The 286,849-nt window shown below is 48.0% G+C and overlaps 9 protein-coding genes across 18 annotated transcripts; 3 read left to right on the plus strand and 6 right to left on the minus strand.

Moving 5' to 3' along the window:
* Window positions 1-29,266: 29,266 nt before the first annotated feature.
* Window positions 29,267-46,503, minus strand: LOC144168596 (protein ABHD1-like). The gene is made up of 5 exons (XM_077697546.1): window positions 46,282-46,503; window positions 45,729-46,007; window positions 36,273-36,542; window positions 30,654-30,776; window positions 29,267-30,064 (listed from the first exon to the last, which is right to left on the minus strand). Exons 1-5 carry the CDS (start codon window positions 46,501-46,503, stop codon window positions 29,675-29,677), a joined length of 1,284 nt encoding a protein of 427 aa, XP_077553672.1. The 3' UTR covers window positions 29,267-29,674.
* A 20,689-nt stretch (window positions 46,504-67,192) lies between these two features.
* Window positions 67,193-91,870, minus strand: LOC144170425 (serine hydrolase-like protein). 3 transcript variants are annotated; one of them, XM_077700214.1, is made up of 3 exons: window positions 91,673-91,870; window positions 70,242-70,395; window positions 67,193-68,498 (listed from the first exon to the last, which is right to left on the minus strand). In XM_077700214.1, exons 2-3 carry the CDS (start codon window positions 70,250-70,252, stop codon window positions 67,559-67,561), a joined length of 951 nt encoding a protein of 316 aa, XP_077556340.1. In that variant the 5' UTR covers window positions 70,253-70,395; window positions 91,673-91,870; the 3' UTR covers window positions 67,193-67,558. The 3 variants fall into 3 exon arrangements, with proteins under 3 accessions (XP_077556340.1, XP_077556338.1, XP_077556339.1); XM_077700212.1 differs by having other exon boundaries at window positions 70,242-70,530; XM_077700213.1 differs by lacking the exon at window positions 91,673-91,870 and having other exon boundaries at window positions 70,242-70,597.
* A 2,513-nt stretch (window positions 91,871-94,383) lies between these two features.
* Rchy1 (Ring finger and CHY zinc finger domain containing 1) lies at window positions 94,384-109,724 on the minus strand. The gene is made up of 11 exons (XM_077700215.1): window positions 108,812-109,724; window positions 107,700-107,811; window positions 106,713-106,772; window positions 106,569-106,624; window positions 105,543-105,687; window positions 103,917-104,777; window positions 102,957-103,068; window positions 100,599-100,734; window positions 100,052-100,169; window positions 97,398-97,507; window positions 94,384-94,548 (listed from the first exon to the last, which is right to left on the minus strand). Exons 1-11 carry the CDS (start codon window positions 109,489-109,491, stop codon window positions 94,470-94,472), a joined length of 2,469 nt encoding a protein of 822 aa, XP_077556341.1. The 5' UTR covers window positions 109,492-109,724; the 3' UTR covers window positions 94,384-94,469.
* Window positions 108,806-124,913, plus strand: Pmvk (Phosphomevalonate kinase). Of its 3 annotated transcripts, none has more exons than XM_077700222.1 (5): window positions 108,806-108,941; window positions 110,487-110,574; window positions 122,417-122,480; window positions 123,025-123,316; window positions 124,540-124,913. In XM_077700222.1, the coding sequence occupies exons 2-5, from the start codon at window positions 110,489-110,491 to the stop codon at window positions 124,677-124,679; spliced, it is 582 nt and encodes a 193-aa protein (XP_077556348.1). In that variant the 5' UTR covers window positions 108,806-108,941; window positions 110,487-110,488; the 3' UTR covers window positions 124,680-124,913. The 3 variants fall into 3 exon arrangements, with proteins under 3 accessions (XP_077556348.1, XP_077556347.1, XP_077556346.1); XM_077700221.1 differs by lacking the exon at window positions 108,806-108,941 and adding an exon at window positions 109,906-110,092; XM_077700220.1 differs by lacking the exons at window positions 108,806-108,941; window positions 110,487-110,574 and adding an exon at window positions 121,002-121,027.
* Window positions 112,209-150,890, minus strand: LOC144170428 (uncharacterized). Its single transcript, XM_077700216.1, has 14 exons — window positions 150,349-150,890; window positions 145,849-145,932; window positions 145,222-145,299; window positions 143,124-143,313; window positions 141,881-142,011; window positions 135,893-135,994; window positions 135,263-135,326; window positions 120,296-120,521; window positions 119,570-119,669; window positions 116,672-116,802; window positions 115,365-115,461; window positions 114,771-114,932; window positions 112,709-112,770; window positions 112,209-112,630 (listed from the first exon to the last, which is right to left on the minus strand). The coding sequence occupies exons 1-14, from the start codon at window positions 150,520-150,522 to the stop codon at window positions 112,606-112,608; spliced, it is 1,626 nt and encodes a 541-aa protein (XP_077556342.1). The 5' UTR covers window positions 150,523-150,890; the 3' UTR covers window positions 112,209-112,605.
* Window positions 150,891-151,130: 240 nt separating this feature from the next.
* On the plus strand, window positions 151,131-154,067 carry Mthfs (methenyltetrahydrofolate synthetase). Of its 2 annotated transcripts, none has more exons than XM_077700217.1 (4): window positions 151,131-151,393; window positions 151,495-151,628; window positions 151,711-151,838; window positions 153,301-154,067. In XM_077700217.1, the coding sequence occupies exons 1-4, from the start codon at window positions 151,154-151,156 to the stop codon at window positions 153,516-153,518; spliced, it is 720 nt and encodes a 239-aa protein (XP_077556343.1). In that variant the 5' UTR covers window positions 151,131-151,153; the 3' UTR covers window positions 153,519-154,067. The 2 variants fall into 2 exon arrangements, with proteins under 2 accessions (XP_077556343.1, XP_077556344.1); XM_077700218.1 differs by having other exon boundaries at window positions 151,255-151,393; window positions 151,524-151,628.
* Window positions 154,068-157,588: 3,521 nt separating this feature from the next.
* Window positions 157,589-163,703, plus strand: LOC144170431 (uncharacterized). 2 transcript variants are annotated; one of them, XM_077700224.1, is made up of 7 exons: window positions 157,589-157,688; window positions 158,112-158,173; window positions 158,454-158,516; window positions 158,692-159,545; window positions 160,250-160,292; window positions 160,457-160,508; window positions 163,370-163,703. In XM_077700224.1, the coding sequence occupies exons 4-7, from the start codon at window positions 159,481-159,483 to the stop codon at window positions 163,606-163,608; spliced, it is 399 nt and encodes a 132-aa protein (XP_077556350.1). In that variant the 5' UTR covers window positions 157,589-157,688; window positions 158,112-158,173; window positions 158,454-158,516; window positions 158,692-159,480; the 3' UTR covers window positions 163,609-163,703. The 2 variants fall into 2 exon arrangements, with proteins under 2 accessions (XP_077556350.1, XP_077556349.1); XM_077700223.1 differs by having other exon boundaries at window positions 157,603-157,688; window positions 158,109-158,173.
* A 13,911-nt stretch (window positions 163,704-177,614) lies between these two features.
* Window positions 177,615-202,111, minus strand: LOC144167746 (chitotriosidase-1-like). Of its 4 annotated transcripts, none has more exons than XM_077696929.1 (9): window positions 201,891-202,111; window positions 194,753-194,885; window positions 189,597-189,873; window positions 188,979-189,090; window positions 187,732-187,844; window positions 185,898-186,027; window positions 182,694-182,864; window positions 180,209-180,328; window positions 177,615-178,366 (listed from the first exon to the last, which is right to left on the minus strand). In XM_077696929.1, exons 2-9 carry the CDS (start codon window positions 194,841-194,843, stop codon window positions 178,175-178,177), a joined length of 1,206 nt encoding a protein of 401 aa, XP_077553055.1. In that variant the 5' UTR covers window positions 194,844-194,885; window positions 201,891-202,111; the 3' UTR covers window positions 177,615-178,174. The 4 variants fall into 4 exon arrangements, with proteins under 4 accessions (XP_077553055.1, XP_077553053.1, XP_077553052.1 ...); XM_077696927.1 differs by lacking the exon at window positions 201,891-202,111 and adding an exon at window positions 201,112-201,241 and having other exon boundaries at window positions 189,597-189,794; XM_077696926.1 differs by lacking the exon at window positions 201,891-202,111 and adding an exon at window positions 201,112-201,235.
* Window positions 202,112-210,961: 8,850 nt separating this feature from the next.
* LOC144167747 (chitotriosidase-1-like) lies at window positions 210,962-238,332 on the minus strand. Its single transcript, XM_077696930.1, has 9 exons — window positions 238,114-238,332; window positions 234,684-234,808; window positions 232,445-232,721; window positions 231,751-231,862; window positions 226,590-226,702; window positions 223,399-223,528; window positions 217,957-218,127; window positions 214,043-214,162; window positions 210,962-211,544 (listed from the first exon to the last, which is right to left on the minus strand). Exons 2-9 carry the CDS (start codon window positions 234,748-234,750, stop codon window positions 211,353-211,355), a joined length of 1,182 nt encoding a protein of 393 aa, XP_077553056.1. The 5' UTR covers window positions 234,751-234,808; window positions 238,114-238,332; the 3' UTR covers window positions 210,962-211,352.
* Window positions 238,333-286,849: the final 48,517 nt, after the last annotated feature.

Consider the following 286,849-nt stretch of genomic DNA (forward strand, 5'->3'; position numbering starts at 1 on the left):
CTATTAGCTTTTATTCTTTCCATTCAAATGCTTAAGTTCCTTTTTTTTTAATTGCGGAAGTTTGCTCTGCAGCATAAAACGGTGGAGGCGAGTGTGTTTAAATGTACGTAAACAGGAAGTTTTCATTAAGAAAGTCTAAAAGGCTCCGGTGATACGGCCCAAAGAGCCAGCGTCTGTAGTCGGGAGGCCGGCCTGGGTTGAGTCCCAAACTATGTAGTACATGCTGTCGGGAACGTTGGAGGCTACGGCAAGTCCACAGAAGATGGTGAATGTCTGCGGTCGATGCCGACGTGGGGCAAAATGGACATGTCCGGCCAAACGGAGCCCGTCGATCCGGGGGCCAGGTGTGGGTGACAGCTGGTGTAAGAGCAGCCCCGACGCGAATCTCCTCAAGGCGGGTGAACTCACCAGGGAGGTTTGATCCACACGGTGGAATAAGTGCGCTGTGGAGCGCCGAAGGTCTTCTTTGTCGGTGGCAAACTTTGACATTGCGTCAACTGGAAATAAGGGCAGTGGATGCGTCGTTGGAGGTATACGAATAGCCGCATCCGCCTGTTGCTGTCCAGGGGTCGATGTCCTCTGGGCCCAAGTAATCTTCACTCTGAAACTTAGGGCCGCAGCCTTCGCGTGGATGGTTTGGGACATGGGCACTTGATGAAGTACTTCCCGGAGGTCTCGGACTGCTTGCATTGAATCTGTAAAGATGTTGACAGGTTGCGATTGGTCTGGCCTCAGCAGCTCTATAGTCGCCAAGGCGTCGAAAATCGCTTTGAGCTCAGCAAGTGTTGACGGGGGCCTCTGAAGGGCGTAGTAATGGCAGGTTTGACAAAACTAATTTACAGTTTTTTTTTAGCCGGCACATTCATCCTCCTTACGCTGGACTCCTGGCCGATCCCCCACGTGGGTACGCGCGCTCGGTACCTTCCGAGTATTTTTTCTGTGTTTGGACGGCGCAACCGAAAGGTTAAACAGCTGGGCTGTTAAAAACCGCAATGTTTCGGTGGCATTGTGTAAAACAGGCCCGCTAGCGCGATGCTTGTCTAGCGGGGCAAGCCTGCTATACTTAGTTGCGATGGCAGAGGCATTTTATTTTTAATTCCCTCTATTTGTTTCACAATATTTCTGTATAACGGGGATGGTGAGGAGGAAGAGAGGCATTGTCTCTCTTTTCAACCAAGAGTTTTATCGCACTTGTTATCACCAAGCTGTGGTAAACTGAGGTTAATACTATAGAGCGAATATCCAGTTTTTAGTGTGAAGAAGATCAAGACGGTGATCGCGGGATCTCGCGCAAATGGCAGGGCGCCATCATTATTCCGACCACGCCATGGCTGACGAAGCTGCCTTTCCGCGCCCCAAGCGCTCAAGGCAGGCCCTAGAAGTAGCACACGACTCACCTCATGGCTTCTCCCTAATTGATGAATGTAACCCGGTCCCCGAAAACCAGTGCTGCTCAGCTGGCGAGGAAGAGAAGTCAAGATCATGCGCACATCCACCGAGCGACCAAGGCTGCTTTCCGACGCCAGCCCGATCTGCCAGCTGTACATACAGTACGGAGACGTCGCCGCTACCCGGAGGAGGACGTCCGGTGCCTGCAACTATAGCGACCAACAGCAGCCCAAGTATGCCGCAGAGCAAGGCACTTCCAGTATTGAGAGCGAACCTTCCATCCGCCAGCAACAGCGAACGTGGATGTACAAACAGTCACAACCAGGAAAGTAGTAAGTCGCTCCATTTTGATAACGACTGCTCGGTCGGAGTTTTACACGTAATGAAAGATCTATTGCCCAAATGGCAGGATACAAAAGTAAAGAGAGATGGAGAGAAGCAGGTAAGCAGCTCCACGATTAAGCCGTTTGATAATCCTATGGTGACATTCGGAGGATGGGGCGACAAGAGAAGTTCCGGCGTCATCACGGCCTTCCCGATGTATAAGGCCAGAGCATTGCACAAACTTAGTAAGTCCCGCAACGCCAATCATAGCGTCCCAATTCTGACCGAACAGCGTATGAAGCGCCGGAGCCCGCACAGGCCCGGCTCACCTTTCCGACTGCCGCTGTTTCGCGAGAGCAAGGGACGAAAGAAGGCACGATGTCACATTCGATTCGTCCTTCCCGGCGACTATGGCGCACAGTTGTCGAAAGAGAATGTAGCCGCCAAAAGCTCGCCTCGTATAAGCAGGCAAGGGAGAATGTCCAGAAGTCGTCGCCAGTGCAGTCCTCTCCCTGGAGGTCGGCAGTGGGATGTGGCAGTGGAGCTTCCTTCCATGGATGATCTGTGCGATGTCGTCGACAACCTAGTTAAGGAATTCGAACAACGGCCGATTTTAAAACCCTCACCACCACGGACCCCGCGCTCTCTGTCGGTGTCACGGGTATCACCGGGTCGCTTGAGGCGGAAATCTGTCACCAGGAGTCTCTCCTCTCCGTTGTATGGCTACAAAAAAAGGCGCCGGCAGCTGCCGCATGGGCGCAGAAGCGCCCTTCGTTTGCGAGGTAACGTTTCTGTCGCCTTCCACAGCACCTCCGAGTCGAGAAGCTCCAGTGGTGGTGGGAAGGAATTGGAAGGCATTTCGAGGGTGTGTTCGCTTTTGGAGTCGATCACGGGACACGTTAAAACAGAAGCACAACAATTGTGCATGCCGGAGTTTCCGTCACCCGCCTTCCCAGAGGTAGGGGATGCTGGTGGTTCTAGAGAATACTTATGGCACAAGACGAAAACACGAGAACTTCCGGTAAAGCCAAGTAGTTCCCGACGCCGCAGATATATGAGACACCCGTTGGCGCGCAAGGAACCACGCAAGGAACGTTCTCAACGAGATGACTCGTTTCAAGATCCATCGATGAACGGGCACCATCAGCGTCAGCTTACAGAACGAAACCTTGGTGGCGAATCATACAGCGCGGGAACAGAGATGGAACGTTCTCAACGAGATGACTCGTTTCAAGATCCATCGATGAACGGGCACCATCAGCGTCAGCTTACAGAACGAAACCTTGGTGGCGAATCATACAGCGCGGGAACAGAGATGGACGCCACAACTAGTACTTCAGATATGGCTGCCCAATCCTCTACCGATGCAGAACACAGCTTGCAAGCTAAAAAAAATTTCGCCCGTTACACCAAAGCGCCAAAAAGGAAAAAGTTTAATGTCGTAACAAATCTTGTGCTTCGTGATCGAAAGTCGGCAGGTGATGATCGATTGAGAAAGTTAGAGGACAAGGAGGTGAAAAACAATACCAGACGCTTTCCAGAAACCGCAGATGCTCCAAGCTCGAGCAGTTCTTCGGGGAGTAGCTACTACGTTCCCCGTGAACGCATGTCTGGTCGCACTCAAGGGCGAACCGGAAAGGTAGAGCAGCCTGCGGAAATTGTGCAAGTTAAAAGCTTTGGTAATTCTTCGCAAGGCAAAAAGTACATCCAGAATTCTCGAAAACTCCCTTATAAAAAGGAGGAGGGGAAACACAGCACCGATCCTGACCAAAGAAGCAGTACGGAAAGCAGCCTACGTCCTAGAGATTACTTAGAAGAGGTTGCACTGCGTCAGTCACGTTCCACACTAGATGACTCCACAAGCCAGCGGTCGTATAGCATGCAAAAACCGCATCAACTGGACAAGCGGCATCGACCTTCTTTAGAAGAGCCAGTGGCTCAGAATCTACCACTTTACCGTGCGCGTATCGCACGACGCCCATTGGGCAGGCTGGCCGAGGACTGGGTCATCTGCAGCAACGAAAACAGTTCTTCCACAGGCCCTTTGGCGCAGCCCGCGAGTCGGTCCTGCACGTTGGAAGACACCGCTGGTTCCTCGCAAGGCCTGACCGACACGTTGTCTTCAGCGCCCTTGCCTAAACGACCAAGTCGATCGGTCTCCATCGGAATAGGGCTACCGCAGGAATGGTCCACTGGCCCGTATGAGGTATCTGCGCCGGTGTCCATCAGTGCAGTTGTCCACAACAGACCTCGCCGTAAGTTCGGGCCAAAGTCGCGCCAGCGCGAGCCCATAATTGCTAAGCCAAGTGGTAGTTCTTGGCGCTTCCCCGAAATTAGCCCCATTATGCTACCGGTGTCACCCGTGCCAGTGTCAGACTCGCACTTGATTGGCCAGTATGCAGCAATGCAAGCAAGAGCGCCGTCCGAACCGCTGTCACTGCTAGCTTCGTGCAACCGGATGCAGTCGACACCTCCCATCTACATAAAGACCAGGCACGACAGACCAGGGGAACACAAGCTATCGGCTACCCGGCTTTCAATTGCTATGTCTGGGAAGCAACACAGCGCATACAAAGGAAGTGGGACGACGAAATTGCAAAGCGAATTACCTCAGCCAACGTTATTCTCGAGCATACGCGTAGCCCCAAGCAGAGTAAACTCGACGTCATGTAGCGCATTTTTTGTGACTGCTCTCGATTCTGTTGGAACTGGACCCAATTTCGTCAGAAGCACAGCCGAAACACCGCCCGCTCAGTTCATGGCGCCTACCATGGCTTCAACAATAGGCTCACTGGCGCTCGTTCAACCTCGGGATCCCTCAATTCTTCCTCAGAGTCGGCAATCGCAATCGAATAGGCCAAACCCGCCGCGAGTTCCTTCGTTTGTTGAAGACGAGTCCAGTTACACTATGCAAAGCGGGGAGATGACTCAATCGTCTACCGTCTCGGATACGGAAGCCAGGTCAAGCTATAACAAATATGATCCCATGTGGCGTTCGAGTTCCCTCGACCGTTGGGACCAGGAAAGCACTCCACCCAGAGACAATTCAACGGATGCGATAATGTCGAGGGGGCTGTCCCAGCTTAATGTGGGGTACATGAAAAATTTCATGCGTTCTGGCTCCACAGTGCTGTATATTATCTTGGTGGCCGGTGTGCTGGCGGGGATAATAGCCGGCTTCAGCTTACACATGAATAGCAGTGCATCCCTAGATGTCACTCAGGACGTTGGTGAAGCCGACAATCTCGCTCTGTCGCCCATGTACAGTCCGTTGTTCGAGCGAAAGTTTGGGCTGGCCTACAAGCCACATTCTTGCCACAATCCATTGTGCAGCGAGCAAGTGGCTCGTCTGGTTCGCTCGCTCAACTCCAGCGTGAGCCCTTGTCGCAACTTTTACGGGCATGTATGCTCTCTGCGACAGGCGAATAACACGGCGGACGACCCGTTAGTGCAGCAGAGTGAATCTAAGGTGGTCGCTTTCTTCAAGGGCATCGGCAGTCCCGAAAGAGACCTTCCAGTTGCGGCCGCATCTACGCGTCTCTGGAAAGACTGCGTCGACTTAACCATGCTTAGTCGACTAGGCAGGGCGCCGCTGCAGGCGCTGCTCAAGCTGAATGGCCTGAGTGAGTGGCCGTACGTCGCCGGGAATAGTGGCGCTGCAGCGCTACCCGATGTCTGGAAGACCGCTGGCAAGCTGCTGCGGCGTATGGCGCTTTCGCCCCTGGTTGGCGTCAGTGTTACGAACAGGGACACCGTTCAACTCATTCGGGGTGACGTGCACAGTGGCTCCGGGGAGGCCGATGACGTCCTCGACGCCATGCTGATGCTGCGACGCAACAGCTCTCGGCTTCGCGAGGTCGCGGCAGACGTGGCCGCGCTCGGCCGGCAGCTGAGTGGCCTGCTGGACCTCCAGCCACTGCCTGCTTCCCCAGAGGACGCGAAAGACCTAGTGACCTTTTTAGAAACGGCTGTTAAGGACCTTGGATTCATCCATGCGGGTTTCGTGCACACCCAGCCTCCGAGCTTCCTCGGTCCGCTCCTGGAGCTATTGCACAGAACTGAACCGCAGACAGTGCTGAACCTTTTGGGCTACCGGTTGGTACGACACGTCGACCTCTTCACTCCATCCGCAGTCAAGGCTGATCTCTTGAGAAGGTAAGTTGAGCAGGGCTCACTTTCGGGCCGGTACATTTGGCAGCTGCGTGTCGCCTTTTCCGACACGAACTGCTTAAGAAAACTGGCGGTTTCGGCGAAGTTACAAAACCACCTCTTTTGATTCCGTAATTAACATGCCTAGGTATGCACATGGTGTTTATATAATGTAGGCGTGCGATTTCAGCCTTTTGCACCTTATATGCATCACGCGGAGCGTGCACTAGAGAGCGTTTCCATATTTCGCCCCCATAAGGCTTTCAGTCAATGGGGTCCGAACCGGTGAGTTCACGTGTTGGAGTAGTAGACAACGCTGCACCCACAGAGGGGCGATTGCGATGGACATTTAGCGCACAGGGAACCGCCGGAGTTGGTCCACTGCGCAGCGCTGATACTCAGTTGTGTCGTGCTCCAACGGTGTGGCCCTGCTGTATCCCCAGGGAGTCTCAGTGCGCGCACACCGTCCTCGAGGCTGCTCTAACCAGTGACGAAGCCGAGTACGTGCGCTACGCGGCGCTGCGAAATCAGCTCGACTTCGACCTGGTGCGCTCCATGGTGGAACAGCTGAAGCACGCGCTTGTCGCCAAGCTGCCCGGACTGCGCTGGTTCGACGCCAACACACTCAGAGAAACCCAGCGGCGCCTCCGCAAACTCAAGGTATGCCTACTTGCGTGCGACAGCCACGTGAACCTCACGGGAGTGAGCACGTGTGCATTGTTGCGTGATGGCTGTGCTTCGGATCATTGAAGTACACTGAAATTCCTGGAATAGAGGGGCAGGAAACGAAGCGCGTCACTTCGAATTCACCCCGCATGCCTTGCAAGCGAGAGCGGTACCGCCTGAATAACAATATTTGACGGCCTTTCCCAAAAGCGTGGATTGAAAAGAGCCGTTAGCCCCGGCTGCGCTAGGTCGGCCGCATCGCGTGGACGAGTTGTAATTTGAATTGGCATGGGAACGCGGCTGCATTCTCGGCGGCGGTGGTGGCGGTGGTTTTTGGGCGTTTTTATACCCATTCGCGCTGCTGTTGATACTCCGCAATCACCTGATAACGACCCTTGATTGATTGATTGATTGATTGATTGATTGATTGATTGATTGATTGATTGATTGATTGATTGATTGATTGATTGATTGATTGATTGATTGATTGATTGATTGATTGTAGGGTTTAACGCGCCGACGCAACGGAGGCGATGGGGCTTGACCACCTGGGGGTCTTTAACGTGCGCCGAAATCTCGTACACACGGGCGTGTTTGCTTTTCGCCTCCATCAGAAAAGCGGCCGGCGCGCGGCCGGGAATCGAACCCGCGACCTCGTGTTCAGCCCGATAACGACCCTATGGCTGGTGTCAGCCAACTGGGCAACTTGTGAAAGAGGCATCTGTGTTGGCGAGGGAAATAACCGTTGTGATAACCGTGGCGAAATAGCGATCGGCGTTGGCGAGCAGGAGCCCCGGAGCGACCCCGATTAAATCGGCTTCACCGGAATGAAAACTGACCCGTTGAGACATATACTGTTGGCAGTAAAAGCATGGTGGCGTAAATAATATAGCTTTAACGTTTTTTTTTTTTTTTTTTTTTTTGCAATATTAACGTTACAACTTACATTGTCCATCGGAAAGTGAAGTTTTCAGAGACCATATTTTCTGCAGGTGCGCTTCTTGTTCGACCGCTACGAAGGCGATAACGAGACGTTTCGGTCGAAGCCTCCAGTAGCGCTGCCATCGCAGGCGCTGTTGACATATCAGCGTTTCCGGGAGGCGCGATTTCGAAGTCGCCTGACTAAGAGGAGCGCCGTCGAGGACGCGGGCGACCAGCACTGCACCTATGACGCCGATCACGAGGTTTGGGCTCCCATTACTGGCTGGTCCGCTTCACAACATGAGCCACACAAAGGAAATGTCAAGGCCTCAGGATTGATAGCTAACTAAAAATCCTGACACTGTGTTAAGTTGTAGGGGTGGGGCCGAAATGCGTTTTTTTAACTCTTATGTCCTTTTTATGTATTGATGTCCTTTTTTATAACCGTTGGGCCAAGAGCAGCTTACAAATGACGAGGCGTTTGAAGTTACGAAACACAGTGGTCCATGTAAATGTGTGGACGAATGAACAACGTGCGGAAATGTCTGAGATTTGCTGAGAAGCCGCTTGAGGTATTTTTCTTTACTGAACTGTACGAGAATCCGCTTAATCTAAAAAGCTGAACAAATCGGAAAGAACGATATCATTGTCGAGGATATACACGGTAATCATATAAAGCGCGATAAACAGAGGTGTACGAGTAAATATACACGTGTTTAATCTCGTCGCCCAGATAATTAAACATTGAAAGAAATAACTTTTAAAATGAAGGCATAAATGTTCCCTCTCGTATCCTATTGAGCTCTTATAATGAATTTTAAATTGATAAAAAGAATCGAAAATGCCCGAAATCTTTTTTTTTTCCTGTACTTGCAAGGGTTTGTCTCACGTGTACTCTGCCGAGATTCGTCAACCCGCCTCGCCCCGACGGCCTACTGTTTCCATTGGCATGTGGAGTCGTGAAACTGGTTAAAGGGACTCTGCAACCCTTCCTATAAACACTTACACTCTTTCCTTTGTGTATGGAAGCGAAAACTATAGTTATCGCCAGCATGTAGCAGCACTGCGTAATTTGCTCCATGCAGCAGATACGACTTCCGTTTCTGCTTCGCTTTTGTGGATTTTTTTTCCAAGTGGTTAATTACTGCGTTCATTGCGGAACCTGAAGGAAAGTCTGGTATAATATCCCCTACACCGCTGTAATGACGTAATATGATCGGTTGAAGAACGCCAAGACCGTGAAACAGAGAAAAATCTTTTGAGCAAGTTTATGGTATTTGATGGGCTGGGGTACTTTTCTTTCTCGTCTTGAGCGCTGTTTTGTTTGAAGTACTTTGCGACCCCGTAATATATGTACTGGATGCGTTGGTAACCTCCATTCTGCAAGCATTTATAATTTCTAAAAAAGTCGAAAAAATGTTGCAGTGTTCCTTTAACGCATGTTTATTTGAGGTTCATTTAAACAACGTCAGGCTCGTTTAAATGACGCTGCTATCTACTGCGGACTGTTCTCTGATGCCCCCCTCGCTTGCAACAGCCTCGGGCTTGCTCATCCCTAGGCAATGCTACTTCGAGCCGTCGTCCATGGCTCTTTGCGGTTGTGGTGTCCAGTGCTGCTTGCTGTGGTCTCTGTCTAGAACTTCACCCGTCAAGCGTCACAGTTTTACCCGCGAGGCTTAACTCTCCGCTTAAATTCGTGACACCGCTACCCTAAATCTGCGCGTATACTTAATCCCCTTGCTCAATCTTCGAATAGAACGAATTGCCCCTTGGATATTCCTGACATCTTTGTGTGCATCATATCAGCCCCTTGATGCTGACGACTGACGAATGGTCTCCCCTCTGGGCTGGTGCCCCACGCAGGCACTCTACGTGCGGCTGTCGGTTGTAGACACACGCGACCCGGACAGCCCGCTCTGGCCCGTTCTCCAGGTGGCACGTATGGGACCACGCGTGTCGCGCTGTCTCCTGGACCTGCTGGTCCCACCGTCGGAGCACGGCGTACGCCGGCCGCAGATGGTCAAGTGGTCGTCCGCCGCGCACGCCAGACTTGGCAAGTTGCGCACGTGTTTGCGGTCCCAGAAAACCCCGGACAACCCGGCAGGACAACCCAAGGGCCCCTCGAGGGACGAGCTCGCTCTGGCCGACCTCGGGGCGCTGGGTCCCTCCAAGGATGTCTTCGACACGTACGTGACCCGCTTTGCCGCCATGACCACGGACTCCAAGGCGACCGAGAGTGAAGATAACAAGACGCTCAGCTGGGACAAAGTACGTTCGAACCGGGTTCTGTTTTCGTTGTTGAGAGGGCCTTGGAAACAGGCCAACGTAATGTCCGTCTTTTGAGCAGCTGCTGGCATGATTGTGCATTTATTTTCTTGATTAACATTTAATGCGTAGCATTTTTCTTTGGGTACCCCCAACCATACCTCGGCAAAGTTGGCGCGGCTCACTCAAACTCACTCACAATTTTTTTTCGAATCACCACTCACTCAAACTCAGACTCAATGCTGAGCAGCACATCTGTGCTTACTCAAACTCAAACTCACATTGAGCGCAAAACTCAGAACTCACTCGGACTCAAAACTCAAAATGTACTCAGAACTCAAAATGTACTCAAACTCAAAATGTAATCAAAACTCAAAATGTACTCAAACTCAAAATGTACTCAAACTCAAAATGGACTCAAAACTCAAAATGTACTCAAAACTCAAAATGGGCTGAGAACTCAAAATGAATTCAGAACTCAAATGGCCTCACAGAGATTGAGACAGTGAGAGAGTGAGAGTGTGAGAGTGTGAGTGTGAGTGTGAGTGTGTGAGTGTGAGTGTGAGTGTGAGTGTGTGAGTGAGAGTGTGAGTGAGAGTGTGAGAGTAAGAGTGAGAGTGTGAGTGTGAGAGTGTGAGTGTGAGTGTGAGTGAGAGAGAGAGAGTGAGAGTGTGAGTGAGAGAGAGAGTGAGAGTGTGAGTGTGAGTGTGAGTGAGAGTGAGAGTGTGAGTGTGTGACTGAGAGTGAGAGTAAGATTAAGAGTGAGAGTAAGAGTGAGAGTGAGAGTGTGAGTGTGAGTGAGTGTGAGCGTGAGTGTGACTGAGAGTGAGAGTGTGAGTGAGAGTGAGAGTGAGAGTGAGAACGAGAGCGAGAGCGAGAGTGAGAATGTGAGTGTGAGAGAGTGTGAGTGTGAGTGTGAGTGAGAGTGAGAGTGAGAGTGAGAGTGTGAGTGTGAGTGTGAATGAGAGTGTGAGTGTGAGTGTGAGTGTGAGTGTGAGTGAGAGTGAGAGTGTGAGTGTGAGTGTGAGTGTGAGAGAGTGAGAGAGTGTGAGTGTGTGAGTGTGAGTGTGAGTGAGTGTGGGAGTGTGTGTACCTTTTGCTATATACCTTTTGCTATATCCTCATAATTATAACCCGAAAGCATTTTTATATTTGTCCCACGTGATCCCCCTCGACGAGACCTTTAATTTGATACCCCACACACCCTAGCAGGGTCATATGGAATTCATACCAGTCAAACTAACCATGACTCATGACTGTAACCAGGACGCATTATTTAGGTGTCCGACGTGATTCCCCTCACTGGAACCTTTAATTTGACGCCCCACATGCTTCAGCGGCCTCACCTTTAATTTAACCCAATCTATGACTCATAATGACTATCTTATGATTCGAACTACGAAGCCTTTTTTTATTCGTACCACGTGATTCCCCTCGTCAAGACTGTAAATTTGATACCCTACACGCCCAAGCGGGGTCACTTCGAATTTTACCCCAATATAAGACTCGCCATGACAATCTAATGATTATAACCAGGAAGCATTTTTGTATTTCTCCCACGTGATTCCGCTCATCAAGACCATTAATTTGGTACCCATCACATCCTAGCGGAATCAATTTGAAATTAAACCAATCAATGACTAACCATGACTATCTCATGATATTGCCCTACCACATTTTTGTCCCACGTGATTTCCCCTATCGTAACCTTTAATTAGATTGCCCGGACACCCAGTGTCCTCATTGTGAATTTTAACCTAATTTATGACCCATTTTGACTATGTCATGATAATAATCAGGAAGCACGTGATTACCATCATCGAGACCTTTAATTTGATACGCCACACGCCGTAGCGTCATGAACTTGAATTTTAACCGAATCTATGACTTACTATGACTACGTCATGATATATCCATAACTCATTTTCGTCCAGAATGATTCCCCACATCGAGACCTCGAATTTGATTCCCCACGTGCTCTCGCAGCGTCATTTTGAATTTTAACCCAATCTATGACTCATTATGACTGCCTGATGACTACAATCAGGAAGCATTTTTTTATTTACCCCGCGTGATTCCGTTAATCCGGACCTTTCATTTGATACCTTACACGCCTTAGCCTCATCAGTTTCACTTTTCACCCAATCTAATGTGGTCATTATTCTGTCTTAAGGGGCGCTGCCCAGTCAATTCAGCTAATTCATTTGAAACAGCAGAAAGGACAGCCCCCGCCCCCATTTTCCCCCGGCTCTCACCTCTTCCTTTGTGACCCCTAGTATATCAAGCCGTTAACAGTAGCAGGCGAACAACCAGCACGCCAGCGCTGCCGTGTGCTTTCCCACCGCCCTTTCCCACGCTCTTAGTGGATCCGTCAGGAGGAAAAGTTAAGACAGCCCTTTTTTATGACCTCACCAGTCAATTATCACTCACGCGCCCAGCCGCGAAAATTAGGTATACTGCAAGTGCTTATGGCCATGAAAATTCAACAAGAAACTAAAAAAAATCAGACACCCCCTCCCTCCCAACCGATCATGCAGATCGCGATTGGTGCCGTAGCCGCAGGTAACCTGAATTCCGTGCCCACAGTGACGCATGAAACTTAACAGCCAACCATTGGCGGATCCAGAGGGGGGGTCCGGATGTCCTGACCCCTCTCTTAATTTTTGAATTTAAACCTCCAAGAAGATGACCACTCAGGTCGCAAAAAAAGGTGAATTGATGACTTGTATTTCTTATGGTTTTGCTTTCACTAAATTTCGGTGAATAAATAAGGCTCCTCCTCCTCCTTCTCATCCTCCTGCTCATTATCATCATCGTAATCATCACTGACGGGAGCTGACCCCCCCCCCCCCTCAGAAAAAGCCTGGATCCGCCCCTGCAGCTAACCATAGCTGCCTGCTAGGCTACTCATATGTACTCAAACTCAAAATGGACTCAAAACTCCTATGTACTCAGAACTCAAAATGCAATCAAAACTCAATATGTAATCAAACTCAAAATGTACTCAAACTCAAAATGTACTCAGAACTCAAAATGGACTCAAACTCAAAATGCACTCAGAACTCAAAATGGACTCAAACTCAAATTGTACTCAGAACTCAAAATGGACTCAAACTCAAAATGGACTCAAACTCAAAATGTACTCAGAACTCAAAATGGACTCAAACTCAAAATGTATTCAGAACTCAAAATGGACTCAAACTCAAAATGTACTCAGAACTCACTATGTCTCAGGCGTACTCAAACTCAATCGGACTCAAACTCAGTCGGGATCACTCGGCTCAAACTCACTCAAGCTCAAACTCACCATGCCACACTAGCCTCGCGCTCACTCAAACTCAAACTCACGCGTGAGTTTGAGTCCAAATGAGTCTGAGTGAATGGACTCATGAGTCAGTTCGCCGACCTCTGCCCCCAACAGCCGGGACCGTGTAACGGCCTGCACTTCGACAAAAATGCGGATTTTCCCGAATTTCCACCTCTAATCGTCAAATCTGCCTTTAATCGTTATAAATGCAGATGATTTGTCAGCAGACTTGTCAAAAAACAAAAACAGAAGAAAATTTATCCAAAATGAGCTGACAAAATGAAAAATATGCGTCTTATACATCTTCCCCCAAAACCTAAAAACGAAAAAAGTGTGCGAAAAAGCATTGAAAACAGGAATAAAAAATACCGTAAGAGAAAACTCTCCAATATGCCTTGCATCATCGAAAAAAAAATATTAGCGAAGTGAAGACACTTCATCGCTAGATTAGCATACGTTTACATCATTGGCGAGAAGAAACAAAATAAAATTTAAAAAGAACAAAATACATCTTTCGCTACGCATAGCCATATTTGGATGTAAACTACCTGCAATCTATACGAGCGGCACAGGAATTGTACGCATTAATTGACAATTATCTGAATTTCTGCAGATGCTTTCGCCCATTATTTGCGTACACGAAACGGCGCAGATAAATGTGGCTGGCGGGCGTCTATCGGCGGGCGTGAATGTTGTGCAAGACCTTTAGACTTCAAACGGGACGAAAGTGGGTGAAGCGTCACGTTTCCGCGGTCATCGCTCATCAATGGCAGCGAGCATCCGGTGCCAGATACTCCGCACTTGGATTGCGTACGTCTTAATAGCGTATAGTTAAAACAAAAAGTAACTGAAGACTTCTTATGCGTGGGAATACGAAATAAACAGGCCTGTCGTGAGAAGGCAATCTTCTGTAGCGAGAATGTTTTCGTTTTGTGCTCATTTGCATCTCCTTCTGACGCCCGTTAAACATGGTGCGAATTTCGCCTGCGAATTCCCAGATGCGACGCCGCCTGTGCGGTAAAAGGACCTATTCTCGTTGCTGTGACAAATTACGATATGTTTGAAACAGTCGAACGTCTCCTGAAAACGCCGCTTGGCCTTTGGCAATTTGTCTCAGCAATGAAAATAGAAAATTAGATCGTTTTTTTTCGCACGAGCGGCGCCACATCTGCGCATTCACAGGCGAAATTGGCGCCATGTCATTGCACCCCGTCTCATAGCTGGCGCTGAGGAAGACGCTTCGAAGTCCATTGCATGAAGAGATCGCACAGACACGTGTTCAGTCGTGAGATTGCGTCCTGCTATTACTATCTCCATGATCCTTTCATCTTCAGGTTTTCTTTTAGCAGAAGAGCTGTTTAAGCTCCGAGTTCCGCCGTACAGCGTTACCGGAAAGAAATTCCAAGAAAAAATACCGAGCGCACGGTATCGGGCTCCTCGTGAGGAGCGCCCAGCGTCGGCCTGCTAGACCTTCGAGAACACTTGGCACAGCGTTCGTGGCGTGATCTCTTGCTTGCCCTTCTCCTCGCCAGTTCACGCGCGTTCGCGCCTGAAGCGGGCAACACAGACGCATACTTCATGAAGCTGGTGGCCGCGGCTTCTAGCGCGGGCTAACACGGTCCCCTTTGGGGAAGAGGGGAAAGCCTGCTGTCTTTTTAAAACGATCCGGGACTGACAGACCGGGAGAACTTGTTCCGGCAAGTTCGTAAATCCATGTGCGGCGCAACAGCCCGGTCTCCGATGAAGGAAGGGGGGCCGGCATCTCTGCTCTTTCTCCAGCCTTGTAGCACGAGTGCAAGCTGCGGGAATTTTCCTTCTACCTCGTTTTCTTTTTCGTCCTTGTTAGTAGTCCCGCAAATCCCGCTTACAAAGTAAACGGGCTTTGTAACTTCTGTAATTAGCACGCTCGAATTACTCCTGTAGGCCTCAGAATTTGTCTCTAACTGACGCTTGTCACAACCCCTTCTTTAGGTCCTCTTTCAGTTAGGTCCAACGGAGCATCGGCCGTGAGTGGTCCTTTGGATGCTGCGGCTAACTCTGCGCTCCATTGCATGTGTGCAGGTATTCTACACGGCGTACGCGCACTCAATGTGCGAGAACCACCCGGACCATTTGCAGCGTTCTGCACAGCACATTCCGCGCTGGGCGCGGGTCAACAGGCCGCTCGCAAACGACCAGGGCTTCCTGCAAGCCTTCCAGTGTCGGCGGGGAGATCCCATGCGCCCCGATCTCGTCTGCCGCTTCTGGAAGCCGTCCCAATAGGACCAGCCGTGCCGAACGCCCTTCGACACCCAATTCCGCCACTCCCATATACCGCATCTTTATTTTTTATTCGATGTACTCAATTATAGCCGAAATATCCAACGAACGTACGTTGACGATTATACCTGCACCGCGCTTGTTTCTGCTGTTCGTATAGTATATGAAGAAGCTAGGGAAAGGTGAAACGAATGGGCGCATCAAAGCTGCTAGTCGAAATTTGGGGTTTTGATCATCCGGAATTAGGTGGACTTGTGATGTGTAGGCTTTGTGCCACACTGCCCCCTCGCTTAGGCCTCGTATAGTGTGGAGGTTCCGGCACACAAGGAAGAAACGGAAACAGCACTCACGCAATGTACGTCGTACACGTTTCGAGACTGATTCTTACTTCTTCAAACCACAGTTGTTTTTGGTTACTCTCATCTAACAGGCATGTAAATTATACATTTTTGGTCGTGTGAGATCCCAGTACAAATACAGTTATGTACAGTAATGTAGGAAGTGCAATGGAGATTGTTGGGGTAATTATATCGCCCAAATAATTGTAAAAAGATTACGCAACTTAATCGTTCAGCTGTGCGTGTGTGCAGAATATTCTTCATCGGTGGCCATCGACACTATTCGTAGCATTGCTTTACCAATTGCTTTACCATTACCATTGCTTTACCATTGCTTTACCATTACCATTGCTTTACCAATCGCACTGTAAGCAAAGTACACATTTGTATGGCGAAGGCAGCAACCCAGAACTAATGAACTAATTATTTCCTGCTTCAATACTCTCCGAACATTAGGACACTCTTTGGTAGCAACTTCAAAACTGTTTGTCTCCTCTCACTTGCATCGAGAGCTATGCGAAAATATCTGAAGATCTGTTGCGATGTAACTAAATATGTCACGAGCCGCGCACTTTTCGGCATGCACATATGCCAGTCGCGGCCCGTCTCCGGCAGTTGAAAATAAAGAATGGCGTAGACATTTACTTCCCTGTGTCAGGTTTGGTCTTTTTCGCGGGGTTGTAAACATGGCTAGCTTTCAGATTATTTTGTTATTCTGTCAGATCATGACCCACTAGCCGCACTCTATCAACTGACCATCATATCAATCAGTCAACAAGTGCAATAAATAGAGTGGGCATACATAATCCATGTGAGCAGCTTTAGTAGTTTTGAACGGTTTTTTCTTATACATACTACGTCTTCAAGCGTCGCATCCCTGTTTTTTAAGTTTGGGCGGTTTGATGTTGGGAAAGACGACCTCGAACAAACATTTTTTTTTTTTTGGCCACAACACTACAGACTCTCCCGTAGGACACTTCCTCCGCCACACGCGCAACTCTCCCGTGAGGAAGCCGCTGCATGGCGCCAGCTACAAACTAACACGTTTCCTAGCCTCTCGCGCCGGCACAAATTCTACCCTACCATGTACCCCGACAGATGCCCATCCTGTGGAGGACACCCGAACCTGTACCATTCCACATGGGAATGCCCCAAACCCCCAACCCAATTGCCTATACCCAGCCCCTCACCCTCCGGATGGGAAGCCGCTCTTTCCAGCTCAGCCTTGGACGACCAGCGCGGACTGATCGACCGGGCAAGACGGATCGCAGCAGCAAATGGGGCCCTGGACTAAGGGCACCACCCTCTGAGAGCTAGATAGCCTGACTTTATAATAAAGTTTTCTACTACTACTACTTCGTCTTTTGGCAGCCTAACGGGGGATATCGCCTTCGAAATTTGTTTATTTTCCGTGTACCCCTATATACTTGCAACGCGGGATAACAATAGCGAAGCTCTTGAGTGGTAAATGTTGGCAGCGAAAAAGTACTTGGAACGCACAATTCGCGGGCTTAATAGCGTCGCTCTTAAAGGGACCAATAATGAGGCAAATTAAGAGTTTAGTTCATGGAAAACATCGCCTAATCCCAATAACGATCGCGACGATTTTTGACGGGGGCTTTGAAGAATGAATCTAAGCAAAAAATTAAAGCCGTTACACTCAATATGAAAGCTGTCGGAAGGGCAGAGAAGTGATTCGCCATAACGGGCTGTAGCGCCGTTATCCGCTCACTGTTACCACCCAATGCAATTCAAATTTCCTGCCTTCGTAGTGCTCGCGCGCCCCCTGCCTGAAACTGCGCCAGCGAGAGTTCTGTTCTTTTTGCGCTTGCTTTTCCTTCCGCACGTGCCGGCGTTGCACTGCCACTTTTTTTCCCTTACTATCGTGAAAACCAACCCAACCAGCGTTGCTAACTATGAACACGGGCACTGCCGGTTAATTATGTATATTTTGCCTCAAATGTACCTAGTTTTCTTTGCGCTGAACAACAGGGAGATGTACGGCTAGCGCCACTGTCCACGAGTTTCCAACACTTACGACTATATGAACCGGTTTGCTTTCGAAGCCTCTGGCTTACGCTGCGACGACAGCCAGTACGACGGAACGCCGTGTAAACCTACTTGGGTCCAGCGAGCCCCTAAAGTGATCTGCACTTAATAAGTGTGGAAAAGCGCGTGCTATTGAAAAATGAATAAGCCAGAAAGAGCCCTGCCAGATGACGTTGTTCGGTCAGTTTGAAGCCTCTGCAATCGAGGCCATAGAGGGGAAGAATGCCGGCGCGTGGCATACCAAAGTTTTTGCGCTCAGAGTCTTGCAATGCCCGCCTATACTCGTGCGCTCGCTGCCTCTCTCCCCCGGATATACTAGCGCTGAAAAGAAATTACTGGAAGGATTACGCCAAGTTCCCACCGTCTTATTCAAATCGGGAGCAATTTTGTAAGCAGATGACTAGTAGCAGTTTTGGTCTGCTGACGCGGTCGTCACCTCTTCTCCGACATTTCGTACATGCGCAAGACAGGTATGTTTTCTGTCCTATAAACCTTGTGTTATGTACTGAACGGTTTACGGCTCTAATTAGGTTTTCCTGGAACCTAATTTAATGTTTCTAGTATAGAACGTGTAAACAGATAGGGAATTAATACGCCATCCCGACCTAGCAGTACTGCGTATCCAGCAAGCTGTTGTAAAAATCACTGCACCTGCTGATGGGGATATTATGCGATGTTTAACTGCTTTTCAATAGGGGTGGTAGTAGTACGTTACTTTAGTGAGCCACAAAGTAGGAGTGGTTCCCTAGTCCGGGAATCCAAGTGATGACCGGGTGACTGATGCCCTAGAGGCCAGAAGTGGCTGGACGTCCACGTGGTTGCTGGTAATCAGGTTCTCCCACAGCTCAGGGAGGTGGAGGCGGGAGGAAAGGTTGGGAGGTCGGGGTTATGAGCGCACTCTAATGCATGTGTGGGTTAGTGTGCCAGGTTTACAGAAAAAAGTGCATTCGGCGGGAAATTTGGTGGGAAACCATGTGGCGCAAGCGAATCGGATGGACGAAGGTATTCGTTTGGATGCGACCAAGAGTCGTTTCTACGTCAATGGCCTTATCACCAAGAATACATTTCAGACCTTATCTGCATCATGGTGCGCTGATCTGTTGCCTTTGCCTTCGTATACCATGCGAGTCCAAGCTGATCCCAAGACAAAAGCCATAAACTGTGTTTCACCGAAAATAACCACAGCTGTGTCTTCTTGTATCAGTCATGCGAAGTGTTTATGCGTGAGGGTGTTAATGTCTGTTTTAACTTTCCACTAAGATGTATATAGGCTTGCAGATTGTTTCACTGGTAACCTTTGTCTGTGGTGTGTACATCTGCACAGTCAGTGTGTTGTGTCTGTGGTTACACAGTCAGTAAGTACACGAAAAAAGTGGCATGCTGGCAGCATTGTGAGAATTTTCGGACTCCCAAGAAGCGAAAAATCCTGAGAAAAGCGTAGGCCAATGCAGCTCTGCGATATGCGCTTCTCTGTAGGTATGTAGCGTTACGAGAGCTTTATAGCAGCAAATGAGAAACACTGTGTTAAATGTAGGTCGATACACCCCTGCAGAAATATACGCCTTTATGAGTTTCAAAGACTGTGTGGGTATTGCTCGAAGCTTATATTGTTAGGCCTAACGTCTTAGTGATGACCAATAGGGAGTGTGCGACGTCTAAAGAGGTCGCGGCTTCGCCTTGGCAGCGCCACCATTTGCACGCCGGCGTCCCGCGGTGGTAGAGCTCCGCTACAGCCGCCTGCTGGACCTGCGTTCGGCATGGCGAACAGTGTTATCTAACTGGCTGGATTTCGCCATATCGACTGTTCTTGATTTTTTTTTATTGGCTCCAATGCAGAAAATTGGGTCAAACTCTGAAAGTAAGCCCGTTTTCGACGTGTCAGAAGAACGAGACGTACGGCGCACAGTGCACTGTTGTCAAAGGTCCCAGCATACGCCATACGTAAACAAGGATCCTTACGCCGTCACACATTCATGTGTAACCATTATTTCATTCTAGCACTGTCTCCTTGTAAATTAGCAAACGTTAAGGCACGCGATCGACGCAAGAATTCCATCCAATTCGTCTAGCGAATACCAACGGTTCCTATCTGCGTCTTTGTACACGGACACGTGGGAACCAGCGCGCTCTCTTCCCAAAGAAAAAGAAACGTGCTTTGTTCTTTTAAAGCCGGCTTAACCAATTGAGCTTTGAGCTGAACGATATGACCAACGAGAAAGATGTTTTGGATGTCACCTTGAAAGGCCCGACTACGGCGTTCTTTCGGGGTTAATTCGATTTTACCGTACACCGCCGGGTTTAGGTTTCTCGTTGCTGCTTACAGGTGTAAGCGTTGAACTTTCGCTGTCAATACTAAAATGCTGAAACAGCCTCTTTTAACAGCTCTCGCCCTTAGCTTCCACGCTGCTTTTTTCGCCATGCTTCACCGCCTTGCCCAATCTTCCACGTTGATAGACTGTAGCTAGAAACCTCTACGCAAAGCGCCTGCCAGCAAACCACCCAGAGGGGGTAAAAAAAGTTGAGGTGTGCGATTTGAAACTTTAAATACTTCGCGAATAGTGTTTGTTATTCGATTCGCAGCGCAGATTTACTGTTAGAAATGTTTGAAGTTTGCGGAATAAACATAGCTCTGAACCACGCACGTACATGCCGACTAAAAGACTGCACGGCTTGCCCTTTTGGGTTGGCGTTTTTGCCCCATGCCGAAGCTCTGCAAAAACGTCCAACAGGTGTATGCATTGCGTTTAACAAGTTCTATGTTCTAACCAGGGGCGTAGCCAGGGGTACTGCTTTGGTGTCAGAACAACCAGCGAAATTCTCTGAGAGCCGTATCTCCGCCCCCACCAGTCCTTTCGGCCTTTTTTTCACCAATGCTATTCACATACTGCATCGATATATTAAAATATCAAAACGAAAATAAAAAAATTAGCAGTGGCTTAGCTCGGCTATTCCAGGATATACGTAGCGTGAGCTAAGGTTCAGCTGCTTATTTTTAGGTTTCCTGGTTGTCTAGGATTAGCCGATTATCACGCTTACTGATGCTAAAACGATTTCCAATCCAATCCAATCCTATTGGATTGGATTAATACAATCCAATTTAATCCACTCCAGTCCACTCCGGTCCAGTCCAGTCCTGTCGCTCGTCGCGCATGCGCGGCACGGCTCTCCAGGAGCCACACAAAAAGGCTATCAAGAGGCTCCGACGCAGCGTCAGACTTGGCTACGGCGCGACGGAGGCGCACAGCCGGGCACGCGCCGGCGCCAGTGCGTCTGCCGAGGCTCGGCAAATGAGCTGACCCAATTCTCTACACACCCGCACTCCAATTGGATTGGATTGGATTCCAATCCAATCTAATTTAATCTAATCCAATCCAATCCAATTCAATGCACCTCGCGCTCGCGCAGCACGGCCCTTCAAGGTCCACGCGAAACTGTTTAACTCGGCCAGTGTAGCTTACGCTACAAAAAGCGTTGGTTTGTTGTTTGTGTGCAGTATGGCTGTGCTTAGTCTTCTTTAAGCGCACTGAACAAGAACGAAACAAATCGCTTTCACCAAACGCGAAACAGCGGATGAGTACTCTAATCGGACGACCATTTTTCGTTCACCCAAGCATCGACACACGTGAAATGGTCGGAGTGCGCTGTCACTGTCGCTAGTAAGCGAAAGTTCGTACAGATAATAAACAAATACGGTGGGCTGTAGCGAGCAATAAAAAACCGCAACGACTCGAAGGAAAAAAATCCCGCCATCTCCACGAAGTGAATGATGATGAGTGGAGCGAAGCTCCAATGCTCATCGGTAAAACCGTGAAACATTCGCCCACACATCATATAAAACTCGACACGTTGTCATATATATATCTATAGGGGTGATTGTATATATACGTATATACACAGATACAGATAATAAACAGATGTTTATTATTTTTATATCGATGCAATTATATACACTTATATACACACAAGATTAATCATTTACATATAGAAACTACAAGGATTACATTCGCTTCCAAGGTGTTCATGATGAGTAGCTGCGTGGAGATGTGCACTCACTGAGCTCCCGGCGATGAGAAAGAAAGCGCGCCAAAAGCGCTCGCGCTATATAGGCGTGGCCCTATGGCGATCGCCTCTCTATTAATCGCGCGCCCGAGTATGCAGCGGAGCAGCGGAGACGGAAGAGCACAGGTGTGTGCCGCGCCGCCTTGGGCGGCGGCGCGCCATCTAGCGGGCGACCTATGAACTATTGCACAGCTGCGCCTGTAGCGGTCGCCTCGAGAACTAGTGGACACGGCGCGCCCAGGGACTTGCCCCGAGCAAGAGGAGCTTCGCCCCTAAAAAAGTTTGAAATGCATTGGATGGCAGCAGTGAACGCCGCTGCAGCCCATTATGGCGAATCCCGGGCCTTCTCTGCACTTCCTACAGGTTTTCCCATTGAGAGGAACGGCTTTATTTTTTTAGTATTTTTTATTCGTATTTCGAACGTTTTTTTTTCGTGTTTTTTTTAGTGCTTGTTTTTTGGAGACGTACATGGTGCATATCATTCGTTCAGTTTATTTTTGTAATTTTTATTGTTTGTATTTTTCGGTTTATGAAAATTTTGTTCGGCCTGTTTGTCTCCCTTTTTACATCGGCAAATTACGCACTTTTGGGGAATTGCAGAGAGTCAAGGTTTTTCATTCCGTCAAATGATGTTTGTAAAATTAATTTTTGTATTCTTCGGGTTATCAAAATTCCGTTCGACAAATTATCTCCATTTGCGTTATTGCAACGAGTAAATGTGTTACTTTCGCAAATGATTCACATTTGTGCAAATGCATGGCGTTACACGGTCCCAGCAGCGGGGGTACTCGGTGACCAGTTGAGAAACTTCAGACGGCTTTTTCTATGCCCCATCCTCAGGAATGTCCTCCGAAACGTCCGTAGTGTTTAGGAGAATGCCCTGGCAAACGTTGTCTAAGCGTACGAGGCCAACAGTTGCCCGGCGTCGCTTGCGCTGTATGAATTATTTATTTACGTTCGTGTGTATGCAGAGATGCTTGTTCTAAGTCACTGTTCCACTACTGTGCACCATGAGGATCAAAGTATAGCGGGGTCGTAAGAACCACGTGAAATTGTATTTTCACTGGTCAGAAACGTTCGTATTGCGAAAATGTTACAAAGTGGCGCAGTTTTTCAGGAATGGTGGAAGGGTTAAAAGAAACTGTTTAGGTGATTTAGCATTGTCTGTAACTGATATCGGTGGCGAATACTTTGGCGACACACCACAAATATATTGTAACGCAGCAGAACGGCCGGCTATTTACAAGTTGTGCACATAAGCAATTTACTTACAAATTATTTACAAGCAGGGCTGTAGCAAGGAATCGCAGCTCAGATCGCGCGAAAACCCGCATCTGCGTTTTTTCGCCTTCGTCGACGGTTGGCTGTAGATGGTAACAGAGTCCTTTAATGCTTATGGACTCTGATGGTGGCGACGATGGGCCACACAGATACGGCGCGTACCCATTCAGGGAGAATTGTCCTCTTCGCACCGGTGTCTGTCTTCTGCTGTGCTGGATCACGACAGCCACGTAGACGCTGCGGTCATCTAATAAACTGTGCCCTGTGGCATAGCTCCCTCTATAGGGAAACATTCTAGACATTAATACGAGTTTTGCACCACCGTCCCTAATTCATATTCCTTGCTCATTTGCACAGTTCCGGGGAACATGCAAGTCAATTTTCCCATATTACGCAACTGTGCGACAAAGCCAGCCCTTCGACTTCCCCTATTCCGTCAGTCCAGGAGCGCGTACATTAACGTTTGCTCCACGTGTGATTAAGCGTCCTACCAAAGGCCATCCTACGAGGGGCCATGCAGACAATATAGAATTATTCGTTTTCTTTGAAAGATTTCGTGTTTTATAGTGCCCCCAGCGCTTGTCCGGCAGCAAACGATGCTTTATTCAATCAGAAATTAATCAAAGTAGTTTAAAATTTTGGTTCTCCAGCAAATCGTGTGCTTCGTGACGTCTGCGATCAGTGCGATGACGTAACAAGGACAGGTCTTCAAGCGAACGTTACTGCGTGGTTAGGCTCTGCAGCGGACTCCGGAGGCTTGTTTATCGTCAGTCCTCCGAGATGGCGCCACGACACTGCACCGGACCGCTACCTGCCTGTGCTTTGTTTTTGACCGTATTTGCACCCGACTTTTTGTTACGGTATAAAGAAGCAGCCGTTTCGTGAAACGTGGAGTATGCTCGAGAAACAGGGTTACGTAAGACAATGTCGCTTACGCCAATCGGCCAGTGTCCCGTGAGACAACCCCGAAGCGCCGCACTGCTGTGCAGCTATAGCACAGTGTGCGCGAAGTACCAAAACCAGTACGCACTGGTACTGCTATGTTTACGTTTGCTTTTGTAACTTCCATTGTTCACCCTACCATTTTCACCGCTATAAAATGAATATGCATTACATTTAAGCGAAGATAGCTCGTTCTGCAAGCTTATAAGCCCTGCCTAGCTTGCGTTTGCTTTTGCCGGCCTCAGCCTATCGAGCGGCTGTGTATATGACGTCCTATGCTTCAGTGCGGGGAATGAACTAGTGAGTAGCATGGCCATTCTCTTTTTTCCTAATTATATAGCTTATTTGGGCGAATTTTACATTAAACGTGATGTCAGTATGATTCGAACGAGACAGTCTTTCGAATGAACTAAACGTGTTTTGTCTGATTGGCCCCTTTAATTTGTGACTATAAAAATCATCAGTCACAGTGCAACTACTTTTTTCCACTTGTTGCCACTGCACATCCCTTCGCTCTTTACTGCTAAATAGGTGTAGTCAATGGTGAACTCCAGGCAACAAGATATAATCCTTTTTGTCGCCAAGAGATCGTCAAAAATTACAAATACAAACCCTTGCATCCTGATAACATGCCCAATTCCGCTGGCATTTTTTTCGGCTTCGGATGGCAGTACGAATAATCTCATATTCATACTATTGGCTCAATCATGCCGTTAAGGCCGCGCACTCTCGCGGCCGTCGCGAGCGCTTCCGCCATGTTCAAGGGTCCAACCGGAAAGCGGAGCATCGATAACTGCGGAGAGTTTTCGGCGATCTGCTGTGTTTTCTATTCACCAGGATACCCACATACTGTTGTGTCATGGTGCCCACGAAGTCGAGAGAGAACAAACTTTATCGAGAAAAAAATAATAAAATGGAGTCTTCGGGGTGGTTTGAACAAATATGCTCAAGGGAGAAAGGTAAAACTCCAGAAGATAAAGTGTTATCGTTTGTGGTGTTATCGCAGAGGCCGCAACAAACGTGCGCGTTGCTTCTTTCTCGTGTATGCGTGTCGCGTGCACTGCGAATCGTATTTGTGTTAGCTTCGTTCATGTAACAATGACAATAACAATTCCTGTGATACGTAAGGTGTTACCAAAGAACTGTGGGCTTGTCTTTAGTCAGCCGTTTACTTCGCGCTAATGCAGCGGAGATTGCAGGCTACTGGTGCGAACGCGATCGAGGATTTACCTTGAATACTAAAATCAAACGGCTAACGCATGCGTGTCTAATACTGATAGGTTAGCGTTAGTTCTTGCTTGTTTGGTGTTTAAAATTATTTCATCATTCGGAAGGCAAAAGTGTCAACGGGCGTTCGAATAGAGACGCTGCAACAACCTGTCTTTACCTGCTTTGCGAGTTCAAGGCAAACTTAGCAGCTACATTTTATGGCCTGATGTACTTTCTGTGCCGTTTGCAAGAATCCTTTTACGTGCCCGCGATGAAGGAGATCTCCTGCGATAAGTTTTGCGCTCTTTGTTCGCACCAAATGCAATGCATAATATGCTCGAGCGGTCGCCTGAACGAACTCCGCGCCAAACCCCACCCATCGCTTCATGTGTGATTGTTCGTGCACTGAATGACGATTATCTGGCACAGTCGGCAATAAGAGCGCAGAAAACACGCCTAGCGCAAAATTACGCCCATCTTCCCGCGAGGGAACCCTGATGTGATGCGACGCATCAGGGGGGAGTGTTTGGACTGACGCTGGTATTGGATTGCGTCAGTCCACTCGGTGAAGGGACTGTCGCTTCCATCACGTCTTCATCGGAAGAATCAAGTCGAGCACGCAGTCGTCAAGCAAAGTGACGCGAAGTCGAACGAGAGCGAGCGCTGACTGAACCGCCGCAGCGTGCTACCCGCTTTATATTCACAGCGCCTGAAGGAGAGGAGACAGCGGAGGAGAGTCGCGTATGCGCGCACTTGCACGACGGGAGCGGAGCGAAGCGAGCGAAGCGCGCGCACGCACCTGTTGTTTATGATAATGAGACGGAGTGAGAGTGTTGCGCACAGCTGTCGGAGAGAAGAGCGGAGGAGAGTCGCGCATGCGCAGGTGGCGTGCGGACGCCGCCGATTCCGACGCAGGGGGGAAATGCCTCAGAGCAAGAGATGCGTCGCATCTAAAAAAAACAGTGTTTAAAGAAGATTGCTTCACTTGGCAGATCATTGCAAAGGTTAGGTTCACAGTGTACGGGTCTGTATTCTTGTTCCGGCTCCGGTAACGGGCACAACGCACAGCAACAGCAGGACCAGAGCCGCTGAAACCAAACAACAAACCCGTGAAATTAAATACAGACACTGAAGCAGTACCTGCTTAAAAACTACATAAGCGCTTAAAATTGAGCGCAGTGAGGAAAGCGGACATTCAGAGCTTCTCATTTTGGCTACAGTGTGACATGGCCTTCAATGCAAACCCTTGGTAAACAGGGTAGCTGGTGTTTGAATCCCTTGTAACATTATAAAACTGAATTCATGATGGTATACGGAATGTGTAAGTAGGGCACCTTAGTCAAAACTCCAGTAATAGCTTTGCTTGACAACAGAGCCCTTAAACATTCAGTAATTAGTATACACGTTCACAAGGGCGGGGAAATAAGTAAACAGAGTTGTTGCACAGGCAAAATAAATGAAATGAACGCCACAAGCAAAGGTGATGAAAATATGGCAACCTTTTTAATGTTCTTGACACAAACAATCCGCCTGCGCATGAGACGTGCAGAAGTATGTTTTTGTGCGACAGAGCCAACACAAACTCCGTCACAATATTTCTATGAAAACCAGTTTCAATTCTTCACCAAATTGTGCTCGATCGCTTGTACTCAGCGCCTTAGTATTTTATTTAGTATCAGGGCAAGAATTCCTTCGCTTTTTCCTTGCAAAACGATTAACAATCGCTAATTCACTCTACACAGGGGTGCAGCATTGCAGTTGTATTTTTCTTCTTGAACAACGCAGGATTTCGTTTATGTTTTTTTTTCTTGCGAACGACTCAATATTGCGGTTCAAAAAAGAACAAGCGCAAAGTTGAATCGTGAAAGAGCGAGCACTTGCAGATTTTTTTCGCTTTTATACGGGAGATGCGGCGCGCTGTTTGTCGCAAAACACGATACCCCCAGCACGACTTGAACACACAAGAGCCTAGTGCAGTGCACGGGCCCAGGCCGGCCCCAAAGCCCGAGCCCGGCCCGGCGTGGCCCGCCGGCCGGGCTCGGGCCGGGTAGCACGCATTTTCTTGGGCCCGCGCCGGGATCGGGCTTGAACCAAAATTTTGTCGGGCCGTGCCGGTCCGATCCGGCCCGGGCAGTTCCTGAGGCCCGGCTATCCTGTGCCGCAATTTCTAAATTGTTGGCAAGAGAAAGTTTTCTTGTTGATATTTCAGGTAAAGTGAAAACAAAAAAAAGGAAGTGCTCATTCACTACCGCGCCATTAAAGATATGATAAAAAGATGATTGGACTTACAAAGCCTTCACATAAGTAAAAGAAATGTCTGGGTCCCATAGCTTAGTGGGAGAGAGCTGGACAGAAAACGAGGGCACTCCAGCCACAGACTACAACAGGATTGTATTTTCTGCCTGCTTTTTAAACTAAAACAAACAGAACAAATGTGACCTGGATTTCGCGGTGTGTGCAGAGTTTGAAGAACCAATTTTCTAAGCAGAGCCCATGATTTTTTCGTGCAAGAATTTTTTTAGAGCCATGACTAAAGGCAAGAAAGAACAGAAGCGCAGATAAAATCATGCTGCCAATGTAACTAGAAGGAAAGACAAAAATCAAATGGTGAAACCGGACGCATCGTCTGATAAAATTTCAGTAAGGAATGGAAGAACGAAAGGTGCAATATTTGTTGAAGAATTGAAAAAATAAAAAAATCCGCTTACTCGGAATCATTTAAGGTATCCTCGGGTGTCCCTTGATTTCGAAGACTGGCAAATGAAGTTACACGACTACCGCAAATACAGCTTCTAAGTGAGGATAAGTTGTACAAAGTTCGGTCCAAGTTTAAAAGAAATTGAAATCTAAAGTATGGATTGATTGAGGGGTTTAACGCGCCAACGCAACGCAGGCGATGAGGCGCGCCGTAGTGGAGGGCTCCGGATTAATCTTGACCACCTGGGGATCTTTATCGCGCGCCGAAATCTCGTACACACGGGCGTTTTTGCCTTTCGCCTCCATCAGAAAAGCGGCCGGGAATCGAACCCGCGACCTCGTGCTCAGCAGCGCAACGCCTTAGCCCCTGAGCCACCGCGGCGGGTCTAAAGTAGTCGCATTCGCTTTGTGCTTACGCTTTTTAGGTTAAGAGCAAACTTCTTCAAGTTCATGTTAACATCCTGTCGGACTAGGAATAATATTTAGCAACACTCTGGCGGGCTCGGGCCGGGCTCGGGCTCGGGCTCAGATTTTAAAAAATTCGTCGGGCTTGGGCCGGGCTCGGGCTCAATTTTTATAAATTTCTCGGGCCCGGGCCGGGCCTGGGCCGTGTCTCTATCGGACCGGGTCGGGCGGGCCTAGAAATTGCGGCCCGTGCACTGCTTTACGAGAGCCATCAGTCACATATTTGTTTGCATTAGAAACGCACATAAAGTGAAACGAAACGCACGTGTTGCGGCTGCCCAAGTGACTGATTTTACAAAACTTCGATTTGCAAGCGGCTGCGTCGATTGCTCGGTAAGTTTTAGGCCTGTAGATGATGCAATTCATTTTAGGCACCGTTTAAGAACTTTTTCGCAAACTCAAAAGCACATACAAATAACAACGAAGCAAGCGTACTTACCCGTTGCACCGCTTCGTCTTCATGGTTATGCGAAATTGCGGCTGATATGGACGTGCGAGCCCGAAAACCGGCTTTTCTGATCGTCTGCTAGCTCATTCCTAGGTGCATTTTCTGATCGTCTGCTGCACCATTTGGCTCCTTCCCACCGTAAATCTCAAACGTGCATTTCGCTCTGCATACCCCAGGTGGTTCCGTCGTTCCAACATCAACTTGCGCTGGCTCGCACGTCAAAATCAGCCGCCATTTTCCCATAGGCGAAAATCGTTTTTATTTATTTTCAGAATACACAGCTAAGTACCATCGTTGTTCCCGGTGTCAAACAAAATAGACCACAAAATGCGACCTTCGGGGCAAGTTTGAGCGCCAACAGGGCGGCGGTTCGCCTAGGAAAATTTTTTTAAAGTGTTCCAATTATCGTCGCAACATTCTGTACTTTGTATACTTTTACGCCGCATGCTTATACGCAATATACTTCGGCACATTCAGCACCACTGAATGTGCCGCTGAAGAGGTGGAGGCCGAAAACAACATGAAAACAAGAAGTCGGAAATTAAACAGATAATTTTGTTATATTGAAAAAGGAAAAAATGCAACGTGGGGCGGCCGAAATTTGTCCGTGCAGTCACGGAAACTTGTAAACTCGAACAACGTCATATCGAAATTTCGCTGTATGATAATGAAAGAATATTGGGCAAATTATAGTTGCAGCGCGAGGTTTAAATCTTAAGCCACTCGTTCCGCGTCGCTTGGGCTGAGCAATGACGGCATTTAGATGCAAGCATAGCACGTCGATACTGACATCTAATTTTCCCTTAGTTCAACCAAGGTCTGCCGAACATCCGCGTGCTTCGAGCTTGCATCGATGCGCGTCAATTTGCTCCAGTCGTCATCGAGGGTATTCTGGCTAGTATACACTTATGATATGCCGGTAGTGCGCCGCAAGAGAACGCCCTGATTGGACGTCTCGATAACGGCACGGTCCTCCTGCTTGGCGACACGCTCTGCGCCGATCTCAGAGCTGCCTCCAAGGTCCGCGAGGCTCTTCAGACCCAGCGGTCCCGGTGGACCCCGGACGATATCCAGAAGGCCGCGCACAAAGGCAAGGGTCAGACGCTCGGCGTACGAGGGCGACAACGGCCACAGCCAGCCGTCGATGAAGCCGAGATGGCCACCCCGAGGCGTTACCACTGCCGAGAGCCAGGGAGAGCCCTCGATCTCCGCCGCAGGCAGCGTCTCCGGGGATCCAAACACGTCGTCATCCGCCACCAGGAACAGCAGCGGCCGCCGAATCGTCGACAGCCTGCCCTGCAGCAGTTCAAGCATGGCAAAGAGTGCTCGCCCGCAAAACCTGTGGTTGGTGATAGTACATGTCTGCGGTATACGCTAGAAAATGAATGAAATAGCAGAGAAAGTGAGAAACAGACTAGCGACATGATTTGTCCGTGTCGCGTCTCCATTTACTTGCAGTGAAGATAGATGATTATATAACAGTGTCCTAGAAGTAGACGGGAGGTAGCTTGCTTTTGCGCAAGACGAAAGAGGTGCGGAGTACTCATTAGAGTACTCCGCATCAATTTCGGACGTCATTCGGGAAATGCTCTTCCATCAGAAATGCAAGCGAAAAGTTCCAATGTACGGTTCTTTGTTCTCGGGTCCAGCATCTCGAGGTGCCCCAACTATGCGCCCTTGGTCATCTATTAATTCAGCCAAACACATCGTTGGTCAGGTTGGTGCATATTTATTCCCAAAAATACAGCGCGACAAACACAACGACACAGAGGAAGCACGACGGGACAAAGAGCTTGTCCCGTCGCGCTTCTTTGTGTTGTGTTTATCACACTAATATAAAAGATTCAGGCAGCTCGAACAAGTCTAGGCACGCGTGAAGTCTCACCACAAGGCTGGCGCCCACATAGTAGTCCAGTACACTTGGGAAGCCGTACAGTGGGGCCGTGTAGCAGTTGTCGAAGTCGTAGAGGGTGCGGCACTGGAGCAAGCGGTCGGAGGTCACAAAGCCCTGCGAAGACACGCCCAAGTGAACAGCCTTCCCTGCCGCCGGCAGAAACCAGGAGACTGCAGAAAAATGAAACGTAACACGCTGACTACATACTGCAACCGCCATTGCGTCGCATCTCAACGCTGACTCGTCGCGTTGTTTTATGCCGACATGAACAGTGCTGCTTTAAAGGGACGACTTAGTCTACCACGATTTCCGCAAACCTATGCGGCAAGACGTCTGCCTAGTGAGTTCGACAGAAGGCAAGAAGGAAACCCCGTTACTGAACGGTTTGGAGAGTAGGGCTGAAGATGTTTTTCTAGAACGATTGCTGAAACAAACTTGCGGTGTGGTAATTTATTGAGGCTATTTTCCCGTCAATAGCGAAGTTAATTCGTACATTTATTATGCATTAACATTCTTTCTTCAATCAGTTTTCGCAGGTGAAAGGAGTGTTTGCAAGCCACACCCGAGAATATTAGTGCGTGCTTGGCACCCTGCGAAGTTTCTCAAATATGTAAACTTTAGATTCGCCGGTGACAGATCAGCGGACACGTCAGCGTGGTTGCTTACTGTCGCTCATCGATGTCTATCCACTTAATGCGTTTTTCAAAACAGTTTATTAAAGACGATAGTCTTGCTTGGTCTACTTGAACGGGAAAATTTTGGCCTGTCTGTATGTGCGTCTGTCTGCCACTCGATTCAGCCAGCCGGCCAAAGCAACATAATTGTTGCGCAATAGTCTTATATACTCACAGCGAAATATAAACGTCTAAGTACGGTGTTAATGTTCATACTTGTCAACATTGTTGAACAAGAACAAGACACTACACAAATATAAGGCAGAAAATCAATAAATGAGTGATATTTGCAGTGTTCCTTTATTAAAAATTTTACGGATGCCTGCTTTTTGCGATAGCAAATAAAATACTACATTACTGCAAGAACCACCGCCTGCTGTTGCCCGCGTTACCTGGCGGAGTTAAAAAAAATCAAATGGCAACAGCAACGAATGGTTCCACTAGATAGGTTTCGCGTTCCGCTTGGAAAGCTCGTGAAGTAGGGCAACGTGGTTCTATAAACGTCATAGAGTGATAAACGTTGTAGTCGGGTGCCTCGATTCACGGGCGTTTCCGCCGCACGACAGCTCTGGCATCGGGACACCCGACTTGGAGCCGCGAAACGCAGTAAATTTAAATTGACTTGAGCAAACCTGTATCGTGTTATCTTGGAAGGGGCGAGACTGGAGAGGAACAGCATGAGAGGTGAGCGGGGAAGAGAAGGGAGGCATTTACTTGCCAGAGGCGCCAGTCGACTATCGTCTCGCAGCGACATTTGCAACGAAAGGAGCAGATACGCGGCCAATTTGTGCAGAAAATGAGTTACACGTGGGAAAGAGATTGTTTGTGCAACTGCCAGGCGGATATAATTTTCAATAATTTCACGTACAAATTATATTTATAATTAAATCTTTTGTCGAGAACATGGCATAAAATCAGGCCCCCCGGTGTCTAATGGCGGCGTTGTATACGCGAAGCGTTCTCCTGACAGGTCATCGTCGTCTTTACACGGTGGGGTGCAGGATGTTTGTCTAATTTCGCGCGTCCATGCGCCCCTCTCCAAATCCAAACCGCTTCGGCCATGTTGAAAGGGGGCATCGGATAGACGCCGGTTTCATAAATGGGGGGACCCAGGTTCGATTCCCGCTACGGGAAGCGTGTTTTTTTTTTTTTTACTTCACCCGTTTTTGAGTTACAGACGCCATGAGCGCGAACGCTAAAGCTTCTCTTTAATATTTCAGTGGTCATTTTTTTTTTTGAAGGTGTGCATCATTGCACACCTTCCAGAATAACCCAACAGCGGAGTTCATGTTTCGTTTGAATCCTAAAATCCAGACGTTTTGTACACAATATATTTACAATGAGAGGTAAATGCCAGTAGTATAGGAGCACTACTGTCCTTGGTTAACTTTGCACTGGGACGCCATACAAATGCGATCGTCTCTAAAATCCGTAGGAAGACACCTGCTGCTGGGGAAGTAAAATGCCTTCGTACTTTCTGACAATGGTTGTGGTAATCGGTTTGTGGTTACTGTGTGGTAGAACGTGATGGATTCACCGACAAGATCCATCGGGTTTGTCCTTGAACAAAGTTCACCACTTTGGGTAGCACGCCGCCGCCGGTAATATCGCCGTTCCTTTTCCGCTCGCGACTCCTCGTATTCACGCTGCTTCTCGGCATCCGAAACTTTGCGTGCACATGGCCTATCCGCAGCGGGGCGAACACCCGGATGGCAGCCACAAAACAGCAACTCTCAGCGCGCGCTTACAATGCATATCGCACACTTTTTCCTGTACTGCCGCGGTTTTTCTTTCATTCCGAAACGGTATCTAGCCGCACCAATTCAACGCATTGACCTTCCTATGTCGATGCCTGTGCTCCTTTCGTTTGGAGCCACATCCCTGGGGTTTTGTCATGGAGGGATTATTGCGGCCATTCACGCGTACATATCAGAGACCAGACGCATGTCCTGCTAACCCGGTCAAAATTTTTTAGCCTTTTCTCCCAAAAATGGCATCATGCACTGATTCTTCTCTAAATCTATTATATAATTCGGTAACCGTTTCCCCAATTCCTACAGGCTGATTATTTAGGTCTATGAGGTGGGCGTTTTAGCCCTAAAAAGCCACCCCGTCTCTTGGCCAATCCCCCACGTGGGTATGTGCCACTAGAAGAGGAACAACAACAACAACAACATATCGTCCGCGACGCGTTCCATGTCGCGTGTGCATCATAAGAAGGTTGCAGGGGATATGAACGCTTACATCTTACGATGTTTTAGGTGACAGCGTTACTTCGTCGTGATAGGGACCGTTGTGGAACGCCGCTGCTCCATTGAGCATTTGTGCTCTCCAAGCACTGAAGGTGAACTGAGGCAGTGAGACTGGCCGCGTTGTTTTTAATCGCCGCGGCACAGGATAAACAGAGGCTGTCTAGAAATATGTTGGCGTGAAAGCGTGTGGCTGTGGGTGTAGCAGCTCAACAGCTTGGCCACTGAGCCACCACGGCGGGGTATGCGAGGGATAACTGGACTTCCATTGAAGTTCACGAGCGAACGATGATGAGGCCAAGCTTGTGTCGCCTTGATTTGAAGTCTTGTTTTCGAATACCGCTGTATAGAAAAATTTCATTGATGTTCTTTTTTTTTTCCACGTATAGTGGTTTACACCAAAGTTTTGCTTTTTTTTTCTGAGCATTTATAGGCGTACTTTCGTCAGTGGAATACTTTTGTAGCGCTTGGGTTTGTGAGGTAAGTAGACATTTCTGCAAAACAGCGCTGTTAGTAGAATGCCTTCCCAGAGAACACTGAATCGTCGCACTAGGGTGCGACGGCACATATGCGTTTTATAAATCCAGCAGATGAAATCACTTTATTAAATCTACCCCCCCCCCCCCCCCCCCCCTCCGGAACACAACGTATATCATAGCATTATATGTTTGAAAAGGTGTAGGGGGCAGTGATTTTTTTTCCAATACTGGGAGCCGAGATACGTGTAGGACCCCCATCTTCCAGCCTTCCCGTTTTTTTCCCGGCCAAGATATGCATGCTCCCGCTCCAACTTTTTCGAAAGACTGTCTTCGAATATCTCTACTGCCGCTAAGTCGCGCCAAAGCTGACACTTAGCTGTGGTGGAGATTGCTCACCCCTTCTGTAAATGCGTCGTAAGGTATCACCCACGCGACCGGTTTTTTTTTTTTTTGTATAAAAAGAAAATCACCTGCTGCTGCAGGGGCCCGATTCCGCAGGATTCTAGAGCCAGTAGAGATGAGCCACTATATTTTTGTCAATGTTTATTTGTTCCATTATTTCTGGTGCAAGCCATGCTGCGGCAGATGTTGAGGAAATGCGTTAAAAAAATTGTCGAATGTAATTTATTTCTCCATTTAGCAAGGTATAATTAATATTTGTACAAAGATGCTGCTGGTAAAGGCTACTGGATTACCTTAATGAGTTTTATCAGTAGAAACTCTATTGAGTTTTAATTAAACGAAGTCTTTTAAATGTCTGTTTAGTTTTTTCTATAAAAACTTGTTGACTTGTTATTGACTGGACCCATTAGAAATTTGAACGTAGAATAAAAGAGCATAAAAGTAACCTATAGTTCATACCACAAGCTAGCTGCAGCACTGTGGAGGCTACATTGTTGTCCCCCTCAGGGCGCCTAACTCACCGCGAAGGAAGCGACAAAAGGCGCCGGGGCCTTGCGGTGCCACTTACTGAGAGGGGAGAAGGGAGTGTCCTTTCAGGATCCCCTTCACGGCGAATTAGGCGCCCTCAGTGGGCGCGCTATTGATAACAATGTAGCCTCCACAGTGCTGCAGTTAGCTTGTGGTATGAACTATAGTAGTATTATTATAGGATTCTGGAGATACAGTGGGCAGCGCTGACAAAAAACAGCCCTTCATAGGTATATGTTTCAGCCTGATGAGTTTTGTCAATGGGTTCTCGAAAGAGTGTTAATAGACTGGTGTCATTAAGTTTTGTGTTGCGTTTTCTCAATACAAATCCTTTTGACTTCCTGATGACGAACCTCAAGAGCCCTTGAGTTCGAATTAGACTTCTATTGACTCAATTGAAGCTCATTGGGAACTCAATTGAAACTCAAAATCCCTTTTTGTAAGCGTGGTTAGTGTAAGCGAAAAGGCATCGGCGTAAGAATGAAAAGTGTTTATTCTGTAGCGTAGCGACAGTGCCAGGCGTTTTGGTTTTTCTCTGACGCTTGGTGGCGCGGCGTCCAATCGATCACTTCCCAAAGACAGGCTGCAAAGACAACCGAGCCGCGGGAAATTGGAAAAGTAATTTGTAAGTTTGTGCAGTGAGATGCTGTTTAACTGCGCTTAATTTTTAATTATAGCACATTGTAGTTAGTTTCTCCTCACGGTGTGGGCCCCTCATTTCTTTTAAAAGGGTAGCGTTAACGTTCGGGCCAATTTTTTTCAATTTTAGTCCGTAATGGGGTTACCTCCATCGTTTGATAAAGAGAGCTGGCGGCGACCACTGGGACCCTAGAAATTTGAAAAGTAATTTTAAAAATTTATGTATTTAGAAGCTGTTTCAGCGTTTAATTTCTCATTTGGACACATTTTACTTCGTTTCTGCTCGTAATTCAGGCCTTCAATGGCTTTTAAAAGTCTAGCCACTATTTTTTTTTGTTCAGTCACGCAATGTTGGCGCGGTTGTCAGTGTCAGTGATGACGCCTTTCCGCGGACACCTGGTGAGCACGGCTTCTGCGGTCGTTTAGAGCCCCGCGGAAAATTCCACAATGAGCCTATAGTAGCTGCTATCGCGATGATAACACACAAAGTAAAACCTGTGAATCAGACCTTCCCATTTTCAAGTTAAGACACATGACGGCAAAAAAAAAAATGCTGATGACCAAGGCGCTAACAGCTTCGCTGTAAAACTTTCAAGACAATGTGTGGTCTTCGAAAGAGCCCACTCAAGTTGCACTCACGCTAGAATCGAAGGCGGCTGGGTTCTTGCGGACAACGTCGAGCATCGTGTGGGCGAGGTAGGCGTTGACGAGGAAATTCGTGGAGCAGTTCATGAGGTTTTCGTAGCTGGAGAGCAGGTCGAAGGGTGCCGAGATGGAGATACCCGCGTCGATCTGCGCCGCGTCGCCCGTCTGGATCAGGTAGTGGCTCAGCAGGACGCCGCCCAGCGAGCAGCCCACAACGACCAGCTCGCAGCCCTCGGGGTACCGTTCCCGAATGGCCGCCACCACCTGCCGAACGTACACAAGGGGCAAGCCACAGGGTCAAAGCATAGCAAAATATGTCATTAATGGCTGGCTCACGCACACATTTGGCCAAGCAGCTCTTCGGTGTATACAGGTTGGGTAAGCATTAATTGGAAACGGTTAACGGTTGGTTGTTCAGGAGCTTCGTTGAGAGCCATCTTAACTTCACCCCAAAAAAATTCCCCGCATTTCCCCGAGGGGAAGAATGTGAAAGTGCGAATGCACGAGTTGAATTTGCGCGGTTCGGTAATGTTCGCGAAAGAGAGATCACACACACACACACACAACTACAAAGAAAGAAAGATGCATTTATTCACAGACACCTATTTGTGTTGTCGTTGTACTTGATTGCTAGAGCGGATCTCAGCTTTGAAATTTCGTGTCAGTACTCCTTTAATCGGGTGCATTAGCCCTTCTCACGCCCGATTCCTGGCCAATCCCCCACGTGGGTACACGCCCGATTCCTGGCCAATCCCCCACGTGGGTATGTGCCATGTCAGCGGACAGGCAGCGCGCGCCCATCTCCCCCCGTTGCCAAGGAAGACGAGGAGATTCCTGGCCAATCCCCCACGTGGGTATGCTATGCGGACATCGCCGGTGGACGCAGGTTCAGGGTCGCTTAAGAAGTGCATTCGCACTTAAAACCATCTGCAGCCTTTTAACGTGCAGGTTAGTGCTGGTTCCACTAAGATGCAGCCGTGAATACAAGAGGCGATCGTCACCCCCTCCTTCCACCCCCAACCAAGCTTGCCACTCCTGCATTTTTACTGCGAAGCTGTTCATGGCTAAGTTTTTGTGGATTGTTCCTGTCCGTAAAAAACATGGGGAGACAAAAACGGCTTTTCGTAAAGCCACCCTTACTGTGAATGCTCAGCAGAAAATAGCTGTAACTCTAGCTTTACCAAACGTTCCCCCAAAACAGTGAAATGAAGGTTGGACGCTAAGACGTCCCTATCATTACTCCGAATTTCATTCACTTGCACACTACGTTAGCCGACATTACCGAAAGTACGTCCAGGGCGGAACAATCGAAATCAGAGGAGTGCCGGAGACGTTGCCAGCGCTTAGCGCAGGGATAACAAAGCCCCACCTACTCCAACGGCGCGCCAATTCCTCCTCTTTCCGTTAGCCGAAGCCAGCTGAACACCATGGGGCACTGACCCTTCCCGGAAAGCAGAACTGCACGAAAGAACGTAAATCCCCCGAATGTCTCCGCTGCGGAGGTCAACCCGCTGCCCAAGGCCCCGCGGGATCAATCAAGGATTCAATGGTGTTTCAATGTTCCGCTGTGCTTCTCAGTTAGCCTGGTTAACGCCTGTAACAGACATATGGACGTCGGTTAGGCTTAGAAAACTATAGCTCCACACCAAGAAAATTGTACTGAATTTCCGGTGCATCACCAAGATCAACGCGCCAACATTCTGCGAACGCCCTCTTTTAAAAGGACAGGCAACGGATTTTTGTCGACTTTATGTTCTCTATCCCAAATGAAAGGGAATCACTTACAACACCTTCACCCGAAACGCTTTTGCTTATAGCGCCCTAGAGCTTTTTAAATAAGAGTTTTTAGATGTATGAGCCGTACGTGTCCGGCCGTAATTAATGCTGACAACAATTAGCTCTATGGAGCAGTGCGACAACATACTTTTGTATGCATGCGAAATGACAAGCGGTGTTTAAAAACTTTTCTCCTGCTAAAAAAGAATAAATTGCAGGCTTTCTTATTGTTTTATGCATTTTTTTTTCAATCAAGCATTGCAAATTCTTTTCTCGCGTTATAAACAGCCGCAACGCCAACAGGCAATCCAGGCTTCCGAAACCGAAACTGAGCTGTTCGTTGTACGCGATTAAGGTTTTGCGGCGCTCTTTTAAATTGCAAACAAAAGATAACAATCTAAACTTATGCAAATATTTGTGCTAAAAGGTTTTGCATAAGTGAATAAACGTTTTATTAGCTGCAAAGCTTGCCCGTCACGCAACCGGGACACGTACTGTTATAGTGTCACGTTTCGACACTACATAACGCCACTTTTCAGACTTAAGTTTAGTGCCAAATTAAAATTGTTTCCGCCAATTTGTTCATAAATTCCTCGTGGCTACCCCCTATATAAAACGCTGGCTTTCATATGAACTAGAGGGCATGCACTTCAGAAAAAAATGTGGTTGATCTCGCTTTCATAGGACGGCAAAACACGAAAGTAAAATGGGCCTTCACAGGATCAGTTGAATGTTCATTCTGCATCGATATCAACTTGCACATCGCTATTTATATTTCCTCGGTATCACACCGTCAGATGCATCAACATTAACACTGGATAGCACGCGCCGGAGCGCTGTGTGGGCGCACTCGCACGTGCACTCGCACGTGCACCGTACTGCAAAGAGAATAAAGCTCTCCCGCCCCACGCCTCGCGCCATGCCCTTGACGTCATGCGCGTGGTGCCGGGCAAGCATTCCTTCCAACATGGTGTCAGAAACGGGATGTGCTGACTGCTGCTCTCCGCCTGAACGACACGTCAGCACACCCGACCAACCCTCGTTCTGAAGCCGCTTCTGCCTCGTCTACGGGCCTTCCCTCGACTACAGACCTGCCTGCGACCTTCGCGAGCGACTCATCCTCGATGGCCAACAAGAACGGCACCGCTGCCTCGTTCCAGATCACGGCATCTGACCCGTTCACCTTCTCACCGTCAGACTGGCCCCAATGGAAGAGACGTTTCCTCCGCTACCCGGCTGCTTCAGGGCTCAGCGATCGACCCAAAGAATGCCAGGGGGATGCACTGGTCTACCTCATGGGACCCCAGGCAGAGGACATCTTTAATACCTTCAGGCTGACCACTGACGAGTAGAACTTCGACGCAGTGCTTAAGGGCTTCGAGGACTACTTCATACCTCGGCGAAGCATCATCTACGAGCGGGCGAAATTCAACACCCCAGTCCAACTGGATGGTGAGTCAGTCGAAGATTTCGCAACAGCCCTACATGCACTAGCAGATTCTTGTAACTACGGGGAGCTCCGCGAAGAGTTAATTCGTGACAGACTAGTCGTGGGTCTCAAGAACCATAAACTGTCGCAAACTCTGCAGCTTGACCCCAGCCTAGACCTAATGAAGGCTTTAACCATCGCTCGTCAGAATGAAGCAGTCCAACAGCAGCAGGCAGAACTCTTATCGGGCACGCCAAAGGAAGCAGTCAACTTCGACGCTCTGAAAGTACGGCGGAGTAGACCCGCTAAAGACCAAGTTGCAACGCCACCCCCAACCACACACCACCCGAGGGGCTTCAAGAAATCATGCGGCTGGTGTGGCAAAGAGCATCACGCGAGGGCCATCTGTCCTGCCAAAGACTGCGTCTGCCAGAAGTGCGGGGAAAAGGGCCATTTCTCAACCGTCTGTCGCTCAGCAAATGCTCTTCGGAACATCGAGCAGGAGCCAGGTTTCGTGGGCCTCATGCCGACGACGGCTTCATCCAAGTGGGAAGTCTCTCCCCTCGTCGAGTCACAGACCCTGGTCTTCAAAATCCACACGGAAGCGGACGAGACTGTTATCCCGGAGCGACAATTCCGACAGCTCTTCAAGCACGTCGTTCTGACTTCCCCCGACCGGAGGCTTCAGGAACCAGATGGAAAGACTCTGCGCATCTCGGGACTGGTAAGGCTTCATTTCAAGCTCAACGGCCGAGAAAGCGTGGAAAACGTCTACATCTTATCTGGTCTGCGCACAGCCCTACTTGGCAAACCAGCCATCACCAACCTTGGTTTGTTCCCGTCTGTGAACACTGTTTTGGATTTAAACGTCGAAGGGACTCTCCCGACGTCTTCCAAAAGCTCGGAAAGCTGCAACAGGAGTATGACACCGTGCTCCAACCTGACGCAACTCCGTTTGCCCTGACGTCTTTACGACGGGTACCACTTCCCCTCTACGAAAAAACCAGGGCAGAGCTACAACGAATGAAGAAAGTTGGCGTAATTACTCCTGTCACGCAACCCACAGCATGGTGCGCGCCAATGGTCGTCGTACTCAAGCCTTCGGGGGCACTCCGCATTTGTGTAGACTACACTGAACTAAACAAGTCTGTACTCCGCGAGTGGCATTCGATCCCAGCTGTTAAGCACGACCTTGGCATGCTTCGGGGAGCCGAAAGGTTCTCGAAAATCGACGCAACCTCTGGTTTTTGGCAGATCCCGTTGACTGAGAGAAGCAAATTGATCACGACCTTTATAACGCCCTTTGGTCGTTTTTTCTTCAATCGTCTACCGTTCGGCACCTGCTCTGCTCCTGAACACTTCCAACGACGCATGAGTGACATTCTGCAAGGCCTCGATAGGGTGGCCTGTCACATGGACGACATTCTCATCTGGGGTTCGGCCAAGCAGGAACACGATGAACGACTCCGAAGTACTCTCGAGCGGATTCGACGCGTCGGTGTCGCGCTAAACAAGGAAAAATGTCAGTTTGGTGTCACGAAAATCTCGTACTTAGGGCACGTCATCGAGAATAACCATGTTCGACCTGATGAGGGAAAACTCAAATCCATCACAGAAATGCCTGGGCCAACTTCCAAGGTTGAACTTCGACGGCTACTGGGCATGGCGACTTACCACGGTCGTTTCGTACCGAACATGGCCGAACTTCTCCAGCCCCTATCCAGCATGCTGTCTTCAAAGCAGGAGTTCGTCTGGGAGGCCGCACAAGAGGATGCATTCGGCAAATGGAAGAAACTGCTCTCATCAAGCCCAGTTCTAGCCGTGTACAGCAACGACAGGCCGACAAAGATCACAGCGGATGCGTCGTCCTACGGTCTCGGCGCCGTATTGCGCCAAAAGCAAGAGAACAACCAATTCGCTGTTATCGCCTCTCGAGTACTTACGGAAACAGAACGTCGATACCCTCAGATTGAAAAGGAAGGTCTCTCTCTCGTCTGGGCATGCGAGAAGTTCCATGACTACGTCTTCGGGATGAAGTTTTGCCTTGAGACCGACCACAATGTTGCGCTTTTTGGCTCAAAACCCATCGACGACTTAACGCCTCGTCTACAGAGGATGTGGATGCGCTTAATCGTTACGCATACGATGTCGTTTACGTCCCCGGCAAAGAACTGACCGCAGCTGATGCCCTATCGAGGTATCCCGTAAGCCACGGAAAGACGAATGAGCTCGAGAGAGAGATTGAAGGACACATGAGTCAGCTGTTATCTACGGTCCCAGTTTCACCACCTTCCTTAGACGAATTGAAACGGTAGCAACAACTCGACGAACTTTGCCGCCAGCTCCATGCATTCACGCAGAAGGGTTGACCGAGCCGTTGCGACCTCAAACAAAACCTTAAGGAATTCTGGCTGCATAAGGACAGCATCACCGAAGTCGACGGGCTTTCAGATAGTCGTGCCCAAAAAGCTACAGGAGTCAGCTCTCCGCGTACTGCACGAAGGCCATTTCGGCATCGACAAGTGCCGTACGAGAGCAAGAAATGATGTCTGGTGGCCCACGATTGACACCGACATCGAGAATCTTGTCAATTCCTGCCGGACCTGCCTCCAGCACAGGCCTAACCGGAAGATGCCGCTGCAGCCGACAGAATTTCCCGACACGCCTTGGCAGCGAGTCGGCGTCGACTTCATTTGAGGAGCATGGTGGCTAATCGTCACCGACTGCTACTCGGGGTATCCCGAGTTGGCCAAACTCACGACCGTGACTGCGATGGCAGTGGTAACTCACTGCAAGTCAATTTTTGCAAGGCATGGAATCCCCGAAGTGGTCGTCAGTGACAACGGTCTATTATTTTCAAGGACACCTGACTCACCTTTTGCAGCCTTCGCCAAAGAATACGGTTTTAAACACGTGCCATCGAGTCCCCGGTACCCTCAAAGCAACGGGCTCGCGGAAGCTGCCGTAAAAGTGATCAAGGGCTCCCTCGAGAAGACGGGCGATGCCTACAAAACGCTTTTGGCGTACAGGACGAGCCCGCTCAAGAACGGGTACTCTCCCGCTGAGCTCCTAATGGGTAGGAGACTCCGCACTACTTTGCCAGCTTCTGCGGACAGCCTAGTCCCCTGCCTCCCGGACACAGACGGGCTGGGGGCATACGAGGCTGAACGCAAGAAAAGGCAACAGCGCCACTTCGACATCCGGCATGGGGCACGAGACCTTCCGGACTTGGACCCCGATACTGACGTATGGGGTTATTGATCTGTTCGCCACAACAGAACTCACCTGGTCGCAATGCCTCAGCGTGCCAACGAGTTGCAGCAACAAGAGACAGTCCCGCGTAACCCCTTGTGCACAAGCAGTGACCATACTCACAGCAAGAGTGGCCGGTGCATAATTCCGCCATCGCGGTTTGAACCGTGACCTTTAAGAGAGGGGAGGATGTGGGACACTCTCCTGCACTCGCACGTGTACCGCACTGCAAAAAGAATAAAGCTCTCCCGCCCCGCGCCTCGCGCCATGCCCTTGACGTCATGCGCGTGGTGCCGGGCAAGCATTCCTTCCAACACGCTGCGTAAACCCGAATGAAACCACAAGCGCTCGCAAACCATGCGAACGAAACCGAACGGGTTGCCAGCGAATCGTTTGGTAACTCACGGTCCGCTGCAGTGAAAGAGCATGATTTGCGGGGCTGTCATGTGGGTGCGCTTGGCGAGCGAAGACCTGCTGGCGTGTCGCTTAGGCAAATGTGCGACCACCGCGTTCGTTCTCCGTGAAGTGTACGGCAGGCGGTTGCGTTGCGATGAGCTCAGCTAGCGCCAACTGTCGGCACTCATTAGAATCGTGATGCACCACTTCGCTTCACCTCTCTTAGACGGTAGCCCCATCTAAATGGAGGATGTTATAGGAAGGATATACGGCACGTTCATACAGCTGTCTGCTTCAGCTCATAGCGCAGTGGGTAAAGCGTAAGGCACCTCCCGTTGCCGCGACGGAGATCCCGGCTCGAATCCTGGCGCAGCCGCGTCAGTGGAAATTTTTCTGGCACCGGGCGCGAAGAGAAGCTCGAGTACGCCACCTCAAGACGCGTTACGGCAATTACCCGCAGACCCGTTACACTGGTGCTGCGCATTCCTCCCCCAATTCTCCGGCTACGCTTGTCACCCTGGACACTTCTGGCAACACCCTTACTGCGGCAACTTACCGAAATATGCCTACACCCGAAGCTGAAGCCCTGGCCATCACCCATGCCATTACTACACATCGAAATCAGCCTTATCTCACCATCATTAGCGATTCACAGCAAGCCTGCCGCCTTTACCAGGCCGGTCTCGCCCCACAGCAAGCCTTACCCATGCTACGCTGCCTGCTTCCGGACCTAGAAGTGACCATTGTGTGGACTTCTGGCCATGCTGGCCTGGTTGGGAATGAAGCGGCTCATGCCGCAGCCCGCGATCTGCACTACCGGGCACTCCCAACTTCAAGGACCGACACCGGGTGCTACCCTCCCACCACTGTAGACTCCCTGCCCTTGATTCCACCTTCTGTTCCACAGGCACACACAAAAAAATATACCCCCCGCCCCGCCCCTCCCTCCCAACACACCACGCCACCCTTTACCGCCGCCTGCAAACTGAAACATTTTGAAATCACCCCATCCTACACCACATCTCGCCGTCCCTTTTCCCCTACAACTTCCCGCACTGTAACATACCTCTCACGACTTACCACCTTGTTTTCTCTTGTCCTCACCACCCTAACCCCAACCCATCTCCCAACCCTGAGCAGTGGGAGTCCGAGCTGACCAGCTCAGCACCAGAGCGACAGCAAGTCCTGGTGCAACGAGCTCTGGACGCAGCTCGGACTCGCGGCCTCCTGGACTTGGGAGGCTGAGCACATCGTGGTGTGCAGAATAAAAGTTTATTCCTCCTCCTGGAAATGTCATTTCCGTGACGGATATGACGTCAGTCAGATCTTGGTGGATCCTGGCATAAAATACTTTTGTGTTAAAATCCGTTTCTGTCCCTTTAAGGCGGAAGCCTTAATTACACGTGCATGTTCCACGCAAGCGCGTTGTGGGGTAAGGAAATTGGCGGCGAAGAAAGGGTTGTGGTCAGAGCGAGGGCGAGCCGGGGATTGCGTGCCGGGAAACGGAAACAGCAGTGCAGGAGGAGGGTGGGAAGAGCGCTCCAAGAAAGAAAGAGGTAGCGCGTGCTGGAAAAGTGAACCACCAGTGCCCAAAGAGGGTAGGCCGCTTCGCCACGTGCAATATGAGCCACCTTGAAGATGAAGGTATACCAATAGGGGTGGAAAGGAGGAAGCTTCTGGCGATGGCTACCTAGTGGAACGAGTTTCGGTTCGGTGGCTGCTGCCCCAGGGGCCGGTCAGGTGGAGACGGGTGCGGCCGAAAACTTCAACAGAAAGTTCAAGAGCAGGTCCACAGAAGGTCCAACTAGACTTTCTTCTTCACATCCTTGGAAAGTGCTGAGCAGCTCCCGTAATATTCGTATTCCACAACATAGTAGAAAACAGAATGCGTTTCGATTGATTGATTGAATAAACTTTAGTCAGACGGCAAGCGCGATATTAGGGCACCCGCCCCGTGAGAAGCGTCCTCAGTCCAAGATGCCTTGGAGGTGACCCGATCCCGTCGCCCTCTCCACCAGCATGCGTTGGGTAGAGGGGTCGGAGCTGGCCAGCAACTGCACCCAATGCTGTGTGGTAATGTTGGGGAGTGGCGGTTGGGTAGGGGTGTTTGAGCATTATACGATAATGTGGTAGAGAGATTCCATGTTTGCGCGTTTCGAGGAAACATTCGTAGCTGTAGGGGGTGTCTATCAAGGACTTTCGCAATCTTCTCTCGCAGCTATTTGCAGCGTATGTGCATTCTCCCTAGTTCTAGGGAGTTGTGAACTTTGTACTTTTCTGCTGTTGTTGTCGCGCATGTTTGGGGTCATTTGGGTTTGCTTCGATTAAAATTACACCCTGCTTAAATGTTGACCAGCGGTTCTGTTGTCGATTGTTTTGTTTTGCTGCCAATTCTACGCTCTAACTGGGTGTCAGTCAAGCTTATTTTGATATTCACCAGCAAAGGCTGGGCATCAAACCCTTTTGTAACTGGCTAACGGCACAGGATTCATTCCCCTATACAGGTACATCACAACCTTTTACACCCGAGATGTCATCCTACATCCGAACCTAGAGACAATACTGACCAGTCCCGGCGAAGAAGCGTGAGTACGTACTTCGGCGAGGTCGCCGGTGCTCAGTCCAGAGACGAGCTTGTGGTTGGCGAGTGGCAGCCCTCCCTGTCCCCTGTTGTTGAGCACCACGCAGGGGCAGTGTAGCCGGGAAACCACGGGGACGAGGCTGCGGATGTAGTAAGCCTGGCTGTCGCTTGTCAAGCCTGTCAAGAAGAGAACCACGGGTGGAGGCAGTCCTTCGTTGAGCCACTCCAGCGCCACCGTCCCGCCGTCCGCGAGCAGCAGAACTTGGCGGTGGTACGGCAGTAGAGGTCTGCACATCTGCAGTGAGCCCGCAACAGAAAAGTTGGTCCATTTAGAGACACTACGTACAAAAACAGCTGACTAAAAGAGCAAGCCTGCTATACGCCACGAGCTAATGAGAGGCAGCTTGGGAGAGGTTTAGGGAAATCAAGTACATTTTGGTATATGCTCTTACGGCAGATACACGGTATACCAGAGGGAGAAGTGCTGGAGATGGAAAGCAGCAACATAAAAACCGTTTCAGCATTTTAGGCACCGCTACGCTACCAAATTGCGTGTCCCAGACGGTCACCTTGAGGGCCATGCTGACGAGGCACTGCATGTTGGGTGCAATGCACCAGATGGGTGGCCAGAAGCACTCCTCGAGTAGCGGCGCGAGGTTGAGGCTGAGGAAAGCGCGCATATTCGTCGCACTGCAGATGAACCGCGGCTTCCGCACCACGCACGCGAAGTAGTAGAGCAGGTAGAGGAAGAACGCGACCAGCACGAGCACCTGCCACATGGACAGCGGCATGGCCAATTTCGATTCTGTGGGCGAATAATTGTGGGCAAGCGGCCCCGGGACGCCGGGATAGAACGGCCGCGCTCGGCGGCTCCCGGAACAGCTGCCGGAGGTACCGGAGGGGCACGAGGACAACATGGCGAACAACTACGGCGGGATGACAATGAGCTCGATCGTGGCATTTGATTGGCCGGAAAGCTCATTTGACAACCCTGCCGCCTGGATGCGCCCCACGTTCACCTCTTTTTCGCGTCATACTGTAAGAATCGCACAACTAATAGCGTGTTGGTAAGCTAAACCAACCTGATAGATACGAAACTGTCCTTTTTTTGACAAAAGCGCGTACAATTGACCAAACAGAAGATGTTGCAGAAAAAAAAAATCGTCGGTCTTACGAAAAATAATTATATTAGTGGGGCTCGACCTCACGCCGTTAGCGTAAAAACCCACGACTCTACCCGTGGGTGGCTCAGGCGGCACAGGGAAGCCTGTTAAAGTTATTCAATAGAATAGAAAAAGTGCTCCAGGCGAACCAGTAGATGGCGCTAGTGAGGGTGCATCTAGGTGTCCAGGTTATTCAATCACGCGGCGGGGAGCAAGGCAGGAGCGTGGGGATGGTGATGATGACCTTGAATAGTTTGGACTGTGACCACAAAAAGGGATTTGCCAAGGCTAAAACGTATGCGGCGCTCTGGTTGCAGCTGGAAGACAGAAAAACGAACGACCCTGCAGCGCGATATTTCGTTCCCACATAGGTACTTGCAAGGCCCTTCTTGTTAACGTCACTGGAACAAGGACCTTGTGACTTGAGCTCCGGCACGCACACAAGGCTGTCTACTTCTTCGCTTGGGACACTCGTATTATTTTTACACATTTCTAAATGTTTATTTTCTCTCTCTCTCTCTCTCTCTCTCTCTCTCTCTCTCTCTCTCTCTCTCTCTATCTATCTATCTATCTATCTATCTATCTCTCCCTCTCTCTCTCTCTAAAGCTACTAATGAATTGCGGGTTTTGACGCTAATAGCCTGTGTTCAAGCCCCGGCATTGCTAATATTTTTTTTGTTGCCAAGACATATTTTTTTTACTCGAAGTGTTTTCTTGGGTCGCTTCTACGCGTCCATTTTGTAAATAATGGCGGTATGGGTTGGAGCCATGAAGAGAAAACAAAAGTTTGTTTTATTCGAAAGATTAGGTGTTTCATAGTACCCCAAGCGCTTTCCCGGAAGCAAATGATGCTTTATTCACTGAGAAATAAGACAATTTAAGCCAAAATTTTAAATCTCCCGCTAAAATTTAACGTTCCGTGACGTGTACAATGGCGTCATAGCGCCGGTCCATGAAACAGATACTTAGTATGTCGACTTCATATAGCTCCCACACGCGGGAGTCGATCGAGACGGCGGCCATTTTAAAAATACTAGTAAAACCTAGTGCACCCGCAGCCCTAGTCATGGAATCGCCTGATCCGGAGAACAAAACTCTCGCCGAAGAGCTCGGGCTTGCATTTAACAACCTCACACCACAAAAACGCTCAATGCTTCCAAGTGCACGAGCGGCAAGAGTTGTGGGATACGCGGTGGACGGGAAAGCGACCATTCCGCGATAGCCACAACAGACGAACGCCCAGCCGTCGGCACCGCTGCCTCGTCAGCCCCGTCGCGACGGACGAATATAGACTGGTACGTATGTGCCGTATTTTGATTACGGTTAATAATAGTTCAATTTCAGTAGCAGTATCACTTATGCCAGTTGGCCGGTGTCGTGTATGGAAAGCCGTTCGCGCGAGCTCTCTGCTTCGACCAGAAAGATACGAGCGTCAATGCGCGGTGTTTACGGCATTTGTTTCCCCAAGGTCAGAGCGATTTGACGAAGTCGGCGACGAGCGCCAGCATGTCCCAGGAGTGAGCTAACGTAAGGGTCCCTGCCGTAATCACTTCCTCGGAAATGAAGCGAGCACACTCGTACTTCCTTTAGCTCTCTTTCTCCTCCGTTTGCAAAGTTCACAAAACGTAGTTCACAAAACGTAGCCACTTGCTTCGCCTAGGTTCGTCGTTGGGCAGCACATGAAAGGAGATCTCCTCACCGGCGGGGATGTCGCACTCCCTTGACGATTTGCCCGTACTACATGGGCATTTCAAAACGCAGCAACGAAATTTCATTGTAAAGTACTCGAACAAACGCATGGCACAAATACTGCACGTTACTGCCAAACAGATGGGAGAGAAGGAGATGCACAAGCGTCTAAACGAAAAGTACCTTCCCTTCAACGACCACGAAGACCACCCGGAATACACCGGCCCACAGAACCCAGAGCTCGATCGAGACATCGAAGAATGGGAAGTCCGCCAAGCAACACAAGATCTGAACTGCCGGTCGGCGGCCGGGCCAGACAGAGTGAACAACAAAACCCTTCGCAACCTAAGCGACGCGGCCATCGCAGCCTTGACCCGATACTACAACGTATGCTGGAGACAGGGTCAACTACCAAAAGCATGGAAGACCGCCAAAACGGTCCTACTACCGAAACCCAACAAGCCACCGGGCATCGAGGGACTAAGACCCATCTCGCTCACGTCATGCGTGGGCAAGGCGCTGGAACACGTCCTGAACACCCGATGGAGCCGCTACCTGGAGACGCACGGACTCTACCCCGACGCCATGCTAGGAAGCTCGGCACCCAAGACGCCATGATATTACTGCAACGAGAAATCCTGGACCCCCCCGGAGGTGCGCCCAAGAACGACAACAGAGCGATCCTGGGCCTGGATTTGCAGAGCGCATTCGATAAAGTCAAGCACTCGGCGATCCTGGCTCAGGTATCGAAGCTTGGTCTAGGAAGAAGATCCTACGATTACATAAGATCGTTTCTCACGCGCCGCACGGCTCGGCTGGAAGTCGGAGGCGAGAAGCTGGAGGAGCGCACGCTGGGCAGTGTGGGCACGCCGCAAGGCTCAGTGATATCTCCACTCCTCTTCAACCTGGTAATGATCGAGGTTGCGAGAGGATTGGAGAAGCTCGACTCCAACACCAAACATTGCATTTACGCCGACGACATCACCATTTGGGTGACGGGCGGAAGCGACAGCAACATCGAAGCCAGCCTCCAAGCAGCGGTGGACACCGTGGAGACCGCGCTCTCGGGCACGGGACTCCGGTGTTCGCCGCAGAAATCCCAGCTCCTGATCATGCCGCCAACCGGAAGGCATCGAAAGAAGGCCGCGGAAGAAGCAGCCAAGAACATCGTCGTCCACACAAGCGACGGGAAACCCATTCCGCACGTACCGGGGCTGAGAGTCCTCGGCATGTTCGTGGACGGGGTGCAAACCAATGGTACAGCAACGAAGCACACCGTCACAAAGATGGGCATCGCCACGAGACTCGTGAAGCGGATATCCTCCCGAACACGAGGAATGAAAGAAGGAAGTCTCCTGCGTCTGCTGCAGGCGTTCGTGATCAGCCACGCAGCATACGCGGGGGCTTTCCACCGATGGACAAATGCGGAGAGGCAGAAGATAGACGCCGCCATCCGCAAGGCATATGCGGGAGCCCTCGGGCTGCTGCACGGCACCAAAACAACGGCCTTGCTGGCTCTGGGAGCACACAACACGCTCTCAGAGATCAGCGAGGCGCAACGAACGTCTCAACTGACGCGACTGGGCAGCACGGTAGTGGGCAGAAGGCTGCTCGCGAGAGCGGGCCTGAAACCCCCTGGCGAAACCCAGGAGCCTACGAACACGATCCACAACGGACCAGGAGACGCCGACCTCGTGCCGCTACGGGACGAAGTGGTCAGGCGACTCGTCGTCTACCCCCTGCCCAAGAACACCGACCCGGAAAGGGACCTGGGCAGAAGGGCGGCGCGCGCTCTAGCGCTTGCCCGGCAGTACAAAGAAGACGCCAACGCGATCTTCGTGGACTCGGCCAAGTGTCGCGGAAAGCGAGATGCCTTCACGACGGTGGCCATTCGAGCATCCACCGGGGAACTGCTAACCGCCAGCACGGTCCGCACCCGGGCGGCAAGCCGAGCGGAGGAGGCTGCAATTTCAGCAGCCCTCCGCATCCCGGGAACGACCACAATCCTCAGCGACTCGAAGACCGCCATCCGCAACTTCGCCCGCGGCGTGGTGTGGAAGACAGCGGCCAAGATCGCAGAAACAGGGACGGCACCCATCCGGTCCACCGTAGCCCTGAAATGGTTCCCGGCCCACGCAGGCAGGGAGCTGGCAACCAACATCGGCAATCGCAACGAAGAGGCGGATGCCGCGGCTCGCGAACTCGCAAAGTGCCGAGCCGTGGCGGAAGCCCCGTCGGACCCCAGCGAACAAGACCACAACGAGGAAGAAGACGCAGAACCCATCACCGACTACAGCGAGGTCCTGCGATGGTACCGCGACCAGAGGCAAGCCTTTCCGCCCCCGCACAGGGAACTATCCAGGGCGGAGGCAGTCAGGTTTCGACAACTACAGACGGAAACCGTGCTGACACCGGCGCTGGCGCGCCACATGTGCCCGGACCTGTTCGAGGACGCTACGTGTAGTGTGTGCAAACGCGAGACAGCGACGCTATCCCATCTCATGTGGGGGTGTGAAAGTGAAGTGCGCGACGGGGGGGACAATGTGCAGTGCTCGAGAGACACGTACCCACCGGATGTGCGCGAGTGTGTGTGTTATACGGACATCAACCACCAAAGAAGGGTCATCCAGCGGCTCGAAGCGGCCTTAGCCAAGCAAAGGCGAAAGAGCGACCCAAACACGACCGACCCCAGACAGGGGAGGAAGTGGACGGGGAGCTCAAGTAGCCCGAGCAAGGCGGGCACGAAGCCTCGAGGTCTACACCCGGACTTATAGAAATCTATAAGTTAGACTAGGGAGCAGCTACGAGCCCTGCGCGGTCGAGCCGGCTCCTAACACGCAGGATGTGGTTCAATAAAGTCTTTTCTCTCTCTCTCTCTCTCGAACAAACTGAAGTTTTCAGTGGTTGTAAACTGGAAACGAGCTCGTAACGACAGCAGCAAGCCAACACCATTCGAAACTTACGTGACGACTGGCACTATCTCGTCGCTTCTTGCTGTTCCTTACTCCCCTCGTTTCTATTTTTACCTTTGCTGGTTGGCGATATGACGGCCAACCTCCTGTGAAGGGATTACGATACGAAGCAAGGTCGCGGCTGTGCGTGCTGGAACGGTTCGTTGGCCCCGAAGAGCCTCGAACCCGAAAATTCGTCTGCGCGACGGCGAGATGTCGAGCTCGGCCGGCGCCTAGTTTCGTACGCATTGGCGCACACGCTTGCGTGTTCGTTCGGACATTCAACCGTTTACTCCACCGTTCATTGTCATAAAAAGAATGTGCAGTATGTTTCACGGGCATTTAGCTCGCTATGCAAACTGTAAGCCCTGCCTAACATGCGTTTGCTTTTGCCGGCCTCCGCCAATCGCAGAGCATTCCCAAGTGACATCACAGGTTCTGTTGCGGAAAATGAGCTGGTGGGTCGCATGGTCATTTCCTTTTTTCCTAATTATGTAGCTTATTTGAGCGAAGTTTGCGTTATAAGTGGTGTCGTTATGGTTCTAATGAGGCAATCTTTCGAATGAACCAAACTTGTGTTTTCTCTTCATGGCTCCTTTAAACCAGTTGTGGGAGTGGTGCGTGGATTGTAAGAGTGTTTAATTAGCGTTCTGGATCGAGCCGGAAGTGCGGGGTTCGTACCTATCTGGGAACGGAATAAAGCAGCTGCGACATAATTGGTGTTGTAGTCAGCCTTGTAAAAGAGGTGCAGTCTACGAGCGTTGCGTACAGCGCGGCAGCTGAGTCTCGCACAACGCGACCTGTGGTGGTCCCTTCTGTGCACCAGAAGGTCACCGTTGTTTTTTTTTTTTTTTTTTTTGCACCGGGACGAGTGTCACGAATGTGCAACATCATCAACAAGGACAGGAAAGAAGCAGGTTGTCAGAGGAAGCTCGCGGATCGGTACAGCGAGAGGACTTGTTCAGGTCTTAGAAACTCCAGAATCCAACACCTCCGAGGCACAGGGCTCCATCCTGAAAGACCCCCCGATCTTAAGCGTTGGATATGGGGACCCCAGTACCGATCTCTTCTTGGCTTTCTGCGTGCAACTGGTGCAATGTTGTACCTATAAACCCCCCTGTTATGCCGTAGGGCAATCTATCGCATTAAAAAAAAGAGTGCAAGACTGGCGAGGTATACAGGGTACCATTCCCTTGTGGCAAATGCTAGGTCGGCCAAACAAGGCGGTGCATAAATGACCGACTGCGAGACTTCTTCAAATTTAGTCTAAAGGTGATACGAAAGAGGTGTCGTGGGTTATTGAAGGGCAGTTGACTTGTGCAAGGCCGATCACTGCCGTCGCTGCGAGTGCGCTTCAAAGTTTCAAAACACAATCGTCTTGCGCAGCTTCCGTGCGCATACCGATTTCGGAATTGCAAAATTAACAACGCGGCGGAGAGATGTGTACGCACCCGTTCACTGGCAGTGTCAAAAAAATAAGAACACAGTTATCTAAAGAAGAATAGTGCATAGTAATGTGATGTGCGCAGAAGCAAGGGTTTTTGGGGTGCGGCAAGTTTACGGTTCTGTGTCTTATAATATTCAGTTGATGTTTCAGCGTCTGTCCCGTCCGCATTCCTCTGTTGAGTGAGCGTCGTTTTTTTTTTCTTTGCGCTAGGAAACATGTCTCAGTTATTCCAGTACCAACTTGTCCAACTCTCCGTACTAATAAGCAGGATTTCATTTTTCTCCTTTCTCATCACAGGAAGAAGAGTATCTGCTTCCTTTGTCGAACACCCGCACTTCTTCAAATTTAGTCTAAAGGTGATACGAAAGAGGTGTCGTGGGTTGTTGAAGGGCAGTTGACTTGTGCAACAAGGAAGCAGATTCCACGGGGACGCAGGTGCATGAGCATGTCAGATCAAATGCTGTTCCTTTAGAAGATATCTAAGATATGAAATTGCGAAACCTCTAGGCAGTTTTTTTTTCGTGCTACAGTAGAGGTGCGGTTAGATGACACAAAAGAGGAATTTTTTTTGCTAGTACGCTGCGTCTACAGTGCCGTCCGACGTCACTAAAAGCACTCCAATAAAGTGACGTCCGGTCGTATTAGTTTCGGCACCCCGGCACTTGGCCCTACTTCACACTCCCAAACATTTCCGGATTGGCTAATTTACGAACGCTCGACTTCCCTGAACCAACCTCACTTGAGTAACTGAAGGTAACCGAACGCAACGTAACCTGAACTAACCTAACCTAGCGTAACAGAACCTAATCTAACTTTATCTAGACAACAGAAATGGTCACTTAAAACGCTTAGAACGAAATAGTAGAGCTAAATCAAGTAAAGTAAGTCGTAACAGCTACACCCTTATGCCAGCTTTAAATGCATACTGCCATCGAACCTAACATACCGTAACGAACAGAAAGCAATCTTTGAAAACACCAGAAACTATTTTAAGCCACTAAAATATTAGTCAAAACTACAGATAAAAACAATAAGAGGCATGAGAGAGAGAGAGAATCAACTTCTATTAAGCCCATTAAAATGGTTAGTGCGCGCAGGCACCAGACGGCGTGGAACCTTCTTCGCGGGTCCCGTCAGCGTCCAGCCGCTCCTGGCCCGTGACTCCCAGCGCGAGGTGTGCCGTCAGTTCGGGGCCGGACAACAAGGTCTCCCATCGCTCTGTGGTGTTAGGGTTGGAGAAGTTGGGGGAAGGGGTGGTGGGGGTTCTTGAGGTGAGTGCTCTCGGCTATGACGTGCGCCAGGGTGCCTTCCTCGGCAAAACGGGCACTTGATATCGTGCTCCTCCGGGTACATTCTGTGTAAGAGGATGGGATGCGCTAGCGACCCCACCTGTACTCTGCGTACGATCTTCTGTTGGTTCCTGTTGAGTTGCGGGTGAGGTCCGGGGAATCTACACCTGCCTTTCGTGACGGGGCGCGGTAGTCCCGGCTCGTCCTCGGCCCGGTTGATCAATTCTCGGGCTTAGTAGTCGGTGAGTTCGTTGCCTTCCGCCTTCGAGTGAGCCGGCACCCACACGAGCTCTATGGCTCGTCCCGGTGACCTGCGTCTGGATAGAAGGGCTAGTGCCGTGGGAGAGACACTTCCCTTGCGGTAGCTTGCGTAGGCCGTCTTGGAGCCTGTGACCACGGTATTCGCTCCCGGATGTGTGAGAGCGAGGGCCAAGGCCAGTTCTTCCGCTTCGGACGGGTTCTTCGTTCTAATCGACGCGCTGGTGACCAGTCTGTCGATGCTGGTGATGACCGCTGTCGCTCTGGTTCCGTGTTTGGGGAGCGAGGTATCCGCGTAGAGAATTTTCGGGTCCTCTTCCAGCTGTCGGGCTAGTGTTCTGGCCCTCGCGGAGCTTCTCTCGTCGTTTCTTCCCGGCTGCATGTTCCTGGGGAGCGGTTTGGTCTTTATCTCGTCCCTCCATTCCTGGGGTAGCGTTTCCGTCGTCGGTTGCAGTTCGATCTTCCATGCCACCTTGCGCAGGACGGCCCGGCCATGCTCGGTTCGGCTCAGCCGTATTCTTTGGTTGGAAAGGTGGGCTTCCACCAGTTCTACCGCTGTGTTGTGCTTGCCCATTCCCAGCAACTTTTGCGTTGACGAAGGACGGGTACGCCCATGACGAGCTTGACCGCTTTCCTGATCGTCGTGTTCAGCGTTGCCCGGTCCGCCTTCGTCAGCTGAAGGTATGTAGCGGAGTACGTGATGCGCTGCACGACGAACGCCTGGACCAGGCGCAGGGCGTAGTCTTCTTTGATGCCTCGGTTCTCGTTGGGGACCCTGCGGATCATCCTCAGGATTTGCTCAGACATTGTCTTGATCTTGTACACAGCCGCGTACGCCTTGCCGTCGTCACTCAGCAGGCATCCCAGGATCCGGATCTGCTGCGTGGGCTTGATTTCTGTGTCTTCGATGTTGACTACTACGTTCGGTGACGGCTCTTACTAAGGTCTGCCGGGATTCATCATTAGTAGCTCCGACTTCTGCGGGATGCAGCTCAGGCCGCATGCTTTTGCGTACTCGTGGACGGTCGTTGCCGCTCTCTGCAAGCTTCCTACGCCCAGGCATCGGACCCCGCGCGGTTCGTCCACACCATTATATCATCGGCGTAGAAGCTGTCCCCGTGCGCGCTACGCGCAAGCAGGCAGTGTTTCCCGGTCCCCCACTTCGCCCTCTCCCGTGAAGCCGCATCGGTGGTCCGGAAAGCACAGACCTCATCTCTTATCACTCCATCCCGTATCCACTACATGCATGGCATCCTCTCGCGTCCCACTTGCTCTACCCCCAACTGCCCTTCCTACCCACCCGTACACCTTTACTGGGAGTGCCATCCGCCTGCGTTCCCGCATCGCTTCCTGGGAGGACTGGCTGAACCCGGGTCCTGGCGTAGATGTCAAATCGACGCAAGAACTTCTGGCGCCCCACTGCCTTCGTGTTAGTGCGGACCTCTGGGAGTTCTACGGACCAGCCGTCTCCTAATGAAGAGACTGTGGCACGATGGCCCGGACTAGGGCTGTTTAAAGAATAAAGTTTTCTCTCTCTCTCTCTCTCGGCGTAAAACGCTTGGTCCACGCCTTCCATTTCGTTGAGTAACTCTGACAGGGACAGGGCGGCCAGATTGAAGAGCAGAGGCGACAAGACCGACCCCTGAGGGGTACCCCTATCGCCGAGCTCTATCGGCTCCGACCGTTCCTCTCCTATCCGTATGGTCATCGTTCGCCAAACTCTATCGGCTCCGACCATTCCTCTCCTATCCGTATGGTCATCGTTCAACCGTACGTTCTGCTGCCGCAGCCTGTCTTGCGCAGGTTCTCAAGCAAGCTGCAGTGGGACACGTTGTCGCAGGCCCCTGAGGTCCAGTGCCAGTATTCCGCGCGGTGCGTATCTCGATGCCTTCTTGATCATCAGTTCGTGCAGCTGGACGAAGACATCTTGCGTTCTCAGGTGCTGACGGAACCCGTACATGGTCGCCGGCATCTGGCCGTCTCATCCAGGAATCCTTGGAGTCTTCTGACAGCCATGCGATCCATGACCTTGCCCACGCAGGACGTGAGCCAGATCGGTCGCATGTTCTCGATCGTCAGAGGCTTGCCCCGTTTGGGTATAAACCTCACCTCGGCTTCTTTCCACTCTGCGGGCAGCTCCGAGCGTTCCCAGGTTCTGTTGATGTGCCTTAGGAGCTCGTGAGCCGCCGCATCGTTCATGTTGCTCATTATTTTTTATGTTATGGCGTCTGTGCCGGGCGCGCTCTTTTTGTTGCTTTCGTCAATTGCCATTAGCACCTCCGTGATGGTTAAGGGCTCGTCCATCTCCGGATTTTCCGGTGCCCAGTACTCCTTCGGTACCAGGAGCTGTCCCTTTTCCGTCTTCAGATACTCTGCTTTGAGGTCCCAGATCAGCCTCTGGCCGTCTCCTCCATAGGCATTCAACACCTTGGTGAGGTTGCGATTGGTTGCAGACTTGCTGCTCAGCGGGTCGATCATATGTCTGAGCAGGCAGCAGGACTTGCGCACCGACAGCTTGCCCTGCAGTCCGCCGCAGGTGCTCATCCAAGTTTCGCGGCACAACTTGACGGCGTATTCGGAGATTTGCTTGTTGAGCTGCGCTATGCGCTTGACCAGCGTCTTGTTGCGTCTCTGGCGTTTCCACCTCCGGGTGAGGGAGTGTCACGCCGCCTACATGTGTGCGAACTTGGCATCGGCGAACGGCGTCTACGCCGTTGTCCTGCGTGGACTTGTCGAGCGAGGCTTTTTGCTCTTTCGCCCACTCTGTGTAGGTCCTTTGGTTGGTGTCCTCCGTTTCTTCCTCGGCGGTCTCGTCCGCTTTTTGCGTTCACTTGCGCATGCGGTCCCAGTTGGTGATCCTGGCCTTGCCGAGGGCCGCCCGGATTCTGGGTCCCTTGATTGTTACGCTCAGGATGATGTGATCCGATTCCAGGTCGACCTCCTCATTGTTCCAGGTACCGTCTAGGGATCTCGCCAGCCATGACAGATCCGTTACGGTGTCGCGGCTCGCGCTGTTACCCCTTCGAGTCGCAACGCCCGGCTCGTTGAGGACTGCCATCTCCTTATCTTCCATCGGCTTCGCGAGGTCCTTTTAGCGTTTGGATTAAAATTTGTAGCTCCATGTGGTGTGCGGGGCGTTGAAGTCGCCTAGGATCAGGAGCAGCCTGTTCCCTGCCAACTGCTTCGCCTGGCTTACCGTCTTGCAAGAGTCGGACCACTGCCATTGGTATCGGGAAGCTGAGGCGCAACATCCACAACAGCAGATAATGTGTTCTGTGCCAGCCTGGTTTTAGATATTATAACGTCGTTGGACAGCAGCATGCTTTGTTGCGAGTCGACTGTGGTCCATGTGTTGACGCGGCGCTCAGGCTTCAACAGCGCCCAACGCGACTCGCCGTCGGGGCTTCCTGCAGAGCTTCAAAGGTCTGTTGTGCAGACCACTTATGGAACCAAACCGCGCAAATCGGTATACCCTGCGGCGCTCATGCGACATCGAGAATGCGGCGCGACCAGAACCCTCTTGCGCATGCATGGTCTTGCTGCGGCTGTCCGTGAGCTATCGCGTCTCCGACTCTGTGTGAATGCTTTTCCGCTTTGCAGGTGTCCGCGCTTGTTTTGCCCGTCGCACTGGCGACTATAACTAGGCTCCCTTCCTGACGAGGGGGCAGTGCGTCCTAGGCTTCCGTGGAGAACGTTTCTCTTCCGGTTTGAATTGTCATGTTGTGAGCCCGCCACATTGCTGCTACCTGTATCATCGCTGTTCTCTACTAGCCATGGATTAAACCATTAAGTTTCGCATTTACTTCTCCGCCGTCGGAACGGGAGAAACTCTCTTGAAGCCACGCTACTATAGTAACGCTACCATGACAGGACTCGTATAACTTCGTCTACGTAACAGCCAGCAACGCTGAGATGGAACGCCGTCGGACGGCATTAGACACTACATTGATCGAAATCAAACTTTCGCGGTCTCACCACCTGGTGCATGTTGGGAACCGCACTAATAGAGAGTTTTAGCACTCCGTATGCTCTATGTTTTACGTGCGTACCGTGTTGACTGGGACCAGACTGGGTATGTGCATTCGTCCCGGTAGGGTGAATTAGTTCCGCGGGCCTGCCCTCTCCATGCCAGCGCGTTCGTTACGGAGGGGTGCTTCCACCCCGCCGTGCGTGCGGGTCCTGACCGCGGAACCTGCGGGTCCCTTGCGTGCGGTAAGTGGTTGCCTCACGATCTTTCTCGTCTGTAACAACGTTTGACCGTGCCTGCCAGACTACATGAGAAACGCCTTTCAAGGCAGCGATGACTTGGCTGGCGTGAGTCACTCCGCCCATTGTCTACCACAGCATCCGTATCGCGCTTCTCTCGAGCGACGCAATCCCCGGGGGAGACCGCCCTTGGGATGCGCAGCGATCGCACGGTACGTAAATGCCCTTCGGCCACTTCTGGCCGTTTCTTGCATTGGCCGTTGTTTCCCACTTCCGTGGGTCACGGCACCCACCGTGTCGATTAGCGCGTGCCTCGATTTGCGTCAGTGCGTTTATCTAGGATGCCCGGCGAGTCTCCGCGGGCATATTCCACTTCTTGGTGGGTTGCCCCCGCGTCCGCGATGTGACGGCTTGCGCCGTCTAAGGTCAGCGGACGAACGCCGATGCCGCCCAGTCGTGTCCAGTGGCGTGGCTTGAAATGTGTTGCGGCCACAGAGAGCCCCCTTCCCCTACGTCAGCGAGCGTTGCGGCCGGCCAACGCCGGCGGACGCTAACTGCTGCCCGACTACGGGCTGGGCACACGCTGACGGCTGTATGCCCCAGGGGCTAGGTGCGTAGTGCAGTGTAGCGTTTGTATCGTGGTTTCCCGCGTAATAAGCCCCTGTACTATTAAATATCTCGCTTCCCGGTGAAGTGATTGACAACGTACACTCGCGGCGAGAGTCGTGGCTCGCTCTCGAACCCGTTGTGGGCAGAGTCTCTCGGCAGGGCAGTTCGGTGCTGCGCGAGAGCAGTGAGAATAACGACGGCGCGTTACTCTATTATGTTCTATTCTATTCCTTCATACTAATAGGATAGGAAATGCCCACATTTCTGGCGCCCCACGTTGGGCGCCAGAAATGTGGGCCTCACCTCTGTAATTGCAGTGCAGCCTGCCAAGGTGCCCACCATGGGTTCGAGCGAGCCAAGCCGTAGACGGCCGCGGCGGCCCTCGCCACGCGTGCGCAGTCACTCCGCGGAGACGAAGTAGCTCCTCAGAACGTGGTTTTATTCCGGGTAATCCACGGTACAGCAACCAGCCCTGGTATTACACTCCTGGCCCTGGGGCAGAGAGGGGGGTACCCGCCGACCGTACGCTTCAAGCCACAGAGCCCGACGCGCAGGGGGGGGGGGGGGGGGTAATCGGCAGCTGTTGTTCCAGTGGCGTAAGCCACCGAAACGCTGCGGGTGATGGGCCCGGCTATGACCGGAACCGACCACCAGACTGACTGAGAAATCCAACTCCAGGTACGTTCGCCGACCTCACGGAAGTGAGAAAACGGCGGTCGCTCAGGCCGAAGCGAGCGAGGAGCGTGCAAGCACGAAGTACCTGTCGGAGTCGGCACCCAGCCAATCTCTCCTGGGTCCGACCGAAGCGCGCGCCCGCCGCCGCGAGCCCTTCGGCGGGGCCACTACGTCACGCCCCACGTGGCCCACGGACCGGCGCGCAATGGTCAGCCCGTACCCCCTTGCAGGGAGAGGGCGCGAGGGGCTATCCTCGCCCCTCTGGGAGAGGGGATCGCGGGCTAGCGTGCTCGCGTAATTGGGAGTAGCCCCAATTAAGATCCCCACAGCGTATAACGGAACAATCTCCAACAGCCGGAGGAGCACTGGTGTGCGTTCAGCATGGAGTGCATGTCTTGGGATACAGCCGAGTTGTTGACTCCGCGGCATAAATCCTGTATTCTTGCTGTACAGTTGAAGTAGCTTCGTAGAGTGACCGATTTATTGATTGTTTGTAGGGTTTAACGCGCAGACGCTACACAGGCGATGAGGCGCGCCGTAGTGAAGGGCTCAGGATTAATTTCGACCACCTGGGGATCTTTAACATGCGCCGAAATCTCGACCACACGGGCGTTTTTGCTTTTCGCTTCCATCATAAAAGCGGCCGCCGCGGCCGGGATTCGATCCCACGTCCTTGAGCTCAGCAGCACAACGCCATAGGCACTCAGCAGCCATCGCGGCGGGTACATTTGTAGAGTGGAACCTCCAGGAAACTTGAGGAAGAGCCAACGTGAGGGCCTGCAATTGAATTGAATAGCTTTTATTGAAATGAAGGAGGCCACATGACCATAGTTGGGGAAGGGGAAGAAGGGAAGAGGAGGAGGAGGTTTCCACCGGGGCTTATTGGAGGTGATGCGTGATGTCTTAGGAGGAGGAGTGTATACCTCATTGCACACTACCCTTTCCAAGCCACTTTTTATTGAGAGAGAGAGAGAGAAAGACTTTATTTATGGCCACTTTATTGAAGAAAAATAGAGCATGTAGGAAATTAGGGTCTTCGTAAGGGGGGACGTCAGGAGACGAATTAGTGGGCAGAGCATGCGGCAAAGAATGGCGAGAAGGATTGGAGTTATCTGATGGCGGCGTGGGAGTCAGTGAAAAGGCGGACTCTTGGTGGTGGGGTGCGCTAGACATGTAGGTCATGTGATCCAGGCTCCTGGGAGACCGTGGATCTCAGCTTAAAGAGGCGATGGTGGCCATAGTGGTGGTTCCACTAAGATCGGGGCGTTCTTCCCACTGCCCTTACAAGCCGATAGAGTAGTCTTGTAAGCAGGCGTCTGTAGATCTCTCAGACTCGTTTGGTAGTCTCTGTGCCATACATCGACGGAGGGCGCGCTGGCGGGGAACGACTCTAACTCGAGGGATAGCAGATCGTTGTGAGGAAACCAGGGTACCTCGAGCCCAAGAGGGTGAAGGAGGGGACGGCATAGGTGCGATTTTGCAGCGTTCCCGTATAGCGTAAAGCCCGCCAGCATAAACAGCAGGGTGCGGAGTGTTCAATAGATACACGCTTGAGAGGCATCTGGGTGAAGCGGGAAATTGCATACCTGCAATTAGGACGCCATCGTGGACCCCAGCATCCATAAATGCCTGTATCCCCTGGGAGTGGATCTTAGCCGCTATAGTATTGTCGTGCCCGTGAAATTTGCGTCTGTATTATCTGTCAATCGAGTATGAAGACGAGCCAGTGCGTGGTTGTCGGTCACCTGATGGTACAGCCAGGGCGGCCTGGTTACAGGGTAGATAAGGCCGCTGCCTCCGCAACGCGTTTGCTTGCGCCAAAGGAGCGACGTTGATGGACCAAGTCAACCAGTGTGCAGAGCTCAGGTTCAGCATGAAGAGATGACATTGACGTTATTCTAGGGAAGCAAGTGTTCGTGCGCACTGCCGCACTCGTGATTGCTTCAAGTCGGGCCCAGACCGGTCATACGCTGGAATTGCGTCTCGTAGACGTGAACCGTGTACCACGTACTACCAAGGACAAACACCGGACAAGAAAAAAGTGACGGGCTAGGTAGAACTATTGCCCAACATTTTGAACAAAACCTTTCCTTTTACGTTGATGGTTTACGCATTTCTTTGCTTCCACTGACAGCGAAAAATTCATGGGCAACTTGAACACAATACAACATAGTCAGACAAAAAAAACCGGAAATTTCGTTAAATCTGAAAAAGCCGCCTCTGAATTATCATCTAGAAATTCAAAATTTATTAGTGTACTAGGGGAAATTTCTAAAATTCAGTTTGGTTACACCTATTTCAACATGCAACAATATTGGGCGGACAGTTGTTAAAGAAGGACTTTGTGCTAAAGAAGGACTTTTCGGGTTTTCGTGTTGATGATATGGCGTGGTGTGGCTTAGTCGGAGCAATGGCTGGCAGTTCCGTGCAAGGCCAAGTTTGCCTGAGAGAAGAACATTCACTCGCGCGTGCACAAACACACACACCGACTCAAACTACACGTGAACACGTGCTCACGGCGATTAGGCAACAATAAATTCAGCCCAAGCTTTTATAACATCGTTCGGTGGAGGAAGCTGGGACCATATCTGGGAACGTTGGAATGTGTTACATTGGTAATAATACCTGAAATCTAGTTTCCCTTTATCACCCGCCGAGGTGGTTCAGTGGCTAAGACGTCGCGCTGCTGAGCACGGGGTCGCGGGGTCGATTACCGGCCGCTGCGGCCGCTTTTCTGATGGAGGCGAAAAGCAAGCACGCCCGTGTGTACGAGATTTCGGCGCACGTTAAAGATCCCCAGGTGGTCAAAATTAATCCGGAGCCCTCCACTACGGCGCGCTTCATCGCCTGCGTTGCGTAGGCGCGTTAAACCCTACAGTAAATTAATCAGTTTCCCTTTATCAAATTTCAACAACCAGCGCACAATATTGCCATTTCCCTAACATGGCATGCTTCCTTTGACGTGAGTATAGACCGTATGCGGCAATCCACCAGGCTTGAAAATATACATCGTGCGTAAGTAACCATAGTAAAGTCTCACAAATCTATAGTGGCGTATAATTCTCCGTCTGTTCAACTTCGGCCATAAGTTTACTGCAGTGCGAATCGAGCGTATTCTGTTTACTATGCAGTTATTGATGTGCTACTCGCGTTCCGCCATCCTCTCTGGACGTCTGGGTGATGTCGTGCTCCTCCTGCTTGGTCTCACGCCTTGTGCTGATCGGGATACTGCCTGCAAGGTCTGCTAGGCCTTTTAGACCCAGAAGTCCCTGTGGCCCCCGGACTATCTCCCGACTCCCCGACGACCCGACCCTCACCGTCGAAGAATCACGAATCTGGCGCCAACTACAACCCGGCACATACTATAACGACACCATCCTCTCGCACATCTCCCCCTCACTCTTCGAGTATAACTGACCGGACTGTCAAGTTCCTGCCACCACTGCCGACCTCCTTTTCATGTGCCCTCAACACCCTATTCCTCGCCCCTAGCAGTGGTAACGCGCGTTGACTAGCTCGGGCCTGCAGGAGTAGCGCAGCCTGATGCAGTAGGTTACACGAGAAGCGGAGAAGCGGACGGCCTCCTAAAATGAGGAGGCGTCCACCGTTTTCTTTTTTTTTTTCTCAATAGACGTTTTACCTCGTCCTCCTACGAAAACCACCCCGCTCAAGCTCACACCCGCTGGCCGATACTCCCTGAAACGCCTGGTAGTGCCATCCATGCATAACAAGCAACGACACCTCCTCCTCCACATCCATCAACACATTCGTGTAGCCACCATCCCTTTGAACATAAGCCTAGATTGCAACAAAGCGCGGGTCAACGCACCCACCAAGAGGACCACAGAAAACCTCTCGACGCATTACATGGACGCTGCCCACTACCCCAGTAAGCACGCCCAGGCAGTCACGGTGGTCGACTACCAGGGGAATGAACTCACGGCATGCACCAACTGTATGGACAGAGCTGAAAAAATCCCATTGCCATAGCAGCCGCAACAAACAACGAATACGTTACAATAATACGGACTCAAGCCGTATGTCGCCACCACCTGGTTGGCATCATATTGCCCTTCGCCCTCAAGACCTCAAGAGCACCCCGCAGTACCAGGATATATGTCTGGACCCCTGCACCAGTCCCTCGATGGAAATGAGGTGTCGCTTTGCGCGTGACGCAAAGCGACACGCGCTGCCCCCGTCTTTTTGTTTGGGACTTTGCGTCCTCTTTCCGGTGCTCCGGGGTGCCATTTCGCCTGCTGCTTTCTCGCCCCTCAAAGCGACGGCGCAAACCCCAGAACACGGGCATTTGTATGGCGCTACCCCGTCGTTTCAAAATGATGGCCCGTCGTCTTAGAGAATTGGTCCCCAGAACTTCTCAGCCATTCATGCACGGTTGAAAAAGACGTTCAGGTGTGCCACTCATCACCCGTCTATCCTCCGCCCCGTTCGCTTGCCGACAGTGACACTTATCCGCGCGGCAGTCGCAGGATAATGGCTGATCATTGGGCAAACTGCGCACGCAAAATTTGTCTGGGCCCCGGCCGTGTGGACATCCGCGATAACCAGGCGGCGCACGTGCTGTCAGAGGTGCCTTTGTCTGCCCGCAGTCCGCTAGATCTTGTCTCAAGCTCGACCCCATTTACGACGTACCTCCACAACACTACAACAGAGCAAGGCGGCGTCAGGGTATACCCAGCTGCCCTCATTCAAGGTGTCCACTGACTATGACCTACCAAGATGCGATTCCGCAGTACCGTGGCCGGCTTCGGCGCCCGTTTTTGGGCTTGCGCGGCCGGAACAAGCGACATGCGACGGCCCCTCCGCCATGACGGTCCCCAGTCACCAGTGGAAGAGCCGAACGGTGCCGCAGCCTCCCCACAGCCTCCGCTTGCAACCATTTGTCACTTGCTGTAGGAGTGCCCAGCAAGGAAAAAGACAGGGAGGCCGAGATCGCTATCTTGGCCCCGTCAAAGCCTTCTTTATTCGAGGCATGGACACGACCGACAAACGCCGACAGCGCTTGAAAGCAAATCTTCGATTCACTCCGGGCGTGCGTTAAGGCAGCCAGCGTGGCCCGCCTCATTTAATTATTAAGAAGGGTTGCAGGCTGGGCTAGTTGGAAAGATATTCTTGGAGGAAACCAGCGCGAACTTAAAGACAAAGGCACAACCAGCGGATGTCCTGGTCCACTTCTTTTGTCTTTGCTTAAGTTCGCGCTGGTTTCATCCAAGAGTAATTATGAAATCTGCCTGATCCCTGCATCTCACCTCGCCGCCATTCTCCCTCCCTGAGAAGACAGCAGCCGCCGAGAGGTGACTTACCTTTCAATGGCAACGGTTCCCGCACACTGCCTTCAATTGTTTGTGCTCACGTTTTCACTATTACGTGCAGCGTCAATCCAGTCAGGCTGGAATAGAATAAAAAGACAGACATGCGGACTTCTAGAATGTTTTTTTAGAAACCATTTTGTTTGTGAAACTTCGCCTGTGGTGTAAGACAGTGCTTCAAGGACTTGGTCCTTTCTGATGGTAGTGAGTTTTTTTAACGAACGTTTTAACACAGCAGCCATACACGCCTATTTATTCGGTGGTTCTAAAAACACGATTCGGTCATAACTCTAGTGATTAGATTTTCGTCGTTATTGTAAATAAAATAATAAATGAAATTATTTCCCGAGACGAGAGCATAGAGTTGTCTCCCCAGCATAAATCATCAGCTAACTTTTCTTTATTTTTGTGGCTCGCTATTTTGGGCTCATTATACCAGCCACGTTCGGCTGGTTTCTGGCTATTCGAAACTAAATTTGGCGCATCCAGGTGTGGGCAAAAGGAAACCCCGTTAGCTCCTCCTTCAATGAGTTGCCTTAATTTGCGGCCCTCTGCTCGTTCTTGCAGAAGAGCATCTTTTACCCAGCCCGCCCGCCTCCTCTTTATTCGTCGATGGAGGCGAAAAGCAAAAACGCCCGTGTGTACGAGATTTCGGCGCACGTTAAAGATCCCCAGGTGGTCGAAATTAACCCGGAGCCCACCACTACGGCGCGCCTCATCGCCTGCGTTGCGTCGGCACGTTAAACCCTACAATCAATCAATCTTCCTGATCGTTATTGGGCAAGCACTACAGCAATTTCCACATGTGCCCCGTTTATAGTCGTCCTAACTGTGGAGCGCTGCGCATGAAGTTGGGACACAGTGTTGAAGCCCGTCGCAGTCATTGTGCTGGGTCAGGCGCATGTGAGATAAAGCGCCGTGTGGGAACAATTCATCGCATGAATGCGCCTAAGGTCGCTTTTATGACGCTCGCCGGAGAGAACCACGAGTTTTTCCAAGCTCTGACCGATATCGCAGTCGCATTTAACGGCCTTGTTTGTTAACCTTTCCTACAAGCGTGGGTGCACCGTCGGCGATAAGCCCGCGCCACCGCAGATCTTTACAGCGAGGCAAAACCGCCTTTATTCGCAAAGTGCAAGGTAGCAGAGACGCTAACGGTTAAAACTAAAGACTTTATGTCATGGCGCACTCAAGATATAATCCGCGTGGGTTGACCTATGATATGGTATTTACAAGCAGTTCTGCTTGCAGCGACTTCGATACGAAGAAACAGCGCATCAGCTAAATTGGGACCTATCATGTCCCGGTACGATTAACCACCTCTACTCGTATAAGTGGAGAAAGTGCGAAAAAACCCACTGCGACGCTGAGTACATCGATATATACACGAATACAACACTTGAAGGTACCCTGCAACACTTTTTTCGACTGTTTTCGAAATCTTTAAGGCTTGCAGAACCTAGTCAACCAACACTTAGATTAGGGGATCGCAAATTACCTCAGCCAAAAATTATTTCTCTATGCCCGTCAGGTAACTTAGAAACTTGCTTAAAAGATTTTTCTCTCTTTCCCGGTCTTGGCGTACTTGGACCGCTTGAATTACATATCATTACAGTGGTACAACGGCTATTGCCGTCTTTCCTTCAGTTGCAGAAATGAACGCATTCGATATCCACTAAAAAAAGCCTCGAAAGCAAAGCATACACGGAAGGCGTATCTTCTGCGACGACCAAATCACGCAGTGCCGCTCCGTGCTGGCAATAACTATAGCTTTCACAATGCTTCCAGGCGCAAAGGAAAAAGTGAAATCGTTTATCAGAAGTGTTGCAGAGTCCCTTGAGCCACCTCCCCCCCCCCCCCCCTTACGTACACTGAAAATAAATACACCTTCCCTTGCTTTCCTTTCTCCGATCTGCAAGACTTGGATGTCTCTATCTGAACTATCACCTCATTCTCCCACTCTGCTTGACGAGGACAGGATGTTTCCACCGTAGGACGGGATGTTTCCACAATGTCAATCTCACACGCACGTATGCAGAGAGAGAGAGAGAGGGGGGGGGGGAGATAGGCGAACAATATGTGGGTACCGGGCATAAATGACCGTTACCCTAGAACTTCTTTCCGTGTACATATCAACCTCCTCGCACTACGTACAACAGCTGTCTCGTCTAATCTCTTCGACTAAAATAATGCGTGTGTCGTTAGCGTTCCACTCGGGCTTTCTCCCGGGTGTCACGAGCACATGAAGTCGTTCACTTTCCGCGCCACCACGTCCGGTTCCGTGACGTGCATGTTCTTCTTCTCGGTGTCCATGACGACGTAGGTGAAGCGCGAGCACTGTTCGGCACCCAGGCAGCGCACGATCGCCTCCAGGGCGCCGATTTGCGGCCGGGTTCCCGCCAGCGGCCTAGAGTCCCGCTGCAGCACCATCATGCTGTTCCTGTAACGGGGCAGTCTCCTGTCGAACACGCCCGGGTACAAACCCTGCGGCGGCGCGCAGCGCACCCGCCGGTCAGCCGTGAACACGTAGCGGCCCGAAGAGACGCGCGCGCAGCCCCTGGCCATGAGGAGCTCTGCCGCGACGGAATGGTGACCTCGCGAAGCCAGGATCTCGAGGACCTCCTCTCTCGTGTACGATGAGGCGTCGCCCCGGTGTTCCGCGGCGGAGGGCTCCGGACCGGGACACGTGGCCGGGAAGGAGCCCTCAATGACCGCGAGTCGAGAGACCCTGTCCGGGTGGAAGGCGGCGAGGTAGTAGGCGATGCCGGCGCCCATGCCGTGGCCCAGGACCGAGAAGGTGTCCCACTTGAGGTGGTCCACGGCCGACAGGACCTCCTCGACGTACCTGTCCCTGGTGTAGTGGCAGCGCTGCGGGAGGTGCGAAGAGAGCCCGTGTCCCGGCAGGTCCAGGGCCACCAACTTGAACTCGGACTTAAGGAAAGGAACCAGGGGTTCGAACACGGCCGCGTTGTCCAGCCAGCCGTGCAGCGCCAGCACTGGCTGGCCGTCGTCCGGACCCCACTGCTTGCCGGCCAGCTGGCCATGCGGCACGGGAACCACCAAGGCGCGGGTGAGCCGCTCCTTGAGGGACGTCGACGATGCCTCCCGGCGGCCCACTTCCGAACGTTCGCGCAGGAGGCCTCGGGCGAGAGCCAGCGCAGAACCGTTAAGCCTGCGGAGACCGGAAACGCACGGGGTCGAAGAAATGAGAGCGCAACCCAGAATGCTAAGTCACACTCACGCACGCACAAACAAACAAACAAACCATAGCCTCGGGGGCCCCAGCCCCTTCCGGTGTTTCCTGGAGGCCGGGGCTGTGCCCCACCCCGGGGATGCTGGTCCCTGCCCCCTTCCCCTACTCCCCAAGTGCCATTATCAATGTCATTACCAGTTGACATTTCTTTAGAGTTGCCTCTACGTTTTCACTTAAAATTTTATAGGGACTAAAAGCTTACTGCATCACTGGATTGGCGCAGACGTGGACGGCTGAGTTTCATAGTTTGCATTAATTCCTGCGAATTCGCATACCATAGTAGGACAAGCGCACTAGAAGCATATAAACTCATGCATGCATATATGTATGTATCTATGTATGTGTGTATGTACGTATGTAAATGATTATTGGTACATTTTATCATCATCATCAGCATTGGCTGCAAGTCAAGGAGAGGCCGAGCCCCCCCCTCCCCCCACCCTTCCCGGGAAAATGAAAACTCTCCGCCTATGAAGCAAACACCCTGAAAATCAGTGCCGTGTGTTCATACACTTGGAGGCACACCATGTCACCGGATATTGGCCCTGATTTCCTGCATTGCTCACCCAAAACATGGTACCGGAAGTGCTGCGCACTGCTCAGGAAGCTACCGCTTGCCAGTTGGGCTGTGAGAAAGCGTAAGCCTCTGCTGTAGCGTTCAGCAGCTTTCTTTTTAATGCCATGTTTTGTATCGCCTTTTAGAACGTTCCTGTCGTGATATTTATTGCATATCCTGTTTCTGCTTAACTGAGCACAGAGATATCCGTTGTTCCGGGTCCGCCATCTGGCTACTGCGCAATCTGGTGGCAACCGTGCCTTAGTACCCTTCCGATGTTTACGAGCTTGTAATCTTCTGGCACACTTACAGAATCAACAAAAAACAGCCTTAGAGCGTACTTATTTCCACAGTGCGTATTTTTTTGTTTTCTTTTGTTTAAGCTTTATTTCTCGTAATGTCCTCAATTCTAACCAATTATACATGTGATAATGAAGATATTGCATAGGTTTTGTTTTTTGTCCGTAGTTGGACGTATAGAGAATGTTGATTTCTGTTTAAGCATGTACAGGAGAGCGAGTAACCCCCCACATTTTTTTAGGTAAAAGGTTACTAGTTTTCTGATCACGCGGTTGAGAACTTTCTGAGAAGGTCTTTACAGTACACAGAGCTGCGGACACTGGAAATCCGTACGTTCCTTCCGGATTCGCGCGTGAGCATCGTAGCACGACACGCGTCAGGGCTGCAGTAGTCGTTGGCGCAGGTAACGGCGGCATTTAGACTATGTGCACTACACGTGCGTATCAGCTGCTCACACTGTCAGCTGACATCACTCACTCACGCAGCCTGTGCGTTGGACGCAAGTTGAACGCGACTTATTTAGATGTTTACTTGAATGCGCTCGCCTCACGTACATGCTGCGAAGCTCCAAGTGAGAAAGGGCGCTACAGCTTGCCCCGCTCCTGTCAAAACAACACGTATGCACGGTTCCGGTGCGTCAATCACGGAGCGGCTAGCTAACCCGCTCTATTCTACAACCATGAGCTGCACTTCTTTCCCATCTCTAAACTGCGTCTTGCATGCCCCGTTGTTTTAATTAAGAACGACGCGCGTGACAGCAGTGCAAAGACACGGAGGGCGCACAGCGTAAGGAGCCCGCCACATACCTCATAGCCATTGGGTTGTATCTGGGCGCTCTGTCATAGATGAGGCAGCAGCGAGCTTCTCCTCGGTTCGTCCAGGTCCAGGGGCCTCCCCCTGTTCCCGCCGCTCATCGCCAAACAAAGGGGGCCGTCGGCGATAGCGAGCCGGACTTTGTGGCTGCAGATAGAGGGCATCCCCGTTTCCGCAATCGGCCTTATCAGGAGGGCCGCCGCCGACTCGCGGAGCATGTAAACCAATCCACAAACTCGCGCGCTGCGAGCACGTGCATGCGCCTCTTGTCTCTGAGCGTCCCTGCGAGAAAGCGTCGATGATTACGAGTTATAATATCCCGTTTCGAGCGCGCTTGCTTCCCCACAGCATTCCCTCGCTCGCGAATACAACACCGCGCGCAGCTGCAAGCGCGCTTCTCTCGACTAGATCGGGTTGCTGCAGGCGTCCTTGCGCACTGACGTTCGGGTGACGTTGTTTGCCTCCGTTTTTTTTTTTTTTTTTTTTATTGCCGTGTTTGGTTCACAGCGAGCTTTTCTTCTTTTTTTCCGTGACGGCGTTCGTCATACCCCGCCGTTGACTCAACGCGAAGCAGTAACCCCCGTCTTTGCAGTCCAACCGTGAACAATGCGCTGCGGTCGACGACAGGTCCTCGACGCAAAGTGCGGAAGGTCCTTCCGTCGCGATGCGGCGGTAGACGGCAAGACGCCGGAGTAACGCTCGCTTTGCTACGCGGCAGTCTGAACTGGTGGTCTCTTTTATTTGCCAGACCTCCTGGGTAGTCCTAAACTGCTCCCGCCGTAGAGATTCTATGTGCAAATAACACACGCAGCTGCTTTGGAGCAGCTCTGAGCTGTGCAAAATGACAAATAAAAGAGGCCCTGAATTTCTCGTTTAGAGCAACGCTGTTAATTGGGTTGCTCGATTCTTACACCCCAAACATGTTTCAGGAGATTCGGGTTAAACCCGATTTCTCCCCGAATGAACCTTTTCAAAGTAGCGATCAGCGTAATCATGCGCTGACGGTCCGCCGTCCTCAACCCGTACTTGCTGGAAGCAAGCCCCACAAATACACCTTCCGAACTCATTGAGTATTGTCATACCTCTACCGCTGGCTACTTCAGGCTGGAAAATGCTGCATTTACATTGTTGTGCCCAGATAATGAAAGCTGTAGTCTGGAGGACTTTCTCCCAGTTGAGATACGTTCAGCGATCAAACAGGTTTCGAATGAAGACCGACATGTTGTGCAAGCAGATGATAATGCATGTAAACAAGGATGAGTGAAACATCGATGACCAGCTTTTCGTGAATAAATTTTTAATATCTGAGAAGTTAGCAATGCTTTTTGCCGTCATCATTAGTGATTGATTTCCTAACAAATGCAAAATTTCGGAGAGCATTCCCTAGGAAACCCTGACGTCCCCCCATTACCAGCTTAATATAAACACCAATTTTAACGCGTTAGAGTTAAGAAACTCTAGATAACCTCTAAGATAAACTCAGTGTGATACTTAGTACACCCGTAGAATTAACCCGAAAACACCCGAACTTCGGAATGGTTTCACAAAAACGCCCAATTTCTCCCCGAATATCACTTCGAAAAATACCACCCAATTTTTACCCCCCCCCCCCCGATTTAAAAAAAAAACTATATAAACCCCAAAACGAACAACCCTAGCTATATTCAATCACGGACAAAAAATTTTGAGTTTCGTGAATTTTTGCCAAAAATCATACCCTGTTATTTTTCCCTCGGACGCGCCGCGGTGGCTCAGTGGCTAAGGCGTTGCGCTGCTGAGCACGAGGTCGCGGGTTCGATTTCCGGCCGCGGCGGTCGCTTTTCTGATGGAGGCGAAAAGCAAAAACGGCCGTGTGTACGAGATTTCGGCGCACGTTAAAGATCCCCAGGTAGTCCAAATTAATCCGGAGCCCTCCACTACGGCGCGCCTCATCGCCTGCGTTGCGTTGGCGCGTTAAACCCTACAATCAATCAATCATTTTTCCCTCGGGCGCGTTTGCACTGAATGTGCTGTTGTTTATTTCTTAGCTATGTAAAATTTTCGAATGGTAAACGTTGGTTGCTTTGTTTAGAATTTGCTGTGACTTTAAAGTTGGCATTGTGGGGTCACGTGATGGGCAGGTCACTGTTGGTAATGAACGCGTGACATCGTGGTTTTCATCGCCGTGGACTGCTGGGCACGTAATAAGGTAGTTTTCACTGTAAGAGATTATTGCCGCAATGCGTGTCCGGCGAAATGCAGCACATCTTCGCTCTTCGCTGCAAAACAAATTAAGACTACCGTTTTTTTTCTTTTTTTTTTTGTCACCGCACCTGTGCCTACGCAGCACCTACGCAGATAGATTAATAAAGAAGACAAAACAAAAATGGAGACAGAAACGAGGAAATAATAGGGTTCGGATGCACGGTTTATGCAGTGTATATTGCGGAGATGTTTTCTGGCGACCGAGAAGGTTCACAGAGTGCTTGCAAGTCGCACGCGTTTTCACTGCACAGCAATGTTGAGCTATAGATGTTAGTCATGTAAACTCGATAAAAACATTTTCTTTTCATATATTTATGTCAGTGTATTTCAGACCTAAAAACTATGTCGGTGCCTAGAGTTGTGAAAACACTTTTCAGCCAGATATATGCTATTTATTCAACCTTGCTAGAAGCCAAATTTCCAAGATTTCCAAATTTCCCAGAAGCCAAATTTCCAGACATTTTTACGGGTAACATATAGCGCAAAAAAAAAACCAAGCGGGGTGACTTCACGGGCCTTAGGAGGCATAGAATTTCATACAAACTATTGTGTGTAGCTCTATGTTAGTAGGTATTGCGGAAGCTCTGAAATCACCTATAGAAATTACTGATTTAATCTCGTTAGGAGGGAAATTTACCGAAACCAAGAAGTGTTGCTTTTGCTGCGGAACTTCCGTACGAATATCTTCAGACTCAAAAAAAAAAAAAGAAAGAAAGAAAGACGAGACAATGTCTTTCTTGGCCTAAGGTCGTCGCCACAATTTTAATTATGTGCAGTAGCGGAGAGGTAGTTCGAGTTGTCGAGTTGCCAGAGCGAAGTCGCCGACCTACGTGACGCCGTGAGAGAGCCGCCTCGTATACATATACTTATATAGTTGCTTACCCCGTCGGGGCGTTACCCCTCCCTCGGAGCGTTACCCTACCGTCCGCGGCGTTCAATAGATACAGTGCACTTGCCTGCTGCAGACAGTGTCGCGGGTTCGGTGCCCGGCCGCGATTTCCGAAGGCGCAAAACAAAACCGCCATTGTGCATACGTCATCTCGGCGGCTGTAGAAACTAAAAAGCAGGTACTACAAATTCATGATTAGGCTTACCAAAGCCCAGAAGTAGCTTCGGCTCGTGAACCCCGAACTCGGTTTGATTTTGCTCAGTGCTTATTTAATTTTATATAGAGTATCCCACATTCGAAGCTGTGCCTGCATAAGAAATTTGCACCACGGTGGAAGACTACGCCTACAACGTCTACATTAGCCTATTACGTAGCATATGTGAGTTATCTGAGTGCAATTGCGGGAGCGACTGTTACAATGCCATAAATGTAACCCGTGGACCCGTCCATTTTTGTTGGAATGAGTCAAATGGTAGGAGGTTAGAAACACATTCCCTGCGTGTGAGGCGACCGTAGGCGGTACAGCGACGATTCATCCCCCCTTGCAGCCGAACAACTCGAGACGTCACGGTCGATCCGACTTTTCCCCCACACATCCATCGAAAATTATATTTCGCTCTGGCTGACTAAACACGCGAAGTAGAAGCTAAGAAGGCGCCCGAGGTATTGTTCGAAGGCCCTCTCCTTACACCCACGCGTTTTGCGAAGTTCCAGATACGTAAAAACGCGACGCTGTTAGGGGCGAAGAGGGGCTGGGGCGGTTGGCGCCTCCTGTCGTCGTCGTCGTCGTCGTCGTCGTCGTCGTAATCGCCGTCGCAATCGTCGTTTCATGTAGTCACGGTACTAAAACACCGGAAAACTCATTTACGCCTCGCGCTAGAACGTAACGCGTACTAAAAAAATCACCGGGACACTCGTTTGCTCCTCGCACTGGAGCGCTTCGTAACGCGTACTGAAAAAAACACCGCGACAACGCGTACTGAAAAAACACCGCGACAAGCGATTGTCGCGGTGTTTTTTCAGTACGCGTTACGAAGCGCTCCAGTGCGAGGAGCAAAGGAGTGTTTGCTCCTGTGTTTGCAAACGAGTTTGCAAACACGTGTAAGCTCTCTATCGCGAGGTGTACGCCTCGCGATAGAGAGCTTCGTGCTTCAAAGACAAGAGACTTTTACAGCAAAGCTGTATACCTTTACCTCCCAACGGTTTCATCTCCACTGGCAAAAACGCCGAGGCGCCAAGAATGCACCTATACACTGCATGCTTCGCCCCTCCCCAGTTTTCGTTAGTGGAAATGGCTCGGGATTTTATGTTGAGTTAACTCCGCTAGTCCGTAACATTCGCTGCTAAGGCTCCTCGTTTTTCCTTAATAGAACAAATTTGTTCCTCTCCGAACCCTTCCCCGAAATCGTATGAACTCATTCCGGCCCTGTAAACGAAATGCAAGTGCGAAAGCATTAATGACCAGTTGAACGCCTCTGAGTGTTCAATCGGACGCCGCAGCGCCCTGGCTCGCGGTGAATGCTGCGCCTTTGGACGAGGGGATCGGAAACAGCCGGAGTGCGAAGCTCGGGGCGAGGAGAGCGGCAGCCCAACAGCTGTCGCCGCAGCCGCCGCCCTGAGTCTCCACTTTCCCTTCGTGATTCTGCAAACGCCCAGGCGCTGCGCTCAGTTTTCTTTTAGGGGCGAAGCACCTTAGGGGCTCGGCCTGTCGTCGTCTCCTAACGTCGTCAGGATCGCAAACGACGGTCAAAATGCAAGTGTATAGTGAATAAAACCGGTTCAAAATAAACATTATTTAAACCAATACAAAATACACGGATAATCAGGATTTAATTGAATTAATAACAGAAATTTGTTAAGTTCCGTCTCGAAACAGGTTTCAAACGACAGGTTTTCTCCTGTAACGCATACTTTTTAGCATGCTGCGGCGTGTGACACGAAGACAACTTACGGTCAGTCTGTACCTCATTTAATAGCTTGAATCCGGTTCAACAAAAGAGTACCATATCCACCGCCTCGGGAAGTTGCGATTGCTCCTCCCACCGGTGCTGCTCCGGCGCCCAACCAGCGCACGCCGTGTGGCAAAAGAGAGACTTACAATCTTTGAATACACTTATACACTGCATGCTTCGCACCTCTTCAGGTTTTACTTTAGTGGAAATGGCCCAGGATTTTCTTTAAGCCGCTGCAGCCAGCCAATACACGGCAGACGCTGAGCTTTCTCTGTGGGAGTTCGCGCGCTCCTCTGGCGTTGACCTCCGAATGTAACGTATAAACCTTTACAACCCCCCCCCCCCCCCCCCTTAAATCCACAAGCCGACCGACGTGCCATCCCTTTCTAATAAAGTTCTGTTCTGTTATGTCAGTTTTGAGGCCCGAGCTATGGAACGCGCCGCAGCCAGTGACGGGCTGCGGAATTTCCGCGTGTCGCGTTTCTGAGATGGCGGATTCTTCGTTCTATAAGCCATTGAAGACGAAAAACAAGGGTGATATATCTCCATCAAGTGACCTTTGGTGAATATTACTTTCGCTTTCTTCGCCTCCGCAATGAGTATACGGCCCTGCCACGCACGTACAAAAGGAAACATGCGCGAAGGCATTATCAAATTCTCCTTGTCGAGCTGCTCTCACTTCAGCTCTTGCCAAGAAAGATTGCGTTCGCACTTTTGAGATAACGGCGGTGAGAACAGCAAAAAAAGGTAACAAAGTAAACAACTGTTTTTCGACAATTCTGGCAGCCCACTGCTGGCCAGCTCGTCTTCGTTCTTCGACACCCAAATGGTCTGCACTGTAGGCATGCAGTTGCTACGCGACTGCGGATATCTCGAGGCCAAGTGACCTCGCGAATAACGAGGGCGTCATTTTCCTTCCCCTTCCATAGATAATTTCTCTAACCGTCGGCCTCTGCACGAGACTCAAATCTTTTGCGTGCGCACGCAACCGTATGCACCTTTAAAAGCTTTTTCTTTTTGTGCATACACACTTCGCCCGTACTTTCCGGTCATGTTTTGCCGGTTAAAGATACCATGATAGTTAAAGAAAATTTATGTATTCATTTTTTTTTTCTTTTGCAGTATAGCTAATTTACATCTTCGCACGCCACGTTTGATTTTTTTTTTTCTATTTAAAACTTCATCATAAAAGCAGCTTTGCGAGTTTTACGACAGAGCTTGCTCGACCTGTCCGTTTTCTCTTAGCATGGTCGCTTGGTGTAAAAAAAAAAAAAAAGTTTATTTTGACCGATAGGAGAGCAGAACACCTCTTTCAGCGGTCCGCCTGCACTGACCTGATGTCCGGGGCGAGCGATAAGACCTGCCCACAACACGTTTTTAATGGCCAGGCGGAACGCATTTCGACGAAAGTAGCGTACCGGGATAGCTTGGGCCCTCTTTTACGACCAGAAAGCCCGATGGCGCAGACGGTGAAAAGGCACTGCCAGCTTCGGAGGTTTCGCTTCATCCTAGACCGCACTCGGGGAAGGCCCATACAACCCTTCTGCCCTATTAGTACTCACAACACGTTGAATTTTACGGTGGTGGCTGAAACAAAAACCTCTCCGGACGTTGTAAACGTTGCTTGAAAAATCACCTCCGCCATGGATGGTTCAATGTGGTTAGTCGGAACCATAACCAGAGTCCTTCAAAGCATTGAAGGACTCTGCAACAAGTGACAAAGCAACAAGTGCGTTCGCAGCACACGCCTCTTCCAGTTCTCCTAATTATCCACACGCTTGCAGGAAGCGGAATCCGAATGTGGGCTTCAATGCGAGGAAGCTAAATCTTTATCTACAAGTGATTCGCACGAAGCGTTTGCGGGTAAATTCGTATGGTTTCTTCATTAGCGCGAGCTCTCGCGGCTGGCGGGGAGGGCTTACATACGCAGGAGCACAATTGCTTTTAGTACCCGACCATGGTGAATGTATTTTGCGGACGTTGGGACGCATAATACGTACGGACCGGACCGATATCCGGTGAAATAGGTCCATATCTACCTCCAGATATAATGCGCGCGGCGTGGCTAGAGTGTGCTGCCAGATCTAATGTGGTAGAGATAGTCTGGCCTCTCCATTTAAACCTGCCTTTCTCAGGCACCATGTGTTCGTGGGGATCCGATCTGAACCGCGAAGTCCGCTCCACGCGAGCACCGAATGGTATCCCCCTCCCTGACGATAGGCGGACGTGACCTCGACCTGAAAACAGCAAAGTTGGCGTTGACGTGGGCGAGCAACCGAACTCCTCCTTCACACCGTTTAATTCCCCACCAAAGTACTCCGCCGCAACAAGCGGGCATTTCGAACCTGGCAAAACTCGCTGACTCGGGGCGGCTGTTCATGCACTCAATGACGATTCCTGCTCTTGAGATCCAAGATAACCTCATTTCAAAGGGCGATATATCTGCCGCTGCTTTGCTGCTGGCGCATGCTGAGCGACAACATGGACAAAGCGTTCGTGACGACGGGGCACTTGACAAAGAGAAGCATCTGCCGGTACTCAGCAGTAGTGCACTCGACATGAAAGTTGGGCTGCAGCCAGCACGATTTCCATATTCATCGTGACTGAACGTTCACGCCATGGGTAATCACCCAGCGAAGCAGGCTGTTAAGTCCGCGTAGCAACAGCCAACTCGAAAGCTCTGAGTATGCGTGTCTGTTACTGGCCAACATGCGAAGGATTGTTTTTTTTTTTCAGAAATAAAATAAGAGGTGGTGCTACTCGAGTAGCTAAGGCATTGAATATATAAATCAATAATGGGATACCTCCCACATTCAGATAATTTTCTGAGAACGAATATCTACTCTCTTCCGCCTTCGTAAGGAGCCAACCAGCTTCAACTTGAACGGTTTATTTTCAAGATGTCCCAAGCCTCGAATATCCCACCCTCTACTCCCACTTCCCCCACTTGACCTAGTGTCTCCCTAATGTAATAAAGGCTATCTCCTCCTCCTTTTCTACTTTTCCTCTTCCTACCGGAATAGGATGGCCGCCCACAGCTCCTAACTCTTTTTCTCCCCTACCCCGTCCCTGTTGTTTCAATAAACGTTCCATCTCTCTCTCTCTCTCTCTCTCTCTCTCTCTCTCTCTCTCTCTCTCTCCTCTCTCTCTCTCTCTCTCTCTCTCTCTCTCTCTCTCTCTCTCTCTCTCTCTCTCTCTCTCTCTCTCTCTCTCTCTCTCTCTCTCTCTCTCTCTCTCTCTCTCCCGAACATTCATCTCGATATACCAACCCAGCTCCTGTAAGCCACGCTCCCCATTTCTCCACGCGGACGAAAACGCGGGAGAAGGTCTCTCGCTCGCCGATCTTTGTGTTATAAAAAAATAAACTGCTACGTGTGTAAGCCCGAAGGTCTATTGTAGGGCTCCTATTTTGCTATAACAAAGTTGCAAACAAACTAGCGTTTCAGAAAATAGGAAAAAAAAATTAGTCCAGCTTCATTGACTTCTTGTCGCGAACGCTGATGTTAACAGCGAAGCTACCTGGCGTTCACTAATGGCAAGGCTATAGCTTGATACAACTTCTCAAAGTCAGCAGATCGATTCCTGGTCACGCCAGTTCGCGCGCCAACTCTCGCTGGCGCTCCCGCCGGGTGGCCTCTTCTTCCGGAGAGCGCGCGACTTTACCCATTTTCGGAACATTCGACAAACGACCGCCAAGCGTACTCGTCTACAAATGCGCGCTCCTCCAAACCATCTTTTGAATTCACGCTGTCCGATTGGCCGACTCCTCTCCTCTCCTCCCCCCACGCTCGGCACATACTCTCAGACCCTTGGCTCCGCCCACCTGCGCTTGGCGCCCGCTCCCCCTCTCCCCACTTCGTACTTGCTTCGTACTTGCTCTTACCCTCGCAAGCCTATGCCCTCTCTACGTCGCTGTGCCCACGTTACCACGCCTCGTCCCATGAAAGCTTAAACCCAGTTCAACCATGCCTAAAACAGCAGAGCTGTGGTTCTCTTGTATCGGCTCGAACGTCAACGGGCGCCAGACCGAGAACGGCAGCGCCGTCGCCGCGCAAATTTACGTTTCCCGCAAAAATCGCCAGCCAAATGTACTGCATCAAGTATTGTCCTTGCTGGATCATTGTAATCTCACGGCTGTGCGCCAACAGCTGTACGCGTATCGCCTTGTAGAGCTGCAGCTCAACATATCACCTGCAGCTGTGCGACCTGCAGCCTTCTAGCAAGGCTTATCTTCTTGGGATGATCGCCTGCGATTTTATTTTATTTTCGCAGAAAAATCGTCGGCCGGCCCTGTAGGGCCTTACACGCTCAGAGAAGATCTTAGACAGCCCAACTGGCCAAGGACGACATGCAACAACGCGGACCCATATAAAAGATTTATCGCCTTATCGGTGTTTACACTATGTTGTGCGCAGCGCATATTTACGAAACATTGGCAGATAGCCTGGTAAACAGAGGGTTTCCCGAGAGCAACCCTGCCTTATCGGTTTATCTTTCGTAAACATTTGTTCTGACAAACGTCCATGCCACTTCGTGCAATCGAGGTGCAGACAAGATGCCCTAGCTGCGCGCCGTTGAGGTCTGCGTAGTACACCAAAACCTTCTATATAAGAAAAAAAGCCTGCTTCCAGAGCCGTCACTAAGTGGACCATTTAGCGCATGCGAGTGGCCAATTTAAAAAGAAAACGTGGGAAAACATATCCACGTGGAGGTATGCCTGAACGAGCGTGTCTAACCAATCGTATCGCCGTGGAATGTCGCCGGGCGTAAGCTGTTAGGCCTTACCCTTATTTAGGTGGTGATGGCAGTACACGCGTCGATTTGCAAGCAAATGGAAAGCAGGAATAAAAAGTTAAAAAAAACCAGCGCAATTACGCGTCAGATGAAAAAAAGCGACTCATTCGGAGCCCCTGGCCATCACTATACAACCCGGCGTAGCTACATTTAAATCATTTTAAAGTAACTCCGGTGCCACATCGGTATCCTTCGGTATCCAAAGAGACGCAGAGTGTACCGACGAGACAGTACCACGATTAAAGTTACTCTTGCATTGCGCGCTACGTTACCTGTGGGTTACCAAATATATACATACAGCTTTGCGTATATATTTCATAATGCAAAGCGTTCACACGTTTTGGACCCCCCGGTCGTCTCAAAAAAGCTGAAGATTCCTGGATTAACAGCAACACGAAACTATGCAGTGGCCATTACGAGTTGTCCGTTCTAAAACCGGCGCAGTTTTACCGCCCTTACGGAAGGCTGTCAATCGGGCGGATTGGTAGTAGTTCATTCTGTTCAAACGACGAAAAAGAGAAGATTGATTGATTGTAGGGTTTAACGCGCCGACGCAACGCAGGCGATGAGGCGCGCCGTAGTGGAGGGCTCCGGATTAATTTTGACCACCTGGGGATCTTTAACGTGCGCCGAAATCTCGTACACACGGGTGTTTGTGCTTTTGGCCTCCATCAGAAAAGCGACCACCGCGGCCGGGAATCGAACCCGTGACCTCGTGCTCAGCAAAAAAAAAAAAGTAAAACCGGTTCCACCCAGTGTGAATCCTGTCGAAACAGCGGAGCTGTGGTTCTCTTGTGTCGGCTCGAACGGCAATGGGCGCTCTCTCGAGAACGACAGCGCCGTCGCCGCGCAAATTCGACGGTTCGCGCAAAGCAATCGGCAGCTAAACGTCAGCGGCGGAAGGCTCCCTACCCTTTCAGGGAGAGGAGCCCGCATGATGATGATTATTATTGATAGTGGTATCCCCTTTATAACGGGGTGATGACGCGTTATCTTACAAAAAAAACTAAAAAAATAATATACCTATATATGTTTTACATTCTCTAAGGGCAGGCACAAAAACTTATTAGGCACAAAATAGTTTTTTTTTCTGTTACAGGTGGTAGCTGTCCTAAGAAGTATATCCTTCTCTGCTTTTCGTCCACCAGCATTCTAATCTCCTTTTCGTCACCTCGACAGCCTTGAAGTGAACTGCATCTGCGTTACCCTTCACTCCCAGGGTTTCTGGAAGCCGAATATCTCCCTCTAGATTTGGACGGATACCCTCGCATTCTAACACTATGTGCCGCATATTTTCTGTTTATTTTCCGCAGACAATGCATACCCCATCACTTTGTGAATACTGCCCCACAAACCTTTTAGTTCGCAAGCAACCTGCTCTAACCTCAAAAAGCAAAGCACTGCCCTGGGAATTATCGCAGAAATTTTCCTTTCTGATGTCCAATTTCTCAGCCCTGTACATCTCTAACGACGTTTTAGCTTCCGTTTTTTCTCTCCATTTATTCGTTTCTATCTGCCTAGCCTCTTTTTTTGTTACCTTGGCTGTCCTTGATTCTCCACTGTTCTTTCCGTATTTCGTCGTTAGCCTTCTAGTCTTCCTCAACCACTGCGCGTCCACGCTTTTCAAGTTAGGTACCTAAAAACTTCAGCTGTCCACCTACGTTGATCCATTGCTCTCAGCCTCATCTCAAAACATATTTTTCTCGAACTTCAAACGACGCCCAGCCCATGTCTCCCTGCACTGCTTCGTTAGTTATCTTTCCGTGCGCTCCTATTATAAGGCCAAACGGCCTACCTGCGAGACCACTGCGCCCTCTATCGGTGTATCTGGGAACCGGTCTGCGCCATCTATTGGTGGGTCTGGGAACCTGCTCCTGCCCCTGCGTGACGCACGACCTACTGCAGACTTACGAAAAGGCTCCACCTATAACAGCTCCGCTGTTAAAAAGAAAAGGACAGGGGAAAAGGAGGCACACAGGAGGCGCGGTGCGTGTCATTTTTTATCCGTCCGTCTTTCTTTTCGCGATGTTCGACTGTAAACCGCAACCGTATCCCAGCACCTATACCGTTGCTTCCACAAAAAGAGTGGACGAAGGAGCGCAGCGACGTACTAATATCCCCATATAGCGCTGACGAGTAAAACAGCCGGGCAAGATATATCAGCAAACCATTTCCGCAGGTATGTATAGACTTCGGGGTAAGGCGACAGCGCGCAGTTGTGGAGGGTTAATGAACAGTAATAACAGATAAGGCAAAATTAAGACAAAAGGGCGCCTTATTGTTTCATGCTGCTGGTGTAGAGATAAAAAAGAACAACATCAAGAGATAAGGATGAAAAGAGTCAGCCTTGCCCTCTGAGTGAACGTGCCGACTGTCACGTCGTAAAATTTTGAAACGTCGCAGAAAGCAACAGCAGTAGCAGGAGGAGGGGTTTGAAGGGAGTTTTATCAAAGCTTCAAACCAAGAGTAAAGATTAATATCGTTTGCAGTTCGGCGAATTCATTGAGGAAGGAGTTCGTTACTTATATTCTAAGCACATTGAAAAAGGGGACGTAAAGTGACGCGCAGCGGTATATGTGCCGCATAAACTGCCGACTTTGGATGGCTCCAAAGGTCATTGTATATGTGATTAGAGATATACGCTCGCATTTAAGCGAAGACTTCCAACTCCTTTGTCCGCCTCGCGTCGACAAAGACGACGACATTGATGAGGGGGTCAAAAAATTCCCCGGTACACTTAGGTCTGCTTACGAGATTTGAATGTGAAAGCGCGGCGATACTTATGGCGTATGCGGTTGGCCGCTCCGGTCCTCTGGCTCGGAGTCGCCAGATGCCAAGGCGGCTCGCAATCAGCGCGCGAGAGGCAGCGTACCAACCGAATGCATCGGCGATCTCAGAGAAGCTAAGGCAGCTTTGGACCTTACCTTGGCTAAGGTCCCTAATTTTAGGGGCCTTAGGAGCAGCTAATTGGAGGAGCGCGCCTGTAGCTCCGCCGTGCAGCCAGCGCGGGAAGCCGCAGGGAAAACCACGGCGTTTTGTATCACGTGACCCGTCCTCCCGGCCAGATCGCGCCACACTCTCACTTCGAAGTCAGAGCGCTTTCATTTTTAGCAGACGGACACACGCCACAGCTACCCTAGAATCAGGGTACTGCGTGGCTGCTGTGCTCCTGTTCTACTCACGTGCCATCACCTTCAGGTGTCACGGGGCACGCATTATTCTACAACCTTTACGTTTTAAATTCGTAGTTTTGCGAATTTTGTGAAGCGGTCACATTGCTTCTCAAAGTTTCCAACTCCTGGCCGAGCTTCTAAAGGTGTTCGTGGTGGGAAAAGCGCTACAGCGACAAGGACAAGTGAGTACACGGGACAAAGCGCTTTGTCCCGTGTACTCACTTGTCCTTGTCGCTGTAGCGCTTTTCCCACCATGAACATGTACCAACACGCCCAGCTCTCGCAGTTCCCCTAAAGGTGTATTGCATGCACCACAAGGAAAGAAAAAACAACGACAACTTTGGTTATACGCTCGCAACGTGCGGAGATAGCACGGTAACGCACACAGTGGGGTGTTAATTACTTTTGGCGTGTCCATTGAAGCACGCACGTCGCAAAACACTATAGCGCCTTATCAGTAAAAAAAAAAAAAAAAAAAACATTGCTGAACTGTTGAGCATACCAAAGTCAACAGTTAACAGAAGACACAAAAATGTTTGCAGCTCCCTGCGATGATGTGCCTTCCTTTTTTTTTTCTGATGGCCATACACAGTTTATGAAAAACGCGTATGTTTGACAGAAACGCTGAGTCGATGGTATCTTCCAAGTTGCACTTTAGACAAATGAAAATTAAGCCAAAATGCTACTACAGCAAATGATTTTAGACCAGATTGGTACCCTATTTTGCAGCGGTGTGATTCCAGATTACCCGTTTCGCCTTGTACATTAAGCGCCATAATATATATTATATATATATATATATATATATATATATATATATATATATATATATATATATATATATATATATATATATATATATATATATATATATATATATATATATCGAATCGGAATAGGAAATGAGGGGCTCGTTGAAATAAGACAGAAATAAGAATTGGCAGTCAAGACAACCTCGGAAAGCAAAGGGGAGGATGTAGTACGTCAAGATAAAGAATTTGGAAAATAAGAAAGTGGAGAAAAAATGCCCGCCAGGTGGGATCCGAACCCACGACCTCCAGTAGCCCCGCCGGTAGCGTAGTGGTTATCGCACCAGACCGGTATTCTGGAGGTCGTAGGTTCGGATCCCACCTGGCGGGCATTTTTTCTCCACTTTCTTATTTTCCAAATTCTTTATCTTGACGTACTACATCTTCCCCTTTGCTTTCCGAGGTTGTCTTGAATGCCAATTCTTATTTCTGTCCTATATATATATATATATATATATATATATATATATATATATATATATATATATATATATATATATATATATATATATATATATATATTATATATATATATATATGTGTGTGTGTGTGTGTGTGTGTGTGTGTTGTGTGTTCCTCTGTTTTGAATGAAATACCAATGGAGAAAAAGAGAAAAAATAGCACAGTATAGTGCACCGGGCTGCATACCATCGTATCACACACTTGTTTCTTTTTATTGATTCACTCTTTATTGCGTTGACCATTTTCTTGACCGCACAACAACGGCGCTTTTTCGCGAAATGGGGCTTTGAGGTTTTCGCCTTATAGCGAACCGATTATTACTGACGACGCCAAAGCCTGCAACAGTTGATGCTTCAAACCCTCATACAACGTTGAATAGATAATTTAGTTGATTGATTTTTGGTGTTTAACACCCCGAAGCTACATGTAGGCTATGAGGCGCGCCGTAGTGGAGGGCTCTGGATTAATTTTGATTCCATCTTTACATGCGCCGAAATCTCGGCACAAGGGCGTTTTTGCTCTTCGCCTCCATCAGAAAAGTGACCACCACGGTCACCACCCGCGTACAACGTCAAACATATGTTCACAGTAAAAAAGATTAAGTGGCTTAGCTCGGCTATGCCAGGATATACGTAGCGTGAGCTAAGGTTCAGCTGGTTATTCTTAGCTTTCCTGGTTGTCTAGGATTAGCTTGATTGTCATGCTTACTGCTGCTTCAATGACACACACACACGGTATACGCATTATGTGACACATGTATATTTATCAAGCGGCTCCGTCGCAGCGTCACCAATCACCCCAGAGCTAAGCTGGTTCCACAGGCGCACGCCGGTGTTACTGCGACGCACGAGCCATCGGTTGCACACCCGGCCACCCGTCGCATGATCATCAAGTGGACCGGGCCGCCACGTGCGGAACGGAGGTCGGCGAAGACGCTGGGTGCGTAGGGTGTGAGACGCAAGGCAGCGAGCAACGTTCTGTGCGCCGTGTGACGTCACTGCTTCCCGCGCATGCGCAGCACGGCTCTCCAGGAGCCACGCGAAACTGCTCAACCTCGGCCAGTGTAGCTCACGCTACAAAACGACATAAAGTTAGCTGTGAATAAATACTCGTACCACAGCAGCCACACAGCAACTCAAGTAAAACAAACGACAACGGCATTGCGAGGTGATGATTCCGATGATGATGAGACAACCAAGGAGGTTTTATACAACCTCCTTGGAGACAACACTCCCGTTCCAACCCTCCCGTCCCTTGACAGAGAAAAAATAACAGAAGAGCCACTACACTCGTTCGATGCTGCTGCCAAGCAGCTGTGAGCACTCCGTCACCTGCGGGAATTCTCGGCTCGTGTGCCAATTTTTGTTTTTCTGTTCTTTGAGCATTTGTTGCTGTTATTGTTACTTAAAGCATCCGTTGCTGGCACGGAGGTCAGCGCTACTGGCACTTCCACAACGCGGATACAGTGATACAAGACTGGGCGACGACCCTTACGCAATTTTGTGGAGTCACGGTAAACCCCCGCCTGGATTTTTTTCGCAGACAATCGCATGACTGGGCAAGAATAAAGCACGACTACCCCGATCAGATCAATGAACTCCCGCTATTTTCACATCGATCATTAGACAAACCATTATTTAGATAAGCGCCGCGGCGCTTATCTAAATACCTAAGTCTGGAACGTGCAGGTAGCATTTCAATTAGGAAGCCGTGCAAAAAGGAGCTTGGTTATTCTACAGGCGACCAACTTCCCACAGCCGTAATAGTAATAATTAAAGTAAGATCTAACAAGCTTAGCAAGCAGGCCCAACATTCGAAACTGATTTTTTTAGAGACAAAGAGCAGCTAATGACTTTCAAGAATTTATTTTGCTCGGGATAAATTTTAATTGGCAAATATGTTTACATTCGAAAATTCCTCGGAGGACTTAGGTCTGCTTGCGTGCATTGAATGCAAACGCACTATGGTTTCCCCTAGCGGTACTTATCAAGCACTTCATTACTGATATATCGTGTATCCGTACGTCTCTTCGCTTTCGCGCGCCTAGCTCTCCCCTGGCATTTTTCATTTCTTATCATTCGGCCTTGCTTGCGAATTTGCGTGGTCGATCGTGCTTAGCCGGTACAGAAACTGGTGTTACGCCCGTCGAAGAAGCCTCTCAGATCACAAGACAAGGCGCCAATTACTTCGACAGGCTGATTGGCGACATTACACCCACTACTTTCTCACAATCAACGTTCTCCGTGACTGAGCTGTATCCGTTCTGCTCACGTGCCGTTACGTGTCCAGGGTCGCACGCAGTGCGTTTAGGCAGCCAGTTGTGTGGGCGTATAGCGTGTTTGTCTCGCAACCCGAGGACCGAGTTAAATTTTTATTGAGGCCGAAAAAAAAAAGAAATTTTCTGTTCGAAGTTATTAATTTACGTTGTTGGCAGGAACCTGCCTGAAAAATTTAACGTCAATCCGAGCTTTTTTCACGCACTTGGTATTGCTTTTTAAACCGTCAGCCATTTCTTTGGTACCATCCGCTATGGCCTGTCGTTAAGAACTCCAGATTTTTAGACTCAAGAGACATATAATGCTTTCGCATTAGAAATAAAGAGGGCGGGAAAGAACATAGGCCTGCTTTGGCGTTTTTGTCGCCAGGTAATGCTTTTCTTTTGTTGTCAATGTATGCAAACACACAATGCCATTCAAATTGGTCATTCTTTTCCTACACCTTGCACACACTTTCATCCATGTGAAGTATTCTAGAGCGGTGTTTGCGAGTATAGGGCTTGGTGATTCTTCCACACCGCAGAGCTAAATGCCCTTACAGAGAAATGGCATCAACGTAAACGACGCCTCAAAGCAAAACACAAAACGTGCGGGAAAGAAAGTGGACTTTGCGCGCTCTCCCGTACTTATGATGCAAGTTGGAGTGGAGGACATGCGGTAATGCCATTTTGCCATTAAATTGTCATGTGTAAAAATTATCCCGGCGTTGTTTAGCAGCGGCACCTGCACCATATCGGGGGCTACGACTGTTTCGCCCAACGTCTGATCTTAAAACGCCCTGCAATGGGTGCTTCACTGTAAGCATAGTCACAGTGATGGAAAGCCGACTTCACAAAGGAAGGCGTGGTGGGACGTGGCGTTCACCCGTCATGCGATACGATGTCAGCACCGCACGAACTCTTGTTCTGCCGCTGGCGACGTGCTGAGGTTGCAACGCACTCGGCTCCTGCTTCAGGACCCTAGTTCAATTCCCACCCATTTACATTTAGTCTCACTCGCCCCACCGTTTTATGCTGCAACTTTCGCAATAAAAAAAAAAATACCCATACGAACTCAAATGTGCTCAAACTAAGTACAGTAGAATCTCGATAAACGGAAATCGCTTAAACGGAATTGCCGCTTTAACGGAACAGTAGCCTGTAAGTTGGTCGGTTTTGTATTCAGATAACGTAGAAAAACTCTCGGTAATCGGAAATAAAATTTTGCATCACCATGTAAACGGAACCAGAAATGTAACTTCTTGTGAAACCCATTGACATGAGAATCAGCTTTTTACGGTTCCGGATGTTTCGTTTTTGTTTTTTGTTTGTCTTCCTCCATGTTTTTCTTAGCCTCGTTGACCTCATAAGCCCCGTCTCGTTAGCGGTCAGCCCTGTTAGCGCAACGAATGCAACATCGCAGTTCTTGTTCCAGTCGTTCGGTCTCGATTCAAGACGACGGTTTCAAGGCTCAGCTCGTGCTGCCTCGTTCGTGCCACCGCGTTGCTATCCGCGCTTCATTACCGCGTTGTCGTCTTCTAAATTCGGGGGCTCGTAAGCACTCGCGAAGTTGAGGCCTCTAGCCTCCATGAAGATGCAGTTTCAAGGACTCAAACAAGAATAATTGATGCATTTTGTGATGCACAGCGACTCATTGTTGCAAAAATCAACTTTGTGAATGCTGTGCCTAAACCTCTTGTAGTTTTATTGCTTCCTGAAAAACTATCAGCTACCCTCACCTTATAGTGCTTAGAGTTCCATGAAATGGTATTAAGAGTGTGTACACACATAAATTTGCACTTTCACACATCTATCTAAGTAAACAGAACTCCTGTTAAACAGAACTAGTTTTTTCGGTCCCTTGAAGCTCCGTTTATCGAGAGTCTACTGTAATCGATTTGCCTTACTGAAATGAATTCACATACACACTTTGGCACCAATGTTTACATTTTTGTAACCGGTTTTACTCCTAACAGCGGCGGCCATTTTAAGGGCACTTAAATCTTTCGTCTTTAGCAAAGGGGGGAAAAGAAAATACGCCCGAAGATTACACTAGTTTGTAGCGCGAATTTTGAGCGCAGCTGTCGCGATATTGTTCACTGCGATATTGAATTTTATTGCGATGGCATATGGCTGCAAACTAACCCGACATACGACAAAACCAACCCGACAAAACTGGAACATGCTGAAATGCCGTATTGAGCCAACAAATTCCTCCACCCATTTTTCTCCTCCGCTTTCTTTCTCACGCTTCCGTCATTCATTTTCCGCTGCGCCCGGAGAAATTTGCTCTCACCCTCGAAAGTGCAGAGGGCGCCAAAAAGAAAGCCTTGAAATAGTCACCTGCACGGTGAGCGGAACATCATTGACGGCCGAATCCACAGGCGGCTCAATATACTGGAGCCGCCAAAAGCCACCCTGGGTCCCTTCCCTACGGGCCTCATCTAGACTCCGGGGGCGTAAAGCTTTCGAGGGAAACGAGAGAGTAGAACGAGCGCGCGGGAAATCACAAACCGCCCACAACACAGTCCCAACATCGCGGAAAGGCTCAAGATCCAAACAGATTCTCGAGAACTTCTCCCCAAGCCTAACAAAAGTCTCTCGGCTACAAAAGCTCAGGAACTGCGACAGATATAAATCATGAACATTTTCCCTAGCAAAGCCAGACTAGCCCAGATGTCCCCTCAAAATACGACAAGCAATTTAATGTGTGTGGTAGACCATCTAGCTTACTTCGCGCAACCTGGGGCTGCTCCATTATACGGCCCTCAGCCCTCAGCAACACGAACACTTTTGAGCTACGGCAGGCAGCTACGCCGGGCTCTAGAGGGACTTAATTCTTCGAGCCAGGAGAGGAGCGGACTAAACCGGGAACCTGGATGGAGGAACCCGCTTGTAGTCACCGGCGCCACGAGGAAGGAGTGTCATTTGTGGTATGTATCGACAAAAACTGATAACTAATACCCAAGAAGGTTTCCTCCGAATCAGTGAAAACAAAGTAAAAAAAATGACGCCATCTTTTTTTAACAAAGTAAAGTATTGGTGTCATGCTCCTCTTGAGAGAATTGTGAAGTTTCTCCTAGCTTTTCTTTACTTGCGGGTGCATGTCTAGTGTAAAGTGGTTCGGTAGACGTGCGAAACCCCAGTAAGGGTAACACTTCCTCAGTAAAGGTGTGTAACGCCAGCTTAATAATTTTAGGGACGAAGCACCTTAGGGGCTCGGGCTGTCGGCTTCTCATGTAGTCACGGGACAACACCGGGACACTTGTTTTCCAACGCCTCGCGCTAGAACTTTTCATATCAGTGGGCAAAAACTCGTACTAAAAGAACATACCAGAACACTCGTTTTCGAACGCCTCGCGTTAGAACGCTTCGAGGCTTTTACAGCAAAGATGTATACCTCAACCCCCCAACGGCTTCGTCTCCTTGGGCAAAAACGCCAAGGCCTAAGATGCCACGCGCTCAGCATCGAAACCGCATTATACAGTTCATCATAACTTCGAAACCCCGTCATACATCTAAACCGCATCATACACTTACACACTACATGCTTCGTCCCTCCCCAGGTTTCGTGTTAGTGGAGACGGCCAGTTTTTTTTTTTTTTTGGGGGGGGGGGATAATTAGTAATTATAACCCTATAGGCATGCAGTCGTTGTTCAGCACAAACACCGATAACGCTGGTCTGTTTCCGGCACTAATTATGGACACCGAACAACACCGATTCTAGGGGCGATAATAAGCGCAGAAAACATGTCCCCTAATTATGACGAGTACTGATCACGGAGCATTAGGTATAAAGTATTCAGCTCCTGCGTGAAAATTGATGGTGTCTTCGATTCACCAGTCTACAATAGTTCTGGAAAGCTCAGAGACGGCCCATGAAATCATTTGCGAAAAAAAGAATACAGAGCTCTCGAGCAATCTAAATTAACAAGTTGAGGAGACTGAACGTCTGCAGACAAAGCTCCTAAATTAAAGCCAGGCCGCGCTCCTCGTGACAGGCTAGGCGACCGTACAATCAAGCTGGAAATTTATTTCAGATTCGTCACCCCATCCCTAAAGTCTTTGCAAAGTGGCTTGCCCACAGCTTCCGAGAGGGTTCAATTCTTTGAATTTTTTTACACTATAATATGGCCTTTCGCATACATTGACAGTACGTGTTACGGATACAACTTGCCCCTCCCTGTCTCACGGAGGAGACAGGGTACAAGAGAGATATGGCTGGGGTGCAGCGGGGTCTCCTACGATGGAAACCTGTGCCTCAATCCTTTGATATGAAAAAGTTTCCATTTGATATTTGCATAAGTGCCCAATGACACAGAGATGTACTTTTCTTTGTTTCTTTCTTTCTTTCTTTTTTTTTTTTTTTTTTTTTTTACTTCAGCCGCTCGCTAATTCGCACGCAGCTTCCACGCAAAGTTCGCGGTTTCCTGCAATTTTCAGATATTGCTCTCCTCACGAATCCAGCATTCAGACGTTTGAATGGCCCGCCCACGACCAAAGACGCGAGGAGCCGTCAGTTGTACTACATTTCGCAAAGAGGCAGCAACTATCTCTCCGCTCAGTTCGCGCCCACGCACGACAAACGCGGCGAGCAACGCGGAAGTTTGCTGACCCCTTGCGCGCAACCGCGCGTGACGTCGTCCTCCCAGTTTACGTTTCGGAACCACGCTGCGGCTTGCACTCGAACTTGCGCAAACTTCGCAGGTCTATATTCCTTTTCTAGCAGCTTCAACACAACACAAAGACCTCTCTCATCAAAAGCTGAGCGGGTGCGAAACCGGTTGAACGCGTACTAGCAGACGACCGCAGCAGACGACACGAAAAGCGATGGCGCGGTACTCACCGGATCAAGGACGCCGGAGCCCCAAAACCCAGAGCCCCGCTGACACCGATTCTGTCGAGCTGCGCAGTGCCGAGTCAAAGAAGACCCGGTCGGAGGCTCCGCCCAGCTAAATCGAGGACCCCGGTGGAAGCGAGTGCTGTCAACTTTACCGAGAGACCAATCTGCTGCGAACTGGCGCGGGAACCAGCTGAGAGGATAACGCCGGGCGCAACACTTTCACCGCCGGCCAACCTTCTCCCCAAAGCCGGGAGCCCGTTTCTCTTCCGCACTGCCCGCTTTTAGAACGGCGTCGGCCGTTGCCAGGGGGCCGGTCGGCGCGCTTTCTTGTCGTGCGCACTGACATAACACTTGCGCAATCGCTCGGAGCGTGTTGTTGGACACGTTTTGGCACGTTTCTTCTCGGCGCATTTGACATTGCCCGACCTACTTTTCTCAGCCCCGACCTCTTCCCACGTCCCCTGCCCTGCATCCTTTGCTCCACAGCGCCATCGGCCGCTACACCACGATGGCAAAGTTGTGAAGAACTCTAAATGGTCGATAAGAACCTTGATATTCTCCACGCAGCTTTCGTTTTGCTCGCAAGTCAGGTCACACGCGGTCTCTGGCGAAAACTTTCTTTCGCCCCAGTAGTGACCGAGTCTTGGCACCTGCAGTCCCAACCACCTCCTAATAGTTTCTAGCCATATTTGATTGGGTCAGCATCTTACGCCCTTCCCGGGACATGCCAACTTCAGTGCCTTCCTGGTGTAGTAGTTTTACATGGCCAAATAATCTCAATCCCGCCACTTCTATTCTGGCGCCTACAAACTTCATAACCCATGGATGTGGCCACTCATGTGTGGTTCAGCGCCCTTACTTCGATTTTTTTTAATCTTTTAATCTTCACTTCTTTGCCATCAAAGCAAAGGAGGTACTTCGGCAGCACACAGCACTGCAGGCGCCTAATAAGGATATTGAGAGCTAAACGGTGATTATTCTCTAAACGAGTATGATCACCTAATTTCATTCCTTTTTGTTCTTATAAGTCCCTGCTACTTAAAACTATACATATGAATTAAAAATGGCTAGTACGCTGCCAACCGTAATTTACAGCGACGTTCAAGGCACAAGTTTTGGTTTCAGCCGGTGAGAACCATAGAGCGGATAAGGGAGACTCTAGGGCACAACTGATGTCACTACGTTCCTGTTCAAGTAAGATGCCAGCCTTGTCTTTGGCGTCAAGAGCATCCCAAGACAGCTTTCATGGCCTCCTATGCACCGCTTCCCCCTCAATTAGTCTTGCCAGATTCAGCAGAGGTGTAGGTGGTGGGGCAAAAGGGTACAAAAGACGCCACAAGCTCCACCAAAATGTCTACTTTGCATTATCTTTTGCCATGCACAGGCTTGTCAGTTTTATTCCCAATTTATATGCATGTCGCCAAGATGGAAAGGACTGAACTCTTTGAATTTGACCAGCTAAAAGCTTCACCTCCCTTCAAGTGTTTGACACCGCAGAGTTGCTGGGCTACCGTTTACCAGCCTCTCAAAACTGTGGCAATAATATCAATATAAAATCGGTTCTAAGTGACATATGACTCATAATCGCAGGAAGGCATTCTGTCATCTTCAGAAACCACATTATAGCAGCTTTCAGAAATCAAATTTTGGTGTCAGTTATCTTCCGGAACCACATTATATCGGTTTTCAGAAACCGAATTTTGGTGTCAGTTATCTATTAAATAAGTGCAAACACAACACCAAAATATGTGCACTGTAGCACAAAACTCATCAGAAAGCTCTTGACACCATCACACAATGAGGATCTTAAAGGAGCACTGACACGAAAATCTTATGTTACCCTTTTATTGCTTTTATCGATGCTTAATGGTCCGGCGAACCTGAAACAGCACTTCAAATACTTCAGCGCGCGATAGTTAATTACATTGAACGGCCTGAAAATCGTTTGTTTCAAATTCCCGCGCTTTCATCCCGAACGGCGCAGATGACAGCCTCCCGGTTTGACCTCACCGCTTTGTGCGGACGTCACCGGCGCCCGTTTGAGAGGGTGTTGCGCCCGCTCTCCGCTCGTGGGGCCGCGCGCGTAAAGTGACGTCACGAGTTTTTGGCGAGCGCTGTCGCGTCACTTCTTTTTCCTCTCCTGGAGCGATGTCACGCTGATGTCCATTTGCTGAGTGCCGCTCCGCGCGCTGCTCCGTCGGCGCAATAAATGCGATCCAATTGAACTATGTTTTTCGCGTCGCAGGCCGCTCATATTTCCGCCAGGGTATTCTGTTGAGTGAAGGAAGCGAACTGTGCAATAATATTAACGCCGAAAATTGGTGTCAGTGCTCCTTTAAAAGGTAAAGTCATAATGCAAAGCATTTTTATTTACCCCACCCAGATTTTGCAATATGTGCGTCTGTACAGAATCATAGCAAAATCACTATGCACACAAAGACCCACTTACAGCCTTCGTCATGACATCCTTCTCACCAATGGGGTAGACATGTAATTCCAATACAATTACACATGCTTCAAAAAACTGAAGCAACACAGTAATTTCAATGTAATGTAATGAAATTGTAATACCAAGCATATTCCAAGTAATTCCAACTAATTACACATTAGCAGTTTCAAGTAATTACCACAAACCAAGCAGTGCTTTGCCTTCAAAGACGATCTCCAGATAAATAGTGCCTCCAATTTCCAATACAAACACAACAGAGCACAACTGCTGCAAAAATACCTTGTTTCTTTATTCTGATTCAAGTAGAAAAATTGCTGAAAAATCAGGCACCCAGTTGCTGTTATACCCGAATCACTTCTTAGGGGCAATCTTCTCTTGTGCTTTTCTTGAGATGGTCTTGTTGGTGCCGCTGAACTTCTTGTTGTCGTCCCTTTAAGAGCAGCAAGGAGCAGAACAATCTGTTAGCACACTAGGTCCCAGCTGAAAGCTACAACACACTCTTGTTGAGAAAAGCGATTTACCCGCATTCTCCGAGTTCAGTTTAAAGACAAGTTTTCTGCGTCAAATGAAGTGGAAGTACATAAGCGGGTGATCTTTCTGCCACGAAGTCCAAAGCAGCAGACAATCACTCAATTTTTTCCTACATACACACAAATATCTATTAATACTACACAGTCGACTATCAATTATATGGAGTCGCTTAATTGGAATTTTCATTTAATGGAAGGGGTGTATTTTTCCCGGCAATTTTGCATGCAATCCAGTGGAAGAAATTGCTTGATAATTCAAAGCTAAAACCCATTACAACAGCTCATAGGAAGTTATTCCGAATAAAAAGCATTGATCTGACTTTCAAATTCAAAATTTTGAAGAGCAAATACTGTGCAGTGTTCAGTACTGCAGTTAGTGCAATCGCAAGTGAGAATCGCACAATTGATGAAATGGCAGGCCAGGTAGATTCGCACCAGCGTACGCATCTCTGTTTTGAGGTCCCCAACTTTTTTTGTTGACACAGCGCCGTGTGGGCAGTTTGTGTGGTGGAACGCTTCAGGCTTCAATTTTACCAATGAGCCTGAACCGCCTGGCAACTTGTGTCGCATGCTCAACTTGGCAACGGAAATGGATATTCTAAGCGAAATCAAGAAGGGAAACATGTTGGGGACTAGAAACAATGCTGTTCGTGTGCTTTTTGTTCAATTGCAGTCCCCGCAAACTTTGTATCAATGGGAGTCGACTGCATATGCACGGACAGACACTCAGAGCGTTTGTGCGCTCATTAGCGGTGTTCTTCTCATAACAAGACTATTTTTCGCAAAGATGGGCAGCACAGTATGCACTGAAATGGCACAAATTCTGTCCAGTGATAACACAAGCTGCAGACAGTTACTGTTTTTATAGACTGCTCAATCAAAGATTATATCTGTGCATACACCAACGTATACAATACAATGTCATTTACATGGGTTTCAGGAGCTGCGAAATAAAAAAACTTCCCCCAATCCCTACTGCAAATGTGATAGGACAGCAAAGCCAAATGAGCGCTAGGAATAAAGCATGATTGTTTGTAATTTGCAATCTGCACTTTTTTTTAACCCTTTCAGGGTCACGGACGTACATATACGTCCTCCGCAAACACCTTCAAAATGGTCAATAACGTATATGTACGTCATTGCTTGTATGTCTAAAAGGCCGCCTTTTTCACCAACTTCTTTTGCTTGGCAAGTGCTGGCACACTGCGGAAATACGTCAAATTATTTTCTTGTGCCGATGGCTCTTTTTCTCATTTTTTTTATGATTTACTTCAGCAGCGCGCTGGCTATCGCTCGCGCATCCGGTAACGAGGGGGCGCGCTGGGTATCGCCCCCCAGGTGCCTCTTGCTTCTTGCGCCTGCCACAGACCAAGGGCGCCTGCGAAACTTACGAGGCTCTTTTCTCCCTTTTTTTTTTGTATTTTATAGGAGTGGTGCGCCGTCTATCGCTCGCGCATCCGGCCGCGCTCGCATGCGCAGCGGCTGGTTTCGGTATCTCGCTTTTTGCGCCCGCGAAACTGATGTCTATCTGATTTCGATGCATTGATGCACAATGCATCCTTTTGTAAAAGTAGTATAAGGTTTTTATTTAGAATTTTTTTTGTGTTACTCATGAATAAACCACATGTATGTAACAACACAAATAATTTTTTTTTATCACTTCATGGTCACCCTAAAAAAATTGCAATAATTTTTTCTCGAAATAGATTCATCTGAAGAATGTAAATCAGCAATAACAAAAATCGACCCTGGGGTGTCACATTCGGCAAAAACATTCGACCCTCAAAGGGTTAATGAATTAGCCGACTGAATCAAGGACTAGTTTTATCCTAGCAGACAAACATGGGGCTGTAAGGTTCACGGTGGCTTTATGATGCTGTTGGAATGACTGGGAGTGGTGGCTTCACGATACTGGCATTAAAACTGGGACTGATAATTACTGCTGATATCAAGTGACTGTCACAAAACTCCCCACAGTTATGTAGTTGTCTCAGCAGTCCATTATCATACAATTTGTTTTGTGATAGTTTCCATAAAACATGAGCCGTAGCCGTCTGCTGCAACCCCCACTGCTCCAGTAAACCAGTCACCCATGTGCTGACGGCAGACGGGAATTCTGAATAGTTTACAACTCTACAAAGAAATAACACAAAAACGCATATTTATGTACATACGGTGTCTTTCAACCTGTAGAAAATACCTTACAGTACTTGATATCTCTGCCCATACCACATGTACAAGAACTGGGTCAAGCCCAACTTCTCATCCAAATTTTCCAGTCCCAAGTATCCTTTACGGTCTCAAAATAATGCTATAAAAAAAAATCCATCTGCTTTAAATTTGAGAAAATAAATGGTTATTCCTCGTCCTTTTCATACATTATATCAGGATACTGCAGGCCAAAATGGCCCTAGCAGGATAGGCCATTCTGGAAGTAAAATCCCAACTTTTTGAAGACATTCCCTGCCCAGCTATAACTTTCAACAAACCCCCATAAAATAATTCTTCCATAATGTAACACACCAGTATAAAAGCCCCAAACCTCATTCCTATCAGCAAAGGAGCTGTGAAGGAGCGGTCACGGTTGCCGTTTCAAAGCCTGTCGGCCCCACATTCAACCTGCGGTACCGAGTGAGGGGGCTCTGCCCCAACAAAGTGGGCCTAACGGACAATCCAGTACACGCGATTAGCTCACAGGGAAGCACTGTGCGTTGCCCTAAAAGGTGCTGCTCAGTAATATGCCCCTTACTTGCTCATGCGGATCCTGTCCCGACACCCTCGGCCCCCCTCCCAGTGCGCTGTGGGCTTCTTGGTCATGAAGTTGGCACAGCCAATGCACGGCCTCTCGGCGGCAAAGGGCTGCGAGAGAAAGGGGGGAGGAATGATGTAGCACATGCAGCGGGCGTGCGCCTGTTGCACTTTAGCGCACCCTCCCTCCCACAAACAAATTTACACACTGAACAAAATGTGCACAAAAATCAGTGAAAGGCTCTACGGAATGCAAAGCTCACAAAACGGACCTTTTCCCAATAGCGATCTGCACATGCGTATGCTGCCGGTCCACCATTCTGTCACGGCACCACGGGCAATATAAGCAACCAGCAGGGGTGAGACAGCCCAAACAGATTTGGGAGCAGTTTTCGGAGCAGCAAAATTTCGATTTTGGAGCAGAAGAATCTTGATTTGGAGCAGTTAGGGACATTAATTAAATCGTCTTGTGAGCTTAAAAAATCATTATTTCAGCAATTTTCAGGGTCAAGTGCACATTTCAATAAGTTTTGAATACACAAAAACACTCAAACAGCCTTACCTGAAAGAGTTTTTAAGCGTATCACAAAGTACTAACTGCACTACCTTTTTCCTAACTGGCGATATTGTGTTGCGCCTGCACGCAACACTGACAACAAAACTGCCGTTAACATTAGAGAGTTTTAGCAGTCCGTCTGTTCTGTTGGTTACTTTGTTACCGGGTTGACCGGACCGGTCTGCGCCTGCGCGCGCGGAAGGGCGAGAAGGCGTGGACAAGGCGAAGGCAGGTCCGCGGAACTAATCCCCCTACGGCTACGAATGCCCAAGAGCCCAGATGAGTCCCGGTGAGCACGGTAACTACGTACACGACGGAACAGACGGACTGCTAAAACTCTTATCAAATTTAAGGGCTCCGCAACTGTGGCGTTTTTTTGCTGTTTCAATGCTAAAATTATTATTTTTGTAATCCCAGGCTGCGTTGTACGAACGACTGTAGTCACGGCAACAGTTGAGCAGCTTCGAGCTAACGGTCGCATAGCCCAACCAGCCTACCCGTTTCAGTCCCTGGGGCGCAGGTTCACCCTATGGTCATTTGAGTAGCGTTAATGATTAGCCACCTAGATTTTGGCATTAAATTTCACTTTGCCTACATCAAGCGTTATAGACGCGTTCTATGGCAACCGTGTATGAACAGGTCGCGGCGCCGCAGCACAGCTCGCAACTTTCGTGTCGACCGTTCCATCCCCGAGGCTCGCGATCGCGCTTCGAAGCACAGCAACACCTCAGCATCTTATAACAGCACAACAAGCCAAAAAATTCACTTCATGAACCCGATTATAGACGCGCGCACCGCGTTTCGCACTCAAGGACAAACCACGCCGAAGTCGTAAGCCCCACATTTCAATGAACTTTTTTTCGAGCCGCCCAACTTCCTGTAACCTGGCACCAATCTCAAACCATATCCCCGTGTTAACGTCACTGTCCAGAGCCACAACAGACAGAATGAATAGACTGGAACCCAGCTGATAGCGCAAAATAAACCAGGGAAAATATCCGCGATGTGCACTGAGCGCGTTGGTAGCAGCCAGATCAGGCGGCGGCCATGTTTGTTGCCACAGCGATGCCTAATCGAGAAGGCCGTTTCAGCGAACCCGTACGGAAAACGAATCGAGTTTTAGAAGCTATTGCTTGCCTCGTTTCACTCTTTCTATTTGTGCCATTTCTGTGTTTGCGATTGACCTACGATAAAAGCGTTGAACGGGATGCGGGAGGCATTCGTCCCCGCCGAAACTGACATGAGCACCAAAATCCGTGCCGTTGAGGCTCTTCTGGAGCAGTTTGGCACAATTTTCACCATTTTCGTGCTTTTGGAGCAGCTTGGCGCAGGAAAATGGAATTGTATCAGAAAGGCGCAATATGCGCAGCTGTCTCACCCCTGAACCAGGCCCATTTTCACATCACTGCTTAGAGGGCAGCTACTGCTTTCTAGCACTGCACCTTTGTACCTCTGCTTTTTCAACAGCTTGCAGCGAGTTCATACGTGCTACATCCACACACACACACAAAAAAAGCCGTCAAATAAACACTAACCTCCTCCTCTCAAAGGAAAGGAAGGCTTCCCATGCTGCGAGCACGTGGCTACCAGTAAGGGAGTCCCAAAGATGAGAAAACAAATTAAATAAAGTGGCATTTCATCCACTGCAGATTTTTCACGAGAATGTGCACCTGCTTTCAGGGCTTTCATGCGGGGAAAAAAAAAAAACAGGTGACGGGTGGGTGGCGGAGGGATTGAGCGACAAGGATGCTTCGCACACAATATTTTTGAGAGGGAGACCCTTGCTAACCTAATTGCTCGATTCACCATAAAGGATGCTAAGAGGAGCGGTACTGTGTCTCTTGCCTGCCTCCCACCTCAATGACATATCTACGGCAGTCACACGTGAAAAAATGTCCGAGTGGGACTTGCAACCCAAAGTTGATGTGTGCGCGCACTTCTACTCGTGCTTGTGGGCCCAAATAGTACTCTCACCCCAGATGAGTAGCAGTAGTAGCATCCTGAGATGACATGCCACCACTTGAGATGACATGCCACCCCCCCCCACCCCAATACCACTCTGCTGCTGCTACTTTGCATTGCCAGCTGATGGCCCTCACCTGCTCCTTGCAGCAGTGGCCGCAGATCATGCGCGTGGCAAACTTCATCTCGTGGCTGCCGCCCTCCTGCTCCTCGTGGCACTTGTCGCACGGGTACGCCTTCCCACAGCAAGGGAACCTGGAGACAACCCAGCAGGTGACGTGTTGCGATCGGCAAGATGGGTGCAGCTATGATTTCCGCAACACTCGCTACAAAACCTAGGTGCCGAGCGCAATTTTTCTGCCTCTGGTTCAAAATCTCAAAGCTTAGTTCCCTTTTATTGTAGCTGCAGGATCAAAATATTCATAGTTAAACTCTAAGCAAGGCTTCCGTGTGGAAGCCATAATGTCAGCAATTTTTTTTTCTATTCTGGTGTACTTCCTCACTTCTTCACCAATGCATTCTCCTCGCCAGCAGACTTTGGCAACCCATGGTCTATGTGCCAGTGCTTGGATCTGAATACTCAGAGACACTTTCCTCAGGGCCAACTCCCCACTTGAGCAGGCCACAGACAAGACTAAGAAGGGAGAACAAAGTTTAGCCCGTTTCTTTTCTGTCATGCCCCACCTGAGCCAGCGAAAGCTCTTCTTGTAGTGCTTGCAGATGCCCCCATCGGGAAGGGGCCTGCCTTCCTGAATGGCCGGGTCCTTCACATTCTTCACCATCTTGGGGGCCTTGATGGAAAAGCTGGGTCCAGATTTTTCTGTAGGGCAAAGGAAGACAAAGGCTTCTTTCAACACCTTGTTAGTTAATTCCAAACCATGGGAAAAATGCCCCGTTTGGTGTTTCAGAAAAAAAAAAAGTACGTAAGAACTTCTGGTTTGAAAATGTCATGACGCATACCAACAGGAAGTCTAAATAAAGGGTCATGGTTTGAGCCTGTTGGTGATGCATAATGACACTGAATGTGCTTAACGAAAGGCAGGCACGAAGAACGAGAGACACCACAAGCACTAACTTCCAGCAAGATATATTTCAGAAAAACTCTCATTTATGCATGTCAACGCGCTCCACTTCAGCACACACCACACGCGCGTACTGACAATCATCTTAACATGTTCGTACAATGTAAAAAATGCGAATGATGGATGGGTGGCTCGCCACTTCAGCATGTGCAAGTGCGAGCCGCTTTTTGATGAATGTATCACAAGCGGCAAAATCAAAGAAAGGTTCAATCACAAAACTAATAGAAGATGAGACGGTAGACATGTTGCAAGCAGGCTACATCAGCACACCCTCCATGTCTTTACAGAAAAAAAAAAAGAAGAAGAAAAGTTTCCTAAAATGATTGTGGGTATGTGCATGTGTAGTGTACTGAAGTGGGGAGCGTCGCCACATATAAATGAGGGTTTTTTCTAAAATATGCCTTGATGGGAGTTAGTGCTCATGATGTCGTATCTCAACATTGTCCTTTTCCTGCATCAAGTGCTTTCAGTCTCATTATACCAAAACAAAACTACACAAATGCACTTTTAAATTATTTGACTAACTTTTAACATGAGCAATGAATTTCAATAGACTATTTAAAGTTGCCAAATACAAAATTTTTATCTAATCAAAATGACAAGAATACAGAATTCTGAAAGAAAAAGGAATGTTTCCACACATTAGCAAAGAGATTAGCAAAAACTGATGTCCTAGCTTGAACAGTTTTCTACCTACAAAAAAAAAAATGCCGAAATTCAGAGAATTGTTCCGCAGACACAAGGCGTAGTGCTGCGTTGTCCATTTTCTTTTTTTTTTTTTTGTATTTCCAAAGCTCTTTCCCACACTTTATTTAGTCTTCGGGTTTTTTTTTTTTTTTTTTCGGGGAAGGAGGGGGGGGGGGCTATAATATGCATATTTCTTACTTCGTCAGATCATTTTTGTAAGATTCTCATTTTTCTTTCTATTTTCCTTATTTCCTGGTTTTCAAAATTCCGTTCGACCCATTATCTCCATTTACACTATTATAATGATTAATGTGTCCCTTCTGCCAGTTTTGCATTTTCGTGCACATGCAAGGGGTTACACGGTCCTGTCTGTGACGGTACTCTGCAAAAGATGCTACGCATTAAAATTCACTGAAGCCATGTGCCATTGGGCGAAGCCGTTTCTCATGAAGGGCTTTCCAAGCCCTTAGCAGACGATGCACGCTGCAGAGTTCCATTCTATATTCTAAAGTCAAGGTCCAGACCCCTTCTCAGTTGCAAAGCTAATCTTTGGTGCTCACACGCATGAAGGTGCAGAAACTTTGTGAATAATGGCCATAAGCCGCGTTTACATGAATGCGACAAGTGGCGCATCGCATCGCATCAATTTTCTAGCGCATCGCATCCATGTAAACGGGGCTAATGCGCTAGGAAAGCGCGTCGCATTAATGAGCCAGATCGGGGTGGATTGAGACGCGTAAGTCGACTTTCGAAGTGCATGTAAACGAGAGCACATCGCATTATAAATTATGTCGACAAGAAAAGTAAGCCTTACAAACGCAGCTTTGCATTTAAAAACGTTTAAATCGAGTGTAAGACGCCAGAAAATGCGAGTCGTGAAAAAAGAACAGAACAGCCGTGCCGGAAGCTTTGGAAGTGCCAGAAACGCTGCTTTACCTACGATGTGCGACACCATATGGCGCTACCATCTCACCAGAGGTAATGCGCTACATGTAAACGCTAGCGCATCGCATTACTCGTGATGCGCTAGGAAATGTGACGCGCTGCTATCGCATTCTGTCGCATTCATGTAAACGTGGCTATAGTGGCAGTGGCTCAGCAGATATCACGAAGCAAAGCATGAATTGAAGCTTGCCGGTACACCAAGAAGCCACATATCATAGAAATAACTGTGTTCATTGCAGTCAAAAACAAAAGAGAGAGAAAGAGAGGCGAAGGGGAGGGGCGTGCTGCATGAGACCAAGGGACCACTGCACGGTCAAGTGATACGGACCTGCTGCCTTGGAGGGCTGCAGCTGCAGAAACTTGACCGACTCCATCAGCGCCGTCATCTTGGCATTGCAGAACTGGCACCAGAGAGAGCGGCGCTGCCCATAGTGAATGCCCTGCAAGCAACACACACACTGGAATTAGCCTTACTGTCCGCAGTAACCACTAAACATGAACAACAAAGCAATGCTCCAGCAAACAAACCATGTTCAGTATGTAGGTTGCACGAGCAAGCCATATACGCTTAACATATTTCAGGATGAGGGTGACTAGGTATACATAAAATTATCAAAAAGCACTATGCTTCCTATGTGTAAAGAGGAGTACATGTAAACATGAAAGCTTTGTCGAGGACTACTGCAATGAGAATGCCAGCTAAAACAGAATCTGTAAGCACAGGGCAGCTGGAGAGCTTTGAATTTGACAAAAGCATCTAGTAAAAACAAACTATAATTGTAAAACAATTGTAAATTGTAAAACAAACGAAGAAACTGTGGCAACAGTACAGTCCTGTGGAAGGAACAGATTTATGAGAGAAAGAAGGAGAAAGAGGGAGAGAGAGAACTCTATCTTTTTAAATAACCCTATCCATCTATACTCGGTGACAACTTAAAAGAACGGCAACAAAAACAAAAGTTGCCCCTGTGCTTCATCACCGCAGCCGGATGTTACTCCGCGCGGCGCAAGTAGGGTGTTACTAAGAATATTTTGAACCTGGTGTGAGCTGTTTCCGTTATTTTTTGGACGTAATATACTTATAAACGACTCCAGCGACGACAAACAAACTGCGTGAGAAAAGGCAGACGATACCACGCATTCCTAGCAATCCCCTTTCAAAACGCGCGCGCACCCGTTGACATCCAGGTCCGTCGCTTAGGCGGAGTGATACTGTGCATGAGCTATTGCTGTTCTTAACTTGTTCCTGAGTATAGAGGAGAGGGTGTAAGCAGGCGGCTGCACTTACATCCACCGTCATCTTCTTGTTGCAGCCAAAGCAGTCCAGGGCGAAGACGCAGCTTGACAGAACAAGGTCCACTGCGCAGCAGTCCACAAGGTCCAGGTAGCCCAGCACAGAGTTGAACTGGTGCATCAGGTTAGGGCGGAACGTCAGGCTGCAGGAGCGCGAACACCGGCCGCACGTCACCACGTTACGGCGGCGTGCCGGTGTCACCACATCCACGTTGCAACGGCACCTGCCGCACTGGATCCTGAGCGCTGCCTTGACACACTCGATTGTGGCCACACCTTCACCGAGCTCCAAGCGTCGAAACTTCACCTCCGTTCCTTTCTTTTGGTTGACCAGGACATCAACGTTGGCACGTTGGGTGCCCTGAGAAGGTTTGTCCTCCCCGGTTGCGCTGCCATGCGGCTGCTTCTTCTCTGGACTGCCTTCTTCACGCTCTCGGTCATTTCCGCTACCCTCCCTGCTTCTGCCTCTCTCTGTGGTCCCACCGAAAACACACTCACTGTGCGGAGAGTGATCATGGTCTTCCACATCATTACTAGCCCCTTTCGATTCTTGCAGCTCGAGCGTTCCCCCGACAGAGCCTTCAGCTAAGATCCCTTCTTTTCCTGAGCTAACATGCAGTGCTTGCAACTTGTCGGTAAGCTCTTGGGTTGAGTAATGTGGTGGCTGGCTTAGAACATCCATTGGGTCGTCTCCACCCGGAAGCTCACCGCTGACAGGTGGCGACTTGTCAAAGCCCCCCTTGTCATCTTCAGGAAGTCCATCACCATCAGAATCATCTTCCTTGGAGGCTCCCGCAAGTTGTTCAAAGGGAACAAATTCTAGGCCAGCTGCTTCAGCAAGTTGGATTTTCTTCAGCTAGACGAGGGTGAAACAAAAGACGAAAAAACAAAGAACAACTTCATTAAATACGACTTCGTTTATCATTTTAGGTAAGGGCCAAATGTGAGACCAGGTCATGCAAGCTAAAAAGAAAATACAGCACAGAGAAATCCCTGCAGCTGTACTCCTTCCATGTAGCGCAACACAGGCTACTGAACAGCCAAATGAACTTTCAGAAAGTTCCTCATTTCAGATGCCTAATTCGAGCAGCAGACAGCACAACCATCTGTAAAGCACAAACATGGCTTGTGAAGTGAACAACAGGATGAGATCTACAGCTTCCACAGATGTCCAAATTTTTCGTATGAACACACTTTGTCATAAACCAGGGAGCAAAATTTTGGGCTCACATGAGAGCGATTTAAGATTCCAGCTGTGCAATGCGCATGGGCACATGTTTGTTTCAATGCCCCCCCCCCCCTTTTTTTTTGCAGGAATAGTACACTGCCAGGTACATACATTGGTCTTCTTGGTGTACAGCACTCAGTCTTGTTTTAAATTGCAGGCACGCATAGCTGGGCCACCCTGTATGTATGCGCATCTGTGTGCTTAGACGTGTGCATGTGTCTATACAAGATTTAGAACATAACTGTACAAATCCCTAAATCCTACTTATTAGTAATGTTCTCAGCTTAGTGCAGCCAAATTGAGAAAAATACAAATGCATGCTAAAGTTTTTTTTTGTTGCTGTTGTTGTTAAATGGTTCCCATGACAAGACATAACACCAAAGATGAACTCACCTTTCTCAAACTCTCCACAAACAAGTCCTCAAGACTACGATCAAACCAACGCAGAAAGGGACGTAAGAGCAACGATTTTTGGTCAAGAGGATTAGATGCGGAGTGCTTTTCAGCTAGCCATTCTGCCACAGCCTTATTAAGGTCCCTGCAAAAAAGAAAAAGTATGGTTAAAATTGCCACTTTCGCAAAACAGCTGTCTTGGCTGTTCCGCCCTGTATTTAAGCGATGCAAAACCACTCCCACTAAGTAAAACAAAGATTTCTGTGGTCCAGATAAATTGCCTAATATGAAACTACCTGGATCTAGTCCCACATGATATTTAACTTCATTACTATAGCCATGTTTCTTCCACAGCACTGTGTAACTACATTGGCTACATTTGTCTTTGATATCTCAGAAGTGACACCTCACTGGGCACTTGAATTAACGAAGCTCTAAGGTAGTCTCAAAGTGGTTTCTTCACAAAAATAGCACTGACATAGAAACCTGGCATTCAGAAGGACAAGAGCATCCTGACTGTTATTTGCAGAAACAACACTAAAACAGCTTGTGTGGCCGCGTTTAAAAGTTGTAAATAAGCGGGACTCCTAGTAAGTGAAACAGATGTTCCCGGTCCCTTCAGGTTCCATTCATGAAAGTTTCACTGCAGTTTATTCCATACAAGAACCATTCACGAGCGACATCAGCTAGGGTAAGTGAACTGCCACTCTGCCATTTTTCCTTATGTTCAAGCTCTAAAATAACAAGTGCACTACAGGATAGCAGTAAAACTTGGAGTTCAATCGCACACGACTGGAGGGGAGACAATACTGGCAGCGGAGATTCAGCAATTGCAGAAAGGCTAAAAATTCCAGCACAAGATTATTAGACTTCATTATCCTTCAGAGCAAACTAGACACAAGCAGAATCAGATGCAGAATCAGAGACCAGGGATAGCAATAGCGCATTCCCCAATCATAACAAAACCCGCATTTTACGTAGTACAATGTTTCATCGATCAAAGCAAAGAAACTACCAGTGGCTCACCTTAGCAGCATTGGAGGCAGGACTGCTTCTTCATCGAGCACACACATCGCAAAGCACTACAAACAGCAAAAAAAAAAAAAAGCATTAAAGAAGGCCAATGACAGTCAAAACCAAATACTATCATCATTGCTGTTAAACACCCACCTCTTTGGGGTACAATTTCGGGAAAACCACCAGCAATGTCAGTTCCTTCACGTCAAAGGGCTGGAACGAGACATGCAAGATGGCCTCTTTGAGCTCACCACAGTCCAGTCTACCACTAAAATTACTAGCAACATTGGCTGAAAGCTGGGCAGCCATGCCAAGCTGCCTTAATGTTCAGCTTCATGCAATGTAGTTCACTATCCAAGCAATGGTAGTGTTTGCAAATAACTGTGCATCTGTGTTTGCTTAGCTGCAGTGTGCTTATGTTACTTGGTTCAAATGGGGCATCCTGATTTCCCCTCGGATACTCTTTTTTTTTTTTTATCAGGGCGTTGGCAAAACAATGTTGACAAAGTTTTTTTTTGTTCCAATCCTGTAAAGCAGACTTGAAACAAAGTATTAGCGATGCTCTTGTTGCATTAAACATGACCTCAATTGCAAGATTTAAAAAATGGGTGTACCCATAATATGGGCAACTGCTATGATTGAAAGTAACAATTTTCTTTTTTTTTTTAATAACTACAATTTTTGGTAAGACTGTTGTTTGTACTATCAAGCACAGCAAAGGAAGGCTAACACCGTCTCTTGTGGTTTGCCAAATGTGATCACATCAATACGTCCACAGGTAGGTACATAAAAATTCACTGTGCTTCACTTCATGCATCACTTAATTTTTTTCATATCTATATTTGTACACATTGTTCTGCCACTCATGCATCGCTATCCCACATCATATGGGCCTGTGATAGCCCACCCCCATCCAAGCACCGATCCCATACCACCCTTTTTACCATCACCAGCGAGGAGCGCTAGGAGGCTGCCCTGCCAGACCCAAACCCCAAAGTCCAAGACACCGCTGGCCTATCACACCGGCTGTGGCCAAATAAAGTTATTCTGTCCGTCTGCCTGTAGGTGCTTCTATTTTGTTCTTTCATTAACAATAAAGTGCGACTTTTTCCGGCTTGAAATGCCCTTCTAGTCACGTACCCAGTCGGGGTCTGTGGGTCCAAATACAAAGGAATACTTGTCAGTTCCATCTTCTGTTGCGATCCTCTTGCTCTTCCTGAAGCGCTTCCGAAATTGGTCTATTTCTCTGTCTCTGCAAAGGAGGGACAAAAAACAAAAGTGAGGTGAAAAAAAAGTCTTTGTTTGGCCTTTTCACTGAACTGTGCTGAAAGTGCCTTGTCTAACCAGGTCTATTCAGGACCTTGGATGTGTGGTACCTAAACCAGGAAGTTGATCCCGTAATTTGCATTTTTGCTGCACGTCTACCATTCTGTGGGAATTGCCATGCAATGACTTCACGAAATGTGGAACGGCTAAGTTCATGCTGAATGGTACCAGTCCCCAATCTGAAGAAATTAATTCCATTTTCGTTGTCCTAATAACGTACTTTTTTTTTTTCAACATTCTTTATAATGGCTTTCCCCTCTGTTTAACCAAGTTTGACTATAGTTGGAAAGTTAGAACTGCGCTCCGATTTCAATTCTGGATAAACCTAGACGGAAGCTTATTAATGAACGGGCCTTAGTATACTATCTAACATAAGGACCCAAGCTTTATTCAGTTTATTCATGAAAGCAATTTGAATAAGAGGGGGGCAATTTGAATAAGAGGGGGGGGCTGTCGGACGTTAACGCTTCTATCAGGAAAACGTCAAGCCATGCGAGACGTTGTGGGAAAACAGTACACACACAAAAAAAAATATCGATCGGCATAACAAGAAAAGGAAGAACGGGCCACGCCAAGCACTTCCTCGAGTACACACTGAACTGGTCGGAAGGCGGAAAGGTCGCAACCGCGAAGCGCGCAGAAGTGCGCAGCAAGTCCCGTTAGACCACGACTATCCGGACTAGCGCTATCGGTAATTCTCGCTAACATAAGCACTAGCAATCTGTATAAAAATGTACACGATTAAGACTTAACACAGCGCTTAAGAGGGGGGAAGAGGGAGAGTGCAATGACCTCGTGATGCTCTAAAAACGTGACTTTATGCTTGACTGCAGCATGGAGATGACTGCAGTATGAACTGCGGTTCAACGAGGTAGACAGGGCCGAGTTCTAGCGCAGAGCTCGGGCCATCGCGCGAAGCTCCTTACCTCAACTGCCGCACCAACTCCTCCTCGCTCGGCGGTTGCAGAGAAGAGCGATCATCCGGAACTGCGCAGGCGGCTGCAGATGGCGACTGGTCATCAAGCGAGGGATCGTCGACTTTGCCATTAGACTGCGGTGAGTCGTTCAAGGTGGTTTCTTGCTCTTGTCCATCGTTCCTAACGTTGCGACGCCGCCTGTGAAGATAGCGGCAGCCGCGGCCATAGCGGCAGTACCCGTGGCGCTCGAAGAAACGGCATGGCTCCTTCGGCTGCGGTCGACGAATCGGCGTGCTGTCACCCTGGGCGACATCTTCGCTCTCCCGATCATCCGGCACGTTACTCGCAGCTAGCAACGACGGCTCGTCTATCGAGTGCGAGAATCTGCACAGGTCGCCATTTCGACAGCGCCCATTTTTGGCGAAGAACTTGCAGGCTACTGGCGTAGTAGCGTCGCTCGACTGCGGCCCGGCGTTCCCCTTGGAGGAACGATTCGCAAAAGCACGGCGGCGAAATGGTGGCCGGCGAACGGCGGAGTTCAGGCGGTTTGGCGCATTTTCAGGCTTGGCTGTAGAGTCACCGGGAGTTGCAGAAGCCTGAGAACGTCGCGAGCACGGCTGTGCTGGTGGGTTTAAGCCGACAGCATCTTCAGATTTACGCTCGTTATTACCGGCCGCTCCTTGGCTCATAAGATAAGTGGGCAGCGCCAACAGAAAGGTAGACCGGAGCACGCCGCGCGCTCTTGGCGACTGGCTGAAGCAGGTATCGGCAGTACCGGCAATATCTGCCACTAGGTTGCCGTCCACTGGCGAAACTGGTATGCAAGTCTGAAGGACGCACTTGGCACAGGTGCGCCGTATTGCAGCCGATAACGCAGTACGGAGAAATAGCCTCTTGCACAACTGCGCGAAACACCGGTGAAACGCACGGCAGCGGCGAAAAACAGGCTACAGACTGGAGTGCGTTCAATGTGGTTCAATTTGCCGAATTCAAAGTTCAAGGACGCGACGTGACGTAGGCGCCGGAGATTTTGCTCTAACCATTGCAATAGAACAGAACGTACCGATTGCGCTTGTGCTGCCACCATGCCATCGTTTCGTAGAAACTGCCTCCACGTGATCTTTTTCTGGCCGAAAAATGCTTTTGTGACGGCAGCACGAAGCTCACGAAGAACTGTTGAATTGTCTTTTTAACTGGCGCCTCTGGCTTACTCGAGATACTGGAGACATGGTCGTTTCGTAAACAAGAACTTTCCTGCGCTGACGTACGGCAGGCTTCACCGCAATGTCGGTAGGCGATGTGGCGGAGTGTACCCTGTTCTGTTTTCCTGTGTTCTCACAATTTGCTGACGAACACTGCGCTTTTTCTTTTGGTGAATGTTGCTGGATATTTTCATTTTATCCTTATCTAGCATCTGACTGGGCTACGATAAACCAACATATTCGATGCGAGCGTTACATCGGAAAGTTCCTCTGACAATTCCATCTATTCTAAGACATGCTGACAAAAGTTTGTCGAGCCAAACGAGCTTTTCCTCTCAACAGCGATCGGTTTAAGCAATGCCTAAACGCGTAGTCTTAAGTCGTAGACTTAGTGCAAAAAGGCTGCTGCCTGCTTTCTCGGATAAAATTTTCTCAGCTTGAAGAAATTCAGCATGAAGTTGAACCTACCACCCGTTTTGCAGCCATGGCCCACAACCCAAAGGTGATCCTCGTGTTCAGCGGGAAGAGGAAATCGGGTAAAGACTACATCACAGAAACGCTGCGAAAGAGGTAAGATTTACTGGTTCTGTGCTTAGTGTAGTTTTTTGTGTAAGCCAAGCCAAATCAACAATACCAGCTATTGTTCTATTTTAGCTTACTACTCGGTATTGCTGCAGCATGCTCAGGTTTTTGCCGTGTCTTTACAATGTAAATTTTTAAGAGGAAGCCTGCATCTATTAACACTGCCAAAGAATGCAAGCTCAGTGTGTTAAGGGGGCCATGAAGACAAAATATAAGGTGGTTGTATTCAAAAGATTTGCTTTTATAGTATCCTCAGCACTTGCCCAGAAATGAACAATGCTGTATTCACTGAGAAATCAAACATTTTAAGCTAAAATTTCAATTCTCCCACTGATTCACTATGTTGTGTGACATCAGTAATGGGCATATGCAGGGTATGTACCAAAAACAAAAGTATGTTGACTGCGCCACCACCATCCCACAGGCTTCCCATCCCATCGTTACACTGCTTGTCGTCAGAGTTCACAAGTAGTACAGCAATACCAATCAAAGAACACTGTTTGCACTCCGCTTCCGAATGTACTTGCATACCTGCCATACTTTTTTGCCATAGCCGATAGTAATTGTTTCACAAAACGTCGGGTATAACTCAACAGCCACATAAGTTGCTGTGCCTCTTACGTCATTTGGCTTGTGTCGAATCAGGCAAGCCCGACGGCCATACTTAGGCAGTGTCAGCTGGCAAAATGTTGCACTAACTCCTGCTATGTTTACGAGTTTTCTTCCCAAGTCTCATTGTTTACCCCACCACTCTTATTGCTATACAGAGAATATGCACTTAATTCAATCACGAATAGCCCATTCTGCAAGCTTATAGTCCGTGTATAATTTCTGTTGGGCTTTGCCGGCCTCAGCTGATTTCAACGAGCTGCCCATAATACGTCACAAGTTTAGTGTGGAAAAATTGCTGGTGAGTGAAACACGGATTTCACCTTGGCAAAACTGGACACTACTCACTCACGCTCAGCACTCGTACTCTCCACTCATCATTACCACTTGCGCTTGAGCGTGCACAGCAGTCCTACTACGAGTCATGACACAGAAAAGTATCAGGAAAAGTATCGGTGTTAGAAGTCCATCCAAGTTGCATTCCTAAACTAACACGCCATCAGAGTTAATTCCACGGTCCCCATAGCTTGAGTGCAGTGACGACATATTCTCGAAGCTAAACGCGATCTCGCAATTAACAACCATCATAGCGAATGGTTTTGCAACGAATAGCTAACAGAGGGTACAATAGCAAGAGTGGCGCTTACCGCGGTAAACCCTGCAAATCACGCGAGCGCAGTAGTCACTCACGAGTGCCGAGTGGGGCTTACCACCTGTGAGTGGCGAATGCACTTGCATTCGCGAGTGGTGAGCTGGGCTTGCTGCAACTGGCCCGTCCAAAACGATGGCGGAGCTCGCTCATCACTCACTCGTGAGTGGCGAGTGGGGGTGCGAGAGTGCACTCGTGAGTGAGCCTGCCAACCTATGCTCTATTTTTTCCTCATATATCTTATCTGAGTGAAGTTTATGTTAGAAGTGGTTTCAGTGTTATTCTAACAAGGCAATCTTTCAAATGAACCAAACTTGAATTTTGTCGTCATGGCCCCTTAAAGAAAGCACACACCACACACACACACCAATTGAAACAAACTTTATTGGACACTGCCGACTGCTTATGTAGTAACATTGTTTCAAAACAGCCTGAACGCGTAGATGAGCGCAATGAACCGCAGTTTTGCTCACAAACAAAAATGGCTAAACACTGGGAATGTGGCATCGACTAGTGCATCGTCTTTTGCGATGCAAGGCACCGGAACCTGGGAATGGCCCTTTATTTGGTGTAGTGAGCTGCTTCGTGCCGTTGCAAGGTTTCAAAACAGCCTGAACAGTTATATGATGAGTGCAATGAACCCCAGTTTCAATTGCGAACAAAATGGCTTGATGTTGAGAAAATGTGATCTCGTCATGACTAGAGCGATACAAGGCACTTGAATCTGAGAACAGCCCGGTTCACCCATTTTCAGAGTGTTCCTACATAGCCATTTTCATGTCTGGCCTGGAACAGAGAAGATTATTGCAATTAAAGCCAACACAGTTTGAAAAATGCCCGCAAGAAGGTCTGAACACAACTTACGGCACAGCGTAAAAAGCTTTCACTTCCTGGCGAGTCATGTCAATGACATCTTGCAGGGTGCACTATACAAAAAAACGGAAAAAAAAAAAAAAAAGCGAAGAATGTTAACAAACACTGCCGCATGGGGCACTTTAATGCTGTTCTATTGTTACAAGAAAGTGTGATGCAAGAACAAGGAGATACGACATTACTCGCACGTAACCCATAATACAACCCATAATAGGACTGTATAGTTTGCACCAGGGGCGGTATTCTCGTGTTTGTTCATTTTGAAAACATCCATTTTGTGTCCGTTTTATTGTGACGTACCTCCAGTTGTATGCGGGCTTTGGGTTGACTTTTGCGCAAGTGTTCTTGTAAACACATTTTAGACGACTAAATCTAATTTAACCTATCTTTTATGTCTTTAGTTCTGCCAGCGAACCAACAACAAGGCGATGAAAAATCGTCTGCTCCGAGAAGCCGTGGCTCATAGCTCTGCCGTGCTTGCATTGGCACCTCCGGGTGTTCGCTTTTAGCCAATCAGGGCGTGCTCAAAACGGGCACTTTTGAAACAGACACAAAATGGAGAAAACACAAGAATACGGCCCCAGAGCTACGCATGCATTTACAGCCTTTGCAAGGCAACCCACTAGTGTTTCACCTGACAGTGCTTTAATATGATCCCTCCTCCTGGTTACATACTGCTGCTTTCGGGACCTGCCACTGTCCATAAAACTGCTACATAGGTATCTACAAAGTTCCGAACTACTGCCATCAGCCGCCCTCACTTCCTTTTGCATGCACACAGCCCGTTTAAAAGCTTCAAGCACTCACTGACAGATACATCAAGTACTAGATGGCTTTGGTGCGAAGCATAGGAAGCCAAAATTAACACAGAAAATGCTGTGCACTGGTTCTGGTCTCGTAAAAATTTCTGCCCCCAATCACGCTACACTACTGAAACACAACGCTGTAAGCGGGCTGCAGTCACTCAGCCCGACTAATCACAGAGGGAGAGAAGCGCTTTGTAGCGCACACAACAGGTGATGCCACCGTAGTGGGCTATCGTTAAATACCAATAACTTTTGAAACACAAGAGCAGTATTACAGGCGTCTAATCTTGTTAATAGGACTCCCCATCACAAACAACTCCCATTTAAAGAAGTATTCACATGGCGGAGAAATCCACCGTGCAACTCCTAGGAGTGCACACCACATGATCCCTACATCATGGTTTCTCGCCGGCTCGCTGCTCCGATCTGAGGTAGGAGCTTTTGCTCTTGAGCTCGATCCCTTGGAGAGGAGCAGGCGGGATATCGTTGGCTTGTCAAGCAGCTGGCCGTGACTCCAGCTCTACAGCGTTTCCAGGCACTCTATTTTTATTGAATTTTTGAAGCTGGATGGGAAAATGCACCGGGCACACGACAGGCCCACTGAGGGAGCCCCGCATACCATCCGCACAGTCACTGTGCAGGCGGCGGCTCGCAGGCAGGCGCAAGTAGCTTGAGCGATAGCTTGTTGCCGCTTCCCTACATTAGACTCAAGGCACAAACAAAGCTGCACACACAAGAAAAATGGTAATGATGTGATGGCAAAGTGCATTAAAAATTTTCATCTGCGCCGCTTATGAGAGCAGCAATTGAATATCCGCTGGCTGCTCCTAGCCGCGTGTCTCCCCAACCACTGCCTCGCGCGTCGTGCTCTACCTGCAGCAGCAATTAGCACTCCCAGCGCCTGCATCATGTCCACGGCCGCTTTTTTGGGCGGCTGATGAGATCAGTACGTAGGGGCTTTAGCAGAAACTGCCAGCGAGGCAGAATTGACGGTGCTATGGCAGCTCTGCTGTTCGGTAGAAATTAACAACTGCAAACAGTGATATCCATAGTCACATCCTCCGTGTGAGCAAAAGAGCTGCCCGAGCGGAGGTCCGCTTGCGGTGACATCATGATCTCGCTCAGATCTCTCCACTGAAAGGCTCCCTCGTGTGAATACCGCTTAAACAAAATCAATGATCTAGACACTTATGAAAGCCCATCAGGCGTCCTTCAACAAGGTTTCTCGTGCCAATTTTATGGCGTACCCGGATGTTGCTGCCTTGACGGCGCACGTAACAGATGTCCTCTTCATTCTCAAACATAGGGTGGATGCCCATCTTGGAGGTGTTCAGCACTTTGTTCCTCGGGTCACTGCTGTTCCAGGGTAGTAGCTCTATCTCCACCACGTACCGCATCACCACTCCTCCCTGGCTCGTCGCCACAAAATTAGAGAAAAGAACTACATCATTAGTTTAATTCCTAGAGCACAAAAAAGTTCATCGCTGCAAGCTTTTTTTTTTATGTGCTACAGGCGCAGGCACTGAGATCTAGAGTCTTTAGGATGATTGCTTATGGAAACTGTTTCAACTATGCATGAATTTTTAGAAATGGTGCACACTACAAACTGTACTGCAATTCTATCCATAGTCATGGCCACAGGTTAGCTCAGTCAATTGCTGCTACATTTTAGCAACTGCACCACTCACCCTGCAATAAGAAAATTGCCAACATGACAGGTACTGCTTGAAATAAACCACACCTTCAAAACTGCATACTGAGAAATTATCTGAAATGAGGCTGCTGCTTTTAGTGTTTGCGAAAGTTTCAAGGCTGCATCTGCCGATTTCAGTGAGACTTACAACGTTGAGCTGGGCAGAGGCCTCGTTGTCGCACCAGCAGTACTTTGAAGTCTGCAGCTCGTGTGGCCGCATCCGTGCTTTGCTGTTGATTTCGTGGCTGCACAGAAGAGAAAAGAGCTGCTTGCTGTAACAAGGGCCAAAGGAAATGAAAAAAACGCTTGCAGGGCTTTGCAAAACCTTCGCAGCAGAAAAGCACCTGCGAAAAAATGAGCGTGCCTTGCACCTCGTGACATGCAACCAGTTTTTCAAAGCGACCATGAACATAAAATAAAGTTTGGTTCCCTCCAAAGATTGCCACCTCAGAACAACAATAACTCCAGTAACTCAGAATAGCTTGAAGAAATTAAGCTCGATGATAAGAGATGAACAAATGACAGAGTGGCAACTCACTCACCATATCTTTACACCGCCCCTGCAACGTTGCGGGGACTGGATCGTTTGACTGGTGACTGCCGTAAAGAAACTATAGCCAACAAACATGATTACGCCATGGTAGTGGTGCCGCTATTTTTGCTAAGAGTTAACACACTGATTACTGTTTTTCATATTCCCCCTGTAACATCGCTGCTGATACTATATCGTAGCACAATATTTGAATGTTTGTCAACGTCTGTGGCATTTCGTTTAGTAAAAAATGGCTACAATTACTGTACTCCCCAATGCGAAATTTGTGCGCAGCACGAACTGCAGTCTTCTCAGCCATGGCGCATAGCTACTGCGTCTCGGGAAGTGATCGCGTGATGATCCCGGCGGCACACACTACATTTCCATTATCTCGCAGCGCGTCGCCACCACCAAGCATGTTGTTGTAAATTGTATTTGAACCTCCCGCACAAATGTCAGCTATGGTAAGCCTCTGTGTCGGTGGCGCAAACTGCATCTCAGGAAGTGATCGCAATGTGCGTCTCAGGAAGGTACCGTGAACCGAGTCTCAGGAAGTGAACATGTCATCGTCGAGTGCACGGTGGCACGCACTGCTATGGCGTTATCTCGCAGCGTGTCACCACCACCCAGCGTGTCTCATGCGGGCTCGGCATACGGCCCTCCCCCTCACACTTTTGCCACACATTCCTCCTCCATTTTCCTTCTGTATTCGGTGTTTCCTTCAATTGCTTAGTTACGAGGCCGGCGAGGACACCAAACCACAGTAGCAGACACTTACGTGCTGCACACTAAAACAACATCCTTCAGGGCCAGAACGGAGTTGAGCAACTTATGAAAGGTTAGTTCCCTCATACAAAACCAGGATCTAGGTTCTGTTTGCAGCTCTGTTCAAACAAAATACTTGTCTGCTACAAAAACCTCACCTCGCTCTGGTTGTTGGCAGCGGAGCTCCCTCCGAGATGACAGGCACAAACCGCACGTCGTACATGTGCTGCGGTACGGCTGGTCTGTAGCGTGTCATCAGGTTCTCCAAGCTCAGAAGGATGTGGTCTTTCTGAAAACGTCATTGCCATGATTATTCGGAATTATGCCTCCTTGACTCTAAGGGTGATGTTAAAGTGACTTACAAGAGTAGTACGATGCTAAGGTACATGTAGGTGACACGGCAAAAAAAAGCACCCCAAATACTGTAAAATTATCACTATAAAGAAAAAACTTTTATAACAGGCCACACCAACAGTGAAGTAAGACTATGTTTTTAAACTATAAATGATGCACAAGTGCAAGTTACGCCATAGAAAAAAAAAAAAAAGACTAGCATAAAAGAAATCAACTAATCAAGAACTGATATGCACATTTCAAGTTTTAGCATTTATTTCCCCACAAAAGCAAAGGCATGTGTCTACATCACAGGAATATGGCACTAGGATTTGTTCTAGCGCAGTGGTTCTCACACTGGAATGTGCTGGGACCCCTTTCAAGCTCGCAAAAGTGGTGGGACAAACCATTGCGAAATGTATCGATACATGCCATTGTGTCATACAAGTTACTCTAGCAGCTAAAGTCGGGAACAGGCCCACTAGTCGCAGCCAACTCGTAAGAAAACTGGTCCTAGGTGAACTGGCCAAAGCGGCGGGCATTTGGCTCTAAGTGATCCCATACTAGGGAAAGTGGTAGCACCGACCTACTTGTTCCTGGAAATTTCATCTCCAGTTCCATTTTCGGCAGATGTTGAAAAGGGAGGGAGGGTGGGTTGTGAGTTGGATGGCTTCAACCTGATAATTGTTTCCAGGTTGACCTCTTCATAGTTCGTGGGCTGGCCTCTCCTTTTGTTTGTTTGCAGGTGGTGGTTGAAGCAGGCTATTCAGTTTTAACACAAGTTTCACTTTCCCTTTCTTCTTCCCCTTGCAAAAAATATTTGTCACACTTTGGGGGAGGAGGGGTTGATTGTTTGGTCCAATTTTCACCTTCGCTCCTTTTGTTATTGCACCCTTTTGCCCAGAAAACAATTTTCTTAATTTTTACGTTATCTGTTCGAAGATTCTTCAGACAGCCTGGCCTGGTCTAGCAAAAGTACACCATCAACGTTTGAAGCACTAGTTTCAGGAAGTGATACATTCATGTTCAGGCAATAGCTTCAGGAAGTGATACATTCATGTTTGGGAACGTTGACACTGTGTTTAACACATGGGAGTGTGCACTTTCAAAGCGTGGTGCGATATGTGGGACGGGTTTAGGAGCAGAGGTCCACAGCCTTCGAACAGCTAACAACAGCACCATGTCCTGTATAAAAAGAAAGTGTAAGTAGAAAAATGCTAAGTAGCATTTACTAATCAACTGAATTTCTACAATTGTGTATACATAGATCAGTGGTTCTCAACCATTACTGCCCCGGGGACCCCTCTGGGGCTTGCGAAAGTGACGGGGGACCCCACGATGGAGCATATGTTGATCGGTGTCGTAATGTCAAACAATTTGTACTTGCAGCTTACGTCGCCCACACACTTATCCGATTCCCGCCTTTTCTGCTTGACGTTAATGACGATGCACGTCATAATGCTGAACAATTTGCTCTTGAATCTACAAGTCTGCCTTTTCTGTGTCTGTTTCTTTTCTTCTCATAGCTGGCGTGCTGTGCAAAAAGCAGATGTTAAAATATGTGCTACGCGGAGAAACTAAGCGTACACGTAATGTGGCGAAGTTTTGCACTGCAAGAAAGTGCTAGTTAGCAAAATCGAGAAAAATATGGCGGGAGGGGGGGGGGGTGTAGCTTTGAGCGAGGCTTGCTGACCCCTCAAATGTTCCCGCGGACCCCCATTTGAGAACCACTGACATAGATCATTGTGATAACAAAAATAACGAAACAAAAGTTACCCAAATGAGCTACTGATGACAATGATTGTTTGTCAAGAGATAAAAAACAAAAAAGATCAAAATATTAAAAACCAAAAATGCAGAACCAAGTCGCAAACATCTACCCAACATGCAGAACCAAGTCGCAAACATCTACCCAACACAGCACCGTCACCCGATTACCTAAAAATAGAACTAAATTTAAAAAATGAAAATGAACAAACAAAAATATTGTGACCTCACACGATTATCTCAATAAAGCACAAAAGAACCAACTAAATACGCCGTCTGGTATGGTGTGTTACTCCAAGGCCACCAAGGAAACGCAAGGTTGGTAAATCAAAGGAGGGGTGTGGAAGAATGTTTACGCATAAGTAGATGATTATACAAATTCCTGTATTTTTCTCGCTTGAATATGATTGACCAAAAATGTAAATTGTGACGAGGTGGGCAAGTGTCCAGTCACCCTAGATTACGAGTTTGTGCGAGACGGCCTATGACAACTTGCCTTATTTGACGAGTTCACCTACAACGAGTTGGCTGGGACGAATTCTCCTAGACCCGCTAAAGTTGCCCACATGCCTATTCAAAGCCCACTTTTTGTGTAACTTTTATGCTGATACATGTCATATTGCTGAACAATTTGGTCACCCAGACACCTATGCGCTGCTTTTCGTGTCTGGCTTTTTGCATAACTGGCATGTTGTGCAAAAAGCTGCGTTAGAACAGTTGCTATGTGAAGAAATTAAAACAAGTCGTGCAGCGAAAGCCACCTTTTTGTGTTGGCAGCAAGGTTTGGAAAAAAGGAGAAAACAAATGTGGTGAGGGGTGGAGGTGGTAGTGGAAGGCATCGCGGACCCCTTAAATGCCCTAGTGGACCCCCATTTCAGAACCTTTGTTTTTGTGAATAATGCACGCGCTTCAAACTTCAGCACACTTCAAAAAAAAGGTAGTCTGAAATGGCTCACTTGATATTCGGTTAGGTGCATGCCATTCACAACAGCGTTGTCGAGGATCCCTATGTAAACAGTGCCACCCTGTCCAGTGTTAAGAAAGGCACAAATTGTCCTGAAAAAAATGCAAGTAAACCCACAGTAAGGGCTGAAGACATCGCAACGTCCACTGTGGAAACGAGAACCCTCTAAAACCAGCAGCTTTGCAAACTGGCTACAATGGATGACATGCCAAGTCCACTGGCCACTCTACTCAACTCACGTTTTTGCCTTTTTCATAACTACGCCACAACACCGTGGAATGCGTTTAACAAGTCTTAAAAGGATCTCGCTATTCTGCTAGTTCCCTGAAGAACGTTTCAAATCTCCTGTCTGTTACAAACTGAGAATAATTCCGCAACTCTAAAAGACTTGGATGCGTGTTCGGTTGGTACAACACGAACATTTTCGTAATGGGGAATTATGTCGTGCTGGCACTTAAAGATGTCAACACTCAAGACTGTAGGACTCCGTGCATCGCCTCCTGTATTTTTGGAGCGATGCTCCGTAAAACCAGCCGGTTCGCAGTAGAAATGGCTCTCTTCGCGACCACGTGACCAGGCCTCTCACTGCCTCGAGGGAAAAATAAACATTGCAAGCAGTACACCGTATTACGCTACCGTACAATGCTTAATTGTTCGTTTGTCTATTGTTTCCCAAGCACGCAAATGCGTGCGCGAGTTTCTCACAACCGCTGCCCACCTTGAGATGCTCTGGCGGGAATGAAGGTCCTTGCAGGCCTGCGACAGCTCTTCGAAGGAGATCGCCTTGTGCGCCTTGAATTCGTGGTGCTGGTCTTCCTCGATGTCGACATGCTCGCCGTACTTGTAGAAGAGTCGCTTGGCGGGGGCATCCGCGTCGCCTTTCTTGTTGTCTTCCATGATAAACCGCGCTAGACGGGTCACCCAGTCAACCCAGTCGTCTCCACCTTGAAGAAAAACGGTTTCACCGTGATCAGGGCTCGGTGTCAGTGCGGCTAAGCGCGTGCAAAATGAGCAGACTTGCCTGATCGCAAACTCGCGCGTCGCGTGGAGCACGTGGAGTCGCTTTGTTGGCTTTGTGCCCTTTTTAAAAACTTTCGCAATGGCTGGCAAAACGCCACCTGTAGCCGCTGTAGCGCGAAGCGCTTGCGTCGCTAGCGTTGTTTTATGATGCTGATTTTGAGACGCAGTTTTGTTTACGACCCGGCAGCTTTGTAGTGCAAATTGTTTACAGTGGGCCTAGCGTTACCGGAATTTCCATGGCACACTTACTCCTGGATGTTCATGGACTGCACAGGACAGAACACTGTTCAAATATAACTATATTACCATGGAAAACACAAACATTAAACATAAACATTTTCACCGGCTGTAGCGTATCTGTGAGGCGGCCTGTTATCAGAGGCTCTTCGTTCCCATGCGCTACGCTTTTCCAAGAGTTCATGGAACAGCAGTTCGTAGAGTGCACGCCATTTCATACCACTGCATCTACAACTTTACCACCCATTGCATCCATCCACTATTTCATCAATCACCTTGATCCACTGCTTACTTTTTCAGGAGCTTTGAAACATCTGCAGACCTAGTTTGTTTTATGCAGTTCTGCAGTCTCTAGAAAACTCTTTTTTGTTTACGTATGTTGACATTATTTGACGTTTGGCCAGCCTTCTTGTGCGTGTCTTTGCAATGCCCCAGATCAGCACAGCTTACCCTAGAGCCACAGTATTCCTTTTGCGTTACTTCTCCATGTTACGACTTTCCTTCCATTTGATTCGATTCCTTTCTGTTCCAAGCTGACGGCAACGCTCTTGCAATGTTGCTGGTTAGCTTGTGTGGCTTGCTGAAGTGGTGGAACGATTGACCTACATGGGTGATGGGTTTCAGATTGCCTGGGAAAGGTCTCACGTTGAATTAGGAGAACTGAGCTGCTGCCGTGTGGAAGTTTGGTGGAGATAGCCGTAGCGCTGTGAAACAACGCAGAAATTGCCCGAATATAAATGTACTGGCAAGTACAGGGTTTTTGCACTGCACGGAGAACAGGTTTTCATTGAGGCATCAACATGGCTATAGGCATTAACTGACTGTCATAGTCTGGAAATCCCACGTTTTTTAATTAACACAGCTCATGCAACTATTGTAAACACATGACCTACACTTCTCTTGAAGGGAACTGCACATTTTGATATTACTAGTCTGTCTTTTACCTCGGATTTAAATAAACTGAAGTGTCTGGAACAAGAAGAAGAATAAAGGCAGATTAAAAAAAGGGGGAGGGGGACATAAAAATACGAGAGGACAAATGCTAGCTGGCTGTTCCACTTAAAACGCGCTACACATTAGGAAAGCATCCCCTATAAAACAAAACAACCAAAGTGTCAAAAATGCCAATGACGTTCCACTTGCCAACTCATCGGCTGCACAAACGAACCAAAAATTTTGTAGAGATGGAATATTGTTAGAAAAAGGTAAAAAGTGAAGTTGCATCAAAAAAGCTCTTGAGAACAGCAACTATAATTCGTCAAAATGTCCCAATCACGCACTGTTTGAATAAATAATGTTCGATAAATTGTCATCAGCCAACAGGCAAACAAGTGCATCATTGTTTTGGACAGCATGCAGCAAATGTGGCAATACAGACATAATTTTATAACCCCATCCCTTGCCAACGTGTGACGGACCACTAGCTAGGCGTGCCTTTAGCGAACAAATTGTTGCTAAGTGGCCGCAGTAGAGATTACTTTGATCAGCTGTGCAGTCTAAAAAGGGGCCTACTATCATGATTTCCGTTTAATTCACAAGGAGATCTCGTGGAAGCAAACTGCGCGCATTCTTCCTTGTGCAGGATTGGAGATGACAAATGCACGATTCTGCGCCTTGCGGAGCCCATAAAAGAAGCCTATGCAAAGGTAAAATGCATGGCTAGTTCCTCACGCAAAGTGTCACTACGTATACAGAACACCCAATATAGCGTACTTTGTATAAAAACGTAAAGCTGTGCACGAAACTATAAACGAAACTCGGCCAAGCACTGGGCACTGCTGCACTCTCAAACATCCAGATTAGAACCATCTAATAATAGAGCTGCTTAAATGTGAAAAGACCAGCCCAAAGCTTTTGTCACACCAACTAAAACCTCACTGCAATTTTAACACAGTCTGTTTTTCAGCAGTGTAGAGTTAACGGAGGACAGGTTCGACGAATGTGAACAAGGTGTGGGAACCTTTGTCTAGTCCTGTAATTTCTTTATAAACTGAAAATACTAGTAACAAATGGGACTTTGATTCAATACGAGAACTCGATAGAAAGATGAGATAAGGAAATTTGATGGCAAAGAATATAACTCAGACAGTGCAGGGTAGGAGCAGTGAGAAGTGCGCAGTAGATGCCTTCATCCTGCAGTGGACATAAAAGAGGCTGACAATGTTTCAATGCATGTGGTGCAATGTGCAGGAGCACAACCTCGACTACAACCGACTGCTCGATTCGTCCGACTACAAGGAGCTGTACCGTGCCAAGATGGTCGCCTGGGGTGAGGAGAAGCGCGATGCCGACCTGTCCTTCTTCTGCCGGCTGGCGGTGAAGAAGCGCGGCCGGCCCGAGTTTGCCGTCTGGGTGGTGAGCGACGCCCGGCGAGAGAGCGACATCGAGTACTTCCGCGAGAGCTTCACCTGCCCCACGCTCACCGTTCGGGTCAGGGCTCGCAACGACACGCGCAGAGATCGCGGATGGGTGCACACCCCCGGTGAGTGACGCACATGCATGTAGCTAACAAGTGCCTAACACTGCAGGGTTTCATTGAAGTGGGGAACTGCAATGTACTTGCTAGTCAGCTACGGTGTCTCTGACTACACCTCATTTTAGTTAGTGCTCTGAATTGGGGAGTGATCCGTGCTGTGGCACTATTCACATTTGAGCACTAGCAAGCTTCACTCCCCAAGCATTGTAAGGTGCCTCCACTCATTGCCAAACCAATGCATTCAAAGTAGTGCAGCGCATGGTATTCTCATTTTACACTGAGCAAACCAAGATTTTTCACTCTTTTGAATGACCCGTTAAAGACCTCAAGAAAATGGTACACCCTGTAGAACTCGTAAATTGAATGGCTGCAAATCTTTGTTCCCCTGTAATATGGCAAAGCAATTCATGAGGTGTTGAGAGAGCAGGGCTAGATAGGCATGCAGTCAACAACAACAACAAAAAAAAAACAGCAATAAATTTGGCTGTATCAACATGGAATTTCAGGCGAAACCAGCATACACTGTAGCTTATAAAGCGTCCAACACAACCACGGGTATGTGTTACTCTGTGGGTGTTTAATACTTCAACCTTCCCATAGTGCTTGCGCTATATTAATTAATTGAACTTCTTGACCAACCGAAATGATTGAGTTCAGCCATTTTATAAAGTGCTGCCCATTATCGAGATCGATTAGAGTTGAACAGGACATCTACACTTGTGTGGATTAAGTTGAGGGTATAAAAGTGTCATCATCGTTGTCTCTTTGTGTCTTTTTTCTTTAGCTTTCCATTACTGTGTGTATGTTTAGGCGTAACATTTAGCAGCCCTAACATTCGGCCTAGCAACCTGAGATGCAACGTCAAACTTGTAGTACGTGAAGCTGCGGGTACTGTTCAATGATGTCAGACCTTAAAGCGTAATGAGGCCTAAGTCGTCAGGTTGGCGCACACCCATTTCTCTCCCCCCCCCCATTTCCCATTTCTCTCGCTGCACCTTCTGCACTTTGGCTTGGAGGTCGGGCAAAAGTGCTTCTGCATAAAATGTAAAGTGGAGCGACTGTTCCTCACACCCTTAACCTCGCAGAATTGTCACCACTGGCTTCTGCCATTCCAGTGCATTCAGTGTGTGTGCAGTGGAAAGCAAAAGCAGGCCATGTTTCTGAACTCTGGGTAATTATGTAATGCTAGCAAAGTGTACCAAGATTCCGTTTTCTTTTCTTTGCTGCAGGCATTGACGATGCCCCAACTGAGTGTGGGCTGGACCAGGTAGAGAACTGGGACTTTGTGATCAAAAACAACGACGAAGATGACCTGGAAGGCCAACTGGAATCTATTCTTCGGGTCGTGCACGAACACTGTTCATCATGACATGCCAACGCACATTTGCGGACTTTGCATTTCCCGCACGTGCCAATACACACCGAACTATATCTATACACTGCTCGTTACAATCAGCTTCTCCAGTCATGTAAGTGTCTGGGAAAAGCATTTCACGCTCTTAAACCAAGGCAATCAATGTTTCAGAGATTAAAATTTTACTCTACACTCACTTATATACTGTAACACACGTTTCTCCTGTTATTAAACATGTTTGAAACAGCATTTCTTGTCACTTGATTGAAAAACCATTTAAGACATTCGAAATATGCAAACAAAAGCAATGAAAAAAAGATAGAAAAATGGTGTGAATGCAGGCTTGTTGGTACATACTTAGTTTGATAACACCTGTCTTAGCGCTGTTGTCTAACAATGTAGACTGCTCCACTGTGCTTATAGTCATGTGAACAACAGAAAACTGGAGTTTTATAGAATTAGAAAATTTTTAACTGCTGTTAAGCACACCATCAGGATTATTGTACTTAAAAGTACATTGGCACATTGCAAATGCATTGGTCGTTCACCCATTCATAGTTTCGCCAAAAAGCTATACAAACCATGCAAGGTTGGCAACGTGCTTTGTTCCGGAGTGACGAGCTTTGAAGTTGCAAACGAGCAAATAAAATTGCTAGCAGAGCAAAAAAGAAGGGCACTAGCTTACCAGAGAGTGGCTAGACTACGTGGACTCAATTTGGCACCACTGGCACGCTTCATTCCCCAATTTAGCAAGGCCAGAATGACTGATCATGGCAGTTGACTCACAACTTAATGATGTCACATTAGTGGACTCAAGCAGTTCAGCTACAAAAAAAATACAAAAAAATTTCGCAGTGATCATAATTAAGATCAATATCGTATATGGATTATTTTATTCGGAAATTAAATTGTGGTTTTGTGCTTCACCGTGTTCATTGGTAAAGAGTTGTGACACTTGCTGGGCTAAAGTATTTTGTCTTTCCCATTTGCCAGAAAAAAATTGACACTTGAGCACTCCTTACGACGGAAGGCTTGCGAAAGCATTAGTACCTGATTGCCGAATATGTCCTCTCATTATCATCATTTTCCCTTCAAGTCTTTTTCTTCTATCTCAGCTATTACGGCTCAGCACACACCCACATTTGCACTAACAAACAAAGAAGATATTTAGTGGCAACGTTCTTTCTTTTTCAGCAAGCAGCATCATCAGATTATTTTTGTAGGCCTCAGTTCACGCCTGCAACACCTGTGCTTCCGAAGGCCTTTCCATTGTGAATACATGGGGCAAACTTTTAAGTGAGCGTTCAACTGTCAATCGGAAGTTGCCATGTAGCTTATGTTCCCAAGTCAAGGGCCATAACGCATTCACCAGGCCCTTGTTAGGCAGCTGGAGTTACTCAACTATGGTGGTGTTGGAGATGTGCATTTCAAAGGCACCTCGTTTGAATCACATGCAGACACTAACTTATCCCATTTTCTTCTCAACTCAACTAACTCTTTTTTTACAAACTCTTCCCTCAGAAATTTGGCATCAATCCAGGCATTCTTATAACTGCTTTTTATTCTTTGGGGTGTCGGCCATTTTCAGGGCGTGGGATTTTCTACCTACCGAATTATGTCATGCTTTCGAATTATTATTATGAATGCCTTGTTTCAATGAGAGCGTATTCGACAACAGTAATGTGTTCAGCTTGTTAAGGAAGTGTCCAAAAAATTGAGATCGCAGCTCAAAGCATTGTCTTCACCTACATCTTCAAAACAGTTGGGTGTCCATTAAAAATGGATCTACCAGTGTGAGGCTGGTGATGCACATAATGAGGGGCTGTTAAATGCACTGTTGTAGAGCCCATTAACAAGTTGTATTGCCACAAAGTTTTCATCCTGGAAATACTGTACCCCGTTAAAGTACCGACACCAAATTTGTGTTTTGTTTCTTCTGTTCTTTCACATAAACCATAGCGTATGAATTAAAGCTGGCCAATGTACCGCCAGCTGAGAATTACAGCGCCATTTATGGCATCGGCTGAGGTTTCCCCCACCGAGAGCCCAGGAGCAGGTGTGCGGTGCTCAAGGGCTCAGTTGACAGCACGTTTTTCTCTAACCAAGCAAGATGCCAGCTTTGCCCTTGGCTTCAAAAGCATCCAAGGCCTTCGTTCATACCCACCTACTCACCACTTCCACTCCGGTACAATTAAAATTGTCCTACTGCATTTAGCAAGTTTGAAACTGCTCAAAGGTGGGGTGGTGGGGCGAAAAGGAACAAAGGATGCCTCAAGTCCCACAAAATATTGAATTTTATTTTTGCCGTGCTTGGGCTTGTTGGCTTCGTTACCAATTAAGTGCATATTTGATTGGCTGGCGGCTACACCCTTCTTCTCAGCCTGTTTGATGTCACAGCGCGGCTGAGCTATCATTTCCCAGCCTCTTAAAACAGAAGCAGTAATGTCGATAAGTGATGTTTGACACCCATAATCACAGAAAGGCATTTTGGTATTTTTATGAAGCAAACCATGCAAGTTTTTAGTGAATGAAAAGGACGACCACAACAACGACGTAACAGCAAGTAATCCTTTAATCAGAACAGCCTTACATTCTTTCCATTTAAATTAACTCACCCGCGCTGAGGCTTTCATTTGCTCACAGAAGTAATGGGAAGACAATGCTTGACCTTCGTAGCAAAAACAAAACAAAAAAATCCTGAGCTACACTTGTCGCACAAGTTATGTACAGAAGACGGAAATGAGTGCAAGAAAAGAATCGAGATGGCAGTATGGTCGCGACAGGTTCCAGCGCAGACAAGGCCCCTATCACCATTGTCGTGTGTGTGTGTGCGTAGCTTGCACTTGAGGCGGCAGTCTCCTGCAGCCTTGGCATTTTGCAGGCAGACTGGGCCGGTTGGGAAGAGGGGCCACGCAAAATGCTACCGGGGCTCTTTTCTCCCGCCCTGGAAGGCAAGGCAATCGCAAATGTAGTCACACAAACGAGGACACAGCTGTACAGAGTGAGGGGTGGCCAAAAACACTGTGCCTGCACTGCACCGACTCTGCAGAGAAATCTCAGAGGAAAAGAGAACGACCCCTTAGCTTTGCTCAGTGCTCATTTCGCTAGTGTCCACTATACATAACACAGTATAGTAAAAGCTCGTTAATTCGAACTCAAAGAGGACCATAAAAGTGCTCGAATTAAGTGGAGTTCGAATTAGCGGGCGGGCACTAGAATGAATGGAAATCGTGCCACACTGCGCGGGCAGAACACGAAGAAGTCACCTCTGGACCCGGTATTGCGAACTAGGCACTACTGCACGTTTGTGGCAGGTGATTTTGAAAACAATAATGGCATGCACTGGAGCACTGGCGCCGGTCCTAGCCACGCCCTCTGTAGAAGCAAAATAAGCTGTTGCAGGAGCATAGCACGCCCGCCACACTGTTGTAAGTTCTGTAGTTCTGTTTCGTTGTTTTGCATCTCTAGTAAGTTTGCTTTGGTTTGGATTTGCAGCACCTTGTAACCCCTCTGGGACAACTTCTGCCAGGAGCGATGGAAACCAAGGGATCATGGTTCGAATTATCGGCCGTTTTCGCCCATACAGGGCTGTGCCGGGACCAGGGCATGAGTTCGAATTAACCGAGTTTGAATTAACAAGCTTTTACTGTACCATGGAGCGGTCAGCCCATGTAACGATTAAATAAAAAGGAAAACACCAGATTTTTACCTTTTACCAACGTTCATTTTAGGGCCAGATTCTAGGGAGATTTCCTCCATCTGTTTGCACCGTTTGTCGAAACAGAGTGGTCATACGTTCGCACAAAGCATGACCTAATGGTCAGAACAGAAGGAACAATGGAGAACGGAGAAAATCTTTCCAAATCTTTCCACAATTGCCCCCCCCCCCAAATTCTCACCACTGTACTGCAATTCAACCATTATAATATATGCAGATGCTCAACAAATGAATGATGTCCTTTGTCTACACGGAGAGGTTCCAACCATTTAGTTGGAACCTCTGCTGTCACTGCTGTGTGCATGAAGTCTGGCAGTGGCTACACATCACTATTGCCTATCCAGCTTGCAAAATACACAGCGACAATGAATGTGCCGAATTCACACAGCACATGAACGAACACATGGAAAGGGGTGTTACCTTTCTAGCATCCTGCTGCAACTGGCGCACCTTGGACCGTTCTTGCTCTAGTGCTGCATGCAACTCTGTGACCTGCACATCAAGTTACAAAGTGAACACCGCAATGAAACTGTGCTCAGCACCAGCGCACTCTTGGTTAGCTTCTGTGCAACACCCGAGTAGAAAGGAACTGCTTTGCTTCTGAATCTTCCAGCCCTTTGAGCATGGACACAGAGTGGCTCCGGCTTGGCACAGACTAGTGTTTAACCGAACAACCAGTAAACCCCCTTTGTTAGCTGACATATGCAAAAGTGTAAAATAATGTGAAACTTTGACAACTGCAGTGAGGTTGTTGATAAGGCTTCATAATTAGAAGCTGCATTGTTTTCTTTACCATCTTCTTCATTCTTCAATGGAATAAAAACTAATGTGGGTACATCTGCTTCGTCTAAAGAGATCGTAGCATGTTCAACGCTGATGCAGCCAAGTCTTTTCCGACTTTAGACTAAAAAAACGTGTGGAAAGGTCAGCTGATGCTCAGGTCAACTCATATTTGTAGCAATCCATAACAATATTGTCCATTTCTCATTGGGGTGAAGCAGAAAAATGTGCAGTTGAGCGCACATGCCACAAGTGCATTAAAGGGGCACTGACACAAATATTTTGCATCTTGTTTTTTTTGCTGCGATAAGTAGCTAGTGACCTACTTATAACCTGTAGAAACCTCATTTGCTTCAGCGTGCGACGGTTGTTTAATTAGAGGCATTTTCAATGCGGCCAGTCGCAGTTTCGGTTTCAGCTAGTGCCACGAAACGATGGATTTTGCAGATTTTGTGTGAACAAAGCTGACCACGTGACCATCGGAGGGATATCACAGAGCAGAGCCGCCGTAGCACTGTCGAATCCGCATCGACGGCAGTTTCTGCGAATGCCCCCACGTACTGATCTCGTGAGGAGCTTAATTAAAAAGCGACCGTGGATGTGACACAGGCGCTGCGAGTGCAAATGCTACCGCGGCTAAAGAACGACGCGCGACGCTCGAGACGGTAGGTGGCAAGACGCGCGCTGGGAGCAGCCGGCCGGTCTGCCTACAGGTCCGCCTACAGATGTGTTCGGCTTAGCACTGCGGCGGATATTCGAGTGCCGCTCTCGCAAGCGGTGCAGATGACAATTTTTAATGCAACCCGCCATCGCATCATTAACTCCTTTCTCATGTAAGCCACCATGGTCGGGACTTGGGGACAATTTCGTGCAGCGGTAACAAGCTATCACTCGAGCTACCTGCGCCGGCCTGCGCCGGCCTGGGCCACTTCGCGGCCGTGGCCGCCGCCTGCACAGCGACCGTGCGGCTAGCTCAGTGGGCTTTTCGTGACTCCGGCGCGTTTTCGCATCCAATGGTAATAAACAGTAATAGAAACAGAGGGCCTGGAATCGCTGTAGAACTTTGGTCGCGGCCAGCTGCCCGATGAGCTGACGAAATCACGGCGCCTCCGCCACCAACGATCGGGTCGTTCGTTCTCGAGAGCAGAAGCTCTGCCCTCCGGCCCTCCGATTGGAGCGGCGAGCCGGGCAAGCCAGCGAAAAACGCCGGCAGCGGAAGCTGCAAACACAAACTCGTGACGTGTTTGGACGTTGTTTATTTACACAATATCCTCGGGATGTCGATTGCGCGTGGTCCTCTGCTGGCTGCTCGGTTGCGTTTCGCACACTTTAAAATCGATTTTAAATATGCTCTAGGCTGTATTCGCCGCTGATATTTTGCAGATGATGTATATGTGTTCCCACCAATCTATCTCCGAAGTTATCTCGCCTTCAAAATTTTGTGTCAGTGCCCCTTTAAAAGGAGACAACAGGCCTTGATAACCAAGAATTGCCGAAATATACCAATTTCCTGAACATATTTTATTTGCAGACTACAAGTCCAGAAGAATGTATATATGCAAAATATTACATCGGTACCTCAAGTATGCTGCGAAGCTGTTGCAATTTTAAGTCCCTTAAATGACCATTTTCGTGATGTTTCCCAACTAAGTGCCTTGTTTTTTCAGAATGAGGTTTCTGAGAAATCAACCATCAGGTACAGTATCTCGGGATGTACTGGTCAGACCCGCATAACTTTGCTGCATCTGAAGGTTTATGAACTGCATTATGCAACAGAACCACAAAAACAAAGCTTCTTTTTGCTAACGCAAAATGTCACGCAGTTAATTTTACAAAAATATTATTTGCTCAAACGACATTTAATACAGTTGTAGTTTTGAAGTATAAATGCTAAAATTAATGCTGTGGCACAACTGCAACTGCTGGTCCTTCTGGGGCCCAAAAGGATATTAAAAATTCCACAATTTAATTTGCAGATAAGAAAAAATTGTGCAAAAACGAATGGCATAAAGTGTTCGCACCTCTGCATGTGCTTGGGGATGTTAAAGGGACAAGTTGCTATAGATTGATAAATTAGCATATCAAAAGCACGAATATACCACCCTTACGAGTAGCTTTTTTAAAAATACAGCAGAAAATAGCGAAAACGTAATACAGGTGCTGCCACCACTAGGTATACCGCACAACTTGCACTGGAAGTGCTTAAATCGTCTGGCGTGCGCAAAGTCTCCGCTGGCTGCCACTGGATTGCACTACTCGTCCATGCTTGGGGCGGTGGTACCGCTTTTCGAGGAAGCGTGCGAGCTACGCACGAGCGGTTCATTTGGCGCCAACACTCGCGGGGCCTCAAAAAGCCTTTTTTTTTTTTCCCCACAACAAAGCATCAATACTGATCATGGGTCCCATGAAGGAACATTTTGTTTAGTGGTTCGGAGCTGCAAAGAATGTGGGAGTTCGGGAAAGCATGCCCCATTTGACCACAACTGACCAAACCGCTCGGTACATGGTAGCATTGTATTCAGTTGCTTCTGTACCGCAATACAACACCACTGTCTCACTTGTTTCTGGTTTATCATGACTGCAGTCGCTGTTTGCGTCACGTTTGGTCAGTGTTTGATTAGCGATATCTCAGCAATTTCGGCACCAAATCAACGCTAAAATGGCTATGTAAAGAGGTCAGACTTTAATTTGAAACCAGCTTGCTCGCTTCCTGCAGTGTCCCTTTAAAATACACTGAACATGAAAACTTCAAGCGCACAGGTTAAAAAACGACAAAAATGTCCCCGACATGAGTGCCACCCATGAGCAAGCTTAGCGCACGTTCACTGCCCAGGCGAGGCAGCGTCAGCGTACCTGCTGAGTGAGCTCATCCTTGACCTGGGTGACCTCCTCAAAGTCTCGCAGGATTTCTGCCTTGTCTTGCACTGCAAGCGGGAATGCCATTCCAATGGTGACCACTCCGCCTACTTCACTGGAGTAGGAGCACACTCTTTTTATGGAGCAGTTATTTTAAAAGAGGCACATCTAGCAGAAGCAAGAGCATAACGTTTCTTCATGCTGGGATCAGGCGGCAACATCACCTGGCAAGCACATGAATGAAGCCATGCAAACCTTCAGCGATGGAAATTTGAAGCTGCTACAACAAAAATCTGACTGCACCATTAGGCATGCATTTGAGCAGATTAGTGGCAAATAAGCTACCAATAAATGTCATTTTCATGGCTAGTTTCAACTTGAACTGCCCACAATTCAGATTACGTCTGAAGGCTGGCATTTACGTAAGAAAAGTGACACATCATAAAACCCTGCCTCAGCCAAAGATATTGCCTGCAAACTGTACGTACATGTGTTATCATTTGCGGAGTAAACGCCATATTGTCAACACCATTTTCTAAACGTAAATGCACATTCTGACAAAGTAAGCATAGCAACATTTAGGAGTGAAAGAAGCAGTCTGTACTGTTAGTCAAGTTAAGGAAGATACTTGTGTAATTGTCATTACCAGGTACACTGCACACATTTCCCCAACAGCCTAATCTACAGAATGCACTGCATTCCCATGGCACACGACATGTGCTAAGCCTGCAATTACTAGGGGTGTGCAAATACTCGAATACTGCAAGACTCTTAACTTGGCTATGATGGTGAATAACTGGGGGAAAAAAAAAAGTCATTTTTGGCGGGGAAACGCAAGAAAATTTCAATCAATCAAGGCGCAAAAACAAAGGAAGTCTTTCGTCTAGTAAGCTGCAAAAAGCTTTAAAAAAAAAGTACTTTAGTGTGGGGTCAGCGGTTACTGAAAATACCAGTGCTGATGAAAATGATCCGTTATAATGTCGATTTTGCTCTAAATGGACCACCACACGGCGAAATCAATTGATACAGTTGCAAAAAAAAGCATGGATTGATGAATCAATTGCCACCCCTAATATATAAAAGAAATAAAAACAAACAAAAAAGATGAACAGTGGCCTCTAATGTATAAAGAATGCAACCTCAAAACATTACAGTAAAATCTCATTACAAGAGACATCATTACAAAAGTTACTAAGCACAATGTTTTTAGGTCCCTAGAGTAATTTCTTTACTATTTCGAAGAGAGATGATAGGACAGGGCCCTTATATAGAAAATCCTGAGCAAGACTGCCTTGAAGATGAAGCTTGGGTGTGCACCCGAGACCACAGAGGTTCTAGAATCACTTGAGTTTGTGGCTGCAGATGTAGACCTCGCATGCTCCAAAGAGCTTAGAGATCATGTGATCCTTGTGCAAGTAAACGGAGCCCAACAGGAGGAGGAGGAAAACGGCAGTATTGCAGGGTTTCAGGGTGGAAAGTGTTGGCAGTGGAGGCCATCTAAGAGCACTTCAAAGGTATTGTGAGCAACAGGAAGACTTCCAAATTGAAGTTCTTCACCAACAGAAGTTGGAAAGGAAGCTAATATGATCTGCAGTCCCTGAAAAACAAGCTATCACGAGTGAGTCCTTCAAGTTATCTTGATGTGTTTAAACAGAATTTGTTGTGGAGGTACAATAAAGTGATACAGTCAGACTCCTCTGCGTTTTTACTTTCTTGGTTACAAGAGACTGTGGTTACAATACACCTGTTTCTCAGATCCTCCAAGTGTCTCTTGTAATGAGGTTATACTGTAGTTGATTTTGTGTAAAAAGAAGTATGCTTATTATACGAGCAGATATGATTTATCTAAAAAAAAAAATCAGCGACTCACTGGCGTTCCCTGAAAATGCAGCTGCACAGGCAATAGCCTGGTACCAATGCTGCCAACTGTTGCAGGGATGGCACGACGTGGTCTTGACGGGCCCGTCTCGCTTCATTACGCCGCGATACGTCTCCGTCCCTCACGGCCAGCACATTTCGCTCGTTAACCAGCCGCGTCACGCTCTCTGGGTACTGTCCACCGTCTCTCAATTTGGCAAGCATGTTGCCCGTGTTGCGCAACCGCAGCGGCTTGACGGTTGCTTCCACCACCAAGCAAATGCTTGCAAATCACACCACGTTTGGCAAGCTAATTACTGGACCTTTTCTTCTCGTCAGCATTTCCTTAGTATGGCACAAACAAGTGCCGACACCTGCTATTGTAACAACTTGAGGAGAAGGGCAATGCACTCGTGACACAAATGTCATTACGCCCCCCACAACGCACATGCCCACCGTAGAACAAACGCCACTGCAACCAAATACCGTAGTGGCACTGCACCTTCTCCACCCCGACTGAACAAACATGCCGTCACCCCACTGGCGCATGCTTCAGTCCCCCAGAAGCATCCCTAAACAAAGGCCGTCGCCAACAGGCCTGTAGATCACAACACTTTACGCCTTCCCTTGGCACTGGCCTGCCAAATGACACACTACACTTCTACTGTGTCAAATAAAGATACTGGGGAAGACAGCCACACAGACCATTATCCCACTGGTTGTAAAACACAAAGGCCTTTAGGCACTCCATCAGGGAAAAAAAAATGCCTGCCCTTTTCTATCAGCATGGAAGATGGCTATAAAGGGCACTCATCCAGGGCCAACGTCCATATGCAGCGAGATGCTATTTTCCACAGCCAGTAACATCATGATGAATGAGCGAGATGGCCACTCCAAAGCATGTAGAGCAGCTTCTCATCTTGTGCGAGAACTTGTGTGACCTCTAGTCAAACACTGAACATAGAACATTGACTAGTCTAAAGACTAGTCAATGTTAGACCAAGTATCTAACACTTGATTTTCTCACTTACATTTGAGAATTGCTATTCGGTATTTACACACCCCTCGCTAGTCAAAAGTGTACCGTCAAGCCGGCAGCACACATGCACATGCGTACAGTTGCTACGATTCATATAACAGCAAAAAAGAAATTATTATAAGCAAATCGTCAGGCCACGAGCATACATGCACATGTGTATGGCTGGTGTGCATCGTACACACATACAAAAAAAAAAAAAAAAAAAAAGGAAAGAAACATGGTTGACTGAGAAATTTTGTTATAAAGATTGCAAATGAGGTGGGGGCCAGATAAAGAACAAAGATTTGCTGAAGCAGTGAAAGGGGCGTGGGGAGGGGCGTGGGACCAGCCAGGAGTGATTTTGCTTACTTTCCCCTTGAGCCAAGATGTTGCAAAGCTGCTTGTTGCGAAGCTTGACCACCTTCAGTTCGGCCTTGAAGCAGGAGGAAACAGGCACACATCACAAGAAGGTTGAGTAGACTGTTCAGACTTCACACTAACAGCGAGCACTCAAAAGCCCACATTCTCACCTATCCCCACTTTACTCCACTGCGTGTGGCTTCAATTCCGCTCTTTTTCCCACCCAAAATCACAAGTTATGCTCAGGATTCAGGAAGACGGGCTCTCTAGCAACGCACACATAAAGTTATCTGAAAAAAGCAACGTAGCTTGGCATCATTTGGGGCCGGATACTCTTAAACGACGGACACCATATTGAAATGACATGGTGCTGGCGTGGAAATGCATGTATTCCTCGGTATGGGAGTCGTACAGATGGCCGAGGAGCTGTAGAAATCGCACAACACGGTGTTTGTAGAGGGGCACCAAAATGACCCGCAAAGCAGTGTGCCCTGTGCATGCAGATTTTTTCGTTAACTCATCATCCTGACCCCTTCTTGGCAAAGAGACGAAGGAGTAAGAAAAAGCAAGGCGCAGAAACAAAGCACTAGGAGAGGCTAATAATAATAAGCACAGCGTTGTAGAAGGAGAAGCACTCACCACGAGCTTTTCAATGTGTGCCTTGAGCATGGCTATTTGCTGGTCCTTCTTCTCCAGCTCATCTTGGAACTGCAGGCTCCTCACTTGCTCTGCTAGGAAAGGCTACAGGAAGCGAGAGGGGGAGAAAACAAGGCAGCCAGTTTTATCTCACTATGACGTGTATGCTTGTTGATCTTTAGGCTGTCCTGCTAACATGAGCACACAAGAGCACATACGATAGCTTGGAAAGACACAAACACAGGTGCTCACACCGCATTTTTAAGCTAAGCTTCCTTCTCACAAAATGGCCTGCAGAAAAACTGTTGTACAGTAGACAGGGAAAGAGACACAAGCATGCAAGAAAATTTTAAATTCTCTAAACCACAAACAATTCACTCACAATGCCGCAAATGTGCACACAGAGCCATTGAACAGTATTATCACTAACTCCGCCCTGCCTGAAATCAGCATAGCTGCCACACTACCTTGATGAAAGCTATAAATCACCAGCAGCGAGAATGCTGCTTCATCGACTTGTGAATGAGTTCGCATTCTGTCAAGCCCAACTTGCACGGTGGCCGCACCTTAGCTCCCATCATGACAGTTAACTGAAAGGCAGATAAGCACCCTGTCATAAAGCAATGAGTTGAGTCAGGCGAAGAAAGGCTACTGCTAGGCTCGTCAATGTTTGTGACGCTCGGTTCAGGTGCTGATTGACCTGGCCACGTTATTGTTAAAGGACACAGCTGGTGACAATAGCTACCACAATTTTTCACCACACTAACGTTCACATTCGCAAACTTCTTTTCAGCGATCAGTGTGATTTCAAAAAACGGCAACAAGGCTATGCTGCTGCAACCTGCGACGGTTCGAGCCGCTTTGTGGGCCATGCGGGCAGGCATGGTGGGCGTGTCTGCTAGCAGTAAATGCTTTATGATTTCCTGCTTCATCCATTTCTTGCGAACGACAAGCGAAATCCAGAAATTTAGCTCACCGATCGTCATAGCCTACATGTTGATCAGGGAAACGAGCCGCAGGTTACGCTCACACAGAATTCGGTTGCATACACCACCATGCTCAAGTTGTTTTGGGGCAGCCTACCACAGTTGCTACGGTCATACTTAGGTCAAACTACGCTTCACGCACCGAGAATTAACTTCAAACACTGAAAATTAACATGGAAATACACCTAGAAAGCGCGTCCTAAACGAACTGTCACGTGCTGCAAGATAGGAACGGGGATCCTACAAGTGACGTCAAAACAATCACAGCGCCGGCCTCTCCAGTGATGGCCCTCGCAGCCAATACTGCCTTTTGGAGCAGCATGACGCAGAAAAAGCAGATTGGCGCTGCGTGACGCAAATGGCGCAGCACTTCCACCTCTGCACAACTGACCACTGAGTGTCAATCATTTAACAGCACTGTCGTCAAAGGGAAGCTGTCCGAATGAAGGAATGGCTCAGAAGGCTTTGATTTTCTTCCAGGTTTAACTTGTTCGCATGTTCATAGAATTCACAGCTATGAAGTTTTCGAGATCAAAGGAGTCATGAAGACAAAATACAAGTTGGGTTTATTAGAAAGACTGCTTAGTCCCGATAACAATGATACCAATATCATCGCAATCTTCGAACAAATAACGGAGATATTAAAGAAAACGTGTGAAGCAGTTGCGACCCCTAGGCAATTTCCCACAACTTTTCTATGACGTCACGGAACCTTGTTTGTGCGATTGGCGGCCGCCTAACTGACCTGTCGCGACGACAAATGACTGGACGTCTGTAATGGGGCCTCTAGTTCCATTTGACCGCATCACTTGAATGCTAATGTGCAGTTAACGCACTGAAAATTATGTTTTATTGATGGCTCGTATGATGTCATTCTTGCTCATAACACGTCACTGTGGGGCAAAATTTGAAAGTTTTTAAATACTTCTTGCTTTTTTTTTCGTTAAAAAAAACATCTTTTGTGGCTGTAATGGAGCTGAGTGAGATACTGAATCCTAGTTCTTTGAAATTAAACGAAGTTGTATTTTCTCTTCATGGCTCCTTTAAGAAATTCTATTCACGAACCCTGTGAATGTTGTAGTAGCAGGGCTTTACTGCAATTACTAATCCATTAAAGACTCATGCAAAATTTTCTCATTTTTTTCTAGGCATCAAGGGAAAAACAGGAGGCTAAGTGAGCTAGGGAAGTACAAGCTTTGGTTATTTCAAAATAAAGCATCGATTGTCATCAAACAATAGGCAAAGGAGCCATCACAGGTTTGATCCTTCTGCTCAAACTAAAAATTACCCTACCCTGGGTGCCTCTTCAACGTTAGTTCATAAGTATGGATGTCACAACGAGTGGAGATAACAACCAATCATTACAGGTTCCTGCTCTAGCTGTTGCCTTTGTTACATAAACATGCCCTTATCATGTTTCGTAACAGTGTGCAAAATCGAATTTCTCAAACTAGAATGCGTACACTCCTACATCAGTGGACACTCACCAACGCAGCTTAGCGTTGGTGCAAACGTTTGGATATGTTTACATCAATGTCCCAGAAGGAGAAAGTGTACGACAGCTGCATGTTACCGGTACTCACCTACAGGGCAGAAACTTGGAGGCTCACTAAGAGGGTTCAACTTAAATTGAGGACGACTCAGCGGGCAATGGAGCGGAAGATGATAGGTGTAACGTCAAGGGACAAGAAGAGAGCAGAGTGGTCAGGGAACAGGCGCGTGTTAAGGACATATTAGTAGAAATTAAGAAGAAGAAATGGACGTGGGCAGGGCATGTAATGCGAATGCATGATAACCACTGGCCATTAAGGGTAACAGAGTGGATCCCCAGAGAAGGCAAGCGTGGCAGGGGGCGGCAGAAGGTTAGATGGGGAGATGAAGTCAAGAAGTTTGCGGGGATAAATAGGTCACAGTTAGCACAGGACCACGGTAATTGGAGATTAATGGGACAGGCCTTTGCCCTGCAGTGGGCGTAGATAGGCTGGTGATGATGATGATCATGACGACATCAATGTAAAAAAAACTGGCGCAGCTTGCACTAGTGGTGCAAGGTTGGAGAAACAGCAGAGCTGGCGGCCACTCTCCCTTCATCGGAGACCCGGCTGCTGCACCTCAGATAGATTTCTTAAATTGCCGCTGAAAGCTCTCCACGAACCGCAGACCCAGATCATCTCGCCCGCAGGCTTTCACATCTCTCCCTGTCCCAAAGTGCTAGAACCTTCACGAAGCAATGTAGTGTGAACTCGCCGTTTGTGCGAACTTCAGGCACAAATGCATGTGAACTCGTGAGAAGAACCGCCAGCAAGCGATCACGCCATGAACCATGGGCAGAGTGTTCTCGAAAGTTGAACTGGCCAACGCCGGGCCCTCATCACGAGACACACGCTCACGTGCGCTCGGTATTGTTTTCTTGCTATTTTTCGCTAGTAATGCTATACGGTGGAACTAAAAGCTTAAGGGCACAGGGTAAGCCCTATACTTCCCATGCATTCTTGGCCATATTGAGGTACATTTTTCTCGGCATCTAAGAAAGGTATCTACATAACTTATATATCATTTTCTTTCAAATTTCGTGCTCTTTTAACTGTACTAGAATTATGAACATTCTTTAAAAATTCAGTTTTTTATAATTTTTTGTTCGTTAGTACCTAAATTTTGTCATTATTTTAGTATTAAAAGTTGTGTACCAAAAAAACTGTTACGTGCATATTTTTAAAGGAGCCATGAAGAGAAAACACAAGTTTGGTTCATTCAAAAGATTGTCTCGTTAGAATCATACTGACACCACTTTTAACGTAAACTTCGCTCAAATAAGCTACATAATTAGGAAAAACGGGAATGGTCATGCGACCCACCAGCTCATTTTCCCGCAACTGAACCTATGATGTCACATGAGCTAAGCTCTGCGATTGGCGGAGGCTGGCAGAAGCAGACGAAAATTAGGTAGAGCTTACAAACTAGACGAACGAGCGATTTGCGCTTAAATTTAGGGCACATTCTTTACAAAGCAATAAGAATGATGAGACAAACAGTGGAAGTTACGAAAGCACATGTAAACATAGAAGTACTGATGCGTTCTGCTTTTCGTACTGCGCACAGCAAGCTTGGTTTAGCCAGCTGCACAGCACTACGGGGCTTGGGGTTGCCTCAGACGACACTGGCCGATTAACGCAAGCAACGGTGTCTTACGTGACCCCATTTGTCGAGCGAGCACTGTTTCAGGGAACGAATATTTTCTCCCAGAACAAAAACAAGCCAGGTTTAAATGCGGGCAAAAGCAAACCAAACGCTTGCCACGGTATGGTGGCGCCATCTAGGTTACGGAACGTAAAGAAACGCAAGAACAAACCAACACCGCTGTACAGGGTGGAGACAAACTTTGAACGGTCCCGTGCCGCCGCAATTGGGCCAACGGGCTAAACGCGTTATTCTTTTCGTTTCCCACGAGACCTAGCAACGCGAAACAGACAATATGATTCAAACTTCTTCAGTAAACCGCGTTGCGGCGATAATTTTAGCGCGGTTTTGACACAATGACTTGCTTCGGCGGCGAGCGAGCAACTGAAAATGGCGGCGCCAGCGTATACGTGTCTCTACCCTGTACGGCGGATGCGTGAATGAAGGTACTCTAGGCTGCAGAGCGGTCGGTTCCGTTCCCGTGATGTCACTTGGGACCACGAAAACGCACGATTGAGCGGGAAAATCAAAATTTTAACCTAAATTGTTTAATTTCTCAGTGAATAAAGCACCGTTTGTATCCGGACAAGCACTGGGGGCACTATAAAACACGAAATCTTTCGAATAAAACCAACTTGCATTTTCTCTTCATGGCTCCTTTAATTCTAGTACAGCAGGTGTGACAAGTTATGTAGATGACAGGGGAAAAAAATCAGCTCGTTGTCTTGGAAGATATAGGAAATAATGGTACCTATGTAAGAAAAAACACTGTTTTGAAATAATTGAGTTTAAAGTTTTTTAAAAAAAGAGGTGAAAAACAATACTTTTTCGCCATAAACACCACTGGAGCCATTTATTTAAAAAGCACCAGCTTCATAATCACCGTCAAAGTCATTTTTTTGCTTTTCACCCGGTCGTCTGTTCTTCCTTGACTATTTTGTGCACCATCGCACAGATCTGTTCACAAAGTATTTTGCTTGTGGTCAACCTCTTTAAGCCACTTGATGGTGGTGTTGCGCCCAGGTTTTGGTCTGAATGATTTCAAAATGCTGGCTCATGCATTGCTTCATCATTTAATGAAAGAACAGCATCCAATGTTGCAATCATTAGAGTGTGAAGCCCAAAAAAGATGTTTTTTGTGCGCAGCTTCGAAGGGCAAATGTGGAAAAAACCTGCAACAGGGTCTTTGGATTGCCCTCACTGAAAAATCAGCTATGCAACGGTTGCTAAGCAATTTCTTATACAGCTGGTTCCAGAAAAGCATTTTGATCTGAAACTGGAAGTTTTTTTTATCAAAAAAAATGACAATAAACCCTGAGAACATTCTTAAGAGGATGTGGGCACTTGCTACTTGCTTACGAGAAAACTGCTTTTTAGCGAGAAATAAGACTTTTTAAGGCAAGTGTGAATATGGAAAATGTGCACAAGGAATTGAACTTCCCTAATTGCGAAGAAAAACAAAAAGTCATTTTTTCAAAATTTCGCCTTACCCTGTGCCCTTAAACAGTTCTGTTGTTAAGATTTCCACACACACACGGGTACATACACATATTCAAGCACACGAGCTCGACATTTTGTTCCAATTTTAATCTCTCTCCTATTTTGCAAAGGAAGGAGGTCTAAAATACATTATTTGTATGCCTTACACTGCGCATTAAAAAAAAAATTAACCATGAACGTTGCGGTGCTTTCGTGTCTTTTACGCCTTGCATCACTTCTGTCACTGTCATATCTGGAGGCTTTAACAGCCTACTGTGTTTGAGCAAATCGTTCACTAAAAAAAGGGCAATAATAATACCCTACATGTGCAGCCCAGTTCACTTTTTACCTGCTTGTTCTTGAGTTCCTCTTTCCTCTGTTCCCGAGAAAGAATGTTCTTGGCATCCTTAGCAACCTGTTCGAAAATGGCCTCCCGCTCTGGTGAGGGTGGCCTCTTCTCGTTCTTTGAGTCTGGAGTATCTGCGCAAGCAGCGAGAGAGAGAGAGAGAGAAAGAAATCAGTGCCATTACATGCCCAAGCATGTAAACCACCCGACATGGCAACAATACTGCCTTAAAATAATCAATTCGACAGCAGCAGTTTCCCTACCACATAATGCAGAATCTGACTCAATATCCCTTTCATTGCCAATGTTGTGCATCGCAGTGCTCTAACTTGCTACGTACCACTAAATATTTATTACAATTTCAAAAACACGCTCGACTTAGTGCATTGAACACACCAGCCACTGGTGTCCAATCCTCTTACTCAGACTGACTTAAGACAATTCTTACAATGAATTCCACTGCTTTACCCAGAGCCCACTTTTTATATCCGCAATGAGTTGACCACACTTTAGTGGCTGCCTAAGATAAACTTCAATCACTGTGGGGCACTCCATCACCCCCGTAGGAGATACTTCGAATTCAGTCAAACAACCCTGGCTCTCAGATTCGTTTGGGCTCACTCGCCACATTTCAGATTAACCTCCGAACCGGCCTTTCACTCAAATCAGTAATGCAGGTTTAGACTGAACTACAGCAAAAATGGATATAATTACTTTAGCAACACTAGATGTTCCTTGCCCTGTTGTTAAACCTTAGATAAAGGTACCACTGTCTTTCCATCAGCTTTTATGTTCTTAGCGCAAACTGCTGCCTTTCAACTGTCCCACATCACTCTCGACTGCTGATCATCTTTACTGTAGCAGAATAGGATTGAGGATGAAAGACCACTAGTGTATGTGTAGCTTTACTTATTGTGATACTACGTGTGTGTGGCTTTGCTTTGACAACAAGGTCCGTTAACTGGCTTTCAAGGAGAGAAAAAAAGTAATGCATCTATTCCATGTTTTATTAAAATCACATGCTTGGTGGAACGTCCACTGATTTGATTAATGCCACAGCAGCCTAATCTTGAGGTGCCACAGAAGGTTTGAGATGGTTGAGGTCGCCACACCTTAAATTTGGTTGCAAAGCCAGAAAAACATTTCCCCCAGCTCTCTACTTTCACACTCAGTACGTCGCTCTGATTTAGGCTCCAGCACTGTGCGCAAGTTGCCCCTGTCCACGACACAGGCTACAGGTTCTAACCTTGGTCCTCTGGCTCAATGCTGTCAGAGGGAGGCGAGGTTCCCAGCTGGTTGAACTCTTCCAGGGACATGGTGGTCTTCTTGTCTTTCTTCGCCGCCCCATTCTTCTTCTTGTTCTTGGCAGCAGCGCCTCGGTTGCCCGAAGCCGCCACAGCTGTCACGGTGACCGTCCGCTGCTGGGCTTCGTAGAACTGCAACCAGCCAAGGCACACCGGCTAAGACAGGGCATCACTCTTTTCATGGACCGGACACAACAGTGTGAAAAACCAGCTGGAGCGAACAGAGCCTTTTACCGTTCAATCCTGTACGCTTTTTCGGCACACAATGGGTCAAATCAAATTATGAGATTTTGAGGTTCGCCTGTACTCGACACCGCTGAAGCAGTCACTTGAGCACTTGTATTTATTTGAGGCTTAAAGGAGCCACAAAGACAAAACACAAGTTGGGTTTATTAGAAAGACTGCTTAGTCCCTTTAACAATGATACCAATATCATCGCAATCTTCGAACAAATAACGGAGATATGAAATAAAACGTGTGAAGCAGTGCGACCCCCCAGCCAATTTCCCGAAACTTTTCTATGACGTCACGGAACCTTGTTTGTGCGATTGGCGGCCGCCTAACTGACCTGTCGCGACGACACGACTGGACGTCTGTAATGGGGCCTCTAGTTCCATTTGACCGCATCACTTGAATGCTAACGTGCAGCTAACGCACTGAAAATTATGTTTTATTGTTGGCCCGTATGACGTCATTCTTGCTCATAACACGTCACTGTGGGGCAAAATTTGAGTTTTTAAATACTTCTTGCTTTTTTTTTCGTTAAAATAACATCTTTTGGGGCTGTAATGGAGCTGAGTGAGAAACTGAATCCTAGTTTTTTCAAATTAAACGAAGTTGTATTTTTTGTTCATGGCTCCTTTAAAGGAGCCATGAAGAGAAAACACAAGTTTGGTTCATTCAAAAGATTGTCTCGTTAGAATCATACTGACACCACTTTTAACGTAAACTTCGCTCAAATAAGCTACATAATTAGGAAAAACGGGAATGGTCATGCGACCCACCAGCTCATTTCCCACAACAGAACCTGTGATGTCACATGGGCTAAGCTCTGCGATTGGCGGAGGCTGGCAGAAGCAGACGCAAATTAGGTAGAGCTTACAAACTAGACGAACGAGCGATTTGCGCCTAAATTTAGGGCACATTCTTTACAAAGCAATAAGAATGATGGGACAAACAGTGGAAGTTACGAAAGCACATGTAAACATAGAAGTACTGATGCGTTCTGCTGTTCGTACTGCGCACAGCATGCTTTGGTTTAGCTGCACAGCACTACGGGGCTTGAGGTTGTCTCAGACGACACTGGCCGATTGACGCAAGCAACGGTGTCTTACGTGACCCCATTTGTCGAGCGAGCACTGTTTCAGGGAACGAATATTTTCTCCCAGAATAAAAACAAGCCAGGTTTAAATGCGGGCAAAAACAAACCAAACGCTTGCCACGGGATGGTGGCGCCATCAAGGTTACGGAACGTAAAGAAACGCGGGAACAAACCAACACCGCTACAGGGTGGAGACCACCTTTTAACGGTCCCGTGCCGCCGCAATTGGGCCAACGGGCTCAACGCGTTATTCTTTTCGTTTCCCACGAGACCTAGCAACGCGAAACAGACAATATGATTCAAACTTCTTCAGTAAACCGCGTTGCGGCGATAATTTTAGCGCGGTTTTGACACAATGACTTGCTTCGGCGGCGAGCGAGCAACCGAACATGGCGGCGCCAGCGTTACGTGTCTCTACCCTGTACGGCGGATGCGTAAATGAAGGTACTCTAGGCTGCAGAGCGGTCGGTTCCCGTGATGTCACTTGGGACCACGAAAACGCACGATTGAGCGGGAAAATCAAAATTTTAACCTAAATTGTTTAATTTCTCAGTGAATAAAGCACCGTTTGTATCCGGACAAGCGCTGGGGGCACTATAAAACACGAAATCTTTCGAATAAAACCAACTTGCATTTTCTCTTCATGGCTCCTTTAAGAGCCATTGGACGGACCACACACCAGTGCCACAGTGATTCAAAGGAGGGAAGAGAGAACTCACGTCCTTTTTCTCCTCGTAGTCTAGCCGACTCAGAAGCAGTGCTTGCTGAAGGTCTTGCTCGTAGGCATCAGAGACAAACTGTGGAGAGAGATGGAAAGCCACCATAAGCCTGTAAATGCAAACTCAGCTGCCAATGGATAATGGAAAGCCTAGAAACAGCCAGATGCAGGCCCCTGCTGTGCAATTTAAAACCAGAGATATCGCGGTGGTGGCCTGCTATCATGGCTATTTACTATTTACCGTGGCCAATATCAAGACACAATGATGTTCACAATGGTTATTTGTCTAGGCATACACAATTCCACAGTTATATTATCATGACCTACATGAACGATTTGACCGGCAAAATAAGAAAATGCGCATGCTGGACCTCGAGATCCCCATTTTCACAATGTATACAACAGCCTTGCCTGAGACGTCAAGGACAAGATAATGCTCAGTGAATCGACCGGCATGCACGAGTGTGTTGCAAACATCTTGCTTATCTCCGTATACCTTACGCAGCAAAGCCAAGCCCCTAATGTAACAATCCGTCAGTGCCACGCGTGTAACAAACTACCAAACCAAAGAGGAGGCACTTCTGTGCAAGCAAAACCCAGAGGTCACACAGTCTGCAAGAGACCGCACCTGATCATCCCGCTTTTTCCAGGACTCCCAGTCGTCTGTGCCCGGCTTAGGCTCACTGGCCTGGGGGTTCGCCTTAGCCTTGGCCTGCAAGCACAAATAATAACAATAACAATAGTAGACAATGAAAATCTGTAGAGATGCATAGTTGAAACCCCCCTTTTTTTTTAATTTCCGAGCTTGACAAATTTTATTTCCCGTCTGTATACGTCAACCAAGTGGCTCTCCTAAAAACATCGATCTATTAGGAGAGTTTGACTAGGCCCACAAATTTCTGAAAACTCAGTTCTAAGTGCAGAATCGACAACGGAAACTACACCTCCGAACACATGAATGTGCCACTTCAACTTTTTAAATATGCTCATCTTAAAATATGGCATGGACTGTTAAACTTTTTGGTTTCTTTACTTCAACACAACCAAAGCCATTTAAAATCATAAATTCCGAAAAGGTACACCTGACCATAGCTCCTCTTTTCATTCCAATGTACGGTGGTGAGACTAGCCGTTAAATAGACCCTCAAGCGAGTTCTAGGAGCGGCCTAAATAATTCAATGAGGTACAAGCCCAAAACGTGTAGTTTATGTTCAAAGTTTGTTTGGCCAATTTAAACGTATTCTACAAGAGGAAATCCAATGCAAAGGAGCTGCTTTCTTCACACCATCTTCCCTGCGATTTGGTGATGTAGGCTGCCGAGACGATTGACTGGCGAATCAACAGGGTGGCAATTAATGGGTTGCAAGCATGTTCAACCAACATAAACAGTCCATGAACAAAGTGTCAATGTTGACTGAGAATTAAGCGCACTTCAGAGTTTTGAAGATAAAGATAAAATCAAACCACACAGCACACCCATTACTCCGCGAGGCAGCCAGGGGTGGCAGGTGGCATTATTCTCTCAACTACGGTTTAGGACTTTCACTGGACAGTGAATTTGAAGGCTGATGTTGAACTACACAATCAAGTCATGCGCAAGCGTCAAACTTCCCTTGAAGTGTGAAAATTATTTCAAAGCACAGTTCTGTTCCCAAATATTCGTTTGAATGCCCTATTGATGGCAACTCCCATTCTCAAAAGTCGTGCACGAACACATTACCAACCACACGCTCCTTGCCATCTGCAGCTCAGCTGGGTGGGCCGCAACTACTCAAATAACAAATCTGGCAAGAAAAAAGGGGACAACAGGCTGGCAGGTTATGACGACACATATAGAGAGGGCGCCATTGTCACGCAAGCACCAATTAGCTTAACATGGAAATCAAAACGTTCCGTTAGAAATTGCTCCTGGCAACAAAAGCACTAATTATGGTTGTGACAAGGCATGCATAAGAACTAGGCTTTTAATCAGCACCCAGGCCTCAACATTTGGTGTGCCCACTGGGCATTGTGAAAAATGCGAAATCTGCCTAGGTTGCATTGCAGTGGAAGTGCTACTAAGGCTTACAGTGTGCAGAGCAAGGAACTCACCGTGCCTGTTAACGATTAAGGTTTTCAAAGCCAAAACTTGCATCAACTCGCAGTTTCTGCAAATAGGTTGCACAAGACCTTATAAACGAGATTCTGGCCCACTGTCCACAGCGTTCCTGGCACCTTACATCGGGGCTCTTTCCCTCAGAGGGCCATTTTTGCAAGGCAGTTACAAAAATTATTATACGCCAGCTACCAACGCTGCATACCCATTATGTCAGCTGCAAACATTGCCAGCTACAAGAAGTGCATACCTACTATGTGGAGCTCTCGCCTTATCATTAAAGAGCCATTTTTGCAAGGCACTCAAAAGTACTGATATGCAGCTGCATATTTTGCACCTATTGCATTTCCTCTATGTTCTGTCTCTATGCAGCATGTAGAGACGGGAATGCTGTCACACTTTTGTATTAAAACCCTGCAGCTGCATTATGACACCAAAGATGTTTAATACTATACTGCAGTGCGTGGAGGCTGTTGGCGACCTAGCACTTGCAAACACACCTCAATAACGCCCAAACAAGCTGTGACAGTTCCATTGCTAACACACGTCGCCTGCTTAGAAGGCACAGTATGCTTGCATGGCGATGGATGGCTCTAATATACAGCCATGCAATATCAAGGATATAAGTATCATAGCTAATATTGTAAAATTAATAAGTATCCCTAATCTGCATCCAATGACGTACCTGCATTTGTAGCAAAGAGTTCAGTTCTACTTTCTCAGCGCCCTTCTTGTTTAGAACTCTATGCTGCAGCCTCACAAAAGCATTGCATGGCTTTTCCTCCACCCAATCCATGTTCCTGTTCAGTGCCAAGATAGGTCCAGAGAGGCTTGAAAAACCATCATGACATCATGCAATTTGCCTTCGCATTGCCAGCAGGTGCATGAAAACCAATGCTTTTAAAAGCACATTTATTGCCCTTCTGGTTACCATGCTGTGTATTCGCTTATAGACGGTGAGGCCCATGCCCTAATTGGTATCAATAAGGTGATTGTGCCACCACATCACTGCGGTTTACTTCGTTTTATTGCCAGTGAAAATGAAAATTCTTTTGTTAAACAAAATGTGCTCTTAAACCGTTGTACACAGTCAAAAATTTTTTGTAAGAAAATTCTGGCCAACCTGTCAGCAGTGTGAAGCTAACCACAGGAGGGCGTACACAAAGTACGTGGAAAAGTGGATTTGTGCAAAGAAATTTTACAAGTACCGGTTGACTGATAAGCGACCTAAATTTAACCATGCAAAGACACTTTGTAGAATGTCACTGGTTTGTCCCATTTCCTTTTTAAAAATTACTCTTACACCTGGCTGACTCCCCGGACATCGCCAATAATTTTGCTAACCATTAATTTGGAAATTTACTTCACAGTTCAACGTAGTTGCAGCAGAATTTAGGGAAATGCACTGAAGTATCCGAGATGCAACTTAGAAGTACCTCAATAGAATACACTTTCCTCTTCCTGTATTTCCACCTTAAAAACATCCGTGCATCTCTGCCTAGGATCCGTGCATCTCTGCCTAGGATGCAAACTGGGTATCTTGCACTGCCCCATGTACAACCACCTAAATTTTTCAATACTGTGCAAGCGTAGACCAACCAGTAGGCAAGCACCTTACTAGAATTCAAACATGCAAAATCGGTGGGAGAGTGTGCAACATCCAACGCAAGGCTGTTAGAATAAACACCACACTGCCCATGCCACTGCTAGCCTAGGATAGTGTCCCTTATAATGTGTGAAGGAGGTTTTGTCCCTCCCTGCCCATTATTGCAACCATTGATGGCACATGTGCTTGGGAGAAATACTTATTCGTGGTTACATTACCGACCAAGCAATGACACTAGCCACAAATTTCGATTTTTTTGCATATGAAACTATCCTCACTGATTTCACCATTCACATCATGATAAGGCATTACTGGCATGCATGTATGTGAAAGTTAGGAGGCTGTGCTGTCAAAATTATTATGACAGTAAGCACAAGAACACATGCAAAGCGCTCCGCCGAGAGACTGCTGCACTCTCCCAGTTTGCACATTTAGCGGACCCACTTTGTGAAGGTGCTTGATCGCGCAGTTGCCTACCGCGGGTTGTTATATCATGGCATCTGGAGATATGATGCTGCAATGATGAAACTCTTTTCATCACCCAACTGGGAAGCAAAAAAAAAAAAAACAAAACATTTGAATGGGTTCACTCGGTTTCACCGTTTGATAAAAAGCTCCTGATTGGCACGCGCCTTCTCTGCAATATTTACCAGATACCTGACGTATCTACGCAGCATACAACAGTGAGAGCAAGCGCTATCGGAGTGGATCTGCCAAGCGTACAAACTATGAGTGTGCCCCACCCTCTTAGACTACTTTGCAAGTACTGAGCTGCATGTGCTCCCACGCTTACTATCAAATCTTTTCACTGTACACACTAGTACAACAAACTGTGGACAATATAAATACTTAATTGACCAAGGGGCATGTGTCAACACAGGGCCAATGGCTTTTACCAGTCATTTGTATGCTGAGCAATATTTCTAAGCTGCTTTCACACTGTGATGTTGAAGAGGATTATCACCGTGTTCCACGCTGTTCCATCAGCAGCTTCCTCAGTGAGCAGCGAAATTCGCACCAATAAATACAGGGTTATCGAAGCGCTATTTTCCGCATGACCAAACCTCTTGCCAGGTCACGAGTAATGTGCCGAACACCGGCTACGTTAATGCTAAAACGCAGCACAACAGCCTGTATTGCTATCGAGTATTTTTTTTTTTTTTGTCTTACTAGAAGGTGAACATGGTCATGCTAAAATAACAAAGCTTCACATTATTCTGTGCGAATCACTTCCGCTGAAACAACGTGTGTACCAAGAAAAGTACCGAATCAGAATTTATTGGGGTTGCTAGCACGCTACGAACATAGACGTAAAGTGTAATAACTCCTGTATGATTAGCGCAGTCGACACTGACGGTCACGTAAGTAAGCATTTTGCGGTCGTCACGAGGTGACAGAAGTCAACAAATACTGAGGCTAATGCAGACCTGGCTTTCAGACGGCTTCTTCTTCTTTTTCGTTTTGGGCTTGGCCGTGACAGAGTTGCGGTCGCCAGCCGGGCAGCTTTTCACCGGCACCGACTTCTTGGTGGGCTTGGGGTCATCGGGTTCCTCGCCTTCAACTTTCAACACGGCAAAACGCGATGGCAAAATTGCAGCCATTTCGCTGTTACGCGGTTGGGGTCAAAGCAATGGCGCGAACGAAACGAACAACGAGCACCACACGATCCCAAACGTGAACTACGCGCCTCTAGACCCCGGGACGAGCTGAGACCTGCACGCAAGCGAAACGCGAGTGCAAAACGCGTGACTCGTCCAACGCCACAACCGCGCGTTTCAGAGAAATTCAACCTGGCTCAACGTCGTCGTCTTCGCTGTGCGAAATCCGCGAATGTAGCGATCCGGTCAACAAAAATTTAACGATTAGGTGCGGTTGCCTTAAAACGCTAAAGTTCCGAAATTGTCGAACGCCGTGCAGATTTCTCGCCAGGCATCCTTCCAACGCTTCCAATGCTTCCAGCATATGACAAGGGATAACAACAACATCAACATCCGGCGCCCGAGAAATCTTTGCTCATTATTTCCTGTTCTTATATAACTGAAATCTAAAAGTGTTAGTTTTTTCGCTAAAAAATTACAATTTTTAGTTTGCATTCCCAGGTAAACAGCATCGCGTAACTGTGTCCTATTTTTGCACAATGCTAAAAACTCCAAGTAACATTCAGGCGATTGTGAAAGAAGGTACGCGACACTGACTTCCTTGGCAACGCGCTTAGAGACGAATGACGCTGTCATGGCATCCGTTAGTCGCTTTCCCCTGTTTTTCGCTACGTTGATAACAGCACGAGCTATCCCTCCGTTATCTACTCTCCAAGAAAACGCTCGTTTCCTCTGCGCAATAGGTCGTCGTTCCACCATGGCTGTAAGCCCACTGAACGCGGCTAAAATGGCTATAAGAGCTGATATTAAGAGCAAGCTGAAATTGATGACAGCAGAAGATAAAATTCGCCAGGCCAAAATCGTCCAAGAAAAGGTGAGCGTGTCACTCATGTTTCCTTAGACTACGAATCCAGTGGCACATTTGAAACAATTTCCACTTTATTATCTGGTAATGCTTTGCGTTGCGATTCGCAGTTTTTAAACCACTGCCGTTACAAATCCAGCAGGCGAATATCAATTTTTGTGAACATGGAAACGGAGGTTTCTACAGAGCCCATCATTCGGCAAATCATTAACGACGGAAAGGAATGCTTCATCCCAAAATACGAGTAAGTGCCGTGTCATATAGTTTGAGTGGAAAGCCGTGCGCTGAGCAGAATCGTTCAATGAATGCAAATTCTCCTCAACAAGTGACCAGTCGCGGCAAATGGACATGGTCAAGCTGGCGTCATTCAAGGAACTGGAGGAGCTACCGCTAACGAAGTGGCACATCAAACAGCATACTCAATTTGATCCGTCGCAAGAAGCTCTCAAGACTGGTAAGCTCATTGTAATTATTTCTGGGCAAATAATTGGACTATATGTACCCAAGAGAAAAAGTAGCTGGTCCCAGCTGGTTTATGATTAAATTCCCAGCTGGACACAGCTGGGAATTTAACCATAAACCAGCATGGGCCAGCTATAATTCTCTATCAAGTTTTGTCATCGTTTTTTTTTTAGCAATTCTGGTTTGTAGCAATGTGCACTTTATGCTGTAATGACTTGCTTCATACAACCGTATCTATGAAGCTCCGCATCAACTTTCTCCTAGCATCTGAATGCAAGCTGGAGGAAAAGAAGACCGTGGAACTCTCTAAGCGTTTGAAAAGGAAAAGTTAGTCTACACATAACTGTGTGCAGTAAAAGCTTGTTAATTATAACCACTAGAGCAAGCCATATCTCAGTTCGAAATAATGAAAGTTCAAACTAATGAAAGGGGAGAATTACAACAGCGCAGTGCTACTGGAAAGCAGTAGGGCATTGTCAATAATTTGATGCTTGAAAAACTCAGTGATTGCAGTCTGTCTTTTGTCCTCGAAGGCGACCACCATCACTTTTGAACTTTTTAAAAACTCCAATGTGCAAATTTAGCGGAAGGCCTCCTTTTCACCATCTTAAAAACTGAAGAAGAAACAGGTGGCGTTCAGTCCAGCCATGACGTCGAGCATATGATCGCACTGGGGCTTCATCCTCCTCCTTCTCGTTGTCACTGGCAGTGACAGGTTCTGTCCGGTTGACCTGAGAAATAGTAATATCCTCATCTGTCAGTGCACCACACATCGCTGGACTCGCATCCACGTCGACGTAGGCTGCAAACAATACATCTCCTAAAATGTCCGCTGTGGGGTTTTAGATTGGTTTTACCCAAATTTACCTTTTCTGCCTCTGTTCTTCTCTCTGTTCTGCAGGCGACGAAGCCTCATGTGTAGGCAGTGGGTACGTTTCTCTGGCTGTGTACCAGGCCACCAGCCCAGGAGTACATAGCTTGAATTATCCGTAAAGGAAGCTAGTAAATTTCAAGTTAACTGGATATTTTATTGAATGGGATGTAGAATGGGGCGAGTTGGTACTGCTACATTGGCCGACAAATTTTTCAGACCTGAAGAGGAACGAAAAGTAGTCCAAATAAAAGAGCAGTCTGAAAAATTCTTGAGTCATTACTCCTATGGGACAACTGGTGGTTTTTCGGGAAAGTTGGAATATCCAGCAAATCGGAATTGTCGGAGTCCAAAAAAACATTCGGCTAGTGTAGTTGGTACTGTTGGTTGGTACTAAGATGAATTGGGCAAAGTCCCTTTGTTGTCCAATCCGTCTTAGAATACCCAGCGCAATTTGATATGATGGGGGATTTTTTATACATCTTCTATGGATCTTGGCCATACCGAATTGTGCCATTTGAATTATTGAAGTTTGAGTTAGTGAGCTTTCACTGTATATACTATATATTGCTTTTGTGTACAGGTGGTCTGGACCTTATTGTGGTTCCTGCTGTTGCCTTCACACAAGAAGGGGCCCGTCTGGGACACGGCAAGGGATATTATGACATCTACTACAACCGCTGCCTCCAATCACAAGCCCAAAAACCGTACACAGTGGGACTCTGCTTCAGCCAGCAGATTGTGCCAACCATACCAATGGACAGCCATGACATGGTTGTCGACGAAGTTCTGCATGCCTAGCTGGTGCTTCGGCTTTGTAGTTCATTGCCGTCTCTGTTGCCATTCCAAGCAACACCAGTGCCATTAGAATGCAATGGCCCACCCACCAAAGGGACCGGTTAACCTTTGTGTTATATTGGCTAGCCCAGATGGAAAGCCCACCAGGCGTTTAAGCTACTGTATATTTTATTTAAAAAATACCTAATTCTTTAACTTAGTCAGCAATTTGTTAAATAAAATAATTGCAGACTTATGGGATAAGAAAGTGTGTAAAGATAGAATAAAATGAAATGTCCATTTTGTGATAATTTCGGCCAACTAGAACTTGTTGTAGATGTTGCACTGCATTCAAGCAGTTGATTTTTGTTTTGTATTTTTAACATGGTGACTGCAAACTGGGCCCATATCTAATGACAGCTACAGAATTGTTCGGAGCTAGAAAATTAACTTCCTCTAATCCCTTGTTGTATTGTTTGGCAGGAATAATAGAGCTTCAGTTGAACCTTTCAGGGCAATGCAGAAAAGAATTTTGTATATGCGTTTTTTCCTTCATAAAAGCATTACAATCAAGCAGATTTCTGTGTCTTTATTTCGAGACTTAATAACCTAAATTTAGATTTTCCTTCACCGTATAATGCTACGAATCCTGCTTACGGCTTACTCTTTCTATTGGTAAAGCGAACTAGAATATTAAGTTCTAGTTTACTTTACCTACTGCTTGCAGCGCGCTCTTCCCTTTAAAAAATTGGCCGCGTATCTGCTCCTTTCGTTGCAAATGTCGTTAAAAGACGATAGTCTTTGTTGAATTTTGCCAAGTAAATGCCTCCCTTCGCTTTCCCGCTCACCTCTCATGTTATTCCTGTTGCGTCGCGCTCCTCCCAAGGTAAAGACGCCAAAGGTTTGCTTAAATCATTTTAAATTTCCCGCGTTCCACTGCTCCAAACCGGGTGTCTTGATGCCAACGCTGCCGTACGGCGAAGACGCGTGTTAATCGAGGCGCCCTACTTAGGCGCCCTACTTCAATGTTTATAGAACCGCGTTTCCCTAGTCCACGTGCGTTCTAAGCAGAACGTGGAACCTATCTAGTGGAACCTTTCGTAACTCTTGCCACTTGATTTCTTCAAATTCCGCCAGAAGCTATATGGCGCGGGCGACAGCAGGCGACGGCGGAGTGATATTTTTTTTTTTCAGTTGATGAAGTATTTAATCTCGCCAAAATTGAACATGTACGATTTTTTATAAAGGAACGCTGCAAATATCACTTCTGTATTAATTTGTTGTCTTATATATGCGTAATATCTTGTTGTTCTTCAACAATATTGACAAGTATGAACATTACACCGGACTTAGACGGGCACATTTAGCTGTGACTATATAAGAATATTGCGCAGGCATAGTTTTACTTTGGCCGGGTGGCTGAATCGAGTCACAGACAGACGGACAGACAAACATACAGACAGACCAAAATTTCTGGGTTTAAGTAGCCCAAAAAAGACTATCGTCTTTAAAATAATCTCACCTTTTTGTGAGACTAGGTGCCTCTGAATCTTGTGGGATCAGTGACTGAAAATTATTCAAAAAAAAAAAAATTAAGTCGGCAGCTATTTTTCAGTGTGTTGTTGCTTTGCATTTATTTGTGTCTTTCGTAAAATTCCCTCACATTGAGTGTGTGTGGGGGGACTACCGGTTCAGCAAGGAATCTATCCACATTATCATGCAATTACATGCGCAGTTTCCATCAGGCCTGGATTGTGCCTGGCCTGGTAGAAATAACATCATCTAATACCAGTGAAGCTAAGCTAGATAGGTGCTTGTACACTAGGAATTAACACCTTCTGGGCCAAAGACCACACATTTCACCACCCTGGTTTTAAGTATTCAGCTGAAACCTCCCATATCGGGAGGTTTCTGACATTAAAAACATTTTATGGGATGAGAGTGAGACTTCACCAAGCTTTGCATTTGTGTGGTAGCTTTGTAGTCTGAAAGTTGCTGCTTGGTCGAACAAGATGATCTGGTCGACAAAGTGGGCACATTGCTACACGCTCTCCCTCTACTCACTGTAAGGATCAGAAATACGGGTAATGTCTTGGAATTAATCACACTCCCGGACTGTGTGACAAAGCGCGCATACTTTACTACAAAAGCTACACTTCTAGGAGTAATGTGTAGTTCTTTTTTTGTTGTTGTTTTGTTTTTCAATGGTTTACATTAGATACTGGTGGGGGCAGTAAGGTCAGCCTACCTAGTGTGTAGTATTTGGCGATTTCTTAGTGGATTACAATTGAACTGGGGGAACGTTCCTCTTCCGTGGCCTGGTTATGAAGCTTGTAGGAGAGTGGGTGGGTGTACCAGTTGTTGCCCAGGAGGGGGCTGTGAGTTGGGGTGCAGACAGAAGGGGGATTTTTTCTCTGGAGGTGCCGTGGTGCCAGGTCAACTGTGCCAGCGACGTAGCTTCTTCAAGCTGCATGCGTGGTGACTGGGTTTTGGTGATGGCAAGGGCGATGCATGGCTGTTTCTTCTGCCTCCAGAACAATGGCCGGCTGGTTGGACATTGAACATTGGATGTGACCTCTCCGACCGTGGCTCCCTGGTGTCAAGGGCATGGAGCTGCATCCACATACATGGCTGTTGTGTCCTTAGATTAGATTTGGCCGCGGGCTTCACCCCTCCGTATTTTTGAGGGGCGTGGGTACATCGATGTTGCTTTGGATACCTGGTGGGAAAACCAGCACTTGATACTGGTTCTAGGTGTTCACTTCATATCCATTCAAGAGCATTCATCCTGTAGGGGTGATCCCCAGACAGACATAGTTTGTGCCCTGACGGGGCTGAACTCAGCCCCGAGGGTCTGGGGGACTAGGGCGTGGGACTAGGGTTTTTACTAGTTCAATGGTTCTCAACTTGTACCGTGCCAGGGACCCCTTTCAGACCTGCAAAGCGATGGGAGACCCCTAGATGAAGTTGGTCCATGTCATAATGTTAAACAATTTGCACTTGCAGCTAGGTCGCCCGCATACCAATTCAGTGCTCGCCTTTTGTGTCTTACCTTTATGCTGATACATGTCATGTTGCCGAACAATTTGCTCTTGCAGCTAAAAGTCACCCAAACACTGTGTGCTGCTTTTTGTGTCTGGGTTTTTGTGGAGCGTTCCCAGAAAACTCAGCCCCAGTCGAGCGCACGTGAGCGTGCGCGTCTTCAGGAGCGCCCGGTGGCGTCCAGAGAGAGAGAGAGAGAGAGAGAAAACATCTTTATTTGTCCTGCAAACGCGACGCGGCCTCACGTCTTGCGCCATATGAGGAGCTCGCAAAAAACACCAAGAATACCGAGCGCACGTGAGCGTGCACTTCGTGGGGAGCGCTGACGCCGGCCAGTTCGACCTTAGTATACTTCTAGTTCACTCTAACCTTAGAGAACACTCAACACTCTGCCAAGCGTTCGTCACGTGATCTCAAGTGTGCTGCACATGGTGCTGCAAGGTAAATGTGTGCTGTTCTCGCCAGGTCACGTGCGTTCGCGCCTGACGAAGTGCGGCCGTACATGTTCGCGAAGCTGGTTGCCGCGGGTTCTAGCGCGTGCTAACGCGGTCCAGTTTGGGAGATATGTGAAAGTCTGCGGACAAAACGATCGGGGCCTGCCAGTCACTTTCAGCGGCAAGTCTGGAAATCCGTGTGAGCTGCAACCAGCGCAACAGCCGGGTCTCCAACGGAGGGAGAGGGGACTGCTGTTCTTGGTTTCTTGGTTTTGTTAATTACTCGGTTCTGTTAACATTCTCTTGGTTTCGTTAACTGCCGAGCGGTCGCCGCGAGGTCCGCGCTCACATGCGCGCGTTCGGCAATTTCTTGCTCCGTGTTCTTAACTGACGACACGATTTGCAAAACAGCTCCCCTGTTAGTAAAACGTGTAAGGCTCGGGGACTTTTGTAGGCACACTAAATTCCGAATGCTACACCTGAAACTTGATTCTAAGAATCTAAATTCAGTATATTTTTGCCACCATCATCAGCATCATCAGTGACGCTACAGCGGCTACAGCGCTAGCAGCCGCAGCGACCACAGTGGCAGCGGCGGTAGTTTTCACTCGTTGCATGCTGCCCGGGCTGCCCGCTATCTGTTCACAGGCATCACCGCATCACCGGCAAGTCGAAGTCGCGGTGGAAAATGGAAGTCTTTTGCCACATCAATTCATCTGTAAGTTAATAATCTGAAAGCATCCACTGTTTCTTAAATCAGAAGTGAATGACAAGTTCAGTATTTCTCCGCCTATAACTTTAGCCCGCGTAATTGAACGGATATTTTTCCCACGCTAACGCTGAGTGATCGATTGAAGCGTGCATTTTGTTGCGTGCCATGCCCTTCCAGTCTTCTGTTTCAGATTCAATACGAATAAAAAAAGGGCTGTGCATCTTGACCGTATCACTACTGGTTTTGCCCGTTAAGTAGTGTGCAGGAATTGTATAAATTTGGTGTCCCGTCGACAAGAACGGAGCGCAACACATGCTTTTCCTTCTGTAACGTTCGTCCATGGCCGAGCCGGACTGCCGCACGTTTTTGCTGCTTGTATCGAAGTTTTTGGCTTCTGCATCCTTGCATCCTTTTTTTTTTCCCCAGCAGAATCCGGCCTTCCTCGAAGGTGGCGAGCCGCGGATCGTGACTATGGCGCCTTTACATAAAACGTGAGTAAAGTTTCACGGCCTTACTGTTGCATTGCCCCATTTTATTGATATGTAAGAAATTTCTCCTGTACCGCTGAAAATGATGAGAAATGAGATCCAACACAGATATAAATGAGCTGTTGACCTTCATTTTCTGAATACTGTATTATAGCTGGCGGTGTAGCGTAGCCCTGCGTGGTTCTTTTGTCTTTTTCTCTCTGGTGCGGCGGAATTCTGTTGCTTCTACCACCTTTCATAGAAGCTGCTATCCAATCGTTTCTTTTTTTTTTTTTCTTTTCAGAAACTGGCTTTCCTCGGAAGCCGTGAACCACAGTTCGTGATTATGGCATCTGCACCACCAAACGTGAGTTAAGTTTAATCTGCTTGATTGGTGCACCATAAATGATGATAAATGAGATCCAACACAGATGTGAACTGTTGACCTTCATTTTCTGATCATTGCGTACTTTATGGCAGCTGGTTTGACACAGTGCACAAGTTCTGTTATTCATTTTTTGTATTTCTTGTGTTCTTTCTAGGAGCGACGATCAACATAGAGGTCAGCCCGCATTTTGGTGACTGCACGTAATGAACACGGCCAACTACACTTAAGGCCTGCTCAGGCAGCCGTGTGCCTGGTCTAGGGGAGTTTTCACTCCATTCCTTATGGGGAGGAAGAAGCGGAGTTAAGACAAGTGCTTTAAGTGGCAGTTTATCTTTGTAATGACTGGGGTTGCTATAACTGCCTGTTCATGTTGGAGACATACATGCAGACCAAAGTGCAGTAATGTGCAGCATTAGAATATGTAACGGTAGCCTTGCATGGCCCATACTGTGAAATTTTAACATTAGCATGACGGCAGTACCAAAAATCCCCATTGGCTGAAATGGCGAATTGCCTTAACGGGATTCTTATCCCATTGGTTGCGAACAGGGGTATGCGACTGCCTGACCTTTGGCTTAATGCCGTGCTTTGAGGAAGACCCCCCGACCTCCAGCGGTGCTCTGGGGACCCCACCACCACTCTCTTCTTGACTTCCTTTGAGAGACGGGTGCCCATGAGATAGGTTATTTTATGCAAACGGGCATTCTATTCCAAAAAAAAAAAAAAAAAAAGGTCCAACGTCACTGATACCTGCAACTTGAAGTTGCTTGGCATGACGTTGAGGCATTGGTGAAACCAGCTTTTGCTTTCAAACATACTGTCAACATGGCTGAATGTAAGGGCTGTGAACGAGGACTGGGCATGTCCAGCACGAACGCTACTTGAAGCACTAAGGGAGGGGCCCTGCTGACTGGGTGGGCCAGTAGTGTAGGCGGCCGTGGTCATGATGTGGCTTCACTTGGAATCGTCTGCAACCGAGGCATTCACTCAACTGTGCTCATTCAAGAGGTGAGAGCAATGCTCGTGACACTCTGTCCTGTGCTCAGTGTCGTACAATTGTTTGGAAATCGAAACCGTGGCTGTGTTGTATGGATGATTTTGCAGTACAAAGGAAATGCTGCAATGAGCCCTAAGCTCAGATGTGTGTGTATATATCTGTTTGAAATCAAAGTTCAATTCCTTCCAATCGCAGGGCATTGTCAGTGTAGGGATTATCAAGTTTTCTGACTGCATGCCATCATTGCCTTGTGAGATGGCGCTTGGAAACAACCAAAGCTTCTTACTAAACAAAGAATTTTTGTCAGGGTAACAATGAAGCTATCGAGAAAAAAATGCATCTTTACATTATTTGCCATGTTATATGGGAAGCAAACTTGCTCGAGAGGTGCATTCGACATTTGTGGGTTGGTCGCACACTTCTCCAGTACTTGCATCTCCTTTCCATCCCCACCATTTAGTTTCTTCATTTTCTGCCTCACTCCTCCCCCTGTTGAATGTGTAATTCAGCTCTCGCTTCCTTCTAAATTCGAGCGTGAAGATATCGGTTGAAGATTTCCAAATAACTGTACCCTCTCTGTTGTGATGATTGGAAACAATCCAACACGGAACGTGATTTGCCGAAAATGCATCTTCACTGACTGCCTTCTGTGGTGGCATAAATGGTGCTTGGCGTGTATCAGCTGCAGATGTAAGGCTGTTGCATTCTTTTTCAGTGTTTCATGCTGCGGTGCTGTGCCCAGGCCTTTACCTGATCAGGTAAGCGCATTTCAGTTTGTAAATTGCTAGTGGACTGCATGGGATGAAACATGAGATCCAACACTGATCAACTGTGATTGATTCTTACTCTACTGATGTACAGTGAGGTTTTGTGCACCCTGGTGTTTTTGGAGTTGTCTTTTTAACTGCTTGAAACTTTTCAGGGTCTCGCCACGACTCACGTGACTGCACACCACCGAGGATATTCACATGTTGGTGAGGGGCTTGCCTCTGTTGTCCCTTGATCCAAAGGGGACCTCTGAAAGGGGACCTCAATATGCGACATCCCTTGCTGGATACTTTCGAACTGTGCCTTTGTGTCCAGAGAAGCTCAAGTCTGACTACACTCTGAAGACTCATCAGACAGTGTGTGTGCATCTGCATTTGCTGTGATTGCTATTCATGTGACGTTTTGTCGTCTGCTTGGTTCTGGCCTGGAGTTTGTATATTTGGGGCATTGTTCAGGTTTGCAGTTGTGTTCACATAGGTGCGTGTGCCCTTAGGTATGGCAAAGTTATTTTGCTAGCTTGCATACCTCTCTTGCTTGCAGTACTGATGATTTATGGGATTATTCTACCGATTTTTCACTGCACATGTTTTGTGAAAGTGAAACTTTTTTTGGCAGTTGTGAGGATTGTATTGCAGTCTTTATGTCCATGGATGAGTCTTGCCCATTCCCCTATCAAATTGCCCTTGATTTTTAAAAGTAACCTGAATTTGGCATGCAGGGGTGAGACAGCTGCGCATATTGCGCACTTTTGATACAAATCTACTTTCCTGCGCCAGGCTGCTCCAAAAGCTTGAAAATTGCAAACATTGCGCCAAACTGCTCCAAAGCAGTCTGAGAGCCAAGGATTTTAACGCTCCCGCCAGTTTCAGTGGGGAAAAATCTTTACTGACGGCATAATTTTCCAGCACCCCCAAAGTGATCCTGTTTGTAAACGTTTAATTGATTGATAATACAATAAATAACCTGCATAAAATTGTCACCAAGGTAGTTTTTTCGAAGGTCACCATGTCGGGTTGCACATGTTATATTCTGTGAGTTTTTTTTGTTTTTAAGTTTTCCCATGGAAAACAATTGCAAAGTCCCGTAGAAAAAATGTGTATGTGTACTGAGGCGACAAACTACTGGTGAAAATTGATGAAAAGACGGCAATTTTCGGGGCGCCGTATCTCCAGAACGACATTACTGGGCGCCGCCATCTTGGTGTGGTGAATATTGGAAAACATGGCCGTCGGGCGAAGCAGTTGCTCGTGGTTCAGGCAGAGTGCTCTTCGCCGATTTCTACTGTGGTTTTGGTTATGGGGGTGGCTGGGTTTTCATTTAGTCGTTTGATCTTTTGAGGGAAGTTGCGTGACTCGAAGAATGGGAGTTCATCAAAAACAGCCGTGTTTCGGCCTCGAGTGAGAGGCGCGGTGCATGTTTGAAGTGAAATTTCGGACTCATTGCGGTGTTATAATAAAACGCTGAGTTATTGCTGCCTTTGACAGCGAGCTTGCGAGTGGCGGAAATGAGACGATCGACACTGCAGAAGTGGCGGTGCAGGCTACATCGCCGCAAAATGTTCAAGCAGTGGCCGATAGCGGGACGGGCTATTACATCATGCTAGTAATAATGGTTTATCTATCTGAAGTGATATTTAATGCCACGAAGGAGGTGGCTAAACATAACAACGTTATTCAAATTGCGATCGTAGTGAATGCGCACCTTAGGGGTTGAAATGGGAGGGCTGGTGGGGTGCGAAGATTGTAACCTCACTTTGCGCAACTTTTGCCATGCCGCTACAATTGTGTTTAAGGCCGAGTCTGGGATTACAAAAAGAATAATTTCAGCATTCACATGATAATAAAAATGCCTTACGATTGCTTAGTTTTTCGATTCAATGTTTTCAACGGCACTCCATGCTATCTATGCATAGAGCCTAAGAATTTATAGATGGCTTGTAAAAAGGTAGTGCAGTTCGTGCCTTGTGATACTCTAGTAGAAAAACCTTCATTGAAAGGCTGTTTCAGTGTTATGTACGTTCAAATTCCATTAGAAAGTGCACTCCCCCCCCCTTCGAGTTGCCAAAAATTTGATTTTTAGGCTCCTAAGGTGACTTAATAAATGTCATCATTCTGCTCCAAATCAAGGTTCTTCTGCTCCAAAATCGAGATTTCGCTGCTCCAAAAACGGCTCCCAAATCTGGTTCAGCTGTCTCACCCCTGGGCATGGTATCCAACATTGGGCGAGACTATTTACTAGCTCCCTGATCGTAACAGGGCGTTAATTCTCATATCGCGTCTTATGTATGGTCAGTAATAAATGCACCTTGAAACAAGGTATGACCTTTAACGTATAAATTTTACGATTGGGTTCTATAATCACTGGAGAAAACGGAGGTTAAAGCAAAGATGCAGAAGTGCGAGGACAGGAAGTTTATAAAAGCCATGCCACAGCTTGAAATTATGAATTTGTTCGCATTTTCAGTGCAACTTTTCACCTCTTACTGACTGTACATTAACGTCAATGCCATTCACTTGTCTGTGTAGTTATCTAAATGAATGCTTGCTGTTGCCTTTTTAGTTTTTTGGAAGTACCCATAGACTTTTTATCATTGCACTGGCATTTTGTGGTAGGATTGTTTCGTATGTTACCTCAGTTTATAAGGGTGCTGCATATTGCAGAGTAGTAGATGTCAAGTGTCTAAGATTCTAAAGGCAAATACAAGTTTTCTATTGGCTGGTTAGTGTGGCTTACAGTCATGCTTGGCTTTGTAGCTCTTCTGCACAACATTCAAAGGCCTGTTTACAAAATCATGCGCTGGTCACCTTTTAACGGGCAACCTTTGCAGATAAAGCTAGGAAACAGCTGCCTTGCTTAAAATTTTTGGCATCCGTCTGTGTGTTGCAACAAAGGTAAAGTTCGAGAGATCATCATGCTTTGTTAGTTTATAAAAAAACCACTTTGTTGTAGGCCAAGCATTGTCAAAAGCTATGAAGGGTTCAGTCCAAAGCAGGCACTGCTTTTTTAGCACCCGCGTAGTCTAGTTAGAGGGGTGCTGAAGGGGGGCTGGCTGCTCTGGTTGCTGCAGCGTGGCGGTTCTCCAAGGAGCACCGGGGCCAGTTTGTGCGGGCGTACCGGCAGCTGAGTGTGGAGCAGTGCCTGGAGCTGTTCCCCAACGAGCGGGAGCGTTGGCGGGTCCATCGGGTCGTGGAGGCGCTGGAGGTGTACCCGACGCAGTCCATCCGTGGCGTAGCCAAGCTCATCGGCATGTCCAAGACCCGTGTGTATGAGACCTTGCGAGATGCCTGTGCCAAGCTAGAAAACTAGTCTGCTGGTTTCAAAATTTTCCCACTGTGCCAAAGATGTAAATAACCCCTTCAGACGCAAATTAAGATCAATAAAAAGAAAATTGTGGTTCCTAATTTAAGGTACTTCACTTGTTAGTAGTGTTCACGAGTGCATTTTAAATGCCTCTTGGCTTGATTATGTCGATGCCACTACTTTTTATGAGAAATTCGAAGAAGCAATATTTTGCAGCACCTTGAGTATTCATGGTGACGGTACTGGCGATACCGCGGACCCCGAGCCCCCCAACATAAGCTGTGACCTACCGTGGTGATGTGTTTTTAAGGTGAAGGGTAGAAACCTCAAACGGTGGCCGTCGGAGCCCAGGTCAAGCTCCGGCGGATGGGCTCCCTGTCTGTTTACCAGGCAGGGAGCTCCGGGACCTCTCGGTATCAGGGTAACCCGAGCGAAGGAAGTACCCCCGTCCCCTGCTTTTTCCTATGCCATATGGAAAACCGAAAAACCCCCTCCAAACCTGATCGGACCCTGAAAAGGGTCCGCACCGAAGAATCTTTTCCACCTCTTCCTGCCATCAACTCCCCGAAACCCGACAACTACCCACGTTTTTTGATAGTTGAATCTGTTGACAAATCCAAGCCTCTTTCTTCACAATCCGTATTCCTTGTATCGAAGTTTCTTGAAGCCATCCTTGGCAAAAGGTACAATGCTAAAAAACAGAACCGGTAAAGTCTTAGTTGAGGTCAACACGCAGCAGCAAGCCACAACTCTCATCAGCCAATCCCGCATGGCAGACCTTGATATCAGAGTCGCAGCCTCAACAGCTCCCAGGGTGTGATATCTGAGTCAGATCTAACCGAGACAGAGACTGATCTGCTTGAAGGCCCAAAAGACCAAGGCGTGACAGCAGTAAGGCGAATCGTCAATAGGAGAGATAACAGAAATAGCCACCAAACATCTGATTCTGACTTTCGACTGCTGCACACTGCCTGAGCATGTCAACGCAGGTTTCATCCGTTGTTCTGCCCGGCCGTACATCCCGAACCCGCGGCGCTGTTACAAGTGCCAGAGGTTCGGGCATGGTACCAACTCCTGTCACGGCAGAACAACATGTGCCCAATGCGCCCAGCACGATTATCTCCGACAACTGCACTGCAACCAACTTCACCTGCCCGAATTGCCAGGGTCCACACGCAGCATACTCTCGCGCTTGTGAAAAGTTTCATCTTGAGAAGAAAATCATTAACGTTAAAGGGACAGACAACCGATTTTTGTCGAGTATATATTCTCTCCCAAAAGAAAGGGCATCACTTAAAGCACCTTGATGAGAAACTGTTTTGCTGATAACGCCCTAGAACTTTTTAAATCGAATTTTTTGATCTACGAGTCGTATGTGTCCCTCCCAAAACTAATGCTGGCAACCACGACATGGAGTAGCTCGGCAACATACTTTTGTCTGTATGCGAAATAAAAAACGATATTTAAAAACTTGTTCCCAGCTAAAAAAGTTTGAATCGCAGGCTTTCCTGTGCCTTTGTGTTTTTTTTAATGCAACGGTCTATTTTGCACGAATGCGCCATCTGTTGGGATAGACGATAGGTAGAATCTGGCTTCACGTTGTGGAGGCGGGAAGTTCGATTTTCCCCGGGCGCGACGTTTCTTTTTTTTTTTTTTTAAGCTGCCGTTGGCGTATTTGGAAACTGAAATCAAATATTTTGGCAGAACAAACGCCCCTGACTCAGGCAGAATCGTCTAAGCTCCTTCGCTGGGTCTGTTTACTGAACGCTGCCGTTTATTCCGGGCATGGAGGCTCAGTTAGCCACACTGAGAGGCATGGTGAGAAGCACCCAGCGACGGCAGGCGGCGTTTCTTTAAAATTTTCAGAATAATGTTTAGAAATACATATGCAATTTAACCTTGTACAAATACTTGTGTTAAAAGGTTTTCAGTACGTAAATAAACGTTTCAGCAGTTACAGTAGCTGCTAGGTTTGCAGGTCACGTGACAGAAACACATATTGTAGTGTCAAGTTTCGACACTACGAACCGCCACCCTTCCGATTTCAGAAAGTTTGCTGCCAAATTAAAATTATTTCCGCCAGTTTGTTTAGAAATTGCTTGTGGTTATCGGGCTATATAAAACGCTGGCTTTCATATGAGCTAGAGAACATATACGCGACAAAAATCGGTTGTCTGTCCCTTTAAGGTAACCGAGAACATCACCTTCCCAGAGGTGCGAAAGAGGTTCGCCTCTTTCCCCCTGGGGAGGTACGCCGACGCAGTTCGCCGGGGGGCGGAGCGGCGTCTTGTTTCGGCAGGGACCCAGTACCGAGAGTCGGACTTGGTCCCGCTGCCGTCCCCCCCTGGGCTGCCTCTTGCAGCCCAACCAGCCTCTGCACCGCTCGCTCACCCAGCAGCGGCTGTGGTGGCAACAACGTCTGTTGGGGATGCCGCTGCTTCCACTGCTTCCTCTCCACCGGCCCAAAGCACACGCAAGGGCACGGAGATGGAGACGGAGGCAGTCGCAGCGACCCCCTCCCTCGCCTCACTACCTGTGCCATCTGTGGTGCTCCCCACGCCTTCGGCACTGGCAGCGCAGGCAAAGAACACCCGAAAGGGTACCATGTCAAGGGGGCCCAGTCCGCTGGGCACCCCCTTGCCTTCAGATGACGACATGGACGTCGAGCCCTTCCGGCTTTCATTGCAGCGGAAGGAACGGGCTGCGACGTCCAGGTCAGTAGAGAAGGCCAGAAAACCCCTTCCAAGAGTCCAAGCCCCGAAAGACCCTACATAAATAGTCACACTCCAGTAGCTCCGAACACATCATGGGAAGAGAAAACATAATACAATGGAACTGCAGAGGCCTTCTGAATAATCTTGACGATGTATACGAAATACTGCATGCTTATCAGCCAAGTGTAATGTGTGTTCAGGAAACACATTTGAATTCCAAGCACACAAATTTCTTGAATAGTTACATGGTCTTCAGAAAGGACAGGGAGGGCTGCACGCACTCTTCAGGGGGTGTGGCCATAATTGCCCGGAAATCTTTAGCATGCCACCCTGTCACTCTGAACACTGTCCTTGAGGCTGTGGCAATTCGAACAATAATATTTAATAGGTTAATAACGGTATGCTCCATATACATTCCTCCTGATGTTTTCGAGGCGCTGGCTGACCAGCTGCCCGAACAACATCCTGACAGGTGACCTTAATGCGCACAACTCTCTTTGGGGCTCTTCTCGCATGGATGCCCGAGGTCGCCTGATAGAGAAATTCCTTACATCTTCAGGAGCATGCCTTTTCAGCAACACACAGCCTACATACCATAACATAGGACACAACACATACGCATGTCTTGACTTGGCGATTGGCTCTGCAGTTCTCTTTCCTCTCCTCGAGTGGGGTGTGGGCACTGACCCATACGGTAGTGACCACTTCCCCACCTCACTCACATACATAGGTAAAGGCCCATGCAGTCCATCTTCCCATAATAAGTTCAATGAAGCACGAGCTAACTGGAATACATTTACAGAAACATCCAAACTACACCACACATCCATAGGACACCTACACGTCGAAGAAGCTACCCAACTCCTCACGGCGCACATCCTCGACGCCGCCGAAAAGTCCATTCCCCACGCCTCTGGTGCCCCGCGCTACCAGCGGAGGCCGTGGTGGAATGAGGACTGTAGGCGGGCGCGAGAGGCCCAGAACAAGGCGTGGGGTATCCTTCGTCGGTACCCCACGTCGGGAAACCTCCTCTTGTCCAAACGGGCCAAGGCGTTAGGAAAACGTGTGCGCCGTGAGGCAAAACGAGAGAGTTGGCGTTCCTGCATAACATCAGTAAACTCATGCACAGACACACGGAAAGTATGGACGAGAATACGCAAACTCAAAGGACAACAAGCACACAGCCTGCCTCTGGTCAGCACAACAGGAGACACACTCGAAGACCAGGCTGACACACTCGCAAAACACTTACAACACGTTTCTAGTTCAGCACACTACACAAACACTTTCATGAAACACAAACAAACGGCCGAAAAGAAGCCTATACTAGATAACAATAGGTCAACATCTTCTTATAACTCGGAGTTTTCACTGCATGAGCTGAGGGCTGCTTTGAGCACGTGTAAACCCTCAGCTCCAGGCCCAGACAACATCACATACACAATGATACAACACCTGCGCGCAGACACTCTTCTAACACTCTTACACCTATATAACAAGATATGGCTTTCGGGGCACATTCCACACTCTTGGAGGGAGGCCATTGTAGTGGCTTTCTTGAAGGAGGGAAAGGACCCGTCGTCCCCCTCAAGTTACCGTCCAATAGCCCTGACGAGCTGCCTGTGCAAGCTTCTCGAGAAGATGATCAATCGCAGGCTCGTGTACTTCCTCGAGTACAATGGTCTTCTCGAGAGCTGCCAGGCAGGCTTCAGGGTGGGGCGATCGACGAACGATCAACTCGTAGCTCTTGAATCGTATATAAAGGATGCCTTCGGGCATGAGCAGTATTGCGTAACTGTCTTTTTCGACCTCGAGAAGGCCTACGACACCGCTTGGCGTTATGGGATCCTTAGTGACCTCAGGTCATTCGGTGTGTCGGGTAATATGTTGAACACCCTTGTTAGTTATTTGTCAGAGAGAACGTTCAGAGTAAGAGTTGGTTGTGCACTGTCAAAGGTTCACGTCCAAGAAAATGGCGTGCCGCAAGGTTGCGTGTTGAGTTGCACTTTCTTCATAGTAAAGATGAACTCTCTTGGCAAGGCACTGTCATCAACAATCTCTTATTCTATGTATGTAGACGACGTGCAAATATCTTTTAAATCATGTAATATGTCAATATCCGAACGTCAAGTCCAACTTGGTGTCAAGAAGCTTGCCGGCTGGGCAGACAAGAATGGGTTTAAATTGAATCCTGCAAAAAGCTCCTGCGTTGTGTTCTCCAGGAAGCGCGGGGTCCATCCGGACCCAGACATTACTCTTAATGGCGTGTCGCTTCCTGTGAACAAGGAGCACAAGTTCTTAGGTGTTGTGTTTGACCAGAAACTCGCATTCATTCCGCACATCAAGGAACTTAAACATAAATGTCTGAAAACAATGAATATACTTAAGGTTCTCTCCCATCAATCGTATGGTTCTGACAAAGAACTCCTACTACGGCTCTATACTGGTTTGGTTGGGTCTCGTTTAGACTATGGCAGTGTGGTATATGGGTCGGCGTCTAAAACAGCGTTGCGAATGCTTGACCCAGTGCTACACTTGGGGCTACGGCTTGCGTCGGGTGCTTTTCGCACTAGCCCTGTTGAGAGTGTATGCCGAGTGTAATAAGTGGAGCCTTGAGAACCAACGGACGTACATGGACTTACTTTATGCTTTTAAAATTTCATCGCTGAATAACCATCCTTTTTATCCTGTCCTTAACGACACATCCATATCTGTGCTTTTTGTAAATCGCCCAACCGTTCCTCTGCCCTTTTCACTTAGAGTGAGAGAGCGAGCCTCAGATCTGAGCGCTTCGTTTTTAGATGTGTACAGATCATCCTTTTCAGACATTTTACCTCCTTGGAAAGTTCGTCCTGTGTCCTCCGACCTTTCTTTTATGAAACTTGACAAAAATCGGGTACCGCGAGCTGCAATACTGCAGCACTTTCTGTCTCTGCAGTTTAAATACCCACTTGCAGAATTTTACAGTGACGCGTCTAAAACCCCCACTATGGTCTCCTGCGCTGCTCATGATCCGAATTTCAGTGCAGCCAGAACCATGAGCGTCCACACAACAATGTTTTCAGCAGAAGCATATGGAATTTTATTGATTGTATGACACATACTTGAAAATCAAATTCCGAAGTCTATCATCTACACAGATTCCTTGAGTGTTGTTCGCGCACTGTCATCGCATACACCCCCCAAAAACCACATAGTTAATCTTGTATTTAACACAATCATGTCTGTGTATGCGCAGAAGCATCAGCTGCTCCTCTGCTGGGTCCCAGGACACGTTGGGATCGCTGGGAACGAGTTGGCAGACGAGAGGGCCGCTGCTGCTGCACTCAGGAACACTGTAGACATAACAACCGTACCATATACAGACCTCAAGCCACACATAAGACAACACTTGCATAGAACATGGCAAACACACTGGAGTGAACAGACAGATAACAAGTTACACTTTGTAAAACCACGCTTGGGACCATACACCACTGACACACGCAACAGACACACAGAAGTCGCCTTGGGTAGGCTGCGGATAGGGCACACCCATGCAACGCACTCGTATCTGCTGACGGGATCTTCTAGACCTCATTGCAGCAGGTGCGGTGAGGCCCTATCCGTAGTGCACATACTAATCACATGCAAGGCACTTCACGCAACACGACACAAACACTTCAGAGAACTCTACAGACAACATATTCCCCTACATCCATCGTTTTTTCTAGGTGATGATGTCATTGTTTCCGTGAAACGTGTGTTTGAGTATTTGTCAGACGTCAAGTTTTTAAAGCTCATTTCCTATCACGCATAATGAAATCTGGCCCTATACACCAGCCATGCTCATTGTCGTTTTGTGATTTTACTTTTGTTTTTGCTGACTTTACTTAGTGTTTAAGGTTTCACCCCTCATATATGACTATTGTTTTGGCTCTCTTTGCCCCAGTTGGCCTTGCGCCATGAACATCCAACCATAATCATCATATTTTGCAGCACTGAGACAGGTAAACTCGGCATTTGGCAGCAAACTCGAGACTTGGAACACTGTTCTGGCACTTTAAAGGGAAGTTGGCACTGATGTGAATTGGCCAGTTAATTGATTCAAACCTTGTAGAACTTGTTGGCAAGGGTGTTCCGACGTGCGATTTTCGGACAGGCTTCGGCGAGGTTGGCGCAGCCCAGTTGCTTGCAATCAAGCTACATTCCATGTCTGACTGAAATTCCATGATGTCTTTCACTTCCTCAACATTTGCAGTGCGAACGTATTCAAGCCAGCTGTTGCACACTTCAGAGCCAATGAAGTCTGAGCTCACTCTCGCTGGCAATTTTTTTAAGTGCAATGCACTTCTTAAGCGACCCTGAACCTGCGTCCACCGGCGATGTCCGCGCACGTGGAGATGGGCGTGCGCAGCCTGGCCGCTGACATGGCACATACCCACGTGGGGGATTGGCCAATAATCGGGCATGAGAAGGGCTAATGCACCTGCTTAAAGGAGTACTGACACGAAATTTCAAAGCTGAGATCCGCTCTAGCAATCAAGTACAACGACAACACAAATAGGTGTCTGTGAATAAATGCATCTTTCTTTCTTTGTAGTTGTGCGTGTGTGTGTGATCTCTCTTTCGCGAACATTACCGAACCGCGCAACTTCAACTCGTGCATTCGCACTTTCACATTCTTCCCCTTGGGGAAATGCGGGGAATTTTTTATTTTGGCTAGGAGGGGATAGAGCGACTTCAGAAACTCTGGCTTGTTCAGAGCACCCAGGAACTATTGTATACGGTGATCACCTGTGAACAATCAATGTCCACGTGCTGCTTGGTTGCTTCGTTTTTTTTTTCTCTGTGGCCTAGTGCAATTTTTTACAGAAATAAAAAAAAAGAAATCTACAGAAATTGCGCGTCAACTCGCAACCTTATGCATTTAGGTGGTATTAGCATTTTTGTAAAAGCATACACAAAGAGTTGCAATGTGCTCGCGTGTCGTTCCATAGAAGCTGCAGGAGTCCAATCTTGAGTGCTTGTTTTGGCTTTAGCTTCAGTGCGAAAACACTGGATGGAGCTAGTCCACTTTGAAGGCATGTGGCAATGCACATGTGTGGTACCATTCCATTTGAAGCAAAGGCCCTCGCGCATGGTGGCGCCAAATTTGATATGCACAATTGTACACAACGCTGCTGAAGGTGATAAACTTCTGTTTCTTGCATAGTGTGCTCACTTCACTCTTGGACTTGCAGCCTACCACTGACGGGGATGCCTTGAGCAACCTTGTATATCGAGGAAGAGGAAGCGAGAATTTTCAGGGCTTGTGGGGAGATTTTCGGAAGAAAATGGTGTATGTCTAGAATGTAGACAGGTGTGGTGCTGGAAAAGCGCCAGGGCAATAGCCGCCGCCGCCCCTGCCGTCGTGGTGTTCGAGGTAGGAATGGTGGCAGTGGCCGTACTGTGAAGGGAGCGGTGTCTGATAACGTTAACGTAATGGGCGGGGCGGTGTGTACCTCCTAAGGTATGCGACTGCTCGGTCGCGTGGTGGCAAGCGGCATGGTGTGTGGGATGCATGTGTGTCTAGGGAGACTGCACTTGAATGAGAGCGCGATGTGTGCTGGTGGGGGTGTAAGTAGTTTGAAGGATGTAGTGCCAGGTGGGAGAGGAGGCCAATCGCGTCAGTTGGGACATGTGGTAGACGTTTATAGATCATTCCAGAAATTGCGCGCAGTACTGTGGAGGTTACAGTGTTGGCAACAGACCATGCCCTGAAGGCGCCAACTCGCCGTGAAGGAGGCGCGGGGCCCTTGCGGTTACACTTGCCCAAAGGGGAGACAAATGATCCTTTCAAGGCCCCCTTCACAGCGAGTGAGGCATGCTCGCTTGGCAGACTGTTGACAACAATGCAGCCTTTACGGTGCTGCACACAGCTTCGGAAAGGGCTCTGGTGGTATTGTGGACGCCTAGAGTAAGGAGTATGGATAAAGGGACGAGCCACCAAGACCCGTTCTGATGAATGCTTTTAATGGAAGATGGTAGTGATGATGATGATGGGCACAAGGGAGGCGAGGCGTCATAATTTTCAAAATGGAGTCTGCAATTAGGAGTCTAGGGAAAGGGAACAGTGCATGTCGATAGTTCTTCCATACAAGGGCTGTAGAACAAAAGCTGGGCTCCATTTCAACACAGCGTACACCTCGACTTCCGTCGTTTATGGTGGTGGTGTACTAGTTCGGTGTTGGAACAACAACGTATCGGCTACATTACCTTTGTTTTCATTCGAACCATGGTGAAATTTCGGCTGCGTTGAACACAGTTCATAATCTGTGATTGCCTTCAAGGCGTCATGAAGTCCTGAACTGTGATGTGCGCCAAGGCTTCTCTCGCTGCTAGACATCCCTGGGGCCGTGTCTTTTTCCTACGTCAGTCTTTTATGTATCACAAAAACATTTCTCCAACGATTTGAGTAGGGAAAAATGTGTTATCGTATTTGTTTGGATGCATTGAATGAGAACTGTGAGTAATAGAGCTGTGGAACTATTAAATTTGGGACTTTGAATTGAATATGGAAAGTAAAAACTAAGTGGATGGAATCGAACGTTTTGGAATAAAAATATTAAGAACTGTGTGAAATGAATATTTCCGAATATCAACATCATTGTTTTATTGAGTATAGAGCTCCTAAAACATGGCTACAAAAACATTACTTAAGCAGTCACGGCTTAAAGCATCCGAGTGTTCATGTACTAATGCTTCATAAAAATATGGTACGAAAATTTCAAAATAAAAAACGCTAAGACATGACGAAAAAGCAGAACAGAAATTTGGCGTTACATTGCCATAAAGAAATGCGGGTGCCTCAACATGCTGTGAATACAAGAAGCACATTTGACTGGTCTCTCCTACGACCTACCCACCCGACTGCCCCCACTGCGATGAGCCTGACGCTACCGCTCATCTCGTCTGGACGTGCCCCACCAATCCTCCACCAGCAGTGGGAGAGCTGCCAGCTCGAAGACCAGGAGGCCTTGATCTCTCTCTCTCTCTCTCTCTCTCTCTCTCTCTCTCTCTCTCTCTCTCTCTCTCTCTCTCTCTCTCTCTCTCTCTCTCTCTCTCTCCGGTCATTGAAAAGAGGCAAGGCATGCTAATGGCTGATGTATGTACTTTACTGCAAGCCAACAAGTAATACTTGATATCTCGCTCATGCCACTATACTGACAAGAAACGTTTTCGGCTTACTTTTGCACCAGTAGCGTTCCATTTTTCAGCTAATGTGCACCCACGGTCGCTGGATCATCCAGCGGCCGTGGTACACCACACTTAGCATACACTTTTGCGCAAGTCTTACACGTGTTGGGCTTTTTTGCACAGCTTTGAGGTCGTGCCAAAAAGCCGATTCAAAAAGGTAGCCATGCGGTGAAGCCAAAAAGTTTGCTTGTCTTGCGGCGGAGCCAACCTTTGTTGTTCGTAAATTAATTTCGAATATCCGAAAACTTTGGCTGCTTTTAAACTGCACTGCGAGCCGAATCGAACAGCAAACATTTGTCGTATTTTTTGAAGTTTAGAACGTTAGCACACGTCTAATATGTAACCATCCCGACAGATTCTCTTAGCTGCTATCGTTGAGTAAAAACAACATGTCCACCTCTCAACTCCCCCCCCCCCCCCCCCAAAAAAAAAAAAAAGATTTCCGGCTATACCACGAGAATATATATATACGCCTCGAGATTCGCGATCGCTGTGCCGCCTGCCGCCGCTTCTCCGCGGCGTTTGCGGGATTAGCGCTGCGTGGCTGATAGGTGGTCATGCAGTGTTTTGGTTCTCTTTCGCTTCTCTTTGCCTTTCCGCGCACTAAACAACTTGTTAAGGTGACGTCTGTAAGCTAACTGCACGTTTAGGGCGCTTAAAAAAAACAGCGGCGTCTTGGTAGAGCGCTCGAACGCCAACAAGAGCTACCCGGGGAGGCAATTCTGCGCGCTTCTTGGCCGCTCTTGCGGGCGTCGGCGACGGCAGCGGCATATCACCGCTGTCACCTTTGAACACGTCATGCACAAATCACTTCTGTTGTCGCCTTGTTTAGACCTAATATTGGCACTGTAAGAGGTTGGTTCGTTTTGCAGCGCAGACAACAAATGATGGCTTTGCATCAAATATGTACGTCGTAGAAAAATATGTTTCGGGGATGTGATAACCCAACAGCGTACAAAAACTTGTACCTTTTATGGGAATATAAGCCACGCGAAAATGTTAATTACACTCAAAGGCTGTGCATTGTCAGATATGTGCCCACTCATGCCTTATGGTAAGAACCAAGGTATATGTTAATGACCACGGGAAAATGAATGGTCTGCAAGTCAGGAGCAATAAATAGAATAGTCGTACGGGAATAAAAAAAAAAAACGAGTGCAGCTTCTGAAATGCTAAAGACGTTTGTTTGAGCAAGGTAGTATTCACCAGACCAACTAGATGCGAAATGCACTGATATTTCGCTAGACATAGGGGGGGGGGGGGGGAGGAGGAGGACGCTCAACTGTCGTTGTTTACAAATGCGGAGCGTAATCAACAAATGAACATTTATTAATCACGCACACAAGCTGCGTGTTCACTTTTCGTTTGTTTTTCGCCTTCAACGAACGGCTGATCATTCGGCGGACGCATTTTTTGAAGAAATACGAGGTGTCGTTGAAAGAGTTGATTGATTGATTGATTGATTGCAGGGTTTAACGCGCCGACGCAACGGAGACGATGAGGCACGCCGTAGTGGAGGGCTCCGGATTAATTTTGACCACCTGGAGATCCTTAACGTGCGCCGAAATCTCGTACACACGGGCTCGTTGGAAGAGTGTCGTATCTGATAAGGGTCTCTGATTTCGGTTTATGCTAGATTCTGCAGTCTCCCAGTGTCATACGACAATGTTTCGAAGAAGAGTTTGGTCGCGGACGCGGATTACTCTATAAGCCCATCTTCGCGCTTCTCGTGGAGGATAAATGTAACAGATGAATCTTAGCGAGCGCTCACCTCGGGGCAAGACGACCCAGCATTAAATTTGCCGTCGTGTGCTGACTCCGGAGTGTAATTTTGCATTATCCATCGTACTTCTTTGGTACAATGTTTGGAAATTTACGCCGCATTGGCTTGTTCAGGGTACTGAACAAGCCAACAGGGTATCTGATATGTGATATTGGCAGGCGTAACTTGCGTGCTGTCAGGTATGAGTGCTCCGCTGGATTTTGTAGTGCACAAAGTCGATTTACATCATAGTGTGTATGGCCGCAACATGAACATCGGAGGAAACACTGCTTACGGAGACACTGCCACTAAATTTCAGGGCAGCGGAATTGCAATCTGCATGCAAATGCTGGCTTCGGGACGCCGGCCTGTGACACACGCCCGGCGCTCATATAGATCTTTCTAAGATCGCGTCATAAACGTTTATACTCTCGTGAACACACCAGGCTTGCAAACAGAGTGCCTGCTCCACGTTATTCGGTATTTCGAACGCGGGCAAACGGTAAATCGATGTCTTGAACGAGCCCCAAAAGCAACGGCGACAGGGGGGAGCGGGCCGGGGACTCCCGCGCCTGCTTTCGAAACGGGCCGCTAGGGGGATTTCAGTGGCGCCCCTACAGGCCGCGCTCGAGGCGTATATATATACAAACGAACCAGTGAGAGCCACGACATTACATCATGATGTTTGAAGAGGACGTAGTAGTGCCAAGTCCCATACAGGCAGCTGATCGGCCAAAGTGTAGTAAACTTTGGGCCACCATTGCTAACCCTGGTATCAGTTGTGGACTCACGCTGTTGTCAAATTATCATTTACATCTGGCCGGAAAGTTGTTAGGCGCCGATAGCAAACCTCTTATCGAAGCACACACACGCCACTAAAGTGAAGGGACGCCTCAAAGAGCCTGCTGGGCGCTCAGAACGGCTATGTACTGCATGCATGCTAATAGCTCAATATTTGGACCCACATCTATACGTCACCGACCTAATGACTCGTGCCGCATGTTCATGCGAGATTTTTTACGCACTGGTATCATGCTCTATATTTCACTTGATAAAGGTCGACATGTCCTTTGCGAAGATGGAGCAGCATAAAAATACTAAACAAAAGTGTTAACACACGAGATGAGAGCGTGGTTCCATCCATACGAGCCTGTTCAATTTACACTTGAGCATACGGGTCGGCGCTTGGTTCTCGCCACTGATTGCAAAATGTTTGCTTTTTGTTTCTTCAAATAATGTCAGCTACCTAAACTGCAGCGTAAATAAGTACTAAAAGCATATACCTATCATGGTCCTCATAATTTTGTAAGCGGTGTAAGCGGTCGTGCGGTCGTAAGCGATCGTAATTTTATTACGATCGTACTAGTCTGTCAAATCAATAAGGGAGAAAGTTCGCACGCCTTCGTTGTATTTAGTATGCTTTTGCAACACGCGGGAACATCACGTTTGTAAAATGAATGCCGCCTTTTCTGGTAACATCTCAGGCACTGCCAGGGCCGGGCGCGGAATGATTGTCCGTTTGAGGGAAAGTTTCATGCGGCTCCTCAAACACATGAGGAGCGTAATGTGAAGGGCATTGTAATCGTGCCGCATGATCACAGCTCCTCGCTTCTGCTATAGGAACGAAGTATTAAGGAGCAGAGTCACTGAACTCCTCACAGGGATCATCATCATCATCATCACCGGCCTATGTACGCCCAATGCAGGGCAAAGGCCTCCCCCATTAATCTCTAATTACCCCGGTCCTGTGCTAACTGCGACCAATTTATCCCCGCAAACTTCTTCATCTCATGCCCATCTAACTTTCTGCCGCCCTCTACCATGCTTGCCTTCTCTAGGAATCCACTCTGTTCCCCTTAATGAGCAACGGTTATCTTGGCTTCGCATTACATGCCCTGCCCACGTCCATTTCTTCTTCTTAATTTCTACTAACATGTCCTTAACACACGTTTGTTCCCTGATCCACTCCGCTCTCTCCTTGTCCCTTAATGTTACACCTATCATCTTCCATTCCATTGCTCGCGGAGTCGTCCTCAATTTAAGTTGAACCCTCTTAGTGAGCCTCCAAGTTTCTGCCCCGTAGGTGAGTACCGGTAAGATGCAGCTGTCATACACTTTCTTCTTCACGGACAATGGTAGGCTGCCACAGGGATGTCATTCTGTAAAGGAAGACACACGGGCAAGCACGCTCAAACTTTTTAACAAGTACTCCAGTAAGGCCTTGATTGCTAAAAAAAAGCGTGACAGCAAAATACAAGTTTGATTCATTCGAAAGGTTGTCGCGTCAGAATAACGGTCACACAGATTTTAATGGCACTTCAAAAATCAAGCTAGACAACAAGTAAAACAGATGAAAGACTGCACTCACCATCCACTTTGTCGCACTGATTTAAGTCACAAGGACTTATTTTTTGCGGCTGCCGGCGACAGAAGCTGCCACAAATAAACAGGCTTGTGCGATAGCAGTGGCGCCTTTGGTTCCATTTGATCTGGTTCCATTTGATCTTTAATGCGGGGATGAAGATGACGCACTTATTGCTCTATTACGTCCATACTGACGTCGCAACTGACGTTCAGCGGGAAATTTGGAAGTTTGTCAATATTCGCGATACGTTTTTTGGCGAAAACAACGTTACGTAGTTTCAGAAAAGAGTTGAGTGAGTTACCAACGGCCAGTTCTTTCAAATAAAACATGGGCTCCGATGGTCTTCGTTGCCCCTCCAAGAACAATTTCGCGCACATGTCGGCACGGGGATTTGCGGCGATACTTTGAAGGTCGGTGTAAAAGGCAGTAATATCCAGTTTGATGGTTACGGCCACATATAGCTTATCACAGGGGCGTGGTTCAAATGCTGCCTTGGGAAGGCTGCCCACATGCTCATGGAGCGTCCGGTGTCATAGCAGAAGTGTCCGGTATCATCGCAGAGCTGTCCGGTGTCACCGCAGAGCCAATGCTTGCAATGGCCCTTTGCAGGGGGAAAGTAGTGCTGCTGTAGGTGCCTGCCCAGTCATCGGCATTGAGGCTGAAAGTCATGGTGCCACCGTAGCCGTTCTGCAAGGCCCACAACGCCTGCGCCAGTAAAAGGGGCACTCAGTGACGAACAAAGCGTCCTGAGTGAGGGCATGACGCTCACTCTAGAAAAATATGCTCTGTACTTAAACTGCCGAAACCGAAAACTTTTTAGTCATTGTACGAAGCAAAACCTGGACTAGCGAGGTAGGCTGATACTATCCAGAGAGTTTTGTGGGACTGGAGGAAAATTTTAAAAAACGATAGTCTTTCTTGGGCTTAAACACAGAAGTTTTGGTCAGTCTATCTCTCTGTCTGCGACTTGACTCAGCCACCCGGCGAAACTGAAACAGATGCTGCGAAATAGTCTGACATACCCACAGTCATTATTAAGCGTCTAAGTCCGGTGTCAATGTTCATACTTGTCAACATATCTGAACAAGAACAACACATTACGCAAATATGAGGTAGAAAATCAATACATAAGTGATATTTGCAGTGCTCCTTTATTTAAAAATTCATAGATGCTTGGATTTTAACTGCAGAAAATCAACTGCAGAAAGCTGTCGCCTGCTGTTGCCCACGCTACTATAGCTCCTGGCGGCATTTAAGAAATCAAACGGCAGCAGCAACGAAAGGTTCCGTCAGATAGGTTCCATGCTACACTTGGGACGCTCGTGGAGTAGGGCAACGTGGTTCTATAAACATTATGGTAGGGTGCCTCGATTCACGCGCGTCTCTGCCGTACAATAGCGCTGCCATCGATGCACCCGGCCTGGAATAGTAGAACGCGGTGAATTTAAATTGACTTGAACAAACCTCTAGCGCGTTATCTTCGGAGGAACGAAACGGGAGAGGAACAGCTTGAGAGGAGGTGAGCGGGATAGAGAATGGAGGCATTTACTTGGCAGGGGCGCCAATCGACTATCGTCTTTCGTCGACATTTGCAACGAAAGCAGCAGATACGCGGCCATTTCTGGTATGAAACTGTACCGTATATTTACTGCTCACAGTGGTTTTTATCTACCGTATATATCAGAAGAACAGCCGTTGTAGCCTGGTTTTGAGCAAGAAGTCTCGTCTGTAGTTGCAGCGATGGCCACTTTCTGAGATGCATCCCTGTGATACTTTTTGACCCGTGCAAGGTAGTCAAAACATGTCGCGAACAAAAGTCTGTAAGACTTTCAAAGTGTGCCCGGTGACGCTGTTGGCGTCCTTGATACGTTGCTTGCACTGCAGTTCTCTAAGAAAACGGGATGTGTTTAGAAATTACGTAGTTTTTCCTCCCTCCTTCTCATTTATACTTTTCAACTAATATGTGCTTCACCCACTACCGTAATCATATTGGGGATAGATCACCTGGCCGCCGCATGTAGATGTATTCTCATCGTTGATTGATTAATTATTAGGTTTAACGCGCCGAAGCTACATAGACGATGAGGCGCGCCGTAGTGGAGGGCTCCTGATTGAATTTTGACCGCCTCCATCAGAAAAGTGGCCGCCGCGGCCGGGAATCGAACCCGCGTCCTTGTGTTCAGCAGCAAAACGCCACAGCCACTGAGCCACCGTGGTGGGTTGCCATCTCATTGTAGGTTTTGTTTTCTTTTTTAGAATGCACAAACGTGCACAACCTGATTACTTCACAACGATTCTCTTCTACGACTTCACGACGCATGAGTTAACGCCATGGACGCTGGGGGAAAATTGTAACGTCAACCGATTTCTTTAATGATTTCTCCAATTTGTCCAAAATCTAATGATTTCAACCGATTTCTCCAGCGCGCCAGCTGTGCACCGCGAGACGTCACTGCTCCACGCGCATGCGCAGCACTGCTCTCCAGATGCCACACGAAACGCTCAACCTCGGCCAGTGTAGCTCGCGCTACAAAAATGCAAACTAACCTTGAGCCGCACGCTGGACTCGTCGTCGTAACTTATCCAGAGGTTGTCCTTGTGCAGGAAAGGGACCATGGCTTCAGCGTCGTACTCACGCTTTGCGCCACTCGCCAGGTACTGGAGCACCTAACGAACGGTTGGGGAGGCGCTTGAAACATGCATGCAGGAAATCGTTGAAGAAAAACAGTGAGCGGCAGCTGCTATGGTGCTTGTATCTTCCATGTAGACAACGCGGCTGGCTGGCCACACCAGAAGTAGATGCATTTTTTTTTGTACTACGCTAGTAAATGTTTTTTGCATTAAAAGAATTGCTACGGAGAATATATGGAATGAGAGCATGAATTGCAGAAGATAAAGAAAGGGTAATTTAATTAAACAGAGACGGCTACACGTGGCCAGTCAGCAAACACGCTGTCAGAAATTAAAAACAAAAATCGGTCCTCGCGACCTGTTCTCGTTCCTCCTCAACCGGTACCCAGAGGCTCCCTTTCAGTGCCGGCGTTTTCTATACTTGTCAAATTAGCTGTCATTAGGGCTTGGTTTAGCCACGGGAATGTTTATAGTGCCCTACACTTTCTTCCTGCCTCCTGAACCTTATCGCTTGCTCTGTGCGGGAGACGCCTAATGAGAGTTACCCACAGAAAACACTATACGAAAATGGTGCGCTCCTGTCACCAAACGCCGCTTCCCAACAAAGCTGTTGTACGTTACCTAATTCGGTGCCGCCAAAATGCACCCGTTATCAGAATTTACCTCCCCCACCAACGATCCCACGGTACCGACTCGGTGAACACTCGAACCACGCCTTCACCTTATTGCACTGTTCAGTCTCTCAAGGGGCCTTGCAGGAGTAGTTTAGAATGTTGGGCCTCTTTCCCAAGTTCTAACGCGATTCCTATAGGTGCTTCGCCTTCTCCCAGAAGACCTAACACAAGATCAAGGCCTTCTCTATTCAAGAGCCCACTACCCCTCACCTAACCCATTTCCCCAACAGGACTATTTGTTTATTTATTCAGATCCCCTAAAGGACCTGCAGGGCATTATATAGGGGAAGGGGGAATAACAATGTGTATTAAAATTTTCAATGGAAGTGCAAACACAGTCAAGAATGGGCATGTAACAGGAAAAGGCAAAATAAAGCGATACGAGGAAACAAAGCAGAAGCAAGCGAACATAGTTTATGGTTCACGGCCATTATAAATTCAGGTTTCGCCTTCTCCAGTAAAGATGTTTCTCTTTCTTTGAAGGATAGCAGGAGGGGGGGGGGGCTAGTAAAGTCAATAATGAGTTTTCTCTCTCTGCCTCTTTCTACATTGTCACTTATTTTCAAGAATGGCCGTTTAGTTAAACGGTCATTCTTAAGTTCATTGTTACATTAGGTTGCTTAAATTACTTATAGTGAGCGGTTCCTGTACATAATTTCCCTCGGGTATTTTTGTTAATTTTACATACAAAGATAACTATACCTACTTTCTTCATTTTCGCTTGTTTAGTTTTCCTTTGCACCCAGATGTCTTTGGTGGTCTGTCAAATAATTTTTTCCCTGTTTTGTCAAATGCCTCTGAAAGGGTACGGGACATTTTTGGCTCTGACGCACACAGTTTCTATTGCAACGAACACAGCACACTGCAACGAACGCGAGCAGCTTTCACCTGGCCATATTATAAGGAGCGCTAACGACAGCCAGCGTGAGCTCTCTGGACTCGGGAAGGAAGCAGAGATCCACTCCTTTCGGCCTGTGCAATGCCGGGTACAGCCGACAACAAACGCGTGCCAACGCCGCCATCGCGCATAACTGGAGCGACACTCTTGGTGTGTCCCTGCAACACAACTGCGTTTGGCGGACGTCAAACGTATGCCGATAGTTACGTTCACAGCGCGACGCGTATGTCCTACTTTTCTAGGCAAGTATGCTAGTCGCTCCTTCCGTGATATTGGCTTCTCTTCTCATGAATTGCACGAACGTTACTCAACTGAAAGAGGGCCCACGCGGACTGTTAGCTAATCAGCGTCGAGAGTTTATAGGTCATGCCATTTAGCTAAAATTTACAGAAGCCTCGCGAGAACGGTGGCCCTACACTCTTGAGAGTGTGTCGAACCGCCAACATGAGAATGGCGGCTTTTGGAAGAGACGTAACTAGAGCTTCTTTAGTTCGCTTAGTGCTTCTTAGATGACTGGACCTTTGAAACAATGCACAACACTCTTCCGTAGTAGTGGATGCGTATGGGGAGGGAGGGGGAAGGGAAAGCACCCTCGAAATTGGCACTATACCAAAGCTACCGTGCTCCCTCATCTGGCAATGATTCCAAGTATCTCCCGCATTTTCACGATAGGTCGCTCTGTATCCGCCTCAGTTCTGGGAACGGGAACGTCCTACAATGGCTGTCTTCACAGCACACAGCTCACAGGGAGTGCGAACCAAGGTTACTAGCTTATTCTAGTAACGTTGGCGTGAACAACGTCTTGATTAGGCAATCCGCTACGACGTACCTCAGGGTAGCTCACAAAGCCACCGCCATATTGTGCGCGCCCGGCTGCGCGAGAGCCGACCTGCCACCGGTCGGGATGGGTGAGCACCCAGGACAGGCCGTAGGTCGGGATTCCCACCATGATCTTGGACTTGGGCATGCCGAGCGTCACCCATAACTTCGCGCTCGACTCCTGCGGGATGTAGGAGACAGGTGAATAAAGTTTACAAAAGATTAACAATTAGAAAACCAACACTTGGTAGCCCTTATATTTTATCTCAAAAGAGCCCTGATCTAAAACACAGCACATGTCTATACTCTAGGTATGATTCTTAGAACAGCGCTCAAGCACGAGTGAAGTGCGTCGAAGCTAAATTCGGAAGTTTGAAATCAACTTGGGGTTTTACGCTTTATGGTGTGGGATATAGAGCAGCATTGTAGTGGAAGGGCTGTAGAATAATTAAGGCCATCCGCGGATCTTTAACGCGCACCAGTAGGGCAGAGCCAGGCAACGTGACAGTGCAGGTAAAACTCGAGCAGAACATGAACACGCGACCTTTGTTGGCGGCTTCCGCGGGACCTCTCCGGATTACCTGACACTGAACGGCATGCCTGATGCCACGTCGTCCTATAGCTCCGCTACAAGCAGTACTGTCTCGAAAATCAATTATAGTTGTCCACCCAGAGAGAATGACAGGAATATTCGACTGCGCTGGGTGTCGGAGCAGCCATGAGCGTAAGCAAAGCCAGACGAAGCCTTTCCTGCGAAGCTGCGACATCTCAGAATGTGGTGATGCTGGCCCATATATTTCAAACTTCAGCTGCAGCACCCTGGTCGACATGTGGCTTAAGAACCATGCTCCTAACCATCCAGTACAAACACAATCACCACCATACAGGCGTAGGCGCGCGTTCTTCTCCAAGAACAGTTAAGGCTACTTTCCAAGCAACGACAATGAGAAAGCGCAGGAGTCGAAGTAAACGCGTGTGCAAGCCAACTGGTGGTGCGTTACCGCTATACTCGGAGACAATTTAAGAACGGCACCGGAAGTTGCCGCTGTGCCTTATCACCGTAGCCGGATGTTTCTCCGCGCGGCGCAAGTAGGGCGTTACTGGGAATATTTTAAGTGCTAATGCACTTCTTAAGCGACCCTGAACCTGCGTCCACCGGCGATGTCCGCATAGCATACCCACGTGGGGGATTGGCCAGGAATCTCCTCGTCTTCCTTGGCAACGGGGGGAGATGGGCGCGCGCTGCCTGGCCGCTGACATGGCACATACCCACGTGGGGGATTGGCCAGGAATCGGGCGTGAGAAGGGCTAATGCACCCGCTTAAAGGAGTACTGACACGAAATTTCAAAGCTGAGATCCGCTCTAGCAATCAAGTACAACGACAACACAAATAGGTGTCTGTGAATAAATGCATCTTGCTTTCTTTGTAGTTGTGTGTGTGTGTGTGATCTCTCTTTCGCGAACATTACCGAACCGCGCAAATTCAACTCGTGCATTCGCACTTTCACATTCTTCCCCTCGGGGAAATGCGGGGAATTTGAACACGGCGTGAGCCATTCCCGTGATTTTTTGGACTTAATATGCTTATAAACGACTCCAATGACGACAAACAAACTACGTGAGACAAGGCAGACGATATCACGCATTCATAGCAAACCCCTTTCAAAGCGCGCGCGCACTGACGTCGCGGGTCCGGCGCTTTGGCGGAGTGATGCACTACATGAGGTGGTGCCGTTTTTGAGTTGTAACCGAGTATAGCAAGTTCTAGATTGACGTCGTTCCCGACCGGTGCTATCAACCTGCCTGGCAGAGGTCACGGTACATATGGGGGAGACAAAGCACCTAAACTCCAAAGCCCAAAGCTTGACCGGTGTGTCTACCAGGTCCCACTTTAAAACGGACAAAACAGCATGACGGCGTTAACATATCTGATGGTGAGAGGTGCAGCCGCATTTAAGAGACGGGAAGGCTGCCACCTAGCTCCTGGCTGCATGATGCATCCTGCTGCCATTTCCCGAGCCTGGCTGGGGATACGGGCAGGTCACGGCCTACCATCCCGTCGAGCCCACGTCGTGAGCCCACAAACTCCTACACCGCATGGCCATGCAGAGAATGGAGCTATCACGGTGGGGGAGGGCGTATTCCGGAGCAGCTGGGGGGTTCCGGCGGCGCTAAGTAGCGAAAGATTCTGTCGGTGACATGGTCGCAGCGCCCGGGCGACCAAGCAGTCACCTTCTCTTACTCTGTTGTTAGGGCGCCTTAGTCGACCTGGAGCGAGCCGCCATTTTCGAGGCCACGGAGGAGGTCGGCATAGCGGGGAACTTGCGACGCTTCGTCGAGGGCTTCCCGGGGGGCTGCACAGCGCAAGTGTTGGCGGTGAAGACGCCCTCTCGACAGCACGCGATAGTAGATACTGGTTCTCTGCAGTGCTCCGTCGCCAGCCCCTTCCTCTTCAACATCGTGATGACGAGCCTAACACACTGCCTCCGACGGGGGCCGCGAGGTCACACAACTGATACACGGACGACATCGCCCTGTGGATGCTGGGCCCTAATGCGCTGATTACATGTCGTCCTCCACCTTAAAGCGGCTCAGGTCGCGGTGCGGGCGAAGTTGTTAAGCGTTGCCTGCTACTACCGGCAGCCTAGACGGAGGCCATAATGCTGCACTCTGACGACCCAGCACGCTCTCCGGCTGGATGTGGAAGAGCTTCGTTTGCGCACCTTGGACCACCGACTTACCTTCATGCGGGGAAGACAGGGGTGGCGAATAAGCATTGCGTGCGAAATGATATCGCAGTCGTGGGATCGGGTGCATGGTGCATGCACGGACTGAAGTGCTCGAGCGCTTCTTGATGAAACTGCTGCACCTTTCACACCTAACAGACATCAAGTCAACTACGCAAACGCACATATGATATACGCTTCAACATTTAGTGGATAGCGGGGGTGACCACGCGAAAAGCGTTATCAATTTTTTGTCCACCCGCAGGTCTGTGACAACTACAAGGAAGACTATACTCAGCCGTGGAAAAGATGATGCAAGTTTCAAACATTTTCATGCCTTCAAACTCACCTCGCTTGCAATGTTGGCGCGTATTTTAAATTTTCATTTTTCAAAAAAAAAAAAAAAAAACACACGCCAAATACGAATAAAACGGCGATTTAGATTAATTCATGTGAAAGGAAGGAGTTAGAAAGGTTGGGGACTAACCACGTTGAGCGTATTGAAGTACGGAGGGTCGGTTGCTCTGGAAAATAGCGGACTATTGTGGTGAAGCCATGGGGTGTACCATTTGTAGACGTTCAAGTCGTACGTCATCAGGTTCACGAAATCCACGGACCTGCATGATTCATGCATATCAATATAAACGAACTCACGGAGAAACGTGCCACTTTCGGGGGTAATGGCCAAAGTAAACTTCATAGAGCTTCACGGTGCAAGGCACTGGGTTTGTGCACTGCAGGATGGAATGAAAGAGAACTTAGGTTCGCTTGTAATGTTTACATTCTGTACAGCACAACCGCCGACTCTTTGGAAGGTAAGCTATATATGCATCGGGTATTGCCCCAGTGGTGTGCAGAATTGTCTCGGCTTGCATGCCTAATCCTTGCATTGCTTACAAGCGCGAACAAATGCGTGACAAAAAAAAAAAAAAAACAAGTTTGTGGCATCGGCTACCTTTGATAAGACTGAAGAATCTTCCGCAATAATTCAAGGTTCCATCTGCTTACACTCATGTACTGGTTCTTTCCGTTCCATTACGGTATGCATACAGGTTTACCATTTTGCAAGTAAAGTAGCCGGGCTTGTATAATCCCTGGATTGGTCCTGTCCTTCAACTGCTGGTTATTTTAACAGCAGAGCTGGGGCGGAGTTCTCAGTTTCGTGCATTTCATGTCCGTTTCAATGTGTGCGTTTCGAACGAGCTCTGATTGGCTGGAAGCAGATGACCGATCATGACGCAGCACTCCCATTGGCCAGATGCCTCGCAAGTGCAACTACGTCATGACTAAAAATGGGCGCGAAATGGACATTTTTGAAACGGATACAACTAAGAATAGGTTGCACTGTCAATGACCCACAAAAATATCAAGGAAATGCCGAGCGTACGTGAGCGTGCGTCTCGTGGTGTTCCTTGTAACATGGCACGCCCGAACGTGGGAGATTGGCCAAGAATCGGGCGTAAGGAGGGCTAATGCGCCCGCTACGCGAAAATAAATTACAAACTTAAGCATTTGAATGAAGAAAGAGCATATAATCACAAGCGAGAGTTGGTTGCGGCGTCAATGAACATAGAGTTCCTGTATATCGTGATCCCTTAGGGGAGCTGTATACACGAACCTGTCGTCAGCTCCTGATGACACATGCTACCATGCCGAGACTTCGCTAGTTGGCACCGCCGCCAAGCGGATACCTGTGCGTAAAATGCGACCGACTCGGCCTGCTTAGCTGCGTGGGCTTCTTCGTCCTTCTAAGCTGCTTCTTTCCTTAGAAGGAAGCCGCTGGCTTCCTTCTCTGAAGAAGAAGTAAATTGAAGTAAAGAAGAAGTAAAAGTAACCGAGTAAATTGTTCTCAGTGGCTTATACGGCGCTCGTCAAGTTTAGCTTAGTGAGACAAACACAGCTTTGTTATGATATCAGGCTTGCACCGTTGTGCAAACAGGCTTAGATTTTTTATAAGCATGCCGAGACTATCCCAGTATTATGTTTGCCAGTTCTTCGTGTGCGCACGCTTGCACACACCACGCACACACTTATTCCTACAAACCCAGTAAAAGCAGCCTGCAACTGTCCTCCGACCTCACCAACCCAGTGCTCCGCCACTGTATAAAACAAGTTTCGCAATAAGGTGCCTGTGCATATTGTGCACGGATGAAGGATCTTCTGAACTGATAATGTATTATAGTGGCGAAAGATGTAAATGGTGGGATGAGCTTGCAAGAGTCTACCCCCTCGATGAACTCTGGCTGGCGGAGGGTCGCTTCCTCAGTCGACGAAGTAAACGCGACAAATGAGCCCCTGCTTTTCCCCTTCGGACCACTTACTGGGCCATGGCCTTGATGTCGTAGCCTACGATCACGAGGGGACTCTGCGCCGGCACCGCGACGGACAGGATCAGTGGCCAACGGTCGTCCCTCTTGAACTCCACAGAGGCCATCTGCAGACGACCGGTTGGCAGACATGAAACCACTGTCGCAACTTCTTGGCTGCTAGACAGGCCTCATTGCTGCCGTTTAAAAAAGCTGCGCGTGCGGGCAAAGATTATGCGGAATAAATGAGAGGTATGAAGTGGGGCGCTTGAGTGTATTCTGGTCACTTGTCTGCATACCAGCCCCAAAATATGAAGGGAAAGGCACGATCGAACGTAGGTGAATGGCATAGCACTTAATGTAAGGGTGTCCTCAGCGTCACAAGCACGGCCGTGCGCAAGAATTCTTTTAGAGGAATGCTAAGTGCAACCTGGGAAAAATACAACAGTTACAAACTGTATCCACATGGGCAGTTCGTGGGAAATGCAAACACGGGTAAATATTGTAAGTGCGTTGCAAAAATTACATGTATGAGCTCCCATCCCTGCATGCAGTCAGATTGTGAAAATCACTCCTACATTCCTACATTATCTTTGTGGCAGAATGAAGTTATCATTGGTGGTTTTTCTGCTTTATCAAGCGGCTTCATTCACGGCCATTAGGTACTGTCAGAGGTTACTGCCGAATGTACCTCCTAATACTAACGCAATATCAAGAGACCACGATGACTTTTTCCTGTGAGAAAAATTTGAACGTGGTTTGTGGAGACTAACAAATATTTTTTCATGTAATTCACCGCACGCCTATCTTCAGATAAAATCTGCCTGTGCATGCGAGCTTAAGTTCAAACCTCGCGAAATTACTCCTACAACTCACGGCCAAATGTGGCACTTGCATTGGTGACGTACCACAACGTGCCATAAAGGCTCCATTGATGGCTGAGAATAAATTCTGGAGAAAGTCACTCAGATGGCGACTACAAAGTTTAGTGAATTTTCTGTGTACATCACTGCGATTTAGTTTCGACGACAAGAATAGCTACCGCATTGCCCGTGTCTAGCTGTTGGAGGAAGCAAGGCGTTGGTTATGATGATGTGGTCTGCGTGACTGCGTTTGTGCATGATCTACTGAAGCAGGTCGCTCCGCTGGGGATACCAGCTTGCCATACGTAAGTGTATCTGAACGGTTGACTCGACGTGGTGGCAATTTGTTAGCGTAAGGTAACTCAGTCGATTACGGCATGAAAAAATAGCGATGAGTACCTTGAGTAGACGGCCGAAAGGTACGGCGTCTAGGAGCGTGGGGAACTCCCAGTCTAGGTCGAGTCCGTCCAGACGTGCTGCTCGAAGCGCTGAAATCGACGATGCGATGAACCTGGGCACCAGAAAGGTAGAAAGAGGAGCTACAGCATTGCGTCAAACGCGGTTTCATCACAGCCTACTTGCCCCGAGAATTTGACTACGTTTCAGCTGCACCGATTCGTCTATGTCTGTCTGTCTGTCTGTTTGTCTGTCTGTCTGTCTGTCTGTCTGTCTGTCTGTCTGTCTGTCTGTTTGTCTGTCTGTCTGTCTGTCTGTCTGTCTGTCTGTCTGTCTGTCTGTCTGTCTGTCTGTCTGTCTGTCTGTCTGTCTGTCTGTCTCTTCGCGCAAAAAGAGCACCACGAGAAGTACTTGGCTGCCATTACAGCCCGCCTTCATTGTTGAGGACCACGTCTGAAGCAACCGTAGATAGCACACAGGTGTAACCATTGCTGCGGTTTTGTGATACGTGCCACCGCAACGCGCAATCTACTATTACTACATGCATACGAACATAATATCACTGGGGAAGTCGCTGATATAATGAAAGGGTCGGGGAGGATCGATAGCTCTCCGAGTCACCTCTGCCTGCTGTCGGTGCTGGCGACCATGTTCTTGAAGTTCTTGTCTCCTCCGCCGCCACCCACGGAGAGCATGAGCTTGAGATCGGGCTTTCGCCTCCGGAGCAACGCGAAGGCAGCCAGCTCCCGCACACCCCCCACCAGGTCAAGATCGATGCTGCCGTCGTCTTCCACAACGGCGAAGCCAAGTATGATGTGGCTGCACAGTCCCACGTCCACCATCGCCAAAGGCAACGATCTGTTGTCGGCCTTCATGTAGCATACATGCTGGAACGAACCTGCACTCCTCGTGAAAAACCATCCGGCCCCATTACGTACGCTGAATACAAAAGGAAAACGGTCCGTGTTCAAACTATCATGCACAGTTGTTCGAACTGTTAGCACAAAAAGACGAGAGTGTGGCTTTCAGCGCACTCAGCGTCGCGCCGCGGTAGCCTCGGTCGTTATCGACGCGGCTGGCGCATGAGCCTCTGGAACCTCGCACTAAGATTCAATTAAGCCTTTCGTTACTGTCTTTCACTTCCGTGGTCTCCCTTCTTTCCTTACTTCTGTCTCCGTTTTATATGTCACATGATATAATCTACAATACAAAAATGGTGTGATAGAGAGGGGGTAGATAGATAGATAGATAGATAGATAGATAGATAGATAGATAGATAGATAGATAGATAGATAGATAGATAGAGAGAGAGAGAGAGAGAGAGAGAGAGAGAGAGAGAGAGAGAGAGAGAGAGAGAGAGAGAGAGAGAGAGAGAGAGAGAGAGATACTATTTTAAATGTATGGTTAAGTGGGTGGGGTGGCATGGCCCAGCGCCTCCTCCCGGGGTTCGACTGCGGGGATTAAGAGAAAGGTGCATTCAGGGCATGCCCAATGAGATTGGTGACGGTGTCCTTCGGACACATTTAGTGCAATTAGGTGACTCATATAATTTGGGATGAATGGGATGCAGTCTGGAGTGACATGGCAGTGTGTTCGTCTGTAGTAGGCGCAAAGACGTTTTTCGGTTAGTAACAGCAGGAAGTGCGGGAGGTAACATCGGTGTCTCCATCGTTTTAAAGGAATTCGCTTCACCGACGGCAGTAATCAAATCCCGACGGCAGTATACATGTCACTTGAAAGGAAGACTGGGTGCTGCCGCGTTTATTTGGCTCCGCAGCCAGCCGTGCATGGTAAGAATAGGTAGGTGCGTTTCCTGCCATCAGTACAAGCAGTTGCAATGCAATTTTCAATGCAATTTGCAATACAAGCAGCATTTAGGGTACACTTTCCTAGTGTCTTAAAGCGGGCATTGGAACGATCGGATTTTCAAATTAGTCATGAGCTAGTTCTTTGAGCCATACCTGGAAGCCACGGCCTACTGGCTTCACTAAAAAAATTTCCTTATCTCGTCCAGCCATAGAGTTACCGGTCTTAAAACTTCTAGTCCCCTCTCTCGGTTGCCACTCCGTCACCATAATTCTCCACCGGTTGCCAGTTCTGTGCATTGTATCTCAAGCCCAAGCCCAGATCTTTTAAATTGAGCTATGATGTATGCAGTCGAGGTATGCGTGTACACGAATACATACATACATACATACATACATACATACATACATACATACATACATACATACATACATACATACATACATACATACATACATACATACATACAAGAGAAGAAAAACTTCGAACAAGGTAAAAGCACGATTGTGGCCTACGTTTCAGCAAAGAGAACTTGCTTTCCTCAGGGCAAGTTCTCTTTGCTGAAACGTAGGCCACAATCGTGCTTTTACCTTGTTCGAAGTTTTTCTTCTCTTGTGTTCTCTACCATCTTCAAAGTTCTACTACTCCCTACATACATACATACATACATACATACATAGAGATAATATACTGACTCTAAAGGGAAAGCGCCCCGCTGAGCCACTGCATTGGTACCGTACGACGCACAGTGGCACACATGATACAACGATTTGAAGGTTGCCAGCTGAGCTTTTGCTTAGTAAAAACCGCGAAGCGATTGGTTGTAATCTGGCAACGTGCTACTGCGGCGTTTCCGCGTCCGGCTAGCGAAGCATGCCGGGAATAATTGTAACATGGCGGACCGCTGCTGGCCAGGCGGATTTTGTGTAGGCGGCGTCGACAGCATTGCGTAGTTTATCTCCTGTGGGTAGGTAACCGACGTGTTCTCGGTTTAGCGTGTGAGTTACATGTGCTGAGACTATTTGAGCAAGATGTGGCAACGCTCACACAACACTTGCGCGCAAGCTCGAATGCGACTGATCGCATGCGCGAGGACGCCAAGGAATCAGCTGATCCGTACTGATACGCGTAGAAAAATGAATCTCCGTCATGATCTCCGTGAATTTTTGCGCTGTGCCGTTTATTTGCCATTCTGTGACAATTTGCGAGTCGCTCAATGCTTTTCCAACGAAGTGAAGTGAACTGTGGCTTTAGCTGAATGTAAAACCTTTATTGACACACACACAAAAAAAGAAAACGTTATCGCATGGGCCAACGCTGATATTGCCGGTGAGTCGCGGCCCTTTGAAGGACAGGAACGAAAGAGCGCGGTCGATCGCAGGCCAACGGAGTGGCAGAATGCATGCCAAGGGAGTATGGGAGTATGCGAAATACAGTCAGCGGCGTGTCCCGTTTCTTTTTTTTTTCTGTCTGTATTCGTCAAGTTCTAGCTGCTTTCCACCACTTCAAAGTGAAAGCTTGCGGGACTGAATGGACAGTAATTTGCCGCACAGAGCGCGCGAGGAGAGAACATTGACTTATTGACGTATTGTGAATGATTAAAAAAAACCGCATTTCGTTACCTAATTTTTCCTTCTACCGTCACGAACGCTTGCACGAAAGTTCGAAGCACGGAGAGCTGTAAGAAGTTCCATGAATAAAACAACTGGAACCGAACGATTATAAAAGCTCCTTTTATTTCTCTTCCAACGGGAACGATCGCTGGCTGCCACTCCGCAGCCTGTAGTGAACTTGCGGTAGTCAAGGTCAGGTCGGAATCGCTGTTACGGCGTCAGTTCAGGGGCAATTATAAGGTGCTTTACGTGAAGAAACGAATGACAGCCTCGCAAGCGCCCGGCGAGGCACTTGCTCAACGCGTGCATCCGAGTTGTACCAGTTGTACACGTTTTGCACGCACGAATATCTGAGCTGGATTCTGCACACACCCACTGCGCAAATCAGGCGAAAGGCCCTGGCCACTTCCTAGCACACTTAAATAAAATCAAAACCAAAACTGAACTTACTCTTTCTTCGCTAATTAGAGCATAATTACAGTAAAAATTTTATAGAGCTAGTTTTAATTACTGAGGCAATTATTTGTAACTATTTTGCTTCAGTTCTCTGTTTTAGTTAAATAATTACAGAACAACTTTTTAGAGGGCTGAATACAATTGATCTGGCAACCGTTGGTATTGTATCATATCAGCGCCCACGATTCGTACGGTCTCGGAGCTCGCTTTACCCCCTGCATACATACATACATACATACATACATACATACATACATACATACATACATACATACATACATACATACATACATACATACATACATACATACATACATACATACATACATACATACATACATACATACATACATACATACATACATACATACATACATACATACATACATACATACATACATACATACATACATACATACATACATACATACATACATACATACATACATACATACATACATACATACATACATACATACATACATACATACATACATACATACATACATACATACATACATACATACATACATACATACATACATACGTCGCAACTGAGAGGACGCAGGCTTGACGCCAGCTTAGGCACTACTAGCCCAGCAAACCGAATTTCACGTTTCTTTAAAAAAGGAAAACCGCCGGGGCCAGTGTTCCATTCGGCTCCTCTCGGTTGTGAGGCCTATGCCTTACCGACAATGTCACGCCGGCTCCTTGTTGTATATGAGCGAAGCGTTGGACGCGATATCTTGGCAGCGCGTGGTTGATGCGAAGACTACCGCCCCGCCTTGTGCGTAAGGACGCCTAACTCTAACAAGGAACCCCGGAGGGGAAACTTAAATTTGCTTCCTGCAGCCATAGAGTTTCTTACAATATATTTGTATGAAACTCTATGCCTGCAGCTAGACAAAGCCACAAGAACTCCGTGCAGGTTAAGCTAACAGCATCTCTTGCGGAAGAAGAAGACGCCGCGATCAGCATTCCGCTGCGCAGCCGAAGCGATGCGGACTTCGTGAAAGAAAATTGCTAATATGATCCAAGGAAACAAGCTTTTGCACGATATTTTGGGCTTGGTGCAGCCGAACCAGTTGTAATTCTTTTTTTTTTTTCCTTTTCACTAGTTGAGGATATTCTTCATACAAGCGCAAGCGTGAACCAGGTTGGTAAGTTGGTAGAGCTTTCGACAAAAAGGGAGGCAATATAGGGCCCGTCGCAACCAGCGCTGATTTGAAGGTGCAATCAAAACAGAAATAAATTTTAGTTGTTTCGCAAACTTTAAATGGTCGTTATCTGACCGAGAAGTGAGGCCAATGTGTGTGTGTGTGTTTTTTTTTTTTTTTAACAGAGCCGGAGAGCGTTACTTTGCCGCTTTGAGTTCCCATATTGCCGCACCCCAGTGCGCTGGAACACAGCTGCGTTTTCCTCGCCATGAAATGAACAGTTAAAGTTTCGCCTGTGGCTCCTTGCCATCCGAACGGAGACAACTCTCGCCTGCAGCAGGTCGCCGTTACGCTACCTGGACATGGGCCGACTTCGTAGGCTCGGTCTCAACTGGCTAGATGGTATATTTGACATTACCACGCTTCACAGTGAAAGTATTCGACCGCCACCAGCACCACCACCACTATCATCATCATCGTCCTCGTCTTCGTCATTTCATCACGTCCCTTACAGTCTGTGACTTTGTATATCCCAGCCTTCTGCATATCCGAACCATGTGCTGTGACCATCTGTCTATAACAAAATATTTGACTTGACATGCATTTACACCGCAATAAAGCGTTGCTACTGAGTGTATAGCTTACTTAACCTTTCAATACACAACCATTTTCTTATATAGCATATTCTCACTAAAAACGCACGGTGCACCCCAAGGCTGAACGAGTCGTCCGCAGGCTGACTCACGTGTTGCGGGCCAGAGGGTGCAGGACGCGGCTAGAAGCAAGCTCAAGCGAGCCCAGGGCAGCCGCATGCCGGCGACTCCAGCCGTCGTCATCCCAGCCGTCGGTGGTCGGAGGTTGGACCAGGAGGCCGACGACTGCCGGGAGAGTAAAACGCGCAGTGTGCTGGAACCTGTACATCCGCCTCTCCGCATGCCCGGTGCTTCTAGCACTCAGAAACTCTCGGGCAGCAACGAGAGAGATAAATAGCGACAGTAATCCCCCCGCCTCTCAAAAGAAAACGCAAGTCCCGACGGCACCGCCAGACGTCCGCGCCGGACGTTCCCGCAACAATGCAGCGCGCGCGGCCGAGCAGAAGACACGCGGCATTGCTGCGGCAGCGGCGGGAACGAGATTAATAGGTTTCCAAACATCGGAGACGGGCACCGGTCGACAAAGAGACCACAAGTCACAAGTGCGGGGAGGTGGGCGAGGGAAGGAATGGTGGTTTGGCTGTCAGCTCGGTCGATGCATCCTTTCGCCCGGGTCGCAGAATAAGGAATTCGTAGGTCATTGCTAGCGAGAAGGAAGAGAAGCCGTCGACGAGATCGCGCCCGAAATCGCGCACCGCGGCACTGTGAGGTCGTCGCGGAGCAAATATTGAAGACTGGCGCGCTGAAAACAAACTGACCGCGAAACGGTATAGCGACTTCGTCGGGAACTGCGCTCGCTGGTTTGAACAGTGTGCGGTGGCAGGTCGTGCGCTCACACCGTATATGTGAATAGTCAACACCCTACGGCGACGTTCTTGCATAGGAAGCGAAACTGGGCTAAGAACTACCCTGGTATTATTAGCGCTCCTATGCGCCACAGATGCGGACTAGAGGAAAGAGAATTAGTTCGCTGCAGAGAGTTCGCTGCTATTATTTTATCACTTGACCGCTTTTTTTAGGGGCGAATCCCTTTAGGGGCTTGGGCTGTCGGCGTCTCATGTCGTCGTCTCATGTCGTAGCATCATGCAGTCACGGTACTAAATTATCGGTACACTCGTTTTCCTACGCCTCGCGCTAGAACGTAACGTGTACTCAAAAAACACACCGTGACAATCGTTTTCCAACGCCCCTCGCGAATGTTACATCTCAGTGGGAAAAATGCGTACTAAAAGAACACACCGGGACACTCGTTTTCTAACACTTCGCGCTAGAACGCTTCGTGCTTCGAAGACACGAGACTTACAGCAAAGCTGTATACTTCTATCCCCGAAGAGTTTCATTTCCGTGGGCAAAAACGCCAAGGCGCCAAGAACACACTTATACACTGCATGCTTCGCCTCTTCCCAAGTTTCACGTTAGTGGAGATGGCCCGGGATTTCTTTTTTTTTTTTTTTTTTCCAGCACGGGGAGTTTTTAGTGAAACTCGTCTTCAAATACTTCTGCGTGAAAGCCCTCGCACGAGCAGCGGATAAGTGTTTTGGTAGATGCATATTCAAAATCAGCATTGCCCGCTCGCTACTAGCCAACCGCTCCCTACCTTTTCGTTCTTTTTTACTTGCATGCGCTCCTTCTGGCCCAAGGAGGAAAGAAGGCAATTTTTTCCTCCGTGTTCTGCCATGACGGTAATGTCCGTTTCCTCCCGTGTTCCATTTTTAGAGCTGCTTCCCCGTCCTCAGACGACTAACGCCACACTTGCCTTTATGCGACACAGCCTCGTTATTGAGTCGCTATCGACGTTATGCATTGTCCCAGCCTGTAGCCCGCGTGTTTTTGCTTATTTCTGCTGCGCTTTGACATCGCCTCCGCTTGTGTCGCCGGCGAGTGGAATAAGTGGGTGACAGTTTCCCGACGTATTTCATACCCACTACAACTAACTCAGTGAACGGAAGTTCAACCTAACATTTCTTTTCGGTGGGACTGACGTAGCCTTGTAATTTATAGGCGGCGTTTTGCCAGTTGAATCGTCGCGTAAAAGGTAATTTCGCTTCTGTACTTTTCTGCCGGGTAAATTCTTTTTATTATTATTCTATTTTTCTCGTCGTGACAAAACATGAAGCTGAAGCAGCCGAGACGAAACTGATCGCAGATGCAGTTTGCGTCGAAACTAGTAGCACCGACTGCGTGTACTGCGTCCCGACGAAAACAATAGGACCGTGAAAGGTCCACGGAGAAACAGTGACAGCATATATGTCAAGCCTCGGCGTACATTGGCGTAGTGACGCCGCAATCAAGTGGCCATAAATTTCCGCGTGCATGCTTTGCAGGTATACAAGCACGGAGAGCGACCCCGAAGGCGCGGAGAAACCTAGCGCCTGTTTCTATATATCCTCTGCGCTGCTGTCTTCGTGATCTGGATTCTAAATTGTGTTCATACAGCAGTGTATGCACTCAGCAATTCTATAACGCGTCCAAAAGGTACGGTAACGTAAATTCAGAGCTGCTAATGGACGTAATTTAGCAGCTGGCTTAGCGCTGAAACTTCATCAGTTGGAACTAAAAAAAATACCGAAACATTGCCCCGGAAGAATTATGCAGAAGCAAAATAACTTGTTTAACCGATACGACGAAGTATTGAAATACTTGCAGGAACCCACAAATGAGAACTGTTAAATAAATGTTTAAAGGGATCATGCAGACAAAATACGTTTGGTTAAAGAAAAAGACTGCTTCGTACCGATAACAATTATAACTATTTTTATCGTAGCTTTCAACAAATATCGGCGCACATTAAAGATCCCCAGATGGTCAGAATTAATCCGGAGCCCTCCACTACGGCGCGCCTCATCGCCTGCCTTGCGTCGGCGCGCGAAACCCTACAATCAATCAATAAATCAATCAATCAATCAATCAATCAATCAATCAATCAATCAATCAATCAATCAATCAATCAATCAATCAATCAATCTTTCGAGAAATAGTGGAGGTATGAAAGAAGACAGGCGAACCAGTGGTGATTCCCCAGCCATTTTCCGGCAACTTTTCTATGACGTCACAGAATATTGTTTTTATGATTAGCGCATGTCGACCTGAGCTACCTCCAAATAACATGACTGGGTGATCGTAGTGGTGGTTCTATAGGTTCGGTGACTGTATAGTTCTATTTTTTAGCACGAAAATGTTTTATTCCGGGATCCATCAAGATCTGACTGACGTCATATCCGTCACGGAAGTGACATCGCCAGAAAAAGTTTTGTTGACGCGGCGGCGCCAGGATTCGAGCCGGGGTGTCCGTCGCTGCAGCGGGGGGAGATAGACGCTTTATCCACTGCGCCGCTGTAAGCTGAAGCGCAGACATATGTATGAACGCGCCATATATCCTTCATATAACCTGCTCCACTTAGGTGGTGCTGCCGTCTAAGAGAAGTGAAGCTAAGTAGTGCATCACGATGCTAATGAGCGCCGATAGTTGGCGCCAGCTAAGCTCGTCGCAACGCAACCGCCTTCTGTACACTCCACAAAGCAGGAACGCGGTGGTCGCACATTTACCAAAGCGACGCGCCAGCAGGTCATCGCTCACCAAGCACACCCACAAGACAGCCCCGCAAATCATGCTAGCTCTTTCGGTGCAGCGGACCGTGAGTTCACCAAACGATTCGCTGGCAACCCGTTCGGTTTCGTTCGCATGGTCAGCGAGCGCGCGTGGTTTCATTCAGGTTTACTCAGTGTACCGGCACGTGCACTTTCCCTCTCGTGTTTTACCGATTCCTATGAAAGCGGGATCAACCACATTTTACAGTTCCGTTTGATCGTAGCGCTTGAATGCGAACGTGCAGTTAAAAGACTGATACAAATCCTTTTATGCCGGCCCATAATACATCACTCCTGCTCGTATTGCGTCACTATGGGAAAAATTTGAAAGATCTTCAACATTTCTCGCATTTTTTTTTGTTAAGAAAGCGTCGTTTATAACTGCAATGGAGCTGAGTGAGCTATCAAAGGCTAGTTCTCTATAATCGAACAAAGTTGTATTAATGCGTAGCATTCTTTGCCGAATACCCCCAAAGCCAGGACTGTGTAAAGCCCCGCATTTCAACAAAAATGCAGATTTCACAGAAGTTCCGTTTTTATTCGTTATGATAGCGTCAATAAAGATAATTGGCAGGACATAATATTTAAAAATAAAAAATAAGACAAAAAAATAAAAAAATACTGTAAGCTATTTTGACCACGCTGCCAATGTTTCGAACCTTATAAAAGAACTTCCTCATCCTCTGTACATTATTATCAGTACTAACTCTTCACTCCTGTCATCATCATCGCCTGTACATGATCATCATCACCGCGTGGGGCTGTTCCTTCGTCCGGGCGCCTGAACAAAAGGGTCGTCCCAACCATTATCTCTCAATGCTGAAAATGGCGTTCCACCTTTAATCGCTAGATACTTGGTAGAACAAAATTATGAAAAAAACAAAAAAAATCTGTAAAGAACTCAAACTCTATACAAGCGGCATAAGAACGCTAGGCATCTGTAGACATTTCTCTGAATTTCTGGAGATATTTTTTTTTGTCTTCATGGCTCCTTTAAGCCACTCTGCTATACACTGAACTTCTTTAAAGTAGGCTTCACTACAGCACACTCGCATGAATTGCTGTGAAAGCATCTTTTAGGCGCAATGAATATAAGACGTCTGCTATAAAGGCCGTAAGGCCGTAGAGTATCTTAACAATGCTTCCTAGGACCCCATGCATTCCTATAAAACGCGATAACGGGGCTTTAGTCGGCTACACTACAATACGCAGATGAATTGCTGGGAAGAAGTTTTTGCAAATACAAGTATTGAGGCCTTAATTCTTTTTATTAAAGGGACAAGGAACTCTGCAACACTTTTTTCAATTTTTTTTTCGAAATCTCAAATTCTTTCAGAACGTAGTCAACAAACCCATCCAGTATTAACAAGGGGGGTTCACAAAGTACCTCCGACAAAAATTAATGCTCTAAATAACTTGGAAGCCTGCTGAAATTTTTTTTCTTTTTCCCGAGTCTTGACGTTCTTTGGGCGTTCGAATTATGTCATTACAGCAATGTAATGACTTTTACCCAATCATTTTTGTTGCAGCAATAAACGCATTCGAAAGCCACTTCCGCAAAAAGCCGCAAGGCAAAGCAGAAACGGAAGGCACATTTTCCGCGACGAGCAAATCACGCAGTGCCGCTCCGTGCTGGCCATAACTATACCTCTGACAATGCTTCAAGCAGCAAAGGAAGGAGTGAACGCGTTTATCAGAAGTGCTAACGTGCTGGACCTTCTTATAGAAGGAGGCCAGTCGTGTTCAAGCGAGCAGCGTCCCTTTAATAGTATTTTCTTATGCCCCGAAAGTTACACATTAAGCATTTCAGACAAACAGACGGGTGTCCTCACTGAGCAAGTGCTTAATAAATATTAAAAACCTTATATTCCCTTTTGCACATAGACCGCTTTTATGGAAAATTAATCGTGTGATAATAGAGTAATTTAGCATAGCGGGTACCGTACGCTACTCTAGCGGTGGAGGGTCACGGTGGTGGCAGGCTGCCCGTCCCCGGAACGAACTCACGCATGCGCAGTCGGGTCCGGTATCCGCCGCCGCTAGCGTAGCAAACGCTACCCGCTATGCTAAAATACTCTAACGTGTCCGGTAATTCAGCACACGTAACAGTAACTTGAGCTTCAGGCTGCCATAGGAGTCGAACTTCAACCAATCTTCTTCTGCAGCAAGCACTCGCTCATGAGTGCGTAAGATGTCATCGGGATCACCCCGTTAAAATATTTTAATAGAATTACTTCGCTTCGTGGTGTTACTTGCTTGTGGCTACTAAATATGAGGAAGCGGGGTAATAAACGCACCAAAATTACAATAACAAAATGGTACGGAAGCGCACTGTTTCAACTTCGATCACCCAAGCTAATTTGCGAGACAACGTCATGGTCAGGAGACGCCGCTCAAGCGTAAAAAAACTCGGGATGTCAAATAAACCGAAACAAATTTCATCATCACCATCATTACCAGCCTATTTAACAGACTTCACTATTTTGAAACTGAAAATCTGAGCTCATGCGAAAGCTGAGGCATTCGCGTTTAAGGCTGCTTGCCCTAAATTGAAAAAAAAAAAAAAAAAAAAGAATCCCTTGGAATTCAACCAAGTGCATCACTATGAGACGATGAAAAACCTTGCAGCTGAGCCATTACGCATGCGGAATAGTATCTTTCTCGGGCGATAAACCATACAGAATTATTTTTCTTGTTTCCGGACGTCTTCGCGCTTTTGACGAAAGCACTCTTCCAGAAATCCGTGATAACATAGCAACGACCAACGTACACGTAGAACGCGGCGGTCAAGGACCTGCACACGAAGCACATGCAGCAATTACCACCCTCAAAAACAATCCAGCCCGCTGTAAAAAGCACTCACCGACCAATGCATATCGTGGAATGTTTGTTTCCCCCACTCCCCACGGAGGGGCGCCTCGTCCCCCCATATCCAGCATGTGGGCAGATAGACGTTACCATCTCTCTTTGCCAAAAAATTTGGGGTCACGCGCATATATCGTCGAGATTAGGCGTGGCTCTGATGACTACTGCGGCGTTCTTGTTCCCGAAACGAATGAAGAAAAAAAACAACTCGAAAGTGGCTAAGATACGCAGACGGCATTTCCCTGTCCGTTCAAGCACATGCTAAAATCGTGTTTTTTTTTTTTTTTGCTTTCGTTTGCAATGCTTTGCAAGGTTCCGTCCTGTTCGCGTTACTCGTGCAAAGCTAAATTGTTAGCTCAGTCAAGTATTTTGAAAATATCTGGGTGTGTGTGTCTGCGCGCGCGCGTTAGTTTCAGCGTCTTGTGTCGCGGTATATGACGCATACTTTGATTTTCGGGCTCATGGCAATGTCCTCTGCATATTCAGTCCAATTCCGGTGACACAAAAGTAACAACAAACAAAACAAGGTCTGCAACACTCTCTTTGGATAAACTTTTCCCTACCCTCCGCCTTCGGCGATGACCCATGTACTAAAACTTTTTGAAATTTCAACGCAACGTGTGAATTAAGTTCAAAAATCACCAATTCAACCGATGAATCCTGGGTGTGTAAGGCGAACTCCAGGCCAGGTGCTTCCTAGGGGCGCCAAACTCAAATTAAACGCACGTAGATTAAACTGAGGTACAATATACGGAAGCCAGATGTGGTCCTCCTCACCCCGTGTGCAGGCTTCCCCGGGGTTGATCCCTGATGTTCATCGCCAGAGTCTGTCGTTCGGCGCGGGCAGTAGGCAGATAGCGTGCGTGCCAAGCTTCTTACACTTTCGTTCGCTAGCGCTCTGACACGGCCGCCGCTCGCGCAGGTTACACCCGCGGCTGCTCGAGATGCCGTCGCTTCTCAACGAGCTCGACGCGCTGATCCAGATGACCCGCGAGCCGTGACAACCGAGAGAGCACTCCGACGCGCGCCACCAAGCCTTGGCGGCGCTAGCGGGAAGGGTGTGGATGTTCCGTGGTCTCTTTCTTTTTGTTTGTTTGTTGTTGTTGACTCGCTATGTCGTTCGGCTCCTGCTGCACCTCGCTCTCGTTTACGCAGCATGTATATCCAAACGCTCACTGTGGCCGGAAAACTTGGGGCAAATAGAAGATTGTAGGTTAATTCTTCTTTCTTTTTTTCGAGGAGCAGGAAGAAGAAAAGGGGGTTCGTGCCTTGCAAAGGAGGCTTAAAAGTCGGCCTTTATATCTGTGTGCCAGCAATCAACTTGCAAGAGAGGAGCGCCCTAGTGAGCACGCGAGCTGTAGCTTTTCAACAGGCGTGACCTGACAGCTTTACCGCGTGCACAGGCTTTTAAGTGCCTAGTTAAACGAAAACTCCCAAGAGCTGGGGAATGGAGCAAGCTGCGACGCCTGATGTGCTCGTACCACGATGCGTTAGTTTAGCTCTGGTTGGGAGGCTAGGCAAGTGCTTTTCGCGAAAACGCTGCTTACCCACCTAGTAATACCGGTGGAGATTCCTTCTGTACTGTATGCAGAAGTCGTCGACAATAAAATGCAGTTTGCGGTCATGTACACAACAGCTGCGATTCGAACACAGCCCACGCGTAATTGGCCTCTTTACGCGGGACTTTTATACTGTTCCAATTGTGCTCCCTCGCACATGGTATGGGTCTCAGAAAGGAAATGGGCGCCCTTAATCACAATAAGAATCGAGGGCAGGTACAGGTGTTACAGAAAGGGAACTACAAGTAGAGAAATGGAATGCAGTATAACGAGAGCGTAATAAAAAAGGCCGCATAGTACGCGCCTAACGTTGAGAATTCAGTCTGTGGCTGAATGAACCCCGCCGCTTTCTTTCCAAATATTAAAAAGTTGTTTTAGGAAAAATGTGAATTTCAGGCAAGAACGTTGCCGACTCGTGATCTTGAAAAGCTAGTTAACTCAAGAGTTCTCCTAGATAAGTTCAGCTATTCGCGAAACGCTCGTCCGTTGAGGTGATGCGTTCAGGGCTATTTCGGCTATGTTTGGCTATGTGTTGAGATCATGCGCTCGCCGTCTTCTAGGGTCTGGCGATTGCTGCTATGTAAAATTCCTCAAGATGGCTGGTACACGCGCAAATCAGATGCGAAAATACAAACAGAGCGTATCGATGGAAATTGCGCCTCAGCGATTTTCCAATGATATCGTCATGACTGATGCCCACGGACGCGGGTTCGATTCCGGCCACGGCGGCTGCTTTTGAGATGGAGGTGAATAGGCCGCGTGCTGAGATTTCGGCGCACCTTAAAGATCCCCGTGTGGTCTAAATTATTCTGGAGCACTCCACTACGGCCAGCCTCATAGGCCCGATGTACCTTCGGTGCGCTTAACCCTAAAAAATTGGAAATTGAATGGAACTGAAAGTTGAGTCATATCAGGTTAATGCCAATCTTCAAGCTCGGTGTGAACTTTTAGAGGGCAACTCTGGAACGCCTGTTCTTGAGTTTGCGCCTTCATCGCCGTAGGGATAAAGTTGCAAACGATGCGCTAAATCATCTGATAATGTGCTGCTATTTAGTAAAAAGTATGTGGGAAGCTAATGAGTGGGAAATATTAATGGGAATTTATTAGAAGGAAACATGCTTATCGCTATGAGCAAACAAACGTGTTTTGTTTCGTGCACTCTTTGGACTCCGCCCAGTTTCTCTGGTCATCCTTCTTCACAGAGCGGAAGGGCGCTGGATTTTTTAAAGCGTTTCTTCAGTTTTTGCCTTGTTGGAATGAATGTCACCAACTCACCAACCTTAGTACTGTAATTATTTCATCAGCTCTGCCAATTTGATTTGCTCCGCTGTAGTCGACACTTTTATAATCCTGCGTTACCAAATTCCCCGTGAACTGTGAATTCGCCGGAAGTTTTGTCTGATTGGCTTTCAACTTCGGTCACGTTCTTCCGGTTGACAAAGCGGTGGTGTGTGCTTTCGTCATTTTGACGTTTCATGACGTTTACTAGCCCCAGTTTTAAAGTTCGCCTTATTTCTCCCTGCTGACAGCGCATAATTATTCGCGGGAAATGATAAACTAGACGAAATAAAGCAGACATGACAACGTAGTCCTGTCTTTGCAATTCAACAATACGGCTTGTATGACACGCCCTCTCTGTGATTGGCTGAGAAGACGGGACGTAATTTAAACAGTTAGCGGAAACGCATGCGTCACACTTTGGCAACTTCAGCTTGCGTAAAAGTGACATCTTGTTACGTAACACCTCACAAATGGCGGCTCCTGTCGCCCTGAAATAGGGCAAAAACTTCCACCGACCGTCGGCGCCATGAAATCGTCGTGAATTTGCAGCAGGCGCAGTTTCGCATGAAGCGCGGTTTGAAGCTGCTCTCCACCGTAAGAAATAATAGTTTTAACTGCTTTCAAGTCAGCAATCACGGAGCACACGCATAATGTGCCATATTTTGTTTTTATGTTTGGCAATAAAATAAAAATTATTTGTTTGGCGTAACAGCAACATAAGAGGGCAGTACAAGCCTATACGTGACAAAGAAAACCCAACGCATGGCAATTGTCCGCACTCCTTCAAGCAAGCTGGTGGGTCACATGATCGCACTTAAGAGGAAAATAACAAAGAAAACAGACTGTTTTATTCATTACTGCGCTTATTGAGTTCGAGCTTGACGAAGGAGTGAATCAGCGGCATTGGTACGCTCTGCAGTTATCAAGTGTAGCGTTTTGCTGCCCTTACCGCGCCAACAACCGACGGTCACGGCCGATTTTTTTCTGCGATCACGCCATAAACTTGTAACGCAGCAGCAGGCGATAGCGTCGCGGTGGTGACGGCCGGGAAGGTGATAACACAACAAAGCTTGTATTGAAGCAGAGAGCTCAACTGTGTTACTAAAAGCGATTGATAGAAATATATAAAGATTGTGATGTTCTTTAATTTAACAGCCACCTTTCGCACGCTTTTGGATCAACGTTACTGCCCGCCGCGGTGGCTTAGTGGCTATGGCGTTGTGCTGCTGAGCACAAGGATGCGGGTTCGATTCCCGGCGGCGGCGGCGGCCGCTTTTCTGATGAAGGAGACAAATAAAAACGCCCATTTGCTCGAGATTTCGGCGCACGTTAAAGATCCCCATGTGGTGAAAATTAATCCGGAGACCTCCACTGCGGCACGCCTTATCATCTGTGTAGCGTCGGCGCGTAAAAACACCACAATCCATCAATCGACGTTACTTGACCGCCTTATGGTGTTGTCGCCAATTTTAACCTGACGAAATGTGTTTGCCAACCTAAGCTGCCCTATCATGTTTATAATACATGCCAAGTCTTTTTATATCTTTTATGCGCGATATTTGATAGCATGGTCGTGATCTTTATAAGCTAAGTAGGCTGTAGGATTGGGAGAGTTGGTAATCTATGCTGTACTTCAATTGCGCAAAAACTAACGAAGACTGGAGAGAGACGACTATATACGACGATTATAAGCCAGGAGCCGAATTATCCCTCATTCACACAGCCGTCACCTTTTCCGTCACGGCACCGTCACGTCAACAAAATGCGACATTGACGGATCGGAGAAGTGTTCAGACTGGATCTACACGGGAGCTTTCCGTCAGATTACAGGGTCGTCTGCCTAGTGATCAGTTTAGCCTGGAATTGAGCGTTTTTAATCTGAAAAGTAAATAAAATGGTTTGTGCTCACTTTTCGCGAAATTTAGCCGTAAAAAATTGTTTTCTGATTAGCTGTTTTAGCGCGGGGCATGGTCCCGTCACGTTGACGTGACGGAAACGTAGAGCTCAGCCTCCCGTCACCGTCGCACCGTTTTCGGCGAAAAATCGGTCGAAAAACGGCGCCCATGACGGAAGACGGTGACGGGATGGTGACGTGACGGGGTGAAAAACGGCTGTGGGAATGAGGGCTTACACTGCAGGTCTTAACAGCTATACGGTTGCTGATTGCTTACGTCACTGATTGCTTACGTTTTGGTTACTCAAAAAACATGGCGAATGCACTGTGAATTTATACAGTCGAAAATATGGCCCAAGGTCTTTCGTTTTGTGGCACAGTTCACCAGTTTCTTTTCCACACTCCTCTTTTACAACTACTGAAGTTAGCGATTATCGTCGTTAGACTATCATTGAGCATGTCTACGCTATCTTCGCTATCACCGATGAAAAGCGCAAATTCGTTCTGAAGTGTTATTCTAGACTCGTGCGCTCAGTTTCCTTCTTATAGCTACAGTTTATTCATTTCTCTGTCCTTAGCTCACTCTGCTTCTCACCAGCCTGTGATCACTGCTCTTGATCTTGCGCGAGCCCCTCAACACCTTGCACAATCCTTCACACAAAACACAAGTTAGCCTGAATGGGAGTTTCTTGGCTGGAATACGTCTTTTAAACTCCTCACGGCAGGCGGCCTGCTCCCACGTGTGGTAGTATGATGGTGGAAAAACTGCCAGTTTACACCGGGGGCTACAAGTCGTAGTAAATAAGCGCATTTACCACGATTGTACCTCTTCACAAAACGCAGTATCTAGCTGTGATTACTGCGTTTGTCCTAATGGGAGTATTAAAAACTCCCACGCTTCCTCCATTTCCTTCTCCTCCTCCTTCACCCCTTCCTCCTCTACGCCTCCTTACAAAATGGCTGCCAGTTGGTGTCGTGTGTCGTGTGAGCTCCAGCGTCCCCGAAAATTTATTGCCGGCGTGAACTTGCGGCCGCACGAACGGATGTGAAGTGTTTCCCAACAACCGAAGCTCGTTGCGAACATTGTGGAACCAGCCTGGACTGACGTGCGACGGACTGCAACGTCGCCTCCGTGTCACCGACCTTCGAGCCGACGGAATACGCCAGCGAGCCGACGCGAGGCCTAAATGCAGTGATCGCTGAGAGTGGCTCGTTAAAAACAACGCGGTTGTGCCTCTGCGAGGTGGTTGAAGGTAAGATTTTCACGTTTTTTATGTACGCAACATTTTGGGAGACTTGTGCCCCTTCTAGCGTCAAATAAACCCAACATGTTTCCCGCGCCACTGCACGGGTGATTCTCCGCCACTGGAGGTGAGCGTTGTGCGTGAAAGACGCCGCCATGCCCGGAACGTCATTGGGGATGCCGAACGGTGTGAAATCAATGCGTATTTGCGCGGGTCTCGAGCAGAACACTCACTCATTCACACTCGCGAGCAGAATGAAAACTGTCCGAACTCTGAACGGCTGTTAGGTGTTTTTGTTAGGCTGTGTCTGTGGCTTACTGGCAGGCGAGGGTGAAGTTGGCCGGTCAAACGTCGCAGGGCGGCCGCTTTTCTTGAGAAGTAGGTGTGGTGCCAACCGCGCCTGCTACGAGGAGGGTGACTGCCGCGTGCCGCCGGCGATTAATTGCTTTCACTGGAAAGGGAGAAGGTCGGGGCCCCGTGGGAGCTCTCCGTACGCTAGGCGCGTGTAACTATAACCAGCAAACACCATTCGAGGGAGCATTCTGTAGAGTCGACAGACGACTGCTTATTTTTTATTTTTTTTTTGAAGGGGGGCAGGCGCAGGCGTCACACCGACCGAAATTTTTCCTTAACTTTCGGTGAGGGGAGAGAGGGGCAGTGCGGGATGTAAAACCTGAAGCTCGTTCCCAGAACACTACACGCAAGGAAAAGAGGAAAAGGAAGCATTTTGAGAAGTTGGTCGCTACAAGGGTCGCGCACCCTTTTGAACAGCAGAGCACTTCGTTTTGACGAACTGGTGAGCGCAGGTGTCTCGGACAGAAGTGCAATTTTGTGTAGCTTTAAATAAACATTCAGACATTACGGAAAGTTGGCCATAAGAGTGACAAGTTCAGCGTCTTTACAGTGCCGTTTCTTTTTTTTTTTTTTTTTTTTAGATCAGATGCCCAATATGCTTCTGTATTTGCTACCGCAGATTTAAAGCGTTTTGCTATCGCTCTAATGAATGTGCTGCTGTGGCTTCCAGGGGAACGTGCCAGGGGGTGCGGCAACGTCAGCGTTTGGGAGGCAGGTGCAAGCAAACAGCGCACCGACGACATGCTGACCTCATTGTTTGCAAATGACTTAATTTTTTTTCGTTGAGGAGTGTTGTAGTAGATAAAGTTCTTACCAAGATACCTTGTGTTCTCGATGTAGGTGTTTTGTTGATTCAGTGTTTTCATTGTCTTATTAACGTGTTCACACGTATATCGCATTCATGTAATTTTTATGCAATAAATTGACTGTGCAGAAAACAAACTTTTCACGTTTCGCCATTCAACGTTTAAAGCGGAAAAAGACTACAAATAACGTGATCCCCAACGAAAAATAAAAATGCGGCCTGTGCCCTTATTAAGAACTCCCAAATACAGTAATAAATTCCACTGCAGCGCATATATATGAAGCGCACAAAAACACACAAAAAAAAAACCTCGAATGCAGGTCAACACTGCTCCCAACGCGCCCCCTGAAAACTCCCAGTTGGAGGAAACAATACACTCCCAATGGTACCCCTGGAAACTCCCATTGTAGTGGCAGTAAAATGAAACTCCCATATGCTACTGAAAAAACTGCAGAATTAATGGGAGTAAGGCGAAACTCCCATTAGAAGGAGTTTTGAAAACTCCGAATTGGTACTGAGTTATGACACAAGCCATTTACTCCCATTCCGGCTTATTTGTGTTCTGTGTGTTGGCTCGACACTGTGAATGAAGTCGATTTTGTTTTTAGCCTACCCGTTCGGTTTTTCCATGTTTAGTTTGCAGAAAAACAATTCGCTTGGCCGAACCGTTCGTATGGTGGCGGACTACCCAGCGAAGCTGTTTTGGTTTCATTGGGTCCAACACGTTCACGAAAGAAAAAAGTTAGAGCACATGTAAGCATTTGCAGTGGATTATGAATGCGAAAACATGAATATTAAGTTCAACTCCTGATACGCCTTGCTCGCGTCTCGCGTTGTCGAAGCGCTTTGTAATCTTGCGTCTTAATACGTTAAGAAAGTTGACCGGTATGAGTAGATAGCGGTTGCGGAAATATAAATAATTACACCATCTTCCCGTAGGGGTACCCTGAGTAGTATGCGAACCAGCCATGGGGTCGACTGAAGTTCCCATTAGTTTTCAGTTCGTCATTTCCGTTGACATTCAGCTTCGCGTGCCTTCGTTGTATCAGTAGCTTCTTGACGTAATTTGAATAAGTAAAGGACAAAAGACGCGTTCGTAGCACATGCTCCCGTCTCGGTTTGTAGCGCCGTGGGAAGAGCGCCACGTACCTCCCGTTGCGTACAGAGAGTCGTGGGATCGAAACCGGGCGACGCCTAACTATTTCTTTTTATAGTGAACTGTGTTGTCGTCAGCCCAAACTCTGACGGGGCTGAAGAGATGCGCATGCGCAGTAGAGTGCGGACGGCGGACAACGACAACGAGGGAGGGAGGGACACAGCCCCGAAAATGAGATGCTTCGCATCTAATACACAGCTCTCGCAACTAGCAGTGGTTTAATAGGACAGAAAACGCCAAAAACTGGAAAACGGGTAACGCCCCTTCATTGACATTCACAAACGATATAGAAGCAGTGACCTATAAATGTAAAAAATGTGTATGCGGTAAAATTTGCTCATCAGGTGCTTCTTAAAATGACACAAACCTCAGGTAGCTCATATTATGAAAAAGGAGGCTACCATTTCGATTTCGCTGTAATGTCTCGCCTTGCGTACAAGCGCAATCAACAGATGCATGCATACGGGTGAACGCGAGGGCCTACGTAGTTATACAACTAACACAAAATATACTTAGCACTACCATAATATACTTACCACTTATACTTGCCACTAACAAAAATACATGCAACAGGCAGTTGCAAGATCAGACATTATTAGCGCAGCAGGCTTAAAGAGACGAATGACAACTTGTTTTAGAAAACGGAGCGCATATTTTTTTATGCCTGCTAGCATCTTCTTGGGAGGGTACGTGGCACAGATGGGGCGGCGCTTGGTGACGCTGATGGCCAGCTTTGCCTGGGCGCCGCCATACAAAAATGATGTCAAAGAAAAATCCCTTTTCGATTGACTTCCAATCTTTGCGACGAAAGTGAAAGCCAGTGAGAACGCGCACTCAGGCAGATGGCGACAGTAGAGTAAAATTCAAAGTGGGAAGACAAAACACAAGTTGGATTCATTCGAAAGGTTGGCCCGTCAGGATAACAATCGGACAGATTTTAAAGAGACCCTGCAACACTTTTGATAAACGCTTTCACTCTTTCCTTCGCGTCTGGAAGCATTGCGAAAGCTACAGTTATTGCCAGCACAGAGCGGCACTGCGTGATTTGTTCGTCGCACCAGATACGCCTTCCGTTTCTGCTTTGTTTTCGTGGTTTTATTCTAAAAGCTGCTATCGAAAAGCGTTCAATGCTGCAGCTGAAGGCAAACCGGCCAACAGCCGCTACATGGCCTTAGTTACGTAATTCGGGCCGTAGAAGAACGTCAAGACCTGGAAAGAGAGAAAAATCTTTTGAGCGAGTTTCCAAGTTCTGTGGTGGGCATAGAGCAGTAATTTTTGGCTGAGGTACTTTGCGGCCCCCTTAATCTAAGTACTGGGTGTGTTGGGCGACTACGTTCTACAAGCGTTTAGGATTTCAAAAAATTTGAAGAAGTGTTGCAGGGTCTTTTTAATCTAAACAGCAAGAAAAACGCGTGAATAAGCGTTGATCACCAGTCCCTTTGTCACATTGTACTGTGACGTGCAATTGGTAGCCGTCGATAAATGTCATCGCATGAAAACAGGCTTGTGCAATTATAGTGGCAACTTTGGTTTCGTTTGATGGCAACTCCTTGAATGCTAGTATGGAGATAAGTGATTTATTTATTTTGGGTACCTCCCCAATGACGTCACAGCTGACGTGCAGTAGGGAATGTGAAAGGTCATCAATATTCGTGATGTCTTTTTTCTGTGTGAAAACGACGCCTTTCAGGGCAGGAACAGAGTTGAGCGAGTTACAAAAGGCAGTTCTTTCGAATAAAGCGTGGACATCGGTTGTCTTCGTGGCCTTTTATGGGCCAATTTTGTGTAAATGTCGGCTAGGCACAGGGCGTTATGGCGCAAATACGTTGGGCGCTCGCTTCAAAAATCGTTGTGGCAGTAATGTTTAGAGTTCGATGGTCATGGCCACACACAGCCTATCACAGGGGGCGTGGTTCAATTGCTGCCTCGAAAAGGCTGTACCAGTATCACAGGGAGTTCGGCTTCGTAGCGGACCTGCCCGGCTTCATCGCATACTTGTCTGGTTTCTTCGCAGAGCCGACCTGCGCAATGGCCCTTTGCAGGGGGAAAGTAACACGGCTCTGACTTCCGGCCCAGTCATCGGCGTTGAGGCTGAAGGTCATGGTGCCTCCGTAGCCGTTCCGCAAGGTCCACAACGCCTGCGCCAGTAAAATGAACTTTCAGCGACGAAGAAAGCGTGTCAACCACAACTTTCGGATGTGACCTTAACTTGAAAGAAAATGACTCTGAGCGTAAGCTATACAGCGGCGGAAAAAGTTGTCTAGATCGTCGAAGTAACCTTGGCTGATACTGTCCAGCACTGTCCAGATTGGCTGATACTGTCCAGCAAGGTTGGTGGGGCTGGAGAAAGGCTTTTTAGCGTGGACATATACCGTACACCCTTTGTCAAAATTTTGTGGGCCAATCCTAAGCCTTCTCGACCACAAAGACTTCAAAGAATGGGCTTTACCTTTAAATGGGATAAAATATTATAAGGCAGTAAGAAAGAAAAACGTCTTCTCTAGTTTTCCTGCATAAAAAGTTTCAGTCTCGATCGGGACGTAAGCTTGTACATTGAATTTTTTGCAGCCTGCGCATTACTGTACATATACTGCGCCCTGTACTACCTGGTTATGAACAAGCAGCGTCGTCTATAGTTGCAGCAATGCTATTGTTTGGACAGTGCAAGGTTGTCAAAGGTCCTGTGAGATTCTAGAGACCTTTACACAACAGTTCTTGCACGCAACGCAGTTGTTAGTTGCGCTCGTCCTGTTGCCTTCCCTATGTGTCATCCTTCTGCGCAATCCTCATGGCTTTTCAAATATCAGACCAACTATCCCGTCAACAAATCTTGCTGAACAGCGCCCTTTAATTAAGTCCACGGTATACTTTTCTGGCGCCGCAGTGATTCTCCCGTTCTCTCTTCCTCCCTGCCACTTTTTGTTTACTTAAAAGGTAATGTGTTTTCTTGTCACGAGAACATGGTCATTCTGGAAATATATCGCTTGGCTTTCAGTCATTCGCATGTAAATGTACCCTCACTGTTCGCCCTTCATCAATTATTTTTTCCTTATGACCCAAGGTACAGTCGGGAGCGAAAGTCTAGATTCCACGTCTGGAACCGTTAGTTTTTTTCTGCGAACTGAGCGCGCTTCGGCTTGGCCGGGAAAACAAACAGATGTACAGTTATGACGTGCAGGTGGGCAAGCGTGCAGTTCTGGGGGGGCCAAACTCGTGTGGTGGCGATGCACTGCCCTTCGAATGCCCCTGGAGTTTTGCTCCCGACTTTTGCTTCAGGCTTTTGCTCCCGAAAGTCACCAACCAGACCGTTTCACAGTGATTCTCTACTAGGGCTCCAATCGAATGCCAGGGACGCTGAGCAAAAAACTGTAAAGCCGTCAATAAATTTCTATAAATCTTTAGAGTATGCTTAAACACCGTGTATGGGTTACGAAAATTGCGTGCAAAATTTTCCAGCTAACCCGGGATGCATATGCGTGTGGAGAGCGGGTACACTTGATTAACCATATGAAATATACCAATAACCAAATTCGGGCTACAAACTGAGATTGTAACCTCCTGTTTCCTGAACGGTACTACCCTGCCACCTCCTGCAAGCACCGCCATCTACTGGTTCGCTTTCAGCGCTAGTGACATTCTCTCGACAAAATGCTAAAACCGACTAGTCGTTCTACCTATATGGTTTCGACGTACAGTCTCCGGTGTCCGGTCCCATTTGGAACGATTGGGTTTCGACCTTATACAGTTTTAGGTTGGTTTAAGCGCAGTGCGCAGCCCATTACAGTATTTATTGATGCTCAGCAACGTGCCAGAAGCGCCTGTTTGTACTGTTGGAGAAATAGAACGTCGGGATGAATTACACTTGTTTAAAATGTTCCCACTGAACAAAGTTGAAATTTAATAATGCGCGTTGCTCTTGGGTACAATATGTACAGGTCCACCCAATCGAACTCGTTAGTCCTATATTTAGGTTTAACGTTTGTCAGCCCTAACGTTAAGCTTAACGGACAGCCAAGCAACGCCGAACCCATTGTACGCGATTCATTTGACCCCGTTAAACCTCAAAGCGTAACTTTAGGCCTAGTTTCGGGCTGGCACATACGCCCCCGCCCCCTCGTCCAGCTCCACCACCAGACTGATTGAAAAACTTTTATTACGGCAGAAAGACCAGAGATCCGAGCGTGGACCTCTGGTCTTCCACCCCCAGAAGTTCAACTAGCCCCTTAGCAACGCTGACGACGTTTCCGAATTCATCTTACAGCCTCGAGGCAGATAACTGTACTGCACGTTTATTTTTGTCAGTCCGACTTTTCTTGGGGGCAATTTGTGACGAAACCAGAGTAAGACACTAAGAACACTAAAAAAAATAAATAGATGAATGAAGAAGAAAGTTGCCCCACTTTTTAAAGAATCCTTTTGAAACGATTGTGAGTGTGACACTCTAAAACAATTACACGAAGACACATTTGCGTCCCCCTCCTCCTTCCCCCCCTTTTCCCGCTGCGCGCCTCGGCTCCCACTTGCAGCTCCAGAGAGCTGTGTAACCGATTGGCAACTCTAGTGCGCATTCTGAATGGCCTAAGTCAAATAAACGCTTTGGGTGAAAAGTCAGCATGCAGACAAGAGGCAAACTAACCTTGAGCCGCACACTGTACTCGTCGTCGTAGCTTATCCAGAGTTTGTCCTTGTGCAGGAAAGGGACCATGGCTTCAGGGTCGTACTCGCGCTTTGCACCACTCGCCAGGTATTCAAGTACCTAACAAACAGTTTATTTTTGAAACATACACACAGGAAAGGGCAAAAAAAAAAAATGAAGGAAGCTCGCACTATATAACGCGTAAGACTTGAAGGTATAGCCAAGCTGGACGCAACAGTAGCGTGTTTCCTCTTTTCACCTCACGGCGTTGTTTAATACCGTAGTTACACGGAAGAAGTAACCGCAGTTACGTTTAACTGTGGTTAATAGGCAGTTTTAGCACATCGTTACCGCGTTTGCGTTACCGTTTACCGGGTTTGCGGAAGTCGACTGCGCATGCGCGAGAGTTACCGTGATAGGTAACTTACCGGCACAGGCTTTACCGTCGCCAGCGAGCTTCCTGAGCAGACGAAGTTTACCTTCGCGTATTGATTACAGCAAATGCAGTGCGGTCGGCGCTTTATGCTTAGTACGGCCGAATAAAGTAATCTTACTTGATGCTGTTTATTACGTGTTTCTTGCTAAATAATGCTTAGGAAAGCGACAATCGACCATTTTTCTCGGATGGGTGAGCAAAATGGCCGTCCCTACTGGTTCTAAGCCTTGCCCGCCTCAAATAGTTCAGATAGGTTTCTGAGCTCCCAAAGTGCTTTTAGGCCTCCAAACTTGTGCTAGGCAAGGTAGTGTAGGTTACTGAGTAATTGCTACGACATATTTCACTCATTTCTTGCCTAAATAATTAGCGCGGGGGCAAATTATATTTTACCTTGATTCTAACTCTCCTCAGTAGATGGTGCCACCAACTCATTTTCTTTTTAAAGCTCTACCGATGATGGCTACACTATTCTCAAAACAACTACAGTCAAACCCGTGTATAGCGAACTGCAATATGCACCGCGATTAGTTCGATATATCCAATAGTTCGATATATCCAAACCCGCCTATAACGAGCTCATTGTTACGAATTCGCAATCCGCGGGAGCCCCCGCGCCCTCCCGAACTCCGCCATCCACGTATGCACAAACGAACACAGTACAGTAGCCATAACCATACCAAAATAAACCATTTATTGCAAGTAATAAAGCTACTTTCTGCCTTAACTGCCCACGTTGAACAAAAAAAATGGTGATTTTTGTTTTCACTTTCGTTTTGGCGGCTATACACGAAACATTGTTTGCACGAAACATTGTTTGCACCAGTTCGATTCCGCGTCCTCAAAAATCTAAGAAGCATTGGCGGAGCACATCGACTGCCGAAAGCGCTTTATTATAAGCGTCGGACGGATTTCACTCGCGACGTCATCGGGAACATGGGCGAGCTCTCCCACCGTTCACCGATGCTGCTGTCTTGGTCCGGACTCGCTGACTGGGCGGGTTTCATCCCGAGTCCCGCGCATCGGAAACAGTTACGGAAAGTATTGGGCGTCACGTCGCTCCGTGCGAGGCGCAATGTCTCAGGCGCGGCTCTTGCTCCGTGGTCGCGGCCAATCCACATCTCAATCGCCGCTCGAAATCGTGCATTTCGGCGGCCATTCTAGGCGCCCAGAGTTCGATATATCGGATGTGAACTTCGTTATAAGGAATATGTTTCCCATGTATTTCCGTAACTGAATTATTTTTGTTCGATATATAGCATAATTCGCTCTATCCGGGTTCGTTATAGCCGGGTTTGACTGTACAGTTAGCGTGAATGCTTTACCTCAAAAGTGAAATATTCAAGTTACTTTAAACTATATGAGCAAGAAAATTATGAGTGATTTGCTTTGAGACTAATTCATCAGATGGCGCTACCTGCACCTCGGCGGCCGGAATACGCAAACCGCAAACGGTGCGCTAAAACGTGCCCTACCGTTTTCAGCGGTAAACAGAAACTCAGGCTTCCGGTAACACGATAAACGGTAACGCAAACATGGTAACGATATGCTAAAACTGCCTAATAAACTTTAACCGCGGTTATCGCAATCTGCGGTTTTGGCTGTACACGCGAAATACCAAGTGTGTCAATAGCGGTCACTTGGTTGTGAGCGTAACAAAAATCAACTAACAAACTTTTAACCTCGCAATAAAAAAGAAGAGAAGCAGTGTAGACATAACAAAACATTGTTAAGATAGTTGCTTCAGAACCAAACACGACGCACTCGCGCGCGGCGAGCGAGGGGCTTCCCCAACAGCTCGCAACCGTCTTGGTTTTCTCGGGTCGGCTCGGTGTTGGGAACTTTAGGCTTAGCATCGCGGTGTATTTTTGACCGCAGCTATCTCTACAACTGCGAATTACAATACATAGCACAATTTTTCACCTTACTAACATCCACTTTCTCACATGAGGAAGTCCGGCTCGGTGTTGGGAACTTTAGGCTTAGCATCGCGGTGGATTTTTGAGCGCCGCTATCTCTACAACTGCGAATTACAATACATAGCACAATTTTTCACCTTACTAATATCCACTTTCCCACAAGAGGAAGTTCTTTTTCGTGATCAGATTTATTTCGAAGAGCGGCGGCGGCGACAAGCTGTTGCTGCCGTGGTCTGGGCCGGTTCGAGCCGCTTCCAGTGCCGTGCAGACAGGCGCACCGGCGTGTTTGCAGGCACGGCCAACGTGCGCGCAGATTGCTTCCGAGTGCTGAAAATGCTTCATGATTGCGTGCTTCATCCATTTTTTTTTTTGGCGAACGACGTGCGGAATTTACAAATGTAGCACGGCTTTTATCGTATATAGTTGATCGGGTGAATCGGGAAACGAGCCGCTGCTCACGGGAAGTTGGGCTGACTGAGAGCGACGCAAAGAACGCAAGCGCCTCTTGAGGGCAACTTTGAGGGCCTTCGTCACCTTCGTCTCCTCCGAACGCTGTTTTTTTTTTTTTTTTTTTTGCCTGCGCTCATGCGCGCCGCCACCTGCGTCCGAACTGACTTGTGCGATTTTGAACACTGCGGCTACGGAAACTGCGGTTACCCTGACCGAACTGAGGTGGTCAAGCTAAGTTTGCGTTAACCATAGTTAGCGAGGTCACCGCAGTTTCGTCTGTCGTGTAACGCAGCAAACTGCGGTTTTGTCTAACCGCGGTTTGCTTAACCGTGGTTAACTGTGCCCGTGTAACTAGGGTATAAGCGTCGCCGCTGTACGAGCGACCACAGCTGGATGTTCGTCCTACTCCATCGCACACGGCTCTGCGCGGACCTCGCCTTCCTTCGTCGCGCGCCCTTATCGCTGCGACGGCGTCCTCGCCCTCCTCCGCCAGGTGGCGGCACATGTCCCACGCGCTTCTCCGTTCCCTCCTCGCCTATACCTCCCCGCCATCGGGCGCTCCTCCAATCCGGGCGCTTGCGGAAGTGGGTGTGGTTTGACCTCTATCTCTCAAGGTTAAAACTGGTCACCCCGCGAAGACTGCCCGAGGTAGTGTACTGTAGGTTACACTATAAAAAAATTCTCGGGCACCGAAATCTGCCACAAACTGTCACTGAAATTGTGACCCAGGAATCATTCTTTTCGGCTATCAATACGTACGTTCAACGAACAGGTCCCGCAAGACTCCGACCACCGTTATCGCCTCCCGCTGGGTAAACATTGTGTGCAGTTCAACTTGTGTGTATTTTCTTGGCAGTCGGAATGTACCTAACCAAGAGTGCTTGTTGTCGGGTGTGTTACGCGCTATTTTTTATGCTTGTTTGTTTCTACTCAGGAAACTTTGTGCTGCCTTGTTCGGTTACCTGTTTCGCTGTACGACTACTCCTGCCTTGGCTGCCAACAGATGGCTACAGTATATAATAAATAAAACTAAATAAGTGCTTGCTTCAGAGCACACAGCTCACAAATAGTGTGAACAGCGTCCTAGTTAGGCAAACCACTGGTATACGTACCTCAGCGTAGCTGACAAAGCCGCCGCCATATTGGGCGCGCCCGGCTGCGCGAGAGCCGACCTTCCACCGGTCGGGATGGGTGAGCACCCAGGACAGTCCGTAGGTCGGGATTCCAACCATGATCTTGGACTTGGGCATGCCGAGCTTCGCCCATAGCTTTGCGCTCGACGCCTGTGGGTTATAGGAGACAGGTCGAGGAATTTTACGCATTAAATGGTAATTGGACAAACAACACTCGGTAGCCCTTCTTTTTTATTTCAAAAGGCCACTACACAACATCACGTAGTCAAGGGATGATTCTGGGACCAGCGTGAGAAGCCCAACTGATGTGAGTCGAGGCCCAATTCAGAAATTAGAAGTCAAGTTGGTGTTTTACGCATCGAAGATACATCTGGGGCGGAATTCTGAGTTGTACCCGTTTCAAAAATGTTGACTCCCTTGGCCCATTTCTGGGCGTGGCACTTGCGGGGCCTTCAACTTGAACCACTGCATGGAAAGCAGCGTCCCGCCCTTCTTTATGCGGCCGCCGCGACGTAGGTACTCACGTGCACTCGGGGTTTTCTGTCTCCGCCGGACGGATTTGTATCGGCATAAACAGCTCTCCTGTTAAGAACTCTACTGGCGCCATGCTCCCGGCACGACTTTCGCGCAACTGCGTGGGCGGAGCCAAGCCTCGTCTAGACGTCGCTGCGCCGACGCGGGCACGTTATCGCTCGTACCGGCGCCGCTCGACCTTCGAGGACACTCTGCCGAGCGTTCGGGGCGTCACCTCTCGCGTGCTCTTCTTCTCGCCAGTTCACGTGCATTCGCGCCTGAAGTGAGAAGCACAGAAGAGGTCGCGCTGAGAGGCCGAGTTCGCGAAGCGGGTTGCCGCTGGTTCTAGCGCGTGGTAACGTTGTCCTCTTTGGGAGAGATGTGAAAGCCTGCGGGGCAAAACAATCGGGGCTTACCAGTCATGGAGAAATTTCAGCGGCAAGTTCGGAAATCCGTGTCAGGTGCAACAGCCGGGTCTCCGACCAAAGGAGAGATGGGTCGAGACAGAATAGCGCCATCCCCGAAAAAGAGGAAGCACGGCGCGAAAGCCGCCGCACCGTTACTCGAGAACGCATGCGACGACTTCAGTCCAATCCCGAATATCGCGCCGGTGTGAAGCTGCAGTGAAACGCCACCGAGTTGCAGAAGGTCCGGAGTTACAAGCTCGCGTACATTGCACGTACTTTAATGACCGAGTGTTCATTGCTCTTTGAGGGGCTAACGAGGACACCACGCAGAAAACTTGACCGAGTTTCAAAGCACGCATAAACTTATAGCACGCATAAACCACGCATAAACTTAGCCGAACCAAGAATAAGCTAGATGGGGCCACCAGCTTCGATATTTGCCCAGTCTTCGTGTCACTAGTAAGAAGCTGCCGCAATTTTATTTTGTATTTCTGGCGGTGTGATGTTTTGGTGATTCTGAGGGTGGATGGACACACAAGAACTACTGGTTTTCAGGGAAGAGACAGTATAGTCTGTAATTGATGTCACACGATCGTAGAGCCACCGCATACACTACAGCCAAACCCGGCTATAACGAACCCGGATAGAGCGAATTATGCTATATATCGAACAAAAATAATTCAGTTACGGAGATACATGGGAAACACATCCCTTATAACGAAGTTCACATCGGATATATCGAACTCTGGGCGCCTAGAATGGCCCCCGAAATGCATGATCTCGAGCGGCGATTGAGATGTGGATTGGCCGCGACCACGGACCAAGAGCCGCGACTGAGACATTGCGCCTCGCACGGAGCGACATGACACCCAATAGTTTCCGTAACTGTTTCCGATGCGCGGGACTCGTGACCGAACCCGTCTAGTCAGCGAGTCCGGACCAAGACAGCAGCATCGGTGAACGATGGGAAGAGCTCGCCAACGTTCCCGATGATGTCGCGAGTGAAATCCGTCCGACGCTTATAATAAAGCGCTTTCGGCAGTCGATGTGCTCCGCCAATGCTTCTTAGATTTTTGAGGACGGGACTCGAACTGGTGCAAACAATGTTTCGTGTAGAGAATGCTATGCTAGTTGAAGCCGCCTTAACGAAATTGGAAACAAAAATCCCCGTTTTTTTGCAACGTGGGCAGTTAAGGCGGAAAGGAGCTTTATTACTTGCAATAAATGGATTATTTTGGTATGGTAATGGCTACTGTACTCTGTTCGTTTCTGCATACGCGGATGGCGGAGTTGGGGAGGGGGCGGGGGGCTCCTGCGGATTGCGAACTCGTAACAATAAGCTTGTTATAGGCGGGTTCGGATATATCGAACTATTGGATATATCGAACTAATCGCGGTGCATATTGCAGTTCGCTATAAACAGGTTTAACTGTACTGCTTGCAAATCAAAGGGTTTACCCACTGTGGACAACCGGCTCATTCGGAGCAGCTATGAGAGTGAGCAAAGCGTTGCCTGCGAAGCTGCGACATATATATAGGTCGACGTCTACATTAAAGTCTGCGCCAGAAGAGGAGGACAAAGAGTTAACATTTTTAAAAATGAGCATTAGCTGCAAGATGGCAGGAGCAGCAGCCCTGTGGAGGGTGTGCTTAGTCCTGGTTGGGTGCCCGGTCTCTAGCAACAACTTCTTGTTGCGCCGCAAGGTCTGAGCTGGTCAGCTGGACAATCCACTGCTCACAGGGTTGGCGATGAGTGATAAAGACGGGGATTGTTGGCACTGTCATACCAGGTGGTATAAGGTGCCAGGGAATGAACGATAGGTACAGGTCATGTAGTCTTGGGTAGAGTAGATTTTGTTGAGGAGGGTACGGTGGTGTATGAGTCCATTTGTAGCCTTCGGAGGATAGTGGCTTCGTGCCGAGTGATGCTGGGGTGAGGATAATGACATCGACCGAAACGCCGCATGCTATCGTAATATTCCAGTGCAACCGCAATCACCACTACCCGGACGTGGATGTATTTGTCTCCAAGAAAAGTCAAGGCTACCCCGGGGCGGATGCAGTATTTTTCTGCGTGGGGGTGAGCCTTTAAAAATTGACAGGGATGATGATGATGAATATTATACAGCGTATTAATGTTTCCTCAAGGTGTACCGTTTTTGTTACCGATAAGCCCGCTTACCGAAATTTGGTATACTTTAGGGAAAGGCTCACAATGACTGAATTTACATTCTTCGTACTACCACCATTGGTACAAGTTCTTAGGGCAGGAGGGGGTAGTAGAACAGACAATGAAATACAGTGGAACCCCGATAATACCACTTTCTAGGGACCGCGAGAAAGCGTCGTATGACCGGGGTGTCGTACGACCGGGGTGCGGGGAAATGCCGGCCTCGTGCAAGTTCTCACGCGACAGGTGGGCCAAGAACTTATGTACACTATTATGCTATGCGTGTTGTCCTGTGATTCGCGAACATTTAGCTGAAATCCCAAATTAAAAAACGTCTATGTTGTGCCCCCCTCCCCTCCCTGGAGTCCGGCTGGCCCGCCAGCCAAGCGCTGTGCGCTACGCGACACCCGTGCCGTCAGGCGCTATTTATAACCCGCCAGCCCCGCGCCTGGCGTGCGCGAGATAAGACCGACGTGGTAGAGCAAATTAAGAGAGGAAAAGTGGAGTGTGGAACTGCCAAGGCCAAGCGAAACGAATGATAGTAGAAGGGGGGGATGAAAAAACGGCATTGCAAGTACATGGTGGAGACACCCTTCGAACGGTCCCGTGCCGTCGCAATTGGGTAAAAGTGCTCGACACATAGCAGGTTTCGTTTCCCACAATACCCAGGAGTGCGAAATAGATAAGATGATTCAAACTTCGCTAGTAAACCGTGTTGCGGCAAAAACTATGGCGCGGTCTTGCTACAGTGATTTGCTGCGGCGGCCAGCGGGCGACCCAAAATGGCGGTGCCAATGTATACGTGTCTCCACTCTTGCGGCGGACGCACGTGTATTGAGGCACACTAGCAAAAATACTAAGCGAGTGACAACACCGCTTTTAAAGACATTGATAAGCACAGAGCAGAGATATAGGAGAGAGAGCGTCGTGAAATGAAGAAACTTGGATCGAGCGGGCGGGGAAAGCAGCTGCTCGGTCACCGCCGTGTGGTAGCACCGTATGTGTTCTTCCGTTCGTCAGCGGCTCGACGGGAGCTTTAAATTCACGGTCCGCCTGCCACCTGAACTTTCGACTTCCCGCGGTTGTCGTTTTGGCGTAATGCTGCCGCGTGGGGCCGTCGCAGGTTAGCTTTCGCTAACGGGTACCCACCTGCTTGCTTGCGCCTGTTCAGCAAATGGTCTGGCCCGCCTGAAGACCTTTGCGCATCAAGCAGCGTCAAACGGGGACCCTAAGAATAAAGAAGGTCAGGACGAGGCGTCGAAGCGGTGTAAAATGTGAGAAAAGCGCCGGTTTATCCGCGCCAGGTTTCGTCGTATTAAGCGGACCGCGTGCACCCGAGCATCATATCATCGAGGTTTTTAATGCATTGTTTCTATGCGTAGTTTGCCGGGACCGCGGTGATCCGTCGTAAGACCGGGGGACGTATCAGCGGGGTTCCAGTTAACAAACAACAGAAAAACACGGGACGCAATTGGACCTCCAAAGGTTAGTCACAACGGGACTTTGTTTCAAAATAAACAAAGAAAGAAGTCAGCCTTCAAAACGTCTTCACTGAGCCGCGGGAAATGCGCACTTACAGAGCAGAAGTATGTTGTACAATTATACTCGGAGATAAAAACAGATACTGCAAAAATAGGACGTAATGCTGCCAACAGTAAGAATAATACATGCAGAGTGCGCCGAAAGAATTCCTCTAAGCAATTACGCTTGACAAATGACGGTGCCGTCTCTTGGTTGTCAGTCCTCCGCATCAGATGCCCAGCCTAACCCCTCCTTTCTCTAAAATTAGCTAGCATGCCTAGCACCCAACTTTGCGCGTTAATCTAACACACGCATTTCTTATTTCTAAGCGTGACTCTAATCCTTCCTATTCACATGGCTCGGCGGCCTGCCCAGGTTTTCTTTCGAAATATTTACTAAGTCCCCCAAAAGGAACTCACTCATTGGGTCTCTAAATAAGGATGTCTTCTTCTTTTCTTAAGTCACCAAGTTTCTTCCCCGGAACTAAAAACTGACCCGGAATACGCAATGGTTGCACAAATTACTATACATACTCATGAGTGTTCGCCTGAAAGCTTATAAAATGCATTATGAGGGCAACCATACGAAGAACCTGCCATATCTGAACGCCCGCAGGTATATGACAACTGCAAGAATAACAGCCCGCAGGAGAAAGGACAAGACACACGTAGCAGACATTTCAGCGCATTCAAAGATTGCGCGCATCTTTCAGGTTTACATTTAAAGAAATGGCGCCAAATACGAACAAAACAAAACAGAGATAAAAATGAAATCATGTAAAAACAAGGATTTAAAAGGTTGGGGGCGTACCACGTTGAGCGTATTGAAGTATGGACCGTCGGTTGCTCTGGGAAACAGCGGGCTATTGTGGTGAAGCCGCGGTGTGTACCACGTGTAGATGTTCAAGTCGTACGCCATCAGGTTCACGAAATCCACGTACCTGTGCATATTGTACATAGCAGCATAAATTGACTCACTTAAGAACGTGACACGCTTGAAGATATTTTACGAAGTGGGTCTGGATAATTGATGTACTAACGCCACACGGTGCAGACAATGTAACGGCGAGCTGCAGATTGTGTGCAAAGAAACTGCAGTTATGGAAGTTCACTGCAGTGCACAATAAAAGAAAAGCTAGGGAAGTTAGGTGTGACGTTTATGTTAAGTACAACACAACTGCCATGTCTCTGGAAGGTAATCTGCTTCCATAAATGGGGAACCCCAATGGGTATTGCGCACACGTCGCGCCTGTTCTGTGCATATTTTTTTGGCACAGTGGAATAAATGGGCACAAGCGCACATGTCTAATCATAAGCTGATTGCTTACAAATGCAAACCAGAGCTAAAAAAGCAAGTGTGTTGCATCGATAACCAGGCATAAAAGGGAAAATTCTTCCTGCAATAATCTTGCTAATATATCTGTTTACGCCTATGTACTTTTAAAGCGAAGCTTTGTATGTCACGGGACCCGAGAATTCTTTTTTATGCGCGAAACGCCTTGCGGCAAAGACAACTTTGTCGCGAATGCTCAGCACAAAAATGTTGCAACTTTCGTTTTCTGGAAACTTTCCCAAAAACATTTATATGACACAGGCCGCGATGATGACTTCGTTGTTACTCCGAGTTTCATTTACTGGTTATTTAGTTCAGAGTGAAGGAGAAGACGGCGAAGTGATGTTCGGCCCCTTCGTGCTTTCGGCTTTTTTTTAAGTGCGAAGCACTTTAGGACCTCGTAATGTCCGTGCCGTTGTCTAGAGTTGCCCGTGCGCACGGCATTGTAAGCTATCTATCGAGAGCGGCGCACACTGTAGTTAGAGTTGCTTAGAGATCAGTTAGAGTTCCTCTATATAGCTCCCTGCGGGAGCTATATAGAGGAACTCTAGCTGATGATGATGATGATGATGATCGTTTTGGTCAGAAACCCTTTGTATCGGGCGGACACCGAAATGTGCAAGCCGAAGAAAAGTTAACAAAATACATATAAAAGAAGAAAAAAAAAAATGGCCGAATGTCAATGTCATTGCACCGTCCCCACCAGCGAGAAAACTAAAGGTAGCAGTTTTCCTGCAGTCTTGTGCATATGGTACACTGCATGCGTAGTACCATTCGCGCGACATTTTGGGAGAGCGCCGCAAACTGCAGTACCAAAGGGCGTGAATTTCAAAGGGTACAAAACGCAAAAACAAAGCAAAAGCCATGAAGTGTCAACGATAATTCGCGGAAAAAGAGCAGTTGCAATTACAGTTGAAACTACAGTGACTACAGCGATCTACACGAGAGGGCGCTGCGGTGCAATGCGTATATAAGCGTGTTCCGGATTCAACCGAGGACTATCAGGGGAACATGCATAGACCTCGTCTTTGCCAACTGCAATCTAGCCGCGCTCGAAGAACCACTGTCTCTGCACTTCACCGATCACAAGGCAGTGATCGTGAAGGGGAAACGCAACCCGGAACTCGTCACAACGTACCACGAATACCGTCAATAAAACACTGTATATATACACGGCCCACACGTTTGTCCATTCATTAATGCATTTAATGCGTGATAATTCGTGTCAATTCAGCCCAATTCGGGCCAATACAATCACACATCTCCACGCCGTGAGCGATGCCGAGGGTGCGAAGTACTGGAACGCGAAATGTCTTTCGTGTGGCGCTTGTCATTTAGAGTGCATTTAGTGCACCTCGAAATCATTTAAAACTAAGCGTGCATCAGCACGCACGCACGATAACGCTCATCACACAGGCAATACACAACTTGCGTCCCAGTGCTTCGCACCCTCGGCATTGTTCCCGGCGTGGAGACGTGTAATTTTTTTTTTTTTTACTACCCAAAGCTTGCTACCTTCTTTTTTTGGCGCCCCTGATCGTAAATATGTGCTGAACCACCCCATATCAAGATTGGTGCGGTAAAGGTTCACAAACTGTTGGAATCTGCTCAAACTTCCCCGTATCAGCCCGGCCGCTTATAACAGCCCGGAATCTTCGTCCCGCCAGCTCACGATCTGGGCTGCAGGCGGCGCGGCCAACGTCGCAGATGGGCAGGTCTTCGAAGGCGATCTACCAGCGCACGCACCCGAAATGAACCCAGCCGAGTCTGCACAGCAGGCACCTTCTTGAAAGAATAAAATCGATAGCTCGAAGTAGACACAAAGTCGATGTAGAATCGAGGTAGAAAATCGAAGTAGACACAAAGAAAACACACGTGTTCTCTGTGTCTACATCGTCTTCATTTTTTTAGCGCCAATTTTATTCTTTTCAGTAAGCATGAACCAACTAGCTCAACAAGTTTCGTTAAGTCATATACCTTCTGGAAGCTGTCTTCATTCAGAACATTGACATTTATATATTAAAGTAAAATGGTCGGTCCCACGTTTGTCTGCTAGGATAGTATTCTAGCCCTTTCACAAAGTCACAGTAACTGCCATTATGGAATGATGAAAAAACCAAATACGTGTGCATTCACTAACCATGTGTGGGATGTGTATTTTATACAGCTTCACTTACCATCCACCCTCACGAAGTAAAATGGCTGTAAATTTTTAAAGTGTTACCGGCCCCGTAATATGTTCACGCGTGTACTGAGCCGTGCGAACCGTCGCACGGCACACAGCCATGCACGCGTGCACATACAACCACGCACACAACGCACATCATACCCTCTCCTACAACTCGAGGGAAATACTGAGCCTGCAGGCGCCATCCGGACTACCCGCCGCACATTTCGCCACTCGTTTTAATTCTACATAAGCCGGGAGGGTAATGAAGGCGCTGTGAGTGCGTTGTTTACCTACATGGTGATCGGAAGAATTAGCTCCATCATCGTGGTGTAAGACGTAAATAGACTCTCGGGCTTAATTACAAATGAACGTAAAAGACTCTTGTTTGCAGAAACCTGAGCTGCGATAAATACAAAATACGGTTTGTCCTAGGGCCCGTTTTCCGCAGTTCCTATTCTGCGAGACAAACGAACCGCTTTCCTCTCTTCAAATCACTTACTTGGCCATGCGCTTCACTTTGTACTTTCCGACCACGAGGAGGCTCTGCGCAGGCACCGCCACCGACAGGATCAGGGGCCAACGTTTGTTTCCTTTAAACTCCAAGAAGGCCATCTGCATTGGGCATACCAGGAACGACTGTTAAGACTTGTGGTCTCTAAGACAAGCTGCACTGTCGTTGACCAAAGATGTGCCTTCGGGCCAAGATACTGCTTATTAACTCCCTCTGGGATTGAGAAAGGACGCAAGTGGTGCTTGAGAGCAATATGGTCATTTGTTTCAATCTTATTATCACCTGAAGTAGGGGATAATAACAAATTTTACAGTGCAGCGACTCACATTTTTACTGATGGGTCGGCAACATCTGAGTGCAGTTCATCAGGAATTTTTATTCTATCAGCTGGGAAAGCCCTATCATACCGGCTTGAGCGACCGACTTCGTCCACGTCGGCTGAGCTTCATGGGATAAAAGAAGCCATCCAATACATTCTTCGCCAGCCGTCAACACAGTGGACCATTTTTTGCGATTCGGAGGCAGCTCTTCAGACCCTGCAACGTGCTAGCTGCTTCAGCCTTCATGAACATGCCCAGCGAGAAGTGAAGTATCTCCACCATCTCGCATTCGTCTCTGGACATCGTGTGACACTACAGTGGCTCCCAGGCCACTATGGCATATTGGGAAACCAGAAAGCTGATGAGGCTGCCCGCAGGGGCCTAGAATTGAGAACGCCAAGGATGATTTTTTTCACGAAATATGATGCCTCAGCCATGACTAAGGCAGTAGTTTTGGCTGAAAGAAACCGCTTATGGTCCCTTTCGGAGTTTCATCAGGCCTTTCTATATTACATAGACCCGTACATGAGAATGAGGCTGCCGGAACGACTACCTCGCCGACTGGAGACACTGTACCATCGACTGCGCCTTAATGCAGCGTTTACAAATTCGTTCCTTTATCGTATAGGCCAGACTTCCAACCCATACTGTGACAACTGTGGCTCCCCCGAAACCGTCGAACATATATTACTAGAGTGCTCTGCTTATGCTGAATCAAGGGGCCGTTTACAGCAAAGAATTCAAAGTCTCCAACCTGGACCATTAACACTAAGCTTGATGCTTGGGCCATTCCACTCACCATCCTCCCAGCGCAAGGACATTGGCGTCGCTACAACATTGTAGCCATCTCCCTAGCGTGTACAGTCAAGTTTTTACTCAGCGCCCTTAAACAGGGCTCTATTCATTTTTTTTATTTTTATTCTTTTCTTTTTAATCTTTTCTTGTTGTCTCCTACTCTTCTTCTTCCATCTACTTCCTTCGTTTCCTTCTCCCCCCTTCCCCGAAGAATGTCGGCGAATTCATGCTGGCAAACCTCTCTGCTTTCTCTGTAATAAAGAGTCTCTCTCTCTCTCTCTCTCTCTCTCTCTCTCTCTCTCTCTCTCTCTCTCTCTCTCTCTCTCTCTCTCTCTCTCTCTCTCTCTCTCTCTCTCTCTCTCTCTCTCTCTCTCTCTCTCTCTCTCTCTCTCTCTCTCTCTCTCTCTCTCTCTCTCTCCTTATTATCACAAAACGACGCGCTAACATTTGCAGGGAAACGCAAGACGCGAATATAGGTACATAGTCGTATTACACAGCACTAAACGTTGCTCAACGTCACTGACAAGGCTGTATCAAGCGCTCGTTTAAAGGGACAGATAACTTTGCCCGAATGGGCAGCCGCTAGTGACATGCAGAGAACGGTACACTTGATACATGCAGAATTTTAAAATTACGGTTATCAATTGGTGGCGCTTCAGTGTCTGCATACAAGCAAACACATTATGTAAATCGGTCTCCCATCGTTTTAGTGGCAGAAAGCAGCCATCATTGGCAGTTGCTATGCATAATAAAAAAATAAAACGCGCGCTATTCGGCACTGGGAAATGCTACTGCGATATGAATCTTAAAAATCTATCGCCATATCAAAAGACCACGATAGGCCTTTGCTGTGAGAAAACGTTGGAGGCGTTCTGTGAAGATTAATAAATATTTTTTCATATAATGCAATGTATGCTATACCTTCAGCGAAAATCGGTTCGTGCATGCGTACTTACACACGTACGCCACAAAATTACGCCTGAAACTTACGGCCGTATCTGACGCCCGCCGTAGTATCGAAAAGCGAATAAGCAGCCACAAACGCTCCGTTGATCGCCAAGAAAAAAAGTTTCATAGAAAACACCGATATTGCGACTAGAAAGTTCAGCCCTCTTCCTGAACGTATCACGACGTAGTTTTCTCGGGTGTAGGACAAAATTGTCCCGGACTAAATTGTCCCAGACAATTTGGTCCCGGACAAAATGGTGCCGGACAAATGGTTCTGTACAATATAATCCCAAGTGGAAACCCGGACAAAATGGTTCCAAGTCAATCTTTCGAACGTGTCCCATGGTCTAAATGGTCCCATTTTCGGAGTTTTAATGAGTTAAATGAAGCTGCACCAAAATGAAAAGGCATTTATCATGTACACACATACTGAATGCATTCATGCCGGTGTATGGCTGTTCGTCACATGGCTTTTGTCATGGGCTGATTTGTAGTGGGTCATTTGGTCACATACGATCATTCGTAAAAGGGCAGTACGTCACATAGGAAACCTCGTCATATGGGCGCTTAAACAAATATCGTTGTTTATTTTCTATTTATTTTTATTTATTTCTTTTCAGAAGTCAGACTTACAGCCATCAATGAGGTACAATAAGCCGCAAGTCGACTTCTTTCATATTGGGTTACACTGTGCTGGCATATACTATTGCTGCTGAAAATACGTTGTATTAATAACTGCTACTGCAGGCTTTTTAATTAGTGTGAACATTTCTCATTAATCAACGCAGAATGGCTCCTTATTTCACTTCAAAAATGTTTACTAATCCAAATTGTTACTTTTGTCTTGCAAATTTTCCATTACCTGCAGGCTGAATGCAGCGTTTATATGTTAACTATGATACATGTGCGGGAATATGCGCTGCGCAGGAGCATAGCGCCGGCTCGGTTTGTGGTCACTAACTCGAAGTTAAAATCGAGTAAAATCAGGCACGAAAAATGGCTGCGGGTTAGCTCAGCTAACCCTGGTTATGCAAGGCGAAAGCTTGGTTTAGCCTTGTTAAGTGCTGGTTTCATTTGGTTAGCCTTTGATTAAGCTGTAATTATTATGCTTAAGTATACACTCATCGTTAAGCCAGGTTTGACGGCTGTGCCTAGGTCAGTGGCTAGGCATGACTGGGATTAGGCTTGAGTATACACACGAATCCTTAGCCACACGTGACCTCAAAGCCTCCCACTCCCGCACAACGCTCAGAGCAGACGGCCCGCCCTCGTTCTCATCCATGGTCAAGCTCGTACTGACTAGGCGAGCGCGGGTGCTCCTCTTAGCCGAGCGAGCGGCAAGTCACGTGTTCAGGTGGCGACCCAGCAGCGGATACGCATGTGCCAAACCGGCGGCTAGCGCACGCGGCAGCGGAGGAGCTCGGCGCGGCGAGTCACGTGTCATGTGTTGCCAAGGCTAAGCGTAGCTGCGGTCAAATGAAGGTCAAATTGCTGGTGACGGCGAAACATGGCTCGACTATGTTGTTAAAGCTTTGCTTGAAAACGATCTCTTTTTTTATGGAACACAAACAGTTTTCATGCTAAAGAAAAGTCGGCATTTTCATTTGACCAAGAGAGAAATCAGCCGGCCCAAACAGGGGGGGGGGAGGGCAGAGGTATTCTCTCTCACCCCTCTTTGAAGATGTTTACCGTGTGATATCCCAACCTCTTCGGCAATCTCACCTGCCTCACTTCCCGCTTCTCTCTATTGCTGGATATTTCTTCACTGCCCCTTCGCACCAACGGATCTATGCCAAAACGCGAAGTGACGAACGGGCCGTATCCCGGCTAGTGCGGCTAGCATAAAAATAATAATAATAAATACAAGAAAACATGCCGTCAGTTGCCAACTAATGTGGGCGGATTGATGAACCGCGATAATTTGCACCAAAATGCCTTGCACGCATCAAGCTGACTAGGGACCATGGTGTCCGGGTTTCCACTTGGGATCGTTATGACCAGTACCATATTGTCCGGGACCAAATTGTTCGGAACCATTTTGCCCGGGACCATTTTGTCCGGATCCCAGTTTCCTCGACGCGAACAGCTACCTCACGGTCCGTGCGTCACTGTCGAGGAACCTATATACGTCCATGGTCATAATAATGTGGTCCGCGTCAAGGTAAATAATTATGATGAAAAGGCGTAAAAAATTCGTTGGGGACTTCAGTCTCTTTACGTGGTTTGAAGGAGAAAGCCTGGCGATACTTAATAAAACTATACATCGTAATTGATCTCTTTCTTCGCTTTAGTTTCTTTGTCGTTTGGCGCGAATTACTTCGAAAGGCTTCTTTTCTACTACACCGTGTATGCGTCTCTTTCTCCGGTCTCGTTTCGTCGTCTTACGGGTCGAATTACGCCAGCAAGCAGATTAGCAAACGCCACAGCTTCCCTAGAATCAAAGTTCTGAGTGGCTGTTCTATTCACGTGCCATCAAGCTCAGGTGTCACGCGGGACACACTATTCGACAACCTTTATGATTATTATTCATAGTGTTGCGAAGCGTGCACATGAGCCCATCAAAGCTATTCCCCCTAGGCGGTGTGTGCCACAAATAAAGGAACAAGAACTACAGCAACAACGTTTGTTCTACGTTGGCAGAGATCGCACAGTCTAATAAAGAAAAAAAAAACGGAGATAACGCAGTTGGTAGGGTATTGGGCTGCTATACAGACCCAGGTTCAAATCGCGTGGGATCCCACATATGTTTGTTAATTTATAGCGGCGGTAATTTTCTTGACGGTACAACTACTACTATATACAACGGCAACGACCGAACGACAACGCTTTTTCGCACAACGAGCAGCTTAAGGCTTTCACCTTAATAAGGCGATGCCGTAGTTTATTTTCGGCTTTCAAACCGCAGTGAGAAAGAAAACGGGTGACGGTCGGAGATTGTGTGCAAATTACTGGAGCCGATGTTTCGTTGCGATTGCCATCCAGCCGGCGTACGGCTGAGCACGTCGTTTCTGACCTACTTACTCAGCGCTGCGGTGGTTTGCTAGCTTAAATCAGTCAATAATGGCACTAAAAAGATTGATAAGCACCTTGAGCAGATGGACAAAAGGTACGGCGTCCAGGAGCTTGGGAAACTCCCAGTCTAGGTCGAGTCCGTCCAGGCGAGCTGCTCGAAGCGCTGAAACTGCCGAGAATATGAACCTGGGCCCCAGAAAGGTAGGAAGTGGAGCACCAGCATTACGCCACACTCCGTTTCATCACAGACTGCTTGCCCCGAGAAGAATTTGGCTATGTTTGAGCTGCACCGGTTCGTCCATGTCTGTCTGTCTGTCTGTCTGTCTCCCCGCGATACGTATGTGGTGCGGGTTGGGCTTTTATTTTATTCTATAGCCCTTTACCTTTGTCTGTCTGTCTGTCTGTCTGTCTGTCTGTCTGTCTGTCTGTCTGTCTGTCTGTCTGTCTGTCTGTCTGTCTGTCTGTCTGTCTGTCTGTCTGTCTGTCTGTCTGTCTGTCTGTCTGTCTGTTTACGTAAGAGAAACATTACGTTTACCTGCTTGAAGGCCGCTCGGCCCTTACAGCCCATCTTCGTTGCTGAGGTCGACGTCACATGCAATCAAATATAGTGCTGCTGAGATGTAACCTCTGACATGTGGTTTCGGGGTACGTACTGCCGTAGCACGCAGTGCATTATTGGGGCGGCATGCTTACGATGATAGTACCCCTGGGAAAGTCGGTAATAAATATGGGAGGCTATAGGAAAGGATCGGAATCTTCAAAAGTCACCTCCGCGTTCTGCTGGCCCCAGCGACCATTTTCTTGAAGTTCTTGTTTCCTCCTCCTCCACCCACGGAGAGCATGAGCTTGAGCTCGGGCTTGCGCCTCCGGAGCAACGCGAAGCTCGCCAGATGCTGCAAACCGCCCGCCGGGTCAAGGTCGAGGCTGCCGTCACTGGCTACGGCGGCGAAGCCAAGTATGATGTGGCTGCACAGTCCCACGTCCACCTTCGCGAAAGGCAGCGATTTGTTGTCCGCCCTAAGGTAGCACACATGTTGGAACGAACCTGCACTCGTCGGTGAACATTCAGCACCGCTCACATAAACTAGGCACCAAAGGAAAACGTTTTGTATCTCTATAAGCATGTACAGTTGTACCAACTGTTAGCACAAAAAGGCGGGAGCTGGGCCCTCCGATTAGTGAAAATCACTTTTATTCATTTAATGTTTAAACGTCACATTTGTTGGTAAGCAGACTAGACCACAATATGCAGCCTTCGTGCAAAGTTCGTGCAAAAACAAAACGGTTGTTTGCTTTAAATGTAGTATATATATATATATATATATATATATATATATATATATATATATATATATATATATATATATATATATATATATATATATATATATATATATATATATATATATATATATAGTATTCCCTCGTTGTAACAAAGTTAGTGGGACGGCGAAAAATTTCGTTATAAGCGGTATTTTGATATAAGCAATCCCTCGAGAAAACTAAAGTACTTGAGCTTTAATTGCGCCACAACTGCAAGGAATCAAAACACAATGTATTCAAGGAAGCAAAACCTTATTCAGATGCAAAATAGTCAGTGAGCTCTGGCTGTTTCATGTTCTTCCCGGGCGTGAGCAACCCCCGCTCCAATTTGACCAAGCAGTGACTGGCGTCCGAACGCCTCGCAGGCTTCAGAGCGAATCAGGAGGGAAAGGCACTTCTATAAAGGGCGAGGGGCGTCACGGAACGCTACGAGAGCTTCGCGCTGGAAAGGGCTGCAAATTCCACGGCTCCAATCTGAGGTTGTGTTTGTTGAGCTCAAAAAACAATTGACCGCTCATTGTGGGTACACAGCGTAATCATGGAAACTGACCGGTTTTGCACTAAGAGCTTTACACTAGGGCTTTGCAGGAGATTTGCATGACTGGGCAAATATTTTTCGCACTGTGCAGCCATGAATGACGTGTTTTTGTCATATTCGGCTGTTTCCGAGACGACAAACACACGTCATTCGGCACTATTAAATGTCTCGGAAGCAGCCGAATAGCACTGGCAATGACGACTGCAACCTTGATATGTGTCCTTACCGAGTCCCTCGTCCCGCATCTTTCTGTTCTGCTACATGCATTACGAGGACTCTGGCTCCAGCAGTTCGGATATGCTAATTGCTAACCCCGACCTCCGACCACTTCTTACGTGGCGGCCGCTGGGAAAAAGACGTTCTACGTCTCCCGCGGTGGTCGGGGAGCGGCGCTATAGATGACCGTCCTCAGAGCACTTGTAAATATAAACCCCCCGGTAAAGTTGAGAGAGGAGCCGCTGCGGGATAGCATAATTGGTCAGTGCACCGCATGCGGTATGCGGAGATGTGGGTTCGACTCCCGCTCCCGGAAAAAAACGGCGGCATTTTTCTCGACTTGTAATTTCCCTTATTTATCACTGTATAAAAAAAGACATGAGAAACACACGTCATTCGGCACTATTAAGTATCTCGGAAACAGCCGAATAACACATATATATATATATATATATATATATATATATATATATATATATATATATATATATATATATATATATATATATATATATATATATATATACAGGGAGTGAGAGAGGGAGATAAAACTCACAAAGCGCGCAGAAATAGCATAAGTAAACAGTCGGATACACAGCACGAACAATAACAAAGAAGGTTTACTCACTTACTCACGTAGAGGCAACGGGACTTGCCTTCATCAGAGTACAGTTACATGATGGCGCTACATGGCATTTTCTATCACTCTATTTCAAATAGAAATCCTTCAAGGACATCATAATTATCATCATCATAACGCACTTGCACTGTCTAGTCCGTAAAAAGACCTTTGCCACTGAGAGCGATACATTTTTGCCTTGGATAGTTAATGAACGAGTGTAGACTGCATTTTTGTTTAACATAAATTTAGGCAAAGATATTCGGCGCGATACAAAACTGCACGAGCATGCAGCCCACAGGCTGACTCACGTGTTGCGGGCCACAGGGTGCAGGATGCGGCTAGAAGCAAGCACAAGTGTGCCCACGGCAGCTCCATGCCGGCGACTCCAACCGTGGTCCTTCCAGCCGCCGGTAGCCGGAGGTTGGACCGATGACTGCCGGAAGTAAAACGCGCAGCGGGGTGGAACCTGTACGCTTGCCTATCTGCTTTCCCAGTTCCGCTAGCGCACAGAAACTTTCGGGTGAGAACGAGAGAGATACACAGCAACAGGAATCCAGTAATCCTCCGCCTCTTAAAAGAAAATGCACGTCTCGACTGCTCCGCCAGACCGACACCCGCGTCAGACATTCGCACAACAATGAAGCGTCCTCGAAGGGGTTCTCGAGGGTGTCCGTCCTCTTGCCGATTGACGCGATTGGCTTCGCTATCCGCTTCAGCCTTTGCTTCCGAATGGCTTGGATCTGTCCCCTGCGCGTTGCGCAGCTGCTCGTGCCCTCCGGCATGATTGGGTAAGTTGACGACAGTGGGGAATTTCGCTGCGTTCACTTGCTTGGCTGCGTTCTTTCACTCCCTACTTCGCCTTCGCTGTGGTAGCCCTCACGGCGGCCATCTTTCGCTACTTCTGAGTTTACTCAAGCGGGTACTACGGAACGGCTCGCGCTGTGGAACACTTTAAAATTCGCCTAGTCTATGAGCCATTTCGTTGTTGCGGAGGCCAACGCCAAAGCCGGTTTTATCGCTCGAAGGGACCGTTTAATGCTTTCGAATGGAAAGTTTAGGAAGGTTGGGAAAGGAAGGGCTGGATATCAGCGTTGTTGATGCTTCCTCTCACCCGCATCGCAAAATAAGGAATTCGTGCAAGCGCAGGAACGACAGTGCGAGAAAGTAGAGGAGGGGTTGATAAGTTCGGCCGAAATTGCGCACCGCGGCAGTGCGAGGCCGTTGCGATGCGAATATTGAAAAAGACAAATTGACCCGCGAAACACAATAGCCATTTGGCCGGGAAATACACTCGCGGAGGCAATGTAGACTTATTTTTTTAACGCAGGTTGATTGCAGCTCGCCCACTCGCAAACACGAACACTCGTACCCTAAGCACACTATATTGCATGGTAACAGAGTTGTGTTAAAAAGTACCCGTATTATTTGCGTTCTTATTCATTACTGAGGTGTGCTAGGGGGAAAAGATCTCACTGCTACCATTTTATCTCACGATTGCCTCTATTTTTTTGTGCAAAGTGCTTTTAGTAGAACCGATCTTTACATGCTTGCGCTCGAAAGTGCTTGAACTATAACACATCTCCCCTTCCCCGTCTATTATTTTCTTAGTCGTTATTGTTTGCTTGTTCCGTTGTATGCGTCCTTATAACACGTTCCATTTTAGTGCGCAATGCATTGTTTGCATAACGTTAATGCGTAACATTGAGAGACAAGAAGAGAGCGGAGTGGGTCAGGGAACGAACGTGTGTTAAGGACATACTAGTAGAAATTAAGAAGAAGAAATGGACGTGGGTAGGGCATGTAATGCGAAAGCAATATAACCGTTGGTCATTAAGGGTAACAGAGTGGATCCCTAGAGAAGGCAAGCGTGGCAGGGGGCGGCAGAAAGTTAGACGGGCAGATGAGATCAAGAAGTTTGCGGGGATAAATTGGTCGCAGTTAGCGCAGGACCGAGGTGATAGGAGATTAATGGGCGAAGCCTTTGCCCTGCAGTGGGCGTACATAGGCTGGTGATGGTGACATTGTTTGCAGAGTACTATTGCCCAACAACAGTGCAATACCCTGTAACGACGAAAAGACACTCGATTGAAGAAGCTGAGAAAATTAATAGTTAAGTGTACTTTGTTTGTCGAGGAAAATAAAAATGAAAAGAATACATAAATGAAAGAAAAACAAAATTAGGAAGGTATACTTTCATACACAGCTGTAACGCAATTAGGAGAAAAATAATATACCCAGAAACAAAACACGAAAGAAAATTGTTGAAAGTTTCAACTATTTATTACCTTTTATGTGCACAAAAACACCCAAATGGCGACGCTAAGAAATTCAATCGTAAAGTAGTGTGAATGCTGATTCTTCCTAAGAAAAAAAGAGAAAAAATGTACTTGAGTTCACAAATGCAAGACCACCCAATATAGCCGAACGTTGCCTAACGCGAACTAAAACGACGAATTCGTAGCCACACCTGGCTATGCGAAAGCTAGCAGCGAATACAAGCGATGTAACAATTCTTATGCATTAGTAGACAATTTTCAGAAGACCTGTACAATTTTCTAGCGCTGCGTCCTCACATTCAGACGACTAACGCCGCACTGACCTTCATGTGACGCAGTTTTGTAATTGAATCGGTGTCGACGCTACTACCACAGCATTCTCGTCCACTTCTACGGTTCACCAACGCCTGCGCTTGTGTCATTCTACAAGTGGAGTGAGCGGACGATGGTTTCTCGACGGGTTTCATACCTTCGACAACGTTGCTAGTGAAAGGTTATCCGCATATTGCCTTTCCAGTCAGGCCGACGTACCTTGGCAATTTAAAGGCAGCATTTTGCCAACTGATTCGAGGAGTAAAAAGAAAGTCCGGGGCTTTAATTTTCTGCCGACTCTTTCGTTGTTCTTTTTATGATACTTTTGCTTTTCGCCACGGCGGAATGCGAAGCTAAAGCAGCTGAAACGAAACCGATCGCAGCTGCAGTTTGTGCCTAACGCATAGTCCCGACTTTTCGTATAGGTCACGACGAACGCAATAAGGCTGGGAGGAGGCCATCGAGAAATAGTATCATGTCTGTCAATTAGGCATCGGCGTGTACCGGCATGCCGGAATCGCAGTCAAGTGGCCATAAATTTCCGCCGGCATACTTTTTAGTTACAAGCACGCCAAGAGATCCCGTTAGCGTAGAGAAACTTGCCGCCAATTTCTCGTCCCTGCGCTGCTGTCTTCATGAATTGACCTTGCTGAAGTATTTTTTCAACAATGCCCCACGAAGGCGCTGTAAGGTAACCTTCCTAAGATCTGCTAAATGACGAGCATGTGTTGTGCGTGTGCGTGCGAGAGCGAACGATCTACACTCCTACGCACGCACGTCTGCCCGGCTAAAATATATATATTTGACAGAACTGCCCTCTCAAGAAGCCTGCTTAACGGACGCACGCTTGTGTAGCCGCAATGTGATGACGTTATTTTTTGGCTACCAGATCATCGTTAAAGCTAGATGCGAATGCTGTCCCTGCTTCGAGGCTTTATATCTCTTTTTGCAGCTGCTGAAGAGGGACATCAGTTACACACACACATGCACAGGCGCGCACACACGCGCACGAACGCACGTACACACACACACAGTGACGTTTTCTCGACACGGGTCCATAAGCAACCTGCAGCGACAAATTTAGCCCACACACAGCACTTTTTTCTTCCACACTTGTCTAAAATTCCTCCGCGTGCCTGCGCCGGGATACCTTTTCAAGCCCTTGGTTCTGTCAGGGAACGGTCCATCCGAGGCCGAGTGAACTGCAGTGCCTGGCCAGAGTGCCGCGGCAGGAGGTCTTGAACGAGCATGCCTATCACCCGGAGTCCTTTATGGTTTCAGTAAAGTCTTTCAAAGACGATAGTCTTTCTTGGGCTACTTACATCCAGGAATTTTTGTCTGTCCGTATGCCTGTCTGTCTGTGACTCGATTCAGGCACCCGGCCAAGGTGAAACGAAGTCTGCGCTATTGTTTTATATACTCACGGCGAAATCTGAACGTCTAAGTCCGGTTTATATGTTCATACTTGTCAACATTGTTGAACAAGAACAATACATTACGCAAATATAAGGCAGAAAATGAATACACAAGGGATATTTACAGTGTTACTTTAGAAAAAAATTCATAGATGCTTGATTTTTGCGAAATTAAATACTACATCTACTGCAGAAAAAAAATCACACTGTCGCCTGCTGTCGCCTCCGCCACTAAAGCTTCTGACGGCATGTTAATGATTCAAGCTGCAACAGTTAGGAAAGGTTCCACTAGATAGGTTCCACGTTCTGCTTGGAACGCACGTCGACTAGGGCAACGCGGTTTCATAAACGTTGAAGTAGGGCGCCTCGACGCAAGCGCGTCTCCGCCGTACGGCAGCGCTGGCATAGAGGCACCCGGCCTGGAGCAGTGGAACGCGGTAAATTTAAATTGACTTGAGCAAACCTTTAGCGTGTTTACCTTGGGAGGAGCGCGACGCAAGAGGGACAACATGAGAGGTGAGCGGGAAAGCGAAGGGAGGCATTCACTTGGCAAATTTTTTATTTTATTATTTAAATGCCGATAAAGACTATCGTCTTTTGTCGACATTCGCGAGGAGAGGAGCAGATACGCGGCCAATTTTTTTCCACCTCCTTCTCTTCCTCCAACAAACGCATATTCGCTCAGCCACCCCATTTTTTTTGCCCAGCATACACCCAAGCACAGAGCACAAGTTATAGGCTTCGTAAATCAAACTGTCCACCAAACTGTATACCACTCAGACTTTTCTGGCAATTTATGTACATGTATTTTCTTTTCAATTCAATTTTTATTTTATTATGTCTGGCTTCGCTGCCGGACTGAAAGCTTCAGTAGCGAATGTAAAAAAACCCAGATTTCCTTTACACGACAGCGACCATACAGTACCACGACAGCGTCTTGCAGTACCATAACGTAAAACAAAAGCAATTAATGTAAACAAAGAAAACATTCATCGCATATAAGAGACGTTCTTTGTTTAGATGACATTGTACTGACATACATTTACGAAGCGGATCACTTCAAACAATTGTGACCACGTACCCTTTCATGGGGCCCATTGTGCAACATTAAAAAAGTCCCTACAGGCAGATAGAATAATACGAAGTATCGCGAACAACTGCGACTCGTATGCATACAATTCCCGGACCTATTACGAGCTTCAAAAAACAAATTATTCGAGAATGTGCTAGTATAGAACTTCTAGCGGTATATAAGAGGTAAAATGCATATAAAAAATGGCAGCATCTCCACTTCGTGGATGATTGCGAGGGTGTGGAGTACGGGGACTCGAAATGACATCCAAGTTGTGCCCCGAGTGACATCCGATTTGCGCCCCGACCATCATTCGATTTGAGCCGTGAGTTGTACCTTGATTATTCCCTAAATGAAACTGCAACTCACGGCTCAAATGGAATTTCGCTTGATTTTCGCTTGATACTTGTGTACGCACGGATGGACGCGGACGGACGTTGGGAGGTCCTAAGGTACTCCGCACCGCCGTTACAGGCTTAGGAGTAAGCCGTTCGACTCTCGGGTACTTATTAACTCTCGGTCGTAGCCCAATGGGTAAGATGACTGACACTAACTCTGTCTGGGCTACGAGACGCAGGCTCGAATCCTGGCGGTGCCTGTGTGATTCTTTTGCGATTGTAAATGCTATGTCCACGGACGCGGACGGACATTGTGCGGTCCCAAGGCACTCCGCACCTAAAAATGAGAGACGCTCACACTAACACGTAAAGCCCGTTCTACATGGTGCGATTTTCCCTGCGAATTCGCAGATGCGGCGCCGCTCATGCGGCAAAACGACCTTTTTTCGTTGCTGCGGCAAAAATGTTTGGAAAGATCGAGCATCCCTGGCGAACGCCGCTTGTGCGGCGTGGAGGCGGTAGAGGGGCCGGAACTTGCGGCCAATAGGAACACAGCTAGGTGAACGTCACGGCCACTTCACGTCATCACCATTTGCACGCTTAGCAGTCAGATGGCGTTTCTTCCATACGTGCGGTAGGGAGCCTACATGCCGTCGTCTTAAGGGAGCCTACATGCGGCGGCATGTAGGCTCCCTAACGTGCGACGTAAGCGCGGGCACACCAACACAAACGTACGCGTGTTCGCAACACGATGTCGCGTGCCGTTTTCAATGAATGCTTAATCGGTGTCCGCGCTGTCGCGGACATCACAGCAGTTCGGAAGAAGTACATAAGAACCGAAGAAGAACCGTCCGAGGTACACCAAAAAACTCCCACCTCCTCTGGCGGGAACCCCTGTGTAGATGCGACGCATAGGGGGTTCACGTTGCAGCGTTGGACAGCGGAGGAACGGCGCTGGAACGATGGAGCGGAGCGGCGCAGGCAGCGCGTTTTATAGCGCGCATAACGGTGAGGGGACGTGCCGGCGCCAGTGCGTCTGCCGCGGCTATGACGCAACACAATCGAACACAATCCACTTTAATCCAATCCAATCCAAATCCAATCCAATCCAATCCAATCCAAGCCAATGCGCCTCGCGAGAGAGTGTTCGCTATCGGAGAGGAGAGGGGTGAGCGGCGGAGAGCGCAGCTCGCGCGGCGAGGAGAATGGGGTAGGGGCGGACGCCGACGACAACGCCGACGACGCCGGAGGCAGGGACAAGGCGAGTGAATGAGATGCAGTCGCATCTAAAATGTACTCGCACAACAAGCGAACCCGGGGTTGCTTGCTGTGTTTGTCTTCTCTGCTATGTGTGCTTATATTAAAAAATAACTGGCAATTGTTAAATGAAACCGCTAATAAACTCATATTTACTGCAAAACAACCTGATACAACTTCCCCAGAAAGTACAATAAAACTTATTTTTTAACATCACAAGCTTTGCTCGTGGCAGACCTAATTCGGTCCGCAAACAATGCGTTTCTGAAGTGCGAAAATCGCGACGTTCGCAGGCCATGTAGACGACATTTCCTGGCATTGTGAACTTCGCCAGTGCGAATGTTCGTTCCATCGAATTCGCAGGCGAAAAACGCACCATACAGAACGGGTTTAAGACTTGAAGGTACGTGGCGAAGCTCTACGCAACCTTCACGGCCATCACGAAGGTTTAAGTCCCCGATTGCACCGGATTTGCTTCTTCTTCGCTGCTCCGTCATTGCTGCTATAAGTGGGAGCTGCTTTCATTATTTGGAAGTGATAATCATTGGACATCATCTTGGAGGGGCGTACGCTATGACGCGTCTTGCCCACTCCGAGCAAATATTGCCACGATTATGGCGAACGCTGGAGTCTTTCTTGTTCCGAGCAAGTGTCGCCACGATTACGCCGTACGCTGGAGTTTTCTCTGTTTTTGCCAATCTTGGGGAATCTCTCTAAGGGGGCATGCTTGCTTGACAAACGTGCGCAGGAGACGCTGGGCGGTCGTCGCGAGGCACGCACACGAGAGCAAGGCATTTCCTTGGTTCTGTTAACTGTCGGGCTGTCGCCGCGAGTTCTGCGCTCACGGGCGTGCGCTCGGCAATTTTTTGGTATTTTGAACTGCGGACACGAAAAATGACGACCTGCTGAACACCTCCGCTGTTAAAATGGTAGTTGTATGGGAGATAACGTGGTAGCATCTGCAACCTGTAATTAGTGCGGAAACGAGGGAGGATCCGGTGGTCAGGATTGTGAGTACGAGCAGAAGGTCTCGTTATGGTGGAAAGAAGCTGCTGGAGTCTTTATGCTGACTCTAACAATGTTATACACTGTATATAGATTGTTTGTGGCGCATAATTAAGACACATAGCTCCAATATTTTATTATTAGCTGAGCTCCTTGCACTGTAGTCAATTATTCATTGGTAACAGGAAGAGAAGTGCGCACTATTATACTACACTTGCACAGGTGTTATTGCAGAAAAGCTTTCTACCTCTACCAGCCAACGGTTCCTTCGTGGCGTGCGCGACAAGAAACTCCCAATGTGGCTGCGGAGGGGGAGGGCGGTTTTCACTCACGGAGCACAGTGTAGATGGCGCGGCGAATGGTTACCCAGCGCTCCCCGTGCGTAGGTGCCTGCTCATACTGGCGGTATTCTACGCAGTATACTGGCAGGCGCGTCGGCGGGGCGGCTTTGTCGTCTGCTTTAGCGACGGTTTTTTTGGGGCCTGTTTTAGCGCTGCTTCCCGTCCATTGCGCGCTTCCTTCGCACGGCTTGATTATTTGTTCGACAGCACCTCCTGGGTAACCCGGACCTGACGGAATTAAGTGGTCGTGCGGCAAAAAATACGTTAAGGATTGCTTTGCCGGGTGGGAAAACTAAATGTTGAGACTACATACAGACATTTGGCCGCTAGAGAAACCCCACCTTTCACGCACTGCTTGCCACGAATGGTACCCCGTTTTATAAACTGATGAATACCGATTCGGTTGTGTTTAAAGAGGTACCACAAAAGGCGAAAAGAGCCACTGGTTCTGATAAATAGCGATTATAAATGTTCGCTCGGATGTCTCGCCATTCTCAAACTTTTAAATTGGTATAAATGAGAATCACTAAGCTCCCATGCCCAATTGTTTCGGTGTGTGCACATATGTCGCGCGGTGCGGCAGCCCAGAGCTGGCACATCAGGATGGCTAGGGTCCGCTGTCTCACCCTTCGAAAGACGCTCCTCACCGTTTTATTTCTGCCGACGCACGGCCGGGCTACAGCGGCGGCGTCCGCCGCTCTAGCCCGACCGCGGCCGACGCTGCTGCATTCGAGACGCCACCCCCGCGAATTCCAGGTAACGGCTGCCAGAATCTCTGGTTTCACTCTGTAGAGCCAGGTGTGTGAATTTAAATGACGTCGAATGGGCAATTGTTGTGGGTGTCGTTTAAAGTTTTGCTTTCCAACCACCTTCACAGCGTGGATTGGAGCCAATTTTTTGTTGATTCTACTTAATCCTCGGCGATTGTTTGAAGACGCATCCGGACCCGCACATGGGGATTGTTTTTTGTTTAATACGAAAGCAAGAAATAACCCTGTTGAGCGAAAAATACGGCATTCGGCGGCTGTGGCAGCGAAACAGCTCCTGAACTTTCCTCTCATGGGCTGCTGCACCTACTGCTGCGCCTTAACAGGCACCTTACTTTGACGTATAATGTGCACGTGCAGCTCGCCACTTGACCCGCAGCTTGTTATTAAAGGAGTACTGACACCAAATATTGACGCCTAAAAAATGATATAATTGGCTTGAGTAGTTTGTACAGATGCCTCAACGAAATTTTTGCAGCGATCCGAGGCCGGAATCACATCTAAAATCGATTTTGATTGTCCAGGCCGCGAGCTTCCACAATCGGCAGCACTAGCGAAATCGCTTTCGGCGTGACGAAACATCGGCCTGCGTGTCTGGCCGGTTCAGGGTGACGTCATATAGTCGTTTTCAGAACCGGAAACGATATCCTGCGCTGCTGTTGTGGGTGGTATTCATTTGGGCAGGAGACGTGGGCGTAGCTGTGTGAGCAATGCTTGTAAACGTTGCGTGTTCGACGTCTTTGCTCTTCAGTTCGTGGCCGGCGCATGATGTTCCCTTGCACTGGTGCCGAAAACTGCGTGGTGCCGGCACCGCGCGGTGCGCGATGTCGACGGGCACCGCGGCGACGCGGCGGTGCGCGTCGCCGAGCTCGCCCAAGTTGTGCTATGGCAAGCTCGCGGTATGCGAAGTACAGTCGAACACGGATATATCGAACTCCAAGGGGATCGCGAATTAGTTCGATATATGAAAAATTCGATATAAAAAATATGGGCTCTGAGACCTCACCTATGGCGGACGATCGCTTACCGATCGTCGCATTCAAGAATGACAACTAATTCCGCACTCACGACGCAACAGGACACTTTATTTCAATGAAAAAAAATCGCTCATCTTGGCCTGCTTCTTCGTCCTGGAAATGAAATTAAAGACGCTAGTCTCGATCTTCTCGAGGCTGCACAACTGGAAAATTCCAGCAGCACGCTGCGCCTTCGCACACCATGCACAAAACGCACGCAAAAGAAGAACAGCGCGCGCGTACCACAAGAACTTTTAAGGTAACAATTCCAAGGCTCTCTGAACGGACTCCAACAAAGCGCTCGCGATGGTCATCTCCGAGAGAAACAGCGATCTCCGAAAGGTGCGGGACAACTCGCCAAACAGCAGCAACAGCATCAAAATGCAAAAGGAGGAGGAGGCCGCCAGCGCTCTCGTTGCCTCTTGCCTTTCCCGAGACGATATCGGGGGAAGCCTACATAGAGAAAGAAAAACTCTTTTTCGGCAAGCCGGGGAACGTACGCAGCCGAAAAAAAAGGACGTGCGCAGTCGGGGCAGATGCCTACGCACTGTCATATTTTCCGAGCGTTCGGGCTTGTGTGCCTAGAGAGATTTAGCATACCGGGCTCCGTCCGCTAACGCTACGGCGGCCGGTAGCGGGGCCCGACTGGGCAAGCGCAAATTCGTTCCGGTAGGGGGGATTAGTTACGCGAGCCAGTCTTCGCCATGCCCGCGCATTCCTCCACATCCTCCTCAACCTCAATCGGGAGTGCAGCGACCGCCGAAGAGCACCTTCCAACTCGCGCGGCGTTCGATATACCCAATGTCGGGAAAAATGCGGTTCGATATAAACGTACGAATTCCTATACTTTTACACAGAATTTTCAAGGGGATAATTTATGAGTTCGATATAGACAATAATTCTATATAACCGTGTTCGATATATCCGTGTTCGACTGTACTGCTCGTGGAAGCCTGTCCGAGCAAATCGACGACGACGCCAAGATACATTATTTTCCACGCGACGACATGCAGCGCTAAACGTGGACTGAGTTCGTGCGCGGCGGCGGCCGCAAGAACTGTCGCCCAAGCCAGCGGCCTCGGGGTTGCACGGGTCACCTTGGGTGTTGGGAACTTTAGGCTTAGTACCGTGGCGACTATTTGATCGCTGGTATCTGTACAACTGCGAATGACCCTCCCTTACACAACTTTTCACCACACTATCATCCCCTTTTTCGCATATGGAGCTTTATTTTGGCAATAATTTCCGCTTCAGAGATCGGTGACCAAGACATCTGCCGCGGCCTGTTTTGATTCTAGCGCGCAGGTGGCGCCATCTTTCGGCCGCTCGCCGCACCGCGGTGCCGGCAGTGCTGGGTCGGAGCGCCGAACCTCCGCTGCCGGTCAGCGTAGGCTTACCATCGCGGGAAATATCTGAACGCCACTTTTAAGTTCAGCGCTGACAACAACCCCTAGCACAATTTTTCAACACACTAACATCTACTTTCTCGCATGTGGAACTTCTTTTTCGCGATCAGATTGATTAGAAGAGTGGCGACAAGCTGTTGCTATCACGGTCTGCGCCGGTTCGAGCCGCAGTGATATTAAAAAACGGACGACGGCGAAGACATCGCCGGCCTAATCGCCTGGCCAAATCAAGTTGTTCTGTCTGCCGGGTGGCAGCGACTCATCCGAGTCTGACGATTCAGACGACATGTCGACTGCGCGGGCGAGTGCGGACCATGTGCAATCGTAGCAGACGATGCGGCGAAGGCATAGAGGAAAGAAAAACGTCCCTGACGTCACGGTGAGACCGTGACGTAAGGCTGGCCCGCTTGCAGGCTGGCCTTCGAACGGCCATTTTCCCGCGCGGCGACCAAATTTGAAATTGGTTGCAATAAACGTGCTATAATTAATTCTGTGTTGGCGGATGACGGCTTTCGGTTCGATTTTCGTAATTACTGGGCCAATAGGTATTGTTTACAGTATAAAAACTGAAAGCGAGAAATTTCGTGTCAGTACTCCTTTAAGGCCACCCAACGTTAAGTAAAAACCTTTACCATCCCTTACTAAAAAAAAGTTGAGCGACGTACGAAAGCTTTCTCACACCACAGTTGCGTCAAAAGTGCGTCAAAACCTTCGCTCAACGCGCGTCTAAACTTCGCTGAAAGTGCGTCCAATCAATCGACAAACCTTCAAACACCCAAATTGCAAAACGAAGAACGAACCCATTCGACGATTTTTCACGCACTAAGTAAAGGCACCTACGAATGGTCTAGATGTATCCGATACATGGTTTATGAGACAAAGGTATACACTATTGCACTCCTTCTCCATGATCGATGCGTGTATTGTCTTGTCAAGAACTGTTCCTTTTTTGCAATCTTCAAGTAACCGTGCTGACACAATAGAATTCCGGTTTCATGCACGCGCCGCGTGTCCAGATATCTATCTTATCAGAGTTTTTTGGTCAACCAACTGGTCTATGTGGAAAGTTTTTTAACAGGCGGTCCCACGAACAAAGCTTTCGCTCAATTTTTATTTTGCCGTGGTCGAACGTGGTTAAGCCAAATTTGTCGAGCGATTGCTCGGTTTTCGGACCGAGAGCGCGTAGCGAACGCGCACACAACTGCACCTCAACTTGAAACACACACGCTGCTCGGTGCATCATCGGTGCTATAGGCGCAAACGCGAGGACCAATTGGAGGCACCGTTGGCCAGCGAATGCTTTGAAGACCAGGTCAATCTGATTCAGCGGGCCCGCAAAGCGGCAGAGGCCGTTTGAGCCCTGGACCAAGGGTAACACCCCTGCTGTCCCCGTCGGGAACTGTAGTACGTAGCACAAGACCACGGTGGAGCGCCGCCCAACCATTCAAAAGAGACAAACGTTTTCCCAGTCCGGCACAAATACGCATTGAACTTGGATGCAGCCAGCACCTCCTTGTGCCATCGTCTTACGGCACGCACCCTTTACGTGCACACTAGCGTCGAACTTGCCGTGCCGCCCTGCCGACGGCCGACGGCGGCGTCGCAACGCGCTGCGGATGAAGGCTGCGGCGCGACGCCACTGGTGGTCGTCGGCAGGCGGCACGGCAAGTTCGACGCTAGTGTGCGCGTTGCTTTACTCTTTCCTCCTATGCCCCTCTCTGCACCCCGCCCTTCAAACGAATCGGTGACTAATAAGTTTTTCACTTGAGATTTTAGCGCGTGATCCCAATCTGTGATAAAAACTGATGTTGCGCCCTATTTCGTCAATATGTGGCATAACTCAAATTTAAGTGATCATGATGATGGCTGGCGTTTAATGGCGCAAGGCCAACTAGGGCAACGAGCGCCAAGGTCCGACTATGGCTCCCGATGCAGTGACGTGCACTCACATTACAGGGGAGTAGTGGCCATCAAGACTGGCAGAACTCCTCGTAGTGCTGGATGCTCTGCTACACACATCCTTGCTAATCGATACGGCTTCACCACAGTGTACAATTTACACTTATTCATCGGAAGGTGTACGAGAGCTTCGTAAAACTCTTACGTTCAGCGAACTTCTGCTAGAAATTCGAACCATAGTGGACACTTACCCATGCCGTGTTCGCGCATTGCGCCAACGCAACAGCCACCCCGCAATGCAGGCTGCAGATGCCGGCGCACACTCCGTGCGTGTGCAATTTCCCGCCTCTCTTGCACCTTCGTCAAACGCTGTTCGCCTCGCCAATGAAAAAGAACGTTTATGGCGCACCGCGCGCGCTCTCATACCCCCGCGCGGTACGGATCTCCCTGGCGGGTTGTCTCGCCAAGATGAGGTCCTCCGCCGACGTCTTCGCCTGACTGGGCGTCCCCCTCACGCCGGCTGTGACAAGGTCCTGGCCGCCTCAGTACCATGCCCCGTTTAACTCCGCGTGCCCCTTTTCCCCCCGCTCCTGTTGAACAGGCTGCAGCAGAGCATTTGGTGTGGAGCTGCCCTGCCCTGCGAGGCCTACACCTTCTGCACATCGCCTCCTGCGGCCCGGACCCCGGACGTCCGACGATTTCATGGAGCGGATACAAGGTCCATCTACATCATGGCCCTCTGCTCCGATTCCTTCGGATTCCGGAGTGCATCTGCAGATTTAGTTGTTCCTTATGCTGAATAACAAACTTCCGAAAAAAAAAAAAAGAAAATCCACAATTATCATTTCAGATTAAATCGGCGGGGTGTTGCATTGCTATGGAACATCTGTACCATTCCGAGGAATGCGTCACATTTATTTTCATAAGAACATGGTTTTAGGTACGCAAAACTCTTCGTTCAGAATACCCTCAGCCCTCTGTGCAGCGGCAATTTGCGAGTAATATACATTTAAGGCACGCAATTCCAAGCTGACGTCACGATTCGTGTTTACGAGGAAATCTTGTCCCGGATCTGAAAAGTGCAGAGAACCTGCCAAGGAAACGCACTGAGAACCGAACATAGCCTTTTCCAGATACTCGAAGTTTTGCCTTAACATCTCCCGACGACGTAGCTGGCTAAGAACCAATCAATCAGTTTTATTCTCGCTTCAAAAAAAAAAAAAAAAAAAAAAAAAAAAAAAAAAAAAAGAGGTACAGCGAAAAAGGGGGGCCGGAGAAAAAGCCGCTCATTTGCGGCTTGACGGGGCTCCGGACACCCATCGGCAGTGGTCACAATGCAGTCACACAAGAAAAGATGCATTAAAACATTAAAACATACGTAAGCATTATGATAAGGCATTGAAATAAAACACACTAAAACAAAAGATAGTAGCAAGCACTCTTTAAAAGATCATTTCGACAGTTTTCTTTCGGTTCAGTTTCATAATGTCGACTTCTTTTCAATGGAAATAATTTAATGTTGTAGGCAATGCATGCTCCAATCTTTCTTTCCCATAATTTGTGCGGGAAAAGGGAACTTCCCATGGTGACTGTTTACGGAACGGATATGTGTATGTGGTTTGATTTAGGTGAGCTAGTTTAAAAACAAATCTAAGTTGCCCTTCACGGCGCTTTGGTAATTGCATATCAATCTGTGATAATACATATCCTTCGCTTTTATAATTCGATGTTTTTTTTTTATATTGGAGAATTGGTCCCACAGAATAACCGCGCACGCCACGCCTGCTTCGCTGGTGGCCTGTTCGGCATCGTTGATCGGGAGAATAATGCTTGTGAATCTCCTCAGCAGTGGTTTGTTCAGCAGACAGGTTTCATCACTCTGTAAATATCTATGGCTGACAGCTCGCTGCCAAGTGCTGTTTTGTTCACATGTGCAGCCTCTACTGCAGCGAGTATGTCCCAATAGCAAATGCGGCCGCCCAACGAAGGCTCCAACAGTTTTTCCAAGTGCCGTAGGCACGGCAGGTGTGCTGGCCCCTGGCTACAGTTGTCGGGGCGATGTTCTAAAACAATCGCTCTTTTAACAATAGAAGCAGGGCCAATCCACACAATGGCAGTGAATATGATGAATAGGGTTCTCACGCGTTACACAATGATGGAGCCACAAATAGCACAGGAATTTTTTTGACTGCACGAATTCCAGCTTTTTTTTTTCAGCAGGGGGAAAATAACGGGAAAAGGGGGAAAACGTGGTTGTTATTACTGATGCTACCAAACTTCTGTTGGCCGGTTTAGTATCAGCATTGCTCTGCGTGGCTCGACGACACCTAACACTTAAACGGCTGAGTTTATTTACCTCGCACTTTAATTGCCAGAAACTAGCAAATGGCACTGTGAACAGATGACAACAAGTTCACGGCAGTGAGGCAGTCATCGTTAGCGAGCAATAAATACAGGCATGCAGACAACCCACAAACACAGTGAAAACGAGTGAAATGCATAGACGCAAACCACAACACACTACATGAACGACACTAAATTTACCTTAGCCAATAAAAATGACATGAAAATGTAAACGTGGGTGAAAGAACACCACTTTCAACATTTCTATAACATTAAGAATTTTCTTCCGTGCCCCAAAGATAGGTAGAAACTTGTTGAAATTTACAGGTGAAAGCTATGCACGACGGAATTACAGCAGGGTGGGAAAGCCCTGCTTATAGAATACGTGATGAAGGACGCTTACCCCGAAATTCAAAGTACCGCATTTTCAAAATGTAGTTATCAACAGTGGAGTGTTTACATTTATTTCCACTCACATAAAATTAGCCCGATAGAGTTTCACAGTGCGCACACCAAGAAATGATCGAAGCAGGTAATAAAAATCAGCCAGTAGAATCAGCAACATACGGCAAAAAAATAGATGCATTTCAAGAAACCTTCCCAGGCACTACAAGCCGTTCAAAATTCAACTGGGAAAGTTTTGAATTAGGAGAGAAGAAAGGTAAGGTTCATTTTCCACGCGCGCGGCGACAAGGTTATAATAATAATGCGAAACAATGCAATGATATAAACAATAATGGTATAACATCACTGATCCGCTATAATAACAATAATGCTGAGAACAACAAATACGATACCATTGATACGGCACTCAAAGAAGCTAACAGCCTCTCTGAGAGTGATTTTTTCAAACAAAAGCGCATGGCTTAATTTGATATCTTGGTGCCGGTCGCTGGTGCATCTCAATTTTCGTTTCCCTTTCAGGGCACACAAAAAAAGTCTCTCGACAAGCAGTGCGGGGGCAAATTCGGCGGCTGCATACGGAGCCCAGCAGGCGAGACGCGTGCGTGCATGTTGTCATCAGGTGTAGTTGTACTTGTGGTTCATGATTCTCTTAAAGTTGCGGTCGGACGAGGCGTCGGTGCAATAGATAGCCATCAGCACGCCCGCGGTCGTGAGCGCCGAGCCGAGCGCCGAGCCGATGAACATGACGGAGACCGTGCGCAAGACGATGGTGCCGACGGCGCCGAACATGATGGTCGCCGTGCCGCTCAGGACCAGCACCCAGATGACCGCGTTTCGCATCACCTCGGCCACCTCCACCGAAGAACCTCGGCGGCCGCCTGCGAGGCCCGTCCGGCCACAAATGAAAGGCGAAGTGGAAGAGGCGAGCTTGAAACAAATCCATGACTTCGTGTAGCGCAAAATAAAAAAAAAACAGACAAGGACTCTGGGAGGAGACGGGCACAAGCGCTAACTTACAACTGAGCTTTATTGAAAAAATTCGTGAATATGTGGGAATGAAATGGGTGAATGAAAGAAACAAAGATGAAAAGTAAGAACAGAACAGAAGCAAGACATGATAAAATTTTCACACAATGATGTGACGAAATTATTCGCATAACGAAGTCATGGATTACTGCTACCAACTAGCCCAAACCCAAACTCTCCTTCAAAACAAAACTTCAGAGCTTCTTGCTAATGTAGTCGTACAATAGTTCGCTTGCGGATTAGCCTTCCCGATAGCATTGCTTCTGAAAATGACCAGGAAAAATTTCATCTCCTCCGCAAGCATTTTCACAGTAGCAATTAACAGCGTCACCTTGTTTCTTTCAGTAGGCAAGGGGTTTTAAACTGTCTGCGATGTTTTCCGTTTATGCCCTAGTTTTCGCTTGCCCTCAGTTTCCTTTATGTGTGCCACGTGTACGCTGTATACCCAAAAATGTTAATTCTACTAAATTTTGCTCTCCTTAAATGTTACTGCAAGCGTTGTATGTCTGCATTGATTTAGTTTGTCTGTGCTGAACTACGTAATATCTTTGCGTTAATTTTTTAAAATGTGCCTATGAGGATTTTTTATTTCAGTTTTGTGTGCATCCATCCTGTTATGCTTTATGCTTTGTGCCGGCTACTTGCTCTTTGTATGCCTTTCGTGTAACTCCCCTGACTCAATGCCGTCGGGCCTGTAATGTATTTCCAATAAATAAATAAACAAACAGGCGAATTGTGTATATTGACAAAAAAGAAACTTCCGCACTTCGTAAGCCACGCCACTAGTAGACGTGAATCCAAACGGATAACATCAACTCTGCAATCCATACACGTCGACTTTTTCTGAACGCGTTTCGGTTGTTGCTGGCTGTAGATTACTAGTCTTCCGTATGCGTTGGGGGTGATAAGGGGGGGGGGGGGGGGGCGCTGGCAAGCACCACTTTCCAAAACGAGAAATGCTACAAGATTATTCTCCTATCGTCCTATCGGTATACTGTCACCATCCTTAAAAGGTGTTCGCGTTTGAATCTCGCTCAGTCGTCGATATTTTGACATTTATTACTTGCCGTCAATTGCCATGATTATTAAAACCCACGACTATTAAAACGTCATGAAGCCCCCCCCCCCTTTGCATGGTCCAGTTTTTAAATGTTTCGTTCCGGAATTAGCTTCACCCTATATTTTAAGCCGTGCTGCAAATATCAGGCGGCATCGTTTGTTTCTGTAGCTCCCTGCTTCAACACGCAGCTATCTCTGCCACTAGGCACACAAGTCATGCGGTAAAGATTGCCTTTGAATGCGGATTTGGGGGAATAGTGGGCTGCTTAAGCGCACATAACGGCACACGTACGCGATGAACCGTGGGATCCGGTAAACATTTGAATAAAGGAAACAGAAAAGAGAATATGTAACAAGCGGAAGATTCAGAGATAGTTGTTAAGGGGCGATTACTGGACTCGTGTTCTTTGTCAGGTACCTTTGTTAGCTGCACTATTTCATTCACGTCTCGGATTAGGTCGACCAACTGTTCGCATTCTAATGACATCTTTAAACTACATATAACGCCTTGAAGATGCCCTACGCTTTATGCTCAAGGTCAGGTTATTGACGCACAAGTTGTCGCGCGTTCACATTGTTGACGTAACATAGCCAAGAGGAGTTGAGCGGTTCTTCGCGATTAAAACTATCCGAACGGAGTATGGGCGCCACTCAAGCCCAAAGCACGAGCCAACATGTCTTTCTTTGTAATTTGCTGCTTTTCTTACCCTCGGTCACGGAGCAAAAATATATAGGAGAGGAAACGCCCATTGCGGACGGTGCGATCGAGCGACCAGATAATGTCACTACGATAACTACGGCGACCTGCGGAGCTCCGCAGCTGCGGCGGCGAACAATTTGACAGCGGCACCTGGTTGAATGTATTAAAAGCAATACTGTTGTTCGCAGCATTCGCCACAAGGCGTGAATCGCTATGCGCTCGAGCAGCTGCGTGACGCGGGGACGTAACGCGCGTTTATCTCGGACGCTGCGCGCGCGTGCACGCGTCATCGTCCCACAACGTCGGTGATGCGGGCACTTTTCAGTGCACTGTCGCATAACCAATAAATTGGCCGGTGCACTCAACTCGCTTCGAGCGCGTCGCATGCGAGGTAAGGCCGCGCGTTTACAGGTTTTACTTTTTTTTTTGTGCGTCTACAGGTTTGTATTCTGGGCTTGCTGCTCGCGCAAGATTGCTTACGCATTAAAAAAAAATGCCTCTTTTATTCGCTCTTACCGGCCGGTTTATATTTGACAGAAAATTAATCGCAAAGGCGTGCTCTTCAGCCAGCGGAAGCGCAGAAGAGCGCATACACTCTCGCTTCGGCCACGGAATGTTTCGGCGACCCGGCGAAATACCGACGCGATGCCGCGGCCGGGTTGGACTGGGCGAGCGTGAAGAGAACGCGCGCCGGCCGTGGCGATGACCACGCACTTCCTTCGCTTGCCGCCAGATGCCGGAAACTTGACGTTCGCCAAGTGCTTGTGACGTTATCAGGCTGCCCCAGGAATCTCGGTTTCCCCTCCTATTTTATTCTTGCTCCGTGCCCTCGGCACTGCACGTGCCAACATCTTTTGCTTTCTCTAGGGTTTCGTATCACTTCTCTCAGACGCTGTTTTCAACCCAGTTTTTTTATTTGTTGTCGTAAAAATCAGTCCAGCGTTAACTTTCATTTAAGAGAACAGTGTATATAGTTTTCGCTTATGTGCGTACATTCCGCCTCAAGTACGCAAACCAAGCAAACCAAGGTTGGCAAGTAGGAGCTGTGCCACCAGTGCAGTTTGGAAAGGTCGTTTTTGTATGTGCTTCGTGTTCATGCTCTTCTTTATGGCGAAAATGTTTTTGCAACGGGCGCTGAAAACGGCTTCATAGAAAAAGGAAGACGCAAAAAAAGGTAACGCCGAAATTGCGGCGCCATAAGGACGCCGCCGAAACATCTAAATAAAAAATGCAGTGCCATTACACTCTGTGAAGTTGCGTGCCAAGCGGAGCTGTTTGTGCGTTACCGGGGTTCCCTGGAAACCACTAACGAGCACACACCACACAAGCGATGCCGCATTGGTTGGCCACAAACTCTCGCTCAGTCTGGACGGGCATCGCTCTTAAGGCCCGTTCACACTAGCGGCGAAAGCGAGCGAAATTGACGGGAATTCCGTCGCTTTGTCGCGCGACGATTGTTTTTGGCGAATGGTCGGGACCAGTTCTTGTCGTCGACAGAATTCCCGTCGACAGAATTCCCGTCGCTTTCGTCGCAGTGTGAATGGGCCTTAACGCTTTACGTCCGCGGCCCGACAGTCGTCGGTGGTCTCCTTCCGCCGCGTTCGCTCTTTTTTCTTTGTGTAGGCTTAACCGTGCCATTTAAAACGTAAGAAATCCAGCTTACAAATACCAAGTGTATACCGATATCTTTACTGTCGGCTTCACTTCTGAGCAATAATGCATTGCTAAAACGACTTTTTTCATCGTCATTATACGCCATCTTATATCAAAATATGACTACGTGGCCAAAAGAAGAGTGTCCGCCAACAACGCGAGGGGAGAACACGGGCGGTCAGTCACGGTACGTGCAGAGAATGCCGACCAGGGAGCTGAGAGGTCGGGGGGCTCTTCTCGTCGTACGGACGCCAAAAACGGGGGAGTTAGCCTGTAACAGCTCCGCTGTAAAAAGCCTAAACATGTTTAGAATTAAAATCGTGCGATCTCGCGTAGCCTCCTTCAAAACCTTCCCCGCGTCCTAGTAAAGATCTTGCGCAGTCTCCGTTCGGGCTGCTCTTCAACACACACCGCCAACGAACATGTCGCTGGTGCGCAGCTTCCCCGTGGGGCCCCTGAGCTCGGAGAGGGAGAGCTTGGCGCAGGCCGCGGGGTCCTCGAGCCTGGCCAGGAGCACGTCGTCTTCGTCGGTTCGCGTAGACGAACTGATGCGCACGCAGCGCTTCTTCTGGTGTCGGCACGCGCTGGGCCGCAGCAGACGCTCCAGCCGTGGCTGGCTGTCAGACGATGGGGGCGACTCCTCCACGCGCCTCAGGGAAGAGCCACCGGGAAGGTAGCCGTTCGAGGCGCAGCCCCTGCGGCGGCCACGAACAGTCGGAGGGGGATAACGTGAAAAAATGCGGTTGATTCCTCTTTCATAGGAATCGGTAAAACACGGAAGTGAAATGTGCCTTCGCAGGAGCATTTAAATGTTTATTGTGCGTCCATATGAACTTGCACATGGTTATTTATGTTACGTCGATATGGCACCGTTAGACGCATCAACGTTGGACACTGGGTTGCGCGCGCCGGAACATTGCATAAATCCGACTGAAACCACAGCCCCTTGAAAATCGTGCGAACGAAAGCGAAGCGAAACCGAAACCGAAAGCAGCAGGTGGTGTAGGGTGACTCAATTCACCCGCGTCCCGCCTACACTAAGACGCTGGCAACGATGCGCCAACTGTCGGTGCTCATTAGCGTCATGATGAACTAATTCGCTTCGCCTCTCCTAGACGGCAGCACCATCTGAATGAAGTGGGAAAGATATAAGGCGCTTCCGTAGATCTACTTGCGCTTCAATTACAGCGCAGTTGGCAGAGCGCTGTGCGCCTCCCGTTGCGGAGAAAGAGAGTTCGTGGCTCGACTACGGGTGCAGCCGCGTCAATGTAACCTTTTCTGGCGATGTCCTTTTCGTGACCGATAGGACGTCGGTGAGATCTTGGTGTACCCAGGCATAAAACACTTTCGTGTTAATATAAGTTGTGAATGTGCAGCAAGAATGACATAAATGAAGGGAACGAGACGTACAATCTACCGCGTAGGATGTCCTAAAACGAAAGCTTGCGCCGTGCTCTAAGGCACCTAACGTTTTGGGGCCTTACCATACCCGAGTTTCCTGCGCCCGCTGGCTTTATCACGCGCACACGGAGGCCAAAGAAGGGAATTATGAAGGCTGCCTGCTAACGTCCCGTTTGCTGTTTAGGAGGTAAGAAGCACTCAGGTCTTCTCCCTTTACAGGTGGTGTGGTGGTGGCGCGGCCGCTTGAGGCGAACGCAGCGGCCATAGTCATGTTGGGAAGATTCCTTCGTACGTGGAAAGATGCCACGGCGTGGCCCCGACTTGGACCGAAATCCGCTAGTGGCGCTGCACGACATGTTTACGCAAACGTGTGCGATGTTTTTCCGGTGTAGCTTATACTGGTGACCCGTTGAAGCTCTCCTTGTCGCTTGATGGCGCTCTTCCGCAAGACCGGCTGTCTCCATCGTAAACGTGCACAATTACATAAGTGACACTCCAGTGGCAATATCCACGCCCGTTCTCGTCACAATTGGACCTCCCTACCAGCCATGCTCCTTTCATCCGAGGAGACAGCGTGCGATGATCTCTAACAGCCGTGCGCGCGAGGGATTTGGGTCCTCAGCCAAGCATACGCGGTGTGGATAAAGCAGAGGTAGTTAGTTACCCCGCTAGATTAAGACTGCGTTTTTATACCATGTTTTGACTCTTCCATGTCCGCTTAGAAAAGTTTGATAGTATCTAAACCTAATGACGCGAAGAGTCGAACCTTGAACGTTTGACTGGGCATACGAAAGTGTGAGAAACAGACGTCACCAGTCGGACAACCGAGGGATGTTCGGTGGTTGTTTGGGAAGCCGCCTCTGCGGTTCTTGATGATTTCACCTGGTCCTTTCCCTTTATTCTTAGGGAGGAAAAAGCTAGTCGCTTCCCTGCGATGCGTCATGCTATAGCCCATCCTAAACATTTTAAATGCATTCCCCACTACGGTAAAGCCCGAATCCCGATATAATGCAAATGCGGGTATAGCGAAGAACAAGCGCCATCGGCCCGTGCAATCTGTGAAGGACGAGCAGCGAAGCTCGAGCCACGATATGCGTTCGCCGGGCCACAGAACAAATGAGTGCGGGGAAAGGAACACATTTTGTATCTTGCGATTGAGCATACTTCGTAGTTAATTAGTCGAATAAAACTTCGAAGGACTAGATTTTTATTCTAGGGGACAAACATGGGGCTGTCCGTTTCCCTCCCGTAGAAGCCCGAGACAGCAGACGGGAATTTCGCAATGATTACAGCTTCACTGTGAACTGCGCAATTACGAAAATTAGATGAAACTCTGCGCAATGTTACAGTCATCTCAGCGGCTAATTGTCATATTATTTTTTTCAGGTGAGTTTTGATAAATTAAGAGTTACAGCCGTTTTCCGTGACAACACTCCCCCCTATGCGACAGCACGCGGGAATTCTGTAACAGTTACAACTTCACGTTAACTAATTACGACAAGTAAATGAAACTCCGCGAAATGATAGTGTCGTCTGAGCTGCCGATTACAGTATAGTTTTTTCAAAGCTAACTACATTAGATTTATAGCCACAGAGCATTCGCGAGAAACTGGAGAACAATTTTTTTTTTTCGCGTCGACTCGACGCACGGTGTAAGAATATTCTTACACCGTGACTCGACGCCAAGATGTACGGACAACGACCACACCAGCCGGCCGGGAGGTAGCTATATCAGCTTCGTTGTCCAAATATTCTTAGAGGAAACGTTGCATACAGCTTCCGGAAGGGCGCTTTCATTTGAGTAATGTCGCAGGTGTGTCTGGCAGTGTCAGTACCGGTAGAGAGAAACGCTCGGATGAGAGGAGCTGCTGTGCGGCTCCTTCAGGCGAGGCCTCCCCGATTTCAGTTTCCACAGAGAGATGGCGTCGCAGTCCCTTTTCGATCGCGTGTTCTCGTTTTACATGCAATGTCGGCAAAAGCAGCCGGACACCCTCTCCCCATCGCGCTGAGAACTGAGCGACTGCGTTCGTAGAGCTCCTGCTTATTTATGTCACCGTAAGGCAGCGTGCTGGCAGGCGCCACGTAGATGTCTGCCGTACGCGTCCTGCGTCGCACACTTCTATGATTCTTTCGTGCTGCTCTAGGCTTGCCGGCTACTATTCCTGAACGGGCATGCGCACGCCCACATTCCCACCCACACAGACACACAACTACACATAAAGAAAGAGTAGACATAGATTCATATGGAGCCCAGAGGAACAGGCGGAGTCGTCAGCAGCTGATCAAATGTATGAGATGCAGGAAATTCGCACGTTTCTAATGTCTCTTTATGTAAACACAAATATGCACTTATCTTCCCGTATTCTTCAGCTTAGTCGGTGAGGCAACAGTCCCCTCGTTTTAGCGCTTTAAAAGAAAATTGTCCCGCGCACCAAACTACTTAAGTAAAGACATTAGCTGTTGATTAAAGAGGGAGCAAGTGCCGACTACGTGGTATATAAGCAAGCTGCCGCGCGTCCGGAATGTGCTTCTTTGGGAGATGCGTCAGCATCCAACGCGAATTTCTTGCGGACACCTGGGTGGAAAGACGACGGCGGCAGGACTTCCGAAATGCGTTAACGTTTATGGTTGCGCGTGACGTTGGCTAAATAGTTTTAGACGCGCGGGACTCCAGTACTGCCCGCAAGTCTCCGATTGTCCGCCCCCCTCATAAAGCGCATCATCAGCCGACGCCCCAGGGCGCCGCAATCGCGGACGCCAGACACGGCACTAATATCAGTATCCCCATGCTTGTGCGATGTTAAACCCACGCGCATTTCTGATCCCGCACACTGCGCTTTAACAGCATTGGATTCCATGTAAACTAACAGTAACTAACTAAACTAACAGTAAACTAACTAACAGTAAACTAAAAGTAAACTAACAAAGGCACTCAAGCGGACTCCCGAGCGTGCAGTGTGATGCTCCGAGCAATACCACTAAAAGCGATAATGAAGGCACCAGTGCATCTCACATAAGATAAGATAAGATAAGATAAGATAAGATAAGATAAGATAAGATAAGATAAGGTTTAACTCATCAATGTACAGCAATATAGTCGCGGGCAAACCTAAGTCTTCGATGGCATTGTGTGGCGACGCCCTGCAGCAGCGATAGATTCACAGAGTGATTGCGTACAACGTGAAGTTATAGCACGTCAGAGACAATACAAAACAGAACCTGTCACGTAGTCAACAGTGACGCAGAGGTCTTGTCTATTAAGCGAAGCCTATATGGCTGGGGTTTCGTGTATTTTTCATGTCTGGGAACAATAATCCTGCCACCCTGTGAAGAGGAAATTGTCTAGGTTTGCTATGTTGGGGCCTAGCTATATCGGGGATTCCCTATGCTGAATTACAAGGAGAGGGACGAGACCTCTACTGCACAGACTATGGACACACACGATTGGTAGTTGAGGACAATGACGTCTCTAGTGCGCCGCACAGGCGGCCGCCCAAGAGTGCGCAACATTGCGCGATGTAAGGAGAGAGAGAGACACCTCGTGCATGCGGAGGAGTATACACGACTTGGGAAAAAGGCGAAGGCGGTGGAGAGGAGTACGAAGAAGTGGGGCTGCAACCATACTCCCTCCGTAAATGGCCACGCTTCACTGGGCTACACACAATGTAAGAAAGCCAGCTAACAGAGATTAAGTTTACAGCGATCCACTTAGACTCCGTTTCACCTCTAGACACAAATGCATTTTTGGGAAAATATATTTCTAGGGGCCCTATCATCATCATCATCACCAGCCCATCTACGCCCACTGCAGGGCGAAGGCCTCTCCCATTATTCTCCAATTACCTCGGTCCTGTGCCAACTGTCACCAATTTATCCCCGCAAACTTCTTGATCTCATCTGCCCATCTAGCTTTCTGCCGCCCCCTGCAGCGCTTGCCTTCTCTGGGGATCCACTCTGTTACCCTTAATGACCAGCGGTTATCTTGCCTTCGCATTACATGCCCTGCCCACGTCCATTTATTCTTCTTAATTTCTACTAATATGTCTTTAACACCAGTTTGCTCCCTGACCCACTCCGCTCTCTTCTTGTCCCTTAATGTTACACCTATCATTTTCTGCTCCATTGCCCGCTGAGTCGTTCTCAATTTAAGTTGAACCCTCTTAGTGAGCCTCCAGGTTTCTGCCCCGTAGGTGAGTACCGGTAAGATGCAGCTGTCATACACTTTCTTCTTCAGCGACAAAGGCAGGCTGCTATTCATTATCTGAGAGTGTCTGCCATATGCACCCCACCCCATTCTGATCCTTCTAATTATCTCTGCCTCATGGTTGGGATCTGGGGTCACAACTTGGCCTAAGTAGATATATTCGCTTACCACTTCCACTGCCTCGCCACCTATCTCAAACTGCTGTGCTGTCCCGAGGTTATTGATCATTACTTTAGTTTTCTGCATATTAATTTTCAGGCCCACGGTTCTACTCTGTTCGCCCAGTGCGGAAAGCATGCTTTGCAATTCGTCCCCCGAGTTACTTAGCAAGGCAACGTCATCAGCAAATCTGAGGTTACTGAGGTATTCTCCATTAACCCTTACTCCCACCTGTTCCCAATCCAACGTTCTGAATACTTCTAGTAAACATGCTGTGAATAACATTGGAGAGATTGTGTCTCCTTGTATGACACCCTTCCTTATAGGTATTTTACTGCTCTCCCTATGGAGGATGATGGTAGCTGTAGACACATTGTAGATATCCTCTAGTATTCTTACATAATGCTCATTTGCCCCCTGGTTCCGTAATGCCTGAATGACTGCTAGGGTTTCGACCAAGTCAAATGTTTTTTTCATAATCTATGAGGGCTATATATAGTGGTTCAGTATACTCAGCGCACTTCTCTATCACCTGATTGATCGTGTGAATATGGTCCATTGTTGAATAACCTTTACGGAACCCTGCTTGTTCTTTAGGTTGACTGAAATCTAAGGTTGCAGAAATTCGGTTGGCGATTACCTTGGTAAGTGCCTTGTAGACGACTGACAGTAAGCTGATCGGCCTGTAATTTTTTAAGTGCTTCATGTCGCCTTTCTTATGGATTAGGATGATGTTCGCGTTCTTCCAAGATTCCGGTACCATTGCGGTCATTAGGCATTGCGTATACAGGTTTGCCAGTTTTTCAAGTACAATTTCTCCGCCATCCTTCAAGAGGTCTGCTGTTATCTGATCCTCACCAGGTGCTTTGCCCCCTTTCATTTCTTTCAAAGCCTTCCTTACTTCTTCGGTCGTTGCTGGTGGGATGTCTATCTCCTCTGAACTACTGTCTCGTTCGGCATTATCCTGGATGTCCCGGCTACTGTGCAGATCCCTATAGAGCTCCTCGGCCACTGTGATTCTTTTATCCCTATTTGTGATGGCATTGCCTTGCTTATCCTTAGGTGCATACATCTGATTTTTCCCTACGCCAAGACGTCTCTTCACTGGTTTCAGGCTACCTCCGTTCTTTACAGCGTATTCAATCCTGTCCATATTATACTTCCGTATGTCAGCTGTCTTACGCTTATTGATTAACTTCGAGAGCTCCGCTAGTTCTATTCTGTCAGCTGCGGTAGAGATTGTCATGGTTTGCCGTTTCCTGATTAGATCTTTCGTGTCCTGTGAAAGTTTACCAGTATCCTGTCTAGCTATAGTGCCCCCGACTTCTACTGCACACTCCGTGATAATGCGTGTAAGGTTGTCGCTGGCTTCCTGTGTTGTAAGCTCGGCTTTCTCGTTAAGAGCGGAATATCGGTTCTGCAGCGCGATCCTAAATTCTTCTACTTTGCGTCTTACTGTTAGCTCATTTATCGGCTTCTTTCGTACTAGCTTGTTGCGGTCCCTCCTCAAATCTAGCCTAATTCGAGATCTTACCATACGGTGGTCACTACACCTTACCCTTCCGAGCACTTCCACATCCTGCACGACGCCAGGGTTATCGCATAATATGAGGTCTATTTCATTTTTGTGCTCCCCATTCGGGCTCCTCCAGGTCCACTTCCGACTCTCCCGTTTACAGAAGAAGGTATTCATTATGCGTAGGTTATTCCGTTCTGCAAACTCAACTAGTGGTCCCCCCTGCTATTTCTACAGCCCAGACCATAGTTCCCAACTGCCTTGTCTCCAGCCTGATTCTTGCCTACTTTAGCATTGAGGTCTCCCATAACAACGGTATATACTGTGTTTTTACTTTAACCATTGCCGATTCCACATCTTCATAGAAGCGTTCCACTACCTGGTCGTCGTGGCTGGATGTGGGCGCGTAGCCCTGCACCACCTTGAGCTTGTACCTCTTATTGAGCCTAATTACAAGACCTGCTGCCCTTTCGTTAATGTTATAGTATTCGTCTATGTTGCCAGCTGTGCTTTTATTGACTAGAAGTCCCACTCCAAGTTCTTTTCTGTCCTCTAGACCGCGGTAACTAGGACGTGTCCATTTTTCAGCACCGTAAGGGCTTCGCCTGCCCTCCTAACCTCGCTAGGCCCTATTGCATCCCATTTAATGCCCTCTAATTCCTCGAACAACAGCTCGAGACTTGCTTCGCTAGATAAAGTTCGCGCGTTAAACGTTGCCAGGTTCAGATTCCATTGGCGGCCTGTCCGGATCCAGGGATTCTTAGCACCCTCTGCTGCGTCACAGGTCTGACCGCCGCCGTGGTCAGTTGCTTCGCAGCCGCTGGGGACTGAGGGCCGAGGGTTAATTGGCGTATTCATGGGAGGTTGTGGCCGTTACAACACCAGGGTGGCGAATCCTTCTCTGGTGAGGGAGTGCGTTGCCGGCAATGGTCGCCGGGGTCAGGCCGCACCCCAAGCCCCTTTGTGCAATTCCATCAATGCACGGATTTTTCTTCTTCTTCTTTTTTTTAATCCGGTGGGAACTGTCCGGCACCGGGATTCGAGCCACGGTCCTTCTGCACGCGAGGCGGGTGTTCTACCTCTTCGCCATCGCTGCATCTTCCAGGGGCCCTATAAGCCGTCTTATATCAAAATATGGAGGCCTTAAAACCTTCTTTTATTCCTTTGGGATTTTTTCTTTCGTACGCTGAAACTTGTCGGTCGCCGCATTCAATCTGCAGGACTCTAGCCATACAGAGCTTCGCTGTGCAATACTTCTAGAGGATCCACGTGTCTTTGTAGGCTGAGGTGTTCTTTAACAGCGCGAGGCGTTGGAAAACGAACGTCCCGGTGTGTGTGGCGTTAGCAAGCGGTTTCCAAGTCGCGCGCCGCTCAAAACATGATTTGGAGTTCAAGCTTCCGTGCCTCACCACCTTGACTGGACATTTCGAGCAGATAGTTAATACTGAAACGATCCGTATACACGGAATTATGGGAATACGGAGTTCATATAGATTATGCCGTCCCCAAGCACACCGAAAGTAGATGTTAGTATAAAAAACAGGGAATCACATTAGTGTGCGCAATAAAAACGTTTGGCACAGGTTTCGTGTTTTTATCTTCAATAATAAGCAAAATAACGCTCCGTATGTTCTCCGTATACTCCGTATATGCGGAATTTATACGGACAATGATTTGGCGGTTCTGGTTAGCTTACAGACATAAAATTGGTGTCAAATTTTTGGACAAGTATGCACTATTTCGTTCATGTGTGTTTCTCAAAAATAATCCGTGTTTTCTTTCCGCTTTGTGTCATTCTAGTAAAGTACTCCGTATTCCCATATTTCCGTATATACAGATCTTTTCAGGAGGGCCATGGCACCAATTACAAGGTTAAAACGGTATTTTGGCCTTAAGCTTATACGTCTCATCACTTGGATATGCATTTTGAGTATATTAGTTTCTATAGATGCCATTTTCAAGATCAGTAGAGTCAACATACAAGGTTGAGCGTGTGTATGTGTTGTTCCTAGACATGAACTGCGTAAACGCTCGAGAGAAACAAAATTTGCTCATACCTTTTACCTAAATTCTGTGTAACCTCTACGTCGTGGGCTAAACAGCTTCGTTGGCCATCCATTTTCAAATAGTGGAATGACTCATTATTTTAGAATGTTTACTTATCGAATGTTTATTAGATCTGTGTTGGGCTCCTGAATAAACTAGAACGAAGACGCGAACGTCGAGAAAGCAGTACACAAAATGGCAAGCCCAGATTAGCTTCAGCGTATTGAATGTGGCGGTGTTTGGCCCGCATAAATTTATCTGGGAGCGTACTGTTTCCCAAAAACATTTAATCAGATCAATGCCATTGTACATCAAACAAGAACAATCTAGGCGAGGGAAGAACAGTCTGCTCTCAAACGAGATAGCAGGACGTGGTCTAAAGAATGATTCACGAATTATGGTTTGCGAAAATAAGTAGCACCGCGTGTACTAGCTCTCTCCGAAGTGCATGCCACATCCTGTACCAGCGCCTACTATCAGGATGCGAAGAGCAGCCTCAGTGGGGCAGGTGGCAAGCCCCTAGAACCTTGCGATGGCGTATACCCTAATCCCTCTAAGCGCAAGTCATTTTACCGCAGAAGGGGTCACCGAATGCACCCTGGGGCCTGCGCGTTTGCGTACGATCACATTCAATACACCCGCCAAGCAGCAGCTACGTGACGGCCTTGTGAGCGGTGTCTCAATGTTGATTTATTAGATGCGACGCATCTCTTGCTCTGAGGCATGTCCCTCCTGCGTCGTCGTCGCGCCGTCCATCAGCAACCCTCCCCCGTTCTTCTCTCCCACAGCTGTGTGCAACACTCTCACTCCGGCTCATTAGCATGCCACAGCTGGCGCGCTTGTTTGGGCGCGCTTCGCTGCGTAACGCTGCATTAACAACTGCTCCGGCGCGCGCAAGTGCGTGCATGCGCGACTCTCCTCCATTGTCTCCTCTCCTTCAAGCGCTGTGAATATAAAGCGGGTATCGCGCTGCGGCGGTTCAGTCAAGCGCTCGCTCTCGCACTTGTCGTGACCTTGCTTGACTACTTCGTGCTTGACTTGATTCTTCCGATGAAGACGTGATGTAAGCGACGGTCCCTTCAGTGAGTGGTGTGACACAACATTTACGCCCATCGTCCCGCGTATAGGAACACCCGCATGTGATGGAAATGCATCATACGCGACACGTTTCACGCGATTTAGAGAATCAACCCAACGAAAACACCAATTGAACCCCCCGATGCGTCGCATCACACCAGGGTTCCTCGCGGGAAGATGGGCGTAATTTTTTATGCACTCTTTATCCCGCATAAGCCGTGCCTAACCCATATAGTTAATTGGGCTATATGGAGTCACACCTGCGGCCACAACTTGATTGCACTAGTTTGAGATGCACCGGAAGTGTTAACAAGTTTGGAACTTCGTCTCCACTGAAAACTTTTGATGTTGTTAAAAAAATTGCTCTTTATTTGAAAATTTCGGGTATTTTCTTTCAGTGGCATTACAAAATGCGACACCACATTAACGGAACGCCCAACTTATCAGATTAAGCAAGTAAATAAAACGCTCTTTCAGGAGCGTAGGCGCCAGTGTATACGCAAAGCATAACGCCGGTAAATGGAACCATTGAGTTTCTAAGACATTGTTGCTGCTGCGTGGGACAATTTGGGCTTAACTGAAGGCTGCCGTCGAGGTTCGTGGCAGTGGATTGCAGCCCCGAACAGCTCCCCTAATGGTACGCACCGACCTACTCTTCCCGCCCGCCATTGTGCTCGATTGACGGTACCTGGCTTATTGTCCCAGCGCACAATGCGCCGCAGGCGATCGTACGCCGCGCTGCTGACAGGTCAATCTTTGTTCATTCTCGACCTCATGGAAAGAAACACGAAAGTATACAATAGCCCAATAATTAAGGGAAGCCGGCAAATTATGTGCGAAGCTTTGTATTTAGCCTTACCACTTTTCTGTGGCCGTACGTGCGGCGGCATTTGTGTGTTTGTCTGAATGCCATGACTTTTTTTTCAGTAAAATGTTTAAGCGGAAAGCTCCTTTGGTCTCTGCTGTTTTTTTTTCTTCAAAAATATAGTTCTTTTTTAAGCTGTTTTTGGCCTAGTGCCCATTTTATTTGTTTCAAATTGGTTTAAACGTGCGAAATCTTTGTTGGTGGGAGATTTGTCCTCGATTTCTTGTTTTTTTTAATGTGTAGATTCGAGGACAGGAATTATCTTTATCAAATTTATCTTCATCTTCAACTTTATCTATGTTTTCTCTCCCAAGGCCTCCCCCAAAAATCTGCAGCCACGCATATCGAGTGCCCGAAGGCCGATAGTGTGATTGTATAATCATTGAGAGGTTTTTAGCAAATGTACTCAACCAGGGTTGCTAAATCCTTGTCTGGTGAGGAAGTGCTGTTTGTGTCCCAGGGAGCCGCGCCTAGCACGGTTGAAAAAATCTAGTACAGCCTGGACCAGGCAGCAGTTCCTGGACCAGGCAGCATACTTGACCAGGCAGCATTTCGAACCAGGTACAACGCTCTAGAGGCGTTAGGACAGGATATAAATGGGATAATCGCCTCTTTCTCTTTCTGTACCAGTACAACACCACCTATAGGTAGGGTTGACTTTTATCTTCTTTCCGTCCGTCTAGTTCTATCCGTCTGTATTTCTCTATCTGTCTCCGTCCCTCCGTCTCTGTTCCAAGACTCTGTGTTTTTCTTTCTCTGTATGCACTGGCGCGCGCACGTGTGTGCACGTGTGCGTGTGCGTGCGTGTGCGTGCGCCCAAGGCTTACCTGCTCTCATCTACGCATCGGTCATGCAGATGCTAAGCGTTCAAAACTCGTGCTCAGGGCTACGGTGTCCGGCAGTTGGCGCATCCGAGAGACCTACATGTGCTGTACAAAATGTGCATGCTCCCGTGTACCATTCCCTCCTCGTGCTCCGCTTCCCGCATGCCCGGGGAGTTCATACCTTTCGCAGAAGTGCTCGGCTGTGGAGGAGGAGATGCCGACGAACGAGGTGCAGGGCTGGGTGGCGTCCTCCTCGGTGACGCCGCCCCGGTGAGGCCTGAAGCCGCTGACCGACGCGGGGCTCTGGCGATCATGGCCGTCGCGGCTCACCGCGTGTGCCGGCTCGGAGCGGGCGTGCGCGTCGGCGCCACGCGGGCTGTGCGGACGTCGGGGCTTCTTCCAGAGCTCGGACATTGCCGACCACTGGGCTCGCAATCGAACCGGACCGTGCGTGCCAGCCAGGCGCTGCGCAGCACAAGCAGTCATTGGGTCAGCGCAACTCCAGTACGCCAGCGACCTTAAAGGAGCCATGAAGAGAAAACACAAGTTTGGTTCATTCAAAAGATTGTCTCGTTAGAATCATACTGACACCACTTTTAACGTAAACTTCGCTCAAATAAGCTACATAATTAGGAAAAACGCGAATGGTCATGCGACCCACCAGCTCATTTCCCGCAACAGAACCTGTGATGTCACATGGGCTAAGCTCTGCGATTGGCGGAGGCTGGCAGAAGCAGACGCAAATTAGGTAGAGCTTACAAACTAGACGAACGAGCGATTTGCGCTTAAATTTAGGGCACATTCTTTACAAAGCAATAAGAATGATGGGGAAAACAGTGGAAGTTACGAAAGCACATGTAAACATAGAAGTACTGATACGTTATGCTGTTCGTACTGCGCACAGCATGCTTTGGTTTAGCTGCACAGCACTACGGGGCTTGGGGTTGTCTCAGACGACACTGGCCGATTGACGCAAGCAACGGTGTCTTACGTGACCCCATTTGTCGAGCGAGCACTGTTTCAGGGAACGAATATTTTCTCCCAGAACAAAAACAAGCCAGGTTTAAATGCGGGCAAAAACAAACCAAACGCTTGCCACGGTATGGTGGCGCCATCTAGGTTACGGAACGTAAAGAAACGCGGGAACAAACCTACTCCGCTGTACAGGGTGGAGACAACCTTTGAACGGTCCCGTGCCGCCGCAATTGGGCCAACGGGCTCAACGCGTTATTCTTTTCGTTTCCCACGAGACCTAGCAACGCGAAACAGACAATATCATTGAAACTTCTTCAGTAAACCGCGTTGCGGCGATACTTTTAGCGCGGTTTTGACACAATGACTTGCTTCGGCGGCGAGCGAGCAACCGAACATGGCGGCGCCAGCGTTACATGTCTCTACCCTGTACGGCGGATGCGTGAATGAAGGTACTCTAGGCTGCAGAGCGGTCGGTTCCCGTGATGTCACTTGGGGCCACGAAAACGCACGATTGAGCGGGAAAATCAAAATTTTAACCTAAATTGTTTAATTTCTCAGTGAATAAAGCACCGTTTGTATCCGGACAAGCGCTGGGGGCACTATAAAACACGAAATCTTTCGAATAAAACCAACTTGCATTTTCTCTTCATGGCTCCTTTAACAAGATGGCGCACGACAGGATGTACACTGGGCACACTCACCGATGTCGTTTTTGTTCACTTAATGAAAGTGCATTGTAATCTACATCAGAGTAAATGCCAACCTATTCTAGTCTGTACATGTGTCACCGCTTACAAATACCTCACACTGAGTTATCCGCTTCCACATTTCCAAGGGTCATATGACCAGGGCACCTTGCGTGGTCTTCGTCTGCGTTTATTTACCTCAGGAGGGCTCATCATTTGTTGCGACCACAGATTAAACACGGTTGGAAGCAACGAGTGCAAACAGAAAACAAACAGTTAGCTCTCACACGAAATGATCATGCAGCAAAAATAAGTGACCGGTGTTGCAATGCCTAATATGAATTCAGAGACAGCTGTCGGCCACCGCCCATTTAGGTGGATCGCTCCCGCTGATGCTTTCCCGCATTGTACTGGCATCGCGGACGCGGCGTAGCTTCGGGTTAGATTAATTCAAACAACATCCCTTCAGGCTATATCTTCACGTTTGTCGTTAAAGTACAGCATATAACCCCGTTGGTGCGTTATCGGTTCATACGATTTCCTGGTTAGTATGCTCTCAATTGTGAACACGAAAAACTCCTCGTAGTACGTTTCTTACCGGATAGTGCGTTTTCCGGGTTAGTACGTTCTTCCCTCGCGTTTTTTAACGTACCAACGAGGTTCTACTGCATTGTATCATCCCCTCCTTGCGCATAATAGAAAATTTTCAAGTCAGTCGGGTCAAGTCAGGCCTCTTGGGCGACTACGGTTCGAGCAACGTGATGGATCGGTTTATAACGGCCTGCACGGGGGACCGCTGGCTACATCGTCATTTGGTTCCTTTAACAACCCCGGCTTTGCTTTGAAGTCATCTTTTGGTATTAGATGGGCTTTGCTGCGATTAGTTTCTGTCGCACTCCCCCGCGCACAGAGAAATCCAACACATCTTCCCACTCGCTTAAGTTCCCTGTAAAAGGACGGCATGCCTTGTAAAGTACATCAGTGAAGGCTGGTGATAAAATTAATGGAAGATCGATTGATGGATCTTTAAGATTGCGTGAGCACACGGTTTTTCTCCCCTGCGAACTTTCAGCTCCGTCCGATACGCGTGCTTTGCTCCGTCTTTAGAACCCGGAACACGGCGTTTCACGCACGCCCCTTTACGCCATGGCAACCAAGCTTTAGCCGCGGCATTGGCTGCCTGTCGCTCCTTTTGTGATCCACCAGAATCCGCATTATGTCGCCGTCATTCCCTTTCCATACTCTTTCGCGCCTACTCGGCGCTGCACTCGCTTCACACTCTAGCCCCGTGTACATGGACGCGACGGGGGCGGGGTGAGTTGAGTGGCGGGTTCAGCTTACCTCGACGCGTCCGAGTTTATATGAACCCCGTCCAAAGAATCGAGGTGAGGGGAGCGGCGGGGTTACCGGAAAAGGGGCTACCGTATTTTCACGATTCTAACGCGCACCCTCTCTTGCTAAAAGGTAGCTTAATATTTGTGTGCTCGTTACAATCGGGCTCAAAACCGAAATAGGCTTTAAAGCGGCCAGCAGCATTCCCATGCGCAACGGACACTAAGTACCCGCAAAATCCAACTCAGTCCAATAAAAACAATCCGTCAACACCACGTGAGTGAATTTCGGCGCACTGATTCCTCAATGGCATGCTGCATACCCTGGTCAGCTGTTGCACATTTTTTTTTGTGCTTCTGCTTAGCCCCTAACGCTTAGAATTATGAAGGTCAAGGAACTTGAAATCGCAGGCAGCTTCAGTGTTGCGCGCTATAACTTTATTTCCAGCAGCAGCTGGATAAGCAACCTTGTGAAGCACAATTCATTATTGGCTTCCAGAGCGGCATACGCCAAATAAAATCTCCCTCTTCCAGGTACGTGGTGTCATGTCTTTTCCATCTGCGCAGTACCGTCAGTGTCACATTTTTTTTTTTCGAATTTTCCTGCGCGAAGTTACCCGCGCGTTACGATTGGGGGCGCGTTAGAACCGCGCAGATACGGTATTCTGCTCCCCGCGGCCCGCCGACTCAGCCCGACGAGAGAGCTAACCCACCCCCTGCCTCCGAGTTGACTGGACTCGCCGCGACGGCTCTCTGACCCACCCCGTCCGCTTATACATGGGGGGGGGTCGAGTCCAAAAAACCTGTTTATTTCGACTCAACGCGCCCTCGTCGCGCCCTGGCAGCTGCGCGAAGGGAGCGCCACCGCTGCCTTCTCGGCTTGAAGTCCTCTCTCCGCACGCGCCCTGTCATTCTCTGTTCTTCTGTCGCTCTGTGTCCATGAATAGACGCTGCAAAATTTCAAAGCAAAGCTTCACTACTTTCGTCCAGCGGTTTCGCCACGGATGCGCAAGTGCACTTTTGACTGCAAACACACCCCGTGCGACACACTTCTTGAAGCACATCGCGTGATTCGCCGGGCCCACTTTCGGCCCCGTTTTCAGTCGTTCTGCTCAACTAGCGGTGGCGGCCGCCGCGGTTGCGGGCACTCAGCTGATCGGCAGCCGACCAGCCCCACCGCCTATCACGCATGCTCCGTTGGGTCGTCCAGGGCTACGTGACTCGTCTTGCGTCCGGCGAAGAGGGACGCTGCGTTCGCCGCGAATTAAAGCGAGGCGGGCCTCCTTCTGTGAGCGTTGCACGGGACCGAACGGCGTTGAGCCGTCGTCGGCAATACAGCTACATCAAAGATTACCCAGCGAAACCAAGACTCAAACAGACTAAGGCAAGCTTTTGCTTTGCATATCTAAGGTTAGCTGAGCAAAGCCGCAGCCATTTTTTCTAGACAAGGGTTATTGAAGGGAAGTTGAAGCTTATTGCACATTAGGGTGAAGAGACAAACCATTTTTAAATGAATGCAGACGTTGTAACCTAACGTATTGGACCAGTGGATACGCTCCGTAGTTTTTCTGGTTTCTCAGGCAATAAAAACGACAACAATAAAAGAGGACCAACCTGAAGCGACCACTCCCGGAAGGCACTCGATTCAGAAAAGAGGCTGGCTTCGCTGGGGAACTGCATGGGGCGAGTAAGCACTGTTCTTGATCTATCGTGATTCTCCCGAGGGCTTCTGCCGAATTCCGGTGAACTGCTCCGGATGGTAGCCACGGCTGGCGTGTCCGGAACTCCGGCATCGAAGGTGCAGGCCTTCTTTACCTTGGGCACGGACTTTTGGGTCTCAGGATTCGGCGGCGCGGTCGCTGCGAGGTGAACTAAGTATTAGTGTTTTAGAAAGCTGTGCTGTATTCACGCTTCGTGGCTCGGTTCGGGTGGCACTAGGATTTCAATTTAGGCGTGTATTTCTGTTGGTATATAAACGCGGGAGTGTCTGCGGACTTGGCGTGCAAGCCCCTGACACAGTACACGTACCTCTGGGTCTAGCCAATTGACTCGAAAACGTTTGAGATAGTTCGTCGGGTTTGGATGGCGCGTAATTTCTTACGCATATTATTTTCCCGGATAAACCGCCAAATACCGTAATATGAGCATTTTCCGCGGCTCGACAGCCAATGGGTTAGTTCCGTTCAATCTAACAATATATTACATGTCTTTTTGTCAGAAAGGATGAGTTTTAGACAGCAAATAATACCATGCCTCGTGCACGTGTATGACCCGATTCATGTATCACAGTAACATTCTATTTATTTCATTTCGTTTACGCTCACCTTAACATTCCGAAAGCGTTACATTCTTACCTTCCAACGAGGAAGGTAAGACTGCTTTTTTTTTTAAACCTTTGATTGTACATGCCACGTACTTGGAACCGCAAGAGAATGAGATGTTTACGAGGACCGTGACGGTGGGTATAGCACTTGGTATTTAGTTTTGCATGGTCTGTAATGCAAATGAAATTTAAAATGAGCGCCCCAACAGCCATAGACCTGTTGTGAGGCACACACACCCAATAAAAATCCCACAATACGACCCGCACACATTGAGTACGGCAGTCCCAAGTCTCGGGAGTCGTTGCTTTCGAACAGTTCGACATTAAAAGTTTCCATCCCAAAGACAAGTAAAAAATTAAAGAAATTTTGTCAGTAACGTCCGTGTTCCTCCAGTTTCCGTATGTGGCATCATGTTGCCGTTCCTGTAACAGGTAACACCGGTCGTGCATGCGTGTTCGTCAGTGATAAATGAACAGCAGTGGCCTCTCACTCCTATCTTTATGGCCCTCACTTGTTCTTTTCTTCTCTTTCCTCAATTTATACAATATGGCGGCTGCGAATCCCTTTTACAACTTAAGGAGTTCTTAAATGCACACCCGTATCTATTCTTGCCCCTGCAATCCTTGTTTTTTTTTTTCATTCCGGCGTCCTATCCCCCCTTGAAACTAGCAGTAAAACAACTTCGCCCCCTTTCCCCTCCTCTCTCCCTCTTCAGGGCGTTGCCCGCGTCCCTTCTTCCACAGAGAAGTGAGAGGGCCTGACAGACTCACTTATCCTCCTACCCCGCCAAACCCAGGGTCCGTTGGGGCAGAACAAAGGGGAGACGCAACGCACACACACAGCAGAGCACTGCGTCCAGCATTAACAGTGGCCCTCTACACAAGAGCGGAGAACAAGAAGGCGCGCGTCATTCTCTTTCTTTCCGTCTCTGCCCGTTGCCTTGAGGAGCTCGTCGTAATCACTGCAGCGGCAGAAGCGGCAAGCGCATCACAACGGGGCCAACCTTTGCCTCCCGGATGCACGGGCACGAAGTCCTTGACGGCGATTCCTTTGACGGGCACGACGAGGAAACGCGGCGATGCGCTCCGCTCCGGGAGGACTTCGGCGGCGTCCGCCGACTCTGGAGAGTACCTCGGCACAGTCGCCTCGCTGTCCATGGCGCCCCGTGGTCTGCGGCGGCTTTCTCGGACGGCGGCGGAGGGTCCCCGCCACTCCGCCGGCGCTCCGCCTCATCGTCATCGCCACTAGTACGAGAATGACAATGACGGTGACGCTTACTGGGCATTGGGCCAGGAGACAAACATTTTTAAATGAATGCAGGCGTTTCAGTCTAAGGGATTGGGTTGGTTGGTTGGTTGGTTCCCTATGATATGGCGCGTACCCACGCGGGGGATTGGCCAAGAAGCTGCTAGTAATAATTAGGCTGTGACCCGGTTTATTTTAGAGAAAAAAAAAAAAAGGAGTACGAGAAAAAACATTGAGAGTAGAAAAAAAATAAATCTTTGGATTGAACAGGATTGTCAGGAAAAAAAAAAAATCTTGCGAATGAAGGCATAGCTATCTAGCAGGGCATCCGGCCTGTCGCCGCAACAAAGGAATGAAAGGCGATCACGACATCTCTGTGGCAATATCCTACGACGGGACAACTGAGTCACGTTACGGGTATTTGCTGGTTTCGTCGAATAAGGAGGCGTAGCCGGTTAAGAGATTGGCCAGGAAGGTGGACTTCGAACTTGAGTGGATCAATTGGTTAACTGAGTGATTGATAGACTGAGTTATTCATTTTAATCTTTCTAGGACGTGAGGCTATCTATCTAACTTTTCAAAAAATTTCTTTGGAACACCATTGACAGCAATACACATTGTTGCGGTGAAAAGAAGAAAAATAAAATTTGATTGGGGTTAAAAAAATTGAGCCGGTGTTTCTGCTTTGGAGTACGTTGGCCCTGCTGGCGGAGAATAATTTGTCCAAACTTAGTCGAATCGAAGGAGGGAAGATCATTTTGTAATAAAATACTTGCGGTGAAGAACCTTAAATCATGGAATAGATGCTCAGTCCCCAGTCATATCTCTCCCAAAATCTCAGCCAAAGTTGAGAGTCAGGGAAAGCATTACCAAGAGGGATTATGTAGTCCACGTTTATGCATCCCAATGCTCTCCATTTTTACACACTCCACGTGCGCACCTTTATAATCGTATTACACAATTGCTCTTGCGAGAGGGGCACAAAAGGTGTGCTGCCCCACCCTGATAGAGTAGCAGCCCAACGAATAAATTCGTTGCAATCCTGTCTCTCTCGCAAGAAGAATTGCGTTTCTTTGGTACGTGCGCACATGCGAGGTGTATTGAAGTAGAGAGAATTGTCATGTGTAAATGTGAGCTTGTTCTAAATATATATCTTGGAAAATTAGAGCTTCTTGTGCGGTCGTTGATTAACTTTTCGTCCCCGTCTTTTCTTCAGCTTTAAGTGACTCACTATGCATCACAAACAGGCCCAAACCTCGGCCCTACTCTGCATGTTTTATTTTAATCAGAGCTGATATAAGAGCAGAAAAATTGTCGATGTTAAATATGTAAAAGTGTGCAAACAAAGGTTGCGGAAGAAAGCGAAAACAAATCCCAAACTCGCTATCATTACGCGCGCGATAGCCTGCTAGTTATGTTGAATTATCGTTATGCGTTACTTTTTGTCACCTTGTTATGTTCTATCTGCTTGAAAACCACATCAAATTTCAATGAATGCCACTTGAAGCAGCAAATAAATTGACGCCCGAAAGGGTATCGCAAAATGTGCTTCCGTGTTTCGAAAAACTGTTGTATTTGGGAACATCATCCCCAAGTCAATGTATTATTACAATCATTGCTCAATGTTCTGACGGCTCTTGCAGTCTTTGTAAACATCAATAATCCAATTGTTCGGACCCCCTCCGTGTAAATATTCCGTTCCTCACGTTAGACGACAGCGGAACTGGGAGTGTTATCCATGTGATCGAGGGGAAGATGAGTGTACAGCGGAGTAGAAGAATAACACCCCACTGCCCGTCTTGAGGAGGACGTGGAGGGCACTGACGACAAATGGATGGGCGTACAAACACACTCCTAAACCTTTCACTTAATTCTCTTCTCTGACCAATTGACTCGAAAGAGTGGTTCACCCAGATGCTCTTCGTTTGCTTGTTTCTTTGCTTGTCTTCTGCCTCACTCTTAGTGATTGTCCGCCAGTTCTTTTACTTACGCGCATGGATAGTATCAAGAGACCACTGCACTGTATGATGCTTGACACAAAATTAATAAAGATAAAAAACCGAGAAAAGCGCCACCTGCTTATATTACAGCCTCAGCAGCTCTCTGAAATTAAGTAAAGTTAAGCTGCCAAATGCTGTTGTGTTCTGTTTTTTTTTATACCAGCGAATGTTTTAAAGGTTTCCCTGATTTGTCTAAAAAGAGAGAACGTTAACGTTGTAACCGAGTTCAACTACAGCATGATACATGTCAACAGCGCTGTGCAAATGCGAAAATAAAAAAAGCAAAGTATGAGTGCCTGCCACCTCGTGGATGTATGCTATTTTAATGATAAGGGTAATTATTATTATTGTTATTATTATTTCTCCTTTCTCTATTTGTTTTTACATGTAGCTTGAGAGAGAGAGAGTAAAAAGATTGATTGATTGATTGATTGATCGATCGATTGATTGATTGATTGATTGATTGATTGATTGATTGATTGATTGATTGATTGATTGATTGATTGATTGATTGATTGATTGATTGATTGATTGATTGATTGATTGATTGATTGATTGAACGGCTTCCTGCGCCTTTGTCAAGCTGCTCGAGCAGCTTTTAGCCAGGAAGTCGTCCAGATGCTTCTGGGAAATAAACTGAAACTGAAACTGATTGATTGATTGATTGATTGATTGATTGATTGATTGATTGATTGATTGATTGATTGATTGATTGATTGATTGATTGATTGATTGATTGATTGATTGATTGATTGATTGATTGATTGATTGGTTGATTATTTCGTCCGTGCAAGTTTTGTTCAGCCTAACACACCTTGCAGCTAACTAAATTGCAGCTAAACAGAACACGATCGGTTGTCTCTCCTTGATGGTGATGTGTCCCGACACCCTCCCTATGTCGTATCGGTCGCCGACAGGGGGGGTCCGAAGGAGGAAAGGGTGTAGCAGGGGGGTAGGGCAGGCATTTCTCCTTGGATTGGAGGGTGAGGATGCAAATTTTTGCAGTGTCCCTGTTATTACCCCCGCCGAGTTCAATTACGCGTTAGCGTGGCCAAGAAATACCTGATAAAATTCTATGTTCTTTCTTTCTTTCTTTCTCGTTTAAAGCCATTCACTTATGCTTTCCCGCCTTCACCTTCCTGGCTATCCTAGTGTGCGGCTTGCCCCACCGTGGGAAAATTTCTGCCGTCCACGGTCGCCGATGCCTATTGATGTGCTCAAATGGCGCTGTCGACATCCACCGGCTCCAGCGCGCCTCAACAATCACCCGTACAGCGTCCAGCAGCTGTCGACATCTTGCGGAGTAAACGCAGACCATGACCTCTTATTATCGTTCGGCTGTTAATACACGCTGGCCGCGCGAAACTTTGTAACGGTCTCGCATGTGTCTTTCCCCCCTCTTCGCGCGACTCTTCCGCTCGGCGGCCCCAGCAGCCGAGCTTAGCCGAGCGCTACTACCGCTTGCTTTCGAGGCGCCTCGTTTCGACCATTAAACACGCGCGTGCCTTCGGCGGTGGCGGCGGTAAACAGGTTTCCACCGTTACGTCTTCTTCTTCTTCTTCCTCGTTTCGGGTTCCCCGGGGCGCGACCAGCAAGGCGACGGTCCTTGCCGCCGACTTCGTGCCACAAATTACCGCAGGGAATATCCGCGACATTACGGCGCGGAGGGAATGGGCGCGCGCGGAGAGAATACGAGGAAGGGAGGCCACGACTCGCCCGACGGGCAAACCCGCTATACAGCGACTCCGAGTCGTTAAGCAGTGCGTAAATGACAAGCTGGCTGTAAAAGTGGCAAACTTCGCCCGGAAGGTGATATGGTCGGGTTGGCTAAAGACATTATTCGGGTATTTGGCGGGAACGTCAGGTATGTAGGTGAAAAACCCAGGATTTGTTTTATTTTTGTGTGTGCGTGTGTGTGTCGCTGTTTCTTGCGCCAACATCTGAACGCCGAGTAATGGTCATTCGGAAGAGAACAAATGACGTTGCTGTTCGATATGTGTGGCCGTGGCCTTAATGTGCACCCGCCCTGCCATACGACTGGGCCCATTCCTTCCGCGTACAAAGAATGATTGCAACGGGCGTGTTGTAGTGTCGTGCTGGTAGTTCGGAGTTGCCTACTCTTGACTTTTCGCAACCACCAGTGAGCACTCAGTAAGTAACGCGCTGTGGTCGGGCAGGATCAAAGATTGTGTCCTTAAAGCAATCTTGTGTATATGAAGCATTTCTCTCTTGAAAATGGCAGAGTTCTTTGGAAGCACACGCACCTTGTCCATGCATGCTTACCACATGTAAATACTTTGCAAATGAAGTACTGTTCTTTCCAAAGTGCAGCCAGCTGCATCTAACGCCTACACGATGAATGATACGAAGCCAAAAACGGTGAGCGTTGTACGGCAACTTTAATGTTGTTGAACAGTTAACTTGCTTCGACTTGCTTCCGATGCTGCAAACTGAATAGAACTCTTCTCAGAAAGATATAGCAAAGTCATCCTCAAAACACTGGGCTGCTTTAGAAACGTACGAGTAACCACTCAGTTCTCTCTGTAAATAACACGCGTACTCGCGAAAAATGCCAACTTAAAAAAAATATAGAAAAAACACCGGAAAAAATTTCAGGCGTGCCAGCCATAATAAGATAGAGAGGCTCCTAGAAGAAGCCTTATATGAACCGCGCGTTCAGTAAATACGGTTCAACAAGGCAAAGTACACTGGGACAGCGGGTGTTGCCTTCGGCTTATCTGCGTTATGAAAGCGAGATTGCAGAAGGGACACGGATACAGAGCTGGCTTCTGTACGTGCGTGGGTAGGTGCGTGTGTCATTGTGAAGGCTCGAAACACTGGTATAATAACCGATGGGCTCATTGTAAAATAAGCCTCCGCATCAGACAGCTCGTCTGTCCTTAAATCTAGCTGAAACAAATAGTAAAAAGAACGGTGTATTTATATACCGTGCAAACCATCGTCCTATATTCGCGGCTCGAGCGTATTGAGCCGTAATCTGACTGAGCCTCAAGCTTTCTCGGCAGAGCGCCCGCACCCTAAACATCGGACAGAAGCGCTTCAAAGGAACACCCCCATGAATTACAGCATGAAAAGGATGGGCAAAAGACCAATCTCAGCGCCATCGCCTAGTCGTCGTCTCTTCCTGCCACTGTTTCTCAGCGATTCTTTCTTCTTATTTTCCAGTTTCTCTCCCTCCCCCTTATGTTCCCGCTGTCTGCACGCTTAGGAGGCGGTGATCTCCATTTTAAGCACACGTGTGGCCTCCATTAGAAGGAGACGGGCCGAACCCGCTGCCGGGAGAAGCTGCAGTACCACGTCGCTCGCGTGCACGCGAAGACTAAAAGCGGGGGACTCGGCGTCTCTTCTCCCATGCACGCAGCCGTTTCCGCGACGAAAATACGTCGCGGCTTCACCTGAGATAACGTCTTCGGCGAGAAACTCGGTCGCCCTAAAATGCTGGGCTGATCTTATCCCACAGGGCTGAGAGATAATAAGAAAGAAACGAAACAAAACAAAAACAAAAATAAACAAATGGTAACTGAAGTAAATAGTTGTACGTCTGGGGTATGCAGAGTAAGTATATGCAGCGTTGTCACAATGATTTCACGCATTCATGGCTTCGTGTGTCGATTAGGGGTGGGCGTCGGTTAAAAAAAATTGACCCGATTAACCGGCACGCTGTAGTCGGATAATTGATGGATTAAATGGGTGCGTTGGTTAGAGAGAAAAAGAGTAGAGAGAGAGAGAGAGAGAGAGAGAGAGAGAGAGAGAGAGAGAGAGAGAGAGAGAGAGAGAGAGAAAGCTCTTTATTAGAGGAAAGCAGAGAGGTCTGCCGGCATGTTGACGCCGACATGCTACTCTGCGGGGTACGGGAAGAAATACTTCACGTTTGAAGGGTGTTTTCCTTTTTAAGTGTCACGTGGCTGGCACAGTCAAGTTTAAGTAATACCAGGCACTCACAGCGAGTTCGCACTGATCCGCTGGCAAAGAAGTCTGTTAACCTTTTTGAGCATCAGTATGCTTCTAGGCCTGTTCACAGACATTTCAGATGAGGTGAGCTGATCATCAATCATCATGGCGCTGATGCGGCCGGGATGCCTATCAGCGTGTTGGTCTCCAAAAACATTATTTCTTTGATGTATTCTCGGTGTATTCTCGTAAATTGGAAGGGACGCTGATCAATCATAGTTCACTTACTCCAGTTAGTCCATCCAACGCCAAGCGGGGTAAATGCCCATTAGCCGATTTTTGTGCCTTGTATAGATCCTTGTATCTATAATAAAATGGCCATGTTGCCATCTCTCTTGGCTATCATGCTGTTTTTATCAGTGTCATCTGTGAGCAGGAATGCATCGTTTCCTGTTGTGACGTAAGGCCGGTTGTATAGCCACGAGTATGATCCTCGGCGTGCTTAATTGCGCATGATTTCAACATGCCATTCTTTGTTCATGCTGCTCACATGACATCAACCGATTACCCGTTGAAAGAATTAATCGCGACTAAACCATCATTATTCGATTAATCGGAAGGTTAATCGATCGGTCGCCCTCCACTAGCGTAGGTGTATAGACCTTTTCATTCTTTAGGCCTTGAAATACGTACTGGGCAGTGCTGCGCATGCGCAGTCAGGCTATTCTGTCGACTGCGCAAATTAAATATGCTCTAGCACTGAGCCAAGTAATAAACTGGCTGCTTCCAGGACAAAGAAGGTGAAAAAGTCTAAAGCCGAGACAGAATCAGCTGGTGAATTGGTTGCGGTGGCGCTGCGTTTGCAGCACTGGCTCTGTCCGAAGCACTTTTCGTCCGGCTTCGCAGTGCGTTGTAAAATGTAGTGTGTCACGAGTGCAGGAACGAGCAGGCGACCAAAGAGGGTTGGAATGGGCATAACGACGACAAAATGCCGATTCTGGTGCACAACAAAAGAAGCGACACGCAGCCAATGCCACTGCCAAAGCAAGCGAACGTGGCAACTGAAGCATTTGGAGCGCAATGCATGTTTGGCACGGTGTGCGAGGAGAATGAGAGAAACGCCCCTTTGAGTGCTGGGACAAGCGTGCGCATCGTGAAGAGCGCATTGCTCGCGAGGGAGAGGGAATAGGCGTCGTCACGCGTTCTTATTCGCCAATGAATTCTTCATCGCTTGTTATTTGAGTGTTAATTTCTTTCGAATTTATGGAACGGGTTTTTCACGAGCGGCTGACAGTATGCAATGCAGGATGGCAACGTCGTTAGAAGTAAACTCACCACACTTCAAGGAAATGGTGCAGTGAGCGAATTTTGATTTACTCTGCGTAGCCACAGCAACTTGCAGTTCAGAAAATTAGTAACAATGCATCTACACACTTCGTGCATTTCAGGCGGGTGAACTTAGGTAATGCGCTTCTGCGTTAGCTTTCTTCAATTTTGGACGTTTTAGTTGAGAAATGACTGAGTTTCGTTGTCATATCAATTCTTAATTTGTACCGATAACTTCGATGGCAGAAAAATGTGTCGATAAAGTGCAGTAAGTTATTGTTGCTTAGATGCAGTACAATTTGCAGTAAATCGTCTCTAATCAGTTGTGACTAGCGGTCATGACTGGTTCATAACTTTCAACCTTTTGCTATATCCAGTGGAAGTACAATGCAATTAAAAATTCCCGAGAAAAGATATGAACAGTTTGTTATATTTATTTTCACTAAGAAAGTTTCGTCAGCTATCCTGCCGAAATTTCTAGGCAAGTACAAATCATTTCTGTATTTATAGGGAAATGCAGGCAGGAAAAAAAACGCAAACGCGGTCAACACAAAAGAAGGCGATCCTTTATTGTTAGTACACGCCGTTTTCACGGAGTACGTCACCGTCCCCCTCCATCAAGCGCCACGCACACGAGGAAATGGTCGGCGCTGCCGCCTATACTATCATTACGGCCTACAGCGCCAGCCAGCCATATTCGACGAATACGCAAACTATTTCAAAACCACGCGCCGCACGCTTTCTTTATTATTATTGCCGAAGAAATTACCGCCGGGGATAGAGGAGGAAGGACAGAATACTGCGGCAGCTTGACAGAACAGGAGGTGCCACGATGAGGTTAGACCACTATTTCCTCAACGGCTATTTTCTCTCACAAACCTAGAAACCTAAAAACCATATGTTACATGGCGACAATGTATAGATGGCACGAATACGGACAATGAAGCAACAGTGTATTTACATGGATGAACTATGTACAAGCGACCATGACAGCTCAAGCTGAGCCCATGTTGTTGTTGTTGCGCCTTTAGGTATGGCACATACCCAATCAGGGGATCGGCCAATGCCACACACTGCTTCATTGTCGTCGGCGTGGATCTCCTGGAGCTATGTGCCAGTGTCCTTTTTCTTCGTCCCAATCGAGCCAATCGAGGATGAAAATCAGTCAAATGATTGTTTCATTCCTCGCGCCGCTGTGCCATGAGTTCCCGGAGTTATGTTATCGCAACGTCGAAAAACGTATAAAGCATGTAGCGCTATCTAAATATAGACGTCCTTAGTCCGGTAAAGCACAGAATTTCAATGTTGGTGCGTTCTCGCACCACCACTTACGCACACACGACTGATGAGCGAAAAAAATATCCTGCTTGGTTCCGGATTAGAAGCGTTTTTTGGGGGGAAGCAGATCCAACACATTCCCGTTCAAAGAATCAGACATCTTCGGTGCCCTTTATGGACATTTTACACTACTACATGCAATCCACCGATTTATTTACTTTCTTTTCTCGGTCACTCAAACGAGGAGTTCGAATTTTTTATGTGTGTGTTTTTTTTTTTAATTTTAGTGAGCGCCTTTTCTTCTATCCGCGATTCATGACGACGCCCGCAATGTAGACCGATGCCCGCAGATACAGCGCGCAAGCTCACGATGTGTCTTATTTTCTTTTAATTTGCAGCCTTCCACGCCTTGGTATCCACGCATGATCGCCTGCATTGTGTTTGGCGCCAGTAAAAAGGTCCAATTTAAGGATATTGCGGCAGGAAAGGGAAATAAATCAGCGCATTCATTTGATTTTTGTACGTGGTAACCCCATTTCTCTCACTTTTTTTCTTTTTATTAAAGACGATAGTCTTTCTTCGGCTACCTAAACGCAGAAATTTTGAACTGTCTGGACGTCTATCTGTCTGTCTGTCCGTGGGCCTGTGACTCGATTTAGCCACCCGACCAAAGTCAAACGGAAACTGCGCAATAGCATAATCTACCCAGAGCAAAATGTAAACGTCTAATTTCGGTGCAAACGTTCATACTTGTCAAAATTGTTGAGCAAGAACTTTTCTGATGGAGGCGAAAAGCAAAAACGCCCGTGTGTACGAGATTTCGGCGCACGTTAAAGATCCCTAGGTGGTCGAAATTAATCCGGAGCCCTCCACTACGGCGCGCCTCATCGCCTGCGTTGCGTTGGCGCGTAAAACCCTACAATCAATCAATCAATTGTTGAGCAAGAACAAGACATTACGCAAACATAAGGCAAAAAATAAATACATTAGTGATATTTGCAGTGTTCTTTTATTAAAAATCTCACGGATGCTTGGTCTTTGCGACAGCAAATAAAATACTGCATCAACTGCAGAAAACCGCCCCCTGCTGTTGCCCGCGCTACCTGGAGGCATTTCAAAAAATCAAATGGCAACAGCAACGAAAGCTTTCACTAGATAGGTTCTACCAGAGTCCTTCAATGCTTTGAAGGACTCTGGTTCTACGTTCCGCTTGGAACCCTCGTGCAGTAGAGCAACGTGGTTCTATAAACGTTGTAGTAGGGTGCCTCGATACATGCGCGCCTCCGCCGTACGGCAGCGCTGGCATTGAGGCACCCGACTTGGAGTGATGGAACAAGGTAAATTTAAATTGACTTGAGCAAACCTCTAGCGTATTATCTTGGGAGGAACGAGATGGGAGAGGAACAGCATGAGAGGCAAGCGGGAAAGAGAAGGGGGGCATTTACTTGCCAGAGGAGCCAGTCGACTATCGTCTTTAGTCGACATTTGCAACAAAAGGAGCACATACGCGGTCATTTTTTTTTTTTTCTGCGAAAGTTGTGCACGCATGCGAAGGTACCATACTTATGCACCATCCGTCCTTATCTGAGCTGAAAAATTTCTGTAAATCCTACTTCACTGCAAGCATAGGCCCAATGAAAGAAAGCCACCTTAACAAAGGCAGACATGATTAGCGATGACTAAGCCAAAAGAAAGTTTTAGAAGAGCCTTTTAACAGAACCATGAAATCTCTCGGAGCTATTGCTGGAGTTAACACCACCCGCTCAGAATGACCACTTAACATTGTTTGCAGTAAAACGCCGTGGCCACGGTACCCATAAGGCGGATATCTGAGCGCAGCTTAGTTAAGCGTTTTTGCTGTTTGTAAAGGGAGGTAAAGTCCTTCTTGTCTATTTCATTAAGCTAAAACTACCTAAAAAACTTCCCAACGCTGCGTAGTTCTTATCATGTCAATTTATTTTCGTTAAAACTGGCGGAACTCTTTCCCGTCGGATTCAGCTGTTGTAGTTCTAGAATTGACGTTTTATTTTTTTTGTCAGAGAAAATCAGCTGTTTCAGACAGGCGTTTCAGTCGTTGAGAGAAACAAGTATACTTCAGCCAGTTTTGCTATAGCTCTTTTTCACTTGAATAAAATGTAGTTATAAGTAACAAAAAAAAGATAACATTGTAAGTCATAAGGATAACCACTCTAGCGGCGGTTTAATTGCAAAATAGCCAACTAAAAGAAAACGTGTACCGGTGACGTTATTCTCTGACAAAATGGGTTCTGTGCTCCTCTTGGAACGGGACATCGATTTTAAAGTTGAATGCTGAAGGGGGCGGAAAGTGGTGAGGAGAGACAGAGGTTCCTTGAGGAGTCTACAAAGTTTTAAGGGGCTCGTGAATGCAAGATAAAAGTTTGGTTATCCAAAAAATTAAGGCTCCCTGCTTTGTCCTAATAACAGAGATATTAAGACGGCAAGGGAAGCAGTGGTGACGAACGAACCTCTTTCTAACCTGGTAGGCATTAGAGTACAGCCACTGAGGCACGCCAGTCAGCAACGGCGGCCATTTTGTTCTTCATCAGTGTTTCGAGACTGCCGCATCTACGGCCTCGCCGCTAACTTCGACGGGGTCGTTTGTTAACAAGACTACGTAAGATGCAGCAAAACGGCATGTTTTGACAGATTTCTGCTGTTTATATGCTGTTACACGCGTTATCTTTGATTCGCGTTCGGAACAACGTCAGTCGCGTGCAGCCGCAGAGCAGTGATGTGATGACAAGCTAAGCCTACCAGAGTTGACCGACTAAAACACAGACAACAAAATGGCGGCGCCCTTGAACCGTCGCAGCGTAAACAAATGTCACGTAATGCGAAGTGAGCAATTATCATGGCGGCGGCACGGAACAATAGTATAGTGCCTGGAATATTCTAGTCACTACAATAGGAGGAAAGAGGGCCGATACTCTGTACCCTTATTACAGTGTCACTAGCCGAGAGCAAGCGCCAAGCCCGCCGAGACGAAGAGAAACATTTCATACCCTCCTCCATCTCCATTTGTAGTGGTTTACGACAGCTTTGCTGGACATCCACTGTCGCAGGGCGGGATGGCGACCGATTTTTTGTTGTTCCCTTCATAGCGTCACTGATAAAATTCGAAAGCTTTTTTTTTATTTCTTTTTTTTTTCTGGTTACAAAACGTCTTTCGGTGCTGGAATGGAGTTTATGGAGTTGTCAAAGGCTAGTTGTTTCAAGTTTAACAAAGTTGAAATTTGTCTGGACGAGCCTTTTGAAGAAATGTGCATGAACTTGTGGGGCCCTGCGGCTAAAATTAAAGGGGTGAGACACGTTGGACGAAGTGAAGCAAAAGCGACCGATCTGGAAGCAAACAATTGAATTTAGAGCGTGTGGCAGATGCCAAATTAAGCGGCTGCCGACGGCATTGCAAGCAAGGCACGTTCCTCGGGGCGCTTTTAGGCTAAGCGCTTATTTAACAGTTCGGGGAAAAAACCCGTCCACGGTGACGGCTGCAGCAATTCGAAAAATGCGAGCATCTCCGTGCAACCAGGAGAAACCGGTCGCAAGTCGCTTACACAAGTGGACTTACTGTGACTTACTGCGGGGATCATTTTCCCCCAAGCTTTCATTCGATTCGTGTCTCTTTCCTCTTTCCCTCTCTCTTTCTTTCCAGCAGATTGCAAAGGTCGAATCAACGGAATCAATTGACCACTTAGGCGCCCTCAGCGACCTTCTCTTTACTGCTCACACACGCGGCTCGCTCGCTGCCGAGGCCACCAAAGACATCGAATTCGAGTTTCAAAGATACAGCAGGGCCGTCGTCCAAGCGAGCAACACGCACGCGCGCCGAAAGCTCCCCAGTCGCTGTCCTCACACGGAACGAATCAATGCCGACGCCAGTACGAGGCATTTGCCTGTTCACTCTTTGCTTCCTCGTTCTCTACACTGGCGCCTGACTGCGGAAACGCCACGCGGCTGCCGGCATGTATGTGTGCACGCTCGCAGGGTACACAGACCCGCGCAGACACACGCACAGACAGGCGCAACCGGTGACTCTAATGTGTTCGGTGAATAGCGACCGCCCTTATGGCCGTCTAGCTTCTTTCATGGGTGTGAGTTGTTTACGCGCCCCAGCGGCCGTCACCGTCGGCTTCTTCCTCGAGGAGGCGGCCACCGCAGCACCTCAGTCGCCGCCGCTGCCGCCGCAGACGACGTCCTTTCAAGGTTGGCCGTGCGCCTGGGCGAGGGGTGCCGCCACTGCTGCCTTGGCGCAGCGCTGCTCACACGGTCATGCGGCCATTTCATTTTCGACGTCGTTAAAAAAGGTGCTTCCGGGTCAACGCTGTTCCGTTGCCAAGTGGTGGCTGCCAAGGGCCGCCTGTGCACGCGGCAAAGCGAACGAAAGACAATCGAAAGGGGCCGCCCCTGGCGGCGCGTTGACAGCTGTCCCGATAACGCCTGTGGAATTGGAAGGGTTGGGACCAACGGCCGCGCTCCGCCTATGCGCTGGGTGCGGCCGGTTCAACGTATGGCCTGGATACGTTAACGCCCCATGTGGCAGTTCAATGTGCGCGAGGCAGGCGTAATCACTGCGGGGCTATATAGTTCGGAGTCGGCTGAACGTGAATGTGTCTCTGCAGGGGTCAATTGGCCTGAAGCGCCTCTGCAAGACAAGACGTACTGGGTTGCCGGGATGGCTTGGGTGGGAGTAATTACCTTAGGCGCGAGCACATTGTGTTTGCACTGCGCGCACCCCATAAAATAAGTAGCATGTTTCCTTTCTGGGGTACAGGGTACACAGGCAATCAACGAGGACTCTACACGATGTACTGATTAAAGCACGATGGCTTCCGTATAGCTTGCCGGTGAGTATTTTGTCTACTTCGAATGCATACGCAACTAATGGCGCATTAGATTGGCAAAGTACACGGTTACGCGGGCCTGCAGCCACTTGGACCACAAGTACAGTCCTCGCAAAGTGGGGAAAGTAGACAGCTGATGAAGGCGCCATTTGA

The sequence above is a fragment of the Haemaphysalis longicornis genome, unplaced genomic scaffold (assembly GCF_048455015.1).
Source record: "Haemaphysalis longicornis isolate Haplotype H1 unplaced genomic scaffold, Haemaphysalis longicornis Haplotype H1 scaffold_2, whole genome shotgun sequence".
Lineage (NCBI taxonomy): Eukaryota > Metazoa > Arthropoda > Arachnida > Ixodida > Ixodidae > Haemaphysalis > Haemaphysalis longicornis.

What these genes read in the sequence shown, in the direction of transcription:
- LOC144168596 (XM_077697546.1), bottom strand. Translation starts at nt 46,503, where the DNA reads ATGCCGCTGTCCATGTGGCAGGTGCTCGTGCTGGTCGCGTTCTTCCTC. An exon ending in TCGTCAGCATGGCCCTCAAG is followed by an intron (nt 46,008 to 46,281) that starts GTGACCGTCTGG and finishes GGCTCACTGCAG; the next exon opens with ATGTGCAGACCTCTACTGCC. An exon ending in ATGTGGGCGCCAGCCTTGTG is followed by an intron (nt 30,065 to 30,653) that starts GTGAGACTTCAC and finishes GAACTGCTGCAG; the next exon opens with GGCAGGCTGTCGACGATTCG.
- Rchy1 (XM_077700215.1), bottom strand. Translation starts at nt 109,491, where the DNA reads ATGAGCCAAGGAGCGGCCGGTAATAACGAGCGTAAATCTGAAGATGCT. An exon ending in CGAAATTGTACCCCAAAGAG is followed by an intron (nt 106,625 to 106,712) that starts GTGGGTGTTTAA and finishes TGCTGTTTGTAG; the next exon opens with TGCTTTGCGATGTGTGTGCT. An exon ending in AAGAGCTTTCGCTGGCTCAG is followed by an intron (nt 100,170 to 100,598) that starts GTGGGGCATGAC and finishes GGTTGTCTCCAG; the next exon opens with GTTCCCTTGCTGTGGGAAGG.
- Pmvk (XM_077700222.1), top strand. Translation starts at nt 110,489, where the DNA reads ATGGCCCACAACCCAAAGGTGATCCTCGTGTTCAGCGGGAAGAGGAAA. An exon ending in ACAGAAACGCTGCGAAAGAG is followed by an intron (nt 110,575 to 122,416) that starts GTAAGATTTACT and finishes TTCCTTGTGCAG; the next exon opens with GATTGGAGATGACAAATGCA. An exon ending in TAAAAGAAGCCTATGCAAAG is followed by an intron (nt 122,481 to 123,024) that starts GTAAAATGCATG and finishes TGCAATGTGCAG; the next exon opens with GAGCACAACCTCGACTACAA.
- LOC144170428 (XM_077700216.1), bottom strand. Translation starts at nt 150,522, where the DNA reads ATGGCTGCAATTTTGCCATCGCGTTTTGCCGTGTTGAAAGTTGAAGGC. An exon ending in AGAAGCCGTCTGAAAGCCAG is followed by an intron (nt 145,933 to 150,348) that starts GTCTGCATTAGC and finishes TTGTGCTTGCAG; the next exon opens with GCCAAGGCTAAGGCGAACCC. An exon ending in GGAAAAAGCGGGATGATCAG is followed by an intron (nt 145,300 to 145,848) that starts GTGCGGTCTCTT and finishes CTCTCTCCACAG; the next exon opens with TTTGTCTCTGATGCCTACGA.
- Mthfs (XM_077700217.1), top strand. Translation starts at nt 151,154, where the DNA reads ATGGCATCCGTTAGTCGCTTTCCCCTGTTTTTCGCTACGTTGATAACA. An exon ending in CCAAAATCGTCCAAGAAAAG is followed by an intron (nt 151,394 to 151,494) that starts GTGAGCGTGTCA and finishes TGCGATTCGCAG; the next exon opens with TTTTTAAACCACTGCCGTTA. An exon ending in GCAAGAAGCTCTCAAGACTG is followed by an intron (nt 151,839 to 153,300) that starts GTAAGCTCATTG and finishes TTTTGTGTACAG; the next exon opens with GTGGTCTGGACCTTATTGTG.
- LOC144170431 (XM_077700224.1), top strand. Translation starts at nt 159,481, where the DNA reads ATGATGTGGCTTCACTTGGAATCGTCTGCAACCGAGGCATTCACTCAA. An exon ending in CAACTGTGCTCATTCAAGAG is followed by an intron (nt 159,546 to 160,249) that starts GTGAGAGCAATG and finishes ATTCTTTTTCAG; the next exon opens with TGTTTCATGCTGCGGTGCTG. An exon ending in CCGAGGATATTCACATGTTG is followed by an intron (nt 160,509 to 163,369) that starts GTGAGGGGCTTG and finishes TGGTTGCTGCAG; the next exon opens with CGTGGCGGTTCTCCAAGGAG.
- LOC144167746 (XM_077696925.1), bottom strand. Translation starts at nt 194,942, where the DNA reads ATGCGGAGAGGCGGATGTACAGGTTCCAGCACACTGCGCGTTTTACTC. An exon ending in AGCACCGACAGCAGGCAGAG is followed by an intron (nt 189,091 to 189,596) that starts GTGACTCGGAGA and finishes TCTGGTGCCCAG; the next exon opens with GTTCATCGCATCGTCGATTT. An exon ending in GCTTTGTGAGCTACCCTGAG is followed by an intron (nt 180,329 to 182,693) that starts GTACGTCGTAGC and finishes ACCGTTCGTTAG; the next exon opens with GTGCTCCAGTACCTGGCGAG.
- LOC144167747 (XM_077696930.1), bottom strand. Translation starts at nt 234,750, where the DNA reads ATGGAGCTGCCGTGGGCACACTTGTGCTTGCTTCTAGCCGCATCCTGC. An exon ending in CTTTTGTCCATCTGCTCAAG is followed by an intron (nt 226,703 to 231,750) that starts GTGCTTATCAAT and finishes TGCCCAATGCAG; the next exon opens with ATGGCCTTCTTGGAGTTTAA. An exon ending in ACTTCAATACGCTCAACGTG is followed by an intron (nt 218,128 to 223,398) that starts GTACGCCCCCAA and finishes TATAACCCACAG; the next exon opens with GCGTCGAGCGCAAAGCTATG.